Source organism: Oryza brachyantha, chromosome 4 (genome assembly GCF_000231095.2).
Source record: "Oryza brachyantha chromosome 4, ObraRS2, whole genome shotgun sequence".
Classification (NCBI taxonomy): domain Eukaryota; kingdom Viridiplantae; phylum Streptophyta; class Magnoliopsida; order Poales; family Poaceae; genus Oryza; species Oryza brachyantha.
In genome coordinates this window covers 847,570-1,131,487 of record NC_023166.2, presented here as the reverse complement: position 1 = coordinate 1,131,487, position 283,918 = coordinate 847,570, and the positions used below count along the sequence as shown (strand labels likewise).

Genomic DNA, 283,918 nt, shown 5'->3' with positions numbered 1-283,918 from the left:
ACCGTCGCATATTCCCCCATCTCCATCTGGTCATCTCGTACTCACTTACGGAGTAATTTGTTTCTGCAGCCATGGTGGCAGGGCTAAGGAGGAGAGGAAGGGGGAGGCGCAGAGGCTGGCGGAGGTGGTGGCTGCACTAGAGTGATCCTGGCTGATCCGTGGCTGCTCTGGCCAGTTGGGTAGGAGGAGGGCACGGGGGCTATGTGGAGGCCGAGGAGATGAAGGTGCTGCCGGCGGAGCCGGTCGACAACGGAGAGAATGAGGTATGTAGAGAGTATATTTTTCCATCTTTCAGGTTGCTAAACCAATCTCATTAGGCTTTTTTTTCCATTATGATTCATTTGTAGGTGATTTATTGGAAAAGCTAGGGTTTCTGTGGTTTCAATTTGGTTACTGTGTCTAGTAATCTAGTATGTTTAGTTTCTGCAATTTTTCTTGTCTATAAGCTCCATGTTCTAAAATATAAAGTCATAGTCTACGCAACTGAGGTTTTTGCTTGGGTAGATGTTTATACTCAGATTTTCGGGGTTCCCATGGCAGTTGTTTTTTTGATCTTAGGTTTTCTGTTGCGAATGACCAAGCGCATGAATGCGGGTTTATTTGTAGCTCGTTTTTTTTCATATTCAGTACTAACATTTTGTGTTTTAGACAGAGGATGAAGGGGGCCAAGTCGATTTTGTCTGCACGAGCAATGAATTGGCCAATTGGCATGCACTGTTTAGCCTAATTTTTGTGTGATTTAATTTTTTATTAATGTAGCCATTCTTTCGGTGTTAAAATTGATGTACATGAACACAAAATTTTGCATCAAACTCACATAGTAATGTTGCATTATTTTTAGCATCTAGTTAATAGTTGAGTGCATTCTATTAATTTAGCACAAGGCTTTTGTCAAGCACTTCTTTTTGAATGCAACTTGTTTTTTACTTGCGATCTATTCTGTTCATTTTTTCTACTTAATAGTCCAGCTATGCCTTTCTAAAGAAAAGCAGCAAACTGAACTTTATGTTTTGGGATTTCAATGTTAGGAGAAAATAATTACCCCTTATAAGCAAATTCTACTGTAAATTTGTGCAACTTCAATTATAAGTTTTATGCAACTATTGAATTGTAGAGTGACATCAGGCAGGTGAAGAGAGGGATCCCTGTTTGTGGTCAACAGAGGGACGAGGTTTTGGTTGGGGATGGGGGATTTGGATTTGCTCCCCTAGGGATCCCTGTTTGCAGTCATCAGGTGACATTTGGATTGAGCTCAGATGTGCAGCTCACTGTTTTGTTAACAAGATATTTACTCTCGTGTAATTTTTTGCCATTGCAGAGTTTTCTGCCACTATTTTGTCTATTTGTGTACTTGCAGGCAAAAATGCACTTCTAATCACATTTTTTCCATGTGCAATTCCTGTCCTAAGTCCTAACCACGATTGACTTTTAGTTTTTACCCAATTTTCTCTTTTTTTTGTCTGTCTTTTCATGTGCCTTTTTATTCATGTGATGAATATAGCTATTACACCAGATTTTATACTAGATATTATTTTGCTTTGCCAAAATCTAATTTAAAATTTTGTATTACTAGTTCTTTGATTTCTTTTTTATTAACTATCACTCATTTATACTTGCACAATGCATATACTAAATCTGCACATTTCTTAACCTACAGTTGCATAATTTGTAAATATGCAACTTTAGTATAATCGAAGCGCAACTTCGATATAAATTAGGTGCAATCATAGTTATTTTCTTCATCTTGGTTCGCTTTATGTCATTCCATCTAATTTTTCCACTAGCTGGGCAATTTTGTTTGGTTGAGATTTCTTTGCTCCTCAGAATCGATCTAAACTTTGGTATCTACGATATCTCATTCAGCTATCAGTCACCTAAAGTTGTCCAACATATATACTAAATTTGCTCATAGCTTGACCTATACTAGCATAATAGGCCAATAAGCAACTTTAGTATATACAAGATGTAACTTTAGTATAAACTAAGTGGAATAATAGGTTTTAGAGGTTTGGGAAGTATTTTGTTTGAGCACAAATCCAGATGGGGTGTGATGTTGTGGGTTTCTTTGTTTCAGTTATAGCACTCCATGTTCAGGGAAAAGTATCCTACTAAATTATGAACGAATCTAGCAGCATGGCTAAGCTTTTGTTTTTTTACACTTGGGTGATGCGCTTACTGTTTTTGTTTATGGCAGCAATTTCGTTTATACTGGTGGGATGTGACATGCAAAAAAAATAATTAGTCACCGGGATCATGCAAATGGAGGGTTACCTCAAGGTTCGCTATTTCGTGTGGATGATGGGAAATTTTTATTTGTATGTTTTATATAAAAAAATTGGGATTAGTCTACTGATGTAACACTCGGTAGCTTTTACTGCAATTTTGGTTTTGGGGTGAAGATGAATTATAGTATCAAGTGGTGAGAGCGATGTTGTGGAGGTGCTACATCCCAGATGCAAACAAGCCAATAGGGGTAGTATTATGCTAAAGCTCTGAATTTGTGAGTTTTTGGTCCATCAAAGTCATGATACATTTCAATTTAGAGTAGCTTTTCGGCTTTTATTTTTCAGGCATGATGATGATATCATCATCTATGTTTTGCTGCTAGAATTGATTGAAGTTGTTAACAATAACATCTTGTTGCATTGGTGTATTTGGTAGAATGGCAACCTCCTACACTACTAACTAGTGACGAAGAATATTAGCCGATGAGCATATTATCAGCATCGATGGATAAGATGATGATATGAAAGCCGGGGGAAAATATTGGTGTTTGGATTATAAATTTTGTGATTGTTGTTAATTCCCTAAGCACTCAGATCCTATGGTGGCCATTGTAGATATGATGGATATATTTTATATGCAAAGAGATGTTGGACTGAGCAGAGCCTCGCGTAGTCCAATTAGCTCATTTTGTATTCGGGTCTGTTTTAACATGGTCAGGATTTGGTGAATATTTGTTATCCTAAGTGTTTAGAACAATTTTAATTGTATGTGTTTCAAACAATTTGGTTAGATAGACAAAGTCAATTGAATGAAACAAAAGGTTATCTTGGAAATTCAACGGAACCAAATCCTAGCTTAATCATAAGTAAAAAATAACACAAATGACTATAAAAACTAAACCCAATAGTACTACAGGACCTCAAGACGAAAAAAGGAGCCCAAAAAAATCCCATTGGGGTGGAGCTCCTTCAACGTGTTTTGCTTACGCTAGAAGTCAAAGCAAAAAAAATATAAAGCTAAAAAAAACACCAAAGCCCATACTTGAGGAAGAAAGAGCATATACAGAGCCCAGACTTTTGTTTCTGGGCCAAAAAGCCTAAAATTACATTAACTCAAGTGTTCGTATTGGGAGGAGCAGGGACAATACACCAAAAAAATTGACTGACACTTAAAAGAAAAAATCAGTCAACTTCTAAATAGACAGTGCCATTTGTAAATTGTAATTGTAATGATACTAGAAAAAGAATTCATCTGCGTTACGACCAAAAAATATTTAACGTTACCATACACAATGCTAACCATCCTATTAATTAACGTTAGGATTTGTGCGTGGCCGCCACAGCCCAGGACGACGCCGGCGAAGGTGAGGGTCTCTCCGTGGCGAAGTCGCCGGCGGTGATGGAGCCGTCGCCGTAGGCGCGCGACCTAGCACGCCTTACGGCGCAGGTTGCAGCCGCTACAATTGAGCATGCGGCAAAGCGGCGTGCCACATTCGACGGCGGCGTACGAACCCGCCGGTGGAACACCTAGCCGGATTGTTCGTAGCAGCGGCGGCGCGGCGTGCACTGCAGCCGTTGATGTCCAGCGCCATGAGCGCGGGGCAACACTCGCGTCCTCAGTTCTAGGTGACAACAAGAATATTTTTTTTAGAATTACGAACGCTATTGTAATAAATTAATTTATCTAGTATGATTTTTAAATTATACTGAATAAATTAATTTTAGGAAAAATCATGAATTTATCGAATATTAATAATCACAAAATTATGAAAGCGCTAATAGTTTTTTTTCTACCAGCATTAGCGCTTGCCACATGTTTATTGATAGCAGCGGACTAGAGGTTGATGAGTTTCTGTTTTTTTTTGTTTAGTTGGGGAAGAAAAAATTTAGGTGTCACGCCAGACGTTTGACCAGATATTGGAATGAGTTTCTGCACACGAATGAAAAAACAAATTTCGTGGCTCACCTAAAAACCGCGAGACGAATCTTTTGTCTAATTAATCCGTCATTAGCACATATAGGGTTGCTGTAGTACTTATTACTAATCATGGATTAATTAGCCTCAAAAGATTCATCTTAAGATTTCTTACGTAACTGTGTAATTAGTTTTCTTGTTCTATCTTTGTTTAATACTTCATTTAAATATCTAAATATTCAATGTTATGATTTTGGAAAAATTTTTAGAACTAGGCCTTGTGAGGGGTATGGGTGATGGGACAGCTTGTACGGTCTATTAAAGTTAATGGCTTTAGTTGTTTTATTTCTCACAATTTTTTCTCTCTTTGTTCTTGTTTGTTCTTCAGTTGATGCAGTAATTCAACAGAATTTTCTTTTTTTATGCCTCTATATCCGTGGGATACACAGAATACATGGAGAAAACTATTTGTTATTTTTATATGCGGCAATTAATCCATGTATCTATAACAAGTGAGTCTGAACCGACCGACGTATGGCAGTGACAAATAATTAAAACCACTCATAAAAGTGGTAAGTAGTTAAATGCTCCATAAAATATTGCTATATATAAAGACTAAAAATTTTGAATTGGTTGTTTTTACTATTCTCCATATTCTATTTGTCAGTCGAGATATAAAACGATTTTTTTTCCAATTATAAACCATTAGCTACGTAATTTAGCATTAATGTACCTCTGGATGCACGACTAATGGATGCAGATGTAGTAGTAAATTTTCTCCTAATTCTCTCTAGATTTAGATTCAGTGACATTGTCCCATAACATCGTGACGCATATGAGCATATGGGTCGTGTATGTGGCTGATCCATGCGGGGAATGTCACTGTGAATGCCAGGTTGAATGTCACGGAATCTCCGCCCTTCCTCCCTCCGTCCCTTTTTCAAAGTAATTCCTCATTTCGTTCCCGTCTTCCCGTCGTGCGCCGGCGACACGGCGGCCCCCATGCAGTCCCGCCCGCCTCCTGGCTCGTCCTCCATCGGCAATGGTCACGAGGAGGCGGAGGAGGAGGACGACTTCCACTGGGACGCCGCGGCGGAGGCGGAGCTACAGGCCATCGAGGCCGCCTACGCCGCCGCCAAGCGCCGCCGCCTCCCCGACTGGCTCAGCCCCGCTTCCGTCCGCGCCCGCCCGAACCCGGCCACCGCATCCGGGGGCTCCCCCGCGCCGTCATGGGCCCCTTCTCCTCCCGCTTTCCGAGGTGATTTGCGGCTCCCGCTCTTCTGGGCTTCCCCCTTTCCCCTTTCTTGACATGGCGGAATTAAAGAACCCTGCTTGTTCTTGGAGCTGGATCAATTCCATGTCTCTCGTGTTAATTCTTGGTACTAGATTTGCATCGGTTGGGGGAAAAGATCTCAATTTTGCCGAGATTCCAGCTCTGTGTGTTTTTGAGAGAGGCAAAAGGAGAACACAGAGCTGCCATTTCAGCCATATTGAAGAAATCATTTCTAGCTACCTTGTCAGGGATCAGGGCTTTTTTGTCACTAGTGTGGTTAATTTTTGTGGTTTATCTGCATCATCCTTCTTAAGGATTGAAATTGGGGTCCTGTCCTGCAGGTAATGTGAAGGCAAGGTACCAACCGGTTATGTTCAACGGCAAGATAGTGTACTGCAGGACACTTTCAGAAGTGGAGAAAGCCACGAGGGACATTTTACGCAAAATTGAAACAATAAAGGCCTCTGGCCAGGTCTCTCTCGGATTTGATCTCGAGTGGAGACCGTTTCCAAGAAGAGGTTTGTTGGTTTTCCTCACAAAACCTTTAAACACGTTGTCAAATGTTCATATTGAGCAAATGTGGGTTTCTGGAATGAGGTCTTCTTTTTTCTTTTTTTTTTAAAATACGGGACATAACCAATGCTTTGGACTTTGCAGGAGATCCACCATGTAAAGTTGCTGTAATGCAGTTATGCATGGAGAAAACTCATTGTTATGTCATGCATATCATCCATTCTGGAGTACCACCCTTACTGAAGTCCCTTTTGGAGGATAGTTCGTCTGTTAAAGTAAACACTGCTTTCCTCTTCCCCTGAAGATAAATTGCTTTGTTCCCTAGATTTGGATTAATCTGTTCTCATCATGCAAGCTCTGTTTCTGTGTTAGTGCAGGTTGGAATATGTATAGACAATGATGCAAGGAAAATGTTCAAGGACTATGATGTCCATGTACAGCCATTGATGGATTTGTCCATTCTTGCTAATGCCAAGTTAGGTGGTCCTCCTAAAAGATGGAGTCTTGCTTCATTGACTGAAATGATCACATGTAAAGAGGTAACTTTTATGGCGTCGAAGCGTTGTTTCCCTTGGCGCAGTTCTGTAAGCATTGAATAAAGAGGTGTTTTTTTTGTTATTTATGTTTGTGGTCTATACATTACAGCAAGTTTGGTTTTGCAACTAGCTAAATGACACAATCACTTAATATCTGGTAGAATCTCCCAAATGCATTTGAAATACAGGCATTTTTCTTTTGAAGGTTCCTGATATTCGATTAGTTCATATTTATTGGTGCCCCCCCTCTAGTCCAATATATATTCTCCTTCCTTGACCTCGCACTGCATGATGGCAAAGAAAAAAACAATGCAAAACCTTGTGTCCCATTGGCAACTGGCACCTGCAGAAAGAGAACCTATTATGTGTATGTATTTCATTATTTGAACACACTATTTATGTACTAGTGTCGTGGGCAAATAAAAATGGATGGCATCTAAAACATTTCACACCAGCCTAACTTTCTGCATTAAAAGTGCCCCAAAACTTGGGGTTTGTGAAAGTTTAAATTTTGATGGTTTAGTCCCTTAATCTTTTTGTCTATAGTTGCCGAAGCCAAGCAACATAAGAATGGGAAACTGGGAGGCATATGTTCTCTCTAAGCAACAACTTCAGTATGCTGCCACAGATGCTTACATATCTTGGCACTTGTATGAGGTATATGAACTAACTTCCCTATAAATTGATCTCTCTCTCTCTCTCTCTCTGGTCTTGACAGCCATTTGTACTATTGATTAGGTACTGCAGAGTCTCCCAGACAATAATATTGAGGTTGAAAAGGAGACAGTTACAGCTGCATAGCTGCGAATGCATAAACTGAAAATTGTGCTGTTAACCTGACTGATAAATCTCTAGTGTTCTGCATCTTCACCTACCAGGTTGGCAGCATGAATTCAGAAATCCTTTCCTTTTCTTTACTTTATTTTGACATACCTGAGTTATTAGCAATGCTTTATTTTTAATGCCTGCAATTACTCCTTAATGTCCCTTTCCCTACTATTTATTAGGGCTTATCACAAGGCTTTTTCATTGATTGTTATTTGATGGAGATTTTACATACCTCATATACATGAACATTATGCCGTAGTCCTACTGTTTCCATGTAAAAAAATGATTTTGCATACCTTCGAATGATCTATGTGGTATTTAGTTCTATTGTCTAAATTTGAAAAATCTTAAGGGAATCAAAAGTGTTGTTCCTTCCCCCTTGCTTCATAGAAAACCTCTGGTTCTAATATGTAAATTTTTAAAAATCCTAAGGATATCAAAAGTGCTGTTCCCCCTTGGTTTCATAGGAACTTCTGGTTATAATCTGGTTACAGAAAAATTCCAACATGGTGCTGTTTTTAGTGACAAATTATATGAAATACTCAGATCAAAAGCTATAGCCATCCTATTTCTGTTTGTTTTACATTACAAGAAGAATCTAGTTTTTCTTTATTGTTTTCAGAACTGAGCTAATGCTTGCAATGCCAGACTTAGCTAGTTGTGTAGCAGGCAAAATCTCATGAGTGCCACTGAAAAGGTCAAATTTTTGGCACATCACCTTACCCTGGGAAGTTTCTTATTATTATAAACAAAAAATTAATCTTGATTTTTTTTTTGTTGACCATCGGTTTATAGCCTAAAGTTCAGATGCCATTTCCAACTTTCATGGGACCTTGAAAAACAAATCATTCACCAACAATAATATACATTCCTTCTAGGCACTTCTGTCTTGTTTGAACAACTTAGCACAACCTCCTATTGGATTTGATGCTTAATCATCAAAAGAACATAATAGTCTGGTGAAATTGATATAACCTTGTCTAGTAATGTGAATATTGTATTGCTGAAACTCATTTTTTTTGTTCTATGCATGCAGGGCTGAGAAGAAAAATCTTTTTCAGAAGTTAGAACCACAGGATGATGAAAGTTTCTTGAACATACATCAAAAGGCAGCGCACAGGGACATGCAATTTACTGTAAATCGTTCTAGATGTGATTGCGGAACTTTTCAGCTACTGTTATGTGCAAAATTTAGTGTACACTCTTTAGACCGTATTGGATTTATAATGTATTTTTTGGCAAGGAATTGGATTCATTATGTCACAAGGCTCCGGTTGACACTTCTTTTGAGTTATAATCCCAAGAAATTTTGGGTCTTAAAGTTTGATTTTACTTAGCAATCTTGAAAGAAATCCGGACAACGCAAGTGATGGTGAAAGCTCTAAGGTTCATCCTAAAATAAGGCCCCCTTTGATTCAAAGGAAATTCATAGGAATTTTATGGCCTCTTTGAATCATAGGAATGAAAAAACGGAGGAATAGGAAAAATATATGATTCTGACAGGAATGTAGGTGTAAAACAAAGAATTGCAAAACACAGGAAAAACATAGAAATGACCGTTTGATTGGACTACAAGAATTTAAGGAGAGATATAGACTTAAAGGATTTTTTCCATGTGGTTCAACCTCTTGTTAAATTTCCTTCAAAGCTTGTATAGAAAGATGCATTCCATAGAAATTCCATAGAATTTCATAGGGTTCATTCCTTTGATTCAAGAGTTAATTCGATCCATGCCATCGGAAATGTTCTAATTCATAAAAATGTCATTACTATTTTGGATATCGGCTTGGTGCCATCGTAATTCTTCAAAATTTGTTTCATGCCATTCTCTAACCCTGTTACCTCATTTTGGCCATTTGAACCAGCTTGTATTTTTATATGGACCCTTTTACCCCTGAGTGAATGGATGAAGAGAGATGGACAGATCTGCATCGGCATCCATCCCCTCTGCACACAAGCACAAACCCTAGAGGTGGGGCAGCGGGCGGCGGAGGCAGGAGGCGATGGTAGACTCTGCAGCGGCGGTCGGGGCAGCGGGCGGCGGGCAGCGGCTACCGGAGGCTGTGGGGCGACGGCGGCCGTGACCTTGTCGACTGGAGGCGGACTTAGCAGCGTCGATCGGGGATGGGCTTGGCTGCGGCGGCCGCGTCAGCGTCGGCCGGAGGTGGGCTGGACGGCTGCGACCGGCGTGGGGACCATTGGCGACCACTGGCTTGCTCAGTGGCGGACTTGACCCGTGGCGTAGGCAGACTCGACCACGGCGAGCCACGATGAGAAGCAGCACATGAGAGAGCTTCTCCGACACGCGGGTGACCACGGCGTGGTCGACATACGGGTACGTCGCGGATGCGCTCATCGGGTTGTGGCCATGGCAGTTGACGCTGCTGGACTGGGCCAAGATGAGGGTCGACATGGTGTGCGTGTGGCCGATGTCGGTGTAATTGTGCTTGCTTTTGCTGCCGTCGCTCATCTACCGGTCGCGTGTGCTATTCGGTTGAGCTGCTTTATTTTTTCTCTTCTTTTAGAAAAAAGTTAAACTTTTGGGCTTCGATCCCCACAATTGTAAATTCTTTTATGCCTCATCTAGAACATGGTGAATTTCAAAGGAATTCTGATTTTTTGAAGGAATCGAATTAGTTCCTGAAAAACTCATTTCTTTCTGAGCAACAGGTAAGTTCGCAAAATTCAAGAACTCCGGCCGTCGCTGCCGCGAAGTCCACCTCCTGCCGCCGCTGTGGAGTCAAATTGAGGCATATGGTCAGGGGCATCATGGTCCATACGAAAATACGAACTGGTTTAAACGGCCAAAATAAGGCAACGGGGTTATTGAATGGCATGAATCAAATTTAGAAGAATTAGAATGGCACCAGGCCGATATTCGGAATAGTAATGACATTTTTATGAATCAGAACATTACTGATGACATGGATCAAATTAAAGGGATTTGTAGGAAAAATTCCTATAGGAACAAAATCCTCTAAAATTTCTATGAAATTCCTTTAAATCAAAGGGGGCCTTAGAGTATCTCATTCCTATAGAAAATTTTCCTACAAAGCCGTTTGAATCAAAGGAATGAACCTTATGAAATTCTACGAAATTCTTATGGAATGCCTCTTCCCATACAAGTTTTGGAGGAAATTTAACAAGAGGTAGAACCTCATGAAAAAAAAAATCATATGAGTCTTTATCTCTCTCGAAATTCCTGCTTTTTTCGGTGGTCCAATCGAACTGTCATTCTTACGTTTTTCTTGCGTTTTGTAATCCTCTATTTTATATTTATATTTCTATCAGAATACTATGTTTTTCCTATTACATTGTTTTTTCATTCCTGTGATTCAAAGGGGTCCTAAAATCTAAAATATCAGAACCAGCTTTGGATTACAATACAAAAGAGTGCTAGCGTGATTGATTGAAAAAGCTAAATGGTATATTTGATAATAAAAAGTAATGTGTGAATACAACTTTATATTTATATATTCTTAGTAATTTAAAAGTCAATGCTAAAAAATAAACTTCGGTGAAAAAACCGTAAAATTAACTCTAAATTTAAAGTTAAAATTTAAATTTTGATGTATAAGCGTAAGCAACCAAATGTGTCAAGGTGTTGCCTTGACATGTCTTTTTGTATCCTCTCTGCTCCAAGATGTAGCAACTTTTGGTTACGGTTAGATTCATGGACATAATTTTCAGACAAGTAGTGTTTGTTAGGCAGCCCATTTGACCAGATTTAGGTAGATGCTTGACTTTTATTTGTAATTAGTCCTGGGCTTGAAGTCACTGGAGCCCAAGCCCAGTAATTCGCCTCTGCTGGTTTGCCTGTCCAGGGCTTTTTTTGTTGAGGTTGTCACATACAATGGGTTAGCCAAATGAAATGGCCCAGATGAAGCAATCCGGATCTGCTGATTAAGGAACGCACGTAATCTCAGCCATCCATTTTGGTGATGAATGGTCTAGATTCATAGCTACAAAGCACTATGAACTGTGTTATGTTCTACAGTACTTTTGTTATAGACTACAATGAACAGTGCTGTGTGCTAATCTGGACCGTCCACTTTGGATCCAACCACAAGCAGTTATAACAAATTTAAGTTGCAGTAACTAGCTACAGCAGTTCTTAGGTGAAACTGTGCATTGCTATAGTTGTCTGAACTAAATAACTGTACCAAAAATTTAGAAAATACTACCTCTGGCACATTTTGGTAATACCAGATTTTGGTAGCATTGACATCATGTTTGGTTTTATGCATATACCAAATCTTATTAGAGTTTTAAGAGGCAAAAAAAATTGTTGGTAGGGTATCAATGGTAGAAGTTTAGTTTAGTTTATTATCTTACCCAAAAATTCGAAAATTCGAAAATTTATATTCAGACTGAAAGTAGCATATAACTAACCAAGCCCTAACTAATCAGGATTCATCATGACAGTAGTAGTAATGAGAAAGATGTACACTGTTTTACATTGACAGTGAGATTAATTAGGCTCATAGCTAGATCCAGTTCTGAGATTAGTTAAGCATCAACCAATAGTTTTAATGTAACGGCACATATATACTACCGGCATGCTAAAACTAAATTAAACTGAGATCTCTCTTTGAACGACCGTCCTAAACGAGATTAAACCGTCAACATCTCAGCTCACTGTTTTTTTGGGTCTACGTGACACGTATCGATTCTTGTTCTTAATAAATCATTAATTAGAAGCATGCTTGCCGTTCCGATATTAATTAGAATTAACCCCAAACCAAACATTGAGAGAGCAGATATGCTTAATTTGGTCTCATGTTACTGACAATATATTCATGGGCCGGCTGCCGCATGGAACATTTTCTTGCATATTTCTATTGAACAGATTAAAACAGACACTTTGGTCGGAATTTCTACCTGTCAAAAGATGCAATGATAATTAACATATACTCTCTCCGTCCCTAATTGTTTAACGCCGTTGATTTTTTTATACACATTTGACTATTCATCTTATTAAAAAAATTTACATAATTATTAATTATTTTTATATCATTTCATTTATTGTTAAATATACTTTTATGCATATATATATATAACTTTTCATATTTTAAAAAAATTAAATAAAACGAACGATCAAACATGTGTCAAAAAGTCCACGGGCGTCAAACATTTATGAACAAAGACAGTATATCCTTCGGTTAATCTCTGATCTAGTATCGACACAAAACAGTGTGCTATGAAAGCATCAGAGAATCACTTGGGTTTTTGAGATTCTCATAGCCGTCTAAGCCACATGGAAATGCAGTACAAGAAATAATAAAAATTACAAATGGAATCTTTCTCTCCATCTCGGCCGTCAAATGGTTGCCGGTGCACGTGTCAGGCATCAATACATCCATCTGGACAGTCACATGCAATATTAACAGTACTGATGCATGATCAGTATTTTTTATCCTATTTTTCCCTTCTCTTAACCACATTGATTTCTGTTGGTCAAAGCAACCCAACATCTCCCATAAATTTTTTTAAAAAATATATAGAGAGAAAAAAAGAAAGAGAAGCCAACATGGCAATGTGATCTTGTGCTCAAGATTTGGACAGAGGAATCATTTTCTTTTGAACATGCTGTGCCCATGCCATGTAAAAAGGGCAAGAGAGAAAAAAAATTGAAAGATATGTTTTGTGTGATGTTGCAATCGAGACAGGGAGAATTCTTAGTATTGGAGCACTACCTCTGCCGCACTACTATAAGTTGTTTTGTTAGAGTAGTACTCCATCCCTCTCTGCAACTGTATCGATAATTTCTTTCAGTACTTGTGGAGCCAACAACTGTGACAGTTAATTGTCGCATAAATTTTAGATAACTGAATTAAACTATTGCCTAACTTATCGGTTTTTAAACATTTCATCAACAATAGTGTATGATTTTTCTTACAAAGCTACAATATATTTAGTTATCTGACAAGTTTTGGGACATCCTCTTATCATACTTAATTATGTTGTAAGTCAGCCCGGTATGTCCTACGTTCATAACGGGCAAAGGTTTAATTAATTAGTTTTGTGATAAAATCATTTGCTGTTGTTACAATTTTGTGAAATACATATGTAAAATTGTAGCAACGTGATATCATACTTTTGATAAAATAATTGCAATCTTGTGAAATTCTCTCTTGATTGAAACTATATATTCTAATTGAAACTTGCAAAGCTAACTAAAGAAATGGTGCATGCATGTTAATCTAACTGATATTGACATCAATGTTTTACCCAAAATTTCAGACAATATATAGAAGTCCTTTTTATGATTATTTAGAACATTTCCTTGTATTCTATAGCAAGATTTGTCTTATTTCCTTATTTTCTTTTATATGCTGGACTTATTTATATGCTTTTGGGATTGTTCACCAACTTTGCTACTTTTTTATTTCAAAGATTTACATTACTGGCCTTTTGACTATAAAATAGTTGAGCTATGTTTGTGAAATATTTTGTCCATTTCTTATGTTATATATACTATGTATATTTCTTATCCTTCAAAAACATTTTAAAGTATGATACGTAGGATGACATTTAAGTGTTTAATTTATCTATATTTTTGGTGAAAACTTTCAGATAGTCAAATATCACATTCAGGAGAACACATAAAATTTTCTAAATCCTAAAATACATTTTTTATGAGTAAATCTGATGCAAATTATTGCAACATACACAGATGTTCAATAGTTTTTTCTATATAAGATTAAGAGAATTATTGGACCTCTTAGCTATATATTTATCTAGCCCAGAACAAAAAAAAATAATAACTACAGAGTTTATAGGGGCAGCATCTATTATATATATATAGCCAGTTTGTAGTTTGAAACACATGTAATTAGTTAGTGGTGTTAAATGGATTGGTCTGGTTAGACATCCTTGCTGCTGCCAAATCTTGTCAGCCAGCTAGCTTGGGATTTATGATAGACTTTGTTAAGAAAGATTGAGACAAATGCTATTGTGACAGGACTCCCAATCATGATTTGCCTCTATGGCTCTGTCTTTTTGAGACCATGTATGCATTCTTGTCATGGTATATTCTTCCACTACTACTGTAGGACACATATTGTTTGTGAGGTCTGTTCAGTATGATTATGTATATGTTAGAGGGCAATGTGGCTTTGCTCCAACACCTCACAGTGATCACTCATATATGTGGTAGCTGATAGGTTCTTGACTTTGAGCACACAAACTGCTGTCATCTCTGTCTGTATTACCCCAAAGGCCTGTCCATGGTACAATGATATTGCATGCCCCACTTCCTTATATGCTATGGTCGTCTCCTGTCATTTGAGTGTGTGATGTTCAGTGTGGAATCATCAATCCAATCCATTTTGTTCTTGATAAGTCCATCAATCTTGGTGTAATAAGCATATATCCCGATCAAACGTGTCGTTTTCTCGTGCATGTAGCCCCAACTTAACTATGATTAGCTGAACATAGATTAGTTTGAGATGATATATATTGAAAAAGACATATATATCGTCTCTGAAGAAATATGCAGATTGGGTATAGTGGAGAAGGCACCACTCCTGGTGCCCTCTGTCAAGGTCATCAGATTGGAAATCAATGCTTGGGATTGACTTATAATGAGGAAACCATCATGTTGCTGCACCTAGTAAAGTGTCCTTTTTTTAGGTCCTGAAAGAATTTAACTCTTGATTAGTGCATACACTTGATTAGGGAGATATCAGAGGGAGGTAGGAGAAATCAATCTAAAATGTCCGGTACCTTCTGATCAAGGAAAGAGTAAAAGGTTCTAGTAAAATAATATAATTAGCTGTTTAATCTCAACGCTGAAATAATGTAACTTGTTGTGATGTGTACAACTACAATTTCCTTGGAGTATGTATTTATATGAAATTTGCTTTCTGGCTCTGAATAATGGTTAAATGACCTTTATAACCATGCCACATTAATTAGAGAAGAGAGAGTAGTTAAATTTCACAAAGCTACATATGTTTTGACCAATCATCAGTACTAAACAACAAATGTAGCACCAAATTTATCATGAAACTGTAGATTTAAGATGAATTTTTGCAAAACTACAAATTGAGTAATACGAAGTTATCACAAAATTACATATTTTAGATTGTAAATATCTAGCACTAATATTCTATTGGAGTTAGAAACATTGGATTTATGTGTCTAAATTGATGCCACATCTTTAGTTTTGTCATAACTTCATTACTAAATTTATATTATTTGTGGTACTCTATTCCGCTACAGTTTGGAAAAAAATGGTGCTAATTAAATGTAATTTTATGATACACTATCTTAAATATGTAGTTTTGAGATAGTTTGACCAAAATATTATAATTTTGTGATATTTACTGAAAAAAGAATCGACCAAGTTTTATAGAGCTTGCATATATAACCACTGGAATACTCCCATTTCTTCAGAGATAAAGTGCACACAAATACCTTCTATTGCAAGTACCAGGTTATGATATATTTAACGTAAACAGTGTATGCATGTGTTAATCTTCCATGAACCAGGTCGAGTTTGAAGTTTGAACAAAATCTTTTGTTGGATTTGTGTCACCTAGAACACTTCATGTATTTGCCCTAGGTTTAGACTTTGGACATGCATGCAATGCAAATTTAGCTCATTTTCTGCACAGAGATCTAGCATAGATCTATGTTCTTATTTACCATTAATTATCTCATAAATTTGTATGTGCTTCTCAACCTCACCGAGTTTGTATCTTGCAGAGATTTTTGTTCATTTCCCCATTAGGGAAAGAGGGAATGAACCAAGCACATGAGAATCCTACCAAGTGCATTGACCAACTTAGAAAACACTTTACTAAAATCAAAGACCACAGGTTCATTACGAATACCAGATGATTTGGGCTTATCCACAATAAACAAAACACAAATTAGCTACTATACTCACTCAATGTGACTATAATATGAATGACATGCTTATCCCTGCATGTGATGCACCTAGGAGTAGTAGTTATTTGCTAGAACAAGATGAAAAAATATGCATTTTTTGTTTCCCATATCCAGATCACTCTTGCATGCAATCGAAAACGGCGCAGTGTCTTTCACTTAATTTGTCACACCAGATCGAGTATCATATCGATTAATTTGTGAATCCAAACAATAAAAATGCAAGAAAAGAAGTACATGCAACTGTATCAAAGCTCATGGGGTCATGAGGCTACCACATGAACAAACCTCCATAATCTGACTGAGATTCTCAGGCTCTGCATATGGCCTGCAAATAAACTATGATAGCTAGTCTACTGTCAGCGCCGAACTAAGCTAATTTTTGTGTCAGGCCTATAGTTTACCATCAGAAAGGCCATGCCCTAAAATAATTCAAGAACCGCAGAACAATAGTGGTTAACTCATAATTAACTAGAAAAATCACCTGTAAAATAATGAGGCCATATTTAATTAATAGCCATCACATGGTAGTTATACCGTTACAACCGACCAAAGAAACGGTTGGTATATATGGGGTCAAGCTCCTTGGGGAAAGAGACAATTTTCCAGCAGCAAGGCTAGGCTATAGTCATCTCACACTCATCCAATAATTAATTTAAGTACTTAATTAACGACTTAATTATGTAAATTAAAATGGAAGCAGGCAGCCGTTCATTTGGGATAATTGATGGACAGATATATGGACAACTTAGATGCATGATGTACACCATGGATATGAAAGGCCTGGTCTTTAGTGTATTTGGGGGAGGCTCTACCTTGCATATATGTTTCAGATTGGGGTTTGTGAGAGTTGTGACCTGCATGAATGTGCTCCAAAAATAAATTGATTCTTGGGAATCCGTGAGGCCATGTGATTGATATAGATGTTGGTGTTGTGCTCGAACGGCTAACGACTCAAATTTTTAACCACATTTTGTTTGAGTCCGACCCTTTGATTATTTTTTTATCTCTAAAAATCTATAGAATATTAAATAATGAAATTTATAGAATTACATTATAGGTGAATGGTAACTGTAAAATAAACTTTTTGAGTCTACGTAGTTAAGAAAAAAATGCCTTTCCTTAATCTTTGGTGAACTACTTTTGCTCCTAGACACTCTTATTGTCGGCCATTTGCGAAAATAAATACAAAGCAAAAGTTGCATTCGCTCAAGGGAAACTGCAATATTGATATCCATCTGCTACAACACATTACGTGCATTATTTAGCGTTTTTGGTACCAAAAGAGAGAAGAGGGTATAATAGCCATATACTCTCTCCGTCCCAAAATAAATTAATTTTTTAGTGTTTGCATACAATATTTGACTCTTTATCTTATTTAAATTTTTTATGATTAATATTTTTATTATTACTAGATGATAAAATATGAATAGTACGCGTGACTAATTTTTAATTTTTAATAATTTTTTGAATAAGATAGATAGTTAAACACCGGACACAAAAATTAAAAAATGAAGTTTTTTTTTGGGACGCTGGAGTATATCTTGGGTTGCAACCAAAGCGAGAAGCCCAGAACACACATTTGATTATTTTACATAATATGAATGTTATATTTATAAATCCTAACATTTTAGCATTGAATTGTTAACGTTTTATTTTCAAACATTGAACTCCTGAAATTTGAATTGTAAATGCAAACATTTTAATTTCATAAATTAGATAACTGAATTTTACATTCTTCATTCACCCTAGTTTTTGGATACAAGGCTCCTTTTCGGAGGGTGGGCATGTATTTTTTTTTAATTTTTAGTTTTATAAGCTCCCACCTAAAGTCCAAACTTCCAAAAATAATAAAATTTTACAGTTGGTGTGTTGTGTCAAATAAGACCATTTTTGCAATTTCCCTCGACCAAAAGATTTTGTAGTGCTAAGGAAAAAAAGAAATTACCCCCTAAACTATCGCACTTGACTGAATTACCTCCTTAAAATAAAAAAAATAGACATTTTGAACCCTAAACTTTTCAACCAGGACGAATTATACCCCCTAATTCAATTCAAGGTGGTTTCGTCCTATGTGGCACTCACATGGCAGTCCAATCAACAAAATAAAAAAAATGGACGCAACTGTTAGTTCTTCTCCTACCCTCTCGCTCATCCTAGCTACCAATCTCCACCTGTACGTGTATCTCTTATGCTACATCCCAGCGAGCGCATGATTGCCTCCCAAGATCCACCCGACAAGTTGGCGCTGACGGTGAGATCGGGCATAGCAGCAATGGTGAGTTGGTGAAAAGGTGGCCGCCGTCATAACTCATAACAATGGCGAGACCTACCATCCATTCCCATTTTGTGCGCTGCCTCTTGACCTCAGAGCTCGACAGCAACGAAGAAGCTGGCTCAGATCCAAGACCTACAATAAAAGCCTCATATCCAAGGCCTTGTTGCCATCACCGACCATCGTCTCCTCTGGCCTCTCCAAGCTAAGCTCAACCTCTGTCACAAGCCATTTCCTTCAGGTGGTGGGTCAGTATATCAGCAAGGAGTTAGAGGAGGCATGAATCTCCAAGGAGAGCTCAAGCTTCATCACTGGTGCCTCCTCGAGTGAGCTCCATCTTTGCCACCAATCGATGCATCGAGATCAAGAAAGATAGAGAGAGAGATGGAGAGGGGGATCCTCTGCCTCATCGCTATGCCCCGTTGTCACCGCATCCTCCCTGCTTGGAGCTCGGTCAAGGGGTATAAACAGGGGCGGAGCTAGACTAAAAAGTTATTGGTGTCATCTCTATTATTTGTTAGAAATAATACACATAAAAGTAATATGATACATCAATTCATAATGATGTTTATAAGATTTTATTGGTGTCATTTGACACCACAAAACCCCCTGGCTCCGCCCCTGGGTATAAAGAAAGATGGAGTGGGAAGAAGGTAGAAGAAAAGAGGAGATGAGAGATGAAGGACCGATAGGTGGCCTCATTATTTTTTAAATATTATTTTGCTATACTGTAATGTCACGTTAGCTAGCCTAGCCCAAAACCATCCTAAAACGGTGCTCGAGGGGGTAATTTGTCTAGGTTGAAGTTTAGGGTTCAAAATGTCTGGTTTTCGAGTTTAGAGGGGTAATTTGGTCGATTGCGATAGTTCAGGGGTAATTCGTACTTTTTCCCTATATTTAATGTCATGATTATGGTGGATTGTGCATGGCAGATTAGGCCCTTTTTGGCCATAGAATGACCTGAATAGCACTGATACGATTGGCACCAGCCTGAAAAGCTGGTAGGACGATAGGGGACAACTGAGCTTCTTCTTTATGCATGGAGCTTCTTCCTCTGTAATGGCATGTCTGCGTTGGTTGCGGGGAACTTCTTTGTAAGGGGATGTGAAGGGGATGTGAAGGTTTGGCTAGATCAGCACTATTCAACAAAGTATATGTCACACCCCAACCCTAGGAACCCCCCTAGGTCGGGCCTGTGCTCTAGGACAGGCCAAGCACACTTAACCTTGGAGTTCTCTTGAGATAAGCTTCCAGAAAAGAAGTTGCAACTTGTTGGTATGAGTATCTATCAAATCCTATTAAGCCTTGGGCTGGGATGTTACAGTATAGGTGACCTTCAACATTGGCTACACTTTGTGGCAGGATGGTAACTAGGTGTCCTAAACGGTGTAGGAGATTTCCATGGCATGGTTGTGCAACGAGATTGGCAATGATAACCCTTAACTACTTTTGTTTGCAATGGCAAAGGGTGTCATGGTGGTCATGATGGCAAGTAGTAGGAGCTTAGGGCAAAAACTTGTGCCATCTCTATGGATGATGTCAACTCTCGCAGCGAGTAAGCATGAGCCCCCCTTTTGGAGTACGGCCAGAGAGCAGGTGAGAACAAGTGCGCCCCTGAATGTTGTCCAAATAGATTCTTAGGATAATACTAAGCACCTGTTTGGGGAAGCTTTAGATTCTGAGAAGCAACTGTTTGGTAGCCAGCTTCTAAGAATCAAGAAAAGCTATGAAACCCAGCTTCTTCAGCTTTTGGCTTCTGAGTTCATTTTTCAGAATCTATAACTACAGATTCTCAGAAGCTGTGAACCATTTAGAGCAGCTTTTGGGAAAAGCTATAGCTGGTACAAGCTTCCCCAAACAGGCCCTAAGGATTTGCTCGAGAAAGACTCATGAGTGAATTGAGATAATGCTGGAGGAATAAACTTTGATGAGTTCAACCCCACAAGAATAGGCTCCAAGAACTTATATAGGTTCAGACTGCTCGGAGGTGTAATACCCTACTCCTGTGTTTCAACTGTCTTGTGGTTGTGAGTGCAAGGTTTGTTTTTCTTTCTTTTTTTGATCCCCCTTTTGCATGGTGACGACCTCTCCTTTTATAGCCCGAGGGGTGCCTACAGTGCCAGTTATCTTATCGGGAAAAGGTAAGTCTAGTCCTGTCCCTTTTCTACCGTTGAGAAAATAACACCGGCACCTAGTACCGTTCTACCAGCTCACGGTCCCCAAGCATAGTAGAGCAGGACCCTAGAACAGGTAAGCTAGGGGAGTAGCCAACACCTGTCCGGGTGAACCCTTGTACCACCGTGGGGTCTTGTCCACTGCCTTTTAGCTTGGTGGTGTGACAGGTACTCTCGGCTAGCTGGGAAAGATGTGTTGCACGACCCCCCCCTCTTGGGAGGAGGGGGGTATATCGACATGGCCATACATACACCCGCAGATGTCGCCACCTCCTAGGTGCATGCTGATGCGCTAGAAACCCTCACATCGGTATCCCCGGTGGAGGAGACGTCGGTGTCAGGATGCACCTGTTTTAGCACGTACCTTGAAGATGTAGATTTTATAAGTCTCGACAATCTCCTTCTCCGGAGAGGCCCGAGGAACCCGGGGGGGGGGGGGGGGTCGGGACCCAACTTGACCGGGCCCTGAGATCCCTCCCCCTAAATCTAACCACTACATATATGAAAATAAAAAGACACACACAAACTAGATGAAAGGTAAAGTGATATTAGCAAAAAAAAAAGCATTAGACCAGAATAACAACAATTGCCTCCTAGAATCTAAACTACCAGGAAAACATTCCAATGATCAGACATTAGAGCAATATATAGTTTCTTTGCTCCGAACTAAAAATCTCATAAAGGTGAATGTTTGCAATATATATATATATATATATATATATATATATATATATATATATATATATATATATATATATATATATATATATATATATATATATATATATATATATATATATATATATATATATATATATATATATATATATATATATATAAGATCCGATGGGACTTGAGTAGATCATATATGAGCTACCTATAATATATGCATGGCGTATGACCCAATTGTGACCTATTTCAAACCAAGTTGGATGCATGATAACCATCTGATATCTTGGTTCTGATCATTACAAAGCTCTCCCTGCCATGTTCTTATGAATGATATGCAGTTAGCTGTGTTGACTCAATTATTTGTGCATGCTAATTATTGGGGCCTGGGCCGATTACGTTATAGAAGATCACATGGCGGCGTCAAATGCTCAATGCACAAGAGCTAACATATATATGTTTTGAGTATTTAGCCAACTGATCAGGAGTAGTTGATGAATTGGTTCTTTAATTTGTTTTAGGAGAAGAATTAAAATGAAGGAAAGGACTAGTTGATTCTGGAAGGGGTAGAAGCTAGCATGACTAAGCTCATCAGCACACAGCAGCAAGTGATGTCTCAATGCACAGATGCACACATGGATTTGGGATTAAAATACTGACACTTCCCCATTAGCAATGCTTCCCAGGCACAAGCTAGAAAGTAATCTTCTAGTGAAACTTGTTGAGACTCGCCCACTGGAAGAAATTAAGGGAACCCAACCCACCATATATATGGTGCAAACCCAAGCTAGCTGACTCTAAACATATGGTACTGGATGCATGATTATATTCACCATGATTCATATTTTGGTGTCCATAAATATGGCTTATGTATCCCTAGTAACCGCAGAGGTTGAAAGTAATTAATACTTTCATTATATATAAGAAATGGATTCAACCAATGATTTGTTCAATACCCTAAACGCTAAGTTTGGTATTTAACCACCATATATAATTTCTCATTAATTAGGTTCATTTGATCACTAACCCAGAAATTAATTATGGTTATTAACATGCTATAACTACTACTCCTTCCGTTTGTTTTTACTTGATGTCATTGACTTTCTTTTGGGTCTACGTTTGATCATTCGTCTTATCTAAAAAATATATAATTATTAATATTTTGTTATGATTTGGCTTATTATTAAAGGACCTTTAAGAATAACTTATAATTTTGCATATTTGCACAAAAATTTTAAATAACACGAATGGTCAAACATAGTTCGAGAAATTAACAACGTCAAATAAAAAACCGGATGGGGTATATTGTTTTTCCTGTAAAAAACATTTTATTTTTTAGCATCCTGGATGACAAGGTGCTCATATTAGGATGATGGTACTGTGGATAAGGTCTCTCATTTTTGTAAGGTCAAAGCATGGAGAGACAGCCTGAAGGCTCACAGAGAGCCATGTCACTATCATAATTCCCTCTGTGAGTCATCTCCTCCCAAGGGTGTGAGTAGCTTTATGAAGAGAAGCATATGCCAGTCTGTGGTGATGTGGGCATATATACATGCTTCATGTTGTTCTTGCTGATCTAGAACTGCATTCCACGTCCATGTAATCGTGAAAAAAAATAACTCTGTTCCATATCACTCTCCCTCGTTTTTCACAGGTAAACTATATTTTTTTCTCGAACACACAAGGGGAAATGTTTAAAACTAGAAAAGAAATTCATTTTTATGGATCACATGAGTTATTCATTACAAGCATCATTAGCAAGAAATATTCTCAATTCTTGGAAGCTGTACACATTTTTTCCATCATAAATGATCCACGGCTTCAGATTGATATTTGAAACAACAACTACTTTCTCCCCAATATGGTGATGGGGACATCCTTGTACACATATAGTTAGCATTACTCTAAATTGTGAATGGCCCTACTCTAATTATGTGTAGAGTATATATGCAATAATCAAACTTTTCTCCTCCATGCCCCACAGAATATTGAGCAAGGCTTAAACAAATCTCTCTACATAAAGTCTCTGGGATTAGCTTCACATAAACAAACATAGAATGCATATCACGAAGTCCCTAAAGAAATCATTGAAGTGATTGCAAAGCACACTCCTTTTCGAGCTTGGCTATGAAAAGGGTCCAAATCAGTGTGTTCTTAATGCAAAAGGGCTCTTTCATAGGTGATTACACTTTTGAGCTAATCCCATAGCCATACTTAGGGCAAGCACGTAGCAAGTGCCATGTAAGCCATGAAGGAACACAGAAGCTCATCCCTCCTTGGACGGTGACGAAAGGAAATGTAGGAGTGCACTTGAGCAGTTTGAAAAACAGTTTCTCATGAGCCAATTAATTAATTAAGGGAGCAGTATGTTTCATGCTTACGTATGACACACATATATTCTCTTTACAATCCTACATGGGTATTATGAAAAATACAGATAATTGAGCCAAACTACATGAACATCTATGTGGCTTAGGTTTTTCTAGATATTTTAAAAACAAATTAATGGCTTTCATGTGGCCAATTTAGATAATTTTAATCATATTAGTGGTTTTAATTTAGTTTTCTTGCAGCAGGGATATTAACAAGGAAATCAGAAAAAAATGGCAAATGGATGAGGAGATAGATACCATGGCATATTTGATACATAGAAATTAAAAATATAGATTGATTGCTACGGTGTCTGATCAAATATAATATCTTGTATGCATTTCCAATCCAACAACAAAATGTCAAATTGTTAATGTTGATCTACAATGGATTTAACTTCTTCATAATGTAGAAGATTCTAGCTGGTTTCTACCTAAGTATATACCTACCTTGGAACCATACATGGAGCTAGTTACCTATCTTTGAATCAAGCACAAAATGATTTTTGTAATGATGTTCCCAAGTATAGAAACTTTCATGAAGTGTAAGTAATTTCTATCCGTATAGGTCGGCGATTCTCGACAATCATGCGAGTGGCCGCTTCCCAAGGCCTAATTGGGCTGATTAATTAAGAGTGATAGCCTTTTAGCGCATGCCCTATATACTCCTTAATGCCGCTAGCTAGAACCCTAGCTAGGGTTTGATATTAGTTTATAACCCTCCAGCTCAAGCTTTAAGGGCTAGCTCAAAAGGCTAGGTTATCAAGAGAGAACACGACTTCCAAGGTAGTAACCGACCACGGCGATGAGCTAGCTATGTGGTACATTGTGCACCATGGCAATACAAGCTCACTTTCCATGGCTTGGATTCTTGGGAGATACAAGCTCATTAGTTGTAATATTGCATCAACTTGGGCAAGTTGCATCATGGATGAGGTGTCTTGAAGGTTATAAAAATGGCCATGCCACTGGCAAGGGGAATGGCTACCCAAGCTCCTACGTGTTCTATCTAGGGTTTGTAAACAGCCAGGGGTCGGTGGCTCCCTAGAAGAGCTAAAACAACTGTGAATGATATCCTTTTGGGTTGTGAAAAGGAGTGTAAATTTAGAGAAACAAGGCCTCTTTCACATGCACCCCTCTTGCACTGATCATGCATGGTTCACATATATTCATGCAATGAAATGGTTAATTTGTTGTATCCATGCAAATGGATCCATATGCATGGCCCATGCATGCATATTACACTAGTACTTGAATATAATATTCTATTTAATTATATGTATCTACCACTTCCCCTTTCCCTAAATTAAAGTAAGCTAGCTACACATAACTAATTAACAAATGCAATCAAGCAAACAGAGGCTAGGAGTTGCTAACCTCGATTTGAGTCAATTACTTGTGTATTTAGGCCGAAAGGCGTACGTTGCATTTGGTAATGTATGGGGACCTCTCTCAATGGAAATTAAGCATATATATATGGTCATGCAAAGTTCATGAACCATAACCTAGCTTGGACAGGTGTCGAAAGATCTTTGGCACACCAACCTAATGATTGCATGGATGATTTTGTATTTATATATTTGACAAAATCGCGCCTCCAGTTTTCAATTAATTAAACTTGAGCAATAATCATTTTCATTAGTTGTCAAAATGGGAAGCTAGCTAAAATCATGCTATAATCAAGAGGGTCCTTTCATTAAGCTCAGATGTCAACACCAAGGGCAAGTGTGTGTGTGTGTGTGTGTGTGTATATATATATATATATATATATATATATATATATATATATATATATATATATATATGTCAATGTATGCAGCATACATGTATTCATATATATAAACTTTGTGCAATCAGTTTATATATTCCTGGTTCAAGTATATGAATACACATCAACCAAAATTTTGCATTGTTCTTGGACGCGTTTTCCATTTCTTTTTGACAAGTTTATGGTACACATATGTATAATTTTGCCCCCAATTAAGCTGCTAGCTAGATGTCATGCATGCACTACGTACTCCCTCCGTTTTTTTTTGACGCCATTGACTTTTTTATTTACGTTTGATCCTTTATCTCATTCAAAAATTTTGTCCAAATATACAAAATTATAAATCATACTTAAAGTTACTTTAGTAATAAACCAAATCATAATAAAATAGTCAATAATTATATAAATTTTTTAATAAGACGAAGGGTCAAATGTAGATAAAACGTCAATGGTGTTACCAGAAAAATCGGAGGGAGTACTATCTACTCTACGCGGAAGAATCTGGAGGAATTACCTGTTGCCACTTGAACTAATGGACTGATTTGTGTTTATTTCCTCTCTTTGATTTGAATATTTGCTGGATGTGTAGGATGTGATGAAGAAGAATATTAGGTGCAAAAGAGGCCTGTGAACTGCACCCTTTGTCTTGCAGGATGAAAACAAAACAGAAAGACACACTATATGCTACGTTAGGTATAAGGGTATGGGGGTACTCTAGCACTTCTGAAAGAAACAGATTAAGAACCAAACTAAACTAATTAATGTGATCTTTTTAGTTTTTTTAACTAATTCTTGGAGAAAGTCAAGCTAACACAGGATTAATTAGCATTTGCAGATAATGAGATGACATGGCACAAGGTATGGGGGAGAGATGCATTAAGCTAGCTAGTGACTTGAGTGATATCACCTTTTTTTTAGGGCTTAGCTAGATGTGCCAATTCAGGAAGCTGCTTGGAGCTAGCTTCAGGATTTGGAGGCCTGAAAGCTCCTTTTTGTGTAAGAAAATATTTATGTCTACGTCATTCCTTTTGTCTTGCTTATTTATTTATTTTTCTTTCTTGATATATATAGGTCGGCAGATGACATGGTCTTTGCACCATGGAAGGAGACACAATGGATATGAAGCTGCCCAGCAGGTGCTGCTTGTGTTTAATGAGAGTATAACAGTTGGATTAAAGGATTTACTGATGAGGTAAAAGAAGATTGTGTGGCATCTAAAATTGGACTAACATAAACAACAATTATTATTTTTTTGTTAATATGGTTATATTACAAATTAATGTATCAAGAGGCATCCATACATGTAAGAAACTCATAAGATATACATTCCCTCTTTTTAATTCTTGTTATCTTTTCTTTACTTATCATCTAGGACATCAACATATTCTCCAATCTATGTGCCTTTTCATTTCTATATGAATGCATTTTTTTTTGTCTAATCTACTAATAATTCATTGTTGCATATCAAATACTACATCCGTCCCTAAATATTTGACGCCGTAGACATTTTTATAAGCGTTTGACTATTCGTCTTATTCAAAAAAATTTGTCAAGTATGTAAAACTATATATATGCATAAAAATATATTTAACAATACACGAAATGATATAAAAATAATTAATAATTAAGTAAATTTTTTAAATAAGACGAACGGTCAAACATGTATAAAAAAGTTAACGGCGTCAAACATTTAGGGACGAGGGAGTATTAATTATATATATAGACAAGTTCACGCGTTCTGAAATGTCTAGTTGTGAATAATGTAGGGGACCAGCACTAGGCATGGGGAAATAGTTGCCACGTAACTCTCCTATTATCTAATTACCCCCATCTTGTTCCTAGATACTGATGTGAATATAACTTTTCGATCTCGATCATTTGGAGACGTACATAGCTAGCGCATTGTAAATGATGCCATATTTGAATACTAATTAACCAACTTTCACTCCATATACAGTGCTTAATTACTTAGACCCTGCACTCATATGCCCATGACAAACAGAAGAGTTGTACACCAAAGCTTTTGAGCTGTGCATCCCTTTCTCCTAGTTTATTGGAGATCCTCAGAACGAGATCATGAGTTGCACAAAAGAAGTTCACAAGTTGGGTGTAGGAGAATTTTTGGGTAGTTGGTAAGCTCAAAGGTGGCAAGGTGAGGTGGAGAGCTCAGCTAGCATTGAGATCAAGTTGACTAGCAACACATAGCTAGGGAATCACAAAAAGCACCGGGTGTTCTTTTGGTGATGAAAGATTATCACAAACAAAGAAATTAACTAAATCTAATCCAAAAAAATGAGATGATAAACTTTTATATATAAATTTTTCGCAAAACATACATCATTTATTTAGTAGTTGAGAACACGTTCACTCAAAAACGAGAAATAATCCGAGAATAATCTAGTAAAAACCTAGAACAGGTCTTCAGCTTAATCTGTGTCTGCATCACCACTACATGTACTTTGAAAAACGCTGGCAATGCACTGTAAAGGAAAGGGACCCATCTGCAGGGGTGCATGCATGCATTGCTGTGCTGACTAGCTATCATTTTCCACTTGGAACTTGGTGATTGGCCCTTGGAAATTGCACTGGCAGGTTGTGGTGGCTCACCTTTAACAGCATGGCACCAGTTGGTCCTCATCCTTTTGTTCAGTTTTCCTGATCAATTGTTTTCATGTTATTACACACGGTTTCAGTGTAGTGTATATCTCAAGGGTTTCACTAGCTAGCTGCATGATGCTACAGCTTGGCAGTGACATTTGACACAACTTTTTTGACCATGAAAAGTGTTTTGTGCAGATTAATTAGTTATGTACCACCAAGTTGGGGACCTTGTACTTTGTTCAGTTCTTCGGTATAATCTAGTTAAATTATATGCAAAATATATAGTTCCTGATTTTGGAAAATGATATGGAATAAAAAAAATGTATAATAATGTTATGTCGAGGAAAATTAATTGTTCCTTAATTAAAACCCACCTGTGCGCTCAACTTAGCATTCCATTTCTTAGAGCATATATGTATATGTAATTGTTCAGAATCCAAAATATGTAAACTCCTAACATTGGGATAGGAAAATCTGCGTGATCGTGCTTATTTTCTCTTAGTTTTTATTACTTAAACTCCTGCCGGTAGGTTAAAAAAAAGGAGTAACATTGACATCAAATTCAGTATATTAGAAGCAAAGATTCAACCCTCCACATTCCATAATTCAATATTAGAGTTAATTTCATTGAGTTATAACAATATTTTGTTAAAGCTATCAATCTGATGCAACACTAGCTAGTTATTTATTTTACAAAATTGTACCAATGGTCAATGGTTTTATCGGCGGAGAACTGTATTATTTTCACTTTTATTAAGCTCACCTGCTATGCAACTCAGGCCCACATGTCATGCATATACTTGGTTGCAGTTCTAGTTTATTCATGAATTTGTTTGCTTTTGTTGAAGTTTTGTAAAATGCTTGACTAACTAATGTTGCGCAAAGAGATAGTTTTGATCAAATAGTTGCACTATTTTTTGAAATCATGATATTATATGACTGTGAGACTTTCCCACCCATATAAACGAAACAATCCATACATTCCCTACCTTTCTTCCATTTGTCATTCTTAGTTTGCATTTTACCACTCATTTTCATTTCTTATTGAGAACCAAGCAAATTTATGTGTATCATTATTACATTTGACTTTGATCAAGAAACTCTAAGGTAGGTACTTCTAGTAATAGGTAGTTCAATCAATTTATAAAAATGAAGAAGTGTTATCTATTTCTTCAGGTAGACAACTAGAGGAAGTTGAAAAAAAAGTGATTGAAAGGTAAGAAATAATACAGTCAATTGACAAACATCCGCTCTAAGAAAAGTGCAATTGCACCTCGTTTTCTTAATTGACAAATTAGTTACTTGATCCCTCCGGTCATGTATCTATATAAGTGATGTTTTGTAATGTACATGCAGTAAATTTTAACATCAATATCGCTTTGAATATTTTGAATTCAACTTTTAAAAAAGATACCACTAGATTGTCTTGAAAAATAATTTCAAAAATATTATAATTTCTTTTTTTTCATAGATTTTATACTAGTAATTATCACTAAAACAAGTGTGTAACAGTGTCCATGTCCAAATTGTCATTTATTTGTTACTATCTAGAGGGAGTCACCACATATATACCATCCTTTCATGGAACATGAGGAGTACAGTTAGGTATATATGCACCCAAGTGGCAAAGGCAATGGCACTAGGAAAACCAGACAACTAATAGTGTTCTTTGATGACTGACCATTTTTTGATCTTCGCACAGAAATAAAAGGCAATTGTCAACCCCAAAATCCTTTCAAATACAACGGTAACAACGGTGCATTGATTGCTGGAATATACGCAGGTGACAAGAGTGATTAACAAATTAACCACTCCCTCATCAGAGACCATGCTTAGCACTAACTACTAGTTTAATTCCCTTACTGACCAAATTAACAAGAGCTTGGTAGTTAAACACATCATGCTCGCATAGCTGCAGCAAAGGCAAGAAGAGTTTGGAATCTGAATACAAAATGGACACACCCAAGATCAGCGTGCCGTGGCGTCTTGAGATGCATGAGAGAGGAATCTGGTAAACAAGGGGCGGGTGGTGTGGCTTAGGGCATCACTGCATGTGTAATATGCCTCCTCCCTCCCTCCCTCCCTCTCTCACTTGATCATAAGCCTAGCTAGAATCTTAATTAATATCTCTCTCTCTCTCTTTCTCGTCTAACCAAACATGTTATTTTTAAGGCGAGAAAAATCGATTCAAAAATTCCTTCCTGATTTGCCAGAGCAAGAGCCGGAGCCGATTTAATAAAAAAGCAAGTTAGATCTTAAGGATCTTTAATGCATTACTTTTTATAACATTCTCTCTCCTGGTGCTATTTAAGCACCACCCCTTGCTCAGCTTCTCTCCACCAACACAAAACACTTGCAAGCAACACAACACAACACAACACACACTAGCAAGCAAGCAAGCAACCAAGCTTCTTGTGCTTCTTCTTCTTAGCTTGTTCATCGATCGATCGATCAATCAACCATGGTGCTGTTCCCCTGTGATCGCATGGACAGCCTCTTCTCCCCGCACACGAAGCTGGTGAGCGGGCCGATCATCATCGGCGCCGGGCCGTCGGGGCTGGCCGTGGCGGCGGGGCTGCGGGAGCAAGGTGTGCCGTTCACCATGCTGGAGCGCGCCGACTGCATCGCCTCGCTGTGGCAGAAGCGCACCTACGACCGCCTCAAGCTCCACCTCCCCAAGCAGTTCTGCGAGCTGCCGCGGATGCCCTTCCCGGAGCACTACCCGGAGTACCCCACCCGCCGCCAGTTCATCGACTACCTCGAGGACTACCGCGCCAAGTTCGACATCAACCCCCTGTTCGGCCACACCGTCGTCTCCGCGCGCTACGACCAGACCTCCGGCCTCTGGCGGGTGCGCGCCGCCGCCGCCGGCGGCTCCGAGACCGAGTACATTGGCAACTGGATCGCCGTCGCCACCGGCGAGAACGCCGAGAGCGTCCTCCCGGACATCCCCGGCCTCGACGCCTTCGGCGGCGAGGTCACCCACGTCGCCGACTACAAGTCCGGCGAGGCGTACCGCGGCAAGGAGGTGCTCGTCGTCGGCTGCGGGAACTCCGGCATGGAGGTGTCGCTCGACCTGTGCGACCACGGCGCGCGCCCCTCGATGGTGGTCCGCGACGCCGTCCACGTCCTCCCCCGCGAGGTGCTCGGCAAGTCGACCTTCGAGCTCGCCGTGCTGCTCATGGCGTGGCTCCCGCTCTGGCTCGTCGACAAGATCCTCGTCGTCCTCGCCTGGATCTTCCTCGGCAACCTCGCCAAGCTCGGCATCCGCCGCCCCACCGTCGGCCCGCTCACGCTCAAGAACTCCACCGGCCGCACCCCGGTGCTCGACTACGGCGCGCTCGCAAGGATCCGCTCCGGCGAGATCACCGTCGTACCGGGCGTCACCCGCTTCGGCAAGGGCTTCGCCGAGCTCGCCGACGGCCGCGTCATCAGCCTCGACGCCGTCGTCCTCGCCACCGGCTACCGCAGCAATGTGCCCCAATGGCTCCAGGTAACTAACCACACCACTGTTCCATTGCCACCGCCATTGCCACTCTCGAGAGCATCCGAGCTGACGAACCCATGACCCATTGTGATTGTTCAGGGCAACGACTTCTTCAGCAAGGACGGATACCCCAAGGCATCGTTCCCCCATGGATGGAAGGGAGAGTCAGGGCTGTACGCCGTCGGCTTCACCCGGCGGGGGCTCTCCGGCGCCTCCGCCGACGCCGTGCGCACCGCCAAGGACCTCGGGAAGGCGTGGAAGGAGGAGACAAAGCCGACCAACAAGCCGACGGGATGCCACCGGAGGTGCATCTCCGTCATCTTCTAAGTCGCCGGCGCCGCCCAATGCAACCCCACTGCTACTGCTACTGCTACCACTAGCATTAGCATTAGCATTAACGCAAATCCCCTTGGTTAAATTCGTTGTTAATTAAGATTGGTTCTTTCTTTGCTTAATTATTAATTAGAGTTGCTAGGTTAGTGAGAGAAAAAAATGATGATATATATATGTAGGACACAGCAGTGAGTGAGTGAAAAATAAATTAAGGTTAAAAAAAAAAGAAGAAGAAGAGATGACAAGTGGAGCCCTCTCGTCAGTGGGAAGTGGAGCCCTAGGGGATTTTTACTGCAGCTAGAGGCGTCTGGTGTACAGAAGAACTGAGCTTGCCAGTTGATGGAAGATGTGGCTCTTGTCATTTGACCTATTGTTTCTTTGTTTTGTTCTATATATATATAATATAATATGATCCCTACTATGTAGTAGTCTTGATGAATCTGATGATTAGTACTTAGTAGTAAGCAAAGAACCCTCTTAGTTAATTAGCTAGTTGATTACTGCCTTCTCAGTGACTGTTCTTTTGTAATCTTTCCAACTACCTTTTTAGCTCCCTTTGTATGACAACTCTTTACTTGAGAGTTGAGAGAGTGAATATATATAACTAGTGTAATGTTTTGCTTGATTTTATCACTTCTTCGGGTTTATCTACCCTTGAAATCCCTTATATTAGAGGACGGATGTATGATATATATTTCACCATGCATCAGTTGCAAATTTTAGAAAGACAACTAACTACCACTACTATTGCAGCACTGTATGCTGAGGTAGGATATATATGATGAACAGTTCATAAGGAAGTAGTGGAGATATGAAATGTCTCTTTCAAAGAGAGGAGAGGAGAGGAGAGGAGATAAGAGGAGGAGTGAGGAACCAAGAAACATGGTAGGGTGGGTATGGGCTGTGGAATTCCTGGCTCTTTGTCCTTTGGCTGTCCCAACACTCGATCTGGGTCACTGTTCTGTCTCCAAATTGGCTCCTGGTGCTCTGGAAAGCAAAGTCAGAATCAATAGATCTCACTGCTGCCTGCTGCAACACCACTCATCCCATCTCCCCTTCTCTACCTGGCCCTGGTCCATTTCAAGATTCCTGATCAGTTAAAACTAGCAGAGTCACTTGACTGACAAAAAGCAGAGAAAAAAAAACTGGGGGAAAATTACTGCAAATGATCATGGATTCCCTTCTTAAAATTTTAGATAAATAAGTATGATGGAAAGAATTTCCAGAACTAATGTATAACACTCGATATCTTTTCAAATCTGAAAAAGATGCATGCATGCATGCATGGTAGGTTCATGAGGGGTTAGGCGCCACTCAAATGATTATGGTACAGTTGCCCCCCAAGTGCATACATGATTATGTAACTACTAACAACCCTCTTTGAGGTGCTACAGTTGCACCTAAGTGACAATATATATAAAACTTTCAGTTGGGCAACTGAACCTATTCATTCAGCATTTTTCTGAATCAAGTGTGAACTGCCTTAACATATACTGCAAATTGTAGGACACAACATCCAAGACCAACAAGACTTGAACTCTTTCAAATTCAGGTGCCAAAAAAGTTCTAGATAATTAACCAATGGTACATGATGGTTCCATTGATTTCATGCAACTCAACATGATGAGAGAATCATCCATCAAGTGGTCACTGAGCAGCATGGTGAATCATTTGATCTGAAAAAAAGGGGAATGGGGTGCAAATTGATAGCTGGGTGTGGGTTGTATCCCAGGTAGCTGTAGTAGATATAAAGCCCCCACTAAGCAATAAAAAGAAGAAAAGGGAATTATAGGAAGAAGAGAGGAGAGCAGACACAAGGCCACATGTGGCCCCCTTGGAGAGTCCCCAGCAAATCAGAGGACATTTCAGATCTCCCTATCAGTATCACCGCATAAGCAGATTTGTTTGGGCACAAATGAAAGTTCAGACCCTTTGTTTCCCATCAGCTTGTGCTTCCTGAGGTGCCAGGGGCTTTCTACTGTTCTTTCTTTCTCTCTCTCACTCCTTTTTTTATTTTGGTTTCAATTGATGGAAACTCATATTCTTGAATCTTGATACTGTACTTATGATGACTACTGGATCTTTGGATCCTCCTGTCGGTTTTACATATAACAGAGTATGACTCATTGTATTTTTTATTGCGTCATTCTGACATTTTTTTTTCATTTTTCTTGCTAGGTTTATTTTCCTCATTTTTCCTGATGTTCATTGTTATAAATAAGATTAGCAGTTCAGGCTGTGTTAATTTGCTAGTTTGTATTAATGGTGTTAATTAGAAAACAACCTAATCAGATAAGTGCTACAACTGTGGCTGGCTCGCCTCTGCAATAGAAGTTCCACAAATGGTGAAGCACATGAAGGCTCACATCATTTCGCCTCTGCAACTCTTTATAAGCCAAACTTTAAATTTTAAAATTTATTTTTAGAGTTATTTTTTTAGTTTATCATCATAGTTTATTTTACATCATTTGCTTTTGAATGACCGTTGACACATATATAAAAGTTTTACCTATAAGCCGTTGTAAGAAGCGAAACAATATGAACCGAAGAGAGATAAGCATTTGGAATTATTTGCCATTTATTTGTGCATCAAAGAGACAAAGTAACCTTTTCAAAGAGAGAATTTTCCCGGCACAGTTGGGAAGGAACTTTTGTTTGCAAAACAACATTACCTTGTAGCTTCTACAGATATTTTTTCCATGAGCGAATATAGTGTACTATTTCCTTGATAACTATTTAGTACTTGTTAAATCTGTAAAACAATTTGAGTTTGTTGAATCTTCAACACCAGTATCATCTGCACATAAAAGCACTACAATTAATTTTGTATGGTAAAAGGTAACGCCAATAATAACATATTCATTAGTTCACACTTTCTGATGGTATTTTTCATCCCCATCATTTTGCAATTATAATGGTTGTGCAGCTCTGTATTACTTTTGATCCAATGGTTAAAGCAACATGATCAAATGGCTTAGGATTGTTGCTGTGGTCGCTTGGTGCATGGGCTTCTTTTGGTGGCAACTATATATGGTACTCTCTCCGATTTATATTACAAAATTTTCTGGTATTGCCTAGATTCATACGAGTGGTAATAAATCTAGACATATATACAAAATATATACATTGATACATGGATGAATTTACATAAAGCTAAAAAGTCTTGTAATATAGAAAAGAGAAAGTATATAGATTTGGGATTGTACTATCAAATTTGCTCTATGGAAAAAAGGCACCACATTTTATTTACTTTACAAGCTAACCCTGGAGAGGAAAAACACAAATTTCTTATAAGGTCGAAACATAGATAACGATTGTTGAAGAAAAAAAAGACATGGAAATGCGGCATGACAATTGACAAAGGATATTGTCTCCCAACAAAAATTGTGTTTTTGAAGTTTTCGAGTTAAAAAAGACACATGCATGTGTCTAGCTAAATCGGCTAATTAATTATATTTCTATAGTAGTTTACACACTTTGGTGTTGGTTAAGCTAGCTTACTGGGAAATTAAAGTGATGAGAAGCAGCAAAGTGGAAAGGGACTCATCAATGATGAAATGATCCCCATCAAATATTCTTCAGCATCATGCACTTAATTTGCACAGTGATTTTCCCAGAGATTGCTGCTGCTCATTGTACAAAATAAGGGGACCTAATGAACAAGTGTCTCTTTCTTTGAATTGTGGAAACCATTGCTGTAAAGGAACTAAAACCACATCTTTGGTCCACACTTCACTCATTTCTGGATCTATCATAGGGGAAGCTATACTTCTCTAGCATATGAACTTTGGCCTCATCAATTATTAATTATTAATACTGTGAATATTTATAATAATGTATCTAGAGACTAGAGAGACTTGTTTTACACACTTCCATCTATGAAAGGATCTTTAATTTTGTGTGATTAAAAATTTACTTACAATCTAAGAAAAATATTATTACCATTTTGATTAAAGAAAGTAAAGTGGAGTAAAAAACTAGGAGTGTGTATGTGCTGCCATGAAAACAAAATGGCTAGATAATATTGATCTGTTGGTCTATACAGTGAAAGCATATATACAGTAAAATAAGGATCAGTTCATAATGAACTAATCTCAAGTGAATTGACAAACTCTTGTCAACGAGTAATTAACGGCGCATTAATGGGCCAGGCCCATTAACGTATCCGCAGTACATTTTGCCTTCTCCCTTTTTGCTTAAGTACATGGATGGCTGACATTAGTTGCAAGTGGGCCAAGCCCATGGTCTGTTCCCCAAGAAAATCTCGCGGAACAATGCATACAGCATTCCATTTTTTTTTTATTTTTTATATTTCATAAATAATTTAAAAAAATATATTTTTTCAAAATTTACAAATTTAACCTCACGCCGCTCTCCTAGAGGGTAGAAAGGTGACGTGGCAGACGGCAGGGAGGGGCGATGATGGCCTCGTGGCAATTTTGTAATTTGGCCCCTTGCCGCTCTCGACAAGGGGTAAATTGCAAAATTGCCGTTTGCGCCCGAGAACTTTTCGATTGAACCGTGGTTTGATAGATATATGTATAACATATGAGATTATTTAATCAGAAGTACTAACATTGGCTTAGTGTTATTGCTACTCTTTCTATTTTGAAGACCAGAGGTCGAACTCTCACATGAGCATATTTTCTTTGCTTAAATATGCTTATTCGACCGCTGGTCTATTGGATAAAAAAAGGGACAGTAACCACTGATCCAAAGTAGTACTTGCAATGAAACAATTACATACATTATACATATATGTACCAAACCGCGGATCAATCAAAAAGTTCTCAGGCATGAGCGGAAATTTTGCAATTTGCCCCGTAAGGGCGGCAAGGGGCAAATTGCAAAATTGCCACCACGCCATCATCGCCGGTTCCTGGCTCTCTCCCCGCTGTCTGCCACATCACCATTTCGCCCTTTAGGAGGGTGACAGGAGGTTAGATTTGTAAATTTGGAAACAAAAATATAGTTTTGTAACTTATTTACTAAATAAAATAAAAAAAATTCTACAGCATTCGACGTGAAGATAATCGGACATATTTTTGCAACAAAGGATGGCAAATTCATCCAAATAAACCAACATATATTACTTACATTCCACAATATATTTATGGTAATAAATATGAACACAAAGATAAAATATTAAAAATGTTATAATTTTTGAAAAAGTATTTTGATGTATCAAATTGGATATTACCATTTTGGTACCTACTATGTAGAGGTACTCAGTTTCGAATGTGCTACCTTAAAATATCATTTTAATGATGATAGTAAAATTCACAAAACATACCCATTAATCTAGGGATTAATCAAGGTTGAACCAAAACAATTTATATTTATCTTTACTGTTTAAAAAATTAGGATATTTCTATCATGATAAGTCACGTGCGTCTGGTCCAATTCTGTACCTCGCGAGCCACAGATCAGGATTCAATGATATCGTTCCGTGATATTCTCGGTGACTTTAAGTCACTAACGTGTAGGACCCATGTGGGTGCCACACGTCAGTGACTCAATGTTACCGGGATTGTCCCTGAATCAGCGTCCGAGCCGTTGCTGGTTCCGTGTACCCATGCACGCCCTTCACTAGGGCTCTTTCGTTTGTCGTGCTCAGCGCTCTCCGAGTCTGTATCTAGGGTGATTTTTTTGGCTTTTATGAAAAAACCAAACGAAATATTTAAAAACATTATAAATAATTTTTATATGTATTCTTAGCGACTTAAAAGGTTAAAAGGTCAGGCTGGAATATGTTGATCGGTAAAATAATATGCCTGTGAATATGGCCTTTCCCAACTAATCATTAGTTGGATTATATTTTGTGCCATGGTTGGTGACTGGTGTAGACGTGTAGTGCGGCCTGGCCCAAGGACCAAACCAGCCGAAGCCAGCCAGCCCAACACAATTTTTCTTCTTTTCTCAACTTATCTAATTACTAGCTAAATACATGTGTTCTGTTACGAGAAATAAAAATTATAAATATGCTAGTATTGGATGTAACTTATTTTTTAGATAAAAAATAGAACTAATATATAGGACTATTTTGAAATAATATGTAGTAGTTGGTGATGGCAGATTAACGGCCACCACGTTACGTTCTTTTGGAATAGATAGATTTTGCGGTGTCACGTTAAGCTACAAAATACTGTGAAATACTACTTGGTACTCCCAGTGCATTTTTAAGTCGACATAGGCCGTGTTCGTTTGGCCCTCCGCACACTTCCCGAACTGCTAAACGGTGTATTTTTTACAAAAAATTTCTATAAGAAAGTTGTTTTGAAAATCATATTAATATATTTTATATTTTTTTAATAATTAATAATTGATTAATCATGTACTAATTTATTTCTATATTTTTCGTGCCAGGGATAAGCCTATCCCCTTCAAGCGAACGGGGCCATAGTTCATTTTTGGGTCTATTGGTCTTATTCACAACATTTATATAATTATTAATTATTTTGTTATAATTTGATAATTACTAAAAATATTTTATGACTGATTTATAATTTCATATATTTACACAAAAAATTAGATAAGACGAAAGACCAATATACATATAAAGTCAATAGTGTCAAATAAAAAAATGAGGGGTATAATTTTCCGACGAATGGTTAAGAACATCCAGGTGTTGGTTTTGGTATACTAGTTACACACTGGTTAGTCACTCTATTTCATATTATAAGATATTTCGATTCTAAATTTATCCATCAATCAATATATATATTTTATATTTCTATAAGTGTTAAGATACGTTAGTATCCATATGAATTTGAATTTAGTAAAAACAAATTATCTTTTGATATAGAACAGATGTATTACAAAATGTATTTACACCCCAATTATACGATAGATACATTTAAAAGTGTGTCCATCATTGTTCTCTGGTTGATGCCATTTGATACTACCGAGGATTTATCTTACCACGGAGACCTCGAAGTCACCGTCTAGTGGAGCGCGATTGTCACGGTTTTTTCTCTGTTTAGCGCCGCGATTATCGCTATAACCGCGGCAGCGGTTTACCAAACCCTGGATTACCCACCGTGTTTTATTTTAACAGATATTTAGCCCTATATAGATTTATCCATATATATATATATATCGTATATAAGTCTAGATGCATTAATATCAATATGAATCTACTGATTACTAAAACATATAAAATACATGTGAAACGGTGACAATAGCAAATGATGATAGGGATTGGGGAGGTGGGACTTGGGCCATGCTTTCATAGGCCAGCCCAAGACACGATGACTCGACACAGTAGAAAGCATGGCACGGCCCCGTATGAATTGGGTCTGATCTAGCACGACACGGCCATGCGCCATCCTCGGGCCTAGAATACAAGCACGCTGGGGAGCACGTCATGACATGGTTAGTGGGTTGTGCTTGTGCCGGCATGGCTCGAAAGAGACACAAAACATTCACGCCAGGCCAATTTTCTTCATGAGTCATGCTTCGACAACAAACTGATTTTCTTTCTAGGTTATGTCATCGTGACTCCGTGAGTCCGTCAGTTACCGAATGTTACGTTTACGCCAAGTCCATCTACAACATGACACACATGTCTCACGAACGCTGTCACGCACTCAAACGGACGCGACCACAGTACCGATCAACTGATTCCTCTAATTCGGTGCTTTGCACGCCATGGCATTGGTGGCTTGACGTCTTGATCCATGAACCACAACAATACGACACGACGGTATGACAATAATTCAGATAACCTCTAGTGGGTTGTGCTTGTGCCAGGTAACATGCAGTGTGGGTTGTGCTTGTGCCGGCATGGCCCGAACAGGCGTGACATGTTTTTTGTGCCGTGACATCATCCTCATATGTCAGCACAACACGACATGGTGGGCAGGCTGTGCTGGGCCAGCATGGCCTGTTTTGGCGCCAAGCAGGATGGGCCGGGCTGGCCTGGGTCCCACCTGGGGGTCGGTAGAAGTCGAATACTTCAAGTCTTCGGGGTCAACGGTCAACGTGCTCGCACTTGTCAACGGGCGGATACGGCGGCGTGTCGAAATAAAATTAAGGCCGCACGACGCATGAACTACCGCATCTCCGGCGATGGCGAGCTCGCTGTCCTCCGGCCCCGATGCTCTCCGCCACCGGGGACAGGTGCCCCAGCAAGAACCGGTTAGGGGTGACAGCGTTGTTCAGATCGGTGACGACGACGGCCGCCACGGCCGGTCACCGGAGGAGAGAGCGCCGTCGCCGTCGGCGAGAGAGAAGCGGCAGAGGCGGATGAAGCGGTTCATGGAGTACTCGAAGCGCGCCCTCCTGTACGAGTTCCCGCTCGCCACCGCTCTGCTGCAGCACCGGGCGGCGAGCTTCACCGGCAGCACGTGGGCCAAGGTCGGCGTCGCGCTCCTCTGCGCCGCCTTCTTCGCCGACCTCATGGGCTCCCTCTACCTCTCCCTCGTCACGAGGCTCGACGACCACGCCGCCGAGGTTAGTGCCTCCAGCTGCCGGTGGCACGGCTTCCGGATCTACGCCTCCGGCGTGCTCCTCATGTCCATGCCCTTCTGCCTGCTCATGTCGCTCAACGGCCTCTACGCGTTTCTCGCCGTCGCGCTCGCGCCGCCGCTTTATCTCGTCCTGTTGGTGTTCGCCAAGGAGAACCGTCAACCGAGCACCGCCGACGACGACTTCCCGGCGCCGCGCGGCGAAAGACAGGGGATGCGGTACGAGGACTACGACGGCAAGCTGAAGTACCAGTTCGACGCCTCGGCCGCCGTGAACACCATCGCAACCGGAGCGGGCCTCACGGGCACCTTCTTCGGCTACTCCAGCGACTACTCGCCGGATCACGCCGTCACCGTCTCCGAGAGCCTACTGTTCCTGACCATCGTCGGCGGGCAGTTCGTGATGCTCATCACAGCGGCTCGGCCGATGTTCCGCAAGGAATCCTCACCGGCAAGACTCGCCGGCTTCCTGGGCCAGCTGGTAGGGAGCCTTCCAGTGCTGCTCTCGCTCAGCGCGTTCGCCGGCGCCATCGACTTCCTGGGAGGGCTCGCCCTGCTCGCCTTCTCCATCGACTTCCTCGAGCTGGTCTTCTTCTTCAAAGCCATGTTCTACAGCGAGCTGGAGGAGCCTTCTCCACCGACGACCGCGCCGCCGCCGGAGGCCGCCGACGCTCCGGCGGCAGGGGAGACGCAGAACGAGCTGAAGCTGCTGTGGCTGTGCGTGATGTGCGTCTACTTCATGGCGCTGGAGGCGCTGTACCAGGAGCAAGGACGGAGGAAGACGACGCTGGAGTGGTTGGACAGGGGCAGGGTGCTGATCTACTTCTGGGCCTTCTGCTGCTGCAGTCTCGACGGCGGCAAGGGGAAGCTCCCGCTGCTGCCGCCGTTGGACGAACTGAGGAAGCAGCACCGCTTCTCGGTGGTGCTCGCGGCAGCACGCTACGCCGTCATGGTGCTCGCCGCGTTCGACGCCGTCTGCCGTATCGCCGGTCCGTTTCTCGCCCCAGTTCTAAGAAGATCCTAGTGTACCCACCGTTGCGCGCATGGTGCCATGGCCCATGTATGTAACTCGAAATAGCAAAAAGGTTCCGAGTTTAAATCTTTTACGAAGCGAATTTTTGATTGGAATATTTCCTAATTTAAAAGTACTGTATATATCTCGAAAAAATTGCATGTGTAACTTCAGTTTTGTTATCGGTACAATTCCTTATTTCTACAGTCAAAACATTATGGAACTCAGTATTTATGGCTAATTAATACGTAACACAGTTGTTGACAATGAGACACACGTGCTGGCTTTGTTAATCTTAATTAATATACGCCGGTCAAGTCTTTGGAATTACTCATTTGCATACAGTATATATGAGCGAGCATGTGCGTGCGACACTTTAAAACAAAGAGACGTTGGAAAAAAAACTGAATCCATTAATCGATTTTGCTATAGGTTGGATTGAGATCGAACGATAAAAAAAAAATCAAACAGGGTAGCCTGTGGACTTTGTTGGGTAGATTTTCTTGTTTTACAAACATGATATTTACTTGCGCCTTTTCGTGAGTTAATATGTGGCCTTTTTGGTCAATGATATTATTCATTTTTGTTTTTTTAGATAATGGGAAAACCGGCTTTTGCTAGAGGAACAACCAGAACTAAGAACACATTTTTTGGCGAGAAAGAACAACCAGGATGATGCCAACTATTAATGGTGATTTTTTCAAGAGGAACAACCAGAACTAATCTAATGGCGATGCCCGTGAGACGAGAGACTCCCAACATTGGTGTCCCTTAGTATTGACAAGCTCTACACACAATCACATACGGGGCTTACACTCACGGTCTACTGACCGGCCTAACATAGGCTGTAACATACCCAAGCCCATAAACCCGAGAACTAAATTTAACTTAAATGCATCATGTGGTTGGAAGTGATTTTAATTGTTTTTGGATCTTAATCATCTCATCATCACATGCAATAATAGACCTAGAGTCACAAAAACAATTAATCTGGTATTTATATGCATCCAAAAATTCTACAAAAATTCTTAAAAATACCTTGATATGTCATAAATCAACCCCCAAATTTTCAAAATTATTCATTAAGGTTTGCTATCTCTTTGTTCTATTTTAATCTCTCCAAAATCTTGAAAAAAACTGCTTAGTAGATTCAAATTTGCTCTCTCGGTAACATTTATTTCAAAACCTCTTTTTGAAGTTTGGCTTCATCCAAAGTCTTCTACTAACATTCCTCTACCACCACGAGGAGTGGCACACCGTGGATCACTCTTTAACCCTTTCTTCTCTCCCTCCAAAAATTGTTTGCAGCCAACTCTACTTAGTCTCCAAGCCAGGTTTCAAATTTTTTTCAATGACAAGTGGGCTCCACACCCCCTAGGACCCACATGGCATTCTCTCACTCTCTCCTCACAGCCTCCACCGGCCCCCATGGCCAATGAAAGTCCAGGAAAAACCATGATTGCACCAGCTACCTTCTCTCCCTCTCTCTGTCCTTGTAAGCATTTCGTCAAACACCTGGCGGGCGTCTTCCTTGGAGTGGAGAACAGCAGCCCCTAGCTTCCCACCATGCCAAGTCGAGCCTTGTCCGCGAAGCAATGTCGTTTGTAGTCGCTGCAGGAGGATCTAGACACCGTGTCTCCGTACCCATCGTCCACCTCGCGCCATTCTCCCCAATCACCACCCGAGTACACCTCCATGTAAGGTAGATGAAGCCGTTCCGACCAAATCTCTGCGCCTAGACCAAATCTCCTCTTCCATTACTCTTCCACGGCACGCTGCACAGGTCCTGACGCGCCAAGCCGCCCCGTTTCATCATCGCACAGCTCGAGAACGCAGAGACAGAGCTTAGGCCATGGACTGAGCTCACGGGCACCGCGTCCAAACTCCACCCTTAAACCAGCCTTTGCGCCAACAGGCTCTCCTACCTCGCCTCTTCACGTTCCAAGCGAACTCTGGGAAGGAAACCCCTTGGGATGGCCGGAACACGAGCGCCCATGTCGATGCCGGCGAGCCCACGTCGCCATTAATCTCTCTCTGGTGAGTCTCGCGAGAAACCGTCCGCGTCATCCTTTTTAGCATCCCTTAGTGAACCCATTTTACACTTGTGCTCAGACGAAACACCACCGAGCAACGCCGCCTCTCCGACGTCCTTCGCGTCGAGCACAACAACGTCATCGCTGCCCTCACAATCATCAACGCTTTTCCTCCCCGGCCGGCCGTGTTGTAAGCTCCCTAGAACCTCTAGGTACTCATTTCATGCCTCATTCTAATCGAATCAATCAAGAATAGCAACATGCACTGTCGCCCAACCGAAGGCTGCCACTCGCCATCGTCGTCGTCGCCACGACCACCATTAGATTTGCCTTGACCTCCTCTACATTTTCTCTGTTGATCACGACCTCATCCGAGCTTCGGTTCGCCGCCGGCGACCCCTAGATCGAGCTAGGCATGGCTGCCCCTCCTGTGAGCCCGACCATGGACCTCCTTCGGATAATTTGACTAAAGCTAGAGTCCTATCCGAAAACTGCCTAGACACATATTACTGTAGCAAGGGAGTGCGGGTTGATTTCCTATCTTCCGAGGGCCTTTCTGAAAAACGCCCCTCACTTCAGAAAACGTCATTCACTGACTTGTGGGTCCGGCTAGAATTAAATTTTGAAAACTTATTTCTATTTTTTTAAGCTGAGAATGAGCAGAACTTCAAAAATTTGTAGAAAATTCATTTTAACTCCGAAAATTGTAAAACTAGTTTTGTTAGATTCGTGAAACTGTGAACTATTTTAGAAAAATATAAAACTTGGTACTTTTTGTACAAACTTTTCCTTTATTTTTGTTTTGCCCAAAATGTCTCCTAGAGCTTGTTAAATCCATAACAAATTGAAAATAGCTCTAAAAATTGTGAAACCACTTCTGTTAATTTTCTAAAATCTTTTTCTGTAACTTTGTAAAAGTAATTTTCTTCCCTTCTGTACAAAAATGTTGCTTAATAAAACTTTGCCCTTTTTAAATCTTTTTAATTATTAAATGCATATCTCTGTAAAACAAAGTGATAAAATAAAAATTCCTTCACTAGAGACCATCTGAGACCAGCACACACTCACTGCATAAGTCTCATGCATTTTTTTTATTTTTATGCATTTTTGTATTTATCATATACTCGTATTTTGAATAGAGGAAGAATACGTCGAAGAAGAAGGGGGTGAGCTTGTTGAAGACCAGGTTTAGGTGTTTACGGACGAAGGCAAGTCAGCCCCTCCTTTGACCACTTTGATCCTATATTTTATTGGGCTAAATAATTCTATTGCAAACATGCATACGTTAGTTAGTATTAATTTTGGTAAAAGAAATTATATAAATGTGGGAATGGTAGATATGACCTAATTGTTGCATAATCCACCTTAAAATATTGAATCCTTACTGGTTGTAACCATAGGGTGCTCTTGGATACAATTATTGTGTTATTTGGTGTTATGCTGCCGCTATATGCTTATATTCGGTTACCGTCTTACAAATTACTCATTTTGATAAATGTTATATGTGAAAAAGGTTATTTTGATGCTGCTGGACAGAATTTTAAATGTGTGAGTATTGTGAACTGAAAATGGAGATAACTTGTTTTTAGGCTTGGGCGACGAGTGGTTAGTTGTGCACTGATAGGGGGAGCGTTCGCCCGAGTCAATTAAGGACCTCACTCTATGTCACCAACTAATGAAAATAGTATAAACCACATGTGCTAAGTATGGGCTGGTCTTAACATATTAAGCTGTTTAAAGTTTAGCCTTGCATCTTGGTAGGCCGAAGAGTATGGGTTACCGGGTTTTGGTAACTTATCGGAACTTCCTATGGTTTGTTGAAATTGATTAATGACATGTGGTATGTGATAATTTGAGCGGACAGTCTGTCCAATACAACGGTGCCGTGCCTCGTGAGGAATTTCGGGTAGGGTTCCTTATGGCGCTAGGTTAAATCGTGTACCCGCCACCTAGTGGCGCTACCTTGCTAGTAGCGTGGGTAAAACACACATCATGCTGGTGCAAGGCTAGACATTAAACAATGTAACAGTTTCGTTATGACCTCTAGGTCACACTCAATGTGTAGAGTGTGGTGATACCGACAGGTATCGGATAAACTAGAGCGATCCATATCATGTGGGCTTAAAAGTTATACAAACTCTGTCTAAAACTAATCGATTAGCCGTGCTCACGGTCATGAGCGGCATGGTGAAGTGTCATGAGTATAGTTTGTGATTTTGATAAACTCTTATGAACTTAGAAAATGGTTGGAATGTTTTGTTGGTGAACTGGGGTAAAGTTCGGTGAATGGTGATGATATAATGGTAAGTGGTGATGATCTACCTTGAGAGGTAGATGTGTGTTATTTATTTATTTACATTACAAGCTTTACTTACTCTATACTATTGTTATAAAATTTTCGTTGCGAAACATGTTGTGAACTAAAATTGGCATTTATGCAAAAATTTACCTATACACAGCTTATCCTTGAATATGGCCAACATATAGCATGCTAGGGTTGTCACCGACTTGCCAGTACATTAATTTGATTAATGTACTGAGTTCTTGCTTCCTTTTACTTGTTTTTGGCTCAGACCCTGCTGCAGGTAATGACTGTTTGGATGAGGAGTTTGATGTAGCTTGTGATTTCCAGTATGGTTCTAACTAGGGATTTACCCTAGCCGGTTTGCCTATGGGCTTTTGGGTAGCACGCTTACCGCATGAACCAATATGTATGGCCTGTCGCCAAGTACTACTTAGAACTTATTAAGACTATTTATGCTTTATGCTTTGAACCACTTATGATTCGGATATCGTGCTTGAGATGATTTATGTGAGACTTTGTTGCATTCCTGGGCGACTAGTCCCACATGAGGATGGGTTTGAAATGGTTGAGATAACCGGGGAATATGCCTTTGATGAGATCGAGTCTCTGGGGTACGCTTTTGGTTGCTACCATCGAGTAATTGACGGGCGTATGACGTAGATGACTGGCGTGGCTATTCCAATGGTTATGTCTTCTATTTCATATCCGATGGCTTAGAGCCTTTGTAGTGCCCTCTTCAAGACATGTCGGGGTCTGCGATGAGGTTAGATGGTTACTGTAACAATTTGGGTTTTATCTGAGACCCCATCCATCCAGATATTTCGCGCTGACATGCCTTGGAGCGTTGCACCACCTAGGCTTTGGGACGTCCTTACATAGGCACATACGAGCCGGGAGACGATGATCCAACCGAGAGAAAACATTTCTACACCCTAAAAGCTAGCTCATGAGGTGAGGGTCTCCTCATATTTTAAACTGGTGCCACTCCCCCTAAAGTTTTAATGTTGGACTATTACCAACGATGTGATGTAGGTTGATCTTGAAAAGGCAAAAGAATTGTTCCATAATCCTTGTTCGATCAGCAGAAACAATGGAAGTATTCTTTTTACTGCTTTTGCGATCCCTACTAATCTCAAATGATCACAAATTCAGTTTTGGACTTCAGTTTTGAAGAACAGAAGAGAGAATAATGCATGGTCCAGGGCCTCCTAACAGAGAACGTACCTGCTACACTATTGCACAAGCGTTGCTGGAGCAACGAGGACCATGGGCCTTGGACGAGAATATGCGATGGCGATGGCGACGGCAACTGCGTGCGTTGTTCACTAGGGGCGAAGGTGGAAGCTCGGAGACGCCATGGCTGTGGCATCGATCAGTGGTGACGGTGCAGATCACATGTAGGCGATCGACGGGCAGCGGATCCCATGGGGGACGTCGAATGGCGGAGGATGAGGCAGCGCGTGTAGACGGGCGGCAGGGTGGAGGTGTGGCGCGGTGACGGCAAAGCGGAGGCTAGGGTTTGAAACGGGAGAGAAATTACTTGGGGTTGGCCTGGGGAAATGAGGGGAGTATAGGCTGCGGGAGGGAGGAGGTAGGGGAAGGGTTTCGGATGAGGCAAGGCTTATCGGCCGTTTACGTTCTCGGATATGTCATGCGATGATGACGAGTAAAGCGAGTTTGTTCAGTAGAATTTCTAGAATAAATATTTCAAAATGCATATTTATGGAGTGTTGTTTATTATATTTTTATGACTATTTATATAACGGGTAGGAAACAAGAGGGGATGGATATAGTTTGATGTGCTTTCTACTGTGTCATCATGACGTTGTTGGTGCTATATGGGTCTCAGTGTCTCATGGGTATATATGTGTTGCCGCTGAAAATAACAATAACGTATCATACACGAAGACCTAAAAGTTACTCTAAGATCACTCCAGTGCAGGACCTAAATTGTTAGATTGATGGGCGTGCCAGTCAGTTTGATCATATAACTAACAAGATATAACATGGAGAAAGCAGTTAAACCTAAACCGCTATCGGCCGGATAGCCGATATCGTTTTAGGACCTAGCCGATAAGCTAGACGATCAGCTTTAAATGAATTTCATAATGATGAATAGATATATGCCCAATCGGCTAAATCAGGAGTAGGATAATTACCAAATAGCTCAATCAACCTATCAATCTTAAAAGATCGGACTTAACCGAGACACAATTTTAAGATTCATTAGCCGATCGGACCGACCTGATGCTTATCGCATACACAATTAGCACCCAATAGGAGACTAAAAATGGAATTCAAAATAAACTGGATTGCTATAATAATTACTAATATGAAACAATAATAACCAAAATCCTACATGCTAACAAAAGATCGGACTAAACCAAGATAGTTCAAATCTAAACATAATCATGCACAAAATCAGTAAAATATTGAGATGTACGAGTAACCAAATATCAAACCAACGTAATCTATCAATTTATTGGCTAATCTGAGCCGATCGGACAAGTTCCTATAGCCAGATCGAACCAAACTCACATAGATCGGACCTAACCGAGACAATATGCAGTCAGACACGATATAATTATAGGAGACATGAAGATAAATAAGTTTAATAAATAAATCGACGGATGACTTGGAATAATGCTGGCTATAACTCCAACCATAAGCCCTCATGAGTGCTTGATTCAATCTGATAATGTAAACCCTGGTAACTAGATTGATTGGACTAAACTGAAACAGAATCAAGTTGAATAGATTCATATCAACAGATTGAATAAAGAACTCGTGAGGACTTGATCGAGAACCTATCACTGCTCCAAACTACAAATAGATAAAAGCAATAATAAGTCTTAGATAAGCAGTGGACCAGGTAGGCAGGAGATCGAACTAAATCGAGACAATCATGTTCTAGCCGATCGACGGGTTAACGAACCTGAACTTACATTGTGAAGCTGACAAACCTCGCGCCGAGAGCTCGCTCTACCGAAAAAGTTGGTGATACGCCGAAGTTGAATAGATGAACTGATTGTTGTCTTTACAAAGCCATGGGATAGTCTATTTATATCCTGGAATCTAACTAACTTAACCGGATATGGATCCGTATTAGAAACTAACCTTTACACACGGACTCTAATTAGATATAAAATCCTAAACAAACTCTAAGATAAAATAAAACTAAATTACACGGTCTTTGATTAGTTCCAAATCTATCTCTAAGCTTTTGGGCCCAATCAGACTCCCATCCTCGTCCGATTTAGACTCTATTGGATGAATACGTATCGTCTTCAGTTTAGTTTTGCAGCCGATTCCCCTTTTACTGTCTGATTCGGTCTCTAATTATGCATTAATTCATAACAATAATTTTCCAAAATCTGGCGTTAATAATATGTAAGTCACCATGATAGAGAAAAATATTAGAAGATTCCAATCCAGCGTGAGGTTAGTTTAAAATCATTCCGGACCTTAGCTGTGGGGATCATGAAAAATACCACATACACAAGAGGCAATAGAAGATGTTGTGCCAAAGCCCAGTACCAGGTTATCATATACAGTGAGTAATCCTTAGAAATTAATACGTATGTTCCAATATAAGTAATTTTATGTTACTTATCAAATAGTAGGGTGAGCTCAAAACATTTTTTTAATAAAAACTCGAGCTTTATTTTTTTAAGTTAACTGGATTTTTTAAGCACCTATTTGGCTCTTAAATTATTGGAGTGATTAAAATCACAATAATACGTTTATACTGTTATTTAAAATTTAAATGCTACAAATAATAATAATTTTTCGAACGGAGCGGTACCAATGCAAAACACACGTACTGTTCATAAATTTGACTGAATAACAACCCAACTTGAAAACGAAATTTGGGGACATCACAGCGTACGTAGTAGTACAGTGTAGTGTACGTATTCCCGTGCACCGCGTAACAATATTAATTAGACGTATATATACTTATACTACGGAGTATTACTACATATGTCGGCAGGGCCGCGACGTACGTACGTAGGAATATGCGCGCGCACGGAGCGGCGTGTGCATCGTCTTGAAGAAGCCGTCCCGCTCCGTCAGATCCACGCCGCCGCCGCCGCCGCTTGCCGTGGCCGGTGCCCACTCGAACTCACGCACGAGCGCCGCCACCAAGAGGCCGACGTGCAGCATCCCCAGCCCCATGCCCGGGCAGAACCTCCGCCCTGCGCCGAACGGCATCATCTTGATCACCTCCTTAGGCCCCGGCAGCGGGCCCACGGCCTCGGCCTCGCCGCCGGCCAGGAACCTCTCCGGCCGGAACACGTCGGGATCGGTCCACGTCTGTCCGTCACGCCCGATGTCTCGCACCATGAAGTGCACCCTGCCGCCGCCCGTGGGCAACGAGATGCCTATCTCTTCGACCGGCAGGGCGGCACGGGCGTGGGCGTAGCGCATGACTAGTGGCACCGGCGGGTGCAGCCGGAGGCTCTCGAGAATCACGGCGCAGGTACGACGTGACGGCGCGGCGGTGGTCATCGTTGCCGTCGATGATAACCTCCCGGCGCAGCTTGTCCTGGACCTCAGGCTGGATGACGAGGTGCGCGAGGGTCCACTCGACGCACGACACGACGGTCTCCGTGCCGGCGCCGAGGAACTCTGACACGAGGCTCACCATCTCGTCGTCGGTGAGCGTGCGGCGGGAGTGCCGCTCTTCCTTCTCCTCGCCGTCCGTGTCGTCCGGGAGGTCGGCGACGCTGCAGGGAACGCGCAGGTCGAGGAGTGTGTCGACGTACGGACGGATCAAACCGCCGTCGCTGCCTCGTCGGGTCTGCCTCTTCCGCCGTGCGGCGATGAGACGGAGGAAGCACTCGAGCTGCCGGCCGCGGAAGGCGGCGAGGCGGCGCAGCTGCACCCAGTGCAGGATCCTCGCCACCCGGCTCGTGCCAGGGAACTTATTGGCCTTGCCGATGGCGACCACGAAGTCCTCCATCAAGCGCTGCAGGGCGAGCAGCTGGCGGTCGCCGAGGCCGTCGCCGAAGCACAAGCGCGCGACCAGCGGGAACACGGCGGCGCGGACGCTATCGCGGACGACGACCACCTCGCCGGCGCGGCTCCTGGCCTTGGTGGCGACCTCCGCGACGAGGGCCTCCACGGCCGCCCGCTGCAGCGGCTCGATGCTGCCGAGGCGGGTAGGGTGCAAGAGCTCCACGGTGAGGTTGCAGCGGAGGGCGCGCCAAAGCGGGCCGTAGGGCGCGGAGAGGATGTTGTCGCTCCGGCGGCGGCGGCGCCCAGTGACCAGTGGCACGACAAAGAGCGCAGCCGGGCGGTCGGAGAAGTCGTCCGCATGGTCGATGAGCGCCCGGCGGGCGACGGCGGCGTCACGGATCTTGATGGTCCGGCGGTGGATGGCCGCCGGAGGTGTGGCACGCCGGAACACGGTGAGGCAGAAGAGCAGGAGGACGACGGTAACAAGCAGCAGCAGCAACATCATAATTAATATCGTATCGTACGTCTTTCTTGCCACTACGTTGTTGTGCGCATGCAGGGAACAACGCACACACTGTGCATATATAGCGGGAGTGGTGGGTAGTCGTGGATAGCTTCCTATCTCGCTCGACTCGTGATAGTTCGACTTGGCTTGTTTTATTTTTTTTAACAAGACGAGCTGGTATTTTAACTCGTTTTAGATAACGAGTCAGCTCGCGAGGCTTAACAAGCTAGAGCCCACCTCACAATCCCATAGGGAGGCCCACATGTGAGAGGCCAAAGGCCTAAACTACTCGAAGCCCACTACGTAAAAAACATTTTTTTTCATCCTTAAATAGGTATAATGAGGTACAACTATTTTTTATGAAATATTTGGTAGCTCTTGGTATCTTAGATAGAACAGCGTACTAAATTTTACATAGAAAATAGTAGCACCTCATGATACATCCTTAAGGATGGGAAAAATGCTCATATAAAAACCCTAGTCAAAGCCTCCCCTCCCTGACCGTGAGGCCGTGAGCCGCCGCCCCTCCCTCTCGGTCTTAGCCTCTGCACTCTGGCTCTCCCAGGCTCCCATCGCTCATCGCCACGGTAGGCTCCTATTGCCGCCGGCCCGTCCTCAATGATGACTCCTCGTCACCGTGATGCAGCCTCCCACCTCCTAGGTTCCCATCGCTAACCTCTCTCGCCATCGTCGGCTCCCCTAGTCCCCTCGTCGTTGGCGCCACCGCACCAGGTCTCACCGGCCACGTGCTTCCGCGCTGTTAGGAGCGAGTCACCCAGCCTATCGACGCCTCTATGTCTGCACCTGACGCCTCCGTCCTCTATAGACTAACGAGCCAGCTTGAGGTTTCCAACGAGTCAAGCCAAGCTAGGTTTTTAGCTCATTAAAATAAAGAGACAAATCGAGCCAGCTCGCTATCCACGTGGTGGGCCTTCTTTTGTATAGCACCATTAAACAATAGCCATATGTTTTAGGTTTTAAGATGATTTAGTTTCGGTGAATACTTATTTATATATATATAGATAGATAGATAGATAGATAGATAGATAGATAGATAGATAGATAGATAGATAGATAGATAGATAGATAGATAGATAGATAGAACTACTATACAACTTTTGAGTACTGCTTAATAAGCAACGCGTGACAGTGACACATCAGAACTGAACCAGACCCCACACCACCCACCAATAAAGCAACCACCCGTTTATACAAGATGCAGCTAAATTTTAACAATTCAAATTACTTGCGGGGTGCCCCGAATAAAGTAAGTTAAGTTTTGACTCTTCTCAATCAAATTTTAACTTACCAAAGTAGAAATACAAGCCAGTGAACACGAGTTAATTTTTAACTCAAACGCGTTGCGCACATATTGAATTATTTTTAACTGACACGCCCAGCAGTAAGCGCGCACATCACGCTGTCAATTATATTTTAACTCCACTAACTTTGTTGGGGGTGGTGGTGGTGAGAGTATGGTAGGCTGACGTGGGTTGGTTGGTTTATCGCTGTGTGACGCGCTACGTTGCTTTGTAACACGCAACGTTTCCGTGGCGCGTTGTGTAGTGCCACCACATATATATATATATATATATATATATATATATATATATATATATATATATGTCATAACTTATTATTAAAATTAATACCATTTCCGTCGTCCGCCCAATCCAAAAACGTCGGTGTAATACGATTTGCACTCCATAAAATTATATAAAAGCGTTAGTAGCTAAGCGGAGAACACATCGTTCTTGGAAAGAGATGTTGCATTTGATCCATGGGAATGCCTTTTAAATTTTTTTCTCTTTTACATGCCAATGCATTTTGGATTTGTTTCTTATTTTTCTTATATCTATGTTGACGCTGAAAATAATAACAACGTGTCACATACGAAGGCCTGAGTGTAACTCTAAGACCACTCCAGTGCAGGACCTAAATTCTTAGATTTGCTAGGCGTGCCAGTCAATTTGATCATGTAACAACGAGATATAACATGGAAAACAATTAAACTCAAAATCATTATTGGCCAAATAGCCAATACCGTTTTAGGACCCTAGCCGATGAGCTAGACGATCGGCTTCACAAGAATTTCATGATGGTGAACAGAAGTATGTCCAATCGGCTGAATTGGGAACATGATAATCACCAAATAGCTCAATCGACCAGTCAATCTTAAAAGATCGGACCTAACCGTTTTAAGATTAACCAGCCGATCAGATCGGCCTGATGCTTATCGCGCACACAATCAGCTGATGTGTCCTTCCATCTAAAAGAATAAGTATAAGAAGAAGTAAGCGTATAGATTTCACCTTTTCATATCTTGCATGATTTTTTTTGCTGAAAATAAACCTTTTTCTCTAGTTTGCAACGATAAACCGCATACTTTTTTCTTCACAAACTCTAAACAGAATCGATTAATGAGCGGTCTTCTTCTTCTCCGGCCCCCATGCCGGCCGGTGACATGCGCTCGTTCGCCACTGGCACTGCCTCTCCGGCGTGCACGGGTCTCGTTCGCACCCACTTTGCGCTGCTCCCCTCCATGTTGTGTTGTTCCGATCCCCTCCGTTCAGCTTCACTGCCTAAACCGATATCCGCCTATGCTACTCCCCTCCACAGGCTTCACCACCGCCGCTGATCTCCATCCACCTTGCTTCCCTCCTATGGCTTCTCGTGCTCTTCGTGCTGTCTCTGTGCGTAGCGCTGATGATCTGATTAAGAATTTGTCTCATCCCAACAGGATCTTGCCCTCTTTATCGGCCTACTTGTTCTTTTTAGTGTTTTTGCAAAATGATGGGCGACAAAAGTGGACCCTCCCGGCTGGCGGTACAAATTAATGTGATGTATCCCTTTAATTTGGTCGAATATGCATTACTATTTTTTGATGGGTGTATAGTTTTTTGCAAGGATTTTGTACCGAAGTGTGCATTATTTATGGAGATTTGCTCCGTTCCAACAAAAAGTATCTCGAAATACCGGTATCTCGAGGTATCAAATCATTCCTCACCATTAGATCTAGCTAAGTAGGACATGCGCTGTTAGATCCAACGATTAGAAACGATTTAATACCGCAAAGTACCGGTATCTCGAGATACTTTTTGTTGGACTGCTCTTATTTATGGGCTCGAGTTGGTCCCGACTTACGTGCAGAGGTGGATGGCGAGTAGCTGTCTATACTAACGTCAATTTTCTTTGTTGGATAAGTGCTTTTTTTCATGCTCAAATTTTGTCAATATCTTATATACACTGTTATACGACATCTCATTTGTCATGGGTCAAAACCAACGTCTGTAACAGCATCGGTCATGTTACGAACGAAGGGTTACTGATGTGAAAATCATCGTTAACGGGTGAACCCCATTATAAATGACATATCTATAATGATCATAATTACAAACCGTTATAGATAACGTTTTATCTATAACAGGTCATAATTACAAAACATAAATGATAACGTTTTATGATTTTTTTATTTTTAAATGCACTAGAAATACCCCATTTTTAATTTTAGCCATCTAGCCATGCTTAGGCACAATCGACCATTATTTTCGTCATATTCATCTACACCAACTGATTTATGCTTATTCTTGAATAAAACGGCTAAAATTAAAAATTATCTTACCTCTAGTCAATTAGAATAAGTCAAACATTTTCTATATATTAGATACTTTATATTGACGAAAAGAACCCACGGTGTCACCTCCACACAGAAAACTAACATCTCTGGAATGAAGTACTTGTGATTGCTTCTTCTATTTTGTTCTTTTGACTATTAATTTTCAAAAACATATAGCACATATAATCTTTATATGATCACAAAGTCGTTAACCATGGGTGACAACATGTAAACATGGTAGCAATATATCAGGAGGGTAAATGCATTCATTTGGATAATATCGACTATACCCATTTTCACCATTTTAAGTAAACCAACACATCCATATAAATATGGTTTTCGCAAGCAAATCAACTTGTTGAGAACATCGGCTCAATATGCACAGACGCTTGCCTTTCTGCTGTGCTGGTTCACTAACAAGCCCTGGATTAGCTTCCACGTTCTCTGTTTCCTTTGAATATATCAAACCAATATGCAAATAAGAGCTCGAAATATACATGGATATGCATGATGCTCTAAACATCATGACATAAATACAGAAGGTAGGGCATGTCCTAACAGCAGAAAGAACCAAATCATTTGAGTCTCTGATTCGGGAGATACAAAAATAACATGGCGCCAGATGTCCAAAGTGGCAAAAAACAGAAACTGAAAATGAAATACCCTAGGTATAGAATATACTTGCATTCTATTTCTCTGATAGGATTTTATGAGAGTGAGGTGATGGTACATATTTCACTAGTTATAACAAAAATTAGTTCACTGGATTTCGATTTAACAAGATTTAGTTATGAATTTTACAATTTAAGGGAAAATATACCCAATTAGACTTTAAACCTATTTTAGGACGTAGTTTTGCCTAATACAATTTGTTAACAACAAATATAACAATTGATTGAGTTTAATAAAAATGATCTCACATGTTTAAGATGCTTTCCTATATATATTTTCCAAGTTCTAGGCAAAAAATAAGATTGTTCTAGACTGAAAATGAATGCATACTATCGTTCATAAATCGCCATGCCACGGTACCATGGATGCTTCAGAATGGACGGCCAACGGGAGAGGAGCTGAGGAAATATTAGGGTTAGGGAGTTAATGGATTGTACCTATGCTGTCGGAAATTTTCTTGTGAACTTTGGCTGGCTGGGAGTCTTTTGGGCTTTCAGAAATTTCCGGCCCAATACAAAATTCCGACAAAACGGTTGGAAAATGTGCATTACCGTTTCTGGATAACTTTACCTTTTCAGTTTCTAAGAATTTCTGTTACCAGCTAAAACAGTCGGGAGAAAATGACTGCCGATATGGTTGAGATTTTTGTATTGTTTTTAACGCTACTGGCACTAGCTCTATATTATTCCTGATGACACCTACTGCCACTGTCGGCTTTCTCACTAGACAGTACAAGGATAATAGAGATGACAGATGGAGGAGAAAACGGATAAAATGCCACTTAGTTCGTATGGTTTAGATGAAATACCCCTCACTAATCCGATGCTATCTAGTGAGGGGTATTTTATCTAGACCATACGAACTGAGTGGCATATTGTCCGTTTTCTTATAAATGGAGAGGGAGAAGATAGCGATAGGGAAGACAGAGGGGTGCTGACAATGGATCCCACTATTTTTAATTTTATTTTACATAAGCTTATATGTGGGTTCCACTAGTTTTTAATGGTTCAACACTAACACACATGTAGATCCCATCTATTTTTTTTTACTGGAATGCAAGTATGCAACTTGAGCACATCACCTAAAAAAGTTGACTTAACCTGCCATGTCATCGCCACGTCAGTTAAAACCATCCACAGTACTGTCGAGGGACTATATTATATTTACATCTTCTTCATAAGTCGAAGGACCATCTATAACTGGTGGAAAGCGAATAAGAACTCAACTTATAGCTGAGGGATATGAAATAGACTTTTTTTTCTCCTACAAACTGCACTGATCCAGTTAAATTCCTCCCTGACTCTTCCCTGTTTTTCCTCCTAAGCCCAAACCAGGCAGCGTATGGGCAGTCAATTCAATACACCGGTGACCTTGCCCAAAATCCAAATAGCAGCCGCTGGACTGGCCTCACTGCATCCACTGCGGCCGCGTTGTCTCTGTATGTCCGGTAACGGGACACGAATTAACATATGATTAATTAATTACTAGTTATAAAAATTTAAAAATAGATGGATATGGTTTTTTTCAAATCAACTTTTCTATATAAAATTTATGTAAAAAACGCACCGTAGTTTGTAAAGTATACGTAGTATGCATAGAAAACAAAAGAATATGGAGTTGCTTAACTTGGTTAAACAACAGAGTCCTATGTCCTAACCAACAGCATGCGACAAGGCAGCTTGCATGAGTCCGGCGACCCCTTCCCCTTCAGCTTGCATTAGCGATGTAGGTGGTTGCTTGGATTCAGTGACTTTTTTTTGTTGTCTCTATCATATCGGATGTTTGGACATTAATTAGAAGTATTAAATATAGCCTGATAACAAAACTAATGGTATAAATAAATGTTATTTCATTAGACAAATTTTCTAAGCCTAATTAAGCCACGATCAGTAAATGTTTACTGTAACATCACATTCGCTAATCATGGACTAATTAGACTCAATAGATTCGTCTAGCGAAATAGTTTAGAGTATGGGGTGAGTTTTATTAATAGTCTATATTTAATACTTCTAATTAGCGTCCAAACATTCCTTGTGACAGGGACTAAACACCCCCTAAATCTCAGGTTTGAATTCTGGCTGACAGGCAATTAAATAAAGCCAGAGGCCTCCGTTTAGAATCCTGGTTGCCATGGAATTAAATAAAAATTAGATCCCATTTGTATTCTCATCTTCCGTGCTTGCTCCACGTACAATCTGCCTGTTGGCAATAGTCCTACATCGGAAGTTTAAAAGGAGTGACACTAACTTAAAAGGGAAGGAGGAGCCAGCGTCCGCTGTTTTTTGGGCCAACACTATCAAATCATCCAGTGCAGTGAAGCACAATTACAACAGTTGTTGTCCTTACATCTCCCTATTGCTATAAACGAAAAATTAGAGATGTTAAATTCATATTCGAATTTTCTAACATAACATGAGGATTGAGGAGAGAGTTACAGCTTGGCTAGGCCTCGTCTCAGCTGGAATGGGTTTCGGCCCAAGTTGGAGATGGAGAGATTGCGCAAAGGAAAAAAGTAACTTTGGCCCAAGTTGAATAGTGGGATTTCTGAATTTTGGTGGGGATTTAGATGAATTGATTTGTAAATATTTGGACAAGGAGAAAAAAATTCGAAACAAAAGACTTTGTGACTTTTTTTTGGAACATGTTTGGAGATAGAATATAAAAGGAATGTAGTCTGAATGAAATAAATGGGAAGCGACAAGGATGTGACAAAGGGACAGTGTTTTAGCAAAAGAAAATGTATGGTTTGTAAATTGAAAACGAATTTAAATGGGATAATTTCGATTTGGAAATCTGTGGAATTCAAGTTCAGCAAGTGGAGGTATAAAAGAAAGTAGGAATGCTCCAATTTGAGTAAAAAAATTAAGTACGAAATTAAAATTTTTTGGTAAAATTTTTGCCACGATAATTTGAGTATGTTAGAATAAACTCATTACATTTTGTTGATTTATTTTAATATAGAAATTGACGGTCAGTGCTTAAAATTTTGCCTAAACCATTACTCTAAATATCAAATGTATACATCCGTCCTATTATATAAGGATTTTGGCTATGCATTAATATTGCCAAAATCGTTTATATTATAAGACTCAATTTTCATGAATTCAGACTAGCTATACAAATTTTGATAGAAAATTCTAAATAATCTAACAAACATAGCTATGGTATAATTGTAGTGTAATTATACTATAACATGTTTCTAATTAGGAAAAAATGCAACCTCAAATGTGACTCTTAGTTTAAGATCCCCTCTATAAAATGGTTTATTGCAAATACCACCTAATTTAATATGATTTGAGATTTGCCCACTATTGTGGGTATTTTTGCTGCCAAAGGACCCTCACACAGACGCTCCTAGAAACACAAAATAGTCAGAGAGAAGCTAGGTTCGTTGGTGCTATCTTGGCTTGATAGAGATATTTTTTTAAGATAATGGAATAACATTTCGGCCTTTGTTCAATATGCTACGGCTACTAATCAATACCACTAGAGAATGCATTGTTGTGTTTGTCTTGTTAGGTTTTGTCTGGCAAATTTAGGGTGGATATATAAGATGAGTTTAACATGACTGTGCCATTAGGGAAGAAGATGTGCTTGAGACTAGTCGTACATTGAAAATTGCATGAGTTAATTAAGTAATATAAGTGGGCTTTCTAACCATGACAGCTACATAATGCAGTTGGTATCACGAGAACTCTTGAGCTATTGAGCTGCCACGATTAGGGGGAGTTTCAAACTAAGTTGAAGTAGAGAAGGTATTTAAAACAAATTATTATTTTAAAGGAGGAGTCCCAAACTCATTTTTTTATTCTAACAAAAATATAAGTTTAACGCAACTTACACAAAATTTACAGGTTCATCGTTTAGCCTTTTTAAAAAAAGCCGAACGATATTTCTGCAAAAAAAAACTTTTATATATGTGTTGTTACAGTAAAGAAAAAAAATAAAGCACGATAAAAAAACTTTAAAATTAAGTTTAAATTTAATATTGAATTTAAATTTTAGCTTAATAACCATAAGCAAAATAGAAAAGATGACGCCCTTATAAAAACGATTAGAGTAAGATTAGAGCAAGCATATAGCAGGCTACAAGGTAATATAAGCTTTAATATGAACTTATATATGTTAGTTTTAATATAAACTTACACATAGTATTCATCTTTACTACTGTCTCTATTCATATAATATTTTTACGCACGTTTGACCATTTGTCACGTCCGGAGTTTCGTCCTAAGCCTAAATTGTAAAAAGAAATCCGTAAATAACAATTGGCTTAATTAACTCAGGAAAAATCACTCTAAAAGGAATTAATTCACTTAAATCGAGGCTTGTAAATCGACTAACAGGATTTAAATTCAAATTGCAGAAGTATAAAATTTGGCCAAACAAATTAATTTAAAACTCGGCAAAAGTGGGGTTTTCTTTTTTCCCTCCTTTTTCCTTTCTTTTTCCCTTCCTTCTCAAATTGGACCGAAGTCCAATTTTCCTCCCTCTCTCTTTTTCCTTTTTTTTCTCTTTTCTTTTTCCTTCCCGGGCCGGCCCAGCCGAGCCGGCCCATCCTCCTCCTCGGCCGGCCCAGCCGACCGGCCTCCCTCCGCCCGCCAGCGCGCGCCCCGCCTGGGCCGCGGCTTCGGCCCAGCTCGCGCGACGCCCGCGCCGCGAGTCCGCGCCGCCTCCCTCCTCCCTCTCGCGCCACTGACAGGTGGGGCCCACCTGTCAGTGACTGCTTCGCCGCTCGCCCGCGCCGCGCCGCGTCCGAGCCGGACTCCGCGCCGCCGCGCCGCAACCGCCGCCGCCGCAGCGGCCGCCGCCGAGACCGCGTCGTCGCCGACTCGGTCTCCAACCTCCGCCCGCCCTAGCCGGTCGCCGCCACCCTATAAATCCCCTCCGCCGCCGCGCCGTCGCCCACTTTCCGCCGTCGCTCGTGTCGCCGCCGCGCTGCCGCCTCCCGCCGCCGCCGTGCAACTTCGCCGTCGGACGCCTTCGCCGTTGTCCAGCCGCGTCATCACCTCCGCGCCGCTGTCGCCGACCGGTCGCCGTCCTCGTCGTCGCCGGGGAGCGTCCCCGCGCCGCGCTTTCCTCTGTCGCGCCGTCGCCGTCACGCCCGGTCGCCTCGCCGCGCCGATCGATCTCCGCCGCCACCGCCGATCTCCCGCACCCGCCCGCGTCGCCACCTTCGCCTCAGTCTCGCCGACCCGTCCGCGCCCTCGCCGCCGCCGGTGAGCCTCCGCACCCTCCTCCCCTCTTTCTCCCCCTCTCCGGCCGACCGCCGCCGAGTCGCGCGCCGTCGCCGGACGAGGCCGAAGCCCGCCGCTCCCGCCGGCCGCCGTGGTCGTCGTCGCCTCCGCGTCGCTGACGTCTAGACGCCGTCGCTTGCGCCCGCGCGTGCCGCGCCGTCGCCGCTTGCCAGTCGCCGTCGCCGCTGTTCTGCCGAGTTGCGCCCGTGCGTCGCCGCCCCGGCCGCCGTCGCCGTCGCGCCGTCGCCGCCCGCCGGTCGTCGCCGTCGCGTCGTCGCCGTCGCGCCGCCGTCGCCGTGCGCCGCCGCCGCCGCGTCGCCCGCCGCTCCCGCCGGTCGCCGCCGCCCGCCCGAGGCGTGCTCCTCTCTGTCCTCTCTCGCTGACGAGTGGGACCCACTCGTCAGTCGCTCCCCGCGTCCGCCTTCTCTCTCCTCCCGGGCCCAGCTGTTAGCGCCTCTCTCCCTCTCTCTCTCACCGACAGGTGGTCCCCACCTGTCAGCCGTCAGCCTCCTCTCTCCTCGCTGACGTCAGCAGCCCCATTAATTGCGCAATAATTGATTTAGGACTTTTCTGTTTAGTTAAAAAACCCAGAAAACTTGTAAAATTCATAAGTAATTCATCTAGTCTCCGTTTAGGTCCATTCAAATTTCATTAAATTCATAAAATTATCAAGAATCCATTAAAAATAGTTTCTTTTGCTGTTTCAGTAGAGTTTGTGCCTGTTTTATTTATTTTTGTGCTTTGTCGCTTAGATTCGGACCCCGCCAAAGAGCCGGTTTACTTCGAGATCGTCGCCGAAGTTCCCCAAGGGCCAGAGCAAGGCAAGTAACACTCATCCTTGAACATATTGAACCCATTATTGCAAATTCCCCGCTTTATTACTTCAAATATGCATTGTTTTAATTAAAGTACTTACTTTATGCTTTTTTCGGGTAAACCTTATTATTATGCCGTTGTTTATCCAACTTTATTCGTTGCTGGACCAGGGGTAACTTGATTAGAGTCAGGCCTAGGATAATGCTTAGCCATGCTTAGAACAAATAGCTCATGGGATCACATATAATTATGCTTAGTTCTGAATAGCCGAGATAATGATTCACTACTCGGTTCGGGTTAATGTCAACTAAAATATTGATAATGGTGGGCTATGGGTGCATGGTTTTGAGAGTCGCACCCATGGCGATTAAGGACCGGTTCACGGGAAACCCTGGAAGTCGTTAAGTGCTAACCACATGCCGAAATGGGTAAGGTGGGATTTGGAGCATGACTTCGAACTATTTGACGTACCCAGGCAAGGGTAGGCGTGATGGAGTATGGACGGGCAACCGTGGTGTAACGAAAGCTTCTCCTGCTTCCGGATCTACCAATGCACAAGAGGGGACTGCCCGACTTGGTGTAAAGGAGGGGGTGAAACCTGAAGTGTGGTACGATTAAATAGGGAGGGTTGTGTAACGGGTCCTATCACGGTCTCCTTTCCGGTATGCCGTGGTGGTATGTCGGCGCACGTTCAAGTGTAGTGGAGTCGTGTCTTGTGGGTACAGTAGTACACCTCTGATCAGAGTATAAACTATTCGAATAGCCGTGCCCACGGTTACGGACGGACTCCCAGCTTCACTGTGATTAGTGAACCCTAATAACTTGAGTAAATTTGTTATCACTTGGGACTACTGCAACGTGGTGTAACGTTGAATAGTGGTTGGGCCTGTTGCAACGTGGTGTAACGTTGGGCAGTGTTGTGGTACTTTACAACTGTTTATTTATTTATGCTTTACTGTATTTAAATTACCTTTATTCTTTCAATCTCTGTTATTTATTTAAACTGCTGCTTTGTCGCAACTAACCCTAGCCTGTCCTTGTTAATCCCATTGCATCATTTATTTTTTTTCCCCTTGTCCGTGTTACTTGTTGAGTACGGTGGTTTGTACTCAGCCTTGCTTAACTTTCCCAACCCAGAGCTAGAAGCAGAGTCCGATGGAGGTGCCTCTCAGGAGTGAGCTGTTCCGCCGTCGAAGTGTTGCCTGTGGACTGAAGCCGTACCCGCTGGAGCTAGTCTACCCCTTTGTTTTTCTTTCCGCTGCATTTCCGCTAGAATAAGTGTAATTTTCAGTTGTTTCTAAGAACGATGGTTATGTAATCAACATTGTCTTTTTGTGTACCCTGGCTGGTCCTGGACAGGGATTTAATACACAATTAAGTTCAGAAATTCGTGTGAGAAATTTCTGGGCGTGACACCATTCATCTTATTCGAAAAAAATTATAAATTATAAATTATTCTTATATCATTTTATGCATATATATAGCTTTACATATTTTAAAAAAAATATTAAATAAAAAAATAGTCAAACGCGTATAAAAAAAAGTCAATGGCGTGTATTAAAATTGCTTGCATTACAAGCACCAGTCGTCGCGGGTTCGAGCCCTATCTTATGCGTGCTTAATTTTTTTTTCCAGCCTCGCTTACAGGAATCTCAAAACGCATTCCACATGCTTAATTTTTATTTTTCCGTATCTCGCTTAAAAAATTCTCAAAAGTGCATCGAATGGCTGAAAAGTCGACAGGTTTGTGCTAAATTTATATTGACGTGGACAACCTAATATGATATTTTCGCTTATACTTATACTACAAGCTAAAAATTTGAAATTTTAACATTAAAATTAAAGTTGATTTTAGGGTTTTATTACCTAAGTTTATTTTTCAGCATTGACTCGTAGATTGCTGGGAATACATATATAAAAGTTTTATTCACCAATTATTTTTTCATTTACAAATATATTGGTCCGCTTATTTCACGGAAAAGCCAAAAGATCTGTCATGTATAAATCATCACCACGTACGCAAACATGAAAGCCGGAAGTATGTGTTGTCCATATCCAAATTTTGCAGTAATTTGTAATCTATCCAAATTTTATTATTGAAGTCTTAATTTGGATGTATCATGTGTTACGTGGAGGCTCGTCATGGCGTGGCGTGGCGCGCGCCCGGAGCGGCGCACGCATCATCTTGAAGAAGCCATCCACCTCCGTCAGGTCGACGCCGCCGCTCGCCGCCGGCGCCCACTCGAACTCGCGCACGAGCTCGCCCACGAAAAGGACGGCGTGCGCCATCCCCAGCCCCATGCCCGGGCAGAACCTCCGCCCGGCGCCGAACGGCATCATCTTTACTTCCTTTGGCCCCGGCAGCGGGCCCACGCCCTCCCCCTCGCCGCCGGCCATGAACCGGTCCGGCCGGAACTCGTCGGGATCCGTCCACGCATTGCTGTCCCGCCCGATGCTACCGAGAATGAAGTGCACCCGCGCGCCGCCCCCTGGCAAGGAGAGGTCGTCGAGCGCCTGCGCCGAGCGGACGTCGCGCATGGTCAGCGGCACCGGCGGGTGCATGCGGAGGCTCTCGAGTATGACGGCACGGAGGTACGGCGGCGTGCTCCCGCGGTCGCCGTCGAGTACCTCGCGGCGCAGCTTGTTCTGGAGCTCCGGCTGGATGGCGAGGTGCGCGAGGGTCCACTCGATGCATGCCACGACGGACTCCGTGCCGCCGCTGAGGAACTCCGACACGAGGCCCACCATCTCGTCGTCGGTGAGCGCGCGGCCGGAGTGGGCCCCTTCTATGCCCTCGCCGCTCGCGGCGTCGTCGGCGTCATCGTCTCCGATAGGGATGCGTAGGTCGAGGAGCGAGTCGACGTATGGACGACGTAACGCGCCGTCGTCGCGTCGTTGCTTCGCCCGCCGTGCGGCGATGAGAGGGAGGAACACCTCGGCCTGCCGGCGCCGGGAAGCGAGGAAGCGGCGCATCTGCCACCACCGCACGAACCTCGCCAGCGTCGAGCCGTCGAACACCTTGACCGCGACGTCGAGCTCGAAGTCCTCAAACACGCGCGTCAAGTCCCCCACGTGGCGCTCGCCGATGTCCTCGCCGAAGCACAGCCGCGCGACCAGCGGGAACACGGCGTCGTGGACAACCTCGCGGACGAGCACCTCGCCGGCGGGCCGGGAGGCGATGTCAGCGACGAGCGCATCGACGGCCTTGTGCTGCAGCGGTGCGAGGAGGCCGACGCGCGACGGGTGAAGGATCCCGCCGGTGAGGTTGCGCCGGAGCACGCGCCAGTGCGGGCCGTAGGGCACGGTGGTGAGGTTGTCGCTCCGGCGGCGGCCAGCCAGAGCAGCGTCGTCGAAGGGCAGAACTGCCGGGCGGTCAAGGAAGGCGTCGGCGTAGTCGATGAGTGCTCGGCGGGCGACGGCGGCGTCGTGGATCTCAACGGTTGGCTGCCGGAGGGCTGCCGGAGCACGGGCACGCCTGGTAGTTCGCCGGAAGACGGCGAGGCAGAAGAGCGTAAGCACGAGGAGAGTAGGAAGGAGCATCATATCTACAGTGAGTAGCATCGTAGCTACTGTCACTGAAAACCTCTGTAATTTGCATCATATCAAGTGTATAAACTCACGTATTTATAGTACTAGATGGAAACCCATGTGTCCATGATACCAAAAAAAAAAACTGTATAAGAGAGGAAAATTGGATTTGATTTCTAGCTAGGCATTGTGATTCATATATAAATGTCATTAAATGCTAGAAATGTTTTAGCAGCAATCTTTTCGCTTATGCTTATACTTATAAGCTAAAAGTTAAATTTACAACTTTAAATTTGAAGCAGATTTTAGGGGTTATTTTTACCAAAGCTTGTTTTTTTCAACATTAACCTTTAGATCACTGATTAAGTATACAAAAGTTTCGTTCATGAATTAGCTTTCGTTTACCAATATATCGCTTGACTTTAATTCAAACAATCACCCCTTGGATTTTATGGCTTGGTCAATCGAAACAGGGAACAATTTGCACAAGAAAACGATCATAGAAAGAGATATATAAATCAGTCATTAAATTTATATACCACAATATCATTTTATATTTACTATCAGTCTCATATTTATGCTCCTACTTATACTTATAAGATAAAATTTAAATATTTGACATTAAATTTAGATTTAAATTGAGTTCTTTAATCGTAGTTTATTTTTTAGATTTGGATTTTAGAGTACAAAGAAACACATATAAAAATTTTATTTATAGATTATTTTTTGTTTACAAATAAACTGTTTGGCCATACAATCACCCCCCGTGCACTCAAAGACTAGCCAAACCTGTCATATATCAAATGAGAAGAAAATTGGATTTGCTTTGGACCTAAACGTTGTGAGGTGATATTTTAGCTGTCATGGCTATATCTCAGTGATAGACCAATTTGCACCACAAATCAATAATTCAATGGCCGCACACGATTGAGGAGTCGGTATGGCTCCAGATGAGTAAATTGAAAAATTAATAAGACTAACAAAATCAATGGCTCCAGATGAGTTACATTTCATCTTTGGTTGCAACTCGAAGAAGTTAATTAAGTTTGATTTTGCATTTTTTTATGGTGTACCATACTGCCTCTCCTCTGTTTTATATTGTAAAAACTTTTCTATTATGGCCTAAATTCATCAATTGATGAATGTATATAATTTATATATATGTCTAGATTTATTAGCATCCACATTAATCTAGGCAAAATTATAAAGTCTTATATTGTGAAACGGAGGAGGTATTAATCAATCTTGCTTATATTTTTTATTTTCTATAATTATTTATATGGCATCTAAAAACGATTGATATAAAAAAGTTTCCCCATTTGAACTACTATTGTAGATGTCTACAAACACACGTATCTCCAAATCACATTTATTGCTAGGTTCTTTATTATTTGTTTTGTTTGAGATTTGGCTAGCCCAGTAGCCTGATATGGTTAGCTTTTTAGCTCTTCTAAAATTTGTTCGTAGAGAGATTTGAATTCATGACTTCAGAATGCTGCTCACGTCATTCCAACTACGAGGCTACTGGGCTAGCCAAATATGGCTAGCTAGGAAAGGTAGTAGTATTTGGTAACGTACAGTAGCCAGCTGATAGCTCGTCTATTCAAACTGTTTTCTTTGGCTACCTATTTTTGAAATGGCACAACAATTCGTGCGAAGCAACTACAACATTGTAGTATAACGATAATTGGTCAGTAGTATAGTTCTTATTAATTATATAAATAGGAACACATAGTCTTTCCTTTCTTTTATAACGTCATAGACTATTAGATATACGTTTGATCTAATTCAAAAATTACATATAATTGTTATTTATTTTGTTATAATTTAATTTATTATTGTTGAAACTTAAATATAGCATATAATTTACATATTTATATAATTTTTTATAAGATAGATAAAAAATCAATGCCATCAATAAGAAAATAAAAGGAAGTACTATGTTATATTCAAAGGCACTACAATTAAACACGTATGCACATTTTCTACACACTTAATTAAAAATGTTGGAAGAACGAAAACACCAAGGCTTTCCAGTGGAGTAGGTGCTGATGATATGACTCATCGCACCGACGATAAACGCACTAAAGTGGGAGCAGGTTACTCCTTACCCGTTCCAAAATATTTGAAGTTTTTTATATAATGGTTGACGCTCTGTCTTATTTAGAAAACTTTTATGATTAATTTTTTTTATTTTTTAGATGATAAATTATAAATAGTATTTTACGTGTAACAAATTTATTTTAATTTCTCAAAATATTTTCAAATAAGATAGATGATCAAATATTGGACAGATGGTTAAATATTTGCATTATTTTGGGATAATATGGAGAGCACATAGTAATCCAAACAGTATTAGGTGTGCACCAAAAGACATTTTTGGCTAGCTTACGTGCGCAGTTGGCTTGTCAATGTCAAATCATGTTGAATTCCCTCTGTATTGTATTAAGAAATTAAATTGAGAAGGATTGTCGTTGATGGAGACGAGGATATGGATAAAAAATAATGGTATAAATTTGAATTATGGATGTAGCTATATACAATCCCAAATAAATAAATTTGTGAGTTTTTATAGAATTTTTGACTATTCGTCTTATTTAAAATATTTTTATGATTAATAATAATATTATTATTGCATGATAAAATATAAATAGTATTTTACGTGTGACTAATTTTTTTAACTTTTAATAATTTTTTTAAATAAGACCGATGGTCAAAGTTCGAACTAGAAAACCCATAAAAATTTATTTGGACGAAGTAGTATATGTTAATACGAAGTATATAATTAGTCTTTAGAATGAAATAAACGTTCAGATGTTAGGTCCAAAAGCCAACAACTTCGTATAATCCTATCCTGTTTAAAAGTGGTTTGTTCGTACGACGAAATCCGCTAACTAATGTCAGGTTAGGCCATACTAATAAAGTATATACGCTTGTGCCTCACATGTGATAACAACTTCTTGTTAACTTCTTTGTTAACAATAGATGATAGAGTTTGATTTTTCTTGTTATGATCTTGTCCTTGTAATGCCACAGTAAGGGCTATTCTCACCTCTAAATACAACATCCATTACGTGCGTATATATGTTTGTTGTTTGATTGATGAGCAGTTGCTGTGAAATGGAAGACAAATATTAGGCCTTATTTAGTTGTCAAAAAAGTTTTTCCAAAAACATCATATTGAATTTTTAGATATTTAAATGGAGTATTAAACATAGATGAATCAAAAACTAATTGTACAGTTATGGGAGAAATCAGAAATCTTGAGACAAATCTTTTAAGCCTAATTAGTCCATGATTAGCCATAAATGCTATAGTAATCAAAATGTGCTAATGATGGCTTGATTAGGCTCAAAAAATTTGTCTCGCGGTTTCCAACCGAGCTGTGAAATTCGTTTTCTTATTTGTGTCCAAAAACTCCCTCCAACGTCTAATTAAACGTTCGATGCGATCCATACGCCAAAAAATTTTGCCATCTGGCGATCGTACGTGTCAAATTAACTGATCATACCGTCTTCGTCTTGCATACTGTGATACTGTGAGCGTGGGAAAGAATCTTTGTCGTCGAGAGCACTGTACAAATTAAAAACCGGACTGAGAGATTTGCCCCACACCGGTCGTCGGTTGTAAGGGTTCACCGGTCGAACCCCGGTTTTTTTATTTACTAGCAAAATATCCATACGTTGCAACGGGCTTAAACAAAAATTAAAAAATTATAAAAAATGCTCATTTGACCAATGGTTATAATAATAATAGTCCCGCTATATGTACGACCTAATTATACTACCTACGTACGACTAAAACACTATAATCATCGATTAGAAAAAGAGGGTTAAATGAATAGCATTATAGCCGTTGGATGGTTGGGTTATACGCCTAACAATTTATAAGTATAAGTAAGGGGGTGTTTGTTTCCTCGCTTTTTTAGTCTCTGTCACATTGAACATTTGGACACTAATTAAAAGTATTAAATATAAACTATTAATAAAACCGACATCATACTTTGGCTTTTTTATTTAGGCTTAAAAAATTTGTCTAATGAAATAACCTTTATTTATGTAATTAGTTTTGTTACCAGTTTATATTTAATACTCTCAATTAACATCCAAACATCATATACGATAAGAAACTAAAAAAATCTCTGGATCAAACAGTCAGTAAAAGCGAACTAATCGATCAAATGGTTCACAGTCAGCGGAAGGTGGCAGGGCGCTCTCCAGCCCTCTTGTACTGGACAGAACAATGGATTGATTGGTTCACAGTTTCACACATATTTATAGGGGCATCAGTTCAAACCATGACTTGTGGCTTTCTTGCCTGATCTCTCAGCTGTCTGCATACTCGATCGCATCTATGAACATATATCTTTGCATTAGGAGGTGTTTAGTTAGGGGACTAAGAACTTTTGAATGTCACATTAAACGTTAACCGGATGTCAGAAGCATTTCTCGGATATGAATGAAAAAACAAATTTCACGGCTCGCCAAGAAATCACGAGACAAATCTTTTGAGCCTAATTAATCCGTCATTAGGTGTCTATCTATGTTTAATGCTCTGTTTAGGTGTTCAAAGATTCGATGTGATATTTTTGTGAGAAAATTTTTAGAAACTAAAAAAGGCCTTACTTCGCAGCCTTTGCATCATCGGTGAGATTTTCAGGTACACGTTTGCCCTTCTCTCTTACGACTGTCAATTCTCTTCCATATTGATCGCATTCTTTGCAGAGAAGCCACGGGCATGCTCCTTTATTCGACCCCATCTCTGCCGGCGTTGAAAAAGAAACACACCAGTGTGTGAATTTTTCTTTTAACTGTTTGGAATCAGGTCTCGTTGCTAATCTCTCGTCGTACAAAGTAATTTTGGGCCATGTGATGCTCGCTTTCATGATCTGCTTTGCTTTTTATTTTGCTGAGACTTTGGCCTCATCTTTGGTACCTTTCCGTCCCAGCTAGCTGTGGTAATTTCAGGCTTTCAGCTGAGCTCATTTTTATCATGTAACTTCTCGTCTAACGCACCAAACTATTTTTTAAAAACACGACACAACACAGACGCTCACAACGCACGCACACTCTTCCCTAAGAACGCATGCACGTAATCCTACCCTTATAAGCACCTGCGGAGCCTAGTCGGTATATCCTGAAGAGATTGATGAAGTCACCATGGACGCCTCGCTATCAACCGATACGTCGCCTACCACTGAAAGCACAATTTATCTAACGCTTTGATCTGCAGTTGTCCACGTTTCAATGCTGAATTCCCAGACCAAACCAAACTAAAGTCAGTCCACAGGATGATGCATATCTCACGTCCCAACCAACCAATCCAAAGGGCTAGTTGGCTTGTCATATTCTCGCGCCCCTCAACTTCTGTTTTCTTTATTTTTGATCAGACATTTCTTAACTTGTAAGGGAAAATATCTCTTGGGAGTGTTGTCTATCTTCTGGGTTTAAAAAAGAACTGAACTGAACGCCGAAACAGCAGGCTCCCATTTTTCAGGGCACAGAACAGTAAACTCCTGCGAATGCTCTGCTGACCACAGCAATTGGCAAACAAATTAGAATTCGTTCCATTCTTATTGAACTTGCAGCAGCATTTCACACCACAAAGGATAGCAAAAACACTATATTTAAAGAAGCCTAAAACAAAGGTCGGGGCCTAGAACAGATCAACGCGACGACATGAGACGAGAGGCACGCCATGCATGCAACTGCACTTGTATGCATGCCCCTGCTTATTTCCTTCTTCACCGAGCTAGACAAAACAAGCTAATCAAGATCAAGACTAGCACGAAACCGAGAAAGATTCGATGGATCTAATGGCGGCGAGATCAGCAGGCTAAACAAGTGAAGGAAGGTTAATACAGCGAAAGCGGGGTTTGCAAAGGCGTTTTGCTTTAGTGTTGGCGTGCAGTTGTGTGTGTGGTGTGGACTAGCCGACATGTGGTGCCAGCGGGTGAGTCGGGTTGGTGGGTTTAAAAGGAGACCACTATTCCGTGAGAGCCAAATCTGAACAAACAAACAAATATAATACAATTCCCAAATTCACCTCTCATCTGTTCTTTCTCTCCTCGATCCTGCCTTGCTTCTCTCTCCGCGTGTGATTCGGTGACACAATCAATCACCGAAGATGGTCTATTTAGGGCTTGTACAATACATCTACGTGGCTCGTGGCTTCAGCCTACCATATAGGAGCCGTGGCTCCAGCTTCGCTTGGACGGTGCTCTGTGGAGCCATTCGTGCCTTCGAGAGGGTACAGGATCCTTGAGCTGAGGCCGCGGGTGGAGCCGCGAGCTGCACTAGAGGCCAAGCAGCCCTAGCTCATATCTTCGTCCAGACGGGGAGAGAAGTTTCTTCCCCATTAAACCCACGCACCCACGCCATTTTTCCCATTTCGTCGATTGCGCGCCTCCTGCCTCTCGCCTCCCTCCTCGCCGCTAGGGTTGGGCGTCTCCATCGTCATCGTTGAGCTCGCCGGCACCGGGCGCTCAGTCTTTCCAGCGAGGCGAAGACGGCGGTGGTACACAGCAGCCGCCACCGTCGCCGTTGAGGTCGCCATCGGTCAAAGTCGCGGGGGATAGTACCACCCACCGGAGACACCATATTCCGCCCGTTGGCCGCCGCTAGAGGTATCTCCCGTTCTAATTTGATGCAAAACCTGGCTGATTTGATGGAGTACATGAACCGTAGGTTTTTCCCCTTTGAGTTTTTTTGTCCCCTGTCGATGTTCGTACAGATGGAGCCGTCTAGGGCTGGTGATTTCAGTCGGTACATGCACGATTTGGAAGGGGTGCCCAGCTCATGGACTCCTCGACTCTGCCCCCACCATTCCCCACGCCTCATCCATCGTTCCCATTCTCCCATCCATCGTTTCCACTGTTCTGTACCTAGCCGGCTCCCCCCAGGTTGTGGTGCAAGGGGCATCAGACCAAGCAAACAACGGTGCTACATCTAGTGGCGGTGGTACGTACGGGGGTGGACACATACACCGTGTGGTGGTAACACCCAAAGGCGGCGAAGATGCTAGAGGCAGAATGTATTATACTCATGAAGAGGATTTACAGCTGGTAAGAATGGCTGTGACCTATAATTTATAGATTTTCGGTACATGATTTGGATCGTTGGTCGGATGACATGAATGTCTACAGATTATTATGTTGTGCTGTTTTTAGCGGGAACGATTACTTTGCATGAGCTGAGAACATGGGGTTAAAAATTTTGATTTGTAGCTGGCTGCCATGAGCTGAGAACATGTGCGTTATTTTTGTCGCTTGTTGGCATGAGCTGAGAACATGGGAGGGTTGAATAACTTGTATGGTTTAATTTTTCATACAGTGGCGTTTGATCTATCGGTCCGATTTATGGGTGTAAGGTAGTTGCTGTTAATGCCCTGTTTTTAATCATGGGGGATGTTTCATGGATTGTGGCTGAAATGGAGTTGTAGTTACCATTGGACATGTATTATTCGCCTTATTCCATGCTTTGTGTACTGCAGGTTAGTGCATGGTTAAGCAATTCAACAGATCCAATTCAGGGAGAATGCAAGAAAGGGTGAAACTTATCGGGCAAAGTGGCTAAAACCTACAATTTTACTACCCCTATGATAGGAAGCGTGAGATGCATCACCCCAAGGGTCATTGGCACAAGACTACGAAGAACATGTCCTTTTTCAACGGACGTTACATTGAACCACGTGATTCATATTGTAGTGGAAGGAGCGAGGACCAATTGATGGATTAGGCACTGGAGTTGTACCATAGTCGCTAAGTGCCCTTTACATATCAGCATTGGCCGTGGAAGGTTGTTTCGGACTCGTCGAAGTGGAATGTGCACGTATCGTGCTAGGCTCAAGGTCAAAGAAAGCACATTCTTGATCTGAATATGAATGTCGAGCCTATGGAAAGGCCTGTTGGGATCAAAAGGGCTAAGAAATGGAAGGTTTCAGCTGAGGTTCCTTTGGAGGTACGGGAGCAATTGAAGATACTTGTGGATGCATGTGAGTCATAGAAGGAGGGGATGGACGACATGAAAGAATTTCAGCAAAAGATGGCCGAGCATCGGGTTGAAGCCGCCACATGGAACTTCAAGGCTGCTCAAGAGAAGGAGGAGAAAATGCTCGAGTACAAAAACAAGTTGCTTGAGAAGTTCACCGAATTGTTAGCTTTTGACACGTCCAAGATGGAAGCGTGGGCCAAGGCTGCACATGTTCGGGCTGTTACCAACCTCTCCGATCAAATTTGGGGTGGTGTGGGCACTGGCGACGCCATGTAGTGAAAGGGTTAAGATTGCTACAATGATACGCATTTATGATGCTTATAGATGGCATGTCCACAAGTACTTAACTAACCCATCTTCCTTTTGCAGCGTGAAGGCCATATACTTTTTTGAGTTGATTCATTATCAGTTGATCAGCTGCCCCGCTTAAGATGGACTAAAAATTTTGGAGCTGGGATATCACAACTTTTGGAGGATTCTCTACATGCCAATCATCGTCAGAGGACAGGTGCAGTGTGAAATGCTTGGGTACGGCGTATTTTAATTACCTCAAGTATTTTCATGATTCTACGAGTCTGTACTTATTTTTAGAGTTAAGTGTACCAGCGGTTCTTAAACTTGTAAGGGTGTGTCATCTAGGTCTCCAAAGTCTCAAATTGCATTTACGGGTCCCTAATCTTGCTTAGCCGTACATTGTCTGTCCAAACCCCATTTGACTCGGTCTGCTCGCTGACGTGGCTTGCCAACATGGAGGGGAGGAAACAGCCGGGGTGGTGCATTATGCATTAAGCCCCTTATTCAATAGATTAGTACATAATTAACTAATTATTCATTATTAAAAAATTATAAAATAGATTAACATGACTTGTATAAAATGATGGATAGATTAAATATTTATTGAATAAATAACTGAAAATAAGTGTTGTATGTAATACCGTAATGGGAAAGGTCCAAATATCCCATGAACTCCAGATTTTGAACCCATGAACCCTTTAGGGTGGTTTTGCAAACTGGCTTTATTTATATTTGAAATTTATTTTTCTCCTGGTTCACTCTCACTTACGAACTAACATCATGACTCAGTGCTATAAGTTGTTTCGCCTATAACTTGCTTATGCTTTTAAACCAATATTTAAATTTTTAACCTTAAATTTAAAGTTGATTTTTGAGCTTTTTCACCAAAATTTATTTTCTATCTTTAACTTTTTAATCAATAAGAATACATATTTAAAATTTTTATTTACACATTATTATTTTTATTTACGAATATGTTGTATGGAAAAAAATTCATAAAAAAGCTACACAATCACCAAGTTATTTAACCGCTCATTATATATATAGTTTTATTTTTGTTGAATATTACATATATAGTTATGTCTTGCAGGTATATGTTTAAGGGAAAATAGGGATATGGACTATGGTCGCATTCCGCTTTACTCTATCTAACCCTGATTCTCTCGTTTTTTGCGTGCACGTTTCACGAACTGTTAAACGGTATATTTTTTATGAAAATTTTCTATAGTAAGGTTGATTAAAATTTTATAGTAATCTAGTTTATAGTTTTTTAATAATTAATAATTAGTTAATCATGTACTAATCTATTAGTACGTTTTTCGCGCCGAATAACTAACCCCTCGCTCTCCATGCCGTATAGGAAGGTTGCTTTAAAAAGTCATGTTAATATATTTTATAATTTTTTTTAATAATTAATAATTAGCTAACTATGTACTAATCTATTGAATAAGGGACTTAATGCATAATGCACCACCCTGGCTGTCTCCTTCCCTCCACGATGGCAAGCCACGTCAGTGAGCAGACCGAGTCAAATAATGAGGTTTGGACGGGCAATATACAAGTAAGCAAAATTAGGGATTTGTAAATACAATTTAAGAGTTTGAGGACCTAGATGACACGTCCTTACAAGTTTAAGAACAGCTGGTGCACTTTAGTCATATTTTTACATGTGTAGGAATGGTGGCTGGGATAGATATGGTTGTTGGCCAGAAGGTGGAAGCCAAGATCTTGCTGTCCAGGCCACGCATCCTTGCCGGTGCTATCCAGGCCGTGGAAGATGCTTGCTTGCTGCCGTGAGCCGTGGAGGCCGTGGAAGAGTGGTGCTTAATGGCTGCATGTATTGCCTAATGGTTAGTATTTGGTGGAAGATTTGTAGTTATTTGGTTTCAAATTGGGCCACATGTATTGGTCCATCTAGTACTCTACTAATGGGGCTACAAATTTATCAAATGTAATGTCAGTACTGTACTAAATGCATGTGCAGACCCTGGACACAACTAATGCATTTCAGTCATGTGTTTGCCGTGATATATGCATGTGTTACTCTAATCTTATATGGCTGTGTCATGCCATACAATATGATATATGCTTGCCCTGATATATGCTTCCACTCACCTTGTTTCCGAGGATGTGATATATGCTTGCACTCACCTTGTCGCTGACGATGTGCGAATAGAAGAGCATAGTGAAAAAGTCGACAGATAAGTCACCCTTCCTGTCCCTCTAGATAATCGTACATGAGACTTTCACCTCATACGGCTTTTCGTTCAATTCTTTCGAAGGGATCCTTTTCCTCGTTCGAGAGTCTCCGCCCTTCTTCCACTCCGTCCCGAAGACTAACTAAGACCAATTGCATCACGTTTTCATGTTCTAATTGAACATTTTCCATTTATGATTAAAGGAGAAGATTGTTCTTTTACCAAACATATGCGGGTCAAATCACGTCTTATAATAAGAAGAAATCTTTCTCGGTATCAATCCCCTTGCCCCTCATTCTTTGAGAATCAGAAGGATCCTTTTCGAGTTTCTATTTCTTCATTTGGAATCTGGACTCTTCTATCTTCAACTTATTTTTTTGGCTTTATTCTTTATTTATTTCATTTCAATTTTTCCCCACTATACAGTAACCTCTTTGTATCGCGGTCCTCTTCCGATGATGAACTCAATCAAGACGACAACGAAGAATTTGGGATCGAAGAATACATTTCTCATCAACATCATTCCATCCAACCAGTCTCACAAGTTGCATCTCATTTGTCTCATTTGCTTAATCCGTCCTCTTTGAGACGCCATAGATGCAACAGAAGATACATTTGGCAGATCGTGAGGGAGGCATGCGAGGATTTGGGTGGACTATTTTTCCGAAAATCCAATATATAATGAGCAGCTATTCCGACGTCGGTACCGGATGAATAAGTCCCATTTCCTAGGGATTGTGAATGGTCGCCGTACTTTACTTATCGGGGGGATGGTCTCAGTCGTCTGGGATTCTCACTAATCCAGAAGTGCACGATTATCATGAGGATGCTTGCATATGCTGTGCCGGCCGATCAGGTCGACGAGCATGTTCGGATTGGTGCGACCACAGCTGAGGAAGCACTTAACAAGTTCTGCCAAGGACTCATCAATTTTTGGGTCTGGATATTTGAGGAGGCCTACTGTTGATGATGTGGAGTGCTTACTTCAGAAAGCCGAGGCTAGAGGTTTTCCAGGCATGCTCGACGGTATCGATTGCATGCATTGGAAATGGAAGAACTGTCCGAACGGTTGGAAAGGATGTACACCAGCAGTGATTATGGGGCTGCTACAATCATATTGGAAGCAGTTGCGTCACAAGACCTATGGATATGGCATGCATCCTTCGGCGTCGCCGGTTTGAATAATGACATCAATGTTCTCAACCAATCACCGGTGTTTGCTAACGTTGTATCCAGATGATCGACGAGGGTCTGATATACCGTAAATGGACATCCGTACAATTTGGAATATTACCTAGCCGATGGCATATATCCGGAATGGGCTACTCTTATGAACACCATTCGACTGCCCCAAGTTGAGAAAGACAAACTTTTCATAGCGTGTCAAGAAGGCTACTGCAAAGACATCAAGCGTGTGTTCACTACAAGAAATTTGATGATAGATGACGTTCAATTTACGTCATAAAACATGAAATTTACATCATGTTTTGAGATTTATGACGCTCATGTGACGAAAGTTGGTTCGTCACCTATCATGCGTCTCTAATCACATTCTATGACGAAAATGCTTTTTTTCATCATTAATCTAGTGACGATTCTTCCGTCGTCATTAAGTTTATGACACTAGTTTTGGTCGTTAACAAGCCTACAAAACGTCATAACTCAATGGGCCTTGATTCAAAAAATGTCATAAAAAAGTGATGTGGCAAGTTTATTATGACGATTTCAATCGTCATAATATTTTGTGGCCCGCCAAAGCCCATGAGTGAGAAACATGTTAATGGGCCAAGCCCAATTAGGAATGTCCCATCTAAGAAGTGATAATTTACAATAGTTTCAGCCCAATTTTTATTATATTCATTTGGATTATTATAAAATAAGAAATAGGCCAGGCCCATATCACATCCAGTAAAATCAAGCCCATATGACATCCAATATAGCCCAATAAAAATCTAGTACATTGATAAGAGATAGCCCAATTAACGCTCAAATCCAGCCATGTGTAAATACATATCACATTGACATTCAGCCACATTAAAACGTGTCCACAGGTTTACATATTCAGCTATACATCGCATATCCAAAATCACAACTGCAAGCCAAAATCACAACAGTAGAGCTTGCAAAAAGCTCACAGGTCCAGTTCACTAATAAAGACATGTCTAAATCAACAAATTGATATATCCAAAATCACAATAGCACAAGCTTGCAGCCACCTCACATCAACATAGGTCTAGTCCACCATGAATGACATGCCTAAATCACACCATGTCCAAAAGCACAGCAACCAAAAGAATGCAGCCATCTCGTATCTTGAATGAAAAAGACAACATAGAGATAGTAAACCTTACTGAGGCTGAGCAATTATGGTATTCAGGCCAATCAAATGATGAAGGTTATTGGTCTGATCTGATGACTTCTTTAAACTTTCAATCTCTTCTAGCTGTTGCTTCATTCCTTCTTCTGATTCTTCTACCTTCTTCTTCAAGGAATCCAACTCAACTTGTTGATAATCAACTATTTCTCTAACATCTGCTGCACCTTGCTTCTCTGCCTCAAGTTTAGCTTCAAGCTCTTCAACACAGGTAGCAACAACTTTGCCACTTCTCTTTGGGGCAGATGACTCAAGGCCAACATTTTGAACAAACTTTGATTTAGGTAAAACTTTAGAAACAACTTCAATGTCAGTTTTTGGTGCTTACCCTTCTTAGATCCTATATCATATCAATGTGAACTTAGATCAATTGTACATTAATACAAAGTGACTCCTAGAAAATGCATGTCTATTTTCAATGGCTAAAACAAGACACTTATAGAGTCAAAATGAAAAGGCATATGCTGAAACAAGTGATTAACACAGGAAGGGAAATCATATATGATATCCACTAGAGGATTATAGAAGATTTTTTGTGATGCACTTTATTAACTAGTAGTGATTCAACATATTGTTTAGTGAGAATGATAAAAAACACAAAATTTCACTAGTGGGAATGATAAAATGTACTACACCTGAGTTAATGCAAAAATGATTGTCCATGTTAGTTTCAGAAGTCCCTTACAATAATAACCTAATTGGAAAACACTCAAGTTAATTTTGTATACTAAAATGGAGAAGTATAAATGGAGTAGATTCTAGTCCTGCCATTCAATTTAAATGAAGATACAGTGATTGATACAGCTGGGCTAAACCTTAAAGTTACTACCTCATCTACCTTCATGGTGTAGTTCTGAAATACAGCAGAATGTATGCATGTTCTTCGGAGCAGTACATTACAGCCTTATAGAAACAATTAAAAAACCCATTACTTTACTAATTCTCTCAATTAGGCAAGAGCAAAATTGTGAAGACTAGCTGTTGTTTTTAACAGGAACTTCCAAAGTATGGATGCTTTAATTAATTTAATTACATTGTGATACCATTATTAAGTTTCAACTATATGTTTGGTTGAATGTGAGAAAAATAAACGGTAGAAAATGACATCGGCTCTCATCACTCTGGAAAATGCACATGACATGATTGATAAAGAGGTAGCTAATTAATGCATATTTGTATGTGTATTCAGTCAAGAAGGTATGAAGAAATGCTTTGTGTAGTAAGTCACATATAGAATTTTATTGATGAAAATAAAGTGCTTTCAGAAAGGAACTCAATACTTGTCGTCGTTACTCATCCAGGTTCATACAAAGAACCAGAGTCTTCACGATCAGGAACCTTGTTTCTTGCACTTGATTTCTTAAAAATTGAAGCCAATGTATTGATTCCAAGACCTCATAATATTTATGAGGTGCTACCTCTTGACATGCACAAGTGAAAATTAATCATCAGCAAATGAAATTCTAGACAATAACATGCATGAAAGAAATAAAATGTTGAGAATCACCTATCGCACATGTCCAGATCATAGCAAAATACAAGAGCTAGGCCTAGGCATTTGTTTATCTATTTTTCATGTCATTTTGCATTCACGGCAGCCTATTACATTTCTGCTCCATTGATCTAATTATGTGCTGGTGTAAGACTAATATTATGAACACATGATATTAATCAACCAATGTAGTTAGAATACGCATCTAGAAATAGATCAACTGGAAGTTACCAAAATGTTTTGATATGCTTTTAGGTGCTCTATCCATATCAAGTGACTTTACTGGATGCAAGACTGGTTTATGTCAATATATGATATGGGATCTCGCATTTTCTTTTCCACAAGTACTTGCTACAAAATGTGTTTCATTCAATTCAGCATACCTCAACTCCGAACTTTCACAATTGCTCCAACTATTAATTTTTTAGTTCTCAATGTGCACATCTTCAACAAATTATGGAAAAAGAAAAGGTCAAGCAAGTCATCTTTTAGTTTACTCACATTAGAAAGTACAGAAGCTAGTTCACTGAAAAAAAAAAATCACGTGCTACTGCTCACCAATCCATCCTCAAATAATGAATTCACTAACCATGTACGGGTTTTAGTTACCTTCTAGTTTACGCTTTCCAGGAGGCATCGTGCCGAAGCTGGCTCCTCTGCCATGTGGACTTGTCTTCGGCAGTGAGAAGGCAACGGAGGAGACGATGATGGCGAGGGGGATGGGTGGATGGGTGGCCTCCGACGGCAGAGGGGATGGGCGGCGGGGTCGCCGTCAACAGAGGGGGCAGGTGGTGGGCTATTCGTCGACGGAGGGGCAGGCGGCGTGGTGACCGACGGCGGAGGGGGCAGGCGACGGGATCGTCATCGGTGGAGGAGACGGGCGGCAGGGTGAACGACGGCGGGGGGGACGGGCGGCAGGGTGACCGTTGGTGGAGGGGACGGGCGGCAAGATGGCCGCCGGCGGAGGGGATGGGCGGTGGGGTCGAGGGGGTAGGCGGCGATGAGGATTGCTGCGGGTGGCAGGGTCGCCGGTGGTGGAGGGGGCGGCGAGTAGAGGAGAAGGGGAGAAATTGGACATTATGCCATCCTCAGTACAGTGTTTTGTCAGAATGTAATGCCTGCCATTTCGGCCGTTCCTTAGTTTTTTTTTTGCCGTATTTCCCGACTTGAGGGCACAAAAATACCCCCGAATTCTTTTATCCTTCTCGCTGGGAGGCGGCGGTCGTGGCTTTCGCCTTGGGCTTCGCCGTCGGCGCAGCGACGACCTTGGCCTTGGTGGCCGGTTTCACGGCCTTGGTAGCAGTAGCAGTGGAAGCCTTCATCTTCGTGGCCTTGGTGGCAGCAGCAGCAGCAGTCTTCGCCGCCGCCTTGGGCTTGGGCTTCGCGGCGGCGGCAGCGGCCTTGGGCTTGGCTTCAGCGGTAGCCGGAGCAGCAGGGCGGGCGGAGGGAAGCTTGAAGGAGTGCTTGATCTTGGCCAGCTTGTCGGCGACGGCGAGCTTCTTGAGCTGCTCGGAGAGGAGCTTGCGGAAGTTGGACGGCAGGTTGGCGCCGATGGTTCGCCTGGATGTGCTTGCCGATGACGGCAGGCCCCGGTGGCGGCGGGGGCGATGGTGGAGCTGGCGGGGCTGACGCTGACCGGGACGGTGCTGGCACTGGTGGTGCCGCTGCTGGTGATCTTCAGCCCCGTGCTGGTACCCCCGTCGCGGCGGTGACGCTCCTGGCGGCCGGGTTCGCGTCCGCCGGTGCGCTCGGAGCCGTGGCGATGGGGGTGTTGGCGTGGATGTAATGGTACGCGTGGTCGCCTTCCGGGGAGCGCGCGCCCGCCGGCGCCGACAAGCTGGAGCACGCCTGCGCGCTGCTCGACGCCAAGGCGCACCTTTGCTAGCTGATGCACCACACATGCATGCTTTCGTTTTCGTGCAATGTTTGTTTCTTTGTACATGTATGCTGCGTCATCTGAAAATCTCTGATCTTGATCTCTGAATAAACCTTTACAACCATCCACACCCTCGTCTCCGACCACCGCAGCGGCTAATCCTCCCGATAATTGTGATCAAAATGCAAGGATCGATGTAAATAACCATGCATGGAGATCGATCCGTCGAGGACATATGCATCGGAAATTGTTTGGAATGCTGCTAGTAGTAGGGATTTTTTTTTTGTGTGTGTGTATCGCGCCTGTATGTTCAAGATGGGAGAGGATTGGGTCTGCATCCATTCAATCGGCAGTGGAGCGACAACGAGTAGCCGGGGGCAATTTTGTCAGGATGAGCGTGAGAATAAGATAAAAATAAGCCAAATGGAGAATATGGCAAAATAAATGGTAAGCATGACATTTTAACGGTGCCATTCCGTGGAGTGGTATTTTGATTGACGTCACTTTTGAGAGTGGCATAATGTCCAATTTCTCGGAGATGGGACACGGTTGCCGGCGGTGGACTGGGCAGGCCAAGAGGACGTGTGGCTGCTGGGATTCAGATTTGTGGGTAGGGTTTGGGAATGTGATGCGATTTTACTAGAATGACCTGGTTATCAATTAGTACTAGTACAAAATTGTTTGGACAAAATGGTTATTTCATCACAAATTTATTTGGCATGGCCGCCAATTGATGCTTACCTGGGCGCCAAGCCAAATTCTTGACCACCAAAATTTGGCGGCAACCCATTATCTAATTAAGTTTTCATTTCTAACCTAGAGTTTAACTTAACTTAGCACATGTTTGAAAAGATAAGTTTTTGCACGAAACCGGTGTAAATTAATGGCACATAAGATTTTTAGTATTATGTTTGACCACTTATCTTATTAACATAAGTGGTGTTAATATTATTTATTTTACTAAGACATTATTTCATTTTATACTCCCTCCATTCCTTAAAGTTATCACAACTAACTAGAATTTTTTTAACTATGACACTATAATTTTTAACCGATTAAATTATTATGGCAGAGACTTTAATTCTTGTGTTTATTATGTAATATATTTCCACAATGCGGCGAAGTGGACAGTGGCGACGTCGCACAGACGGTGGAGTGGATGGCGGCGTGGGGGAGTGGATGGTGGATGGTGGCGGTGTGGGAAGAGGAGGAGGAGAGGCGTTGGTCGGGCCTGGCACTGTCGCCGTTGCCATCGAGGATACCGAGGCAGACACGGTTGGGGAGAGAAGAGGAACGAGATTTGCAATTGGCTAGGATTGTGGGAAGTAGCAATTTTGATGTGATTTTACCAGAATAACCTTGCTATCTGAAAACCTATTATACAAGTTACTTGCACAAAATGGTCATTTAACCTGGAAATTTCAAAATATATTAAAACTTTGAATCGAATTTTATCGTACTAAATGAACTTATGTGAAAAGGTCATCAAAAATAAAGTTGTATAACTTATTGAGATCTACCAATTTTATTTGGGTTATTTCTCCATCTGAGTTTGATTGACCTATGTAAAATTTAAATTTCCAATTATGATAATTTCAAACAATATTTTCAAATATTAAATTATTTCAACTGAAAAAGTTAACAAAAACAAACTTGTATAACCCATCAAGATCTACAACTTTTGTTTTGGTTACTTTGCTATATGATTTTGTTTCAATAATTTGAATTTGAATTTCAAATTATAGCAAATTCAAACAAGATTTTCAAATACTAAATGATTTCAAATGAAAATGTCATCAACAACAAAGTTGTATAACTCATCAATACCTATAAATTTTATTTTGGTCATTTTCTTCATCCAACAAAGTAATAGTAGCATTGTTCATAAAATTTACATATCTCTTGTATAGTTTTATAAAATAATACAGATATGTAAATTTTATGAAAAATGTTAGTATCACTTTGTTGGATGAAGAAATGAGCAAAATAAAATTTATAGATATTGATAAGTTATACAACTTTGTTGTTTATGACTTTATCAGTTGAAATCATTTATTATTTGAAAATGTTCTCTGAAGTTATCATAATTTGAAATTCAAATTTAAATTAATGAAACAAAGTGATGTAGAGAAATGACCAAAACAAAATTTGTAGATCCTGATAATTTATATAACTTTGTTATTGAAAATTTTTTTATTTGAAATTATTTACTACCTAAAAAAATTATATGAATTGAAAGGAGGGAGGTAAAATGGACTTCTTGGCGAGGGAGGAAGATGTGCTGGGCCAGCGGCCTGAAGAGGGAGGAGGGGAAAGGGAAGCCGGCCTAAGGAGGGAGAGAGAGGCTATGGCCTGTGGGCTAAGGGAGGGAAAGAGTAATAATTGGGGCCGAAAAAGGCCCAAGACAGAGAGGGGTATTTTAATTTGTTTTCTATTTATTTTAATAGGTTAAATGAGCTTTGTGGTATTAAAATTAGTTATTGAGCTCAGAAAATTCACAAAAAATTTCAGAGAATAATTTAGACCACATAAAATATTAAAAAAATATTTTTGTCCGTGATTTTTGAAGGAAAAGTTTAGTTTCCTCATTAATTCACTTGATTAAATTGCTTTAACTTTTAATATATATTTTTTTTGTAGAAATGCATTATGTAAATCTATGACATTTGGTTTTTTGCCTCTTATGACATATTATTATTCGTCACCATGTCCCATTGAAATATTTTATGACGATTTCTAGTTGGTATTAGCGACAAACACATTTTTTTCGTCACTAAGCCACCCTATCTCATACCAATCGTCATAAAATAGAATATGCTAATGACGATTAGCTCGGATGTCACGATAAATTCGTCACAGAAGGTCATATGTCTTGTAGTGGTTTGGTGTCCTCAAAGCTCGCTTCAGGGAGGTGACTGTACCAACACACTTATGAGAGCAGAACGATATTGGGAATGTCATGATGACATGCATTATAATACGTAATATGATCGTCGAAGATGAACGAGAGTTATGGCCAGTAGAAGACGAGCCTCGAGAATTGAGGTGGAAGCCCCGGAGTATACATATGGATCGTCACCACCGGCGTTTGTCAAACTTGTGGAGGTGCACGACCATGCTAAGCACAACATGCTCAAGAGCGATCTAGTTGAGCATGTTTGGCAGATGTAGGGTAATGCTGACAACTAATAATCCTTTTATGTAAGTATGCCTTATTTCATGGTTGGGTCATTACTAGAACCTAATTTGTATCTTTCCATTTAGTTCTACGAAATTTCTATAGTTTACAGTACTTTTAGTTTAACAATCTTATGTTGGGTCCGTAGTACAACTACGATATGTATCTTTCATTTTAGTTCAGTTCTACAAAACTTTTATAATTTGCAGTAGTTTTAGTTCTCTAGTTGCTCTGTGATAATCGATTCGTCTCGAGTAAATCCACGAAGTACAAAAATAAATAGCGGCGCTTGAGCCTTGGGTATAAATAAAGCTCACGTTTGCTATAAATTAAGGATAACAAACATATTATAGTGACAACCACAACGAATGCTTCAAACAGTTCTAGTTTTCCATTCACTTCCAAGTTCTGAGGATTTCAGACGCCAAATATATTACAAAAGGTAACCACATGCACATTCGGCTTAGGTTTGTTGTCTTGCCCGCCCCAAACCATACAACTTATAAAATATACACGAGGATGAAGGGGTAACCACTAGAAGGCTTCCTATTAGCACTGCATCCACAAAAGTTAGCCTGCTCTAAACTGAACGTACGGTCCCTAAATCTTAGCACTTCATCACACAAAAGATTGCTTAGTACTAATTTCAGTTCCTAAAGAACCCTTGGCAGTTAATGCTATAATATGGAATATGCATGCAAAAAATTAATAAGGAAATATATGGTATTTAATACCTGCCTATTCTGCTGCGTCACCACGACAATTACAGCACTAATTATTGCTTGATCCTTATTTTGGCAGATGGAACGGCATGCTTCGTAGGTTAACACGATCATTACAACATTAATTGTTGCTCAATCATTCATTTGCTAGTTAACTACCGTACATTAGGAATATGCATGCATACAGTGTATAAGAAAATTTACGACGGTATTTAATACCTATTTTGCATCTTTGTAGAGTGCCTCACGGAACAAAACAAATACTATTTATATTTTAACTAGTAAGGATGTCCATGCTTCGCTACGGGTAAAAAGAATCGTTGCATTTTAAAAGACATCACGAAAACATATTTGAAATTCAAAATTAATTAATTAAGTTAACCAAATGATAACTATATGTCATGTTTGCAAAATTTCACACACAATCAAGCCCGTAAAAAGTATAAATTAATCATTATATATTTTCACTATACATGGTCAAAAAACATGCATGTAACTGTGAAATTGGTTCATAATTTATAAACTTATTTTGAGTTTATAATCTAAACTAGATGATAAACCACTCGGACAGACGAAAGACCCGCACAGTGCTCACGACATGGGCGGCACAACCTGACCGGCTCACTTGGGCGAGGTGGACAGACGAACAGAAATACCATCAATTTTTATTATAGTAGATAACAAAAATGTACGTGTGTTATATGGGGTCAAGTTAATTTTAATTATGCAAATAAAAACATGTTGAGTCAGGAATAGTAAATTATATTCAACGTACAATTGACTTGATTTGGAAAGCGTACGTTCTATCGAGAAGCTTATATTTGAGAATAGTAATTGTGTTGAACATCTTAAACAAATTAAGTTGGAATGAATTTTACGTCCGATTCAAGCAAAACATTTGCTTGAAATCTGAATTGGATGTGAATTTTACGATTCAGGCAAAACTTGTGCTTGGTTTCTTTTTTAAAAACATGCAAACCATCGTATGCAATTTATTTTCAAAACTTACTTTATTTTGTATAATTAAAATTAAGTTGGTCCGGTGTAACACATGGATATTTTTGAGTTATTTAATTTTTTAAAAAAATTAAATAGATGCGATGCATCGAGATTTTATATAATTAAAATTAACTTGGCCTGGTGTAACGAATGAACATTTTTCTAGTTATCTAATTTTTAAAAATTAAAGAGATGAGATGTGTCAAGGCTTTATATATAATTAAAACTAACTTGGTCCGGTGTAACGTATTGACATTTTTTTAGTTATTTAATTTTAAAAAATTAAATAGATGCGATGCATCTAGACTTTATATAATTAAAATTAACTTGGCCCGGTGTAATGCATGGACTATTTTTTGGTTATTTAATTTTAAAAAATTAAATAGATGCGATGAATCGAGGCTTTATATAATTAAAATTAACTTGGTCTGGTGTAACAAATGAAGATTTTTCTAGTTATGTAATTTTTAAAAAATTAAAGAGATACGATTCGTCAAAACTTTATATATAATTAAAATTAACTTGGCCCATGGTAGTGCATGGATATTTTTGTTCCCTCTAATGCTTCTTAGGCCACCCCAAGCCATCACCGTCCCCCGCTGGTCACAAGGTGCTGCTACTGGACTGGATACGAGCGCACGCACCGTTGTTCCCTCCTGCATGCAGTAGAGAAAAGGATTTAGGGAACAAGAAACGCGAGATTTAGGGAATATATTTTTGGAAAGAGATCGAGCCTCCAGGGTAGAGCAGTAGAGACAGAATCAAGGAGGGAAACAAGAGGAGGTGCTTTCCATCCGGAACCAGGGGAGGAGAGCAACTGGCTCTAACATGTGAAAACACATGTATCTCTATTAGGGAACCACCTAAGCAGCAAATAAATGGTTCAGATTTTCTCCTCCCTCTTACCCCCTAGGTGATAAGTTAGAGCATTCTATCCCAGGACGAACACGACGCACAGATGGGTGTTTATTTTATTTATTAAATTTATTTAAAATATATTACTTATATAAATATACATTCAATTAATTTAGGTTATTCATATATTAATCCTAGTATTCAATATTTTATTTTGGGTATGAGAAGTAACCTTTATCCCATCTCATCCCTTCAACCAAACAAAAAAACAGGTCCAACTTATCCCATCTCATCCCTTACCCCAAATAAAAATTAGGGTCCAACCCATCCATCCAACCAAACAGAAAAATGGAACCAATCCAACCTACAATTCAGGGATACAGCCAACCCAACCCAACCCAACCCATCTCGTCCACGAACCAAACGTATCCAACCCACCTCGTCCACGAACCAAACACATCCTAAAAGTTTGCCCACACAGATTTGTACTACCTCAGATGAAGAATCAAGTCCAAATCGTCCATACTTCACTTGTTCCATCAAGGTGAGAGAATGAGGAGATTGCGTCCGGCTCGCCGTCGAACTATCCGACCCGTCGAGCACAATGAGAAGCTTCTTTCGCACCTCCGTCCACTCCACAATGCTGGATGAGTCCGAGCTCCCACCACTACATGCCCCGGGTTCACGGCATCACATACCCCGGTGGATAGGCGCGCGCCGACGGCCACGCCCGAAGGAATGCGCACCTGAGCCGGCGAAGACAGCCTCCCATCACGGGCCGGTGGACTGCGACATCGGCTCCTACCCTCGGCCGCGGTGTCCGTCCGGGGTCTCATCCTCCATGGCTTCGGTCTTCACCCACTCCGGCAAAGCCTTCCCATTCCGTAGCAAGCATCATCGCCGTGCTAATGCGAGTGAGCCGAGCGGCCGAAGACGGCGACGGAGCTCCGGAGGGGAAGGAGCGAGCGAGCGGGACGGGGAGACCGATTATTTCTGCCCGCTTGCTGTGGTAGCTATGGGAGGGAAGATGAATCGTCAGCTCGTCCAGGGTAGACTAGTAATTCTGGCATGAAGATACTAGTCTTGTTGGGCCTCGAGCCAAATATCCTCCACTGTGCGGCTTGTGGCCCAATAGGAGCCTCGGCCCAAATGGATGATGGGGCAGTGTCCCTGACTGTGCAATCCCTTACATGGTGCCTGCCACTCCAACGCCGCCATACTACTTTTGAACTGGACACCGACACAGCCCACACGAAGGCGGCACGAGGACAGCAGGCCGGATAGACGAAATTTGATTGACAAAATCAATACTTCTTTTTTTATAATAGTACATATTAATACTATACTTAATTTGAATTACTATGGCTATACAACCTTCATAAATTGGTAAAACATATATAAATATACCAATATGTCTCATATTATATGGCTGCAACATAAAGAATAAAGAATAGTTATAGTATGTTATCCTAATAAATTCATAATACAATACTGCCATAAAAATAAATCAAAAACCAGTTTAATTTAAAACCGGCTAGTTCACTATAAAACCGGCCAGTTCAATGGTATTTACCGGTTTGATAGCACGGGCGGTCTTTGAGCATAACTGAGCAACCTAGATTGCTGGTTTTAGTTTTTTTTCGGTTTAACCGTCGGTCCGTCCAATTTTTATACTATGGTCTAGGCACAATGCCTTCTCTTATACAAGCTATCAAAAAATATATGAGTTTTTTAAAAAAATGATTGGTGATATAGATCAAAATTCTTACTAAACTTTTATGACTATTTTATGGCGACGCACAGATACATATTTGTCTCTTTAAGGGTCAAAACTAATCTTCATTGAATTCCCCGTTGCTGGGAAGATTCACTTAAAAACCCCCAGTAGGTGACGAAACCCCCAGGTGACGGCTCTCTCGATCTGACATGAGCAGACACGCTCTCGCCTAGGGCATGTAGTCATATAGCTATATACTACCTCCGTTGCATAATAGCCTCATTTTTCGTTTTTTCGTGTTCAACGTTTGACCATTCGTCTTATTTAAATTTTTTATACAAAATCTTAAAAAATTAGTCACACATAAAGTACTTGTCGACGATTTGGATGTCGGCAATATATATGGGGTGGCTAGTGAGACGTAAAAATCAATGGTTAGGATAAAGACATAGGTTACCCAAGTTCAGGCTTTCGACTAGCGAGATGATACCCTACTCCTGTTTGGTGATTATATTGGATTGTAGACAGATTAACTAGAAGATAGCCGATCTGAATATGCCGTCTGTCTCTTCCCATGAGGGGTGCCTCCGTTCCCCCTTATATAGTGGGGGATAGGGCTTACAAATAGACTACTAATCTAATGAGACTAAGATCTATCCTAATTCGGTTATAACTCGGATCCGGTATAGGCGGCATGCAATCCAGCCGTAACCCAAACTCCGGTTTGTACTATACAGATATAATCTTATTCCTATTCGGTACCCCTATGACTATATGTATACATGTTCTACAGATACCCCTAGTATATGTATTCTACACAACTATTTATATTTTATCATCTAGTAACAATAAAAATATTAATCGCAAAAAAATTTCAAATAAGACGAATGGTCAAACGTTGGACACAGAAAAACGAAAAAATAAGATTATTATGGGACGGAGATAGTACATTTATGTCAGATTAATTATTGTACGAGACATTATTAAATCAATAAAAACAAAAACTTAGACGCTGTCTCTTTATTTGTCTATTTCCCTCTTAAGTTGCATGTAACTTTTTTTAGAAAAAAATATGTATTAAATATGGTACAAACAACCGAGCGGAGTATTGTATCCAATAGACAACAACGTTATTACACCTTCACAGTTGTACAGTAGTAGAGTGAGCGAGGCAGTGCTAAAATCAAGTATTTTCCGTAGGTTGAGACGGAGGCAGTTTTTTAGCACACGGGTACATGTATATCTGTTGCTTACATGTCATTTAAATAGTCATAAAAATATAAAAAAATTTGAGAAGATAGTTTAATATGAGTTATTTCACTCCACCAAGAAAAAATAACAAAAACAATTATGAATATGCGTATACTTAGTTTCAGTTTTGTTTGTTTTTTTTGCTACAACTTATAGAATTTGAATTTAAACTTGTATGTTTGTGGAGTGATATAAATCATACTACCTCCGTTTCATAACGTAAGATGTTTGATTTTTTTTATTATAACGCTTGACCTTTTGTCTTATTTAGAAATTTAGTACAAATATAAAAAATTATAAGTCGTGCTTAAGTTCTAGTAAGTCACAAGCAAAATAAATAATATTTCTATATTTTTTGAATAAAACAAATGATCAAATATTACAAGCAAAAAAGTCAAACATCTTACATTAAAAACGGAGAGAGTATTAATCTATCTTGTTAAATTTTTTCATATTTTTTTATAACTATTTAGATTGTATGTAAGCACATGCTAAAAACTGTTTCCAGTTGAGACGCATATTATGTTACGTGGACGCGCGTCGGCGCAGCGTGGCGTGAACCCGGAGTGGCGTGCGCTTTGTCTTGAAGAGCCCGTCCAGCTCTGTCAGGTCGACGCCGCCGGCCGCCGCCGTCCACTGGAACCGGCGAACAAGCGCCGCCACGAAGAGGCCGACGTGCACCATCCCCAGTCCCATGCCCGGACACGACCTCCGCCCGGCACCGAACGGCATCATCCTCACCTCTTTCGGCCCCGGCATCGGGCCCACGCCCTCCGCCTCGCCGCCAGCCATGAACCTCTCCGGCCGGAACACGTCGGGCTCCTTCCACACCTTGCCGTCCCTCCCGATGTGCCCCAGCATGAAGTGCACCCGAGCGCCGCCGGTCGCCGGCAAGAAAAGATCCTCTGGCACACCGACAGCGGTGCGAACTTCGCGCATGAGTAACGGCACCGGCGGGTGCAGGCGGAGGCTCTCGAGCATCACGGCGCGAAGGTACGGCGTGCTGCCGCTGCGGTGATGCTCGCCGTCGTCGTCCACAACTTCGCGGCGCAGCTTGTTCTGGACCTCCGGCTGGATGACGAGGTGCGCGAGGGTCCACTCGACGCAGGAGACGACGGACTCCGTGGCGGCCACGAGGAACTCCATGAGGAGGCTCACCATCTCGTCGTCGGTGAGCGCGCGGTGGCCGGAGTGGAGGTTTTCTTCCATGCCGTCGTCGCCGGCATGGTCTTCCATGGGGAGACGTAGGTCGATGAGAGAGTCGGCGTAAGGACGGAAGACGCCACCGTCGGCGTCATCGCGATGTCGAGTCTGCCGCCGCGCGGCGATGAGAGGGAAATAAATCTCGGCCTGCCGGCTGCGTGAGGATTGGAAACGGCGCAGCCGCCTCCAGTGCAGGAGCCTCGCCGTCCTCGACCGGGCAAACACGTCGGCTTCGCGGACGTCGAGCACGAAGTCCTGCAGCACGCGCTGCAGAGCGCGAACCTGGCGCTCGCTGATGTTGTCGCCGAAGCACAAGCGCACGACGAGCTTGAACACGGCGGCGTAGAAGACGTCGCGGACGACGACCACCTCGCCGGCGGCGCCCTGGCGGAGATGCCAGCGACGAGCTCGTCGGCGGCCTCGCGCTGCAGGGGCACGAGGAGGCCGAGGCGTGAGGGTGAAGGATATCGACGGTCAGGTTACGGCGGAGCAGGCGCCAGTGCGGGCCGTAGGGCACGGTGGTGAGGTTGTCGCTCCGGCGGCGGCGAGGCCCGGTGACCAGTGCCACGGGGAATGGCACGAACGGGCGGTTGGAGAAGGCGGCAGCATACTCGACGAGCGCTCGGCGGGCGGTGGCAGCTTCGGTGACCTCAATGATTGGCTCCCGGACGGCTGCCGGAGAACGGGCTATACGGCGGAGGATGGCGAGGCAGAAGAGACCAAACACGAGGAGCAAATGAAGAATCACCATGTCCAGGCTCTGCTGGTGCTTGCCACTGTCAGAGTTAGTTCACTCGGTCTGCACATATACCGTACACAAGTGGTATAAAAATATATATACTCAAAAAAAAAACCGTACCTACTTTGGAAACAGGTATGACTGATGGTCATGTTAGACAATTCAAAGACCCATCTAGATGACTGATAGTCATATTATAGAATAGATCATGTAGTGAATAGGATGATGGGAAAGAATTAACTTACCATAGATTTGATCATTTGAGGTTATATGTGACGGGAAGTAATTGAGCATTCATAGCATGCACCAATCCCACGTACGTGGCTCACAGTTAGTATAGTTGATAGTAACAAACTAACAATCCATCCCGTCCGAGGATAATTTAATCTTTGACAATTTTTACTATCCTTAGTTTTCACGTCGCCGAAACGCCCTCAAGCGCCCGATTGCCTCCACCACGGATATCTTTGACACATCACTTCATTGCTCGATGGTGCCACCAATCTGAAGAAACTTGTCAGGAACAGCACTAAATAATTTCTTCACAATAACACGGTCTTTTACCTTGCCACCGAGAGAACACATCTCTCCCACAAGTGCGGTGAGCTTCGGTGAGAATTCCGCAATAGTTTCGGAATCCTCCATGTACAAGCGATCAAATCGCCTCTTCAATGCTTGTAGTCGTCCATTCTTGACTCGATCTTCGCCGATGTTTATCTTCTCGATTGCCTCCCAAGCCTCCTTAGCTGTATCCTTATCCGTGATGGCCATCATACCGGCGTCCGGCACAGCTTGGGAGATGGCGACAAGAGCTTCAGTGTCCTCTCTTCTCCGGCCGACGATCCTTCACCAATTATTAATGCCCACACACCAAGATGGTGTAGGACGAGCTTCATCTTTATAGCCCACACGCCGTAGTTCGTGTCGCTCAGCATTAGGTAATGCATAAACACAACCTTGCCAGTTGATCGCGCCGCCACCATGGCACCACCATGAACGCCGGCACTGACATCGCTGCCACCACCTTGTGGTGTTCTCACAGGTGACTTGTCACGAGCCATCACTACGAGGCTCTGATACCAATTGTTGGCTTTGGCCCAAGAACAAATCACTTCAGCAAGCAACAAACTCGCTGAGCAACGCACACACACGCGAGAACTCAACACAAAGAAGTGCACACACACTCACTTGGCAACAAATGTCTTTTTTCTCTATGTATTCTTACGATAAGTAAACATATAAGTACAGGAGAAATTTTTCCTTCCTTGAGGAGGTACCATAAGGTACCACTGTTTGCTATGTAAAATTTGGTATCTCTTAGTTTCTTAGATATATACTAGAAGGTACTAAATTTTACTTAGAAATAGAAAAACAGTGGTACATTCTTAAGGGTGGGAAAAATGCTCCAATTAAGTACCCAGCTTATATAGCTAATGTTCCAAGACAGGCCTAGCTAATCATGCATGCAGCTAACTGCTAACTAACTACTCCTATTTGCTAATTATTCTCCTTATCTGATTATTCCACTAAACTATAACTCCTACATAGAATTAATAGAACACAGTCCTGCAACAAATAATGCACTAATCAACGTGAACATGCATATTTTAACTCCTAGCTATATGCAACGCCTAAATTATATGCCAAGTCAAGATTAGTTGCAACAAATTAAAGGATATCGATCGACGGTCAGGTTACAGCTAGCGGAGCAGGCGCCAGTGCGGGCCGTAGGGCACGGTGGTGAGGTTGTCGCTCCGGCGGCCGCGGCGGCGAGGCCCGGTGACCAGTGCCACGGGGAATGGCACGAACGGGCGGTTGGAGAAGGCGGCAGCGCTCGGGTGATCTCAATGATTGGCTGCCGGAGATCGAACGGGCTACACGGCGGAGGATGGCGAGGCAGAAGAGACCATGCACGAGGAGCAAATGAATCACCATGTCCACACGCACTCTGCTAGTGCTTGCCACGGTCAGAACCATCCTTGCGCAGGTAGCACCTTGAGGATTATTAAATCCTGTTTGGCAGCCTTAAACGTGTGTATTTGTGTGTGTGTACGTCTGCTGCACCTTGAGGATTATTGTGCCAGCTGCCGCTGACAAGCTGGCTGATATATATCGTCGATGTCGTTCATGCTCGAATGCATGCTCGATAACACTAGTGACCGACGCGCGGTTGATTGGTGAGCACCTGCAACAACTGGAGCCGTCGAACAAGCCACGATCGATCTCGCCTGCACTTTGGTCCAACCTATCCAACTTATCCTTAATAAGCTACAGATAGTGTTGGCAGATTTATACTTGTTATTGTCTGATCGATGGTAGTAGTCGACTCGTCAACTAATCGGCACTTCGCTAATATTCAAATTTGATATGTTTAGCATCTAATCTCACATTAATACATATAGCTAGTCTGATGCTGCACCGGTTTAGTCCGACGTCAAAATTACTCCTAGCTAGACTCCTAATAATCTAGGTTAAATATTTTATAGATCATGGTCAATTATCGGTTGGTTGTAGCCAATAACCCTTGCTAGTCTGTACACTTATTGTTTTTATATCAGTAACATAATTGATTATCTTACTACAGAGCTTCTATACCAGTCGGCTGGTTTCAGCGAAACCTATCGGCGCCCCACGGGCTGATCGACTATTTATATAATCGTTTTTACCTTCCTCAGTTCCTCGTCAATTGCATAGGTCAAATTCACTAGCATGTCTCAGTCCCGATTTAATAGAAACCACACTGAAGTCAAGCAGATCTCTCAGTACTTCGTGTGTTAATATCACCAAAATTAGGAGGAATATCGTAAATTCAGAGAAGTGTCATACATCAGGATAAAAGTCACCAAAATGTAATTATATTTGGTCGGGCTTGACTTTAGTCAATGTACTTCGGTCTGATCAATTTTAGATAACAGAAAGTTTTTGAAAACCAAAAGACTGGGCCGAATTAACCGAATAAATGGAGTACCACTCCTGCTGTAATATGCAATAAAGGAATAAGTCCAACTTACGTCCCTCAATATGATGTCGAGTCTGTATTTCATCCCTCAAGTCGAATACCATATATCTGTACCCCTTATGTCACAGAAACCATCTGTTATAGGTCCCAAGACTGTATTGACCCAAGTTGACCCCCTGTTTTGCTTACATGGCGCATGGTGGGACACACTTGTCAGTTGCCGTTTGGGGGAGTTAATAGACGGTGTCGTCTCTCCCGTTTGGCTAACCGTCGACCCCAGTTTCCCCTCCTGCTCTAGCTCTCTCTCTGTTTGCAAACTGTCACGCCCGGAGTTTTATCCCAAGCCTAAATTTGTAAAAGAAATCCGTAAATAACAATTGGCTTAATTAACTCAGGAAAAATCCCTCTAAAAGAACTTAATTTAATTAAATCGTGGTTCGCAAATCGACTAACTGGATTTAAACTCAAATTGTAGAAGTACAAAATTTGGCCAAACAAATTAATTTAAAACTCGGCAAAAGTGGGGCTTTCCTTTTTCTCTCCTTTTTCCTTTCTTTTTCCCTTCTTTCTCAAATTGGGCCGAAATCCAATTTTCCTCCTCTCTCTTTTTCTTTTTCCTTTTTTTTCTTTTTCCCCTCTTCCTTCCCGGGCCGGCCCAGCCGAGCCGGCCCACCTCTCCCTCCAGGCCGGCCCAGCCGAGCCGGCCTCGCCCGCGCGCGCCTCCCCTCCGCCTGGGCCGCTGTCAGCCAGCCCAGCTCGCTCTCCCGCGCCCGCGAAGTCTGCCGCCACCTCCCTCCTCCCTCGCGCCACTGACAGGCGGGGCCCGCCTGTCAGCGACCGCGCCTCCGCCCGCAACGGCCTAGTCCGAGCCCGCGCCGCGCCGCCGCCGACTCCAACTCCTCCGCTGCAACCGCCGCCGCCGAGTCCTCGCCGTGCCCGACTCGGTCTCCAACCACCGCCTCCGCCCTAGCCGGCCTCCCCGCGCTATAAATCCCCACCGTCGCCGCGCCATCGCCCACTTTTCCCTCTCCGCCCGAAGCTCCCGCCGCCGCCGCGCTGTCCTCTTCCGCCGCCGATCGATCTCGCGTCTCGCCGCCGGTCGCCACCGTAGAGCGCCGTCACCACCTCCGCCCCGCCGTCGCCGACTGGTTGCCGCCCCTGTCGTCGCCGGTGGGCATTCCCAGCGCCCTCACTTCCTCTCGCCGACCCGTCGCTGTCGTTCCCATCGCCGGTGAGCCTCTCCGATCCCCTCCTTCCCTCTTTTCCTCTCCGCGGGATGCCGCTGAGGCCGCCGCTGCCGCCGTGCGCGTGCGCGCCTTGGATGTTGCCGTCGCCTCCGCCTCGCCGTCGCTGACGCAACCCCATCGTCGCCGGAGCGCCGCCGCCCTCCTATCGTGCCGCCGACATCGCCCTTCCCGAGCCGCCCTCCTCTCGGCGCGGTCGGCGTCTCTGTCGCCGGCTGTGGCGCCGCCGCTCGCCGGGTCGTCGCCGTCGCCGTCGCCGCTCTCCGCCGGCGCCGCTCGTTTCCGCCGTCGCCACCTGTCCCGCCTCCTCGCCGACCCTCTGCCGCGTTCGCCTCCGCTGGTGAGCGTCCCCACCTCCCTGTCCTCCTCTCCTTTGTCCTCGCCGTCACCGCCGGGCCACCCGCGCCGTTGCCGGGCGTCGTGCGCCACCTCCCCGCCGTCGCTGCGTTTCCCTTGTCGCCGCCATCACCACGCGGTCGCGGTGCCGCCGCTGCCGGCACCCATTGCCACCTCTCGCCGCCGTGCGCGCGTCGCGCGCTCGTCGCCGTCGTGTTGGTCGGCCACCGCTCCCCCTCTCGGCCGCGCCCTTGCGCCGCCGATTCATGCGCGGTCGTCGCCGTCGTCGTGGCACCGCCGCCGTCCGCTAGCGCCGCCGTCGCACCACCGTCCCTTGGCTGCCGGCCACGCTCTCCTTTCCCCTATCTGTTTCCCTCTCTCTGGCCGGACGGGCCCACTGGCCAGCCGGCTCTCCTCCCTCTCTCCTCCCATGGGGCCCAGCCGTCAGCCTCTCCTCTCCCCTCTCTCCCACAGACAGGTGGCCCCCACCCGTCAGCGCCGTCTCCTCTCTCCTCGCTGACGTCAGCAGCCCCATCATGGTTTCCGTACTGAGGTATCGTGGTGATACGTTGGGGCATGGTAGCATGCTTGGGAGCCATGTCTTGTGGGTAAAGTTGTACACCTCTGCAGAGTAAAACTATTCGAATAGCCGTGCCCGCGGTTATTGGGCAAACTGACAGATTCACTGGGATTAGTTTAACCATTAATAACCTAATCAGTCTTGGAACTGGTTTGACCCTGTGCAATGTGGTGTAACGTTGGCAGTGGTTTGGGTCTGTCGCAACGTGGTTTAACGTTGGACAGAGGGTTGACCCTGTTGCAGTGTGGTGTAACGCTAGACAGTGGTTTGGGCCTGTTGCAACGTGGTGTAACGTTGAACAGTGGATGATTATTTTAAATGTTTACTTTATTTTTCTTTTCAGTCTATTTTATTTACTGTTTTGCTAAATTACTGCAGCTTTGTGCAATTTAACCTTAGCCTATCCTTGATATCCTATTGCATTCATTATTCTCCTCTCTTGGGTGTTACTTGTTGAGTACGGTGGTTTGTACTCAGCCTTGCTTAATTTTTCCCCCACCAGAGAAAGTGCCAGAGTTCCAGTCAGAAGGTTGTTCCCAAGGTTGAAGTGCGGTTTAGTCCGCCGTCGAGAATGCCTGTGGTGTGGAGCCGTCATCGCCAGCTGAAGCTGAAGATTAGATGGTTTAGTTTGTTTTCTCTTTTCGCTGCATTTTGATAGATAATTGTTTTTATTTGTTTTTAAGTCATGGAACTGTGTATTAATTTGTCATAGTGTGTACTCGAGCTGATTCCTGGACTGAAATTTAATACATGCTATTGGTTAGAAATTGGTGTAAATTTCTGGGCGTGACACAAACCATACGATTGGAGGCCATGTGCAGATCACCAGAGTCGGGGAGTCGAGGCAGGAGCTACAGAAGACCGGTGCAAGGCTAGCGCGCATCGCTACCGCGCTCGGCATGGCATTCGAGTTCCACGCCATGGTCGACCGCCTCGAGGACTTCCGCCTATGGATGCTCCACGTCAAGCGCGGCAAGTGCGTCACCGTGAACTGCGTCCTCACCATGCACCGCCTGCTGCGCGACGATTCCGACGTCGCGCTGGCCGACTTCCTGGGGCTAGCGCACAGCACCGGCACCGCCATCCTCCTCCTCGGTGAGCACGAGGGAGGCAGCCTCAACTCCGGGCGGTGGGAGGCCCATTTCGTGCATGCGCTGTGGTACTACGTCGCGACGTTTGACGCGGTGGACGCGGCGGGTCTTCTGGACGTGAGCCCTGCGAGGGCCAAGGTGGAGGAGATGTTCGCGCTGGAGATCCGCAACGCGGTGGCGTTCGAGGGCACCGAGCGTTTCGAGCTGCACGAGAGCTCCGCGGGGTGGTGGCGGCGTGTTCAAGAACACCGGCATCGGCGACCGGGAGGCGATGCAGGGCCACATGATCGCGAGGATGTTCGGCGGCCCCGACAAGTACAGCGTGCAGGCGCAGGGCGATGGCGAGGGGCTCACGCTCCGGTGGCTGGACCAGCCGCTTTACACCGTGGCGACGTGGACATCGGCCAGCGACGACGACAGCGCAGGAGGCAGCACCGTGTCGGCGTCCACCACTAACATCACATTCTCAGCAAAGCTAGCTTGCTTGCTGCCGAACCGTGAAGATTTAGGTGAAGAGAAAGAAAAAAAAACAAGCCGAACAACCTAGGTTTGTAAAGAGAGAGAGAGAGAGTGCTGGAGCGGGAGGGGAAACTGAGGCTGACGGCTAGCCAGACGGGAGAGACGACACCGTCTATTAACTCCCCCAACCGCACCTGACAAGTGGGTCACTCTATGTGCCACGTAAGCAAAACAGGGGTCAACTTGGGTCAATACAGTCTTGGGGCATATAACGGACGGTTTCCGTAACATAAGGGGTACGGATATCTGGTATTCGACTTGAGGGATAAAATACAGACTCAACATCATGTTTAAGGACATAAATTGGACTTATTCCTACAATAGACCATATAGTTTTTCGTGTTCAATATTCTGTGCATGGTTGCATCTCTGATGGACACTACTTCATCTAGGTCGGTGACGACACCTCCTTATGGTGGCATATCCATGATCTATTATGGGTCCAACTTACATAACTTTAATTAATTTTAATTATCACAACTATAACGTAACATGATCTATACTATTATAAAAAGCGGTAACGATTCCACCAGAATTTTTTTGTCCGTCATCCACCTGGGCCGATCAGTCGCGCGTGGACTGCCACACGTGGACCGAGCGCTTTCTCCTGGCCTTGTTTGCCTGCCGCGCGTGGGCCGATCGGGTCGTTTTCTCTCGGTGTCGTGGACGGAAACGAGGACGAGCGATGCGACTACGTGTGTGGCCCACTGGCTAAGGAGGCTGGTAGATCGATCCAATCGATCTCTATTTCTCTTTTTCTCTTTTTTATTGCTTAAATAGATGACAGTAATGAAAATTCAACGTTCCAAATTTATTAAATTTGATCACTATCAATTCATCCAGATTCTAATTAATATAAACTTAAACTCTATTTTCTATACATGATGAACCCTACGCGTCCACGGTCTCCGATCATCGATTTTTTTATTGCTTAAATAGATGATATTAATATATATATATCCAACTATCCAAATTTATTCGATCACCATCAATTCATCTAGACTGTGATTAATACAAACTTAAAGTCTATTTTGCGCTACTCGATGAACCCAACGCGTGCACGGTCTCCGATCATCGATTCGAGGAATGGTATAAAAGTTGAGTTTTTTTACACCTCCTATTAATTGTTGTCGAAAAAAACCATATTTGAACATATTACAACTTAGCTACAATATCTTGAGGAAACTGCGATGCCGGTCTTGTCTTTCTTAACTTCGGTTCGTGACAGGTAAGTCGTCGTCTTCTCTCGTGTTTCTACTTTTTATGATGTATTTTATCTACTTTAGAATTTGGCACTAAATAGTTGAATTCTTCATAAAATAAAATAATAGTGTTATTTCCGTCCAGTTTCCTCCCTATATTTGAAACTGTCCGTTTTCCATGTTAAAAAATTCAAGTTTAAATACAAAATCAAAAAAGAGGAATTACATGTTAGTTATAATCTTTAAACAAGCATAGGTCAATCGAGCATCTCTATAACTTTCCAATTTTGTTTAAGCCCATTGCAACGCATGGACATTTTGCTAGTATATATATATATATATATATATATATATATATATATATATATATATATATATATATATATATATATATATATATATATATATATATATATATATATATATATATATATATATATATATATGGAGAAGATATTTTTAGACATCCACCCGTTTCTTTATGGTGTCATCTATTCTATCCCTCTATTTATTTATCACAAATGGTTTCTCTTGTCTCACTACTATTGTTAATACTCATCACAAACGTGGGTTATATATATATGGTCAGAGAATGAGAGATTCAAGTGATACTATCACCTATGTCTTTTCACTAATGTGCACCTCTCATCAATCATCAAAAGCTAAATATAGTTAAGATATGTTATTTTGAGAGAAGATTATTGATGATGCGAATCCTAGAAATGATTATGGTGACAATGTGAAATTTATGCAAGTATTGCAGGATAGTGGCAGTCGGTAGAGTGCAAATGAAACACCATATCCAGACTCTGCTACCGCTTGCCACTGTCTAAATTCAGTCGGTCTGCACGTATAATTGACGAAAGTGATACAAAAATATATATACTGAGCAAAAATCCGTACCTACTTTAAAGACAGGTATGGTTGATGGTCATGCATGTTAGACAACTCAAGCACCCATCTAGCTGATTCATCTGTGACATTATAAAATAGATCGTTCATAGCATGCACTAATTCCATGTGACTCACATTTAGTGTAGTTGATAGTTACAATCCATCCCGCATTAGGGATACTCAGATCACTGAATCTTTGCCAATTTTTACCATCTTTCGTACGCGATGGATCGCAATTATCACCCATTTTAGATACCAAAAATTTACGTTTAAAACCATGGCATCTTGAGGTACAGTTACCAAATTTTATATTAAAAAATATGGTACTTCTCATCATTTTAGGATGGTAAAAATACTCATAGATCCTACTTGGCATAATTACGAAACAACTTGTCTCAGCGAATCCTATCGGCCCACAGGCTGATATAATTCTTTCTATCTTCTTTGGTACAGAGTTCAAATTAACTGGTACGCCTATATAACATCTTAGACCAAGGCTTAACAGGATTTGATAGAATACTTATACAAACAAGTTACAACTTCTTTTTCGGAAGCTTATCTCAAGAGAACCCCGAGGTTAAGCGTGTTTGGCCTGGAGCAATCTGCGCATGAGTGATCGAGCACAAAGTGCGCAGAAAAGACTTGTGTTGGTTGTGTGAGGGAGGTTCCTAGGGTCTTGATGTCCTAGAGAGCGGCCACGTGTTAACGAGCCTGATCCCTCGACCCAGGGGGTTCCTAGGGTCGGGGTGTGACAGAATGAGTGCGTAGAAAAGACTTGCGTTGGTTATGTGAGGGAAGTTTTGATGTCCTACAGAGCGGTCACGTGTTAACGGGTCCGACCTAGAGGTTCCTAGGGTCTTGATGTCACAGAGAGCGGCCACGTGCTAATGAATCCGACCCCGGGAGTTCCTAGGGTCGGGATGTGACATAATAGTATCAGAGCCGACTCTCGTGGTTTCACGGGCGTGTGTGGGCGCAGGGGCGCGGGCATACAAGTTGCAACTTCTTTTTCGAAAGCTTATCTCAAGAGAACCCCGAAAAACTCGAGTGATTTTTAGAAAAAAATCTTAGGGTCTAGGATTAACCGAAATGACTGAACTAACCAAAATTAGCAAAAGACCATATAGGTGTAGTAATCTGAGTAATTTGGAAGTATGATTGATGCTATCTTGCTAAATTATTATACTATATATATATTCTTTGTCATTATTATGTGCTATTTAATTTATAAAACCTATCATAAAGGAGAAGAAATGTCACAAAAATTTTATTGTAGTTTGCTCGGTCTTGACGTTTTGCCAAGGTAATCCGGTCTTCAATTCTAGATAACAAAATTTTCTTGAAAACCAATAGACTACCCGAATTAACCAAACGTCACCATACTGCAGAATATAATAAATCATAGAGTCTTTCTGATGAGATCATCACTTCTTCTGATGCACACAATGCTCCTCTGTTGGATATTCAAGGTCCAATCACTAGAGCTCGCGCGCAACAATTACACTTAGAGGTGAGCACGTTCCTACGTTCTTCTTTGTATGATTTGGAGAATAGATTGCTACCTAATGACTGTATTATGATTAGGAATCATGGAGAGGACATGGAGACATTTAGAAAGATGCTTGGAGGTGTGGAGGATCGTGAAGGACGTCCAAGTCAAGTTGGAGGCCCAAACCAAATCGACTTCAACCACGGTTCGGAGTCCACGACCAATCTGCACTAAAACGGACGCCCAGGTCGCATACGTGCTCGGATTGAGGCATTCTTTATATGGATGGAAAGCTAAGAAGATCACCCTTCCAATGGATCTGTTCCCACGTCCAAATTCTTTCTGAGTCAATGGCAATCGACCGAACAAGTTGGCGTCCAGAATCTGATCCGGTGTTGCGTCGCCGTCTTTGGGCCTGTTGGGCCATGTATCGAGTCCGAGTCCATTAGGGACGCGTCCAGTGGATTTTGCACGACTCTAGCCTTTGTATATCAGTAGCCGTCGCCTAGGTTAGGGTTGGGTTTTGCTTAGATTAATCTATCAAGAACAGTTTTGCCGCTAGATCGGTTTATAAGACCCCAACTTGTGAGTTTAATAATTCATCTGTAATTTTGGTTGCTTTCTTTCTTGTTCTTGTTTGTGTTTTTCGATTCGCAAACATGGATTAGCCTTCTCGGCGAGACCATCTGTGTTCTAGCACGGTGGTAACCAGAGGAGACGTTGTGCTGTAATTGCGGGGTTCAAGAAGCCGGATCGACATGTGTCGTGACTCCGTCCAAATCGTTTGTTTATCAGAACCTTTCGGAAGATTGAGAACCCAAGTCCACGTCACTTTCCTCATTTTTATTTCCTGCATGGTTGCATCTCTGACGAACTCTGCTTCACCTAGGTCGATGTCTGCGTCTTTACTGTGGCATATCCATGGTTACTATTATTGATTTAACTTACATAACTTACAACTATAATATATATATATATATATATATATATATATATATATATATGGATTTTTTGGGACATCGACCCCTGTCTCTTTTTGTGTCATCTCTTCTCCCCATCTATTTATTTATCGCAAAGGTTTATCTTTTTAATTAGTTACTATTAATGTTAATATCCGTAGATAAACTCATCACAAACGTGGGTTATATACGATCACAAATGAGACGTTCAACTGACACTATCACATATGTCTTTTATCTAATATATGTGCAGCTCTCGTCAATCATCAAAAATTAAAAATAGTTTAGATATGTATTTTTGAGAGAAGGTTATTGCTGATGCGAATCCTAGAAATGATTATGGTGATGATGTACGCAGGATAGTGGCAGTCGGTAGAGTGGCCCTTAACATTTCCTTAAACAGAGCATGTGATGTGACAAACACGTAAAATAGTTAACCCATACTATATTAATAGCACTATAAACACGCATATAATTATTAATTCTCAAAGTGAGCGGTTGTCTTGTCCTTGTCAGTGAAGTTGTCTTCCATGGGGATGAAAAATCGAGCTTCTAATATTTTACGACGTTAATTTAGTTTATAATAAGATCTTGAAACTTGTAAATCTTTGATCATTGATACTCTGTCCGCTCCGTAATATAATTATTTTGTTCCAATTTTATTCTTTGTCCTAACATAGCATGATTTCATGGTCTCAGTGTTATCTTTATTTTCCATCCATTAAGTCTTGTACTATATTATTTTTTCAACTACCACGTGTTGTAACATGAGTGGTAGTTTTTGGTACCTACGTCATTCTTAGAAAAATGATATAATGCTTATATTCTGATACGAAGGAAGCAACTTGTCGAACGGTGAACTTCTCTAAGGGAAGCCGCGGAACCCCTTTTGTTGGTTCAGGCGGGGGGTGCCAGTGAGAGCGTGAGTGTTAGGAGATGAAGGGGTCAGGCCCCTTGGGTGTGACAAAGACATGGTCGATGTATACAGGTTCAGGCCGTTTTGAAGCGGCCTTACTCTTGTGTGTGGTTATTTGGGGCATAAGAAATTACACTCTAGTTTGGCTCAGGACGAAGCACACCAAGTGTCTGCTGGTTGTTTATCAAAGAGAGCCCCTTTTTCTCTAAGCAAGGGCCTCCTTTTTTTTACTGTAAGGGACTCCAACAGGCGCCTAGACCCATCCTCTAAGGAAAAAAAAAGCTTTGATGGGCAATTAATGGCCATCAAATCTAAGGGCGTGCGACGATGGCGCATGCCTCATTGCGTCGTGGGCAGCGTCCTGTTGCAACATGGACGGGATGGCCTATGTCATTGCTCATTTAATGCTGAAGGCATTCGGTTTCTTCGCCTCCACGAAGCGAGGGCGATGACGATGAGCTTGATGAAGAAGGAACACCGACATACTTTGGAGGGACATGCAAAAGAGCCCTCCATGATGGATGAGACGAGGTTGACACGGGTCATGTCTACTACCAAGGGGCAGGGTAGGCGCATATGGGGCTTTGACATGCCTCTGATCTACTGTCACATCTGTTGATCTCACCGGACGACTTACCATGCTTCAGGCATGCTGCATTCAATGCGGCACCCTACGTATGGTAGGGCAGCATTAAATGCGGCGGTAGGGCATCATGTGTTGGGTGCCTTCTGCGCCACGTCTCCTCTTGCGCATGGGGCAAGAGAACGGGGGTCGGGCAGCTAGACCCCTAGCACGAGAAGGTGGCTGCCACTTTGGTCCAGGGCTCGACCCCCCGCGTGGCACGCCACATGGCTCAAGGGCAGCTCCTTCCATGTAGCAAAGATTGTAGGTTAAGGCCCATGATGTATCAGCTTTGAACCCACTTTTACTGAAAGAACATGGTAATGTGTTGGACAATATATTCCCTTCATACTGTATACCCCAGGGCCAATAGCACCGACCCAACTCTTAAATGCTTCATTTAAAAATTAAAATGAACAAACTATTGGAACCGTCCCACATTGAAAGTTTAGGGGAGTTGAGCCAACAAAGTGGGGGAAGTCTCTCACCTCTTGGTCTAGCTTTTGGGATATAGAAAGGCTTTCTCCCGGTTAGACCGACATCTCCTGGTTTTAGGCCAATAAGTGGTATCAGAGTTAGGTCCACAATCTCTATAGTACCACGCAGACTTGGGTGGTGTAAGCATGAAGCCTAGTGGTCCTCAGGTGTAAGACCCATATGTGCCAACGTGTAGGGCCGGTCAGTGGACCACGGCATGAGACCCATATGTGATCGTGTGTGGAGCTAGTCAGTGCTGATGGGCACCAATGTGTGACCCACCAATGTGTGATGGGAGAGATTGTTGGAATAGTTCCACATTAAAAAATTAGGGGGAGTTGAGCCAACTTAAAAATATGAGAAGTCTCTCACCTCTTAGGGTAGCTTTTGAAGTGTAAAAAGGCGTACTCCCGGTTAGACCGGGTCTCCCGGTTTTGGGCCAATAACTGGTATCAAAGCTAGGTCCATAATCTATCTAGTACCGTGTACACTTGGGTGGTGTAAGTCTAAAGTCTAGTGGATCGCGGGTGTGAGACCCGTATGTGCCAATGTGTAGAGCCGGTTAGTGGACTACGGATGTGAGGCCCGTATGTGCTTGTATGTGGACCTGGTCAGTGTTGAGGGTCACCAATGTGTGACGGGTGAGTTTGTTCGAATAGTCCCACTTTAAGCCGGTTAGTGCTGAGGGACACCAATTTATGACATACCAATGTGTGACGAGGGAGATTCTTGAAATAGTTCAACGTTGAAAGTTTAAGGGGAGTTAAGCCAACTTAGAAGTGGGGGAGTCCCTCACCTGTTGAGCCTTTGGGGTGAAAGATTTTCTCTCTGTTGGGCTGACATTTCATTGCTTTGGGCCAACACAAACAAATTGTTTGGGTAGACTTGACATATAGTAATATATTAATGGCATGAAATTATTAGAGCTTATAACCTTATTTTAATATAAAATTGATAACCCAACTTGTTTTTTCAGGCGAACATAGCTATAAATGCAAAATATTTATAACCAGTAGAATATATACATGATCAGGTATAGTACAAGCCAACGTGTGTGTATGCATATGCGCCTATATATTTTGATAGATGCTTTTGCCCAAACGAAAGTTTGGTCTCCGCTATCTGTCAAGCTTTGTAGGAACTTAGATTATGTTGCTTTGCCTTGTAGTATATGAGAGTGCGTTATCATAAATGCCAAACTACACTGGTGTGAAATTAAAATGTACTCACGGCGTGCATGCGAGTTACAAAACTTGCCTATATACATATATGGAATATGAAATATTTTATGTTTCCAACTGTAGATAGAGGAATAAAAAATTTAGTATAAAATTTTGATACCTATGTTGTGTGTACCTATATTTAGGGGACAATTTTATTATTTTTGAAAAAGAAATGGGAGGTCAAATGAATACAAAATTTGGCATCTAGAGTTAGTTTATTAAAGGTTAATACTACACGTATCTTTTTAATAATGGTAAAAAAACACATGGATTATATATATCAGTTCACATTAAGATATTCAAAGGATTTTTTACTGACGCATGTTGTTTTGTACCAGGGAGAAACTTTTTTTTTTTTTTTGAGAACATACGAGGGAGAACCTTTAACGTCTGACAAAATGACGCCATGGCAGTTTAGCCTTGGTTCTTTTGGGCCATTGTGTAGCTTTGGTTTTCAGCAGATCGACCCAAAAGAGCCCTCTCAGCCTGCCTATGCAGATACCTGCAGTTTGGACATTTCTGCATAGACAGGGTTTGTTGGACGTGAATTTTTTGAATTTTTTATTTTATTTATTAAATAATTTACATAATTTATTTTGTATTTTAAAAAATCATAGATCTAACTTCCTATCGCCCTCTAGGAGGGTGGAAAGCCTACGTGGCATGCAGTGGGGCGGACAGTAGGAACAGACAATGACAGCGGCTCGGCAATTTTGCATTTAGCGGAAAGGGGGTTTTTACAAAATGACTACCCTGCCTCCCTCATCCTCTTGGCTGGGCTGCGCTTTTTTCATTTTCTCTCAAGGGGCTAAATGCAAAAAAATTTGGGCCGCCGTTTGCGGCCGTCTCTCATGGTCAGACGGCCATTTGTCACGTCACCGTTTCGTCCTCCAAGAGGGCCACAGGAGGTTTGTTTTGTGATGTTTTGAAATGCAAAATTAAATTTATAAATTATTTAATAAATAAATTCAAAAAATTCGCATCCAACAAACCCTGTCTATGGAGAATGATTATTTAATACATAAAATAAAAAATTCTATTGGATGCAAGCTTATGTCCAGCTAATGATTAACTAGCAGGTGATTAGTGTATATTCGGTGTCGTTAATGAATACTATTTTCTTATTAAGTCTTAGTAAGATAAACTCATGACCAGAGAACAATTATAATCATAGTAATCATTATATATAACACTTTTATTTTTTTATTTTAATTCGTGCAACATATCGTTATGTGAGCATCCGAATACTCAGCGCATCTAACCGCTTTGGGCTGAGGTTACCGCCTAAAATTTGAATTTTTAATCTTACATTTAAAATTAATATTAAGATTTTTCACCGAAACTTATATTTTTCAACTTTGGTTTTTAGATTGATATGAACACATATATAAAAGTTTTATTTGTAAATTTTTTTTTTGCTTGTAAATATACCGAGGGGGTGTTTTCCACCAAGGAGAGGCGTACATATAATCCTAAGAGACAATATCATATATTCGAAATACAAATATGTAGTATTGCCGATTCTCTATCATTTGTTCCCGCTGTATACATATGAATTTGTCTTTTTCTGTGAAATGCACCGCTCCACGGTGGATAAGCGTGCGTACAAGATACGAGAAAAAAAAATATATGCAAAGAAACACAGCCTACACTCACTGGGTGAAGTCTACAACTTAGCGCTACGGGCTCATCGTGCAGCTCACCCACTCGCCGTGGACGGAGCTGAAGGTCCCTCCGCCGTGCCGGCGTGCGACCTCGATGACGAACCGCCGCACGCAGCCGTCCCACGCCCTCGCCGTCGCCTCGATCGTCCTCGGCTCCGGCAGCTCAGCGAGGGCTCGTTGGAATGCCACGCCGACGACCAGCGAGAAGTCACTCAACTCCCTGCAATGCAGCAGACGACGGCCGTTGTTACAGTAGGAGCAATCCAAACACAATGAAGACACAAACTCATTATGTGTGATCAGTAGAAGCAAGCATGCATCATATTGCTCAAATTTATACTCCATTTAATCACCGGTCTTATTTAAAAAATATAAAAAATTAGTTATACGTACAATATTATTCATTTTATCATGTAATAATAATAAAAAAATATTAATCGTAATTTTTTTAAATAAGACGAAGAGTCAAACATTCTAACTAAAAACCAAAAAATGGATTTATTTTACGACGGAGGGAGTACCTGGTATTTCCATCTTCTCCGTCATTGTCCACAAGCATCGGAGAGCTTCTCGGATAATCCATGGGGACGAACAGCTTTACTGGCGTGACAATGGGCTGCATATATATGTCAAGAAAAAAAAAGTTCAGTAAAATAGTGGCGTTTCAGAAAGGATCTAAACAGTAGTAGTATTTTTCTTAAGATAATAGAAAGGCTAGTAGTTCCTAACGATTTCACTGTACCATTTCAGATGTTGCCAAATGAGATTTCAGGCTCGGTGTGAGAGACACGGCACTGTACGAGAGCTCAATCAATGTGCCACCACCATTTTCAGGAATGGTCTCTTCTGCCTCATCTTCATCAGCAATACTGATCACAGTATCAACCAGCTTTCTGTTGGTAGTTTCGATCTCGTGCAGCAGCGCATCGTTGGCTTTCTTTTTTTTGAAACTGTCATCGTTGGCATTCTGCAAGAGAAGATTCAAAAGGGTTACATTTCTATGTGGTTTCAACCAGAAGAGATTATGTTCTAACAGAGATAGATAATGTACCTAACATATAACAACGGATTAGCAAGTTCAAAAAAAGATCCAAAAATAATGATCAGTCATACCATTTGTGTCTTTTGCCTCTTCGCGGTATGTTCACTCCTCGAAAAGTCATGGAACCCAATACTGATGGAACTGACATCCGTGCCGCTTAATGCCAATGGCACCAGAGAAGCTTCCCTGATAACCCATTCCATGGAATTAGCTGTGTCAAGGAGCAGTTGTGGTGATGAAGACAAGATCTGACAAAAAAAAAAAAAGATCAAGGGGGGCAATGTCAGTAAAAGAGGGTCACCACATGGAACAAATTCTACAGTATTTGCGATGAGCAATCTGACAGACTTACTGCTTGAATTAGGCGGCTGATGGGCTTGTCGGCTTCCATTCTTTCATCTCCATGGCCCACCTGATCCTGTGCGTTATGACCTGCTTCAATTGGTGCTGTTTCTTCCAATTGTTCAGTAGGAGGAGCGGCCTGGTTACAACCACTGTGTTCTGCAGCTGCTTCAGTGCTGTGCACCAAGAATTCAGTAACATCGTGTTCTGCCAATGGTGCACCGGCTTCTCCAATCTGTGGCTCGCCAACAGGAGACTGCAGCAATTCAGATGGCACGGCAGCAGGAAGGGGTGAATCAACTTGTATAGAGGCAACATGTGCAGCTTCTGGCCTGCTTGTGGGCGATGCCAATCTGGACTTCATGGAAGCACACCATGCAGCACCTGGCTTGGAGACAGGTGATTTCACTGAAGCACTGGGTGAAGCAGCTGCTTGAGCTTGAACTGCCCCTGTACTGGTTACAGGGGATGGGATGAAGCAGTCCTCAGGGGGATTGGTTGACAAAGGTTGTACTGATAGTGGTGACAAACAAGGGCTTGGAACTCCTAGCAGGTTGTAGCCATGATTTTCTTGGTGAACTGTTGGTGTTTGGGTCATGACTGCCTGCCCTATCTTGGGAGTTTTAGCATCTGTAAGTTGCTCTTCTTGCCTTTGATGTCTACTACCCAAAAAAATTGAATAATGTTATTACAAATATTTTTCTAAATTGCCTTTGATGTTTTTCTTGAACTTTCTAAATAAGCATGAAATTACAGTATCAGAAATGTTCTGAATTGCATTAGCATGTTCTGAAGTTATCGACAACAAGCTTCTACTAACCTTTCATCACATGTAAATGGGGATGCATTGCCAGTAAGATTGCTGATTTGAGGCTGCTGATCGCAATTCTGCGACTGGCATCCTGTTTCTGTCGCTTTATTCTGAACATTTTTTCTTACCAAGCAACCTCGCAACTGCTCCATGGTGTTTATGAATTTATTTATCTCATCCTCCAAACCCTTATGCACGTCGCTTTTCTGGGTATTCAACAATCCCAACATCTTTCTGATAGCTTTCTTGACCTGCACTGCACGCTTAAATTTCCCGGCTTGGCTAGCAGGTAATGAACTGAATCGCTCCTAAATGACAATGACACAAACGAATATATGAGATCCAATTACAAGAAATAACAGCAAATTGAAGTTGATTGATATGCAGGAGCAGGCCTAAAAATGAAAATGGTTGAATACCTTTGAAATCTTCGGAACCTTGACCATTCGATCGAATTCCAAAAGCTCAGAAAGGTAAGAATCCTTGAGTGACAAAATCTGTAGTCAAGGAAAACAAAATGTTCGAATCATGATTGGATGGTATTAAATCTAACGGGACAATCATGGCATAGTTACAAACACGTAAAATAGAGGATCATCACCTTCTGAAATATTTCTTCCCTCCAATGCTCTTCCCCAGAACTTATCATCTGCTCTGAAAGTTACAAACAGAATATGAAAATTCATGACGAACATTCAATGAATAAAGCATTGAGCCCATTGTTCATTAAGAAGTTGTTAGAAAGAAAAGTACCTGATGTTTGAGTGCTATGACAAACAACGCTTTGCTGAGCTGCGACAACTTGCCCGTGAAGGGGAGTCAGAGAATGACATTCCATCCCAACATTTTCCTGACATTTCTGAAGTTCAGGATGACCAATTTGTATCCTGGCAGCACAGCCTTGTTGTTGTGTTCGAAGAATTTGGTTCCTCTGGATGCAATTCTGCTGCTGGTTTCCTGTCATACATTGCTGATTCATCATCGTCAGCTCTGCTGACTGCTGCTGGTTTTGTACAACATATTGTTGATTCATCCTCGCCAGCTCAATACATTGTTGATTCATCCTCATAAGTTGTTCCTGCTGCTGGTGGTTTTCTCCAATACATTGTTGATTTGTCATCCTCATCAACTGTTCCTGCTGCTGGTGGTTTTCTCCAATACATTGTTGATTTGTCATCCTCATTAGATCAATACATTGTTGATTCAGTCTCATCAGCTGTGCCTCCTGCTGCTGCTGCTGCTGCTGAGTCACTGCCATTTGCCTCTGTTGTGTACCAGCCCAACTGCAATTCTGCTCAAGTACTTGATTCTGCTGAAAATTTTGTCCCTGAAGCTGCATAGGCAAACTAGCTGGGTTGCATCCGGCAATGTTTGTGGGCTGCAGTTGCTTGGCCTGCTGTTGGTGTTGACTCGGAAATTGCATCGGCCACTGGGTGAACTGCCCAGGTGTCGTCACTGGACTAAGCTCCGTGGAATTGATGTTCAAGATATTATTGTTGTTCAGAACTACCATCAAGCCCACCTGTTCTTGATTAACCTGGCTTGAATCTTGTGTTGTGGTGCATACATTTTGCTGCTGAGACGGAGATGCTCCCTGAGCTCCTAGGTTCTCACCTCGGTCAATGATATTCAGAGATATGCGCCTCAACTTATCGAGCTAGTAACGTAATTAAATAGCAAAGGAAAGCGAGCAATTAGAGACTGCAGATTGGTATGCACGTGAGTGACAAATAACAACGTTCTAAAAAATAAAAATATTACCATGTTGGTGGTGCCCTGGAGCATCTGTTGCCCAAAGACAACGCGTTGGTGTAATGCCCAGTTGTCAGGGGCGGTTCTTTTGTGCGACATTATTAGGGCTCACGTCAACCTCACAAGTTCTTAGGAACAAGAAGAAGAAAACCATGTTCTTAGTCTCCCTTAAATCTAGAAGAGAAGAGAACCAATCTAATTCCAGAAGAGAAGTTAACAAAGTAGCATATACAGCGAGGAGAAGAGAAAACAAGACGTGGATGGATGCCCACCGGTGACCCCTGCTGGTACGGAAGAGAGATGACAGAAAAAAAGAACGAGAGCCAGTCTCCTCTTCTATTTCTATTTATAGAAAAAATTCACAAGTAGGAGTCGGATTAGTAGGACACAAATCCTACTTATCCCCGTCCGCCATGCGCCGCGCGCGCTCGCTTCTGAAGCAAGAAGATGCAACGCCGTTGCTGGGTATCGAACACGGGCCACCGGCTTTACAGGAGGGAATATTTTGGTTGACTCCTTTGATTGAAATTTGTTCAGTAATATTGCAACCAAAATAACGGCTGCCAACCATCACTCCATCAGATCAACTGTACTTCATTGGTTTCATTTCACAAGATATTTTGATTTTTAAGTTAAATTTCTTTAAGTTTGATTAAATGTAAGCAACCATTTTCACATAAAAGGAATATACTTTAGAACTATACCCGCTGTTCTTTCTAATGAATTTCACAAAACAACCTACAATTTCGAAAAGTATCAAAAAAAATTCCGCTAAAGTACATATAATATGAAAATAAATTCATATATTTTCATATTATATGCACGTGCAGATTGGTATGCACGTGAATGAATGACAAATAACAACGTTGTAAAAAATAAAAAAAATTACCATGTTGGTGGTGCCCTGGAGCATCTGTTGCCGAAGGACAGCGCGTTGGTGTAACGTCCAGTTGTCAGGGGCGGTTCTTTCGTGCGACATTGTTAGGGCTCACGTCAACCTCCCAAGTTCTTGGGAACAAGAAAAAAAAAACATGGTATTAGTCCCCCTTAAATCTAGAAGAGAACGCATCTAATCTAGGTTTCATGACGCAGATTCCAGAAGAGAAGTTAAGAAAGTAGTAGAATGGATGGATGCTCACCGTGACAGGAAAAAAAAAAACGAGATATACTTTGGTGTTTTTGAGGTGGCTGCAAACAAGTTGTTTGTTTGATTATGTAAGAGCCAGCCTCCTCTTCCTGTATTTATAGCAGAAAAAACTCATGTTGGAGTCGGATTCCTATCGCCATGGGCCCACTTTGGCCAGGCCGCGCGAGCGCCTCGCCATCGGCCCGCTTTTCTGCGCACCTCGCGCTCACGGCCCACTCGTCGCTTCCGAACAATTATTTAACAAAATTAGGAAAAGTCCACCAAAGGTCCCTAAACTCAAAAAGGAGTTTGTTTTTCATCTCTTAACCGTAATACAGAAATGTGTACCCCTAAACTTTTATAATCCCTCGGCAGTTTTGACTTTTTTTTCACCGGTTTTACTGATGTGGTGTTTGGTGGGTCCTAAACGTCAGGTTATTTTATTTTTTGTAACCCTTCTTCTCTTTTTCCATTCTCTCCTGTCACTCCCGTTCCCGTGCTCTCATCCATCTCTCTTTCTCTTCTCTCCCGACGCACATGGCTGCAGGCTAGAATAAAATCATGAGCGACAGCAGAGGCGGCGGCCTTCACAGGTGGCTCGCGGCGGCGTGGGGGCGGTGATCGCCGAGGCAGCGGTCCACGTAGGCGGTGTGCGACGGATCCCGGCGGGGGCGGCGACGGCCGATGCAGTGGGCGGGTGGGTGGCGACATACGGTCCACGCAAGCAGCGTGCGACGGATCCCAGCGGGGATGGCGAGAAGTCGGCACTTGACGTCATCCTCAACGCTGCCGCCGGTGGTACCGCCGGTCGCCATTGCCGGCGACCAGCATAGCCAGGAGCCGCCGAGCGGAGCACCTATTGCGTCCTGGCAAGGCTCAGCCAGGAGCTGGTCTTCTTCACGGGCGCGCATATACCTCTGCGTCGTCGAGATCGGCTGCGCGAAGGCCGTGCTGATAATATGGACATGTTGAGCTTGCAGGGCGGAGCACCTACTGCGTCCTGACTTCACGACGGCGGCCTTGCACTTGCTATATTGTCATCAAGAAGTGTTAATATGGACATGTTGAGCTCATTCCGTTCAACTATTTCAAGAAGCTGGGTAACGTGAAACGACAAATACAAATTTACATTTTGCTATGATGAAGAGCTGCATAACAAAAGAGAAAATTCGTACAATGTAATTTTGTTTAGTTCTTACTACTGTCGATTTTTTATTGCTGGATTGCAGGATCTTTGCTTTAGCGGTGATGAGGTCATTTTGCAGCTTGTCATAGGCCTCTGCATGAGAGATCGAGGGGAGTTTGAGCAAAAGGTCATCGATCGAGTACTATATAACAAGATAAACTTTGAGTAACACTCCACTAGAGTAATTAGTTGGGCAGAAGATGAGCGAGCGACTGACCCACTCCCTCAAGCAGTAGCACTTTTTGCATTTCTTCCAACTCGATTAATCTGTCCTCCATCTCCTGCAGCATTTACGAATGATGAGAAGCAAGAAATCAAGCATTAAAAACTGGTTGAAGCAATGCAATGCAATGAGTCAATGAATATAGTATATGTATGTTAAAGATCGAGGAGGTTACCGTAGTCCGTGTAGGGTGATGGTATGAAGTAGGACACCTTCCTCTCCCGCTCCCGCGTTCTCGCCGCCGCCGTCATCGAACTGCCTGCTCCTTCACGAACTCGATCAGCACGGCCTCCGCGCAGCCGATCCCGATGGTGCAGAGGTATATGCCCTTGAAGAGAGAGACCAGCTCCTGGCTGAGCGTCGCCGGAATGCAGTAGGTGCTCTGCCCGCACGACGGAGACCTCAGGGATATACGGCAGCGTGGCCGACGCGGTGATGATGGCCGCCGGGACGCAGCCGTCAGGCCAGCCGCCACTGCCCCTGTCCGCACTGGCCGCTCTAGAGAAGAAGAGAAAAGAGGAAGAGAGAGGAGAGGAAGGAAGAGAAGGAGAGAGAAAAAACTGACACGTGGGAGCCCCGGACGCCATATCAGCAAAACCAGTGAAAAAATAAGTCAAAACTGTCGAGAGACTTTTTCTGAATAGATTATAAAAGCTTGGTGATATTCCGGTTAAAAGACGAAAAACAAACCCACTTTTCAGTTGAGACCTTTCATAGATTTTTTTCCACAAAAATAAGATGCGAGCGCCGTTTGCTGGGATCGATCCAATGGGCCTTCCGACCTAGGCCCCATTCAGCGAGAGGGGTGGTAAGTTAACTTAGGCCTCGTTTAGTGTAGTAATATATTAGTACATGATTAATTAATTATTAAAAAAATATAAAATAGATTAATATGATTTTTAAAAGCAACTTTTCTATAGAAATTTTTTGTAAAAAATACACCATTTTGTAGTTTGGGAAGCGTGCGTGCGAAAAACGAGAGATGTAAGTTAACTAATGGGTGAGGGCGAATGTGACCCTAGAATACGTAGCCATTGTGCAATAATCAAATAATCAAATAAAAACACATTTCCAAAGTAAAAGGAAGAAATAGCGTCACTTTTTTAAGAAGTAATTTCTTTAGCAACCACATCAACATTTTCACGTGAGATTTCAGTATTGTCAGGCGTATCTAGAGGTTAGGACCTCAATATAATCCATAAAAAGAAATATAAATCAGGAGGTAGAGGAAAGGTCGATGTAGATCACTGACTGACAGTGTCCACTCTGGTATTTCTTTCGTTTTTCTTGCACATCTTTATCATTAGTCGAATAGTAATAGACTAATGGTATATTTTAAAACTAATAAATTTATAATAGTATGATCTAATTAACCCTATTTTTTTATTACACCGTTATAATTTGAATATCCAAGTGTGAAATCATGCGCCCGCCACTGAGAATACTGAGTGGAGGTCTGAATGCTTAAAATGATGTCGGCTGTTAATCTAAAATACTAAAATAATGCATTGAATGCTTAAACATTTCGGTGAAAGTAGAATCTGAGGGATTCATCTTCACAGGGTTATTAATTTTTTCTGACCTCCATTTCTGTGTGATGAATTTAATTTTAATACAGTTGATCTGAAATCTATTTAAATTCCTGGTAATGATATATAGCTGATCTCCTTTTAATTTGAGATGTGTGTGATATATATCTGAAATCATGTGCACAGAATTTTTTTGGCTGGGCCTACCAAGTAGTCGGCCAAAGTATATTAAGATTGTAAGGGGAATGTACAAGCGATTACAAAGATGATCGAATGTGCACAGAATTTGATTGATATGTTGCAGGCGATTCCTCCTGCAAATGGAATGCCTTGGCGACAGATTGCTTCAAATTAGAGGGTTGATGATGGAAATGAACTAAATTCAGTAAAACAACTGCATTCCAAAGAGAATATACTTATACTGAAAGAAAACATACAGTCCAAAAAAGAATAGCAGAAAATAGTTTGCAGATGTATATATCATGGAACATAGCGTAGTACAGTACTACAGTTTAGCGTGGTAGATCCGTCCAAGAAATGAGCTCTTGCTCCATTGTGTAGCAACGAGTTGCATCCTGATGATCAATCGATGGGTTAATAGCTGCAGGAAGCAGAACACTCCTTGTCGCAGATGCATGATTGGAATTGGACTGCACTGATGACCCAATCTCATTTTTACCTAATAACCCCTGATGGCTTCTCTTTGTTACCATAGCTCTTAGGAGCTGCAGTCTTAACTCCACTTCTTTCATCTTAGGTCGTTCTTCTCCTCTGATCTGTCAACACATCTCTGCAAGTGATGCCAATTCATCGATTTCACTTGCATTTGCTTCCTCAGCAACTTGGGGATGAACTATTTCCATGATTCTTCCATTTTGTAGTGTTTGAAGAAAGTAATGAGACAAGCTTTGTTTTTCCCTATAACAGTTTAGTAAGATTGGTTTCTTCCTCGTTAGGAGCTCAACAAGTATAACGCCAAAGCTGTAAACATCACTCTTCTCAGTTAGTTGAGATGTGTGGAAGTATTCTGGATCTAAATATCCAAATGTCCCCTGTACGATTGTCACCACCCGAGTTTTATCAATGGAGATATATCTTGATGCCCTAAAGTCTGAAACCTTTGAAGTGTAGTTGTCGTTTAAGAGTATATTGGCTGACTTCACATCTCTATGGAATATGGGTATTGATGCAGCAGAGTGTAGATATGAAAGAGCACCTGCAACCTCAAGTGCAATCCTGACACAATCCTCCCACCTTAATGAGAATGTTGTATTATGCTCGCCATGAAGAAGGTCATATAACGTACCATTGGAGATGAACTCATACACAAGTAATGGTACCTCCGATTCAAGGCAACAACCAAAAAGTTTTACCATATTCCGATGAACAATTTGAGACAAGATTGCGACCTCATTGATAAATTGACTGATTTCATTATGGTCCATAATTTTGGATTTCTTAATCGCAACCACGCGTTGGTCCAACAAAATTCCCTTGTATACAGTGCCATGGCCTCCACAACCAAGAATACGCGTTGAATGGAAGTTGTCGGTTGTCTTCTCTAGCTCTTCGAACGAAAATATTTTTGGATCGTGTGCAATACTTTCATCCGACGACAACAATTGCTCAAGGAGTAGGCCTTTGTTTTTCCGGAAGTACTCCCTTCTAAGTTTCCTTTGCATATGTCTCCTCCACCATCGAACAAATAAAACTAGACCCACCGTAAGAACAAGGACTCCAATACCACAGCCAAGTCCAATTGGAAGACCTAGAACGTAGATGAATACTTCTCAAGGGAAATTTCATTTTTGCAAAAGAAAAGGAGCCAGGACTGACATACCAGGAAGAAGGCTGTGTCCATTAGATACGCATATCCTTTCAAGGGGATTAAAAGTTGAGCCTTTAGGACAAGGAATGCAACGGTAGCTCCCTTCGATGTTGGAGCACAGTCCATCACACAGGTCCGGCATGGAACACTCATCAATATCTGCATAGTACGCAACTAGACGTGATCGGCTGAAGTACATAATACTACCTTTGTCACAATATAAATGCCATTTTGATCTATCACTATAAAGCTAAATTAGTTACAAGAACAAAATAAATTAAATATTATATATATTAAATAAATAGATTGTATGAAGTGAGAGGTAGATAGGGGTAAAATAAATAAGATATTTGAATATGAGGTGATTGACGAGGCAATTAGCACTCTACAAAAGTACTCCTTGTGAGCCAAATTTGAAGTCTAAAAATGCACTTATTATCGTATCCGATAGTAATAGTACTCCCTTCGATTTTTTTTGACATCGTTGACTTTTTGATAATATAACTATTAACTATTTTATTATGATTTGATTTATTACTAAAGTAATTTTAAGTATGATTTATAATTTTGTATATTTGAATAAAATTTACGAATAAGACGAAGGGTCAGATGTAAATAAAAAAAATCAACGGCGTCAATCAAAATAAAAACCGAGGGAGTATAACAGAAGATGGTTCTCCCTTTGCTACTTTTTCTTTTTTTGGAACAAAATTCGTTTCCTATAGTTGACAACATGTTTTGTTTTGCGTCATAGCAAACCTCTGCTAGCTATACATGTTGAAGCTTATCAGAGCTAGGGTACCTTGACAGCCACCATTGATGTAAGCATTTCCATCGAAGCCGGGAGAGCACTTGCAACGATAGCCAGGAGCTGCATCAACACACACACTGTGGGTGGCAATGCAAGCGTAGGATGCCTCGGTTTTGGCTGCAGTTTCACATGTTTTGTTGGTGACAGCCCATCTCCAAATGCCCTGGCCTCCAGACAAGTCCAAGTCATGCAGGGCCGTTGCTGTGGTTGGCATTGTGATGTTCTTCACGAACAGGAGACCATCGTTTAATGAGATGTTGACCACTCGGTATTGTGCTGGAGGAATTCCGATAAGTAGTGTTTGATTGGATGTGCAGTTTAGGAGAAACTTCCCACTTCCGGAGCATTGTAATAAGAGACCAAACGGGAAAGGAATAGGCATATTTCCACACCACCGTTTACACGGATTTTCATTATTGGGATCATACTCTTCTGTTAAGAAACATTATTAATAAGAAGATGTGTTAAATAAAAAAGATAGCTGAAGAGTATATGAGTGCACACACCTTGGTTGCTGCCATGAGATTCAGAAGATGAATATAACCTGATCCGGACGACGCAACGGCGGCCGCCGCATAGGAAGATGCTAGGGCTACTGATGCTGCGAACACGGCGGCGGCGGCGGCGGCTAGGCACATCGGCACAAGTCCCATGGTGGCTACAGCAAAGTGATTGTGGAACTTCAATTCCTTAATTGGTTCCTACTGTGTGGCCATTCCAACCATAACAAATTAGTTCGCCGACGTGTGTATACATATATACCCATGTCAAACAGATTCGATCTGGATTCCACGATTAGTTGTTTGCCATTTCATCCAAGCAACTGTGATATGACAGCATTAGAAGAATATATGTCCCTCGTCTTTTCAATTTTGCTCCAAATTTTAATTTTTTTAATATAGAGTTTATTTTGGGTTATTTCTTATTTTATGGTGTTTACTTTTATATCGCTAAGAATCCGTCTATGAAAGCTTTATTCACAAATTATTTGTTATTTGCAAATACGTCGTACAGTCACACCCTATGATTGAATGGGTCAATTTGATTGACTAATGTTTTTTATCTACTACTAATAATCTACTAATGTTTTTTTCCACAACTAAATGACCATCTATAAACTCACATGATTACTTTTTCTAATTTATTGGGGTGAACAAACAATTATCTTAAAACTGCAAATTAGTATTTTGATGAATCCCCATCTACATAAATGAAAAAACATATTATACTATGAAGAGAGTCGTAAAAAAAAATATTTATGCTTACACACATAAATATAAACTGCGCCGTACTAGAAATTTCTGTTGTTTTAGGATGTCGACCCCAATTAATTTGTCCTTCCTCTATTAATCTATCTAGACGGTGTTGTCACTCTAAAAATATTCTTATTTTAAGCTTTTTAATAAATAATTTATTATTAAGTCTTCTCTATAAATATTATTATTATCTAAACCTTTGGCTACACCGCCATGTCTGATGTAGTAAGACAATGTTCCTATGCTGGTGATTGATGTGCCAGCGTGTTCCTGTCAAGCCGTGCTGACCAGTTTGGTGTAACAACACCACGCTAGAAGGGGTGGCATGGTAAAGATGTAAACATGGTGAAATTTTTTCATAAGGGGTTTCATAACAAAATTATTTATTAAAAATATTTAAAAATAAAAATTTCCGCCCTAAGTTATATAAACTAAGAAAAGGGAATTTTTGTTGTCACCCGTTACAATTGCATTATGTCTGTCACCGTAGAAATATTAATTGCAGTTCTACTTTTTATCAGTCTTCCATTAATTTACTGAACATTTTGATTTTGCCATTACCACCCAGTAAACATTAGTTGACTCTTAAATTTGATCCTAAGATCTTTAAGCCTTTATAGGTACGGTGTCCCAAAATACTGTATTAAACCACTTACAAGTTGAACAAATATACCATGATGATGTTATCAAAATCACCATTGAAATGATTTTGTTCTTAAATGATTTAAAAATATTTTACACTAGGAAACTTTGTTGGCTATTTAGTAAAGAGGCGTGTAATGCAAGTCTTGTAGGACTTCCTCTCTAAAAAAAATCTAGTATAGGATATGATTTACCTTATTACATCTTTACTTTTAGATCACGTGCCCTGGCCAGGTCAATTCGAGGAGTCAGGCCGTGTTCGGTGGGAGGTTATTCGGTGTAAAAAACATAACAATATATTGATATATAATTAATTAATTATTAATTATGAAAGATTATAAAATAGATTAATATGATTTTTTAAAATAATTTTTTATAGAAATCTCAACAAAATTATATCGTTTAACAGTTTAAAAAACATAGGTGTAACAAATGAAAAGTATGGAATTAGGAAGATTAAACCGAACGTGGAATTCCATCCCGTGCCGTGCCGACACGGGAGTTAGCATGTGGATCCGCGCGCGGAGATGGACGTCTGCTGGACGGCCAAAGCGTGGCCGTGAATGCTCAACCCGTCATTCCATCTTACTCCTCTATAAAAAAAACCAATTCTCTGATATTCGTGTTCAACGTTTGACCGTTTTGTTTTATTTGAAAAATTTTTAGGAAATTAAAAAAAAATTAGTCACACATAAAGTACTATTCATAATTTATCATCTAATAAAAACAAAAATATCAATCGTAAAAAAAATTTAAATAAGACGAAGAATAAAAAATTATAGGTAAAAAGTGAAAAATTGGTTTATTTTGGGACGGAGGGAGTATGTCTCTTGTTGGGTTAATCCTTGATTTCAAAGCAATTTATTCCACGTCTACTGTAGCGTCCAATTATTCCTTCTCATTGCCCTCTAATTCCTCTCATTGAAATTAACCGAACAAAAAGCCTCATTTGTGTTCACGGTCGGTCAAGTATGATAAGTACACGTGATTCGGTGGATCGTATTGTTTCATCTTGACTGACTACGACACTAGCTCGGTTAATGTTGGGCTTTTACAGGGAACCAAATATATTTATAAACAAAAAATAATTTATAAATAAAATTTATATACATATATAATCATCTAAATTCTAAAACTGAATAATAAACTACTTACGGTGGAAAAACTAAGTCAATTTTAAATTTAAAATTAAAATATTAATTCTAATTTATAAACATAAACCGAATGGAAAAGACGAGCGGTGTAGTCCTGGTTCGTGGCGTTGGCCCCATTTCTTGACGAGCTATAGGAAAAGAAGCTCATGGCCAGCAGTAAAACCAGGAGCGATGAATTAGCATTTGTGTTATATGTAAAAGAGACAGAAAAATATAAATTTTTAAAACGGAATACATGTTTGGAAAGGCTCCTTTGATTGGAACGCAAAATTATCATTATCATTAAATAACTAATTTTTAATGATGTCTTAAGGAGTTAACAAAAATGAGTTTCATCTATATAAAACTCAGTTTGCACTGTTTCAATACAACTTATCTCTTAGAGAAAATTTTCTTCTATGCCCCTGAAAATTTAGCTAATCTCTTCTATACCCCTGAGTTTTGTTCACTCTCCTATATACCCATGAATATTTATTTTGATCTTTTCTATATCCCTCTCGTTAGTTGACCGTGAGTTGACCGTTAAATAAGTGTAAAAATATTGATTTTATCCCTAGATATATAAGGAATGAGAAAATAAAGTATTTACACATTAGAAATATAGTACTTTGTTCTATAACAATAAGTTTGATATATGAGAAAGTAATGTATGTAGCATAATATATTTTTAAACGGTAACCATAATAAATTTAAGTTATAGTATTTACACATTAAAATTTTAAAGATATCTTAAAAAATATTTGTAATATTTATAAATGGTAACCATAACAAATTCAAGTTATGGATAGTGTTTTTTTAAGTTATACAACACGTAGCAAATCTATTACAGTACTATGACGAAAAACATTACATATACTTTTAATAAAAATGATATATTTTTATTATTATAAAATATTTTTTCATGAATAATAGCTTACACAGTAAAGAATATAATAGTCACACGCACCAAGCTTATAGCTTTTAATACTATATTCCAAATATTCCTATTGTTTTTCTTTCCATGCATAAGGGCAAAATTGACATTTTTATAAAAATTAAACGGTACTCATGGTCAACCGACCAAAAGGACCTGTAATGGATCAAAATCATAATTCAAGAGCATGCAAATGAGTTAGCAAAATTTAAGGGCACATAGGGGATAGGCTAATATTTGGAGGGCATACAAGAAATTTTCCCTATTTCTTATTATATGTAATGGTTACTGTGAGAGATATGATCTGAATTTTTATCTATAATGTATTTGGATTATATTACTGTTTCCTAGTAGGTTTGTTTTAGTCGTTTCCTATAGGAGTATGATTAGTTTCCTAATAGGATTTTTTGTCTTTTTCTATTAGGAAGCTTAGATTTTCCCTGATATATATCACTTGTAAGCTACACGGGAAGGGTGCGACGATCCGATCTATTTCCCTACATCGTAATCACATCTCATAGTGGTTACTATCAGTTGGCGCTTGTGGTTTTTTCCCATAAGAGTTTCTATTTAAATCCACTTCTTGGTTATCTGGCCTATTTCCCTAACAAGTGGTATCAGAGCGAAGATCCAATCTACTCAGTCGTGTTCGTCATCGTGCGTTTTGGCTGGCCGCATCATCGACGTGCGTCTCCTGACGCTAGTCCGTGTTGGACACGACATACGACTCCTAATAGATAAAAGAAATAACAAACTCCGAGGTAGACTCTATCTCTAATACACAAGTCCCGATCAGAGTCTAACTCTCTTAGAGATAAAGAAAAAAAATCTAAACTTACTCTAATTAACAGATAAAATTAAATTACACGGACTCTGATTATTCTCGAATATATTTGTAACATTTTAGGCCTAATCGGACTCTATTTCTTATCCGATCCAGACTCCATCGACTGAATTTGAGTTGTATTCCGCCTGATCTTCTATCCGATAGCCCTGTTTCCTGTCTGATTCGATCTTTAATCACAGTTTAATCTCCAATGAAAATTATCCAAATTCTAGCGTTAACACACATCAGCACAAAAGAGAATATTTACAGGAAACTGTGAGGAGACAGAAGGAATTCACTTCAGGGCCATGAAACGTTTGGGCATCGTTACCATGTGCTCGGTAACGCAGTGAAACTCGTATTGAGGGGCTTGAGGAGTTTCATGCCATTAAACACTATTTGTATGCATTCAAACTTTTATCGGTAATTAAATGATTTATTTAGCTTTGCAAATGGTACAATGAAACGTTGCACTATGAATAGCTGTTTCATGCATCTCGTTTCATCAAGTTACTTATTTTATAAACTATGTAGTGAAACTAGGCATTGAGACTGACCTTAAATGAGAAAAAAATCAGTATTGGATATATTATAGATGTCTCCGTTTCGTCAATGATTGGCCAATTTGCACCACAAATCAAACATTCAATGACCACAGATGGCTTGAGATGAGTAAGATCTAATATCGCACACTTGTCTACAAGGTCCATAGATTCATTTTCTTTTCTGTAGGAAAAACAGCAACACCCATGTCGCTCGAGCCCTAGGGAGACCTAGGCAGCGAAACAGCCGGCCACCGCCACTACCCCTCCCTCCCTCCCTCTCCTCGCCTTGCCGCCACCTGAGCGGCTCGTTGGCCAGCTTGTGTGACAGCAAGGACAGCGGTGGCAGGGCCTTCCTCAGTGAGGCCGCGACCCTAAAGGGCAGGGGAGGCGCAGCAGGTTAGGGGCTGACCCTCGGCTGATACTGGAGGTAGCTGGCGACGGAAGAAGGGGACGGTAGGATCCGAGGTCGCAGCGCATGGATCCATCACCCTTGCAGCTGGTTCTGGTCATAAAGCTAGAGGAGCAAGCGGAAGTAGGCGACGAATAGGCTCACCGGGGGTAGGTTCACGCGGCCCCTGAGCTACCCTTTGACACCCATGGCGTGATCGCCCTTGGTGCTGTGGAGGGTGTCCTTACCGAAACAGCCAGCCACCGCTACTACGCCTCCCTCCCTCCCCTCGCCTCGCCGCCACCTGAACGACTCGCTGGCCAGCTTGTGCGACAGCATTGACAGCGGTGGCAGGGCCTTCCTTAGGGAGGCCACGACCCCAAAGGGCAGAGGAGGCACAACAGGTTAGCGGCCGGCTCTCAGCTAATGTTGGAGGAAGCCGACGGTGGAAGAAGGGGACGGCCAGATCCAGGGTCGCAGCGCATGGATCCATCACCCTTGCAGTTGGATCTGGTCATAAAGCTAGAGGGGCAAGCGAAAGTAGGCGATGGATAGGCTCACCGGGGGTAGGTTCACGCGGCCACCGAGCTACCCTTTGACACCCATGGCGCGGTCGCCCTCCGTGCTGTGGAGGGTGTCGTCAGCAGTGCAGACGAGTCCGGGCGCTAGTCCGTTCCACAGGTCGGTAACGGTGACCAGCTTGCATTGCACGACGAAACTGCAGTCGGAGCAGCCAGGAGCAAATTAAGCAGATGTTTGCAATCGAATCGATAAATTGTAATAGCTTGGCCGATCTCCAACGGCTACGACTGAGTCAGACGTCACGGGTTAGGGTTGCAAGAATATATATATTACCGTAGCAATGCTATAATCAAGACTAATTTGTTCACGTCAGGAAACCCCTGATTTATTCATTATTATTTCTCACATATGCCGTACAATACAGGTTATCACAAGGCAGTGAAATCAAAAATTACAAACAAACATAAAGTGTATAAAATCGTACGGTACAATAATTTGAACGATACAGGGGAATTCATCTCTTTTTTGCGCGGAAAATTCATCTAATAAGGGGTAAAATAGGATGAGGCAAGCTTCATGAGACATCTGCATAATTGTTTGACACAACCGGTCGAACCGCAATCGGGATCCTAACATAGTGAGCACCTCCATCGTACCATGCTAGGCTCCCAAACAAGTAGCCGCCTTGGACCTTACGTGCCATGCTAAAAGTGACCTTGAAGCTCAGCTTCTTCTTGCCTTGTCTGAATCTCAGAAGAGATGGCTCTACTGATATATGCACACCAGGAGGAGGTTGCACAACAGCCTTGTATACAACATCAGCTTGGCCAACATTTGTCAGTGTTCTTAGCACAGTTGCCGATGCTTTTAAGTTTGGAACTGCAATTGATGGGAGGTTCAGATATTGGTATTCACAGCTTGTGTTGGTATACTCACAATCCAGGGCTACGTAGTCTTTTGGGTTGATATCATATGCTAGGCCAGGATCAGCAGCTCTGTTTGGATCAATGAAGCCACCACCAAAATCGAATGGATCTGCTATCTTCTGAGGTAGCCCATTAGCCAATATTGGGAGACCATACATTTCGTTGCTTGCTGGTGGTCAATGTTGGAATTAAGGAAACAAATTAGTGACACATTATATGCTTGATGGGAAGCATTTTCTATGAAGATAAATCACCTGTAGTCACCATTGCTGATTTGATAATAGCGGGAGACCAATCCGGATGCAATGCTTTGAGTAATGCAGCTACACCTGACACATGTGGGCATGCCATCGAGGTTCCTGACATGAACATGTATGAATCTCCTACTGCTGCCAGGATATTAGCTCCAGGAGCTGCAATGTCAGGCTATTGCATTGGAAAAGTATATGTCAGGTAAGGTAATCTCCAACAGAAAATAAATAACTCAATGAATTAATAGATAATAGTCTTAAAGTTACAATATGGAATATATACATATATATTTATATGTGTGTGTCTGATTAAATTATGCACCTTGACACAGTTCACTGCATTGTGTCAGTCATAGGACATTCCTCAATGCTCTGTACTAGTAGTGGAACTAATCACTACTAATCTAGACTATTTATTTTTTCTAATCTAACGAATCAAATCTATTTATAGTACCGCATCAGCTACTATTAGTAGAATATTTTTTCTACCAGTAAAAAATGAAAATCAACAATCGACATTATTCTATCAATGACAATATTGAATACTGTTAGCAGAGAGTAAGGTAGTCAAAGTCTATCAATAAGTGTCTTCTCGGACTTTACCTAGAGTTTCTCTGAAAGAGGCCTTGCTATATCTTTCCTGTCTTTCAATAATTTTAATTCACGCTCTTCCTAAATTTTTGGTTTTCAGTGGTTAGCAGAGATTATCTTAGTCTTTCCTAAATATATTTGGTGAGAAACACCTGCGAGTCTTCTGGCTAAGCAAAATAAGGTGATGGACAAGCTGGCTAAGATTCGAAGCGTATCACGACCTCTGTCAATAAGTTTCGATATGGGAGTCCCTTCCTCTCAAAACCAGCTAGTCGGTGTAGGTTCGAAGCCTCACCTGTCTGCTAATAAGTCCTAATATTGGAGCCCTTCCTCACATAACATTTTTTTGTTTAAAATGTATTTGGTGGAAATTAATGCTAGCTTAATGTTGCTGGTTCATCTACTTTGTATGCACTAGCCCTCAAAAAGAAGTTATAGTTCCAAATTAAGTTGAAATCGTGTAACAGAAATACAACATAACATAGCTAGGTGAAAGACTAATTAGGAGTATATTGATACTGACGTCCTGGACCTGGAAATGCATCAAATTAAAGTAAGCACCTTGAGGAATTCTGGCAAAAGTGGGCTAGGTCCTCTGGAGGAGAAGGTTGAGATTTTTGGCGCGAGCACTTCATCTCCAATCCAAGTACGAGCTGGGGCCACCTTAACTACCAGTCCTTTGGTTGCATCAACAGATGATAATAATATCTGATTCGCAACTTCAAAGTCTACCAAAACACAGGGCATGCTGCCACAACCTTGTTGGACACCATCCAGCAGATCAAAAGCGTACGTGGCAAAAATAATTCCCTTCGCTCCAGCCTCCTTTAGAGCATTTATATCAGCACCCATTGTGTATGTTGGTGAAGTTGAGCTCACAGTGGCCGGACTGTAGCAAAGCACAATCTTCCCTGCAGCAAGAGTTACATTTAACACTTCCAGAGTTCCAAATTGGCACCTGCATGCACAAACGTTATAGTTCAAGCAGGACAGCATATATACAAGAACGATTAATATAGCATAGGACGCATATGATGGCTTGTTTATTGGTTGATGACAAGAAAATTAATGTTGACCGTACCTAGACCAATAGACCTGATACCAGCTGTTATCGTCCCACCCAGTGAACAACGATTGACCCTGTGATTAATTATTGATGACGACAAGGAGTCAGTAAAATCATCGTACCTGCACCCAGCAATTATCGATCGCTTGCATGCATGCATGCTTACTCGGAAAGAACAGCCAGGAGGAAGGTAACATACCACAAATTTGATGGTGCTGTTGGCAACTGTGATAACAGTGGGAAATGCTCGGTCCATTGAGGCTGAAGCAACTGATATGCCCCAGGGAGATGCATTCTTAACAGTCCTAGGAGCAGGGCCTTCATTCCCCGCCGAGAAGACTACAGTTATACCATTATTCACGGCGTGGAGGCTACCATAGTACTCAATGAAGGCTCCTCCAAGAGAAAGGGAGAGCACATCTACGCCATCAAGTATGGCATGGTCAATTGCTTGCAGCACGGCTGTTATGTCACAACCCCCTTGTCTGTTTTGTCGCTTCCAGCAGGCCTTGTATACGGCAATCCGCGCGCGGGGCGCAGTGCCTCTAGCATAACCGGCAGCAAGCCCATTAAAGCTAATGTTTGGCACTAGAGCGCCGGCTGCGGTGGATGCCACATGTGTTCCATGACCTTCTATATCTCTGGCCGACCGATAATTTCTCTCAAGATCCTTTGCCGTTAGATGTTTGTCATACCATCGAGCTCCGATGATCTTTCGGTTACACTGGTCAGATGTGAAATTTTGTCCAGCTTGACAAATGCCTTTCCACTTAGAAGGGACAGGACCTAGGCCGTTATCACTAAAGCTTTTAGACTCTGGCCAGATACCTGACACAAAACAGAAAAATTGCACGAATCATCTCTCATCTCTATTCGCTGATGTGACTTTACGTTTTACCAATTTAACCATCATATTGTTGTAGCCTAGCAGTTGCCACAAGTTATTTATGCTGCTAACTGCTATTTTGGCGTTGGTATCCCCATTTCATAAATAGTCTTTGGATTAAGAAAACAATTAATAATGAAATTACGTTTGGAAAGAATATCATGTGAAAGCGTACATTTATAACTCAAACATGAACATAGATAAAGTTCTGCTAGTACAGAATGAATAACCAGTATTACAAACTTCTCGTAGAAAACACCAGCAAAAACAATAATACAATCTACCGGCTACTTTTCTCATTAAAAGTTCTTGCTCATAGGAACCCTGTCTTGTTCACGTTCAAAAAGGAAAATCTACTAGCTACTGTATGCCAGCTGCATGAGGTATATTCAAACTTGAGAAATTTTTCGGTGCATGATAATATCTGCATTATCGAATTTTTAGCGTAAAACGTCAATTAAAACCTCTAGGTAATTACCACCTTAAAATACCATTTTTTATACTAGAAAATACAGGACCTTCAGATACATTTTCTATAATGATAAAAAAAATCCTTTTCAATACAGGTATTCCGTACTCTCTTCTCTGTTTACCAATAGAACATCAGACCGTCTTAAATATTGCATATGTGTGATTTCCGTAGTGTACACTCACCATATTCAATCTTAAGTGAGTAAATGAGTTACCTGTGTCGATTATTCCAATGATGACGCCATCTCCATGCTTTGCATCATGGAGCAGACCAGTTGGTTTCATGTAGTCTAATCCAAGAAAATCCTGGCTATGAGTGGTATGTAATGGGTGCACAGTACTGAGTTTTATGCTGCGTACCTCCGGTAACTCTGCACAATGACATGAAGCATTAACATGACATGAAACATTATGGTTGAAAATTACGTGATAGATGTACATCTTTGGTATGTATTGTTTATGATGTTTTTTTCTTCTTGAAATGAAGTAGGAGCTCTGCTATTTCATTAAGTAAATTAAGAGTGTTTTGGTAAAAAAAAAAACAGATCTTGCCATGTCTCCAGTTCACCATTTATCTTATTAGTACGTAGTCTCCTGTATAGAAAGTTAGAAACCAAGATGTTTTCATTTTATTATGATTGTTTGCTCGAACTATAACATTTCGATGTTAAAATCAGTCTTAGATGCTTCCTCGGTCAAATATATAATATTTTGAGACATAAGTTGTAATACATCTATTGTTATCATACCAAAATTACCGCAAAATATGACTTAGTATATAGGGAGGAAAAAAAAAGACAAAGCATCGATCAGGGAGGAAGTGAATCGTCTTTAATTAGTACTAGGTTGTCAAATGAGTTGATGAACAGCAATTTATGGGTTGAGTGATCCAGTGAAACAACTTGAGGCAGTAAAATAGACATTTTTAATGATATACTGCTCCACATTCGGTGGTTTCTTAGGATTGATATGCGTATGCAAGAATGCTTGCATGTAGTGCATATGTCACAAAAGATTTGACAAGAAAAACCACCAAAATTATCCATGCACTACTCACCTGAAAGCTGCTGTGCCTGGGATTCTGTGAGCTTAGCAGCGAACCCAGAGAAGCCATGCCTATAGCTGTAAATAATCGACTCAATTGCTTCTTCCTTGCTGCAAATATTACTTATGGTTAATTTTGTCATAGAGATGAATTGTATATTGTATGTAATAGCAACTGATGCTTAGAGGTTTTATGACCTAATCGTTTTGAAGGAAAAAACAAAGAATTGAATTCCTACGGATTGGATTACTTTGAGAGGCGTTCGATTGGTTTGTAGAAAGGAAGGAAGGAAAAACCAAAGAATGTTTTCGTATTCCTATGAGTTGTAGAGAAAAAGACATAGAAAAAAATACCCATCCACTTAAACCTCTTGAAAATTTCATATAAATTGATGTTGCCTACATATTTCTATTGCTCTACTTTTACTATTCCTATGGATTAAAATTCTTTCAAACCAAATATGTCCTTAGAGTACTTGACATTTCAGACATCTTCATAGCTTCACCTCATATTATACTTTATAAATACAACATATATTTAAAATATAACACAACCGTGTGAAACTGTTTTTACATGACAAATCTAATAGTACCTTTTTCACATATTAAATCCTATTTTTTTTAGTTTTTAATGATTTACGATTTTAAGATTGAATGTATATATATGTATCTAGAACATTTTTCTTATTTCGGAACAAAGGAAGCATATCATTTTTGTTTACCTTCCTAAGATGGTGGTTAGCATATCATGGTGTGATGCTGTTGTTTTCTCGGGATCGTCATGCTGCTTTGGTCCTAAATACACCACGTACAGCTGCTCCCATTCACAAAATTAGTTATAAATTAACAAGCAAGCAATCAATGTAAACTAGCTTTTCATATTTTCATGACAAAATAACTCCTAAGCACATACAGTAGCACACTAATATACAATTCCTGCATTTTTTTATTTGACGCTGCATATTCGCATGTCTACATTTGATAATTCATCTTATTCAAAAACTTATATAACTATTAAATATATTTTATGGTTTAATTTATTATTGTAGGAACTTTTAGCATGACTTATAATTTTGTATTTTTGGATAAAATTGTTAAATAATATGAAAGGTCAAAAGTAGATCTCAAAGTGAACGGCGTGAAATAAAAAAACTTAGAGGGAGTCACATATATACAGAAAATCAGTTGTGCAATTGTAGGGTCGTGGGTATATGGTTCTGTCCACCAGTGTTTAAATCCAAATACCCATGAATATATTCAGGTGAACATACTTTTCATAGTTATAGTGAAGCTAAGAATTCACTATTACTTAATCTAATTGAACATGTGTCAGGAATACTTTTCTTCTAGGTGTTGAAGTACGGTACATTAGTGTTGCAACGAATACTTGGACCCAACAAGACAAAATCGGAACAAGAACACATGAATAACCCAAAATAATATTAAAGGTCTAGGGTATTATAGTGTAGCCTAGGTACGGTGGTGTGGTTAAAATATTCAGATCCAAAAATAAGAGATAACGATGTTTATTTTTAAAGTTAAAAATAAAATATTTTTAAAAATAAAAGAAATCCATTTTTGCATGTGTATTTACACAATTGATTGGGGCTTAAACATTGAAAACGGAGAGTACCTTTTTCGATTCATTTTGTTGAGCTACCACGTAGAGTCTTTGCAGTGGAAGCAGGAGTGCAAGAAGGACGATGGCCATGGCTGCTGTTTGAGGCAGCCGACGCATTATGCTAACAGATCCAGCCATGGCTACCGAGCTTGTATGATTGTCCAAGAGATCTGATAGTATTCATAACTCTGGCACGTACTTATAGATTCTTTTTACCATATGGCCAATCATTTTTTCTCCATAAAAGGGCCAAGTCGTACATGCATGCTAAAAATTCTCTTTTGGACAATGACTGAACCGTATACGTGTGTGCTTCTATATATCGATCTGAAAAGTCTTCTTGTACAATTTCTTGTTGATTTCCCTATAGATGATCGTTGTTGAGGTCAAATATAATGCTAGCTGTCCCGAAAGACGAGAATAAAAATATCGGAGAAATGTATGCTAAATTAATCGCATTTTTTCTCTTCATTATCGCATGGGAAAGAAATATATATATGTGTGTGAAACATGGCACGCAGGTCATGCATTAACTGTTTATAAGCAAAACCATATATCCCAGTAAGGAAAGATAGGCAGATGTAAAGAATATTCCGGACAAGAAAATACGGAAAATGATTAAGCAATATATAATTCAAAATAAATACTCCAATAGCTTTTATTATTTGTCAATGTTGATTTTTTTATCATTTGTGTTATTCAAAATTTTGTAAAAATATGCAAAATAAATTAATAATGCTTCAACTCTATTTAGTAATAAATCAAATCATAACATAATAATTAATAATTGCATAATTTTTTAAAAAAGACGGTTGGTCGAACATAAAACCAAAAGCTAATGGTGTCAAATAAGAAAAGTGGATGTTGGGTGTTTTACCTATTTGCAAAAAACTTTCATATGCATTTTTTTACAAAATATTGAAAACAAATTTTACGTACAAAACATCATTAACTATTTGCATCAAATAGTATTTGGCGGTAACCTGTGGTAACTGGGTTCGGAAGTGCCGTTTTCGTGGTAATGCAAACACTGGTTTATTTAGCAGCCGGCCGGCCGGCCTGTTTTCTTTTTTGGCCAACATGTTCCTAGAAACAAAAAAAAAAATCTAGGAATTACAATCCTCTGATCATATAGTTCGTATGAAGATGAAATCATTTTGGAGAAATTTATTGAAAATCTCTACATTAAGTTGACAATGAACAGTTCAAATACCATATGAATTTTAGTAAATTGTAATATTAATTCCATTTGGGGCCTATAGAGTACAAAATTCAAAACAAAATAAAGAAATGTTCAAAATAACTATTTGCTGCACGTGTGCATACAGGCATTCCGGCAATAATTTGTTTGAATTTTCGTGGTAGAGTAGTTGTGAGGAATGAGCCATAAAAAAACTAGGATATATATGCGTAGAATCCAGTATATAATATTATATTTGAAAGAGACCCTTGTCTAACATCATGTACAGGTGGGTTCATTTTAACGAAATTTTGTTAGATAACTGTACAAGAATTTTATTTTCAACAGTTCAAATGCCCTTGAAATTTCGGTAAATTCCCCTGTATATGTTACAGTTGGGGCCTTTATACACACTCCCTTCATATTTTAATAGCTGAAATCATTAACTTTTTTTACATATTTGAACATTCATGTTATTAATAAAATTATATAAATATAATTTTTGTTGGGATTAGATTTATAACTAAATATATTTTATATATAACTTATATGTACTTCTGTATATTTGTATGTATTTTTGAGTATGATGAATGATTAAGCATGCATGTACTCCCTCTGTTTTTTTAATTGACGTAGTTGACTTTTTAATTTAAGTTTGAGCCTTTGTCTTATTCAAAAATTTTATCTAAATATATAAAATTATAAATCATATTTAAAAATACTTTATTAATAAATCAAATCATAACAGAATAATCGATAATTTTATAAATATTTTGAATAAAATGTATGGTCAAACATATATAAAAAAGTCAATGATGTCAACTAAAACAACAGAGTGAATAATAAAAGTCAATGACATCATTTATTAAATAACGGAAGGAATATGTACTTACCTCAACTATGAGTTCAGCTGAAAAACAAACAAATGTGAAAATAATTATGTACTTACCTCAACTAGGTATGTATTTGTCCATATGCGGTATCACGCGTACGTTTAGCAGTGGGGACACAGAAAAGTACGCAATTTGACACGTTATAAACGGTAGAATTGAATGAAGTTATGTTTGGCCAGACTTGACTGTTTACATAAACGAATTTCCATGAGATATTTCAAGGTAGTAAAATTAACTTCTTGACCATGACTTCTTGATGATCTTGTATTTCTCAAGAGTGCACAAATTAATCTGCCTATACCTCCTATCAGTAATTAGCTGGTATGTAGTTAGATTATTATTATGTGTAAAACCGCAGACCAACATATGGTTGGAGAATTTCATATCATGGCATTCATATTTTGTCGGTACAACAAGCGAATTGCTTTCAACTACCTACTACTTCTAGAAATAGAAACGAGCTTTTGAAATGTCAAAACACGATGCCGACAAAAGTCTAAACCTCGGTTTGTTTGTATACATATTGTGCATACTGTATTTTATACTCACTTCATCCCTAAATGTTTGATGCCATTGACTTTTTAAAACACGTTTGACTATTTGTCTTATTCAAAAATTTACATAATTATTTATTATTTTTATATCATTTCATTTATTGTGAAATGCATATATATAGTTTTATATATTGCATAAAAAATTAAATAAAACGAAAAGTCAAATATGTGTCAAAAAATCAATGGCATCAAACATTTAGAGACGGAGGTAGTACAAAACTATGTTGATCGATATACATCGCTGTGTAATTTGAATACACCAAGATCAAATAATATGTTAGATTTTTTTATCTCTTATTAGTGTGATAATTTATAGCCTTAATTATAGAGTAAACCCGGTGACTCTTTTTCCTCCTATTCTAATAATGTACATGGAATAATTTATAGACTTTTGACCTCTGTACTGGAAAATGACTACAAAGCCAATTACTATTCTGTGACATGAATGAGTTACGAGTTCTAGAGTAACGTCAGAATACTGGACTTTTGGACAAAATTAAGGGGAGAAGGTGGATGGTCCCACTACCTGCTATAGGATTTTATGACATGTTTAGAGGACAATAATTTACGAGAAGCATACTTAGGGGAGATAGACACTAGGTCAGAGATCAGTCTTGTTTAGAGTGTTAAAGAAATTTTGGGTGGTCACCAGAAGTATACCTCTCGGGTGCCGGCCAGGACAGATCACCCAGCCGCCCACCCCTGTGAATCGATCACCGGATGAGGAAGGATGGGGTCAGATCGCCAATCCTTCAGTACGAGCTTCAATGACTACAGGCCAAATTAACAATATTGTTTGGGACTATATTACGTAACTGATCCTACTTTAAACGTTAACGGTATATTTAACTCTATTTTTTCCACTTTATAGACTTGACCCTGGTTTTTAAAATTGAAGCGGTCGGCTGACCCTAGTCCGTTAAGTGAGCACTATGTTAAATGATACATGAATGGACGTTTTTACCCTTGCATATTTGATACTACTTTGTAAATATTTATTGCACATTTGGCCAATTTTTGTACATCTGTACCTTGTAACAAATAATTTAAAAACAAAGTTGTAGATTTTATCAAAATCTCTATCCAGAAGAATTTTAAAAACAAAAATATTATTTTTAAATAAGTATTTTCTTATCTGTAACGGGTCGTAACTACCGACCGTTACCGTTACAGATAAGGTTAGTTCCTGTAACGAGCAATAATTATGACCCATTTCAGATAAGGTTAGTTAGAGCAAGTTCAATAGTATAGCCAACTACTAGCTCCAATTCATCTATAGCCATCCTAATAGTCAATACATACAATAGTTAGCTACAAAACATCAATACATGGTCCCACATGTCATACACATATTTTGTCTTGGAGCCCATGTGCAGCTGGCTACAATTTAGTAGCCCACCTCTCTTCTCTCCCTCCTTTTATCTCTTTAAAATATGCTTATAGTTGGCTTATAGCTACTATTGTATCTGCTCTTATCCGTAACGGTTCGTCCTACTACACCCGTTATTGATATGTTCTTATCTATAGCGGTCCATAACTAAGACCCGTTACAGATAAGGATAGTTATCCATAACGGTTATCCTGCAACACCCGTTACCGATACGTTCTCGTCCGTAACAGGTCATGGTTTTATCTCGTTACCGATCATCCGTAACAGTCCATAAGTACGACCCATTATAGACAACCTTATATCTGTAATGGGTCATTCCTAGCAAGCATATTTGAAAGGGGCTATTGCATAACTAACCCCATTTTGGGACCCAACTACGCATTTGACCCCATTTTTTTTCTCTTTGCAGATTTGACCCTGTTTTTCAAAATTGAAGGCGCCGTTTGACCGCGAAGTTACTCTATCGTCAATTGGAAGTGGAAAAAAAATTTTAAAAAGAAAAGACACGCAAAAAGACCAAAATACCCCCTCTCAAACCCTAAACCCTATCTCTCTCACACTCTTTGACCGACAGCCCAATAGTAGCAAGCATAGGCGAAAACGGCGGCGGCCGGCCGGGCAGGGTGCGAGTGGAGTGGGTGGCGGACGGTGAGGCGGCGGTGGGTGCGCGCATGGCGGGGAGGGCCAACGCGGCGGTGCAGGCCAGCACGCGGCCGGCGAGGCGGCGGCGGGCCAGCGCGCACCCGACAGGGCAGCGGTGGGCTAGGGAGCGGCTGGCAGGGCGATGGCGGGCCAGCGCGGCCGTGGGGAGGCTGCAGCCAGTCGGAGGCCGACGACAGCCTTTGGAGGCAGTGGGCGGCTGTGGCGGCGGCGACCATCGGGATCGAACTGGCAGCCGGCGTGGAATGGTTTCCTCCTTGTACCCTTTATCCAGTGTTGTTGTTTGATATTCATGATGTGTAGTAGAATGTTGTTGAATGCTATCTGAACAACTTGCTATTCATGTGAACTAATGTTGAATGCACTGTTGAATGGTGTTGAATGCTATAGAATGTGTTGTATATATTCATGTGAACTAATGTTGCTATCTGAACTAAATGGGTTAGTCGTCATTCCCGTATGACATATTTCCGGTAGAGATCGCTGAACTTGAAGCATATAGTTTCATTTTTTTTGTTTGAGAAGGGTGAGATTTTCGAACTAAACAATGCATGTAATGGTTATCTAGCAATTCTATTTCACTGTTTTCACATCATTCCACTATTTGTCAATATTCATCTCCCATTAGTAATCTATTTGCTTAGTAGAGATCAGAATATTCATATGTTTGCTTATAAGAGATCACATTGCTATAATTTGTAGGTCCAATCAAAGTAATATAACAATTGATGTTAGAGTAAGGTCCTATTTCAGTTTGCCAGATGGGGGACCAAAGACTTATTGCTGAAGTAGGCATTTGATAACAACAATTGACATTGAAAACTACACTTTGCTGCAATTAGTTGATTTCATAGGATCTGAAATTGTGTGGGGCTCTAAGCAATATATTTCTTTATGATATGCTGTTGAGGATGGCGAAATAGAGATAAGAAGTGATCGAAAACTAAAAGAATCATTGGCCAGCAACTACACTCTTGGGGTAGTGCATATGGAAGCACAAAGTCATAATATTTCAGGCCCATTGCAATGTTCACCCACAAAAAGAAGGATCCATCCTACTGTCAGAAAAAGTGTTGAACAAGAGAGTAGTAGCATTCCTCTCATATCTTTGCACCCTACTTCTGATGGCACACAAATCACAGAAAAAATGGCAACCCCACTACCCCCACAAAAATCCAAGCCAACCAAAAAGTCTAAGAACAAAGGAGTCCATGATGAGGAAAAATCTTAGGACACTGGGTCACTGCTGGCTCTAAGTGATAGCAGCTATGACACTGAGTTGGCATCCTCTTCTGACTCAGATTGTGATGAGCCTGATTGTTCCGACTCTGATGCAAGCTATGCACCTGATGATATTGATGATGAGAGTGATGTTGATGTTATTGCTGACTTTTCATATGATGCTGATGATCCTTGTATTGATGTAAATGTGGTCTTCCCAGATGTGGATCAATGCAAATCAGCAGTTACTCAACATGCCATCTTGGGTGGTTATCTCTTTAAAATTGTGAAGAAAAGCAAATCACATTTTAGGGCACATTGTAAGCTAAAAGAGGAGACCAACTGTAAGTGGATTTTTTATGCCTCCACTAGCAAGAAGTATGTGGGGTGCAAAGTATGTGTCATGATTTGAATTAATTTGTTCTTGCATGTTTTTACACAAAGTTCTTACATGTTATTCCATTGTTGTGTAGGTGAAGGTGAATGGTCCACTAGACACTTGTGGCTCTGAAAATAAGTGTGGTGTCACAATGGCGTCACAGAGTTGGATTGCTGATAGAGTGGTGGACATGTTGAAGGACAAACCAACAATGATACCTAAAGAGTTGCAAGAAAGGATCAAAACGACATACAAGCTAGATGTCCCATATCACAGGGTTTTCACGGGTAAAGAGAAGGCCTTGGACATGTTATATGGCAAGTTATGAGCTGATCCCAGCTTATAAAGCTACCTTTCTTGCAACTCTTCCTAGAAGCATTGTTGAGTTAGACACAGAAGAAGACAATGAGAATGTGTGCTTCATAAAATTCTTTGTTGCCCTTAAGCCATGCATTGATGGGTTCATAGAAGGATGTCGCCCCTATATTGCTATGGACTCAACCCATTTGACAGGAAGGGCTAGAGATCAGTTGGCAGCTGCTGTTTCTATTGATGGCCAAAATAAACTGTTTCTAGTGGCATATGGGGTGATTGAGACGGAGTCCAGATATAGTTGGACATGGTTTGTTCTAAACTTGAAGAAAGCCATAGGCACTCCTCCAGGGTTGGTCATCAGCACAGATGCAGGTCAGTTAGAATATGTGCTCTCTTTCTTGCAACTTTTGATCACATTGCGATGTAATAGAGTACTAATACACTTGTCATTTTGATGTTACAGGCAAAGGGATAGAGACTGCCGTTGATCTTGTGTACCCAGGAGTTGAGCATCGGGAATGTATGAGGCATCTTTGGAAAAACATGAAGAAGTTCCATGGGACTTTATTTGCTCAACACATGTGGTCTGCTGCCTTGAGCAAGTCCAGGCCACACTCGCCAGATAGGATTCGGATGGGGTTCGGATTCTCCGGAGGAACCCTTCTTGCTTGTTTAGCCGCGTCACGCTTCTCACACTCTAGATCCGGATTTTTATCCCGCATGTGCGTGTTTGTCTCCTGCACTAGAGTTTGTTTCTTCTATAAGCGAACGGTCCAGAGTTTCATCACGAAGTCATCATTAATTACCTTGTAATTACTACCTTTACCAGTACTTAGGTTAGATTAGAGGTGTTCGTTACATCTTATTCGTGATGTGTTCTTAACGTATACATGTTGAGCAATGGTTTTATGTTTCCGCATTTATTATTAGGAAAAATCACAGGACAGACAAGCCGACTATGTCTGAAATGGCTGACCAACAGCCATAGCCGTCCTCGCCCACTAGTGCAACCACATCAGGTCGGAACCGTAGGTCGCAGAACAAACTTCCTGAGACCAAGTACACCATCACCGAGATCGATGGGACTGGAACACCCACAACACCTAAAATCGCGGCGAAGAAATTTGCTAGTATTTGCGGCATTCTTGGCCGGCGGTACTTTAGCATAATCCACAAACACATGGACCAGGTGACTCCAGCGGAGAAAAATGAAGCCTGGGAAAGGTTCAAGGGATGTTATGACTTCCCCGAAGAAGCTGAGAGGGCCCTGAAGGAAAGCGCGATTCAGAAGATGGGTACGGCTTGGAAGAACCTGAAGTATAAGCTACACTCTGAGTACGTGCTCAACCCCAACAACCCAACCCCATTTTATGAGTACCCGCACATCACACCCAAAGTTTGGGAAGAATTTAAGCAATTGAAGAGCATGCCAGAGTTCCAAGCCATTAGTTCGGCTCACAAGGAGCTGCAAGCTAGGAATGGGAGGATACATAGGGAGAATGGACCAATGGTGCAGGGAGGACGAGGCCGCCCGAGAGTCTAACATCCCGTCTCCTTTTGTCGACATCCTGGATGAGCGCGCAAGAAATTGGGCACGAGCACATGGAAAATCCAGTGCCGATGGGATGGTTTACTTCCCGAACCCCACAGATGCCCAAGTCTACCAACACCTAGTGAGTTTGCAATTTGATTAACATCACATCCTCATAGACATGTGTCGTCCAACTCCTATTATCTTACCAAACTTGTCTTGTGTAGGTTGCTCTAGTTACGGACCTAGAGTACTCGCCAAGCGAAGTCCAATCTAAGCGGAAGGAGGATGACCTACTCACCAAAGCGCTTGGAAACCCTGAGCATCGAGGCCGCACAAGAGGAATTGGTTCGACCATTCCTTGGAAAATTGGCCTCGCTCAGTATAGCTTGCAGTACAAGAAAAGGAAAGTAAGCAAGACGGACAAGGAAATCCGCTTAAAGGAGCAAGTACGATAGGAGTTGCGGGAGGAATTTAGTCAAGAGCTTAATGCAAAGATGGTTGAGGTCGAGGCAAGGATAAGACATCAACTTGAACAGATACAGATGGTCATAGTTGACGAACCACCTCCCGCCGTTGTAGAAGAAGTATGCCCTTCACAGCGGAGAAGCAGCTGCGCGTTAGCAGAAGTTGGGGACGTAGCTCTTGCGGTGCCAGCCGTAGTTGATCACATTGAAGTAAGTAACGACCTATTCGAAACTTGATCATTTTTCAATATGTACATACATCCTTACATTAAATACATGATTTCAATGCACGCAGGATATCGTCATGTGCATCTTACCAGTAAGAGTGACACCCACCTGGTGCTGTGATGCTACGGATGGCCAAGCGTAAAAGCCAACTGAAACCACGAAGGTACACGACACAGACTTGGTTGCTGGACACGCAAAGGTCCAAGTCGACATGGTTAAAGACGACTGGCTGACATGGCCGTTACAAATCCCTCCCAATGACGAGATCATGACACTAGGGGCGGCTCGTGGGAGTTTCATCCAATGGCCCAAGGATATAATAAGCCGTCGCTAAGCCTAATGCTCCATCTCGCCCGTTACCTTCAGCTCCCACCGCTGTACAACAACTGCAGACACAAGCCGCTGTGGAAGCTAACATTGAATTTGGCCCTACATCCGTGGCCGACTGTCGTAAGGAAACGTAGGCTCAGTCGTCGCCTCCAATCGTTAGCTCCCAAGAAGCTTAACATTGACATTGTAGTGACCAATCCACATCAATTCAAGTTAGGCATGCCTTTGGTTGCAGACAGCGTCCTTAGCAAAATGGGGCCTTACTCCTGACAACTACATGTGTACTACATGGAGAGGACTAATGCATCAAGGAAAAAGAAAGATGCATCCATAGTCATGTACCATGGTCCTAGGACATTCCTGTTGTCGCCCGCATACTTCATAGTGGGATTTGACGATTTATGCGACCCTTTTCGACAACGTGCGATCGACACAGGGTTGTTGAAGTGCTACTCCTTGTAAGTATCGATACCCTTAGTACAGATTAATTCTGTGAGTACAATGCACCGTACAATGCTAATTGTAGCTTCTTCAATTTTAGGTTATGTTGGAAAGAGTCCCGACGGACAAGAAGCCAAGTCGGCTTTCTAGACCCTCAGCAGATTAATGACACTTAGTTGAACAATGCTTTGGAAGCGGTTGTCGAATATCTTAAAAACTGCTTGTGGGCACACCAAGACAAAGACTTCATCGTGTATGCATACAATCAACGGTAAGTAATCCATCCATAGTTAGAAACTATTTCAAAACATATATTCTCGATTCCTAACCAAAAAATACATTACGAACGCAGATATCATTGGATTTTGGTGTGCATTGTCCCTAAATGGAATAGGGTTTACTACCTCAACTCTCAAAAGAGTCACAAGTACAACATCTCCTCTAACCTCTGCCTTCGACTCTGCATGGGACCAGTGTGTGTCCTAAAAGGGGGCAAGCATCAAGGAGGAAAAGCAAACCTACACCACCACCTTCACTTCCCTATCCAACAACAGGTTGGTGACACGTGTGGTTTCCACATGTGCCACCACATGCGAAATCTTATTATGGAGGTGAAAAATTTAGATCTTGAGGTTTGTGTAATGTTTCATTACTACGGGTTTACTTATAGTATTCTAACCACGTTATGCAACTTTCTAATATTTCATTGACATCTCTATTACAGGCAAATATAAATAATATTTCCCCCCACAACTTCGGCAATATTAGAGAAGAATTAGCTTCCTTCTTGCTTTCGGAAGTTGTATAACAAAAGGAACTTTTCATGCCACTTCGATGCCGTCCTAAACAATTTCCCCTCTAGCTTGTGGTGTAAAGCTAAACAATTTTTCTAAGTAGCTATGTGTGCTAGAAAGTATAACAATTTTCATTCCCTGTAGCTTGTGGTGCAAAGCTAACAATTTTTTAGTACCTTTCAGTTAACTATGTGCTTTACAAATATTTGCTATTAACATGTTGTACATCATGTGTTCTTGTATATATTTACATGATGATTGCTGACGAAGTACAATAGTTGCAGTGCACAAATATTGGTATATATCTATATTGCTCACCAAATACAACTGTTGTGACCAAATATTTGTATTTATCTCTTCTGGGATTATATATTTATGCGTGTATTCCAGAGGGCATGGCTAGCAATTCAGAGGCTTGCCGAAATACAATTTTTTTTGTATTTTATTATCGGTGACGGGTCGTAATAAAAACGCATCATTATTGCATTATTTGTGACGGGCTTAGAACCTATCGGTAACGGGCTATAATTTCAGCCCGTCAAAGATAAGTTCATGTCCGTCCTACAAAATCGCCTGGATACCTATCGGTGTCGAGCTATAAAATGTGCCCATCACAGATGACTAGTATCTTTGACGGGCTCTATTTCAAGCCCGTCACGGATACGTTATCCGTGATGGGCTGTAACGCCTTCTGTGACGGACCTACTTTGAGGACCGTCAAAGGTGCCTACGATTCGTGACGGGATTTTGCCCGTCCATAGTGTATTGGCCTCATCAGTGACCTCTCAACACTGACCATGCCAGCGTCCATCACCAAAAGGCCTTTAGGCCCGTCACAGATGTCGGGTTCCAGTGTAGTGAACGCTTTCAAGATGGCGCCTTCACCACAACCTTGTTGGTTCTAGCAGACCTTGTATACAGCAATCCGTGCACGGGGCGCGACGCCCCTTGTGTAACCGGTAGTGAACCCATGGAAGCTAACGTTTGGAACTAGAGCACCGGCTGCAGTGGATGCCACATGTGTTCCATGGCCTGTTGCATCCCTAGCCGATAGATACTTGCCCTCAAGATCCTTTGCCATTAGATGTTTATCATACCATCGAGCTCCGATGATCTTTCGGTTGCAGTACTGGTTAGACATGAATTCTTCTCCAGCTTGAGAAATGCCTTTCCACTTGGAAGGCATAGGACCTAGCCCATCATCACTGAAGCTTTTAGGCTCTGGCCAAGACTTCGACGGAGCAAAGCGGTGGCCCGTCGCCCGGAGACTTGGACGCCGTATGGACTCTATGGATTTTAGGGTTTCACCATATATATACCTCTTGTAACCCACCATGTGGCGTTGTAACCTTATCTCGAAATAGTGAAGATATTTTGCTGGTTGGCACTTGTGGTTTTTTCTCTCCTGCTTTAGAAGGGTTTTCCACGTTAAATCTTATGTTTTCTGTGATTGATCTACTGTGTTCATTGTTTATTTATTTGTCGTTTCTTAAAAAGATCCATACCCACTAGACTCGAGCCTAGACATCCTTAGATCTATCATCGTGACGATACAAATATTGAACAAAAAATAATAAAAAAGGAGCTTGCACACCAGATATAACCTTTCATCAGAACCCCTCATTTATTTCAGTATTATTTCACATTGATGTCCACAGAGCTATCATAGGGTACAATGGAATCACAAGTTATATAGATTAAACACGTATGACAACAGTACAACACTTTCAGGAAGGCTCAGAAATAGGAATATGAGGGGGACTAAAATAGGATAAGGCATGCTTCACCAATCAAGTCTCTAAAAATCTTCTAGCTGTATGGTTCATCAGAGATCTGCATAATTGTCCGACACAACTGGTCGAATTGCAATCGGAATCCTCACATAGTGAGAGCCACCATCATACCATGCTAGGCTACCAAACAGATACCTCCCTTGAACCTTTTGGGTCATGCTGAAAGTGACCTTGAAGCTCTGCTTCTTCGTGCCTCGCCTGAATCTTAAGAACAGATGGTTCCACAGATGTATGCACACCAGGAGGAGATTGCACAACAGCCTTGTAAACAGCATCAGCTTGGGCGACATTTATCACTGTTCTTAGCAGGGTTGTTGGTGCTTTTAAATTTGGAACCGCAATCGATGGAAGGTTCAGATATTTGTACTCACAGCTTGTGTTCGCAAACTCACAATTCAGGCCTATGTAGTCTTTTGGGTCAACATCATAAGCGAGGCCAGGATCAGCAGCTCTGTTTGGATCAATGAAACCACCACCATAATCAAATGGATCTGCTATCTTTTGCGGTAACCCATTAGCCAATATTGGGAGACCATACATTTCGTTGCTTGCTGGAGGTCAACGTCGGAACTAAGGAAACAAATTAGAGACACATTATATGCTTGATGAGAAGCATTTTCTAGGAAGATAAATTACCTGTAGTCACAATTGCTGATTTGGTAATAGCGGGAGACCAATCCGGATGCAATGCTTTGAGTAATGCAGCTACACCTGACACGTGTGGGCATATGCCATCGAGGTTCCTGACATGAACTTGTATGAATCTCCTACTGCTGCCAGGATATTAGCTCCAGGAGCTGCAATGTCAGGCTATTGAAATGCAAAAGTATATGTTAGGTAAGGAAATATCCAACGACAAATAAATAATTGAATGAATTAAAAGATAAAGTCGTAAAGTCACCGTATGGAAAATACGTATATGTGATTAAACTGTCCACCTTGACGCAGTTAACTGCATTAATTGTTTCAGTAATTGTCTTCTCAGACATTACCTAGAGTATCTCTGAAAGAGGTCTTGCTATATTTTTCAGTTTTTCAATAATTTTACGTCATGCTCTTCCTTGACTTCGGTTTTTCAGTTACCTTTTTGCAGGCTCAGTGGTGAGCATAGACTATGTTAGTGTTTCCTAAATGTATTTGGTGACAAAGTCATAGCGGGTCGCCCCGGTTAGGACCACAAGGTGGTGGGTAACTAGCTGGCCTGGGTTCAAATTTTGAGGCCTCACCACCTTTTTTTTTTTGAAAAAAAAATGATATGAGAGCCTTTCCTCTCATATTTAACAGTTTTTCTAAAAAAATATTCGGTGAAAATGCTAAGTCAATGTTGCTGGTCCATCGATTTTTTATGCACTATACACACAAAAGAAGCTATAGTTCCAATGTAAGTTAAAATCATATTAAAAAAAATACAATATAACATAGCTAGGTGCAAGACATATCTATCTATTATAATGGCAGCTTTGAAAGAAAGCATCACGTTCGCAAAATCCAATATGCTAAAAGACTAAAATATGCTCCATTTTATCTGTTCTCAATACAATTATCTCCTACTTTTTTTATTTTTAATGCATGTATTTCATGATTTCACAAGCTCCAATATAATGATTACTTAGAAATAAATTTATTTTGGGACAAGCTAGCATGAATAAAAATGATCTTATTTTAGGAAAAAAATAATTGTGTTTACAAGAATAAAAAATATATAAAACTTGCATATCAAATTCAGCTATACTTTTATCTAGCTCCGCGCAATTTTGCATATAGAGAATCCCCTAGTTATATTATGTTAAACTAATGTCCTGCTCTGTAAAACTAACTGATCGAGAATGCACCTTGAGGAATTGTGGCAGAAGTGAGCTGGGGTTACTTTAACTCTCATGTACTGTTGTTGATCATCATAGGATAATAATATCTTATTGGAAATATCGAAGTCCACCACCACACAGGGCATGCTGCCGCAAATTTCCAGGGCCTCCAGACCATCAAAAGTGTACTTGGCAAAAATGAATCCCTTCGCTCCAGCCTCCTTGAGAGCGCTTATATCAGCAGCTGTTCTCCGAGTATTGTAACAAAGCTACAGTCTTTCGGGCAGCAAATGTTACCCTAAGATCATAGTCATGATCAATATTTTGTGATAAACAATTGGCTTGTAATTGATAGAATTTGGTTAGGAAACATTTATGGTGTTGGTGTGAGTGTGTGTGACTAATGTGGGTCAGGTTGCGATATCTGTGCCCAGAAACGGTTGGTTTGTCTCTATGTGTGCAGGTGACTTGAGGTCAACTGTGGTCAATGGCGAGGACCATTACTAGGTTCAGGGAGGAACTGAGGTCTGGATGGTCGGGATGCGGACCATGACTAAGTTCAGGGAGGAACCGAGGTCTTAATGGTCGGGATGCCATGTGACATGGTTGGATAGAGTCGTGATTCTTGGAGGTCAATATCGGTCACCGGCGGTGGGATCGTAACTAAGCTTAGGGAGAAGCTGAGGTCCGGACGATCAAGGATACCGGGTGACGATGTTGAATACGAGATGGCACATGGTGGAGGAACACCGTGTGGGATGAAGTCGTAACGGGCTTCACATGTTGCATGTGTAAACATCGGAAAATCGCGAAATAAATCGGATAAGAAAAAGAGAAAGGCGGCACAGGAATCGGATTGCTAGAGTGACATGGGTACTGTAGCAAACCGGTTCGGACACTGTAGCAAATCGGGCTGCTATAGCGCGGGGTACTGTAGCACACGACTTGATTTTGGCAAACTGGATTCTTATTGGAGATAATTTTTGGAGAGGAGTCCTGTTAGGATAAGCAATCTGATTTCTAGTCAGAGATAGATTTTGTTGATATAAATAAGTACCGAGGGGTATGTCCCCGGTGTGCTTTTTGTTTGATTTAGATTTAGAACTAGAAAATTAGAGTTTAGAATAGTTGTTGATTTTAGATCTACAATTTTGAGAGTAGCGCTGTTGGTGCGCTTTGTAAATTCTAGTTGATGCAATAAAGTCAAGTTCATTCGATCTACATCTTTGGCTTTCATCTACTAGTGATTTTCTGGATCCGACGATCTGATACGCGACGAAGGAGTGGGACAATCTGATCGGCGGCACAGGAGCGCCACAACCAGATTGGCGGCATAGAAGCAGCGTAACTAGAGATAATCTCAGGAGCGGCGTAACCAGAGGTAATATTTTATTTCCGCTGGAAGATTTTTGGGTTTTGGTTTTACCTACCATTCACCTCCTCTGGTAGGCGCGTTTAACTCTGTTTCGATCCTACAAGTGGTATCAAAGCCTTGTTTGCTCTTTTGATCTTAATTGATCTTGAGCTTTTTATAACATGTCTACCGATATGTGCGTTTTGATGTCATGTGCTTTAGTGCGTACAGAAAAAAAGAGATTAAAAGAAATAGAAGAATGTTTAGAATATCAAGTTGATTTTCTAACAAAACACTGCTTACGTTTATCAGATTCTTGTAAAGATTTAACTGCTCAAAATGAATCCTTGATTGATTTGAATGATGATCTTAAGACTTCTTTTGCTAGCATGACATCTGAAATTAATGCTCTTAAGTGTAATGCCTCTATGTTATGTGATTCTTGTGTTGCCTTACATGATGAGCTTGCTAGTGCTAAAGTTGAAATTGATAATATTAAGTCCTTAAGTAAAATTGAATGTGATTCTTGCACTAAGATAATTGCTAAAAAAGAAAAGATTAATTTGGCATATGTTTCACGTGTTGATCAGTTAGAAAAAGCTAAAGCTGAAATTAATAAATTTAAAGCTAGCTCTTATAATATGTGTTCTTTGATCGCTATTGCAAATGATGATCATCTAACTTCTTGTAATCATGATAAATTGCATGTAAATGATGTTCCTTCTACTGTTAAAGAAACAAAACCTGTGATTTCTAAACCATCTATTTCTACTCGTGAAAAGTACACTTGTTCTTTTTTTGGAAAAGATGGACACTTGGTTGGTTTCTGATTTAGACTTGCAAGAAAACAAAAAAAAGGATAGAGATTGTGAATTTGCAAAATCAAGGTGGCAAAGGCCGCATTTTTCTTCAGATCAAAAGCTGGCAACAGTTAGATCGACTTTTCAACATCGGTCAAACTTGCATTATGGGATTTAGACCGTGTATGGTGCGACGGTCAGACCAATCTTTTGTAAAGCTTACGGATATGAATCGAGGTAAGTCTGCATAGTCATGATCAATATTTTGTGATGAACAATTGGCTTGTAAATTGATAGAATTTGGTTAGGAAACGTTTATGGTGTTGGTGTGAGTGTGTGTGACTAATGTGGGTTAGGTTGCAATATCTGTGTCTAGAAATGGTTGGTTTGACTCTATGTGTGCAGGTGACTTGAGGTCAACTGTGGTCAATGGCGAGGACTATGACTAGGTTCAGGGAGGAACTGACGTCAGGATGGTCAGGATGCGGACCATGACTAAGTTCAGGGAGGAACCGAGGTCTTGATGGTCGGGATGCCATGTGACATGGTTGGATAGAGTCGTGATTCTCGGAGGTCAATATTGGTCACCGGCGGCGGGATCGTGACTAAGCTCAGGGAGGAGCTGAGATCCGAACGATCAAGGATGCCGGGTGACGATGTTGAATACGAAATGGCACGTGGTGGAGGAACACCGTGTGGGATGAAGTCGTAACGGGCTTCACATGTTGCATGTGTAAGCATTGGAAAATTGCGAAGTAAATCGGATAAGAAAAAGAGGAAGGTGGTACATGAATCGGATTGCTACAGTAGCACGGGCACTGTAGCAAATCGGGTTACTGTAGCACGGGGTACTGTAGCACATGACTTGATTTTGGAAAGCTGGATTCTAATTGGAGATAATTGTTAGAAATGAGTCCTAGTTGATAAGGAGTCTGATTCCTAGTCAGAGATAGATTTTGTTGATATAAATAAGTACCGAGGGGTATGTCCCTGGTGTGCTTTTTGTGAGATTTAAAATTAGAAAATTAGAGTTTAGAATTGTTGTTGACTTTAGATCAATAATTTTGAGAGGGGCGCTATTGGTGCGCTTTGTAAATTCTAGTTGATGCAATAAAGTCAGGTTCATTCGATCTACATCTTTGGCTTTCATCTACTAGTGATTTTCTGGATCTGACGATCTGATACGCGACGAAGGAGTGGGATGATCTGATCGGCGGCACAGGAGCGGCACGATTACGGGAATCTCAGGAGCGGCACAACCAGATTGGCGGCATTGGAGCAGCGTAACTAGAGATAATCTCAGGAACGGCGTAACCAGAGATCTTTTATTTTCGCTAGAAGATTTTTAGGTTTTGGCTTTAGTTACCATTCACCCTTTCTGGTAGAACTCTGTTTCGATGCTACAGTTACATTCACAGTATCGAGAGTTTCAAAATGGCAGCTGCATGCACAACACCATTGTATAATTTAAGCAGTACAGCATATATAGGATGCACGTACGATGGTTTGTTTAGTGGTCAATAAATTAAATAAGAAAATTAATGTCGACTGACCATACCTAGACGGAATGACCTCATACCAACTGTTATCGTCTGGCCCATTGAGCAACGATTGACCCTGGGATGGATGAATTATTGGTGGTCAGTAAATCATCATCCACCCATGGCAAGAACAGCCAGGAGGAAGGTAATTAGCGTACCACAAATTTGGTGGTGCTGTTGGCAAGTGTGATAACAGTAGGGAATGCTCGGTCGGTCTATTGAGGCTGAAGCAACCGTTATGCCCAAGGGAGATGCATTCGTAATGGTCTTAGGAGTAGGGCCATCATTCCCAGCCACGAAGACAACAGTTATACCATTATTCACGACGTGGAGGCTACCGTAGTACTCATTGTTAGCCCCTCCAATAGAAAGGAAGAGCACATCGACACCATCGTGTACGGCATCATCAATTGCTTGCAGAACGGCTGTATCGTCGCAACCCCCTCGTGCTGCCCAGCAGGCCTTGTATACGGCTATCCGCGCGTGGGGCGCCACACCCCTTGCATAACCGGCAGCGAGCCCATGGAAGCTAACGTTTAGGACCAAAGCACCAGCTGCGGTAGACGCCACATGTGTTCCATGGTCCTTTGCATCTCTAGCTAACCGATAATCACCCTCAAAATCCTTTGCCGTCAGATGTTTGTCATACCATCGAGCTCCGATGATCTTACGATTACACTGGTTAGATCCGAATTCTTCTCCAACTTGACAAGTGCCTTTCCATTTGGAAGGCACGGGACCTAGCCCATCATCGCTGAAGCTTTTAGACTCCGACCAGATACCTGACACAAAAGAGAAAAATTGCAGGAATCATCTCTCATCTTTCTTCTTTGATATGATTCTATTTATGAGCAATCTTAACCCCACATGTTTGCTGGCTGAAGTCATATATGCTTCTACTTTGGCCTTGGCATCACCGTTTCTTAAACAATTTATAGAGAATTACTTTTGGAAAGAATATGATCAAGTGATAGCGTCAAATTATGACTCAAACGTGAATGTAGACCAGTTCTGGTGGAATAGATTCAGTAATCATTGTCATAATCTACATGGGGGAAAACACCAGCAACTACAACCATACATCTACTGGCTAGTGTTCTGTTTAATATTTCTCTTGTAAGAACCCATTCATGGTGTTGCTCATAACGGAAACAGGAGAGGACTCCCTCTCTCACTCAGAAATAAAAATCTACTATCTTCTGTAAGTCAGTTACACATACAGGTACTCAGTAATGTGCTCTGTTTACCAATGGAACATGGGCCAGTCATACATATTACATATTGCATATTCAATCTTAGATGAGTAAATAAATGAGTTAATTACCAGTGTCGACTATTCCAATGATGACTCCATCTCCATGCTTTGCATCATGGAGTAGACCAGTTGGTCTGATGTAGTCTAATCCAAGGAAATCCTGGCTATGAGTTGTATGTAATGGCAACACTCTGTTTGGTTTTATGCAGCGTACCTCGGGTAGCTCTGCACATTTAAATGAAGAATTAACATGAGGAGAATAATGTGATAAACGCACATCATTGATTTGCATTGTTGTAAATATTTCCCAGGCTATCAAGTTACAGCTACAATATCTATCTATGGCAATTAATATTATGCTTCCTTGTCAAGATATTAGTTGGTTCTTTTTTTTCAGAACAAACAGGATGCAAGGCACTGTTACGAAAAAAAGAATGGAATAGTAAATTTTCCGTTCTAAAAGGATGATGCTTGTGCCAAACCATTTATTTGTCTTATTTTGCATGTTCTCTATCTAATGGTATACATAAAATCTTTTTTGAACTAAATGTGCATGCAAATAAAAACACAACAATGCAACTGTTCAGCTATGTACACTACAAACCACACAAAATTATCAACTTCTAGAAAACAAATGATGTAAGTAGGGAAAATTAGCAACCCTCTTACCTAATTAACTTATGGCAAGTGTCTTCTCCTTTATATGTTGTGATTTTTTCCGTATCCTTTTTCTCTTTTCTTTCTTTTCTACTATGGTATATAAGGATCTAATGGTCATTTAATTACTATCCTTTTACGCGAGAGGATGAGACGTGCCCACATGATTTTTTCTATGGATCCAAGGACTGTATTAAGAGAAATAGTAAATTTCAAGGCTTTGTCTGACCAATTTAAAACATTGCAGGCTAAATTGACCTCTAGCAAAACTTCAGAGACCATATTGGCTACTCACCCATTTGTGATTAAATAAACTATCATATACAACTCTTTTCATTTAAATTACTTATTTTTATAAATATTATTAGTTAAAATAGCATCTTGAATAGCATGTCAAGATATAAAAGTAGTTATATTTTGTGACATAGGGAATATATAATAAGATGTATAATTAATGAGCCCTACAAACTGTAAGGCTACAAATTGGCAACTCCATTTATTGCTTTGTTAGTAGGGGTGAAAACAAGATAGGTACTTCCTGCATGTCGACCTGACCTAAGGCTTGTGTGAATAATATGGGATAGAAAAAAATATGTGTTAGGGGATCTGAAGTGCTATACCCGCTCATTTATTCCACATTATCAAATATATATAAAGATTTTTTATCATTTATGAGTCCATATATAAATATGATAAACATAAGCCAAGCACTATTTTATGAGCTCGCAAGTAATATTCTATATATTTCCTGCTTGAAGTATCTCTTTTTAACCGTAAAAATATGGCTTGAAGTATCCCCCATGTATTTACATATATTCATATGTATGGATTAGAGGTATGTTTCCGAATCTGATTTCTAAAAAAAATATAAGATAGGATACGGGACATGTGATATATTATTCGCCACTAGATGTATCTGTTTCTGAATCAAAAGAAAATACAGGATAGGATACATGAATATGATCATGATCCAACGATAACTGAACCGATTTCACCCATACCACTGCATTCAGTTGGATGGACCATCTGCACTGCACCACGGAGAAATTAACTAACAGTCGCTGCGGATCAAGAAGAGGAGTAGCAGAACACCATGTATAGGGGATAGAGGATAGAACTCACTGCCAAGGCAGGCAGGGGCAGAGCAGGGGAGAGAGGAGCAGTGGTAGGCAGCAATCTGGGTTAGTGGGTTGCCGGTGGAGAAGATGTGTTTTTGCTTCCTTTTGGCCCTCCAGCATCCTAAATTTCGGGCTCTTTTGGATTTCTTTATTCTTGTATGAGTTCTATCTAAAGGATCCAAATCCCTAACAAAATTGCATAGCTAGATTGTTTGGTATAAATTGAGTATTAGAAGTCCCTACATATTGCTTTGGATTGTATTCCAATGCATCTTTATTTTAGTTTTACTTTCAGAAGTCCAATGCATTTATCTCTGAATGCCTGTTTTCTGTCTAAATCTGTCCTGTTATTGTGTTTTCCTGTAAGTTATCCAAACACGTCATCTCACTCTCTCTTTTTTTTGTTGTGTTTTAACTGCATCCCTACAAGATTCAAAGTTGCGTTCTTTTGTGCAGCTTATGTGTAGATTATTCCTTAGCTTCTGTGCTTACTAAACGGTATGTTTTTATAAAAGGTTTTTTATATAAAAATTCATCATTTTTCCATTTCAAAGTAGTTTTTAATGGTGTCAAATAAAAAAAAATAGAGGGATTATATACCTGCAAGTTTTTGTGCCTGTGATTCAGTAAGCATGGCGGCGAAGCCAGAGAAGCCATGTTAATAGCTGTAAATAATCGATTCAAGTGCTTCTTCCTTGCTGCAAATTATTGCTTATATCCAGTTAGACAACTCAGATGAAAGCTAGGTAGAGATCATATGAAATAGGAAATGGATCTGCTAATGGTTGAGGATAAACAGTGCACTGTCATTGGATCAATCTTAGCCCTCCGATTCGCGGCAGACGGCTATGGATCAATGTGCTACAGTAATTCGCTACAGTATGAAACAGTGGTTATATTATTATTTTTTGAGCTACAGTAACTATGTTATAGTATTTTACCATCATCTCTGTACTTTTTTACTGTGCTAGCAGGTGATCCGAATCCATGAAAATACTACAACACTAGCTATAAATATATGTGCGTGTTCATGTATGAGAAATAATTAACAATAAGCGTGGTGTAGGAGACGCTATGCTTTCCTAATTCCAAGGATGGTGGTGAGCATGTCATAATGTGAGGCAGTTGTTTCTTCAGGATCTTGATGCTTCTTTTCACCTAGGTACGCAATATAGAGCTGCATATATCAACGCCAACGAACTTGCATGAGTTCGGCGGTCCGTTAGGTTACCGGCGTGAAAAGAATATGAATATATTAGTATATAATTAATAAGTTATTAGTTAGAAAAAATTTAAAAATATATTAATACGATTTTTAAAGCAACTCTTATATAGAAAATTTTCTTAAAAAAATATTGTTTAATGGTTCAGAAAGCGTATGCATGAAAAATGAGGAAACCTAGGTTAGATATATAGGGGAAAGAATAGGGCCTTAGTTAACAAGCAAACCTAGTTAAAAGCTTCATTTATAAGTGCAAATACGTGTTTGTATATGTAAAAAATTATTGGGAGAGTTTGCATGAGCATTAGGAAAAACGCACATAATATTACCGTTTTGGATGCACTGTTGTTCTGTTGGGCAACCACAAAGAAGGACGTTTCCAGTGGAAGAATTAGGAGCGATGCAAGGATGAAGGTTATGGCTAGGCCTGACATGGTTGCAATTCCTGCCATGGATCATGGATCATATATATATATATATATATATATATATATATATATATATATATATATATATATATATATATATATATATATATATATATATATCTCCTAACTAGTGGCTTAGTTGCCAATATTTAGCTGATCTACCTGCTAGCTAGTTGTGATATTATACACCCATATTGGATCATGCATGTTGCAGCCTGCAGCTAGGTACTTTTAAATGAAAATGAATCTAATTTATACACATCTATATATCTGCTATATTATAAAGACAACTTTAAAAGATGACACCGAGTGCGCTCTGGAGGTACCACACAAATTGGACAAAATGAGAAGAATATCGATCGTTATATCATGATAACTCTATATTTTGACGGTTGAGATTTAGTCAGAAGTTTAATACTCCCTCCAGTCACTTTTACTTGACGTTTAGAATATAAAACTTGTGAATGATTTAGTGTAATTTTAATGTCCGAAACGTCAAATATATTGACGGGAGGGAGTATTTTTTTTTTGGGGAAGCTAATAACCATGTACAGCAACATGACAAATTTTAGGTTCGGAAAAATAGTATAGTCATTACCGACGTAGTAGTAGCAGTAGGAAACAGAACAAGAATAAATTAGGGAGATGAACATTTATGGATAGAAATTAACGACAAGCTAAATTACATCTGCATGTATTAAAACATGTGTTGATGAGTCATTTCTAAATTAAACATGACAATATCTACTGTCCGTTCGACTGTGGTCAGCGTAGATTATAAACGGTGAGCATTAATTAGAGAAAAACAGGGAAAAAAGAGTCATCGTTAGTTGTATAATGGATTATAATTATATCGGCGGGGATTTATCACATGAAAGAGCTAGTATATAGTGTTCAGATCAGCTACGATGGAAAACGTTATTATTATCGATCTGTCTTTGATTTACCTTGAACAAAATGCAACAATGTAATTAATGGAAAGTAAGCGGTGCACCTTGCCACTTAGCCACGTCAGCATTAAAAACTTCTCATATAAAGAACAATCCCTCAAGCTGACTGTACATAACTATAGACTAATTAATTTCTCATTCGCATTCCATCTTATCGGTGTCTCTGATTAGAGTCAGCACACATATAAAGTAGATTTTCTGGTTCTCTCCTCGTCTTATGCATCAATAGTTGATGTTTTGCTGACTCCATGTAAAATAACTTATTTTCTCTCTCTTATCGTCTCTCTCCCACTTCAGAGCATGCAACGATAGAGACAGTAATAAGAGCCCTTGTATGTACCATTAGACGTCCAAGTGGTTAATTATGGTTTCAAAAGTTTCAGGGTGTATTTTACAAATGTGAAATATGACAAACGGTTAGTTACATTTTACAGTGGTGGTTCATGATTCATTCCCCAGCAGTAGCTAACTAGCTGAAGTATTTCATCCAACGTGAAACATGAAGGTGATGTTAGGAGAAAGAGTTTTTTTACCATCCTTAAAAAAGTATCTCAAGGTACCACCATTTTTAATGTAAAAAGTATGGTACCTTAAGGCATATTATACCTTGAGGCATCAAAAATTTATACTAAATTTTTGGGTACCTTAAGATACTTTTTAAAGATGGTAAAAATAACCTAGGAGAAATCAATGTATCATGTTTGAGATGAGCATATAGCTCGAGAATAACTAGGAGTTTATGAAGAAAGGTCTATCACTACACTCTACATTCTATGTTATAAGATGTCTCCGGTTAATCCAGTATAAAATAAAACTTAACAAATTTATAGAAAAATGTGGTACCATTTTTAACACAAACAAGTGTAATATAAAAATGTAGTCAGCTGTGGATTTAATTAAGGTAATTCAGAGTTATAAATGATAATATTTTTTTAAATAACTTAGAACAAAATCAGAGTGTTTTATAATAAAGAATACAGGCTTGATATATAATCCATGAGGCTAACTAATCTAGACCGTTATATCATGACAGAATAAGGTTATAAAGGTCTAGGCTACAGAAGATATGTAAAGAGCTGAAGAAGAATTACAAATTTGATATGTAGACGTGACAAAGACGCATTCTACTATGATCACTAAAACAGAAAGACCTAGGATCTATAACTGTCAAGTGTAAAAACATTTATATACATCCATGACTATCTGAGCAATCCAAACATATGCAAGAAAACAATCACATCAGACGAAGGAATTAAATTTTCTCAGCCTCGCAAGAAAATAGCTCGGGGCGACTGAGAGCAGTAAATAAAACGACAAATTTACCAAGTGTTTCAGAAAAATATTAAAAGGATACATGAGTATCTTCAATTGAGAAAGCCAATGAACGGGCAAAGGGTAAGCAAAATTGCGACAAAGATTGTTGGGACTTCTATAATAATAAATATGAAAATAAGCAAGTTGAGCCCCAGCAAGTAGAAGGGATGACAGGCAGGCGAGTGGACAAATAACAAAAGTATACTACATGACTCATACTATAATTAGAAACACAACGATTTGTTTGATAAACTTTAAAATTGTGGAATGTTTTAAATTGCAGGTTCATTTTTTTTTATTTTTGACAGCGTTCTCCGATTGGAGTTCGATGTAAGTCTTCAAAGGATAATATATAATATAAAATTTAGTGTGGGGCTATTTTTCTATGTAAGGCGTGATACCCCTGCAGTTATCACGGATACCATGGCAAATTCAAATTGAAAATTGGCAAAAACCACCGCTTGGAGGCGAAAACCGTTTTTGCATAAAAACATGCAATTTATTGAGAAAAATGTTCAGAAGCAATATGATTAGGTTAAAAATAGAAGGAGAAAAATAGTGTAAAATTAGAAAAATAATAGGAAATAAGTAATATGATACAACTGTAACAGTTAGGACATATTATTTGCAAAAAAGAAAATTTTAGTATCATCTCTATTAAATTTGGGACAGTGCAAAAATTATATATTTAACAGTTGAGAATTATATATGACAATTCACATATATAGTAACTAACAACTACAAATTTCTTTTTTTTCTATAAGCATTTTCGTATAAAGTGCAATCGTATGCCTACAAATAATTCACATACTAACAAGTCCAATTTACATATGAAAGTCACTTGTTGTAAATTAATCTTACAAGATATATTAAAAATATTCAGAAATTTCAGCTCTACGTAAACAAAAAATGGAAGGGCTTCAGGACAAAAAATATTTTCCTTGTTGTTCTTACATATAAAAATATTTATTTCATCTATTACTTTGAGCAAACATCTCTACAAATCATTATCTACTAGATATACATGCTCTTCAAATTTTTTTAATGTTGCAAAATTTGGCCAGACTAGCTTTTGTGCTTTGGTGACACTACTACAGAAAGCATTTTTGCATGTGGGCCGAAACCATGTTCGCATGCTGTTGGCCCGCCCGCATGCGCGAAAAGGTCCGCAAAGATCACCAGCATGCGGGCGGCCTAGCAGCATGCAAAGATCGATCTTCGTATGCGGCAAGCTAAGACGACCGCATGTGAAAATGGACAGTTGCATGCGGCTATGTACATAAACCACATGCGAAGATCGATTTTCGCATGCGGACATGGATTTTCCCATGCGGTTGCGTACATATGAAAGGTTATTTTTGCATGCGGCTTGTTAGCTAAACCGCATGGGAAAATCCATGTCCGAATAGCATATTTAATATTTTTTCTAGCCTTTTATGAGATGTGTCTCGTATTTAATATTAAATTATTGAGGTTTGTATTGAGACAGTAGGATTTCTGTTATTTCTAAAACAAACATAAAATTCATAACGAAATGTGTACTTTAATTACATATGAAAGTAATAATGTTACATATGCCACAGTTGAACAATCAAATATATAATTAGTGCATGTCATTACATATGTTCTTTCTCCCACTCTCTGAGAGATTTAAATTTGTCGTCTAAAGCAAGTTCACTCTCCTTGTCATAGAAGAGAACTCTTGCATTGCAGATATCACGACGAATGAAGCGGCAGAGGTCGGCCCCCACGTTCCAGATTGTCTTGTCATCGAATCTTTCTGCAGGATGGGGGATTTGCGGGATCTGCGTACAGAAAGGAACATGGAATGGTACTAAGTGAGATGTGTGTGCAAGCTAGCTGGTTTTCTTTGTAAACAAGAGGTCGTCGACTTACGCGGTCACTTGTTGTTCTGTACCTCCTGTTGACTCTGAGCATTTCGCACACGTAATATCCGCACAAGTTGGTTCCTGGTGGTTGTTTGTGACACTGGGATATAATTACGAGAGACAGATCTCCGTAGACATAATGAAGTACGTAATGTTCGATAAATTCTATAATTGGTAAATATATGTTAGTACCGGCCAGCCAATCCTGACTGATAACTTCTTCTTGGACGAATCCTGTATTGGACTGCCTCTTTTGCGGTAGTACTTGTGTGCTCTGTTTGAAGGAAACAATTGTTTATTCCATGCATAGAAGACTGGTAGACACGCAAACAATGTATATTAATGAAATGTTTAACACTTACAAATTAAAAATAGTGAGAAATTCCATAAATGTATCCTTGTCATAGTGTGCGGGGTCCAACAATATGATCAATTGCTCTTTTGGATATACAAGAAATAAAATGTAGTGATCTCTGCATTTAAGAAAGGCTAATTAGAGACAGAAAATCCACAAAGAACTATTAGTTTAACATAAATTACAGAGAGCTTAATTCAACACGTAAGGGACCATTAAGACATCTTTGTCGGCGTGGGCGAACATTGCTAGTGCCAGGTAATGTGCTACTTCTAGCTTTTTCCTGTTGTGCAGGTTCTGCACGAAGTCTTTCTTTTCCTGGGGGGTCTTGCTAGCCAATTCAGCGCAATCAGCTCTCAGCTCAACGGTGTGTTGTGTTCTGCAGATTCTTATTAGATCAAGATATCCCACCGATGTTCCAGTTCTGTCGACTTCGTGAAATTGCATCCTGGACAATGAAATTTGAAGTAGTGAGATTTTGTTTGTTTGCTTGGGATAATAAGTGTAACGTATATGAAAGAGTTTAGACTTACAGACAGAACGCCGCAACGAGATTCACGTCTATTTTATCTAGCTTGTAGAGGGCGTACAAGTCTCAGAAAGAGATAAAGAACATCCCATTTGGTCCACCCATGAAAGCTCCTTCCGGGACGGCGGCGCTTATAAAACCAAGGCCCTTCCTAGAAGCCTTGATATACCATTCATGCATCGCTCTCATTTCCCAGGGTAGATCGTTCAAAAGATAAGTTGGCAAGAATGGCTTGCCATACTCATAACTTTAAGGCACATCTGCAGATAACCAAGATTGAACTTCACCTTGAGCCGCTAGTACCGACTTCTGGCTGTCTGTCATGACGTTCGCAAGTTTTTTTCTCTTATCAAAATTTCCGAACGCTGAAAACATGAACTTTTCCTTATCCTTGTCAATCTTCTTTGGGTCGTAGGTCGATGTCATCTTTGGAATTAAACGACGAGGTTCCAAAGGAGTTGACTTCAGTTCGGATTTAGTGCTTATAAGTATAGGCACTTGTTCTACTAGGGCAGATTGAGGTGTTGCTGGAGAGGACTGAACTGGTCGCACAGGAGGAGGGCCAGGCTGTTTAGCTGGGGCGGTGGGAGTAGCCTGTTGTGCAGGAGAGGGGGGATCAGGTTCTGCATGAGTAGGGGGAGAAGCCTGTTGCGCAGGAGAGGGGGGAGAAGCCTGTTGCGCAGGAGAGGGGGGAGCAGGTTGTTCTGCATGAGTGGGGGGAGTAGCCTGTTGCATAGGAGAGGAGGGAGCAACTGGTTGTGGAGGGGAGAGGGGTGGAGTAGGATGGCAAGGGGGCGACCTAAGTGGTTGGGGTGACGATGGACCTAAAGGCGAGGGTGGTCCAGAAGGTGACGGTGGTGCAGGAGCGATAACTGCCTTCTATTGCGATGAGGATGGAGTTGAAGATCCCGGTGCTGCAATAACTGCCATGGTCAAGATTATGTCTCGGCGGTGCCATAAGACAAACTGATTTACCGCATCACGGAGAAGTTCAATCCCCTCCGACGCAGGGATGTCTAGTTCCATAGAAATATGGATGCTATGGACCTCAGCGACCTGTACCCTTGCATAATCATCAGGGATTTGGGTGTTGTGGAATTGACGCCCAGGTATCGCTAAACTAGTGGCAACCTCCTTGGTCTTTCCCGCAGGGCCGAAAGGTACGACAAGTGAGCACGACGTTGGTCCAGTTATACCATCGACGGGGAAGGAAGTTGTCTCCACTAAGCCTACAGTACTCGGTACATGAGTTGTTTGCTGTGGAGATTGGGCGGTCCGTTGGCCTTCAGGGAATAGTCTTGGAAATGCAATGGGGTTTTTAGCTGCCAACGAGTAGAAGTGTTCCTTCACTTGCGCATAGATTTTGTCTGATAGTTGTTCTTTGTATTTATCTCTCTTCTTGTAACTTGTTGCGCGTCCAGAGGAAACCCTATCTTCCAACTCGTCTTCGTCGACAAACCCCTAACTCGCTAGAGTGTTCGACGGTCCCCAATGCCGCAGTAAGCTGATCATGCTCCCTCCGTAGGACAAACTGTCCTGCCTTTTCTTTCTGGACGATCTGCTGCAAATTAGATGTCACTTGTTCTATGTCGGGAGTCTCAAATAGTATATCTCCCTCCTCGGAGACTTGACCCGTGCTACGCGCCCAAACCCAGTTCTTGCTGCGTTCCGCCATGGGCTCTACTAGCAGAGTTTGCCGGCCACTGCAAATCTTTGCTCGGCCCCCCGCCATTGATCGACGTGCCCAGCATAGCCGCTCGACCCCAATCTATGAGGATATTTGTTCTTCTTCGTGAGGTCTGACATTTTCTTCGTCAAAGCTAATGCTTCGGGTGTTATACGATCCGCAACAAATTTATCCCAGTCAGCCTGCGATATTTGTCCATATTCCTTAAATGGAGGGAGATTCTTCTGAACATAGTCCCGATTTAGATCAGATTTCCACTGGCGCCATTGATCTCCCATCTTCTTAAGTGCATACTCTTTGCCCTGTATGTCTACTCCAGGAGGATACACAAAATACTTTTGCAAGTCATTCCAGAGAAGCGTTTTCAGATTGTCGTCCACCGTTTCCCACGATTTGACATTAATAGGACAACGCGTCCTGACTAGATTGCCACAGGTGTTGCTGAACCTGGACCTCACTATCGGTGGCTCGACAGGCTTTCCATTCTGGTCAAGAGCACTGACGTTGTACATATCCTTTGGCAATTTATTCTTGCTTCTCGCACCACGTCTTCTTTTAGCCGTGTCGGGAGGCGGCGGCGTCGGTGGTCAGCGTCGTCGGTGGTGGCGTCCGCGTCGGGAGGAGGTGGCGTCCACGTCGGCTCGATGGTGGGGGAGTTGCCGGGAGGCGGCCGGCGGGTGGAGGGAGACGGCCGACGGATGGAGAGAGGCGGCGTTCGAAAATTTCGGCAGCCTGGCGGCTAGGGTTCGCGGGCGTCTGGACCCTGAAAAATTTGGACACCCCGCGCTGCCTATATATAGGTGGACATCATCGCATGCGGGCTACATAAGCGGCCGCATGGAAAGATGATCTTTCCATGCGGCTCGTTAGGCCAGCCACATGGAAAGACCATGTTTCCATGCGGCCTACTAAGACAGCCACATAGAAAGATGATCTTTCCATGCGGTCGACTTAAGGAGCCGTCTGCGAAAATATTTCCAAAATTTCAAATAATATTTTGAAGTACTAAATGGTTTTATATGAGATAGTCATGAACAACAAACTGGAGATGTATAACTTCTATTTTGGTCATTTCTTCATCCGACATAACTATACTAACGATATCACAAGAATGACACATCTCTCTTCCTGGTTATGAACTATGTTACATGTTTGTACATTTTGTGAACAATGTTACAAATCACTTTGTCAAATGAAGAAATGATCAAAATAGAAGTTATACATGTTCAAAAATTATACCACTTTGTTATTGAAAACTCTTTCAAATTAAATCATTTTTTATTTGAAAATGTTGTTTAAAGTTATTATCTTTTAAAATTCAAATTGAAACAGTTCAAAAATAGTCATATAGAAAAATCACCAAAACAAAAGTTTTACTTCTTGATGAGTTATACAACTTTGTTATAGATGACTTTTCAATTTTAAATAGGTTACTACCTCAAAATATTATTTTAATATGTTTCAATTTGAATTTCAAATTTTCTATAGGTTCCATCCAACTCAAATAGAGAAATGACAAAAAGTAAATACGTAGAAATCAATAAGTTATACAACATTGTTTTTGGACACCTTTTCACATGAGCTAATTTAGTGCTCTAAAAATCAATTTATAATTTAAATGGGTACACTATGTTTCGATGCGGTCCCGTAGGACAGCCGCATGGAAAAACGATCTTTCCATGCAGCTCTTTAGGATAGCCGCATGGAAAGATGATCTTTCCTTGCGGCCGTCTAAGACAGCTGCATACAAAGATCGTTTTTTCCATACATGCCACTTAACCAACCGTATGCGAAAATAAATTTTAAAATTTTCATGCGGCCCAGTTATACATTTGTTACTACCTACTCGAAAAATTTTCATGTGCAAAAAATAACTTGTACTACAAGGGATGTAATTAGCTAATTATGAACTAATTACATCCCCTTTGTTTTTATAGTTTCTGATGAAGTAATTACATTGCCTTGTTTTTACACAATTAATCATTTTGCACTGCCTATTTAATTTTTAATGTCTCTTTTTGTAAATTTTATAACATTTTTTAAATTCATAATATAACAATTTAAAATTTGAATATGAAAACATCAAATAATATGAGTTGTATAAGTCATATCAAGATGACACGGTCATCAATAACATATGTGTATATACCTATAACTTGTACCTATAACTCATCAGTACAAAGTGATAGTAAACAAATAAATATTACAAAATAACTATGACTTAATTATCTTGGCAGCACCATCTGATCGAACGTGCGACATATTCGCTTCATAGATTGTTTTCTCAACCTTCTTAATTCGCATAGGAATAGCGGTAAACAATGGTACATCGTCGAACTGGTTGTAATCATTAGGGTCTTCAATATTGTCGATGCCGACAATCTGTTGTTTTCCGGATACGACAATAGTTTTTCTTTCATTCGAAGGGTCTTTCACATAAAAAACTTGAGCCACATGCTCTGCTAAAACCCATGGATCATCCTTATGACCAGTTTTACTGTCATCAACTATCGTTAGTCCATAGTCATCAACGGAAACCCCTGTTGTGTCCTTAAACCATTGACAACAGAGCACGGGGATCTGGATGTTCAGGCCATAGTCGAGTTCCCATATTTCCTGTATGGTCCCGTAATACGACTTCTTCTCACCATTCGTGTCAATCGCTTCGACACGAACCCCAATGTTTTGTGTTGTGCTTTTCATGTCCTTCGTACTCGTATACAGGGTAAATCCATTGATGTCATAACCTTTCCATGAGTTGACAATACTCGAAGGCCCACATACCAATCTCTGTAAAGTATGTTTCTCCATACAATCACCAACTGGCAGGTTGAGATCTTTGAACCACGAAGCAAAGCGACGCTTGTGCTCTTTTGATACCTAATCGGCGGTTCGCCCTGGAAAGCATGCTTTGATTTCTTCAATGTGTGGCTCAATGAATGGCTCAACGATAGCGAGCTATTGGAGAACGCTGTTGTGTGCTGCGGACACCTTTTGGTAATCATTATCGAAGAATTGCTTCCTATCAACAGTACCCCTTCCAGACAATCTCCCTTCATGTCGATTTGTAGGAATCCCAATGGCATTAGCATCCTTAACATAATCCATACAACATTCAACTGCCTCTTCAGTTGTGTATCCCTCTATCATTGATCCTTCAGGGTGAGCGCGATTGCGTACATAGCCTTTGAGGATTGACATGTAATGCTCGTATGCCCACATCTGATGTATGTATAAGGGACCAAGTTCAATAATCTGAGGAACGATGTGAACGATCAAATGCTCCATTATATCTAAATATGATGGTGGGAAATACATCTCAACCTGGCAGACAGTCTCGACTGCAAAATTTTGAAGGGGACCTAATTCCAGAGGATCAAATACCATCTATGAAATTCGGTTGAAAAAGTAGCACAACATTGTTACGACCACCTTGGTATGGACAGGCTTGACTGCCCTTATAGCAATTGGTAGGAATATCGTTAGCACTCTATGGCAGTCATGCGCATTGTATCCGGAAATGGTCAAATCCTTCATAGAGACAAGATTCCTGATATTCAATGAGAAACTAGTAGGCACTCTAACCCCCTGTAAACATTTACAGAATGCTTTTTTCTCTTCCAGTGTCAAGGAGTAACAAGCAGGAGGAATATTAATCTTTCCATTTGGTAGCATTAGTGGGTGAAGGTCATGCCTTATGTCCAAATCTGCAAGGTCGTTACATGACTTCAGTCCATCGTTCGTCTTGCTTCGGATGTCTAGCAAGGTGCCAATGGTGCTGTCAAACACATTCTTCTCAAGGTTCATAACATCAATTGCATGACGAATCTCTAGGTCCTTCCAGTAATCTAAGTATCTGAAGAAAATTGAGTGCTTCTTGAATGGCAACGTAGTATCTTTGTCACCATCATCTCTCTTTCTCTTAACCGTCTTCTTCTTTCCTTTGCCATATACAACCTTAATCTTCTTTGTTATCTCATACACGTATGTACCACTTCGTGTTTCGAGAGCAGTGTCGTTCTCCACTATATTATCGAACAATCTTTCCATCTTACGGTACTTGTGTTTTTGTGGCAGGAACCGTCGATGTCGCATATACACTGTCTTCATAGACGACGTAAGGTATTTGTACGAAGTTTTATCCAAACATATGAGACATCCAGTCTTTCCTTTAATCTGCCTAGATAATGAAAATTTTCCAGGTAGATCATTGATGGTAACGAATATGATCGCACGTAGAGTAAAGTGCTCCTGCTTGAACTCATCCCACAGTCGTAGCCCATATTTCCAAAGCTCCTCCATGTCCTCCATCAGAGGCTCAAGAAAAACATCTATGTCAATTCCTGGTTGTTTTGGACCTTGTATGAGGATAGTGAGAAGAATGTACTTTCGTTTCTGACATATCCACGTTGGAAGATTATACATTGTGAGAAGAACTGACCATGTGCTGTGTGAGCTGCTTAAATCACCAAACGGGTTCATTCCGTCAGTGCTCAATGCGAACCATACATTCCTAGGATCATTACCAAATTCTGGGTGCTTTGCATCAAATGTCTTCCACTGGCGAGCGTTGGCGGGATGTCAAATCATACCATCTGTCTTCCGGCTCTCTTGATGCCATCTCATCAACTCAACACAAGTTGGGTTGGAGTACAAACGCTTCATGCGATCCTTAATAGGTAAGTACCACATCACCATTGAGGGAATCTTTCTACGCTTACCCTTATCAGAATCTGTATCAATACACTCTATCAACGGGCTTATTTCCTGTTTTGTACCGACTTGTGCCACACGTTGGGCAACTTTCCAAGTATGCATATTCTTTGCGATATAGAATGCAATGATTCTTGCAAGCATGAATCTTTTCAACACCAAGAGATAAAGGACAAATGAGTTACTTCGCGTGATACGTGTTCGATGGTATAAAGTTAGGCTTAGGAATCAATACACGCAACAAACTCATCAGATCATTAAAACTTGTGTCGGACCACCCATGTTTAGCTTTCAATCTCAGAAGCTCAAGCACTGAACGCAACACTGTGAAATCCTTATCACATCCCTTCGTTTCCTCATAGAGAAGATCTTTCGCTGCCTTCTTCAATGCCTGCCAATTCTCCAACCCTTGTGATCTATCCGTTAGCACCTTTGGTTCAACATGGCGTAGAATATCCTCTAAATCAAAACCACAATCGAAATCTTCATTATCAGTGCAAACATCTTCATCCATTCTTTCATGAGACATATCTTCGATTATGAAATTCTCTGCCTCATTCATATCGAAATTTAACTCTTCATCACCAGCTTGGGGATCAGTCATTTCCCCATGATAGGTCCAAACTTTGTAATTGGCGGTGAATCCGTACTCCATTATGTGGCCGAATATTTCACCAGGATCAAGAAATAATTTCTGATTATTGCAATTACGACATGGACAAAAGATTTTGGTCATATTCTCCCTCAATGCATGCGCCTTGGCCTGATCAATAAATTTAGATGCTTCCTTCATAAATATCGGCTGGGTTCTCCGCATGTCGTACAACCATGATGATCGATCCATCTGTTTATATTAAGACAAAGAACTATAAATAAAAATAATAGACAACAGATATCTCTTACAATCTCATTTAAATATAATTATCCCTAGAAATAAACCACAACAATTCATGTAACTATTATATACATGTGTTTACAAGAAAATTTTGACCATCAAAATATATATTTGGAGGCTAGATTTTGCCAAAGCTAGCTATAACAAACCTTATCAAAATATTAAAAAAACTCAAGTTTCCACCAACGTGATTTAACAATAATGGAACCAAATGAAGGACAAGACAGAGTTCTTCACCTTTCGTATAGATCATCGATCCATCTTTTTATATTAAGACAAAATTCTATAGATACAAAAAAATACACAGCAGGTATTCCATACAATTATTTAAATGCAATTATCCTTAAATAAAACCATAACAATACATCTAACTACTATGTACGCGTGTTTACATGCAATATTTGCCCATCAAAACATATATATGAAAGCTAGATTTTGCAAAAACTAGCTAGAACAACCTTGTCAAACTATTTAAAAAAAACTTCACTTTTCACTAACGAGATTTAATAAAAATGGAGCCAAATGAAGGAGGAGATAGAGTTCTTCACCTTTCGTACAGAGCTTAATCAAAAATTTCGAGTTGAAAACCTCCCCCTATTTTTTGCTTGCTTCAGGAGAGAGAAAACCTTGTTCTCAAATGGAACAGTTCGGGCTTCGGCGAGGCCCTGTGAGCATATATGGCCGATCATCGCATGCGGCTACTTAAGCTAGCCGCATGCGAAAATACATTAACACATGCGGCTGCTTAAGAGAGCCGCATGCGATAATGTGGGCATTTTCGCAGGCGGTCGTCTTAAGCAGCCGCATGTGATAATACATGCGGGCTCTTAAGCCGCCCGCTTGCCAAAATGCCCACATTGTCGCATGCGGCTCTCTAAAGCAGCCGCATGTGTTAATATATTTTCGCATGCGGCTTGTCGACCCACCCTCGTGGGGGCGATTTTTCCAGGCGTCGCCACAAGCCACCCGCATGTAACCTACTGACCCCCCTCGTACAGAAAAATGCTTTCTGTAGTAGTGTTACCCGTCCGGTCGAGATCCTTCGTATGACTTATGTTAGGTTGAAGGGATATCTATATGATGCAATTGATTGCATAAGACCAGTGATAGCAATAGATCTGGGAAAGTATGTTGAAAAGACGGATACCACGATTATCATGGCAGTTATCATGGTTTTGTCAATCCTGATAAATGTTGCTTGGGTGGTGGGGTTTTTCTATCCTAATTATTCTGCTTAATTCCCACGTGGCAAATGTTTTTGACTACAGGACAAAGTGCTTACATGGACTACTCTGATCTTCGTTGAGATTGATTCCATCAACATGCAGTACGGAAAGAGAGGAAACAAAGATTCCCCAAAAAAAAAATTCCTATGTGACTGACAATGTATGGAAATTTTTACCCATTGACAGTCAACCTTGTCCTTTATATTTGAGAAATTATGAACGATGATATTGATAAGTTCTTCATTTCGCTATGGGTGAACCATTTTTCAATTTGCGCAAGAAGTACTATCACCGTCTACTTACCACTCATGTACCCGTTACCCCATGCGAAAAGACCATTTTATGTAATATTCATTATCCAGGCAGATAACTTTTTTTGCATGACCCGTATTAAATTTGGAACATTGCATTGATTATATATATAATGGTTGATAGTTATATATGACAATTCATGTAGTAACTAACAACTACAATTTTTATTTTTTCTATAACCATTTTCATATAAAGTGCAATCATATGCCTAGAAATAATTCCTATACTTGCTAACAGGTCCAATTTACACATGAAGGTCACTGCAAATTTAAGTACATCTATTGTTTTCCTATGTTGCAAATTAACCTCACAAGACATATTTAAAATATTCATAAATCTCAGCTCTACGTAAACAAAAAACCAACTGTTTTTAAGACAAAATTTCATTTTTTTCTCATTGTCCTTGCATATAAATCATTTATTTCTTTCAACAAACATCTCTACAAATTATCTACCGCATATACATTTTTTATTTTTTTCTTATTTTTTCGAATTTGGCCAAACTGTCTTTCATGGACATGCTTTGGTGAGCCGTACGAGATCCTTTCTATGACCTATGTTGTGCGGAAGGAATATCTATAGGATCCAAGTGATTGCATAAGACTCATGTAGGGTAGCAATAGAACCGGAAAACTATACAGAAAAGACAAATACCTCAATTATCACGGCGGTTATCACGGTTTCATTAACCCTGACAAACTTGGGTGGTGGGTTTTTCATTTTCTATCCTAAATTATTCTGTTTAACACCCACGTGACAAATATTCTTGAGCTGACTGCTACAGGACAAAGTGCTTACATGGACTACCCTGATCTTGGGTAAGATTCCAACAACATGCAGTTTAGTGCATGTTACAGAATCAAAAAAACAGGGCAAAAAACGATTCCCCACCAAAAAAAGTTCCTATGTGACTGACAACGACGTACAGAAACTTTTACCCATTGACGCATATAAATGTCAGTCAACCTTGTCCTTTATATTTGAGAAATTATAAACGATGCTATTGATAACTACATCATTTCGCGATGGGTGATCCATCCTTTCAATTCACGTAAAAAATACTATCACCGTCTTCTTTTTGATTCTGTAACATTTACGCATTTGTGGGTGTAAAATCTCATGCCCTTCGGTGGCCTTTTTCTCCCATTATATAACAAGAGCAAAATTACAAGGTAGGTTAGCTAGATATGGCTTCAATTTTCTTATCTTTACATTGTATTGGTTGAGTGAGAGTCTATTTGCTTATCTGAGTTATAGGCTATCTCATATATTTTGGATATGACGTATCTTTATCCATAGTCGGTTATGTCTTATATATGGGTATCTAATATCTATATCATCCACACGGATAGATAGCTGGCAAAGCGGAAATCAAACCGATGGAGGTGGTTTTATCGATGGCGTCTAAAGTGCACACCACGACTTTATCTAGGTCAGAGATATCTTTGAATTTTACGAAAATATTTGGTCTTTGGTAATCCTATCATTAATGCAACTAGAGTAGGCTTGATTCTTTTGTTGATCCTACAACATGTGTGAAGGGGGAGATTATTAAATACTCCAACATTAATTGTAGAAGGACAAAGTATTTTGATGGAACCTATTATTTTATGGCTAGCTTTTGCACTGGATAAGACTCTTTATGATCCAACAAAAAAAAAAGACTATTTTGTGTACACTGCACTCTCTAGCATGAGAGTCCTATCTACTTTGCCAAGTGCTCAAGAGTGTTTTTGAGACAAATAAGTTCAATATTCACAACCATCAAACAACATGAGAGTCCTATGGATCTGACCTAGTTCGATAGAGACCTCCCAAGGTGGAGGATCGGTAGCGCCCTACTATACATGAAGTTTGAAAGAGTTCTATTTTCATAATTTTATTAGCCGACATATTTTTTTACAATTTACATTCAAATAGTACTATTTTTTTTACAAAAAATCTACATCGGGCCAGGTCCCCTTCTAGACTTGCGCTTTCCTTGGCAGGAACTGGAATACCGTCACCCTTGTTTGTTCTTCATTGATTTGGGTTCGACTGGACTATATGATACTGGTGAGGGTACTATAGGAACATAGAAAAAATGAGATAAGCCTAACAGAGAGGGGTGGATAAAACTTTGTTGGCATTATTAACTCCCAATAGGCACTAGAGATATAATTCTAAGGTTTAAATTCTGATATGTATGAATTATCCATCAGAATAAGCTTTTAGTAGACATTTAGGATATGTTTGTTTTTTTCTGCTAACATATATGATTTGCCAAGTGTTTATACCTCTGCTATCTATACTCCTTTAAAACAAGAGATAATCCCTTGCATACTGCTGAAACTTTAACTAATCTCTTCAATTCTCATGAATTTTGATTACTTCCTTATATACCCCAAATTTTATTTTGATCTCTTTCATGCCCCTCCCGTTTGTTGACCATCTAGTTTCTATAAAATTGACAATTTTACCCTTTAGATGAACATAGAAATTTATGAATCACATTATTGAAAATGTAAAAAAATTTCGCATGAGACTACTAATTGTTATGAGTTTGTTGTGCAATACATTAGTTATGAAAAAATTTAGTTTTATATAATATAATAAAAAATATGTATTTTTTGAAAGTCATGAAAATGAGTAGAGTTCGTACAAAGATAGGACTACCAATGCTCACCATAGTTTTTAAGAGTGCTCTCAATAAAAAATGTTTTGTCCTATTAAATTTCAAATTAAACAATTAATTTATTATACTGTTTTATTTTTAAAATTTATGTCAAAATTTTTCACTCCAATTATTAGTATCATTAGTTACATAAAATGCACTCAAATAAAATTTTCAATCGTTCTGTCAAGCTAATATTCAAACCTAAATCATCAAGGGCATTAAAGACATTTGTCGTAAACTTAATGGTTAATGTTAAAAAATGTAATGGCAAGGGCATGAAAGGGATCAAATTGAAATTTCAGGGGTATAGAAGAGATTGGGTAAATTTTAGGGGTATAGAAGGGATCAGGCGAGTTTTCAGGTGTACACGGAGAATTTATCGTTAAAACAATGCAGTGGTGATGGTGAATCCACCGCCCACCTCCTATGGTGATTTTTACCAACTACTACATATGCTTTAATATTAAAGAAAGATCTTTTTACATATTATAATATAACATTTCAGCTATAGTATACAAATTTACCATGAAAGCTATCTGTAGAAACGAAACTGTTTAAAAAATCTCATTATTAACTTATTCCAACCAATGCTTGCACATGCATAGTTCATTTCTAGAGGAACACTACCGATAGTATTATGCTTCTAGTATAGATCTAGATTTTAGTACTTTACAAATCATTGTACCGTTGGTATTTATGATTTTATCAATTCTTTGTAAGATGTTATACCATTTATCATATCGTGTCGTTACTTAGCATATTTGATGGCATATCCTTTTGGACGCACAGAGATACGATTCTACCCTCTAACTTTCCATGTTTTCTACTATGTTAAGTGAGATGGTAGTAGAAATAGATTTGAATCATTTCATAAAACCATATCAATGGCTCATATTCCGTTCTACTGTCATTAAACAAAGCCATAGCGGGGCGGCTCTCATTTATATGAACAGAAAAACACAGGATTTAGCTAGTGTAGAAGAAGCTAACGGTGGTGGGAGTAAGTCTATATTTGCCAACTTCAACTGTTATGTAGGGACGTCTCCAGATGCCTACGAAACGCTCATGCTCTTTAAATGAAAAAACACTCACGGTTCCGTCTCTCCCTGTCAACACCATTGCTTCTCTAAATATCCATCTTTCATGGGTGATGTAGCCAATCGCCTTGCCGGCGAAGACCTCCGTCTATCGATGTGGTCACCACCGATGACAACACAGTATACACCCTACCTGCACAACAATCACCACCGCTAGCTTCCACAGGTCTAGGGATGGCCGTGGGTCGATCTGCGGGTATTTTAGGGTCGACTCTAGTTGAATTAAACAAACTAAATTTTATTTTATGGTGAAACTTGGTTCATTTTATTGAACTAGAGCTGACTCTAAATTACCTATGGGTTGATCCATATCCGTCCTTACATAAGTCATCCCCAACTTCTCAGTTGATCGTGGATGCGCCAAAGGAATGGTGTGGTCCTACGGTGGATTGATGAGGGAGTGAAAATATGGAATGTCAACTAGGGTTGGAGGGACTTAATTAATTAGTCGAATCTCATGGACCACATATAGCAGATAATTCTCTTCTCATGGTGCCTTTTGTAAGGGTACGTGTTAGCTGGATTATTTACTGTTTGCTGTCGTTCTTATCAAACGGCAGCACCGCTAGTGTCGCAGGATCTGGTTGTTAGTGGTAGTGGGGTGGCACTGCCACTGCTCACCGTTCTGCTGGTTCCTAGCTATTGGATATTGGCAAAATAGACATGGAGGGGGAAATGAAGAGAGTGAGAGAAATGGAATCCGTGAGTCTGTTCAGATTTGAAACTGGCACACATACATAAGTCCTGTCGCTATTTAACACGATTGTCCACCCAGACTCCAGAGGGGGATTGAGTTAATATTCTGCAGATCGGATCCAAATGGTTCACTAGATTGGAACAATCCAATTGTGACAATGGGCATGTTCGTAAACGACTATGGTAGCTAATTTTTTCCTCTAAATGGAGTGTTTTTTTGTGAAAAAAAGTTTATACAAAAGCTGCTTAAAATTATATTAATTCTTTTTCAAGTTTGCAATTGTTAATACTTAATAAATTATGCGTATGGGACACTGGATATAGGATATACCGTGTATTGTAAATTAACTGTATAAGGAAAGGGGTCCCGAGTTATAAACTAATATGTATAGATATAATATCAGGCCATATTGGTTAAGTATATAAGTAAGATCTGGATTCTATCCCTATATTACCGTATTTAGTCGTATCGTTCTAAATCGGATAGGGTTAGTCTTGCTATTTAGATTATGTAGGGCCATACCCCTCGATGTATAAGGGGGCAGGGATCCCTAAAAGGGGCACAACTTTATACTTTGTTTAACTCATTATTATGATATATTCCACACCAAAAATACATTTCAGCAGGAGTACGTAAGGTATTATCTCAGAACATCTGAAATCCCTTGTCTACTGCATAACGATGGATTTATGCTTCTCTCTTGCCATCCCTTATTATTACTGTCAATCTCTCGTCGATAATACGCTAAATGTTTTTCCTCGTTCTGAGTATGTTATTTAGCCAAACAGCATGTTGCAGTTGCGAGCACGCCGTATGTGACTAAATCGTTAGTAAAATTTGCAATTCATAGTACTGATATTTTTTCTGTTATATTGCTTGACATAGGCTTAGGTTGAATGTAAGTGAAGAGGAAATGATCATGCAAAACACGATATAATGTCAGTGAATAGTAAAGTAAGTATTAGCTATTGCAAACTGAAAAAATAAATTGATTTAGAAACAACTTTACATATAATTTTTCTAAAAAAATATACCGTTTTTAGTTTACTAGTTTAGTTTAGAAAGTGCACTCACAATAAACATGTAGAGTTTTCACTGTATACCTTACCAAGCAATACTACCTTACTATACTAATTAAAAGCTCATAACTTTACCCTTTTTTTAATCTTCAATAATCCGTCGTCACACATGGTCTCTTTGCTAGTCAAACCACATATTGACTAAGTACTGCTGAAATTAACAATGTTCAGATTTGGCACAACTGTTCGTCCAGATTTCAAGCATTTATAATATTTGTATCAAAAGGAATGTATCACTAATATATGAGTACGGTGTATATATGTGCGTATTTCACATATGAGTAATAGAAATAAAATTAGGCTCTTAGGGCGGAGCTAGAAAAAAAAACACTTTACATCAGGCGAGTTCATTTGGTTAATTTAACCAATGTAATCCCGTTGAGTAGTCTATATCTGGACACTATGTAAGATACATATCCTTTTATATAAAATATGTAATGTGTCGTACAAGTAAATTATATACATATTGATTTTAGTAAGTTAAATTTATTTTTAAAAAACATGCGCATCCTTATTTACATTATTTTCAGTACACATTATTTTAAATTATATTTTTCATAGGATCATGACGATAGTACAATCAGAATACTATCTAACGTTTGCTAGCCCGGTGTGAAAATGAATAATAAAATCAGGATAAAAAATTAAGATACTAAGATGAGATTAGTATATGTTGTGGCCTTGGGGGGTTGCTAGGAAGGATCGTAGAATACAATCCTGTGCCGAGCTTTGCGGGTGTAAAAAATAAAGCAAAGGGTGCTGCCCAGCTGAAGACCCGCGTGTGGGAGCAGCCTTATCACGCAATTGCAAGTTCGTGTCACGCAGCCTGAAGCATCTGTCCTGTCTCCTGTTATTCACCTCTTCTCTCTCATTGGTCTTCTTTCACCTGTAACTTTCGTTTTTTTATTTTATTTTTTAAACATTTTTAATAAGTAATTTTATTATTAAATCTCAGGAGAAAACATTTTCGCCGGATGAACTTTTTGGCCACACCAGTGTTACTGGCGTAGCAAGACAACGCTGCCACGTAGCATGCGGCAAGCTTGCAAGACAATGTTGCCACGTCACCGACAACGGCACGCAAAAACTTTGCGTGACAATGTTGTTTTGTCACGGTAATATTGGTGGCGTGGCAAAAGGTTCATCCGGTGGAAATATTTTCTCCGGAGTTTTGTAATAAAATTATTTATTAAAAAGATTAAAACATAAAAAAATCGCAACTTTCTTCATTCTGCTTTTTTAATTAAATGCCGTTAACTTTTTAACGGTATGTTTTATTTAATATTTTTATTAAAATGTATAAAATCATAAGGTACTCTTAAAGTTTCTTTGGTGATAAATCAAACCATAACAAATTAATAATTTTACTAATTTTTCAATTAAATGAATGGTCAAGTCTAGACTCAAAAGTCAACATTATAAAATTAAAAAAAAAACTGGAGGAAGTATAAAAAAAAAGTACCCTACAAATTTCTAACCTTTTGAAGAAAATTATGCGGATGGAATAAATTATACGGAAATTATTTTCGTATGCTTTGCCTCAATATATTTATTTTCTGCATACACATGATGTTAGATGGGTCATCAAGTTAACCAGATATTCTATATAGATGTAGGTCATGAGCCTTGCAATCGTGACAGAAACATAGCCCTTTGCCTTGGAATGGTAAGTACGAAAAGGTTATGACGGATCCAGACTGTAACGGTAATCTATAATGGGATAGATTAATATTCTAGTAGTATGTAAAAGATAACAATATTCATAATAATATAATATAATGATGGCATATGAAATCCAATCCAAAACTAGAGGAATTGATAATAGGAGTTATATATGAAATCTAAATTAGAAAATAGAAGTTAAGTGCTATATTATAATCTAAATATTTGTATAACTTGAATATGAAAGTTATGTATGAAATCCACATTTTTAGAAGCCAGTAATCGTATATGAAATCAAAATATATTTCTACGCATATGTACCTCTACAAAGAATATTTACGAGTTTCGTTTCAAAATCTAATTCTATATGAATTATGTAGCTCCCTGAAACAAATCCATAGTTATGGATAATATTTTTTTTATCTTAGATTATTCTGCTTAATTCCCACGTGGCAAATGTTCTTGAGCAGCTGGCTACAGGACAAAGTGCTTACACCACTCTGATCTGGAGTAAGATTCCATCAACATGCAGTGGAACGCTTGTTACACAATCAAGAGAGAGAAAAAGGAGCCCCGCAAATAAAATACCCTGAATGACTGACAAATGTGACAACGTGGCAAAATTACTCCGTTCTAAAGTAAAACTATCCGTACCATCGATCATTAATTTGTCGCAGAATATAGCTATATATTTCTTCCCCTATGATATAGAACCTAGCAAATTTAACGAGTCATTTATGACGGAACATAACAACCCATCACACACACTCATGTGTGATAACCTAAATAAGACCGATTGTAGTGACTTCATTCGGTTTGGCCCATCACCGATAACATATCATCTGTATCAGGATCAAATTTACACCCGACACGACTCATCCATAAAGGACCGAAATCAATGCCTGTCAACGTTAATACTCAAGTATGACAGGCCATAGAATATGACCGTTGTGGCCCGTCAAAGATGACATGAGTGCCATTCAGCTTTAGGGTTGGCTTAATCTCAAACTGGTTCAGACTTCAAATATCACGCATACACACCACCAGTATGCCGCCCTTGCACAAGCACACCGCCCCCTTCGTACGCGCCTCTGCCCGTTCATGCGCCACCACCTCACCAGCACTAGCATTGCTAAGCAGAAGAAGAGGAGGATAACGGCACCAACATCACCATACGTATGGAAGGAAACATGAGAATGATCTCAAATTGTCTCTAAATCAGACTCTGCTGGTCTGACCATATTGTACATGCTAGTCTAACCAGTCTCCTCGGAATGGTCTCTAAACACGAGAATGATCTCAATACCGCTGGTCTGACTAGCCCCATGAACTGTCTGACTAGTCTCCTCGGGAAAGGCCAACTACAATCCAAATTTGTCAATGTCTTTGCTAATTTTTCCTAGGTGCCACATTTGGGTGTCAATAATGACAAAAGATCATGTTACCATGAGAGACATGTGGTTGCTCAGATGGAGCTTGATAGCTGTTTTGGTTCCAAAACAAGTCATTTAGCCCAACTAATTGTATTTGTGCCTAATATAGACGGTATCTTATGCATCATTTGGAAAACAAAAATTTTGCACGTGTGACGTGATGTGACGTCAAAATGTGATCCGATGACGTGTCAAACACGAAGGCCTAGGAGTCACTTCTTACCACGCTCCAGTGCAGGACCTAAATTATCAGAAAGTGCGCCGGCGTGCCAGTCAGTTTGATCCTGCAACTGACAAGATAAATAGTAAAACAAGTTGATCGGCTACCGAGCCGATAGGTAACAGAGAAACCAGCCGATTGGATGCACGATGTATCAGAACCTAGCTGATAGGCTGAACGATCGCTGTTAAAAGCTTGGATAGGCTGGGAATCTGATACGAATATGCTTGAATAATAATTGAATAAATAATGAATCATGTGTTACGAACGGCCAAAACCATCTAGCATGCAATTCTCATAAGCCGATACAACATAAATAACTACCGATCTAAATAAATCAAGTCAATTGGTGCAAAAATAATGGAATAAGGCAATCGGCTACTTTATTAATATAAATATGATGAACATATCGATCGGCAAAGATCATTGGGTATAAATGACAAACAAACGACCAGTAAATATCTAGCCACGATTACTAGGAATAATCATAGAAGACCGGACCAAACTGAGACAATTCAAGACCATACCTAGCAATATTAGGATAGATATTAAACAGATCTAGATCGCTATCAAGCCGATAAGCCAATGATTGATAACTTATCGACTGGTACTCCGATAAAACAATGAGCAAGATACGTTAACATGATATAAACTATTTAATAGATGCAATCTAATAGATCGGACCGAACCGAGACAGTATGAGATTGAAGATGTCAAATAGCAAATATCAAATCGATGTAAATTACCCAAAGTGGTCGACCAGATCAACCCGAGATATAGGAGTAACTCAAGCTGAAACTGATACGATAACTAGCAATCGCACAACCAGATTAGAAAATCGGACTGAACCAACATAGTTCTAATCTAGCTGATATGAATATCGTGGCCGGCGGAACGTAGAACTTACTCCTCCGCCGAAGATTGAGACAATGTAGCTCCGCGTCAGGTGCCAAGTTCCACTGGTGTTGAAACCTCGGTGAAGAGGGTGACGATGCGCCGAGAGTAATTGATCTATGTATTGAGAAGTAGATGATTTACAATGACCCTGTGCATACATATTTATATCCATGGGTGGATACGAGTCCATGCCGGACATGACACATGACTCTTAATAGATAAAAAGAAATAACAAACTTTATCTCTAATACGACATTGTCTCCTAATAGATAAAAGAAAACAAACAAGTCTCAATCAGACTAACTCTCTGGTTTGCTTTTGAATCTATCCGAACGCTTCTAAACCAACCGGACTCCTTTTCCAATCCGATTTAGACTCTATCGGCTGAATCTGAGTCATTTTCCACCTTTTCTTCAGTCTGATTGTCTTTCTTTCATGTCCGATTCGGTCACTATTTCCCAATTGATCCCCCAACGGTTATTTCTAAAATTTGGCGTTAACACGTGATGAATCAACTCAAGATTATTGTGGTTTCTTTGTGTAACCTTTGTTCCAGAAAAAAAATATCAGTACAATATATCCATAAAATTTTCCCGTCAAAATTTATAATTTAATTCGTCAGTTCAGTAACTTAAGTAAAACAATCAAAACAGAAATAAAAAGATAATAACTAACAGTCTTCCATGAATTTAATTTTGCACTAGGCCTGCTGCTGCAAATTTATTAAAAAAACACACAAAATGCTCACATTCAAAATGTCAAAAGTATTCAGTTCCCATTAACCTTGTTCGAAATGCTCAGTCATTTCGGCTAATTTTTTACCTTGGATATGAACAATGTGACAGAAGCAACTGGCCTTTGTATTTTTAATTTGTGCGCCGTAAGTAGCTGTATACATATGTCTTTCATGTAATTAAAGAAAATAAGAATTTGTTAATTCCTCGAAGAAAACCAACTATGACCAATAGCATGTAAATTGTTTTCCCTGTCTTTCACAGTGGCGAGATTAAACAGCAATCTATCCCCTTAATTCAGTGCAATATATACGATGATCCGAGGCACAGTTTTGTAGTATCTAGCTAGCCAAACAATTGGCTGCAGATTGGTCTCAAACGGCTATGCATCACTGATAAGCATCAGTGATATGAAATCATGGACCCAAGGAATTAGGTTTGGGGTTTTAGGACAGGACTTGTTTCCTAAAATGGAAATACGGAGGTTGCAAGCTGTTAACACTCTTTCCGGGAAGCCGCTCGTTTATTTTATTATTATTTGACACCAATGTCCATACAATAGCGGTAGACAAAGTACAGTGAAATCAAAATCATGACAAAAGTGTATAAAAACGGCACAACTGTTCTAACGAGGCTGAGAAATTCAACTTTGAGGGGGTTGGGATATGGCAAGCTCCATAGATCATCTGGATATCTTCTAGTCGCATGCTTCCTTAAAGATCTGCATAATTATCAGATACCACTGGTCGAACCGCAATTGGGATCCTGACATGGTGAACACCACCATCATACCATGCTAGGCTCCCAAACAGGTAGCCCCCTTGAACCTTGTGGGACAAGGTGAAGGTGATCTTGAAGCTCTGCTTGTTCTTTCCTTGGCAGAATTTTAGAATGGCCGGCTCAACTGATATCTGCATGCCAGGAGGAGATTGCACAATAGCTTTGTAAACGGCATCAGGTTGGCCTACATTTGTCACTGTCCTTAGCACAGTTGTTGATGCTTTTAGATTCGGTATCGCAATTGATGGAAGGTTCAAATTTCTAGATTCAGATTCACAGCTTGAATTTGAAGCAGAAAAACAATCAAAGTATGAGGTGTAGTCTTTTGGGTCAACATCGTATGCTAGGCCGGGATCCATTGCTCTGTTTGGATCAATGAAGCCACCACCAAAGTCGAATGGATCTGCTATCTTTCGAGGCAGGCCATCAGCCAATATTGGAAAACCATTTCTGTCATTGCTTGCTACACCATGATCAATTTAGTGAAAGCAACTCAGTGCCACATTGTAGGATGGATCAAATAGTTTTCTTGGTAAATATGTAAATAATATCACCTGTCGTCACTATTGCTGATTTGATAATAGCTGGAGACCATTCTGGATGCAATGCTTTGAGTAGTGCGGCTACACCAGACACATGTGGGCATGCCATTGAAGTTCCTGACTTGAACTTGTATGAATCTTGGACAGCGGCTAGGATATCAGATCCAGGTGCTGCAACATCAGGCTGTTGGGATGTAGAAGTACCGGTGAGACAAGGATACTTCCAAAACAGGAATATAAAATTGAGTAAACTAAAAAAATTCCATTTCACCTTTAGTAAGATGTTTATTTTGATTTTGGTTGACTGGCTACAAGTAAATTTGCATCATTGTGTTCTTCAGTTCTTATAATTTGAATAAGTATATTTATCTTTATAACCTTTTACGCTAACTCTTAACACTATTTGAGGATGGAATCTCCATCCTATAAAGTTCCTTATGTCTACATCTCAGTAGTCAGAGTATATATAAAATACAATAATTTCTTAGTGTTGACGAAAAGGTACTTGGATAGAAAATTATAAATCATTTGTTTCTAGCCCATATTCTATTTATGCATATAAAAAATAATTAAATTGCTTACTAGACAGGGATCGGTGCATCTCACTCCATTGGTACCGGTAATAATTTCTAGTGCATTTCACCTTAATATTTTACAACTGGAGTGGACAAACAGATTTGGATGGAGTTCCCAATATACCTTTGTTTTATATTGTTCGATGTTTTGGCTATGCCTAGATTTCTCTACGGATTAATATATATTGTTTATAGATATGCCTAGTATATTAGCATCCATATGAATCTAAGCAATGCTAGAAAATCTTATGTTCTGAAACGGGGGTTCTATACCTTGAGGAATTGTGGCAAAAGTGGGCTAGGTCCTCTAGAGGAGAACGTTGAGATTCTTGGAGCAAGCACTTCACCTCCAATCCATGTACGAGTAGGAGTAAATCTAGCCAATACTGGTGTTGTGTTTTCAAGAGCATTTTCCAATACATGGAATGCATCAAAGTCCACCAAAACACACGGAATGCTACCACATAACTCTTGTATGATGACCAAATTATCAAGAGAATATGTGGAATATATGATCCCCTTCGCTCCAAATTTCTTCGCTGCGCGAGCAATAGATGGCAAGTAGGTGCCCGGGGGAACTAGGGACACAAGGCTAGGCGAATAGCAGAACACAATCCTCCCTGAAGCAAGGGTTGCATTAATATTGATGGAAGTGCCATTGAAGCAACTGCATGCACAAGTACCGTTCATATTATATTATTTTAAGCACAAAGATGGTCTTTTAATTTTTCACAATTGCAAACCTGTAAGTGTCAACCGTTTCTATAATAGTGTTAAGTATCAACCATATATACCTGGTGCTATAGATCTCATACCAGTTGTCTTCACCGGCAGTTTCATAGAACAATGATTGACCCTATGATCAAGGTAACAAGGAGGGCTTATTATACAATATATGTATCCTTAGTACACATGGAAGGCATCGGAACATACCACAATATCACTGGAGCTGTTGGCAAAGGTGATAACAGTGGGAAAAGTGCGGTCTATTGTGGTTGATGCAACTGATATGGTCCAGGGGGATGCATTCGCAACGGTCCTAGGAGCAGGGCCCGTGTTCCCTGCGGAGAAGACGACAGTTATGCCGCTCTGCACAGCGTGGAGACTGCCATAGAACTCAAAATCGGCCAGACCAATGGACAGGGACAGCACATCAACGCCATCATGTATGGCATCATCAATAGCTTGCAGCACAGCCGTATCGTCGCAACCCAATGCTTTCCAGCAGGCCTTGTATACGGCAATCCGTGCATATGGTGCCACACCCCTTGCATAACCGGCAGCAAGCCCATGGAAGCTAACGTTTGGCACCAGGGCACCAGCTGCAGTGGACGCCACATGTGTTCCATGGCCGTTTGCACATCTAGCTGACTTGTACTCGCCCTCAAAATCCTTTGGTGTCAGATGATTGACATACCATCGAGCTCCAATGATCTTTCTGTTGCACTGGTTAGAACTGAATTTTTCTCCAGCTTGACAAATGCCTTTCCATTTGGAAGGCACAGGACCTAGCCCATGATCACGGAAGCTTGAGGACTCCGGCCAGATACCTGACATATATAGCAGGGAGAAGTTCCATGAATTCAACATCTATGTCTTTCTTTAGTAATATAATGTGATTCTACTTATCCTTCCAAAAGATGTTATGACTAATTTGTCAGTTGCCTCAAGTTATCTTGGTGGAGTATTTTTCCTTTGGCATTGCAATCATACATCATTTCTTAGCCAGTTTTGGAATACATTAATTAACCGTCTATGGAGAACTATTTTTCGAAAGAATGTATCAATTTAATAACTAGTAATTATAAATTGAGCGTGAATATAGTTTTTTCAAGTTGTGAGGTTATAGATTGAGTATTCTATACACGATCAAATTGTAACATTATAATCAGCTACTACAACTCTGTTGCATGAGCTATATTCAAACCATACTACAAATGCCCCTGATGAGTACTCTATTTATGAACAGAATGTCAATGAGTTTTAAATATTTCTTTTATATATATATGTATATATATATATATATGTATATATATATTACCTGAGTCGATTACTCCAATGATGACCCCTTCTCCATAGTTTGCATCATGAAGTAGACCATTTGGTTTGGTGTAGTCCAATCCAATAAATTCCTGGCTACGAGTTGTATGCATTGGGTGAACAACGCTGAGTTTTATGCTGCGTACCTCAGGTAGCTCTGCACGTAGAGATGGCAAATGCATTAAGAAAACAAGTGCTTCGATGAAACCTCACATTTAAAAATTATGTGATAAGCTTATAATTTTTATAGCGATTGTTTATAACAGTTATTTTTAAATTTTGATAGGAAACATGAGTTCTGGTATTTCATTAAGCAAGGAGAGTTTTGGTGAAAAACAGATCCTGCCCTGCCTCCAGTTAACCACATGACGGAATGACCTTCCGAAAAAGAAAATACTCACTCCGTTCCATATTACATTAGGATTTTTTTAGTACTACCAAGATTTGTACATTGAATAAATGTATATGTTTTATATACGTGTCTAAATTCATTAGCATCCACATATTATATATAAAATGGATGTAATATTATAGTGTTATTGGTAGAATCATTTTCATAAAGCAACAGGGGTTGCAAGATAACATAATGAATAGATAATATGATAAATTGGTTATACTATAGGACGGGGTAGCAATATTATGTAAACTTATGTGTAGAGCTATTTGGAGCAATCGTAACAACATTGCCCTTGACAATTTTTTGTCTACTTCCCTATGCAAGTTATTTTCTCTAACTCCTTTTTCTAGTATAGGATGCTCTTAATGGAACACCAATGTATTAGATGTAGTGATGAGTAGTCGAGGATTGTACCAATTGGTATGAACAACTGTTTTTGATATATAAGTGTTTTTGGTAATGATGAACAATTGGTGACTTGTGTCGATATACAAGTGTTTTTGTGATAAGTTGACTGGGCGGTCAGACCGCAGATATATGGGCGGTTAGACCATTGGAAAACTTGCGGTCAGACCGCCAGGCCAGACCGACAGTTTCGGTTTTGGATGATCTTTTCATTTTCAGATGTGTTCTTCATGGATTTGACTTCTAGATGGTTTCTATACGTATAAGTACTATTGTTATGCTAATGTGAGTCAAGTTGTTTGAAATTGAATCCGAGATATGGTTTCTTTGTGTGTTGCATGTGTAGGTATCGCTTGGTGCCTCGGGAGAGTATTGCCAGTGATGGATCGGAGTCTGCTAGGGAGTAGTTGATGTCCAGGGATCATGTGATCATGCGGGATACTCAAGGCTAGAGGATAATGCACGTGGAGATGAAGTTTCCATATGGCATATGAGAGGGATTATGTGCGTATGGATAATGTGAAGTTTAATTTGGAAAGGAGTCCGGATACGAGAAGATTGGTTGCATTAAAGGTAAAGATATGTCGGTTACGTATAAGGAAAGGTTTTCCACGAGGTTGGGACACCTAATTTGTGCTAGATACGTGGGCTTTGCATAGCCATATTGAGGTTATAAATAGGTACCGAGGGGTATGCCCCCGACGGGCTTTTGTGGGACATAACTCAGAGAAAATTAGAGTTTAGACTCGATTTTGATTTTAGATCGAATGTTTTTGATAGGAAGTGTTGTTGGTGCACTTTGTAAACACTAGTTGATTTATAAAAGTCGAGACTTTCAATCTACATCTTCGAATTTTGTTGATCAATGTTTTCACATGATCTCGACAGTCCAACCACAAGCAAGGGGCCAGTCTGACTGGTGGGATAACTATGATCTGACCAAATGTATAAGGGTGGTCTGACCTTCCACACAACGGCAGTCTGACCGGTGGTACAAGAACGGTGTGACTGGCGACTTCATGAAGGTTTTTGATAGAGGTAATCTTTTATTCCGCAAAATATTTTTGGACTTTGGTTTTTTCTACCATTCACCCCCTTTAGTAGATTTGTTTGATCTTGTTTGATCCTACATCATTTCATAAACCAACAGGGGTTGCAAGATAACATAATAAATAGATAATATGATAAATTGGTTATAATATAGGATGGTGTAGCAAAATTATGTCAACTTATGTGTAGAGCTATTTGGAGCACTCGTAACGACATTGCCGTTGACAAATTGTGTCTATTTCCCCATCCAAGTTATTTTCTGCAACTCCTTTTTCTAATATAGGATGCTCTTAAGGGAACGTCAATGTATTCGATGTAGTGATGAGTAGTTCAGGCTCTGTACCACTTGGTATGACTTAAACATAGCTGCTTAGTCTACACCACTTTAATTGTTTATAGTGGTGCCACCACAACCTTTAACAAAATTTCTGTGAAGCTCTTGGGCTCCTATGATCCAGGTGCTCCAAGTTCCCCATTCTGTTTCATAGTTAACTTACTACCTTTTTGTCGGTGCCGCTTCTCCATCTGTTGCCGCTAATGACGCCAATCCCCTGGCTAGCGAAGCGCTGTCCCCAGGGGTGATAAGGGTAGGTTTTTATGGTTTTTAAGTAGTTTTTTGAGGCATAAAACTATTATATACAGTCTATGGTATACCATAGATTAAGACTTATTTAATTTTATTGTCATTTATATTTGTTTGTTGGTACCTTCATGAGGTCATCAATAAACGCTTATGAAGTCTTAATCTGTTGGCATGGGTTGTATACTTGTGCATGGTCAAAATCAGTGTGCCTACTTTTTGATTCAACTGTGACACTCCAGCCCTAGCTATATCCCTATAGTCTACTCTGCAGGTTGATTAAATCCCATATGGATTTTTTTTTTCTAGGAGAGCATGACATAAAGGGAGAGGCTGACATATAGCTACATTCAGATCCTTTGACATATGGATCCACTATGATAATAACCAAGTTAATGATAATGTCAAAGGATCCACATCCATATATAGAGAATAAGCTCGCTAGCCTGTTTCACAAAAATAATAGTGATTTAGCCTTTTGGGGATACTAATTTGGCATAACCCGGGTACTCAGTTTATCGCATCGTCCCTTCGAGATATATATAATTACCCGGACATCAATTTCAGTTAAATTAAATTTCTTGGCATCTTAATGCTAATAATTACCTGCAATGTCGTACGCTTGAGATTCAGTAAGCATGGCAGAAAACCCAGAAAAGCCATGCCTGTAGCTGTAGATCATCGAATCGTGGGCTTCTTCTTCGCTGCAAATTAAATCATCCCAGCTAGTCGTCAGACGAGATGTCTGTCTCGTGCTAATTAAGTCATTAATACAGAGATATATGTACTGCTATACACAGGAGCTGAAATTAATCCATGCTAGCTAGTTCTTGCCTTCCAAGGATAGCAGTGAGCATGTCATGGTGCGAAGCTGTAGTTCGTTCTGGATCATCGTGCTGCTTTTCACCTAGGTACACCACGTAGAGCTGCATATATACATTATTTGTCACGCTTATTTTTTACTCATATATATATATATATACATATATGTATATATATATGCAGATAAACAAAAAAAGTTCATCATCCAACACATATATATCGTTTCCTCTCATACCTTTTTAGCTGCGCTCTGCTGACAGACCACGAAGGATATTTGCAATGGAAGAAGGAGCACGAGGAAGAAGACGATGATTAGTCGGCAATGGCTACCTCCATTATCATAAGCACCAGCCATGACTGTAATCCGCCGGTGATCCGGTGCCAGTTAGCTCTGAACTGACAGAGCTTTTATTAACTGGCGATCGATCAGCTGCTATTTATACTGAACGTACGAGCGAACGTAGACGATGAATTGATTGAATATTTTTATGTGTTCAGATTTATTAGCATTCATATAAATCGCAATATGAAACGGAGAGGGTCAGGATTATGTAGCGCTTCCTGACGTACATGGATCCATTTCATTATTTTCCACGCAATTTTTGGTCCGACAGAAACGTGCATTGTCGACAGTTTCTTCCCTGGCCTGTTCCTTGCCACCATTACTCCAAGGATGGCTGTTTCTTTTCTGACAAAAAACAAATGGATGTCTGCTTCTTGGTGACATAATGTCGATCTCTGTATCTGTTTTTGAATCGCCTTAGCGATTTAGTAAGTTTCTTATGGCGTTACGCATCGTTCCTGAGGAGCTCTTAATCTGTATGTACCTTGAACTGGTCGCCTTAACAACTCGCTTCAATGTAATCCAAATTGTCAATCTATTTGCTTTCTATGAAGAAATTACATGGATTGACCAAGTTGTTGCACCTTTAGAGTGGTTTTTTTTTAAATAAAGGCATACATGCCCTGCTTTTCATTAAAGCAACCAAGAGCAACAAAACGGTTTTGGGGCACCTGGGATACCGGTTTTACAAGAGTGAGCATACAACCAACGAGTACCAACTCTAGATAACTTAGAATATGAGGCCAAACTAACCCCATAGTTTAGAGCAACTAAGGATCTGTTTGGTTACTTGTATGTCCCTAGCCTGGTTCGTACCTTATGTCCAGGTTGCTCTTAGCCTGGCTGAAGTGATCTAAGTTACTCTATTTGGTTTCATGTATGTGTTTATCCTAGATGACCTGTGATAGTGTTTGATTGGTTGTATCTTTGGATGTTGTATCCAAGAGATGATGTTTGGTTAGATGTCTAAATCCAGAGTGCACTGACCTCTTGTTAGTAATGGTGAGGCTGCCACATGATTTACTCCATACTTAGAAAAAAAATAAGCGCCATTGATCAAATTGTCAAATATATTATTTTTTAAAACTTTGACATGCATTTCCCGTATAATCTTGGGCATATCGTACAATAATTATTATATGAATCCACATTAACAAAAAAAAAAAGTTTATTCAAACTTAAAGCCAGGTAGTAAAAGGTCAGAAACGTGTGATGTAAAAATTACATGACAGAACGTAGTGCAGTCTAGCAGAATTGAACAAAGCCAGTGGTGTAATCTAAAACAACTGAAATGAGTTGGTCAGCTGGCTACCATCGTTCGCCTGGATTCTACTGTTGTTTATTAGGGATTGAACTTCAGATATATGTCATCAGGACCATTGGCAAGTCGCCTGTAGCCATTTGGAGTGGCAGAATTTTCACTTGACCCAACGGAAATGCTACAGTCGAATTAAGCTATGACTGCGATGAACATCCAGTTGCTGATGATGCCACGGAAAATGTTGATCTTCTGCATTTCTCTGCTGTTTATTTCATTGAATACCTGGTGCAGCAGCATCATTAGCCCATGAGATTTATTGTTCTAGCACAAGTTGACAATCATAACACCTATATAATGTGCTTATAGAAATCTCAGTGCAGGATTCAGAAAGACCCAATCAGTGGAATAGAAATATCTAATCCAATGGTTCGATACAGCAAAATAGAAGATATGTTCTGCAGGAAAGGAAAAAAAAATCGATACAACAAAAAAGAAGATATGGTCTGTAGAAAAAAAAAATAGAAGATGCTGGAGGCGACTGGACAGCGCGGCACTGTCGTCTTCAGCCTGCGCAGCCTCACGGTGTGATGGATCTAGACGCCGACAACGCAAGGACACCACCAAATTTCTTCTCGATTCAATCGGCTGGCGCACTGCTTCTGGCACTGGACGACGGATGAGACGCCAGCTAGCGTGTGCGCGAGGAGGGAGGAGGTTGCATGTGCTGGCAGAGGACGGATGAGGCGGCGCTGGGGTGTCGCGCCGGCGCCAGTCGAGGAGTCGTCTTCGGTTGGCGGCGGGAGGAGGGATTCGATGGGGGATGACTAACCCTAGCTTGTTGAGGGGATGGGGAAAATGAGGTGACCCCCTGCGAAACGTGCGGGTGCAGGGCGGCGTCGAGAGAATTTGCATGAGCACACCCTGGCCCTCACACGTAACCAAACAAGCATTTCTCTGGCTGCGTTCCTGGCCATTAGTCAATTCAAAGCACGAGAAAAAAAAAACCATTAGTATAAAATTATTTATTAAAAAGGTTTAAAAAATTAAAAAAAATTCCTATCTCTATCTCTCTTCTTTCTAGCTCCGTGACAGTCGTATAAGATGACTACGCTTCCCCTTCCCTTTCAACACCCCATTGAAATTACGAATCTTAGGTATTAATACACCTACAATACTACACAAAGCACACCAAAATCACCTTGTTCAGAGACTAACATAACAACATACATGACAGGAAACTCATAAACCTAAATAATGAGAGGTATCTATAAACATGGTATTATAAATAACTTTCAATAAATAACTCAAATAGCCATAACAATCTAAGTAAAAATAAATTATTATATTCTGAAGAAACTACGTTCAAGTTATAGGTATATAAGTGTGAAGGTAAAATAATGCCACTTTTCAATCATACATGCCAGTCTTACGTAGTACCTATAACCAAATAAAATATAAGAGTACAAAAGTAATCCGCAAGTATAATATGAAATAGAAAACATATATCCAATGGTTAGAAGTACATTGCGATAAGAATCAATTTATTTCTTTCAAAAAACATCAAATTCATTTTAACGACAGTGATAATATCCCGGACAGACATGAATAAATTTAATGTTATATTCAATAAAATAGTAGCTTTCCTCCCAGACAAACATGGACATCTTTTTAACATTACCGGTAAGCTAAGTATACGGGGTTAGCGCTTGCTGAAAGAATTATGAAAAAAAAAATTGAAACACTTCATGGCAACACATGGTACTTAATTGAGTTAATCGGAGAAGAACCGGAATCATGAAACTTGAAAGCAACAAGGTGAACTCAATTGTCAACTCAAAACATGAATAAATTTCATTTGAATAATAGCATGAAATCAGGTTCAGTAAAATACATGACCAAGAAAATAAATAAATATGAGAAAATAATAATAACATAGCATTCCGGTCACCACATATTAATTACACAAGTTCGTCATGCACTTCCCTTGACTATTGTGGTAACTTGGCTCAACACCTTCCACGTTTGAACACTCCAGACATGTGGAGCAAAACATCATAATAAACATCTGTACATAACCTTCTATGTCTACTTAATTGAGCATTTAGAGTAAACAAAAGACGGAGTTTCCAACTGTTTGTCGCCACGTATTAATCTATCTGTAATGCTCCCTTTACAAGAACACAACCCAGGTGGTGCTGCTGCTTATTCTTAATTCCAATCAATTTTAGTTTAGCCAAACCCGAGGTCTCCAACCTTCATGCAAACTGTCGATCGATACAATGACGTTTGGATCCGGTTTCAAGGAACGCAAGCACATGAAGACCTAGGAGCAGATGCAGATAGATACAGGGGTGCCCACAATGATGGCAGTAATTAAGACTAGTGATGAACTTGGGGCTGATGGCTTCGATGAACAAGCTTCGGGATTGTTTAAAAAAGATGGTACTGTAAATTAACCCTCTTTACAATAAAGTAACTGTCCTTAAGACACCAGAAGGAATGAACAATGGTGGAACAAAACAGTGGCAGTGTAAGAGCATTGCCAAAAGACATTGACGGGTAGCTTAATGAGAATTCGTATTCATTTGTTTGGACCTCCACCTGGCAAAAAGGCAGTGCTAGCATGTTGTGTTGCCCGGCAAAGATCTGCGGGATAAGGTACAAATACTGCAGTGTTTTAACCCTTTACCGTAAAACTTTCTTAGCAAGTAGAAATCTGTCTTATTTACATGGCATCCTTGTCATTACAAGTAGGTCAAAAAACTTGAACAAAATACAGATGGTTTGAAATCAGTTAACAGTAGGTAGGACAATCCGTTGGCCGATTGTTTCGGAGATGGGGAAATATATGATGCAGGTACGTCGCATCATCTTTTTACTTCTGCTTATACTAAAATTTAATTTTTTAACCTCAAATTTAGAGTAGATTTTGAGTTTTTTCATCGTATTTTATTTTGCAATCTTGGGCTTTTAGAATGCTACGAACACATATATAAAAGTTTTATTCATAAATTATTTTACATTTGCAAATATGTTGTTAAAAGCCAAACAATCATCCATATGAAAATATTTAAATTTTTATGTGTAACGGCATTCCATTTAATGCATTCAGAAGTCCAGAATTTGTTGAATGGTCACAACCATTAACTAAGCTTCCCGTGGATATAAAGGTTCATCCTCTGAGAAGGCAAGGACAACTCTTCTAGATCCATGCAAAAGAAGGGTAGAACATGAATTTGCAGTGGTGAAAATTACATGATAATATTCTGTGGCTAACCTTTTCCATCCTTGTACAAGTGCAAATTTGTTAACCTTTTCACTGAATATTAAGTTATTGACTATCACTTCTCTTATTTTTGCATCAAGTAGGTGCACAAAAGGTGTTTCTATTGTGTCTGATGGATGAACTGATATAAGGAACAAGTCGTACTGATCAGTGTGATTGCATTGAATAGCCGAGGTAGATGCTTTCTATATGCAAAAGATTTCTCTGGAGTTGAAAGAACAGAGGAAGCTATTGTGGAGTTCTTATTGAAAACTATTGATGAAATTGGACTAGGACATGTCCTTCAAGTAGTAACAGACAACATATTTAATTGCAAATCATTAGGCAAAGAAACTGAGAAAGTAAGTGTCTCCAAATTCAAAGTTCAAACTTGAGTCTATAGAGTTATAGACTATACACTATAGAAATGTTAGTTCCACACTCAGGCCGTGTTCGATTGGGTTGGTTTTGGGGTAAGTTATCCGGCGCAGAAAACGTAGTAATAGATTAGTACATGATTAACTAATTATTAATTATAAAAAATAAAAATAGATTAATATGGTATTTTAAAGCAACATTCCTGTAGAAAATTTTCATAAAAAATACACCGTTTAAAAGTTTAGTAAGCGTGCACACGGAAAAAGAGGGGAATCTGGGTAAGAACTACTTGCGCTGAACACGGCCTCAGTACAGATGGCATGAACCTTTTCGGTGACTTGAGGAGTTTCCATACCACTTGAATTTTTCTTAGAATGAATAACCTTCAGACATTGCTATATCAGAAGAGAAAATGGGTTCTATAGTGCATGGCATTGATATGGATGGATGTTCTTAACCGTTGATGTGGGACCTGGCAAATCTTTCGAATAGTGGGTTCCAAGTTTAGGATGAGTTCATGTGGGAATACTTCACAATTGGAGACATGATTTTTTTTCGTTTCCATAAAAGACTATCTTGTGATGTTCTTGTTATCTAGTCAGATCATGGAAAAGACATGATGTGTTATTTTCTTGGATGGAATAGTACATTTAAAATGAGAGGCTTTGTTTTTGAAAACCATGGTTTGATCCGTAGTTGCTAGCCTCACACCTGGATGATTTAACACCGTGCTACAAGCATGTCCTTGCACGTGATCTATCTTTGATGTATATACAGATCACGAACTACAGTGAGGAATTCCTGAAGCTGGCTATGATGAGAATTAGCAATGTGTACGTGGAACTTGCAAGTGTACGTGGAAGTTATTGTAGGAGTTTATGGTTCATGGTCTATGATAAGAATTAGCAATGTGCAAACATTTACACTGTACCATGATAATGGAAATACAGAGCATGCAAACGGATGTATAAACCTTTCATTGAAGCAGCTCGTTTATTTCATCATTATTTGAGATCTAGTATATCCATACAATAGGGGGTATTACAGAGTACATTCATATCACAACTTAGAAACAAATAAAATAAATTGCATAAAACGGTACAACAGTTTCAGCCAAGGCTGAAAAATATAGGACATGCATGCTCCCAAACCCCCCTGAATATCTTGTAATCATATGCTTCTTTAGACATCTGCATAGCCATCCGACACCATTGGTCGAACCGCAATTGGGATCCTGACATAGTGTGCACCACCATCACACCATGCTAGGCTCCCAAACAGATAGCTCCCCTGAACCTTGTGGGTCATCTTAAAGGTGACCTTAAAGCTTTGTTTTTTCTTGTCTGGGCTGAATTGTAGAACAGGTGGCTCCACTAATATCTGCAGACCAGGAGGAGACTGCACTATAGCCTTGTAAACCGCATCTGTTTGGCCTACATTTGTCACTGTTCTTAGCACAGTTATTTGTTCTTTCAGTATCGGAATAGCAATAGATGGAAGGTTCATATTTAAGGGGTCAAATTTCACAGCTTGAGTTGCCATAAAAACATTCCAAAAATGAGTTGTAGTGTTCTAGGTCGACATCATATGCTAGGCCAGGATCAATAGCTCGGTTTGGATCAATGAAGCCACCACCATAGTCAAAGGGATCAGCTATCTTTTGAGGTAGCCCATCAGCTAGTATTGGGAGACCAGATCTGTCGTTGATTGCTGGGTAATATTGGAATTTGGGAAAACAAATCAGTCATAGATTATATGCTAGAAGGTGCATTTTCTTGGGATACCTATAAATAATATCACCTGTAGTCACCAGTGCTGATTTGATGATAGCAGGAGACCAATCTGGATGGAATGCTTTGAGTAATGCGGCTACACCAGATACATGTGGGCAAGCCATTGAAGTTCCTGAGAAGAACTTGTATGAATCTTCTACAGCAGCCAAGATATTAGATCCAGGCGCCGCAACATCAGGCTATAGGAATTTAAAGGTATTAGTGACGGAAGGTAAATCTCGAAGATAGAAAATTGAATAAACTTGTAAAGTCTTGAGTCACCATAGGAAATACGGTATATGTTCACTGGCTTGTATCACTTTGCTGTTCTCAGAGCTTCTACACAGATCGAATATCTGCTATGAGTTTGGACGTTATTTTTTTCATGTTGACTATTTTGCATGTTGAGTCTAATTTATGATCTTCCTATATCTCCCCTTTTTCAGTTAATTGATTTACAAAGCATAGTGGTCAGCACAAACTATTATTGTGTTCTCTTAATGTTCTAACAAAATGCAAAATGTACTCCTGAATCATGAAACTATAAGTACTCAGGTGCTAGAACATATACTATTTACATAGTAATCTAAACTCTCGGAAGAAGTTAGAGATCAAATATTAGTTAGAACATATATATCGTGTAACAATAATAAACAATATATAATATACTTGAGTGAAAGATTAATTATATTCATATTAACATCTTGCTCTTGGAAATGGATCAAATTAGCTGAGTGTGCACCTTGAGGAAATCTGGCCAAAGAGGGCTTGGTCCTCTGGAGGAGAACGTCGAGATTTTCGGAGCAAAAACTTCATCTCCAATCGAAGTACGAGCTGCGGCCACCTTAACCAACAGTGCCGTGTTTTCATCAGCAGATTGTTTTATCTGTTGTGCAACTTCAAAGTCCACCAAAACGCATGGCATGCTGCCACAGTCTTCAAGAATATCCAGACCATCGCGAGCATATGTAGCAAAAATAATTCCCTTTGCTCCAGCTTCCTTCAATAGTTTTATAGCAAGTGGCATGGTGTATGACGTTGAAATTAAGCTCAGTGTCAGGACTGTAGCAAAGCACAATCTTCCCAGCAGCGAGAGTTACATTAGTTGTTCCCGGAGACCCAAAAGTGCATCTGCATTAATATTATAATTCAACAAGGCAAGGACGAACAGGGTAGCATACTTCGTAAAGATAGCATAAGATATTCGATAGTTTTTTTAAGATAGTATAAAGAAGATTACATCTAATGCATATGTCCCAAGTACAATGACTTTCTTAATTGATTGATTATAAGAAATTGTCAACCATACCTGGATTGATAAATCTTGTGCCAATTGTCCTTTTCATCTGACTCATAGAACAAAGATTGGCCCTATAATTGATTTATACTAGGATGTTGTGAGTAAATTGTCTAGATATAAATATATTTACACCCAACATGAATAATTGCAAAGAACAACCGCAAGATGAACTTAACATACCACAAAGCTGTTGGTGCTGTTGGCAAATGTGATTACAGTGGGGAAAGCACGGTCCACTGTGGCCGATGCAACCGATATGACCCAAGGAGATGCATTCTCAACAGTCCTAGGAGCAGGGCCATTGTTCCCACCCACAAAGACAACAGTTATACCTTTGTTCACTGCATGGATGCTGCCAAAGAACTCAGTACTAGGCCCACCAATAGAAAGGGGCAACACATCGACACCATCATGTATGGCGTCATCAATTGCTTGCGTCACAGCCGCCCCGCTGCACCCATGTTGTTCCCAACATGCCTTGTAGATGGCAAGCCGTGCGCGGGGTGCGACACCCCTTGTGTAACCCGCCCCAAGCCCATGAAAGCTAATGTTTGGCACCAGGGCACCGGCCGCAGTGGACGCCACATGTGTCCCATGTCCATTAGCATCCCTGCCCGACCTGTAGTTGCCTCCAAGATCCTTTGGGTTCAAATGTTTGTCATACCATCGAACCCCAATGACCTTTCGGTTGCATTGATTCGATCCAAATGCTTGGCCAGGTACACATTTTCCTTTCCACTTGGAAGGCAAAGGACCTAGACCGTCATCTCTGAAGCTTGCAGACTCCGGCCAGATACCTAACAAATATAGTACAGGACAATAATAGGAATAACTTTCATTGCCCTTATATTTGTGTGAAAAATCTTAGGGGGGATTTTCTCCCCATGTATGTGCAGCCTAACTGTTTCCTCAAGTTACAATGAAAGCTACTGTCTACTTTAAAAATCAACTATTTTGGTTATCACATCACTGTTTATAAACAAAGCCCCCATCTTTTCGCTTACTTTTACGCTTCTCAGTCAAAATTTAAATTTTATACTTATACTTGGAGTTTATATTTTAGACTTTAGTTTAATAAAAGTATACCCACAATTTTTTTTTAATTATTAATAAGACATTTTGCATATGCTTAATATAGGCGAAAAGTTGGGCTGAAAGTAGTTGGAATACAAAAATATTATATAGTTTATAGAAAAAAAAGATTAAGAAAAGCACTAAATTTGTATAGAGTTCTAGTGATACAGAATGATTCACCAGTGTTGCAAACTACATACAGAAAGCAGTACAAGAAAATCGATACTGGATCCGTCTATTGACTCATACAAACAAGGCATTGATGTGGCTAGCTAGCTAGTGTGTAGAACCTGATAAAAGAATGGCTTGAGGAAGTAGAGTTACCTGTATCGACGATTCCAATGATGACACCATCCCCATAGTTTGCACGATGGAGTAAGCCAGCTGATTGGGTGTAGTCCAATCCGAGGAAATCCTGGCTGCGAGTTGTATGCAACTGGTGCACAATGCTCAGTTTTATGCTGCGCACCTCAGGTAGCTCTGGACATGAATTCAAATGGACACATTAGGATGAAAATCGACATATGCGCCCCGCCCTATAAGCGTCAAGAAAATGAAGAGGATCGACGAATACCACTCTGTAGCAGCAGACACAAGAAACACAATAATCAGTGGATAGCTTTACCCATGTGGGCAATTCGTCGAGCAGATGGTGTGCGTGGACCGGCTGACCTGACCAGGACGTGCGTGCAAATGGGGAGTCAAGAGCATAGGCATCAAGGAAGGAAGGGGAGAGGTGCAGAAGAGGAGCAAGTAGCAAGGAAGGAAGGACGGCGGTTGGCTGGCGACCGACGGAGGAGGTGGCGGTGCATCGTCGCCGGCGACAGCCGCAGACACAGCCAAGCGCGGAGCAAAGGAGACGAGGAACGGGGCTGGTTGTTCCTTTTTAAATAGTACTCGTTCGCGTTTCATAATTCCGATCGTTTTCAGAACGGTATGAAATTCAAATTATAATTTCTATTCAAATAATATATAATAATAACTAAATGTTTATATTTTATTAAAATACTTTTTTAAGATGCACATAAATAATACTCCCGCCGTTTTATAATGTAAGATGCTTGATTTTTTACATGCAATATTTGACCCTTTGTCTTATTTAAAAAATTATGGAAATATCATTTATTTTGTTTGTAACTTACTTTATTATCAAAAGAACTTTAAGCATGACTTGTCATTTTTTATATTTGTACTAAATTTTTGAATGAGACAAATGGTCAAATGTTGCAACTAAAACAATCAAACATCTTGCATTATAAAACAGAGGTAGTATATAATAATAGCACGGATATTTTTTTTCTTCAATTGGTAATATTAGATGGATAACCCTCAAGTGGTTATGAGACAGGTTTTGGTTTAGATTAGTACGCATGGCAATCAAAAACGCCCATGAATACTAATCTAAGACAAAACTGGTCTTAAAGTTGCCCTAGGCGGGTTCTTCATTGGGTATTGCAATTTAAGAGTGGAAAATATTCAGATTTTGAGTTTTAGGGTAATCTGATTGAAGGATGGAAATTAAAATTTTGGTTTATAAGTATAGACAGAAATGAAAAAACAGGGTACCAAAATAATTGAAGGATGTAATTTGGAATTTGCACCAAAGATTCTGATGCGAGCGAAACTGTTTGTCCCTTTGTCACCAACAACTCTTCTATCAGTTATAGTTTTCAGGCAACGGTAACAAATGGTTTGTTGGCATGGTTTCGGCTATAAATAAGGACTAGCTTGGGCATCTACCTGTCTTTTCAAACTCCATACTTGAGATACTTTCTTGGGTGTGCAAGAGCACTATTGAAATACAAGAGCCAAATCTTTGAATTGTTACCACTATAGCGTTCTTTACGGAAGTTCTTGATCTACTGTAGATTATCATTTATCCACCAACATTTCTATAGCTTATAGCTTCAAGTAATCTTGAATTCTCGATACATAATATATATGCAGTTTGGCTTGTTTGTAGGTTCATAACCCATATATCTTTCTATTTCTTCTTACGCTTATAAACTAAAATTTAAATTTTTAGTCTTAGTAGATTTTTTGTTTTTTTATTATAATTTATTTTTCAGTCATGACTTTATATCACTAACAACATATATATAAATTTTTTATTCATAAATTATTTTTAGGTGCAAATATATTATTTAAGTTTTTATCTGAATAAGGCCGCATTCGTTTGATGTAGGTTGGGGGTTAAGTTATCTAGTATGAAAAACGTCGTAATAGATTAGTGCATAATTAATTAAATATAAAAAGTTTAAAATAGATTAATATAATATTTTAAAGCAACTTTTCTATAGAAAATTTTTGCAAAAAAAATCGTTTAACAGTTTGGTAAGCGTGTTTACGGAAAAGAAAAAAAAATCTGGGTTAACCAGCTGCACTGCCTAAGATGGTGGCTATCGCATTTGCGAGGGCATCTTTAAAGACATTACAAAATTAATGGTGACGCTGACTTTGAAATTTGGGTCATTGCATTATTTTTTTCAAGAACAAAAAAATCGGTAGATATTTTAATTCGTTAAGGATTTATATAAACACGGATGAATATGATGAATTTATATATATATATAATAGATATACATTTGAACAATGGATAAATATACATAAAACATAAACATCTTATGATATAGAAAAACAAAGAGTAATTAAGAGCAAAAGATTCACTTGTTTCCTTGTACATCTTGCGGCGTTCGAAAATGGAGCGTCTTTATTCAATTTTGAAACATTTTTGTTTCTATTTATGGTAGCAGAAGGGTTTTAATCTCTCTTATTATTTAATGTGATACTCCCTTCATTTATTTTTTATTGACATGGTTAACTTTTCGGTCTACATTTGATTATTTATATTATTTAAAAAATATATAATTATTGATTATTTTTTAACGATTCAAGTAACTTTAAGAATGACTTATAAATTTATATATTTGGAAAAAAATTAAATAGGACAAACAGCCAAATATATAATTTAAAAGTCAACGGCGTCAATAAAAAACGGAGTGAGTATATCGTTAAAAACTGAGTGGTTTATCAATCTGTCGGGCACCAATTGGCTTAAAGTATTTCATTTCTTACATTCGGTTGAATGAAATCCACTGTAATTTTAATACAACAATTAATTAATAATTACATGTCCTGTGCTTGAGATTCAGTAAGCATGGCAGCAAAACCAGAGAAGCCATGCTTGTAGCTGTAGATAATCGAATCCTGTGCTTCTTGTTCGCTGCAAATTAAATAATTTAACTTAATTATCCATCAGATGTGACCTCTGTTTCTTGTGCTAATTAAGTCGATCTCATGGTGCGACGCTGTAGTTCGTTCTGGATCTTCATGCTTCTTGTCCCCTAGGTACACCACGTAGAGCTGCATGCGTAGGTGCAAATATATAAGAGAATATCGCCATCGATCCAAAAATATATGTACCTCTAGATTGTTTAGAAAAGATTTAGTTAAAACATTTTTCTCTTTTAGTCAATTCAGTATTAAATTTGAGATTTGCTCCGATCCAATAAAAAGTATCCTGAAGTACCCGTATCTCACGATACTAAATCATTTTCTTTCATTGGATCTAGCTGGGCTGAGTAGAATAGACATTATTAGATCCAACGATTAGAAATAATCCTATACTGTGAGGTATTTTTTGTTGGACTGAAGCAAATCTTATTGAATTTATTGTCATAGAATAATTGAAATCAGGAACATCGATCGAAATACCATGAATGCTAGCTATGTTTTGCAATAGAAAGTGTACCTTTCTAGTTATGCTCTGATTGCACAGTACATAGGATGTTTGTAACAGGAGGAGGAAGACGATGACGACGAGGAGGAGTCGGCCATGGCAAGCAGCAGCCATGACGACTCTGATAGATGAGCTTAAATACAACATTGCATCTGCTATTTATACTCATCGTACGTCCTCATCATCATCGTCGTCGTCGTGCGACATGTATGTATATACGATGTAAGACGAAGAATCAGAGGCAGGTACAGTGCGCAACGCCTTTCTGACGTGGATCGATATTCTAATTATATGTTCTCCACCCAATTTGGGGCCAATGGAGATGAGATCGATGCTCCATGAAAGGCGACTGTTTTCCTTTTCTCCCTTTGGTTCTTTGCTTCTTAGCATCGGTCCAGCCATGTCTTCTTCACATCTCTTCCCATCTCATGCATGGACCAATTAATTGTACGTTGATCCTTCCATGTGTGATATGTGCATATAGATTTGACCACATGTATATACTGTAATTGAAAAGATACAAAGAAATTAAATATCTATCGTACTGCCATTTTTGCTAATTAATATATGCTGGGTTAAATCCCGATCTGTGCCATCAATTTTTGTGTTTGATATACCCCTAATACAATAGTAGTTTAATTCTGTAAATTGTAATAATCCCTACACTGCATCTTCCTCTCAATATGTGCCATCATTTTTAACAATTACACGAAATACAGACCACACCACGAAATTTTCGTTTCCTACGAGCTATATATAGAAGAAAAACAAGAAATTTTATATCCAATCTAAACTCTTGGAAAAACTTTATATGGGTTAGGGTGTGTATATATATTCATATTCCTCTTCCTTTTCTATTACTATGTGTTGAACTCCAAACCAAATTAAACAAGCCCTTTAGGATAATAAAAATATTTATATTTTCTTAAATTAGAAGACACCGTAACTTACTGATTATGTACCAATCTCTTAAGGAAGAATGAACTACCTTCATTTTTTTTTAATCTGATCGATCGATGGAGTATTAATTACTGATAATAATAGTATTGGTAGTTAATTAATCTGCGCACAGTTGCACCTTGGAAGTGTGGTCGCTACTAATAGACAATGAGACCTTTTACAGCGTTTGCATTCCTAACATGACATAGATCTGATGGCTCATGACAAAGGGTACCTCGTAAAACGTATTAGAGGTACTAAGATACTAAGAGTTAAAGGTAATTATTTATATGGGCAATTATATCCAACAAAGTATGGAGGTACCAGAAGGTACGACGTAAGTGGGTTTGAAGTTACTGTGTAAGTAGTTTTGGTTTTGGAAGGTAGCGTAAAATATGATTTATGTTGTGGGGACAAAAATTACCTTCTTTTTTATTTGATTTTCAATCTTTGGTCGTTCTGTTTACGTTGGTTTTCAAACTTCGGCCCAATTTATGTGGTACAAATCATATTCCTGTGATCTTGATAACTTTTTCAGTTAGTCACCGATTTACATAGTAATTTGGTGATCCAGCGTTTGATGAATGTAACCAAAGATTGAAAGAACAACAAATTGAGAAGATTTATGTACCTAATGGAAACAAAGAAGGTTTGATATGGAAAATTTGCGAAAAAAACTAAACCGATCATCTAACAGATCGAGACGGTGCGGCCGCCTCTAGCTCTGGTCTTACCGTCGCCTCTAGCTCCGGCAAACCTAGGTAGTCCCGAACCCCTTCCTTCGGGTCATCTTTCTTCGCCACCCCTCCCCCAGCCCAACCTCCATCGGCGCTCCTGCCTCCGACCACGCATCCACTGTCAGCCCTCGATTCTCCACATCTTTGCTTCCTCGTAACAGATCAAAGAACACGTAAACCCTACGTACGAACAAAACATATCTAAGAACGATGCAACGCAACAGGCTACAGGTTTCTTCTCGTACCTTTTCATGTGTATGAAAGACACATTTGTCATTCTAATACCATTATATTTTCATTAATGCCACCTATTACAATATTTTCTTTTCCCTCAGATCAACAGTTCATGTCACCCCACCTTCTTGTACCTCGCTCATAGACAATATAATCTTTTCAGAAGTAATCTAGAAAATTATCTGGATTGATCAAAACATATTATTGAACGGTTCGCCTATTGGTCAGTCGCCTGATTATTTTGAAGCTGTCAGTCGATTGCACTCACCCGTCCGATCTCCATCCAAAAGTTTGTAATGCTCTGAATCTGATGCGTGCACGGATCGTGACTTAGATCGCACGGCCAAGGCGATCGACTGACAAAGCAAAAAATTTCAGGCGCCTGCAGAATAGCAAAAAGGATTATCGAATAGGACTCGCCGTTGTGTCCTGGACTGTAAGAGATTGTACGGATGAATATAGGCATTGTTCACATTTATCTCTAGAATATCTTTCATTTAAGGACAGAGGTATGTAATATTTTTGTAAAATCCGATTAGACGTAGTGATCATGAAATCTCCTGTGAAAAGGTTCCTCCCAAGGAAAAAATCTGTATGAAAGGTGCAAATTTGACCAGTTATGCAACGTATTCTAGCCAATGTCGTTGAATCAAATAGGAAAGACGAGATAATGATACATGTAGCGACCTGTTGCTAGCCAACAGTGTTAAGTCGATCCATCAGGGTAGTCAACAATCAAAATGCTTAATAGCAAAAGAAAATTAATTAAGTTGCTTGATGCTGTAGACGGAAAGCGATTTAGCATGTTTTATAGGAAAAGTTCTGGTAAGATACGAACAAAAAGGCATGCAACTTTCGCACGCTCTGCACTTACACCACACCGAACATATGCGTACTACTCCCCCTGTGCATATAACCAATCTTAACCTACCTGGAATATAATTTGATAGAATTCAGAGCAACAAAACAACAAATTTTATTTGTGTTATGTGCTAATTAATCCCTGTCAGTTTTTTTTTTCATTTTTAACGACCTTCCATGTTTATGGATAGACTTACGGCACCATTTTATTTTTGCAAAAATGGCATCATATTATATATTGCGAATTTCTTTTCTTAAATTTTTTGGATAGACTTATGTTTATCGGAACGATTATCTGATTTCTAATAGTTATTTGATATTATAAACAATAAAATTAATTATCATAAAATTGAAAGTATACTCTATAAAAATAAAAAGATGAACTATTGTATAGAATCGTTTTGCAAAAATATACCGTTAAATAGTTCAGAAAAGGTGTGGGCAAAAGCCGAGGAATAATATGCTGGAAAAGAACACATTTAGGGATCATAGGGATAAATTACATTCCTTTTTGAGAAATAGTATTAACAACTAGATTAAAACAATTAATTTAAACACATATATATTTTCAGAAAAGTATTTTTTTGAAAATGTATAGAACTAATCTAGTTTAATAATCCAGCAAATAAGCTGAAACCAACAAGGACTTGGGGTGATTTTGGTGGTCGTTTTGGGACGCGACCAGTACCAATATTGCGCCTATGGGCGTTAGGCCTATCTGTTGCAGACTTATCTATCTTGGCCGACTACCTACTGCTTTATTATATCCTAAAATATATCGATATTCCGTCACGAATCATCCAGCATACCTGTAACAAAATTTGACTGATTTGGTTGAATTGAAAAGAAAATTTTCAGGGCAAATACCACTAGTACAAAATACTTTTACTAGGCATAAAAAAAGGAGAGTGAGAAAGACAATCAAGGAGACGCCTCCCGGGCGTCAACAACTCAAAATCAACCTGAACGACAAAATTTTTCTCTTCGTTTTTGATTCATTATTTCATCCATAGTGCCTTCGCAGAGGCTCATATCATACATATACTTGAACAGCTTGCTGAACTAGCCAATATATTGTTGTTGCATTAAGTAACAAAGTTATACATAGGTAACCAGCTAGCTCCTGATAGAAGTAATGGAGGTTTCGTTTCTTAATTTATTTATTATTACTAGCTGAGAGATCTGTATATAACTTTGTGCTTCTTGCATGATGAGATAAACTAATTCTTGGGGCCTGGTGGGATGAGGCACTTGACAGGTCGATGAGCAACAGGCGGCTTCTCCTCACGGAAGAACGGGATCAGAACTGCACCATATATACAACAATAAACACCTCATAGAAGCAGTTTTTTTTTACACGGGTGGATGTTCACCCATTGCATGCATATCATCTAAATAATTATTAAAAAATATGAAAAAATTGATAATATGGATTAATATAAGTTATTCACGGCACAAATATGTAAATTTAAATTCAACTCCTACGTTTTGTAACAAAAATAATTATGAATGTGCTTATAGTACTTTCAGTTTATTTTTGATATTTTTGCTATAACTTTTAGAAGTTGAATTTAAACATACATGTTTGTGGAGTGATATAACTCATATTAGTCTATCTTGTTAATTTTTTTCATATTTTTATGACTATTTAGATGACATGCAAGTACACCACCCGTGTGTTTAAAAGAGTTTCCCACACGTCATGCTTATGAAATACTTTGTATATATAGTTTAATCTACATGCTGAAAAACAATACCATACTTCGTCTGTTTTAGTTTATATATTTATATATATATACACACATATATATATATATATTGTTTTGGTTTTATCCTAAGTTAAACGTATATAAGCTTGATACAATTGATATATGTCATCGCAACATTTTTAATTAACGCCAAACAAATGTATTCAAAAGAAGATTTAGGTGCGACGAATATTGCTACGTCTTTAAATTAGACGTGCTAGTGAGTCTGAACGAGATATGCATATCTATGGTTGGTGACTCACATCGGCGAGCTTCGCAGGTGTAGGTGCTGCTCATGATCACCAACAAGACGAGCGCCATGGCTTGGATCAAAACAATCAAACCACGAGCTTTGAGGCTCACGGTCACAGATGTTGTTGTCATGGTTTTTTTTGTTTTGGATCAAAACAAAGCAATCGGATCTATTGTGAGATCGAATTAGGCTATACAGGAGGTGAATATAGCAATATGTTAACTACCCTGAAAAGAACAAATTCCAATTTGTTCAAATATTCCGAAAAAGATATCTCCGTGAAAATAGGAGGACAGGAATGGAGATATCGAAAATAAAACAGAGCGGAAAATATCGACAGGAATTTAAATGCGGAAGCGTAAAATTTAAATGCGATAAATAAAATTTTATTTCACAAGTAAACTTTAAATTCTATTTCTTGAAACGAAGTTTACGAAGCTTGGTTCACAAGCTTAACAATTTTTCATGAGAGTTATCGTCACATCTAGCCAACACAAGCTAGAGTAACAAACCACTCTCGAAAACATTTTTCATTCCATCACAAAGTTGCCAACTCAAGCAACCATTCCTCCCCTAATTATAGGGCTAATCCTCCATTGTAAAATGACCAAAATACCCCTGAAACTTGGCGGCTACTCCAAGTCCTCACGGCCGTTCGATCTAGATCAAACGCTCTAGATTAGGCTACATTGAGAGGTCACATAGAATCACACACATCAGTCTTCTCCACAGAAGATCTGGTTTCCTTGGCCACCACTACAAGGCAGTCCAATCGCCATCTGCCATGTGTCCTGGTGGATCCCGTGCTCCAGCTCGGTGCAGCACATGCGCACACGTCCTCCTTCCTCGCCGGGGCCACATACCAGCAACGCCGCTCCCGCGAGTACGCGATTTAGCGCGCGCGCTTGCCTCCTCCCGACCAGGCCGCATGGGCCGGTTGGCCTGCTCCCAAGCTAGCTAGCACCAGCTCGTGCACTCATACATGTTGACCCAGCCGATCCATGTTGCTCTCTTGCACCAACCAGTTAGCTAGATGAACGTACATACGTATGCATGCTGCCATGCACATGAGTATGCATTTAGCCATGCACTTGTACTGCTCATTCTCTTCTTCGATTTTCCTTCGCAATCCGTTTTTCGTATGCGCCTGTGTCCCACCTTATCAGCCGACGCTCTTGACCATGCTAGACCACAACTCCCCTTGAGTTTGATCCCGATCTGTCGTTAACCAAGGTTGACCCAAGCACCTGCACACAAATAATCCGAACCATCGTTTGCGAGCACAAATTTCACGACCTGACCCTCGTTAGTCAACATGCGCTTCTCTCACACTTGCCAATTTTCCATCACAATTAATCTAAGCCACTCTTGGTTTCACATCTATGGCGGATCTGCTCGACGAATCAGTGGAGCTCGATCGATCTTCAGCTATTTATAATGCAAGCTCGAATGTCAGGATAGATCTGTCGTCGACCATGGAAATGATGGGTGCACGAAATTTCCTGCTTGACGTCCCATTTTTCAGCACACATGGGTTGGACTCAATTGTTGAACACTGCGGTGGACCAAGCTGGAAGATGATTGAGAAATACTGATCTTGTATTCCAGCCCATGATAAACAGGACAACACATCATTTATTTTGTCTGCATGCACACCAGTAGTTCAAGATGTCGATAGAGGCGACAAAACTGGAGTCATCGTGACGATAGATACATGGAGGCGATAACGGACCATTCTAGAGCCTATAATTATAGATGGCTAGAAAGGCCCGGGACCCAGCCCACGACATGACCATTGGTCTTGGCTCGGCACAACAAAACTGGTATTGGTTATGTGCAGGCCCGGCTCTACAGTTGGGTTCTGCTTGGGCCACAAACTTGGTATGATGGGCTGGATGGCCCATTTGGCCATTTCTTCCAATATTTTTTTCGCGAAAACTTTCTATGTATTTAAATTTCTGCGAAAATTGTTTTAATTTATTTTTAACTATGTAGTAGTTAAGAAATTTACTAGGAAATATTTAAAATTTCAACCTTAAATTTAGAGTTGATTTGAGGGCTTTCACCTTATTTTTTTAGTAATGGCTTTTAGATTGCCAAGAATACATATATAAAAGTTTTATTGATAAATTAATTTTTATTTGTAAATATGCCGTTGAGAAAACCAACGTCACCCAAAAAGCCTGATCTATATCTTTCTGCGTCTAAGAGTAGTCCCCATAACCCTGCATGTTGGTTGAATATGGATCCAAATAAACCGGGGAATAGCTTTGAACGACTTAATTTGTCGTTGGTTCTATAATAACATGGACCAAATTAAGCTTTTCAAGTAGAAAAAAACCAGCTGCATGCCCAAAGCAGCATGTATATCATTGTATATATATACACAAATTAAGTGAGATCGAATTAATTAAGTGGTAATGGATCGTACGTACGTACTGTCATATATATATATATATATATATATATACGGATCGAGCAAAACTTAATTTGGGGGCCGGGGCCTGACGTAGATTCCGATGGCATCGAGGAGCCATCCAGCGCGCGTCCCCAGAATCCGACGACGCCGCCGTCGCCGTCGACCTGCATGCTGAACGGAGTGCCGCCGTAGGGCCCGTACGTACTTCCTGCCGGTGCTGGTGCGGAAGGTGAGGGAGGTGATCACAGGCTCATCCACGTCCCTGAAATGCCCGACAACTTTATCTGCATATATTTATTTGATTACAACATCAATCATCAATCGATCAGTTTACAAGCTGCTGAACAATTCATTCATTCGTCTGGGATGATGCTAATTAAGAGGATTTGAATTAGGAGCAATTTTATACTCCCTCCGTCCCGTCCCTAAATGTTTAACACCGTTGATGATGTTTTTTACATGTTTGACTATATTCGTCTAATTAAAAAAATCTACATAATTATTAATTATTTTCATATTACTTTATTTATTGTTAAATATACTTTTATGCATATATATAGTTTTACATATTTTATAAAAAAATGAATAAAACGAACGGTCAAATATGTGTCAAAAAGTTAACAGCGTCAAACATTTAGGGACGGAGGTAATACTACTTGAGAAGGTACCAGTAGATTCCAAAATTCTATTGTAAAATTTGATATCTTTTGATATCTTAGATACTAGGAGGTACCAAATCTTACACTAAAATTTTGGTACCTCTAAGTACCTACTTAAAAATTATAAAATTGCTCTGGAATTAAATGGCATGCTTAAAGAGGCTTCAAGGAGGTGAAACTAATCATGGATAGTCATTACTTCATTTGTTTCATATTGTACTAAGTTTTGTTTGTGCCTAAATTCGTTTATTGATCGATTTATATTATCTGTACATATGTCTATAATCATTAATAACCACAATTTAATGCTGGAAAGTCCTGTATTGTGAAACTGAGGTAGTTACTTACCTTATCTCGCATAGCTATGGAGGCGTAGGAACGTGGCTCTCCCCATGGACCGTCCTTGACGAGCTTGAGTCCCTCTCCCTGTTGATGATTATATTAGATGTAGTAGTCGTAGGAGAAGGAGTGGATGGCGCCATAGGAGTGGTACAAGGTGATGCTCTTCAGCCGACGAAGGATAGTCCTTGATAAGCTCATGTCGAATGGACACCCATCAAATCCACCCCATGGCCCAACCTTCACCACCAATCTTCTCACCATTATCGCCTGCAATAGCATCATATATTGATATCTTACCTTGATCTCTATCAAAACATATAGGTTGCTTTGAAGATCGCTGCCTAGATCCAGGAGATCTCGAAGACTAGGCCTCCGATCGGGAAGGTGGAGCTACAGTGCTGGGATTGTTGGATGATAGTGGTGATCATCGCCCTCACCTCACATATTGTTTCTGTGACTGGGTGATATGGGAGTTGTTGTAGGATGTCGTCGAGTAGATCTGCTGCCGCTCAGATGTCGTGAAGATTGTATGCCCCTAAGTGTGGAGTAGATCGCATTGCACCTTGTGCGACTGGCTTCTTAGCTACTCGCAAGATTGATTCTTATTTTGGTGTCTGGCTTCGTCTGGAGACTGCAGTTATGGGTGGTGTTGACCTCGATCCCGAAAAGCAGAGGTGCCGACTCTGGAGACTGCAGATCCATGTGGCAAGATCTAGATTAGATCTCGTCTTGAACTAACGCTGAGTCATCCGGAATGAAGCAACACACCTCCTCCTTAGACTCAAATGAATCTGAATCTGCGTAGGAGAGCGCACCATACTGGTCGATGAGGAGTCTGATGCCGCCAAACATGAAGGTTTGCCCTGGAGCAAATTTTATCTTCATGATTTTCGAGTTTGGGTTCATTGATCTCGTCGAAAACCTCAGAGTAGCTTCCCCTACCTGACGCGCCAACTATTGATGATTTGGATCGGCAATAATATATGAGATGACTAGCGAGACACAAAGATCGATAGTTAGATAAAGACTTGGGGTTACCCAGGTTCAGGCTCTCGGTATTAGAGATAATTCCTTACTCCTGTTTGATGATTGTATTCAATTGTGTACATATAACCAAGAAATAGCCGATCTAAATATGATGTGCCCCTGGGGTGCCCCTGTCCCTCTTATATGGTGGGGGATAGAGCTTACAGATAGAGTCTCAATCTAACAAAACTAAGATCTATCCTGTCAAATATGGTTAGGTCCGGTGTTCCCGACATACAATCCGGATATTACCAAACTCCTTAACAATCTGGTACAGATAAGATTGCTTCCCTATTCGGTACCCCTAACCTATATGTACATGTATAGATTACATATACCCCTACTACAGGTATCCCATAAAATTTTTCCATAAGTTGTTGGAAGTAAACGATGAAAGGCTAATTGTTTTATAAATTGTCTGAATTGATGTTTGTAGAGAATAATTAATTATGGTTAATAGTGGGTATTCATTTCAGTGCCAGTTGGAGTATAGATAAATTGTAGAGAAGACATTTAAGAGTGAGGAAGAAGAATTTCACTTCTATAAGTATGCACGGGACTAAGGTTTTGGCATAAGAATATGTTATAATGAAATAAGGTTAAGTTTCAGCTAATGGCCTCAATGTTCGGGCTCAATATAGTGAATTGGATGTCTTCTCCCACGAGCATTTAGCTATCAAACCAAATACTCACTAAATATTACTCCCTTCGTTTCATAATGTAAGATGTTTGACTTTTTTGTTTGCAATGTTTGACCATTTGTCTTATTCAAAAAGTATGAAAATATCATTTATTTTGTTTTGACTTACTTTATTATCAAAAGAACTTTAAGCACGACTTGTTATTTTCTATATTTGTACTAAATTTTTGAATAAGATGAATGGTTAGACGTTGCAAGAAAAAAGTCAAACATCTTACATTATAAAACGGAGGTAGTATTAAATCATCACAAATTTTACATCATAACTTCAATTACCATAGCCTAGCCCTACATATGGTTCTTACAAAAATATAATTATCTGACATGTTTCTATTTTATGCGTGAAAATCGTAAGAAAAATACCATAGTTCATAAAACGATAGATCGCCCAATTGCCATGTAAATCGGTGACTAATAAGAAAGATTTATCAAGATCGCACAAATATGATCTTTACAACGTAAATCGAGCCGAAGTTGGAAACTGACTAAAATATAATGACTGAAGATTGAAAACCAAATACAAGATACAGGAGAAAGTAATTTTTATCCCTACCACATAAATGATATTTTACGGTACCTTCGAAATCTACTAATGCATCAGTAACTTCCAGTCGACTTACGTTGTACCTCGTGGTACCTCTATAATTTATTGGATATAATATAATTGCTCCTGTGATCACTTATCTTTTAATTCTTAGTACCTTTGTACCTCTAAAATCTTTCAAAAGATACCTTGAGTCATTATATCTATACCATTTTACAAATGCATCCCTATGAACATATCTTTGCCAATACTTAAGTAACATTTACGTGGTACCTTTCGTTAAGGAGCGTTAGATTTTTTATCTTTCTAAAATACACACACATAAATGTTCTCATGCAAAAATATGTTTTCACGTGTATGTCACTTAAGGGGCCCATCTATAAAACTCGATTTTTAGAGACTTGAGGGTGACATCGTAGACTATCAAGAGTCAGAGCATTTTCAGAGGAGTTTTACTCTCATTCTTCCTTTTGTACCACGAGATACTGGTACCGTGTGGTACTAATATCCCTACTCATGCTATCCACTTCATGACCAAGCTGGTATCTCGAGGTGCCATGTTCGATCTATCCTCACCAATAGTCAAAATTTTAGTACCAACTTAATCTTGAGGTAGATAGTACGAGTGAGAATTTTACTAACTCACGGTGCTAATACTTCACGGTAACAGAAAGGACGAGACTAAAGCTCTTTTCAGAGACAGCCGGCTTAAAATGACCGGCTGTGAAAATCCATTTCAAGAGTGGCCGAATCTGCGAGCAGCGTCATTCTGCTGTCGTCAAAGTATCAACAATTGCCCAAGACTTTTGAGTCGACATGATGGACATGAAAATAACGTCTTAGAAGATCTGGACGTGTGCCAAGGGCAAGAGGATATATACCTCTACTGCTTAAAATAGTGTCGTTCATCTTTCTCTCCATCCCATGTCACATGTCACATAGAACCATCGCTTCAAGAAGCCTGAAAAAATTACGTAGATTCTTAAAGAAAACTGTCCATTTCCTTTAACGTGTGTGGAGTTCATCATTAGTTGCATAGACCATTTTCTTTCTAATTGGACCTTTGTAATACATCTTTAGTTACCAGTTAGGTTATAATGCGAAAAATTAGGTAGTAATTGCATACCGTTGACTGACAGACTTTGACTTGACCCGGCCCAGCACTCTGATCTCGCACGACACTAGTGTGTGCGCGCGAGACCTCTTAATTTGTCGTCGACGCAATTACTCTAGCTCTGGTTAATTATGTCGACACGGCGGCGAACACTGACACGTTGGATCGCCGTGTGGTTCTCCCTACTGACGACGACGACAAGGCTGTGCCGGAGCTGCAGCGACGGCGAGCGGCACGCCCTCCTGCGGCACATCCGGCCGCTCATCGGCCCTGAGTTCTTCGACGGGTGGTCGAGCTGGAACGAGAGCGCCGACTGCTGCGGGTGGGAGGGCGTGGCCTGCGGCGCAGCCGGCCGCGTCGTGGAGTTGTCGCTCGCCGACGTCGGCATCGCCGGCGCCATAGACGCCGCCGCCGTGCTTGCCCCGTTCACGGAGCTGGAGAAGCTCGACCTCACGGCCAATCACATCACTAGCTTTTCAGCTGCTAATCGATCAGGTAATTAACTTGATTGCCTTTTAATAACTTCCTTTCTTTTTCTTAAGCATGTAAAGTCTTATGGATTACCATGAAAACGAGTATGTGCAACTACTATATGTGGTTACAGACAAAGAAGTTGGTGATGTTCTCAAGAACCTAACCGCACTTAGGGAGCTGCATCTAGCCGGGAACAAGCTCACCAACACAGCCTGGATTTCTAATTTAACGTCTCTGCAGATTGTTGACATGTCCAGCAATAAACTACGGGAACTGAACGGTATGCCAACGCAACCTTGTTTTACTGTTGGAAACTAAAAGCTAGCCCCCATAAGTTAAGGGGCTCCCCTTTTATATAGGTTATTAGTTCTTTTGTAACTAATATAAGACTATTCAATATTTAGTGCGTGCATATCAAGATTTTTAATTATATGTTGAAACTTTAGTCTGTTTTTTCCTGTTATTTCCACCATAAATCTAGTCCATCAATTTCAGCACAACGAATATGACAAAAATACTCGCAACCTTTAGGTCTATTTGATTAATTAATTTGTCGACGATTTGGATGTCGGTAATATATATGGGGTGGCTAGCGAGGCGTAAAGATCGATGGTTCAAATGAAGACACAGGGCTACCCAGGTTCAGGCTCTCGACTAGCGAGATAATACCCTACTCCTGCTTGGCAATTGTATTAGATTGGGGGCAGATCAACTAGAAGATAGCCGATCTGAATATGCCGTCTGTCTCGCCGTCCCCATGAAGGGTGCCCCTATCCCCCTTATATAGTGGGGGATAGGGCTTCCAAATAGAGTCCTAATCTGATGAGACTAAGATCTATCCTAATTCGGTTAGAACTCGGATCCGGTACATGCGGCATGTAATCCTACAGTTACCAAACTCCGGTTGATACGATACAGATATAATCCCCTTCTTATTCGGTACCCCTACGACTGTATGTATACACGTAGTCTACGGATACCCCTAGTATGGTATTCCATAGCAGCCCCCGGAGTCGTACATAGCCGCGCAAATCACCCGTGTAGATTGTTGATCATCAGGTGTATCTTCACACAGTGTGCTTGATGTTATCCGAGTGCTTCCTGGGCGCTCCCCGAGTACTTCCCGAGTGATCCCAAGTACTCCATAATGATTGTAAAGGCTGTGGATGGCTTCGATGCACCTATTAGGTGTAGCCCCCGACTCTATGTTTAAATGCGTAACAATTAAACATAGAGTCTGTTTGAGACTGTATAAAAAAGGTTTAGGTGCATCGGAGATGCACCTAATAGGTGTCGCCCCCGACTCTATGCTTACATGCATAACAATTAAACATAGAGTCTTCTATAGACTATTACCCAAGAGATGTTTCTTGAAGTTTCGAGTTTTTCGACTCGAGCAACACTGTTCTGAGTGCTTCCGGACCCGAGTGGTACCCAGCTCTGGTTGCTCTCTCTGAGCAATTTGAACCCGAGTGGTTTGAAGATGGTTTTTGTGCTGTGTCTCCCTAGACATGTAATTTATAATTACATTGTGCCCGTAGGGTAGGTTATGTAGTACTGTTTAACCGTTACAGCCGAGTAGCTAGTACCGAGTATATTCAGGTTTACTCAAAGTTTAGGCATAGGCTAAAAAGGGCAATTAAGTGTCATGGGCGATATCAACTGACGCCTGTACGATTACGGCCATGAGCCCATAACATAGGCGTACCGTTGATTCCCGAAATGTGAGAAATCATGAATTTTATGTCACCATTTGGGCAAACCATTAACTCGCAACGTTCTCATTGACATGGTATCTACTATGCCAGCACCGAGTTTTACGCATCGGTCCGCTAGGCCCACGGAAGGACGTAGTAACACTTAGTCGATTTTGGAGATTTGGAGCCGTTGAACTGTTTTAGTTCGACAATTTTGGAGATTTGGTGCAATAGAGCACCCGTGCCGCAGTAGTCGATCTCGAGGCCCGACTTAATATAGTCAAAGCTACGTGGGACCGGTTTGCTGTTGCAGCTTTTGGTGATCTTCGGGTCGTTCGAGACTATAGCGACCAGCTTCAGCTTCATGTCACCTAATAAAATCCTTGATAGGCATTCAAGAGGTACCCTGGCGCGTGGCCAAGGAGGTGAGGGACATGGTGATGATTGTAGCTCGTCAAGCCTTGGCCATAATGAAGTCCCTTTGCCCCTGGGTAGTCTTTTTAGCCACCGCCGAAGATTTTATAGCTGATTACGACTCGAAGAAGGTGTTGGCGCTAGTGGAGGAGGCTGAAGCCGGTGCCGACTCCATAGTTCAGACCTTTGACCCGCAAATAGGAAATATAACCATTAGCAGTAACCTGTCTTTTGCAAGACATTTTTTTGTATGTAATGTAAATTGTTTCGCTATTGCTTTAAGTCTTTATTCTGATTTAGATCTCGCAATCTGAAACGAGCTGTGTAAACTTGTATTGTACCCATCCCTACAGCCCCTGAGTAGATTTAGCCAGCGCGGAGCGTAGCGTATTACTTGGTTTGGTACGGTAAGTAGGGCATAGCCGCAAAGTTTGTTTAGCTTTATTCCGATATTGATCTCATGATCAAAAAGGAGCTTTTAAACAATATACTTTTAAAAGAATCGTATGATATGATACAATGTAGCCCTCGACTGGCTTGCTGATGGTGAAAACCACTCGGCATAGGTAGTCGAAGGATGAAGAAAGAGGAAACTTTTATGAAAAAAGTACTAAGTATGAAAGGGACTTAGCTATTCGATATTCCATGAGTCACCACTTGATGGCGATGATAACAGTCGACATACGGATGCGATCACGATTTGGTGGTGACAATCCTAATGTTGAAGAGAGATGCGGCCGACACGGTAAATAGATTACCACTTAGCAGCGACAAAGTTGATGCGTACGACATGGTGGCGGTGCATGCATTCGGTGTAGTGATGGGATCACCACTCGGCAAGGATGAAGTCAGGTGTGATCGACTTGGCGAAGAGATCTTCATTCAGCGATGATGATCTCGGTGGTGACGAAGTTGATGAAAAACCTACGACCTTCTGTTGGAAATTAGGGTCATTGATGACCAGTCGTTTCATCTTGACCACTCGGCGAACTTCAACCATGTTTGGTATTAATTTGTTTGCTAGTAGTCTTTTACTATTGTATGCTTCTTAGTCGTGAGATGAGTTGGCTTCGCGGCGTGTGCCCATCACGACAGCTCCTGGGCGGACTTAGCCAGCGCGGAGCGTAGCGTCGTTTGCTCGGTTCGGTATAGTAAGTAGGGTGTAGCCACGAAGTCGTATAACCGCATCTAGACGTCGATTCAATAAACAGGTGAAGAGCTAATGAGCAGTAGATTTAATTGTCCGAGTCGTCGTGCTGATCGAGATGAGATGCATAAACTGCATCTACTAATGCGGCATAGGAGTTAGCCATGTCAAAGAGATCCTTGACTGTAGTTGGCTCCTTGCGAGTGAATTTCGCGATAAATGACTCGTCTTTCACGCCTTTGCGAAAGGCGGCGATGCTTATGTCATCCTTGATGTCAGGGATGGAATTGTGAACCCCAGAGAACCCTTTAATGTAGGCCCGTAGAGATTCGTTCTTCTTCTGTTGGACCTGGTATAGGTCGTATTTAGGCCGAGGCCTATCGTAAGTACCCTGAAAGTTGGCTATGAACCGATTGCGGAGTTCTGCCCAGGAGTCAATAGACTATTTGTGGAGCCTCAACAACCAATGTCTAGCCGAGTCATCGAGAGCAACTTGTAGATAGTTGGCCATTGCTTTAGTGTCACCGCTGGCTTCTCGAATAGCCATGGTGTACACCGTTAGCCAAGCCTTGGGGTCAGTGGAGCCGTCATACTTCTTGATACCTGTCGGCTTGATACCTATTGGCTTGAAACCAGTCGGCCAAGTAAGCTGGCTCAAGTTTTTGGTGAAGGCCGCTACACCGTCAACCATGTCGGTGTTTGAGCTTTCGGGTGACCGATGCCTAGACCCCAGCTATGGCTCCGATGTTCGCGGTCCCGACGATGACCTTCCTGGCGGGCTTGACATTGGCGTTCGATCTTTCGGCGGAGGTTGAAGCTATCTTCCTAGTAGATGCGCTTCTTCTCGGCCTCAAGGTCTTGGCGTTGTTTATCCAGTTGGCGGATTTCGTCATTGAGGCGGCGTTGCTTACTGGCTATGTCTTTCCTTTGCTCTGGGTCGGGAGATGTTCGACACGATCTGTTACCAGTCGATGGCCGAGATCCGGATGGTCGTTTGGAAACATTCGATCTAGATCGGGGTGACCTAGATGACTGAGCCTCCGACCGTACCGGTGGTGTTCCCGAGTTGTGTTGCAACGAGTATCGGATCGTAGCTGTAGTCAACATTGCCTTGATCGTGTTGATGGTTTCAACCATCGGTACATCTTGTTGAGGTAGCTGCTGAACGATGTCGCCGAGTAGATCCACCACCGCTTGGACATTTTGTTGAGGGGTTTTAAAAACTGCATGCCCTCAACCAGAGTGTGGAGTAGATCGCGCTGCACTTTGCGCGACTGGCTCCTTAGTTGTTGGTGAGATTGATTCTCATGTTGGCGTCTGGCTTTGTCTTCAAGTCGATGGCGTTCGTCTTCTTGCCGCTGTTCTCCGGCTAGCTTGGCTGCTTGCTCCTCTTGCCGCCTCTTCTTAGCCTCGTTCGTTGTTCCCGAGTGATGGTGAAGACCTCTCTGGGGAAACGAAGCTTCCCGAGCTGCTGTAGGTGTCTGATGCGGCAACTTGAGCAGTCGGTTTTGCATTGACCTCAATCCCGAGCGGCGAAGGTGCCAACTTAGGAGACTGCAGCTCGGCGTGGTGAGATCTAGATTGGATCTCATCTTGAAACAACGTTGAATCATCTGGTCCGAAGTGGCACACCTCCTCCTCACGTTCAGATGAATCTGAACACGTGTAGGAGAGTGCACCACTCTGATCGGCGAGGAGAATCTGATGCCGCCGAACTTGAAGGTTTGCCCTGGGACAAACTTTGTCTTCATGATCTTCGAGTTTGGGTCCATTGATCTCGTCGGAGAACTCAGAGTAGCTTCCCCTACCTAGCGCGCCAACTGTCGACGATTTGGATGTCGGCAATATATATGGGGTGGCTAGCGAGGCGTAAAGATCGATGGTTAGAATGAAGACATAGGGTTACCCAGGTTCAGGCTCTCGACTAGCGAGATAATACCCTACTCCTGCTTGACGATTGTATTGGATTGTGGGCAGATCAACTAGAAGATAGCCGATCTAAATATGCCGTCTGTCTCGCCATCCCCATGAGGGGTGCCCCTATCCCCCTTATATAGTGGGGGATAGTGCTTACAGATAGAGTCCTAATCTGATGAGACTAAGATCTATCCTAATTCGGTTACAACTCGGATCCGGTACATGCGGCATGCAATCCTACAGTTACTAAACTCCGGTTGATACCATATAGATATAATCCCCTTCATATTCGGTACCCCTATGACTGTATGTATACACGTAGTCTACGGATACCCTAGTATGGGTATTCCACATAATTTTTTTTTCACTTAGTTAACCGTTGACTTAGCAAAAATGATTTGTTTTTTCTTTTTTGATTCTGATTTAGGCTAGAGAAAAACTCGGACGATTACACGGCCACTTTACAGTGTTGGGCCGTGTAGTCGACTCACCGTGTAACGTGGCCCGCCGGCACAGATGGCGGACCACTTGAGAGTTTGAGCGCTGGTAGCAAAACGTGACAAGCTAGCAAAGATACTGGTAGTATAATCTAGGGATGACAATTGTACCCACGGGTACCCGACTCGAAGGGTATGGGTATGGGCGCTAGTTTTTATCCGTCGGCATGCTCGCCCGCAACCCGATAATATAGTGGGTAGCAGCCGGGTAACAAATTTTACCCGCGGTAACCCGTACCCGACCTAAAAATTAGATATGATATATAATAGACTTTTATGTTCTGGCCCACTTGGCATCATGTATATATATTAAAACGCTAGCTCCATCCAAATTCCAAAATCCCTTCACAGACTACACAGCCACTACACCTCTGTCTCACTCTCTCATTCTCTCACCTACCTCGTTCTCTCCAGATCTGGGGCCTGAGACTTGCCGCTCTGGGCGGCGGACGGGCGGGAGGCTGGAGGGTGGGAGGCAGACCAACGGGAGGCGGGCGGCAGTCCGGCGGGCGGGAGGCAGGCCAGGGGCGAGCGGGCAGCGACCGTGCAAGCAGGCAGCAGGTTGGCGTCTCCTCGGTAGGCTGGCGGCGGGCAGGTAGCTGGCCGGCGGTGGGCAGCCGGCAGGCCGACGGCGAGACCAGGTCGCGGTGGGTCGACGTCTCCTCGGTAGGCCGTCGCACGTCACCCACCGGGTACCCGGTCGCCTATCGGGCATGGGTTCGGATACAACAATTTACCCGCTAGATAATTCGGGTATGGGTCGGGTATATTCCTGCTCCGTCCGTATCCAACTTGACCCATTGTCATCCCTAGTATAATCTCTAGCAAGTCATGTTAGAGAACTTTAGCCTACCATAGACTGTGTGTGACGTGTCCCACCGACGAATATACTTGCAAGATGAACTTTTTCTAAACATCATAGATACAGATATTAAGCATAATATAATACAAATGTTCACATAAATAAATATAGCAAAATAACATGGTTAAGGTTCTGTACATAAGGATCCATACACCAATTTCAAACAAAACAAAATGACACTGGAAAAGCTAACTACGTACACAACACCTAGCTAATTTCCTGGCGCAGCAAGAAAACAACTAAACTAAAAAGGCCATAAACGGTCCTGGTTCCGCCATCACCGGAGGAAGTTGGAGCTCCCCGAGATGCCATTGGTGCTGGTGATGGTGGAGGATGGAGAGATGCCGTTAGGTCAGGCGGGATGAAGGGCAAACCCACGTACGCTGCCGGGCTGGCCAAACCCACTGCCACTGCGTCGGCCAGACCCACCGGCGTCGCTCCCGCTCCTGTTGTTGCTTCGTCCTCCAAGGGCGGTCCTGCCAGCCCGCCGGTGTGGCTAGATTCGCCGCCGCCGCCGCCTGTGTGACCGCACGTGCTACTCGCGCCCCTGGCGCCACCTGGACCACCACATCTGGGTTAGACAAGTACCGGGCCGCGTTCTTTGCCTCCCCTCATGTTAACTTATCTCCCTCGTTTTCCACGCGCATGCTTCCTGAATCACTAAATGGTGTATTTTTTATAAAAATTTTCTATAGGAAAGTTGTTTTAAAAAATCATATTAATATATTTTATATTTTTTAATAATTAATTAATCATGTACTAATCTATTACTACGTTTTTCATGTCAGCGATAAGTTAACTTACCCCTACGTGCCGAACGCGGCCCTAGTCTGCTTTGAATATGCATTGTGGTGAGGTGAAGCCACGAGGGAGAGGAGGAGAGGTAGAAGGTTAGGCAAAGCGGCCAAGGGAGAGGAAGTGGAACAAGTCGAAGAGATATGACGTGGCAAGTCATATAGGTGGATCACCTATAATTTTCCACAATTTAGCCCTAGCTTCTCGCAAACATTTTTTTATGAATGGATACTTCTGAAAACATATTCAGTACTTATCTGCTAGAAAAGGCAAAAGTTCTATAATTTGCTGGCGGGCCAGGTAATGGTGCTGCCAGCAATAATTTGTTTTTGCCGGCAACTCTTTCCGTTACCCCCTAATTCAGAACATCGCTAGCAGCCATTGTTACGGGTTGGGAGCTATGTTCTGCAATGGCAACCATCATTTTTGTAGTAGTGTTTGTTTCATAAGAAAAAATGAAAAAAAATTGAGGTTTAACTGAAGATGAGATATAATAGATTGGAATACATCAGTGACATGTCGTAATTGGTGAACCGTACATTAGAGGTGTACTAGTACCAGGCTTGGGGGAACCAATATTGGTAACGTCGCCTGCCACATGTATTGCTACCAGCGACGAGGGTTTACCAGATAAAGATAATGCTTTCTCATCAGTGACCATCTATCATTGATCAAGGGCATGCTAATCCGTTAAAGGTGAGGGTTTTGACCCATCAGCAATGAGGGGGTTCCCTTGTAGTGTTAATGTAATGAGTTCATTTGAACTTGGGAAATCATTTCTAGAAAGTATAAGTATTTATTTTTTCTGTTTTGAAAACCAGTCTTTTGAACGGAAAATATACAAGGTCAAATTTCTTTAAATCAACTGTCTATTCGATTTAATTTTGACTATGTGATAATTATCTTAGTTAGTAACATGTGGCTCTGGCTGCAATGAACAGGTATTTGTGGCCTCCATCAACTTACATACCTACAACTTCGTTCTAACGTTCTACAAGGAGAGATTAATCCATGCCTGGGGAAACTACACCACTTGACATACTTGGATATGGGAAATAATTTTCTCACAGGTGCGATTCGACAAAATTTACTAAGAAACTTAACCCAAGTGGAAGAGATACATTTTGGGGACAACAATCTTACTGGCACATTTGACTTCTCCTCGTTGTCCAACAACTCCAAGCTCCACAGCATTGTCCTCTCAAACAACTACCAACTGGAGATAGAAACAGAGCTCGTGAGGTGGGCGCCATTGTTCCAGCCTGAATACTTGAATCTAAGCAATAGCATTGTCAACAAAAGAAGCAATGGGATCATCCCAAGTTTTCTGTCAGCCCAAGAGAGCCTCTCTGGGATTGATCTCTCTGTATGTTCGCTCCAGGGGAGGATTCCATCCTGGCTGCTCTTGTACAACATTTCTTCGGGTTTCCTACTACTGCATGGTAATAACATGGATTTCCTTGACATCAGCAATCTTGGAGTCAACACTACCTCATCACTGGAGGTGCTTGATCTGTCTGACAACAAGATATCAATGCAAATGCCATACAACTTTGGAAGTATTTTTCCATATCTGAAGTACTTGGACATGTCTTCCAACATGCTGCATGGTGGGGTTCCATCCCTAGCAGAAGCCACCTCATCGTTGCAGGTCCTTGACTTGTCATTTAACATGCTCGATGGGAAGATATCCCCAGAACTTGTAGGGAATGCATCCATTTTGACGTCCCTTCTGCTCTCCCACAATTATTTAACCGGGCCTATGCCACCCTTCCACTGGAGCCTGGGGGAGTTGATTCACCTTAGCGTTGAAAACAATCAACTATCCAACGGGTTGCCACCATTGCTAATGAACTGCACCAACCTTGAGAATCTCAATGTGAGGAATAACCATTTATCAGGTGTCGTCCCAGTAGGGCTCCTCAGCTTCCCGAATCTCGGTGCTCTCCTCCTCGGAGGAAACCGGTTTCATGGTGTTATTCCTTGGGATATTTGCCTCAATGACCATCTCCACTTTATAGATCTTTCGAACAACCAGTTCTCTGGTGAGATACCAGGTTGCTTATACAGTGTTTTCTGGTCAGAGCTGCCAATGTACTATGAAGATGATCCATCCATCGGAAACGTCACAGAGCGAAGGAAGACATCCGTCGAATTCATGACGAAAGGGGAAAGCTTGACATACATGGGAATGCCTTTGGAGCTCATGACAGGCATTGACTTGTCAATGAATCATCTGTCAGGCACCATCCCTAGCCCAATCGGGTTCTTGAGACAGCTCAAATCACTGAACCTATCGCACAACAAGCTTGTTGGTTCAATACCGGACACTTTCATATACCTTCTAGAGATGGAGAGCATGGACCTCTCACACAATCATCTCAATGGGAGTCTCCCAGTAGAGCTGGGCAACCTCTCCTTCCTGAGCTTCTTCAGTGTTTCCCATAACAATCTCTCTGGTGAGATTCCCTTTGAATCACAGCTTTGTACATTCAGCAGAACCGCATTTGAAGGGAATGAGAAACTTTGTGGAGAAATCATTGACAAGACTTGCACGGTGAATTTGGGCCGCTCAGGTGACAGTGATGGTGAAATGCATCGGTTGCTATCAACTGATACCATGGACACGCCACTGATCTACTGGTCTTTTGTTGCTGGGTCCTTTGCCCTTGGATTTTGGGGCATCATCACATTACTCGTATGGAATACAGCTTGCCGGAATAGGTTCTGCAGCCTCACGGATGGATGCATGTCAAAGATGGGTTGGTTTCTTGTGCCTTGATTTTTTTTAGCCACATGTGCCCAGAATTAATTGCAATATTAACCTAAATGCTCTGTTCTACTCAAATGTATTGCAGTAATTAGATTTTGTTGATGTTTGCACCAATATTACAAATTTTCAACCATATATACATGTTGCTAGACCACTGTAATTGGTTGATCTCCTTATCATTGAGTGAGGGAAAAGCGCAGAGGCTTTGCTCGCCCCATTCCTATGAAGTCTTAACATCGACTAGCGAGTCTCCCTGGCAGTGGCGGAGCCAAGATGAAAATCTACCTATGACAAACTTAATACTACTGAAGAGGTGTTTAGTTGGAAAAAAAATGTAGATGTCACATCGACGTTTGAGCAGATGTTGGAAGGGATTTTTGGACACGAATGAAAAAACGAATTTCACGGCTCGCATAGAAACCGCGAGATGAATCTTTTGAGCCTAATTAATCCGTCATTAGCGCACGTGGGTTATAGCACTTATGGCTAATCATAGACTAATTAGGCTCAAAAGATTCGTCTCATGATTTCTCACATAACTGTACAATTAGTTTTTCGTTTCATCTATGTTTAATGCTTTATTCAGGTATCCAAAGATTCAATATGATGTTTTTAGGAGAAAATTTTTTAGAACTAAACACGGCCTAAGTTCTAATTTGTATATAAAAACCACATATGTAAAATAAAATGAAGCTATGATGCATTAACTTATAAATCAGCATGCAAATGGTACTTCATATAAATCACGATACTTATAAATCATCTTCTGCGTGGCGTACATCCCTGAGTATGGCGGGGAGGGGGGTCTGCCGGCGGCGAGGTATGCGGCCACCATATTTTGCCATATTGGTGGCTCCGCCACTGCTCCGTGGGTCGCTTTTACATTTTGTCTCCTCTACGACTACTTTACATGCCATAAAACATAGCATCCTACACTTAGTATTGTCACTTTGTCTAGAATGATTATAAGCTGACCTAGGATTACATAGCTATGTAGAGATTATAAACTAGCACTCGTCCACCTAAACTTTCAGGTGATACTAAAGCACTACTGTACCATAACCCACCTAAAAGCACTACATATTTTAACATGCATGATAATGGACCAGATATTTCGCTTTTTTTCATTAGAGTATCTACGATTTCTAATTTTGTGAGGTGAGATGTCACATTTGTCCCGGGAGGGCTTATAGTATTTTTAATTCACTTTAAGAGATTTTTTTTCTAAATTGCAGCCATCTTTTAGAATGTTATAATTATAATATGTTACAATTGAAAAATTAAGTTAATGAAATTAAAGATCAGATTATTTATTTTTTAAAATAATGACCAGTAGTTATCTTCTTCCCTAACAAACATCGAAGATGTTGAAACTTTTAGATAAATCAATGTAGTTTACTATCTAATTAATTAATTAATAGTTCAAACATAGAGATGCCCACTTATTCCGTCAATGCAGTTTACTCTCTAATTTTGTGTTGGAATTAATCTCTCGGCTTGTGAGATTTATTTACAGCCACGAAATCTTCGTGATTTAATTGTTTCCTAATCTACGCACCGTGATGGGGCCGGGGTGCCCAAAATCATCCTTTTGGAACAGCCCCGATTTCCGTCAGCAAATGAATTAAAAAGAGAAGGCATCTCGCGCAGGGCTCTTCTCATGACTCTCTCGGTCTCCCCAAATTACAAAACCCTAACCGATCCTTACTAGCGCTAGAGGCTTGAAGGACACTCGTATTCTGTTTATCACTGGTGACCCCTTAAGGATCAACCCGGTGTTTATCTCCACACTACTGCATGCTACAACTACACCCACTACAAGCATTGGAGTGGTTCACGATTCGGCTTCCTCTACATTCTCTCCCATCGACGTAGAGGAGAGGAGATCAACAATATTAATTACTGCAAATAACAGTGAGGTTCTAAGCTTCTGCATTAGATGATCAAATCTACGTTTGGTATCAGAGCCACTGCTTTAACCTTTTGATCTCATCGTCCCACTCAAACCATTGCTACCTCTGTGATAGTCGGTTTTTAATATCTAGGGTTCAATTTTTATTGTGGTAGTATTTTTTTTCTGGTTATGGTTAATTGGATTCAATGTTTATGTTTAATTAAATATTTTGGCTAGGGCTGAAATAATTAAGAAAGAGAAGATTAGACGGATAGTAAAAAAATAATCCCAACTTTTTTCCCATTTGATCAGACCCTAATTTCAAAATCCCTCATATCAGAAAAAAAAAGTTATGTGAAATCTTAAAAAATTGGGTTGACTACTTACCAATTTGGGTTTTCGCGGAACCGGCTTTGTGACGTGCCTTGCCTTGAGTGCCTTGTGGAGCCAAGGCTCGCCTCCGTTAGAGATATAGATTTATATGGTTACAGATAATAGAGTTTAATAGAAACTGTAGAGATAAAGCTAAAATTCTAGAGAGATACGATAGAATATTTATCTTGTACTCCAAGTCTCTATCTCCCATGCATCCTATAAATACACCGATGAGGGGCAGTGCAATATACAGCAGATCACAACAGATCATATGATTTCTCTCCCATCCAATATTTTCCACATGGTATCAGAGCCAGAGATGTCGAGTTTGAATCCTGGCTAGCGCGCAATTAAATAAAATAATTGCAACGCCAACTACAATATTTCACGCTTAAGACTTAAGCGGGTCTCGCGCGAGGGAGTGTTGGAGTGTATAAAGTGAATTGCCCGTTTTTTTCCTATTAGCTTAAGTTTTTAGATGCAACTGACTGGTACATACAAGTTAATATGGTATCAGTATCAGAGCCTAGATAAAAACTAGTCATTGAATTTGATTCCATACCGGCACGCCCGCGGCGAGCCGCCGCCGGCGAGCCATCCAACCGCTGGCCGATCAAATCAAAGACGACGTCGCCCGCCATCGATCGTCAACCTGTCAATCTGCACTCACCATCGATCACCTCTCCATGTTGCCATGCATGCATTCAATTTGTTTTTGACAGCACAGTAGAGAACAAGACGGCGAGGCTGCAGCTATAGATCTTCAATTTCCTTTTTACTTTTTACCGCACAGTAGAGAGCATGTATTTAATTTTTCTCTCTTTCATGAGCTTCCTAGATTAGATTATCTCCAATAATTAGTATTAGATCAATTTCTCTTTAGTCACCATATATCATCTATAGATTAGATTAGATTAGTTTCTTCTAGCTACAAGACCCTCCAAATTCTAGCGGCAGAAGCAGAGGAGCGACGACATCGATCAACCAACAAGCAAGCACTGTATCAAGTAACCGACGTCTTCATCGAGTCTCCACGTCCGTCGTCTACATATATTGAAGTAACACCGCCGATGGTCTACATCAACATGGGAACAACATGACGCCGCTTCGTCCACAACAATGGACATACATCTCGCGTCCTCTAACAGGAATCTCTGCAAGACGCTTCATCGACATCGGCATCAACCGTGTCATCTACGACAGGCAAAGACTGCATCAACCTGGCATCACTACGGTGGTGACCTCCTACACGACGTATAGAATACAACCAAAAATTAGTGACCTGACGTCAACGGCGTTCTTCGACATCTACAAGATGACCTAAGAGCATCCTCTGACATATGTAAAAACGCTTCTAATGGCATCCTCTGACATCTGTAAGGTGCCTCATCTATGATCGCAGCTCTATCTTCAATTTTTTTTGCCTTCAGCTATATCCCATGTCTACGACAACCACGGCTACCATATGATTGGCTACCTCGACATACATTACAACAAATCATCCTCGACAACTCCAGTCAAAAGCGTCCGTGTCATCGCTCTCGTCCATGACACTCCCGCTATGACTACGGGAGGGAATAGAGGAGAGAGACATGGGATGACACAGAAGGGGACGCAGTCATCAAGGTGGAGGATTGAGACGACACAGAAAGAGACATAGTCATCGAGGTGGAAGACTATCCATCAGAGATGCATTTGATGATGGAGAAACCAAGAAGAAAAGATGGTGAAACATAAGATTTCAAATCCAGTCGTAATCGTTCGCTTTGCTATCGTTACGACTGAGGGGGAATGTTAGAGACATAGATACATACGGTTAGAGATAACAGAGTCCAATAGAAACTCTAGAGATAAAGCTAAAATCCTAGAGAGATACGATAGAATATTTATCTTGTACTCCAAGTCTTTATCTCCTATGTACCCTATAAATACACCCATGAGGGTCAGTGCAATATACAGCAGATCACAATAGATCATAACAGATCATATGATTTCTCTCCCATCAAATATTTTCCACAGCCTCATCGTGGCCCTGCACTGTGCCATGGAGGAGAACCGGATGCTAGAGCATTTGCTAATCTGGTTATTATTTAAACAAACTCTAGCAAAATAGTTGTGAACCACCGGTTGGTAATGACTATTATAGCTTTGTATAATTAACTATAGGTTGGCATATATTGCAACTGCAATTTTTTCAGTTTGGACGGTAGTTCTCGAACTTAGAAGACCAAATTTATACACTAATTTTAGAAACATGATGCACTAATTTCAAAGTCACTACACAATTAAGTTCACACAGTGCAAGGATAAATTTAATCAAATATTTATTTATATTATCTAATATTAACATAAAATTTAAACTATATAAAGCTAAATTTAATGAAGGCTACATTATACAAACATGCTTTGCATCTAATATAATTTTTCGACTTCTTATAATAAGTGAAAATTTATTGATGTCTGTATATATCAAATAAAAAAACATTTGTGCAACCTTAAATAACACGTAGTTCAAATTCTAATTGTTTGAGTGTTAAAAACAAATTACATCGTGTCTTTTTATATTACATAAAAAGATATTTAAATCAAATATTAAGTGATTATATAATACCTAGTAAATATTTATCGCATGAGTACTTTTCAGTTTTAAGAAAACATATCATAGTTTTTAGCAATGTGAAATTACTAATGATGTTTCCATTGGTTGTGTTTCTCGTTCATTATTTTCGACAGCTGCATACATGTTTTAATAATTAAAGAAATATTCTGCAGTGATGCATCATTTGATATATCAAGGAATTTAGTTATCTATATAAAAATATAGTGCCAACAAAAGATAGTATCACCATGGTAGTCATCTATAACGGGCTGAAATACGATCTCATTGAGATAATAAGAGGTAATCTTAATCGGGCCAAAATGTTTGCCCATCATTAATGAGTTACATTAATGATAGTACCTCGATTATATCTGTGTGACTATATTTATAATGTCGTTATTTTAGACCTGGTTGAGATGACTTTATTTTGATGGCCCACGAAGCCTACGCTTATGATGGACCGTCACAGATTAGAGGATCTAGTAGTGTTGGCTACCAATTTCAGCATAGCACCACTACTCATAAATTGTTGCTCCTCTTGTGAAAACAAAAGTATGACATTCAGGAAAATCTGCTCGACTTAATTTGATTCAGATCTTCTTGAAAAGGACTGACTCTATCAACACGACAACGATAACTGGCACCTTCTCGTCAACTTTACAGTGACTCTCAGAACAGAATCAGGTTATCAAGTCAAGAAGGCTTTAACTAATAGCTCCGTTTCACGATGCAATTTTTTTCTAGCATTTGTTATATTCATGTGAATGTTAATGAATCTAGATATATATATAAATAATATACATTGATAGAAGAATCTATCATAGTCAAAACGTCTTACGTTATAAAATAGAGAGAATATAGCAAATCCATTATATTTAAGACATGATACAAATAGCGTTTCGCCCTAACATTACACATACACTGCTTGGAGTTGGAATAAGATGCAGCCGGGCTGCAGAAACACATACAACATGCTGCATAGAAAGCTTATATATGATCGAATTCGGCTTCATTTATATTCGTCGATCTCTGATCAACTAGTACCATACATATATGAAACTTAGGAAATCTTGGAGTAGATGTCTTGGATCACAACACGAACTGCGATGGGGATTCGAACCCAATGGTGTCCTCCATTGTGCCACGCCAAGCTTCCAAACATGTAGTCTCCCTGCACCTTCCGTGTCGCCCTGAAGGTCACCTTGAAGCTCTGCACCTTGTCCTCCTTGCTGAACGCCAGCAATGGCGGATCGACGGCCATCTCGACGCCGGCGGGAGGGTAGAGGAAAACCTTGTACACGGCGTCGAGCTGGCCGCCGACATTGGTGACCCTGCGCGCGCGCCACGGTTTGGGAGGTCCTAAGGTTGGGAATGGCGATCGATGGGAGGTTCAGGTCAGCCATGGATGCCTTCTTCGTTGCTCCCTTGCAGCTGAAGAAGCTGAGATAATCGGATGCACTGATGTCGTAGATGAGTCCTGGATCAGCTGCCATGGTAGGATTCACAAACCCTTCTCCATAATCAAAAGGATCGGCAATCTTTGGAATGTATCCATCAGCCTGTATCGGCATCCGTTGTTGTCAAAGGTAGTTGCTGCAAGCATAATAAAATCTCTCTAAAAATAGTGATCAAATGTTGAGCTTATGTGCCCAAATTTCATCTAGTGGAACAGTGATTCGCCTCAGGGGCGAAACTGAAAGATTTCAAGAGTAGGGCTAAATCCATGTCGTCTTAACTATTTTAAAACCTTGTAGAGTGATTTCAGATAATAGATTTAGAATTATAGACCTACGCCATGTACCGCCCTGTTTCGCATGGTACAAGAATGGGACATATTAGGCTACCTCCAATAGGTATTTATAAAATATACTATATATTTTTTTAATAAAAGAGAGATAAAAGCTATCTCTTAATCAAGAGATAGTCTTTTCCACATATTTTAATGTCAAGTGAGAATAATTTGTGAGGTTATTTGTACTATGAATTATTTGCTAAGAGCTAGACCATTGAAAAAGTTGTCTTTTAGAATACTTAGAGATAGTATTTTATCTCTATTGTTGGAAATGCCCTTACGAGCCTCATGTGGTCGAGTCTGATCCATGAGAATCATTGAAATATTAGTCACTTCAAAAATTAATTTTTAGTTGACTGGATTCTCTCTATAAGTATATATATAATTGGTCTGAATCATCGAAATGATTAGAATCATCAGAATCAATGCTTACACTATAGTACAAAATTTGTGAAGGATCGAACAAGATCAACCAAACCTATCAGAGGAGGGGTGAATGGTATGGAAAACCAAAACCTAAAATCTTTTGCGGAATTAAAGATTACCTCTGTCGAAGAATACCTTGATTGCCCCACTCCTGTGCCACCTCTACCTTGATCGCGCCGCTCCTGTGCCGCCGATTAGATCGTCGAAATCCAGAAAATCACCAGCGCTGATCAGATCGTCGGAATCCAGAAAATCACTAGTAGATAAAAGCCGAAGACGTTGATCGAATGAACTTAACTTTATTACATCAACTAGAATTTACAAAGCGCACCAACAACGCTCCTCTCAAAATTATCGATTTAGAATCAACAACTATTCAACTCTAATCTTCTAGTTCTAAATCTCACAAAAAGCATACCGGGGGCATACCCCTCAGTCTCTATTTCTATCGAAAAGTCCATCACCAAATAGGAGTAGGACTCCTTATACTAATAGAACTCATCTCTCCAAAATTATATCCAATTATAATCTAAAACCAAACCTCGATGCTACAGTAACGTGATTGCTAGAGTATCCCGATTTGATACAGTGCCCGAACCGGGTTGCTACAATATCCTGATTTGCTACAGTGTCCGAACCGGTTTGCTACAGTACCCGCGCCGCTGTAGCAATCCGATTCGTGTAGCACCTTCCTCTTTTTCTTCTCCAATTTACTTCGCGATTTTCCGATGCTTACACATGCAATATGTGAAGCCCGTTACGACTCTATCTCACACGGTGTTTCTTTACCATGTGCCACCTCGTATTCAACATCGTCACCCGGCATTCTCCATCGTCCGGATATCAGCTCCTCTCTGAGCTTAGTTATGATCCCACCGCCGTTGACCGATATTGACCTCCGAGAATCACAACTCTAGTCCAACCATGTCACATGGCATCCTGACCATCCAGACCTCGGTTCCTCCGTAAACCTAGTCATGGTCCTCGTCATTAACCACAGTTGACCTCAAGTCACCTGCACACATAGAGACAAACCAACCGTTTCCGAGCATAAATATCGCAACCTGACTCACATTAGTCACACATACTCACACCAACACCATAACTGTTTTCAAACCAAATTCTATCAATTTATAAGCCAATTGTTCATTACAAAATATTGATTATGACCATGATCTTACAATTTGAATATTAGAAATACTTATATTTTGAAATAGGAGTACAATAGTAAATTAGTTCCATCAAATGCATTATTAATTATATTTTTATAGTATATCCATTCCTGTTAGCTAGAAATGTTATACTTATACTATAGACTAGAAAAAGTATTGATTAAGGGAATTTTCCTTGCAGCAAAAACAAAAAAAAAATTGGCCCCAAAGGATCGTCTGAAATGAAATATTTGCGCAAAATCTACACACTCAAAACTTGAAATTTATTAATTGAAAAATAGTTACCCGTGGTCATAATTGCGGATTTGAGGGCGGCAGGTGACCATTCAGGATGCAAAGACTTTAGTACTGCAACGATCCCAGTTACATGGGGCATGACATAGACGTTCCAGTGTCAAAATGATACGGAACACCTGCATCAAGAGCATACTTTGGCGCAGCAGCTAAAATCGAAACACCGGGTGCAGCAATGTCAGGCTGCAATTTGGGATCGAGAACATTCATGTTATGATAACAGACATGCTAATCCATGGAAAAACAGGTGAAACATCGACTGAATCAAGTATTATAGTATTGTTCAAAGTAATAATTAATGCTTCGGTATATGCTTCTGCGCCTATTATAACTGGCATTTTACCGTAGATACTAAAATTTTAGTATAATATTAGAAATTTGCTTCAGTCTAATAAAATGTAACAAAAAGTAACTCGAGGTACCAGTACCTCGTGTAACAAAATATAACAAAAAGTAAACATCCTACCCAGTTAGATCCAATGGTAGGAAATGATTTTGTATCTCGAGGTACCGATACCTCGACATACTTTTTATTATACCAGAGCAAATCTTATAAAATTAAGATACAAGAGGTACTTGGTACCTCAGTATGTACTCAAAGACCGTAAAATTGGTCATGTTATAGAAGTAACTGACATGTTATACTTTAAACATATGTATACTATTTTTCTAAAATTGCTACATTTCGAAGTTGATATGCATTGAATGTGCATGGAAAGGTTGTGCGCACACAATACATTCCCATATATCAATATGTCATTTTGACCCTTGTATCCAAGTCTTTAGCTAAACTGGGGCATACAAGAAGGTATTAGGATTTCAACGAATATGCATTTTGTGTCTTAATGTGAACTTAAAAGATTGTTTTCATCGATTGCGTTATTTATCAGGATTTCATACAAGAAGGTATCGGTATTTTGTATGTCTTAAGGAAGATCCAGTATTTCGTCTACTTTCTATTACTACTCGTATGATGAAACGTTGGCGGCAGTGGCAACAATGACGACAACAGTTCTACATTAGGAGGGTTCTCCACATCCTTCGATGATTGTATCTCAAATCTTGTGCTAAATATATTCTTACATGCTTATACCGTTGGTAGCATATATATGTTTAGCACTAGCAATGGATCACCCATGTTTATGATCATGCTTTTCTGGATTAAAATGTGCTGAAGTTTGACCAGAAATTCAACAAAGCATCTAGAGAAGAACTGGTTGCCATGGTTAGGTGTTGGAGATGGAGAGGGCACCGACTAAAGGCGGGGCAGAGGAATCTGGCAGCCCAGTTGGTTGCAGCTAGGTCTGTTCAAAACCTGGATCAGGCCTAGCAAAATTCTAGTCAAACAAACCCAGGCCCGAGCCCAACCCTTGGGCTTTCTCAGGTCTGGTCAGACTTTTTCGGGTTTTTGGACTCCAATATCCAGGCCCAGGCCTGGCACAGTGCATGGCCGGGTCACAGGTTCAAGCTTTTTTGGGTGAGACTGAACTTGAACAGGCCTAGTTGCAGGCCAAGAAGGACGTCCAGGAGGAAGCCGGACCATACCAGATTGAGGTTCCAGATCGACAACAATGGAGGTGCAAACATACAGCTGCTTGCTGCGACTCAATGACAATGATGTGAAAGACGAACGAAAATGCTTGACTCTTTTTTTTTTTTTTTTGGTTTTTAAGACTTAGCTCGACCAATGATGCGTTTTAAAGATAGCTTTTCATAGATTTTTCAGGTACTATTTTATCATCCATGAAATCATATCTGTGCAACAAAAGCGATAAAGCGAAATCATAACATCAAACTCTAAAATTCAGCATATAGAAACACAGTGGGTTAGTTGACACATATGCCAGCAGCTTTTTTATTTATTACTTGCGTACATATAAGTAATTAAGTTTTGACTGTGGCTTTAGCCACATAGAAACTCCATTATTCAGAACAGACATGTGACACATATAGCAATGCTACCACAGCATTTGAATCGATCTGCTCCTTCATTTGTAGGTGCCAGTGACTGTTTGATCAGCTAACAATGTCGATCGATCGATCAAATCAACTAGGAAATCTTGGAGTAGATGTCTTGGATGACGATGCGAACAGCAATGGGGATGCGAACCCAGTGGCTCCCGCCGTCGTGCCACGCCAGGCTCCCAAACCTGTAGTCGCCCTGCACCCTCCTCGTCGCCCTGAAGGTCACCCTGAAGCTCTGCACCCTCCTGTCCTTGGTGAACACCAGCACCGGCGGCTCGACGGCCATCTCGACGCCGGCGGGCGCCTGCAGGAACGCCCTGTAGATGGCGTTCGCCTGGCCGCCGACGTTGGTGACGGTGCGCGTGGCGGCCTGGAACGTCCTGAGGTCGGGGATGGCGATGGATGGCAGGTTCAGGTCGGCGACTGAGCCTTTCGCCGTGGTGCAGTTGTCGCCGGAGCCTAGTCCTCCCATGCAGTTGAAGAACTTGAAGTAATCTGATGGGTTGATGTCGTAGATGAGGCCTGGGTCAGCTGCCATGTTGGGGTTCACGAAACCTGCTCCGTAATCGAAAGGGTCGGCGATCTTTGGAACTCTTCCATTAGCCTGAATCGGCATCCCGTTGTTGTCATAGCTAAGTGCTGCATGTGAAGAAATACAATGTTCAGAATGTTACTAGATCAATGTATACACCAAATGCAGATGTTTGCTTGGTCAGTGGCCGGCCGGACCACCAATGGATTTGCAACGAGAGAATTTTGCGGGGGAAAAAGCGACAAAATGTGGAGGTGTAATTAAGATACTTTTCTGTTGCACAAAGAGGAACCACAAGTTACATTCATTTCCATGTGCTGTGTTGATGTTTCAGAAGTATAATGTTACAGAAAGTAGTAATGGTTGGAGGCATGCATCGTCCTCCCTGAATGGTAACTCTAATTCTTCTCCCTTGAATTTAGCTTAAGTTACACCAATTTGCTGTTCAAATTAAAATTCTGTTTGAATGTTTTGTTCGAAAATTTTCAAAAACTATAAAATTTTGGTACCCTCGATAGATTTGGGTGCACCGAAATAGTAAACCATCAAAGCAAGCCATCTATCAGAATGGCTGAGATTGTTTTCCGTCCAAGTTACCAAAGGCAATGGAAAATTAATGGACTCGGCAGCTTGAAGGCTGGTTTAAGCCTCAAAATATTGATTGTTCATAAGTTGAGGATGGTAAGGGAGGGGTTACGAATGACCATCAGAGATGATAAATGACAGGCTATTATCTTCCTAATGTGCAATTAAATTTGCGGTGATGCCTTGTAAGATGACATTGTAATACCTAGCCCCCATTGGTACTCTGGTTTTGCCCATGTGCTTGTTCTTGTTCCTATTTCAACCCATGAGACGTATGAATTCGTTAGATAGAATTAGCCCAAGTGTTCGTTTGGTGAGATTAATCTCATACGGAGAGTTTAGGTTGATAGATTTAGGCTAGCTTATCACCATAACAATAGTATCTCAGGGCCAACCATTTTACACGAATCGATTACGAAAGTACAAGATGGATTCTAGATAAACGTGAATCTACTCAACCTATGAGTTAGGTGCTAGGTAAATATGAACCCACTATGGACTATATGAATTTGGAAACTAAGGTGTGAGAGACACACTACCACGTCACGAAGGAATCCCACTAGCCAGATGTAGCCCATTTCCCTTATCGTAGTTGAAATGGATTTTATCCAGGCAGTTCAACAACGGATGGAGATCCGGGTTGATGGCCTGATGGTAGATAGTGTTAGGCTCATCTGGGCAAGGGGTGCCACAAAGACATGATGGATGCCAATGGCAACAGGCCAGTAAGAATGCAAAAAAGTTCAGAGAACAAAACGTGTACTGAACCGATGTGCTATCATGTTCTGGTCTATCTGTTATATTTCTGTCTTGGTCATCAAAGATTTCACTTTAAACAAAGTTAATGTAGTACATGTGTACTCTTTGTTTTTGCTATATTGATAAATAACAGCTCCGTTCACCGACAAAAATAGATATATATGGCCGATTATAAGATCCATTTTTAAACAAAGTATTAGTGCAAAACTTCTCTACTCCAAACCTGTAGGGCAAAACGGCATATTGGCAAATAATAAATAGTTTGTGAATAAAACTTTTATATATATATTCTAAGCGATCTAAAAACCAAGGCCGAAAAATAAGGTTTGGTTAAAAAAACAAAATCAGCACCAAATTAAACTAAATTTAAAAGAATTTTGGCTTATACAAGCGAAAATGTTACCTGTAGTCATGATTGCAGATTTGAGGGCAGCAGGTGACCAATCAGGATGCAGAGACTTGAGCACCGCAACGATCCCAGACACATGGGGGCAAGCCATAGATGTCCCAGAACTAAAATGATATGAAGCACGTCTATAAGTGGGAGTCTTTGGTGAGGCAGCCAAAATCGCAACCCCTGGTGCAGCAACGTCTGGCTGCAATTTTATATATACAACATTATCATGTTAACATAATAGCGGAATATATGTTGACCAATGGGGAAACAGGTGAAACATAGATAGAGTAACTTGTTTAAAATACTCCTTCTATACCTAAATTTTTGACGCCATTGACTTGTCTATACACGTTTGACTGGTAGTCTTATTCAAAATATTTACATAATTATTAGTTATTTGTATATCATTTCGTGTATTGTTAAATATATTTTTATGCATATATATATATAGCTTTACATAATTGACAATTTTTTTTAATAAGACGAATAGTCAAACGCGTATAAAAAAGTCAGCGACGTCAAACATTTAGCGACGAATTTAGTAGCAATTAATAGTTCTGATTACATATGTACATGCAGATAAATAGTTGATTATTCCTAGCAAATATTAGCAGCTAAGAGCACTGTAGCTTATTTTAAAATTATTTTTCCTGATTAACTGAGATGAACTACAAATTATGACCATGCAGCAGAGCCAGGCTTTCCAAGATAATGCTGTTAGAATCAGGAAGAGTATATATATTAATCAGCAAAGTTATGTGGCTATACATGTTGTCAGAAGTTTTTGCACACATTTGTATATTTTACCTTCTAGAAAATCTTTTTGCTTTTTGTTTATGCTTATAAGCCAAAATTTAAATTTTTAACATTAAATTTATAGTTGATTTTGAGTTTTTTTTATCGTAGTTTATTTTTTAGCCTTGGCTTTTAGATCATTAAAAACACGTATATAAAAGTTTTATTTATAAATTTTTTTTGTTTGTAAATATATCGTTTGATTTTTTACATAAAAAAAACAAAAGATCACCCCAAACACTGCTAGCTTGATGATGTCTGTCGAAGCCTTTAGCAATACTGAGCAATACAAGAACGTAAATATATGATTCCGACAAATTAATATGCATTTTTCCATATTTAATAAAAACATATATGCCTTTTTGAGTCTTAATATGAACAGTACCTGACTAGCTTGTTGCCGATAAAGTATTTGTTGATTAATTTGTCTTATTTATCAGATTCTGTCTTGAACAGTACATTAAGGCCGCGTTCGGTCCCTATGATAAGTTAACTAACTCCTCTCGTTTTCCACACGCACGCTTCCTAAACTGTTAAACGGTGTATTTTTTATAAAAATTTTTTTATAGAAAAGTTGTTTTAAAAATATTATTAATCTATCTTATATTTTTCTATAATTAATAATTAATTAATCATGTACTAATCCATTACTACGTTTTCTGTGCGAAGTAAGTTAACTTATCACCTCCTCTTTGCCGAACGCGGCCTAAATACTGCTACTAACAATTTGTATCCCTCATCATAGTATGACCGCGTTTAGAGTAGGGGTGGGGAGGGTTAAAGTAGGGTTAAAGTTATCCAGCGCGGAAAACACAGTAATAGATTAGTACATGATTAATTAATTATTAATTATTAAAATAATAAATTAATATGATTTTTTAAAACAATTTTCTATAGAATGTTTTTTAAAAAATATATCCTTTAGCAGTTTGAGAAACGTGTGCGCGAAAAACGAAAAGGTTTAGATAACTTAGTTCCATGGCCAAAAGCGGCCCATATATGACATGCACTCTGGCCAGATTATCGTTGCGGTTAACAATATTGCATAAGTGCCTATTCGTTATTCGTTTTGAAGGAAAAAAAGATTCAATTCCTAAGTATTGAATTCCTTTGAAAGTTGTTTGGTTTGTACGAATGAACCATAGGAAAATCAGAAAAGAATTTTCTTTCCTACAAGATATAGAGAAAGAACATAGGAAAATTTCCATCCACTCAAACCTCTTGAAAAATTTCTATGAATTGGTGTTATTATACATCCTATTCCTCCACATTTTATATTCCTTTGGGTTTAAATTCCGCTGGACCAAATAAGTCCTAAATGTGGTGATTATATATATGAACCATTATATTTATATCAAGAGTAGAAACTGTAGCTAATTAATTTTACCTTGAGGACCCCAGGATAGATAGGACTAGGCCCTCTGGACGAGAAAACTGCTACTTGTGGGGCAGATACTTCAGTTCCGATTGTTCTTCGGGTTTGTGATATCTTCACTTTTGGGTCGTCATCACTTTCTCTGTAATACAAATCACTTTCTCTGTAATAATTGTATGTGTTGAAACAAAATAATAAAAGGATTGCTTGAGCATGGAATGGAAGTAAACTAAGGCAGTTAATTAACTAACATATATCCTTATGAATGTTTTGAAATGACTAGAGCTCTGGTCTTTCGTGACCAAATTTTTAGTTTTTCACGCGTACGTTTTTCAAATTACTAGACGGTATAATTTTTTTTTTCAGATTTTGACAGTTAATTTTATTATTTATAACCTACATGTACTGGGATATCCTGTAGGCGATGTCGTAGTCAACAGTGACAAAGGGAACAAAGACCAGAATGCTGTCGCCCAGAACCAAGTCGGTGTTGTACTGAGGCAAGATCACCCCAACACCTCCTTGCTCTTTCACTGCCTTTGTGATACTGTAGTAGTCCGGCTGCTGGGCGTACTTCTCTAAGAAGCAGAACACAATCTTCCCCTTCACCGTGTTGTCGATGTTCTCGGCTTTGCAGCTGCAGGAGCACATCATACATGTCATAAACATATATCTATACTACTATAAACATTACTAACTCCTTGTTTTTTATCTATAAACTATTTTTTTAAAAAAATGGATGCTGTATATTAACCGTTCTCACTAGCTCGCTCTACTTATTAGTGAAGAAAAGAACCGTAAGATTAATAGACTCATATATTGATAATAAAAATATTTAACAATTAAAATATGATACATACAAATAAAATAATATTAATAACATGGTATGCTATTTTTTTTAAAAAAATAAATCCCGTTGCAATGCACCGATAATGTGCTAGTATCATACACACACACATAATATATATATATATATATATATATATATATATATATATATATATATGCTATGTTTGTTGCATGCTTACTAAATAATGGAGCAAGCTAGGAGCGAGTGATAAAATACAAAATTTTAAATACACTTTAATTTAACTTACTGACTTCAAATCTAGCATTGATCTGCGATTTAAAGGTGTATGTACCAAACAGGACAAAATGGCTAGCACTTGTTGAGGGATTACTGTATATATTTTTCTTTTCATTGTTTTCTCTTTTTTAGTATACTATGATGTTTGAGGTAGCCGAGATTAAAGAATTAAATGATCATCTATTTGTCATAATATCTATTTCATGGTGTAAACAACGGAATTATTTATTATATAGAAAAGTTTTGCACTAAACATATTATTTATGAGATTAGAAAGTGTACCCACAGGCCACAAGAACTGAAACCCACGTTTAAAAGAAGAACGCAGCCTATATATATACCGAGTGGTATTGAAAGGACGGTTACATTTACGTATGTTCCTTTAGCGACACTCGAGAAATTAATTATCAACTATTTAGTTGATCTATCCGTTTTTTTTAATTCGACGTTGTTGATTTTTTTTAATTTGATGTTGTTGATTTTTACATTTATGTTTGACGACTAATCTTATTCAGAATTTTATGTAAAATATATAAAATTATAAGTCATGCTTAAAATATTTTTAAGTAATAAATCAAATTAAAATAAAATAATTAATAATTATGTAAAAATTTAAATAGAACAAAGGGTCAAACCTAGACTCAAAAGTTAACCGTGACAGATAAAAAAACAGAACAAGTATGTGATTTTGAACACTTACTCTTCATCCGTGTAATACTGTATCTCACTGAACTCACTTGCTGGTTGTCCTGAAAGGACAAAGGATTGTGCCTGGAAGCATCACCACCCACATTGGTGTGAATTAATTAGATCGAACCCACACATCTCATATACATACGTGTGTATATATATATATATATATATTGAGAGAGAGTGTTTTGCTAAACTAAGTCGTGACTCACAGGCTGCTCTCCGTGAGTCAGGGTCCAAAAACATATCAAATCACCTCTAAATTTTGATTTATATAGCTTAATACATTCTTAATATCAAAATCTGGTAGCACACAAAAATTTTCCTTTTTTTGGAGATTTTTAAGTATTTATTTAAGATTCTTAAAGTCACTATACAATATTAATAAAATAATCAATGTGTTATGTATTATTTTAAAAATATCAAACAAATATTTAAAAAACTCCAAAAAATAAAAATTTTGTATGCTACAAGAGTTTTATATAAAGAATCTAATGAGCCATATAAATAGAAATTTAGAGGTTATTGATATGTTTTTAGACCCCGACTCACGGAGCAGTCCGCGAGTGGCGACACATCATAGGTAGACTCTCTCTCTCTCTATATTGAGTTTTGCTAAAAGGAGTCGCAACTTACGGGTTGCTCCATGAGTCGGTGCCCAAAAACATATCAAATCACCTCTAAATTTCGATTTATCATATAAATCGAAATTTTAAGATGATTTGATATGTTTTTGACCCCGACTCACGAACCAGCACATGAGTCACGACTCACCGTACGTAGAATATATATATATATAGAGAGAGAGAAAGAATATAAGAATATATTGAAACAACTGGAAGACAAAATAATATATACCACAAAGTTGTCATTATTTCCCAAGGTGATGACCACAGGGAAGGAGCGATCCATGGTGGTTGCAGCAACCGTGAGCAGCCATGGCGACGAGTTCTCCACCGTCTGAGCGATGGGTCCGTCGTTCCCGGCGGCGTACACGATCGGGATGCCCTTGGCGACCACATGCAGCGTACCTGGACCTTCGAACGGGCCGCCGAGGGAGAGCGATAGCACGTCGACGCCGTCATGGACGGCGTCGTCCAGGGCCTTCAGCCTGCCGGCGCCGGAGCAACCGACCACGGACCAGCAGGCCTTGTAGACGGCCACCCGCGCGCGGGGCGCGCCGCCGCGCGCCGTTCCGGCGGCCAGCCCAAGGATGCTGGCGTTGCGGACGACGTTGCCGCCGGCCGTCGACGCCGTGTGCGTGCCGTGGCCGTCTACGTCCCGGGGGGAGAGGACCTCGTCGCTGCCCATCCTGCTCCGGAGGTCGTCGTCGATGTACCACCGTGCGCCGATGAGCTTCCGGTTGCAGCTCTCAGCGCCGAAGGAGGGGCCCACTTGGCAGATGCCTTTCCATTTCGATGGTGGGGGCCCATATCCTTCGTCACTGAAGCTTGCTGACTCCGGTGTGATACCTACAACATACATGCATATAGTAGGATTTATATATACACATATATGAATGTGCAATGGAAATTTACACCCTTGCTTTTTCACTTACCATTATACTTATAAGCTAAAATTTAAATTTTTAACATCAAATTTGAAATTGGTTTTCGAGTTTTTTCATTGATCTTTGTTTTCAGCTTTTAGTGATCAGCTCTAGATCACTAACACACGTATATAAAAGACACAAATTATTTTTTATTTGTAAATATAATGTTTTGCTTATTCCTTTAAAAAGCGAAAAGATGGGCACCTTATAAATCATGGGCCTTATCTTTTTGCTTTTTTATTTGTTTATAAGGCCAAAAATTGATATTTTTTTAGTTTAAATTTGGTGTTGATTTTATGATTTTTTTCATCGTGGTTTATATTTCAGCCTTTGCTCTTATAATTGTTAAAAACATGTATATAAAAAATTTCATAAATTATTTTTTGCTTCAGAATATATCGTTTGGATTCTTCGTTTGAAAAGCCAAACGATAACCCTACATATCAATTATATACTAGATGGATACCTCGCGCATTGCTGCGGGAGAACTGTATGATAATATGGTAGATATGTGTTCTAAAAAATTTTTCTTACCTACTATACAATTTTTTGTTATGTTTATATATTTTTTGTGTCTTTATCAATTATCGATAGGTTATAAATGATTGGGTTGTATGGTGGAAAAGAGATGCAATTTACACTCTTAATGAATCAACCAAAGGCTAGAAACAATTAAGGTGATGTGAAAAGATGCAATTTACACCCTTGAAGTATCATTCTAAGACTAAAAACAATTAAGATGATAAGATACAATTTATACTTTTGATGTATCATTCTAAGACTAAAATAAGATGAGTTGACGTGGCTTCATGAGATTAGGTAGAATTAGCATTGACTATAGTTAGTGGATATTAACTTTATATAAAGAGTTAAGGGATACCTGTGTCAATCACACCAATGATGATGCCATCCCCAGAATTAGCTTTGGCAAGCAGGCCATTTGGCTGCCTGTAGTCCATTCCAAGGAAATCCCAGCTTCGAGTGGTATGCAACCGGTGGATTTGATTCTCTGTCACGCTCACCACACCAGGCAGCCCTGGAATATATAGTGATTGCAAACTTCCAATTAGAAATGGTCAAAACATTTTCTTTTCTTCCGTTTATAAATATCAGACCTTAATTGCTAACTTTTGGAAAAGGAAATGTTTGACCTTTCGTCACATTCAATATTTACGATAAATATACAAAAGTTAATAGTTATTTATTTGAAAATAAATGACCTCGTATCTTTAGTTTTCGATCTGTAGAAGAACAATGGAATTAAAATAATTAACCTCGTATCTTGGTCGCCTGTGCTTTTGTGAGCCTTGCAGCGAAGCCCGAGAAACTGTATCTGTAGCTGTACACAATCGACTCGAGAGCTTCCTTTTTGCTTCAAACAAAAATTCGTCATATAATAAGTGAGTTAGTATTGTAATTAAGAAAAACTTTACCATCTCTAACAAATATTAGTAGATGATAATTTTTACCCTAGGAATTTAGTAACTGGTTCTAATTTCTTTTACAAATAAATATGTGACGCCAGGTGACTATTGAAATGCTATCTAATTAATTAAATCACAGAATACGAATGGATATTTAGTTGCCTAGTTGGCATAAATTTTGGGGTGATTTTTTTCGTTAATTATACACTTAATTGTCCTATTTAATATAATATATGCTTGCTACCTCAGTCCATGTTTCTATGAAACTAATGCTTTATTTGTTACCATCGCCGCATATAAGCCTTTCTAAATTGTTGTCGGGATAAGCCGAAATTAGCTTTCAAGTGGTCGACAGAAGTAGCTAGTGTTCTGAATAGTGATAATTTTTTGTATTATGGACTAAAGTATGACGGTTAGAAATGCTTAATTATATTTTAGGACGGATGGAGTAGCTGCTACCAGAATTTTGTCTCAACTAAAGGTTTTGTGTTACTATGCCAAAGACATCATTGCTTGCATGATTCGTTGGTTGTCATGTACCCATTTGCTATAATTAAGCTTTTGGCTAAGGAATCTTCCACTGATCATTCACAAACATTGTCTCTTTAACTTTGACCACTTTTTTATAATTTAACATTGTCTCTTTAATCTTCCATCCAACTTGCAATGAGCAAAAAGTATCATATCAGTTGTTAAAATAAGAGTTAGTATTAATTTGTAAACGACTGAGTAACAAAGAATCTTTCCATCGAGCGTGTATATACATGCATACATACCTTCCCAGAACAGAGGCGAGCATGTCATGATGGGAATCGGTGATGAGATCAGCATCATCGTGTTGTCTCTCCCCAAGGTAAACAATGTATATCTTCAAAATTATTATAGTTCATCAATCAGCAATGCATGCAGCTCCTCATATTGTTACTCTCTCTCTCTCTATATATATATATATATATGTCTAGCATAAGAGTTTTACTCGTATTCTGCAAGGTACTAGTACCGTGAGATACTAATATCCTCACTCGTGACCTCGAGGTACAATGCAATCGTGACTGTTTGATCTATCATCACCGACACTCAAGATTTTAGTGTCAACTTGAACGTGAGGTGGATGGCACGAGTAAGGGTTTTAGTACCTCACAGTACTGGTACCTCGCGGTAAAAAAAAAGAATGGAAGTAAAGCTCCTAGCATAAGTATAACAATAAAGAAAGTTTTTACGATCTTCAAGGAGATACTAAGGGACACCATATTTTCTATTGTATATTAAGTATATTCTTAGGGTAGACTTCGGTATAACTTCTTAAAGCCCGTTAAAAACCCTAGCAACAAACATGATATATGTACCATGACTACAAGAAATGGAGATGGTAATCGAACTGGTTGCATGTCATACCTTTGTTGGTGGTTCGGTCTGCTTGAGAGCGTGCAGCAACCATGGCGGTTGCACGAAGAAGTGGAGAAGAAAGGTGAGAAAAATAGACTGCTTTGAGAGACTCCACATATCTCTGCAGATCTTTGTGTTGTGTATAGAGGATATATGCAACTCATGTCTGCCTGCCCTCTAATTTATACTCCTAGATGGACCAATTACATCTCAATATAGACATTGCCTTTTGCATATGCGTGTGGCGGTATGTAAATGGAGCACTGGGCCATACAAATAATTCAGCTCAAGTCAATGTTTCCAATTATGAAAACGAAATCTAATTGTTTCGATTCTCACAGGGCTGGTTAATTCCTTCCGTACAAAAGTCCTTCTCGACAAAAGGAGAGAGATATCATCACGAGCCAAGAACAACAAACACATGGATATGGAGGGCCGGCTAGTACTAGATAAAATATATGCTCTAATTTACTGGTCTGTAACTTTAAGTGTCTGACATATATGACCCATATTTCATATACTCATGTGTCAATGGCCTATGTCAAAGGATACTAATTTAGAGCAGAATCGTCCTACTGTATAATAGTTAATAGTTAGTATACCATCAAGTTTCTTGTGTCATATGCTTTGTGAAGAAGTGGAGTAGGTGACTCCATGTATCACAGGACCGTAATAGCACACCCAAAAAGGTTTTAGAACATTCTGAAAAAAAATTGTAGAAGGGGAAATTAAGATGTAAAGTTTTTTATTGTATTAATATTTATTAAAACGATGGCCACTATGGTTGATCCTCTTTATATTTTGGCACTGAAAATAGATACTAAAGCTGTAGTAAATCAATTTTGTTTTTCTACATGATATATTCGATAGTAATTTATGGCCTTGTATAAATTTAGAGTATATGTGTACGAAAAATGAGAACTTGCCTAATTTATGGATCATTAATTAATTTATGCGCATGATGATCGAGGGATACATCATGCTGCGATGTGCATGGTGCACCATTGACAAAAAGTAGTGATACCAAAGAGTGCCTCCACATGAAACATTGCATCCTTAAAAAAAGTAGCATTATTTCTACAGGGCAGCAAATGGATAGATAAAAGTCCAAGAACATTAGCAGTATTATAGGGCATAATGAGTGTGTTCCAAAATTCCATGTGCATCCTCAGTTTGTTCGAATGAGAGAGAGAGAGGCTATCATTCCGCCATATCGAGAGAGACGAAAGGGGAGGCGGCGGGAGAGGCAAAATGGATATTTAATATCACTCATCCATGCTAGCGGATGGAAATTAATGTTAGGTCAGATAATCAAAAGTGGCAAAAGATGAGGAAACCTTATACCTAGTGACAAAAAAAGTGCAATTACAAAATCAATTTTTGCTGGTAGTTAGAAGTCATTTTCACACGTGGGCAAAGCACTGGCCTAGCTTCTTTTATCTATACAAATCTATATTTTTGTAGGTTGGCGCTGCAACCGGCTAAGAAAAACAATACCAATTTTCATAGGTGTGCTTATTAATGGCCCGCTTGCGAAAATGATTTTTTGTATTTTGATTTTTAGGCACCAAAATAGAACAAAAAATATTTTCAATTACTTAGCACCTACACGTTGACAAACCCATATTTCAAGTCGTACTATTTATTTCAAACAAAATATACATCTGTGTCGTTTATGAGATTCAAACTCAAGTCCTCACCTATCCTTACAAGCACTGCAAGATACGTTGTTTCGAGACTTCACCTCTTCTAAACTTACAATACTTACAATGTGCATAAGAATTATTGGACAAGATCTCCATGATACAATCATGTTTTTTACCCCCACAATATCTACTACCAACTATTCCCGCTGTTATATCCAATAAGTGGTACAATCATATATGAAATGTTTTGGGGCTTTTTTATCATCTTTGAAAAGTACCTCAAGGTACCAAGAATTTTAGTTTTGAAGGTACCAAGAATTTTAGTTTTGGTACCTAAAGGTATAATGTACCTCAAGGTATCACACTTTTTACAAAAAGTAAAAAATCTCAATGTTTTATTTTACCTAGTACCCCCTTTGTCTCAAAATAAGTAAATATTTGACCAATTTCAGGCATATTACCTACTACCGCTATTCCACATTATAAAATATTTTAGCATTTTCTAGATTCATATGTATACTAAATTAATAATGAATCTACACACATATATATATACATTGACATGATGAATTTGAGTATGACAAAAACTTCTTATAATTTGAAATGGGTAGAGTACTCAATTAAAATTATCTCTATGCTCTTATTTATTAACACATTTGATAATGAAAAGATGTGCTAAGCAGTTACTTATTTTTTGATAAAAAAATTAATCAAATTGGTCACTTGTCCAAGAATGGAGGGACTACCTTTGAGTGAATATTGGCCATTTATTTGTTATCCAGGGGTTCAGAGAGGTTTTTTTTTTTTTTGAAACTAGGGGTTCAGAGAGTTGATTATACTACACCATGGTCCATGTAGTACTAGATATTAATAGCAGAATTTTAGTTGGATATATTTGGAAATAAAATGAATGGGAAGAAAGTAATTCTTATTTTATACCGGGCATAAGATCATAATCGTCATCGTAGGGACCATGCATGTCGTCTGTGCATTGGAACACCAGACACAAAAAAAAATACGGTCAAATCTTTTCTCTTCTGCTTATGACTATAAGCCAAAATTTAAAATTTTTAATCTTAAATTTAGAGTTAATTTAGAGGGTTATTTCATCGTAGCTTATTTTCAGCATTGACTTTTAGATTACTAAGAATACATATATAAAAGTGTAATTCATAAATTACTTTTTAATTTCTAATATGCTGTTTGGCTTTTTTTTTCCTAAAAATATCAAACAGTCACCCTTAGCTTTTAGTGGTTCAGAATAGGTGCAGGAAGAAATCGAGAAATAATCTAAAAAAAGGTGCAGGAAGAAATCGAGAAATAATCTAAAATGTTCCATACAAAATAAACGCAGGCTAGTAGACGGAAGGAGGAAGCTCAAAGCAAGGACATGGTGACTATGTGACGTGGACACTGGACGTCTGGACACCAACATATGCAAGGCGCTGAGACTGCAGGTCTTCTCAGCGTATGATTTTATAATTTCATCCTTTCAGAAACAACAGAGCGTATGATTCAGCCCGGGAAGAAAAGAGGGATGGATTTATGCATACACTATATTTGAACTCTTCCCGGCTTCTGAACCAATACAGCAATTTCACACACGGTTTAACTGCAACCATTCAGATCTACATTGAACACCCAAATATTTTTTTAATTCTTTTTATAAGGGTATTCTACCCGGTCTCTATATCCAACTGGATATATGCATCTATTTCTTTTAAGTTGAGGCTTAGCCCTTCAAACAACATAATCTGAAATTCATACTTCTATTAAAATTGAACTCAGGACCTTAGATTGTAAGGAAGTTTGAAGGTGACATAAATCAGGTCCACCAATGTGTCCAATCTATCAAAGGATGGCCAGCATGCATCACGCATCATCGGCCAGTCGGCAACTGTGGTGATAGGGCATCCATCCCTTTCCGACAAAATGGGCAGAATTGCTTTTATCATATATTAAGTTACAATCTATATTTGATTAACTTAATCTTTAGAAGTTATGGTGGTGTGAATAGTTTGCTTTATTGGTTAGTTATATATTTTTTTATTGATTAAATTTAATCTTTATATACAATCATGTTTTTACCCTCACAATAGATTTAATTACTTTCATTTTGTTTTAACATACCTTTATAATTTGTGTCTAAGAAGTAATTTAATTAATATGAAAGCAATTTATATATATTAAAGTAATTTTTTATTTTTATAAAAAATCATTTGTCATCTTGTTATAAAGTTCTAATGAAAAAAATATAATGATATAGTCGGATCTTAAATCATTCAAGTAATTTAAGAGGAAATTTTCCTTGAAGCTTAGTTTGGTAGGAGTATTTTGTTTGCTCGATTGATGAACTAGCAGCGTGCACTAGTTAAGCCTAATAGTGCACGTGCATTGTCTGAATTTCCCATTAATAATATATAGAACATTTTATGATCGTTTACTCCATCCGTCTCAAAATAAGTATAAGTAAGTATTTTAGGGACAGCGAGGACACTTTATGAGGGGAGAAAAATGACCAAGATGTCTGTTGTTATTAAGATATGTTTTTAAATGAATGTGTACCCGAGGACAAAATAGAAAGACATTTGAAGGAGAGATGATAGGTGGTAGAAACCGTACAACAAAATAATCGCTCGCTTATTTTAGAACGAATAGAGTATTTTATGAAAGAGATATTATGGCACACCTAAGCGTGTGGTAATTATAATGCTGCTACTGAGGGAGGCTGCGTTACCCTAGAAGCGATCTAAGAAAGCGCCCTCCCACTGTTGTACACACTAGCATATGCGCATCATCCACAGTACACGCCCTGAAGGAATATGAGACTTCAAGGATCCAATTTGTTCCATTTGGAGCCACTTTTCTGTATCACTAGTTTTTGCCGATGCTGCATCTTTCACATATATGGCAGCATGATGTATCTCGATCAATCATCATTATTTAATCACAGATCCGTCAAGCAATCTACTTGTCCATTTACCAAGCATATTGCAAGCACATAAATTAGTATATACATACATACATACATAAATAAAAAAAATCGAATTACCCCCTAAGCTATATAGTATGACCGAATTATCCCCCATAATTTAAATACCAAACATTTCATGCCCTAATCTCTTCAAACCGTACACGTGGCAGTCTATTTAGCCATACATTTTAAGAAATTAATGGGACCCACTCGTCAGTTCTTCTTGTCTCTTTCTCTATTCCCATCTTATATATCCTGACTCGATATGCGTAGGCGATGCTAACAACGGAGGGTGAAATTCAACGACGATGTTGCTTCCTCTTTCACTAAGGTGATGAGAAGCCATAGAAAATACTGGCAGGTGTCTCTGTTAGCTTGACCAAGCATCGCTCCAGCTCCGAGCTAGTCTCCTCCTCTTCCCCATCACAGGGGAGAGAGCATAGAGCGATAGGTAATAGACATAAGGGACACGTCTATTTGTAAGAAAATTATGTATCCTTAATTATTGGATTGCCACATGTGCCAGCTCATGCCTAATCCACCAAAAACTAGTGTTTGTAGTTAATTTGTCTAATTTGAAAAGTTGGATATGTTGAAATTTTGGGTTTTCTAGTTTGGACGTTAATTCAGACATTTTCCAATATATTATCCAAAAATAAAAATGATTTTTTAAAATCAGTATATGTTTTTAGTCAATAAACAAAGATGATGATCCACAGTGTTACTCCTTACATTTGAACACAAGAAAAAAAATACCTAATACTTTCTCCAATATGTCTGTTTACCCCCTTCTTCATCTCCTTTTTTATCTGGGAATATGCCTAAAAACCTTTTTTGCTTTGCACCATTGCATGTGTGTTCTAGTGGTCCTGTGGTCCCCACCACTCAGCTCTCCACCTCTTAGACCCTGTTTGGATCCACAGGGACTTTTTTCTAAGTCTCTGTTACATCGAATGTTTGGACACTAATTAGAAGTATTAAATATAGACTATTAATATAACCCACCCCATACTCTGGACTATTTCGTGAGATGAATCTATTGAGCCTAATTAGTCCATGATTAGCGAATGTGACGTTATAGTAAATATTTTCTAATATGGATTAATTAGGCTCAAAAAATTTGTCTAATGAAATAGCCTTTATTTACGCAATTAGTTTTGTTATCAGTCTATATTTAATACTCCTAATTAACGTCCAAACATCCGATGTGACAAGGGAATAAAAAAAGTCTCTGGATCCAAACAACCCCTTAGAAGACATCTATGAAAATAAACTGGCCCATGATCCATAGATAAATGCTACCTAGTACTAGCTCCCCATAATATCCAGCAGGTGCTCCTTTGTTGTTGGGATTTCAATAACCTCTCAAGTCTCACCTGATGTAGATAAGGAGCTAGCCATCCATCATCCTCTTCCCTTTAATCAAAGGCAAAAACATGCATGGGGAGAAAGGCTAAAGTTTGAAGGTGACATATATAAAATCAGGTCCACCATATGGTGGCCAATGAGAGTTGCATATACAAGCTTAGCCCAACATGGCCGGCATGATATATTCTCACACACTGGCTCTCTGTGGATGGATATGTGTGATGGTAGGGCTGTCATCCATTCCTATTGAAACATGCTGAAATATTGGTACCTATGTGTAACTCTAGGATAGTTATAATCTCTTCTATTTAGGAACCTTTTCCAATGAATGAATGCACCTATGGCCCATGATAATTAGTGGAGTAACCATGATCAGTTGCCAAATATAGAGTGCATATCTTGAAGTATAACACATATATAGGGATTAACCATAGCTCTTCTACTATGCTCTAGATAAGGGATTAAGGGTGCCCTTCGATCCACATAGATGCATGTATGGTAAGGATTCTTCATTGCAGTTAATTAACAGGCTAAAAAATTCGTATATTAGTAAAGATAAATTGTATAGAGCCATGGTTTTGAGAGTGTGCTCTAAATTACACTAAAAGCAGAGAAACACATTGGACAGCCGGAGGAAGCAAAACATCAATTACCACCAGGGGCTGGAAGGCTCCTGCGTATCAGGAACAACCCAGTAAACTGCCCAGGGATTTCTTAAGCACACTTTAACATTAGGTAGCAAATGGGAGCTTGTTCATCTCTGCTAGTGAATATACAACAGAATACAAGGGAAATTATCTGTTATTTGCTGTCACTGTTTATCGCATGGAACTATATGATTGCAAACACTACACTGGACATGGTCATCTGTGACGGAGCCAAACCCTCATCTATGACGGTTTTGGCCATAGTTAGTGATCAGTGGTCACTAGTGAGTGGATTCATCTCTGACGGGTGGAAAGCCGTCAGAGGTGACTCCCACCTCTGATGGGTATATACTTGTCGGCCCGTCAGAGGTGTTGATCGCTGGTACCCTTATGCTAGTAAGGACCCGTCACAGGTAACACACCTGTGACGGGCCTAAAGGGTAGTGACCGTCATAGGCAAGTCACCTCCGACGGTTCATTAGTAAGAACACGTCAGAGGAGTTACTACCTACAATGGATTTTAGTTCCAGCCCGTCAGTGATGAGTTAAACTCAGAAAAAAATAATGCTAAAAATTGGCTAGCCTCAGGATTCGCTAGCCATGCCCTCTGAAAATACATAGATACATGGCAGTAAAAATGACAGGTAAGTCACAAATACTCAAATATTGCCCAACTTCACATATGGCAGTAATTCCCAACATATTCAATTGAAATGTCACAAATTCATACTTTGTATATACAATTGAAATGCCACAATTTTGCCCAATAAAATGCATGAAAGCCACAAATTCATACCTTGTATATGTATGACCTGGCGTATTTAAATTTGAGAAACAAATTGAATAGTCCAACGTAATTAGTAGTTTATCAAAACTAAAGAAAATTTAGCAGGCTGTCATAATATTTTACATATGAGAGTAAATTACATTACATTCATACCACAGAAATATAAAAACAAGGACAAGTTGTATTGTGCTCATATGTACATCACAAGTTTATGGTTAATTGTACGTCACATTGAATTAAACCAGTTAAAATGTCTAAGTGGCGTGGAAACGTCCTTTCTTGTTCATTATTTTAGCAAGGATTAATGAAGCCGCACACTTCTCCTCTGATAGCGGGGGGTTGATGGGTACAATCTTCATGCCAGCTTTACCTTTCTGTTTAATAAATCAGGGGTTAAAACGTTTAGAAGAATTAAGTTGATATTGAAATGAGCTTATTTGCCATTAGCAACAACCTTAGGGTCGAAATCTTTCACCGCTCATAGAAGTGTCGACATGTTGTGGCACACATGGAAACCACATTGGTCTCCGATCTGTTGTGCGCATGCGAACTTGGTGTCATGATACAACTCGTTCTTGCCCTCCTTGTGCCTACCACCCTTTGCCACATATGGGCCCCAAGCCAAATTTAATGCCTTGATGATTTTAGTGAAATCATACTCTTTGGCCTTATTGGAGTTAAGATAGGCGACCCTATTCCATTTAGGTATGATGACTAACAGAACCCAATGTTGCCTGCACGATGGATATCTAGTGTTAGTACTAAGAACCTTAACTTCAGAATTAATATACGCGAAGGGTATTGTGTTCTTACTGTTGGTTGTGTGCGCACATGATGTACTCCTTGTCTTGGTGGGCCTATAAACACCGGTTCACATATTCAACTACGTCGTTGAAGCTCTATCGTAAACTAACCTCGTTGATCATCGATGGATCAAGGAACCCAACCTGGTTACCAAGGCGATGACTCTCGATCCAACACAACCTTAAATCATGTATGTATTAGCACTAATCTATGTAGAAGACAGTTCATTAGGCAAGGAGTAAGGATTGCACTTGCAAGGAGTAGCGTTTTAGAAGTCCGGTGTCCAACTTTCGGATCCTGAACAGGTCGAAGAGGTCATCAAAGCCTATAGTTACATATGCAGGCGATGGCAGGAACGGCTGGTGGTCATGATGTCCAACTATGGATGACTCCCTCACTTTCCGCTTGGCATTGCTCAGGCCCATGTATTGTCTATGTAGCTCTCTGCAAGCAAGGCCCATTAGGACTAACATATTGTAGTCCACCAATGGTATGCCTAGTACAAATTTGGCCGGCACCTTCTGGACTTTCCGTGATTTACTGACCGGCGCTGAAGTTGCAGCCTTGCCCCTTTTTGGTGCCGGCGCCGACTCCCTAACCTTCCCCTTGCCTTTATCGCGCCCACGGTTATGTTTTTGTGGGGCCTTGACAACTGTTGGGAAGCTATCGCCCTTTCTTATGGCCTTGATCGAAGCCATGTTTTTAGTAATATCTCCCAAATCCATATCAGGTGCATCCGGTGAATGCGGTAATGAAATTGCCGGTCCACGCGGAGCCTCGATAGAAAGCTTTGACTTGGGAGACTTGGGTGGTGTGAGCTCCGTCGGTCGACTTAGACGAGGAGTCATCTTGATAACTATGTCTTCTTTAGGCCACTATATGAATGTCTTGCACGTATCGCCCAAAGTTATGATTTCATTATTGGGGGGCACAGACAGTGGATAGGCTGACCAGTTATCTTTTACTGAATCAATGTACACCTTGGCATACCCAGATAGCAGGGCTGCGCCATGGACCTTTTCTGTCACCGAGGGTTTGAAAGCCATGCCCTCAGCGACTTCTGGAGCAAAAGTTGAGTGCACCCTCACCAATAGGGCACATTGCGCTACGTTCTGCATTTGCTAAGTTCGCAATTAATATTTGAACGTGCAAAGGTGTTGGAGTACATTTGCTTTAACAATAGGGCACATAACCTCTATATTGTCCACTGCCGCTAGTCCTGTGACAGGGAGACCTGGGGCCGGCACCTCAGTAGATGCACAACTGCTCCTACCAGGGATAGGACTTGCATCATGATGTGCCCTAGGAGTTGGATGAACATCTTGTGGTGTGTCTCGGGGTATGTTCATGCCGGCCAGGACATGTTTAAGCATTTCTTCCACCTTGGCGTCCATGCTTGCCTGCAGCTCTTGAATAACCTCCACCTTAAGCTTAGCCTTTAAACGAGCGTCCCTCTCTTCCTTGGAGACTTTTTGTTTCCTGTATTGTTAGCTGTACTATGCTAGGCCATGCTTACAGGGCACGTCGATGCTAATTCCTATGTCCGGCCAGGATGTCATCCTCGCGCATCTTTGGCGTGGACTCTACCTCGCACTGTGAGGCTTGTTCGGCAACCAAATTCAACTACAAAAAAAGAGAAAGGTTTTTAGAATCATTAACCATATACAAATGGTAATTACATAGGATAAGGTGCGACCTTACCAAGTCTTGATAGCCGACGGCATCACTTTTGTAGCGTAGTGTTCCCGGTATAACTTTAAAACCGTTAAAAACCCTAGCGACAAACATGATATGTATGGTGACTACAAGAAATGGAGATGGTAATCGAATTGGTTGCATGTCATACCTTTGTTGGTGGTTCGGTCTGCTTGAGAGCGTGCAGCAACCATGGCGGTTGCAGGAAGAAGTGGAGAAGAAAGGTGAGAAAAATAGACTGCTTTGAGAGACTCCACATCTATCTTTCTGCAGATCTTTGAGCTATGTATGGAGCATATATGCAACTCATGTCTGCCCTCTAGCTAATTTATATATACTCCTAGATGGATCAATTACATTATGTCCATCTCAACAGAGACATTGCGTTTTGCATATGCGTGTGGCAGTGTGTAAATGGAGCAGTGGGCCATAGAAATAATTCAGCTCAAGTCAATGTTTCCTATTATGAAAACGAAATCTAATTGTTTCGATTCTCATAGGCTGGTTAATTCCTTCTCTACAAAAGTCCTTCTCGACAAAAGGAGAGATATATCATCGCGAGTCAAGAACAACAAACAACGTGGATATCGAGGGCCGGCTAGCTAGTAGTAGGTTAAATATATGCTCTAATTTACTAATCTCTAACTTTAAATGTCTGACATATGTGCCCATATCTCATAGACTCATTTGTCAATGGTTTATGTCAGACTCATCCTACTGTATAATAGTTTAGTTTAGTACACCATCAAGTTTCTTGTGTTATGCATATGCTTTGTGAAGAAGCGGAGTAGGTGACTTCATGTATCACAGTACCGTAATAGCATTAGAACGTTGTGAAATAAAAAAATTATAGAAGGGAAAATTAAGATGTAAAGTTTTTGTTATTGTATTAATGTTTATAAAAGCGATGGCCACTATGGTTCATCCTCATTGTATTTTGGCACTGAAAATAGATAATACTGATGTAGTAAATCAATTTTATTTTTCTACATGATATATTCGATAGTAATTTATGGCCTTGTATAAATTTAGAATATACGTGTACTAAAAAGGAGAACTTGCCTAATTTATGGATCATTAATTAATTAATGCGCATGACGATTGATGTATACATCATGCTGCGATGTGCACGGTGCACCATTGACAAAAAGTAGTGATACCAAAGAGTGCCTCCACATGAAACATTGGATCCTTAAAAAAAGTAGCATTATTTCTACAGGGCAGCAAATAGATAGATAAAAGTCCAAGAGCATTAGCTGCATTCTAGGGCATAATGAGTGTGTTCCAAAACTCCTTGTGCATCCTCAGTTTGTTCTAATCAGAGGGAGAGTCTATCATTCCACTATATCGAGAGAGACGAAAGGGAGGCGACGGAGGGGTAAAATGGATATTTCATATCACTCGTCCATGCTAGCGGATGGAAATTAATGTTAGGCTAGATAATCAAAAGTGGCAAAAGATGAGAAACCTTATACCTAGTGACAAAAAAATTCAATTACAAAATCAATTTTTGCTGGTAGTTAAAACTTATTTTCACACACGGGCAAAGCACTGGCCTAGCTTCTTTTATCTATAGAAATCTATATTTTTATAGGCGGGTGCCGCAACCGGCTAAGAAAAACAATACCAATTTTCATATGTGTGCTTATTAATGGCCCGCATGAGAAAATGATTTTTTGTATTTTGATTTTTAGGCACCAAAATAAAACAAAAAATATTTTCAACTACACGTTGACAAACCCATATTTCAAGTAGTACTATTTATTTCAACAAAATATACATCTGTGTCACTTAGTATGAGATTCAAACTCAAGTCCTCACCTATCCTTACAAGCACTGCAAGATACTGTATTTTGAGACTTAGCCTCTTCTAAACTTACAATACTTACAATGTGCATAAGAATTATTGGATAAGATCTCCATGATACAATCATGTTTTTTACCCCCACAATATCTACTACCAACCATTCCTGCTGTTTTTATCCAATAAGTGGTACAATCATATACGAAAATGTTTTTTTACCTAATACTTCCTTTGTCTCAAAATAAGTAAATATTTTGACCAATTTCAGAAATATTAACTATCACATTATAAAATATTTTAGCCTTTATGTATACTAAATTAATAATGAATCTAGACACACACATATAATTTGAAACGGATAGAGTACTCAATTAAAACTATCTCTATGCTCTGATTTATTAACCCATTTGATAATGAAAAGATGTGCTAATGTGCTTCCCTAGTAGGTATAATAATTGTGTATATCTCTATTCGTCACTTGTCCAAGAATGGAGAGACTACCTTTGAGTGAATATTGGCCATTTATTTGTTATCCAGGGGTTCAGAGAGTTGACTATACTACACCAAGTAGTACTAGATATTAATAGCAGAATTTTAGATTGGATAGATTTGGAAACAAAATGCATGGGAAGAAAGTAATTCTTATTTTATACCGGGCATAAGATCATAATTGCCTTCGTAGGGACCATGCATGTCGTCTGTGCAATGGTTTCTGCTTATGATTATAGCCAAAATTTTAAATTTTAAATTTAGAGTTGATTTAGGGGTTTTTTTTCATTGTATCTTATTTTCAGCATTGACTTTTAGATTATTAAGAACGCATATATAAAAGTTTAATTCATAAATTATTTTTCGTTTCTAAACATTCGTTTGGCTTTTTTTTGGTTAATTCGATCCATGCCATTGGAAATATTCTGATTCATAAAAATGTCATTACTGTTCCGGATATCGGTCTGGTGCCATCGTAATTCTTCTAAATTTGATTCGTGCCATTCTCTAACCCCGTTGCCTCATTTTGACCGTTTGAACCAGTTTGTATTTTCGTATGGACCATAATGCCCCTAACCATATGCCTCAGTTTGACTCCACAGCGGCGGCGGCAGGAGGCGGACTCCGCGGCGGCAGCGGCCGGAGTTCTTGAATTTTGCGAACCTACCTATTGCTTAGGAAGGAATGAGTTTTTCAGGATCTAATTCGATTCCTTCAAAAATAAGAATTCTTTTGAAATCCATCATGTTCTAGAGGAGGCATAAAAGAATTTACTATTGTGGGGATCGAAGCCCAAAAGTTTAACTTTTTCCTAAAAGAAGAGAAAATAAAGCAGCTCAATCGAACAGCTTAAGACCGGCATGTACATCCTCGCAGTGTCACATGAGCAGCACACACGACCGGCAGACGAGCGACGGCGGCGAAAGCAGGCACAGCTCCACCGACGCCGGCCGCGTGCACGCCACATCGACCCTCATCTTGGCCCAGTCCAGCAGTGTCTGCTGTCATGGCTGTAGCCCGGTGAGCGCATGCGCGACGTACCCGTACGTCGACCACGCCGTGGTCACCAGCGTGTCGGAGAAGCTCAGCAGGTAGATCTCTACCAGGGCGTTGTGCGCCCGCGCCTCCACCGTGGTCGAGTCCGCCTACGCCACCTCTCGAGTCCGCCACCGAGCAAGCCAGCGGTCGCCGCTGGTCACAGCCGTCTAGCCCACCTCCGGTCGACGCCGACGCGACCGCCGCAGCCGAGCCCATCCCCAGTCGGTGCTACTGAGTCCACCTCCAATTGACAAGATACGGTTGCCGCCGCCCCACCGCCTCAGGTAGCCACCGCCCGCTGCCCCACCACCGCTGCAGAGTCCTCTAGGGTTTGTGCTCGTGTGGAGAGGGGATGGATGCCGATGCCGATTTGTGCATCTCTCTCTTCATCCATTCGATCAAGGCTAAAAGTGTCCATACCAAAATACGAGTTGGTTCAAACGGCCAAAATGAGCAACGGGGTTAGAGAATGGCATGAAACAAATTTCGAAGAATTACGATGGCACTAGACTGATATCCGGAATAGTAATGGTATTTTTATGAATTAGAACATTTCCGATGGTATGGATCGAATTAACCATTTTTTTCCCTAAAAATATCAAACAGTCACCCTTAGCTTTTAGTAGTTCAGAAAAGGTGCACTTAGAAATCAAGAAATCAAGAAACAATCTAAATTGTTCCATACAAAATAAACGCAGTCTAGTAAACGGAAGGAGGAAGCTCAAAGCAAGGACATGGTGACCAAGTGATGTGGACACTGGACACCAACATATGTTTGGCGCTGAGACTGCAGGTCTTCTCATCATAAGTGCATAGATAATTTCAGCCTTTCAGAAACACAGATCGTATGATTTTATAATTGTTGGAGCCCGGGAAGAAAAGGAGGGATGGATTTATGCATACACTATGTCTGAACTCTGCCCGGCCTCTGAATCAATACAGCAATTTCACGCGGTTTCACTGCAACCATTCAGATCTCGATTGAACGCCCAATATTATTTTTTAATTTATTTTAGAGAAAGTGTACTTTAATCATGCATCTATATCCGGTTGGATATATGCATCTATTTTTTTTAAGTTTAGGCTTAGCACCTTAAATAACACAATCTAAAATCTATGCTTCTACGAAGATTTAAACTCAGGAACTTAGGTGATATGCAGGTCGCCGCAACCAATAGGTACATGCCCTTACCGATTGAACGCCCAATATAGCTTTCAGATCTATAAAGGTTAAAGTTTGAAGGTGACATAAATCAGGTCCACCTCTATGCCCAAAGTGGGCTAAAATCTATCAAAGGATGGCCGGCATGCATCACGCATCATCGGCCAGTGGGCAACTGTGGTGATAGGGCATCCATCCCTTGCCGACAAAATGGGCAGAATTGCTTTTACCATATATTAAGTTACATTTTATATTTGATTAACTTAATATTTAAAAGTTATGGTGGTGTGAATAGTTTGTTTTATTGGTTAGTTCTATATTTTTTATTCATTAAATTTAATCTGTATATAGAATCATGTTTTTTACCCCCACAATAGATTTACTTTCATTTTGTTTCAACATACCTTTATAATTTGTCTAAGAAGTAATTTAATTAAATATGAAAGCAATTTATATATATATATATATTAAAGTATTTTTTATAAAAAAATCATATGTCATCTTGTTATAAATTTCTAAATAAAAAATATAATGATATAGTCGGATCGTAATTCATTTAAGTAATTTAAGAGGAAATTTTCCTTGAAGCTTAGTTTGGTAGGAGTATTTTCTTTGCTCGATCGATGAACTAGCAGCGTGCACTAGTTAAGCCTAATAGTGCACGTGCATTCTGAATTTCCCATTAATAATATATAGAACATTTTATGATTATTTGCTCCCTCCGTCTCAAAATAAGTAAGTATTTTAGGGACAGTGATGACACTTTATGAGGGGAGAAAAATGACCAAGATGTCTTTTGTTATTAAGATATGTTTTTTATGAATGTGTACCCGAGGATAAAATAGAAAGGCATTTGAAGGAGGATGATAGGTGGTAGAAACCGTACAACAAAATAACCGCTCGCTTATTTTAGAACAAATAGAGTATTTTTGTGAAAGATATATATTATGGCACACCTAACGTGTGGTAATTATAATGCTACTGAGAGAGGTTGACCATCAGAAATACTCTACCTGGAGGCGATCATGACCATCTATGAAAGCACCCTCCCACTGTTGTACACACTAGCATATATATGCGCATCATCCACAGTACACGCCCTGAAGGAATATGAGACTTCAAGGATCCAATTTGTTCCATTTGGAGCCACTTTTCTGTATCACTAGTTTTTGCCGATGCTGCATCTTTCACAATATGCATGGCAGTATGATGTATCTCGATCAATCGTCATTATTTAATCACAGTTCCGTCAAGCAAGTTCTCCTTTTACCAAACATATTCCAAGGACATGAATTAGTATATACATAAATAAAAAAAATTCGAATTACCCTCTGAACTATATAGTATGAATTATCCCCCATAATTTAACTACTAAACATTTTATGCCCTAAACTCTTCAAACCGTACATGTGGCAGTCTATTTAGCCATACATTTTTAAAAAATTAATGGGACCCACTTGTCAGTTCTTCTTGCCTCTTCCTCTATTCCCATCATATATATCCTGACTCGATATGAGTAGGCGATGCTAACAACGGAGGGTGGAATTCAACAACGATGTTGCTTCCTCTTTCACTAAGATGTTAACAACAGAGGCTATAGAAACTAACATGTGCTAATGACGGACTAATTAGACTCAAAAGATTCTTCTCGCTGTTTCCAAGCAGAATCTGAAATTTGTTTTGTAATTAGACTACGTTTAATACTTTAAATGTGTGTCAAAAAACTTGATGTGATGTTTTTACAAAAAATTTTTGCAAACTAAACAAGGCCTAAGAGCATCCTCAACAGCTCATCTATCTCATCCTCTATCCTGAAAATAGAGGATAGAGACTTCAAATTGAGCTCCAACAGAACGGTCATCCTATCATCTATTTTTAGATGTCATCCATATTAGGAGAGAAAAGCTTCATATTTGGATGATCTCTCTCCATCCTCCAAAGAGATATAGAGGATGTCATATATGGATGATCTAGTGGAGTACAAAGAGATATGAAGGATGAAAAGTTTAGATGATTATTTAAATGAAGATATGGATGACCAAATTTAGATGAGGTGATGAGAAGTCGTAGAAAATACTGGCAAGTGATGGGAGGTGTCTAGGCTGCAGATCTAGAAGGGAGACGATGCATCTGAGTAGTAGCTCAAGGTGCTCGCCGACACAAGCTCCGTGTCTCCTAGCTAGCCTCTTCCACCCACCCAAGCTTGAGGAGATGATGCCATGTGAATGATCTCGAGACACAAATTGGGAGAGAGGGGAGATGCTGCCCTATCCAACCTATACTGATTTCCCTAAGAGGAGCTTGATCCTAGTCTCTGTTAGCTTGACCAAGCTAGTCTCCTCCTCTTCCCCATCACAGGGGAGAGAGCATAGAGCGATATATAGGTAAGAGACATAAGGAACACGTGTATTTGTAAGAAAATTCCGTATCCTTAATTATTGGATTGCCACATGTGCCAGCTCATGCCTAATCCACCAAAAATTAGTGTTTGTAGTTAATTCGTCTGATTTGAAAAGTTGGATATGTTGAAATTTTGGGTTTTCTAGTAGTTTAGATGTCTATTCAGACATTTTCCAATATATTATCCAAAAATAAAATTGATTTTTTTAAATCAGTATATGTTTTTTAGAGACAATAAACATAGAGGATGATCCACAGTGTTACTCCTTACATTTGAACACAAGAAAAAAAATACCTAGTACTTTCTCCAATATGTCTGTTTACCCCCTTCTTCATATCCTTTTTTATCTGGGAATATGCTAAAAACCTTTTTTGCTTTGCACCATTGCATGTGTGCTCTAGTGGTCCTGTGGTCCCCACCACTCAGCTCTCCACCTCTTGGAAGGCATCTCAAAAAATAAACTGGCCCATGATCCACAGATAAATGCAACTCCCTCCGTTTTATAATATAAGATGTTTGACTTTCTTTTTATCATTTGCCTTATACCTAGTGACAAAAAAAGTGCAATTACAAAATCAATTTTTGCTGGTAGTTAGAAGTCATTTTCACACGTGGGCAAAGCACTGGCCTAGCTTCTTTTATCTATACAAATCTATATTTTTGTAGGTTGGCGCTGCAACCGGCTAAGAAAAACAATACCAATTTTCATAGGTGTGCTTATTAATGGCCCGCTTGCGAAAATGATTTTTTGTATTTTGATTTTTAGGCACCAAAATAGAACAAAAAATATTTTCAATTACTTAGCACCTACACGTTGACAAACCCATATTTCAAGTCGTACTATTTATTTCAAACAAAATATACATCTGTGTCGTTTATGAGATTCAAACTCAAGTCCTCACCTATCCTTACAAGCACTGCAAGATACGTTGTTTCGAGACTTCACCTCTTCTAAACTTACAATACTTACAATGTGCATAAGAATTATTGGACAAGATCTCCATGATACAATCATGTTTTTTACCCCCACAATATCTACTACCAACTATTCCCGCTGTTATATCCAATAAGTGGTACAATCATATATGAAATGTTTTGGGGCTTTTTTATCATCTTTGAAAAGTACCTCAAGGTACCAAGAATTTTAGTTTTGAAGGTACCAAGAATTTTAGTTTTGGTACCTAAAGGTATAATGTACCTCAAGGTATCACACTTTTTACAAAAAGTAAAAAATCTCAATGTTTTATTTTACCTAGTACCCCCTTTGTCTCAAAATAAGTAAATATTTGACCAATTTCAGGCATATTACCTACTACCGCTATTCCACATTATAAAATATTTTAGCATTTTCTAGATTCATATGTATACTAAATTAATAATGAATCTACACACATATATATATACATTGACATGATGAATTTGAGTATGACAAAAACTTCTTATAATTTGAAATGGGTAGAGTACTCAATTAAAATTATCTCTATGCTCTTATTTATTAACACATTTGATAATGAAAAGATGTGCTAAGCAGTTACTTATTTTTTGATAAAAAAATTAATCAAATTGGTCACTTGTCCAAGAATGGAGGGACTACCTTTGAGTGAATATTGGCCATTTATTTGTTATCCAGGGGTTCAGAGAGGTTTTTTTTTTTTTTGAAACTAGGGGTTCAGAGAGTTGATTATACTACACCATGGTCCATGTAGTACTAGATATTAATAGCAGAATTTTAGTTGGATATATTTGGAAATAAAATGAATGGGAAGAAAGTAATTCTTATTTTATACCGGGCATAAGATCATAATCGTCATCGTAGGGACCATGCATGTCGTCTGTGCATTGGAACACCAGACACAAAAAAAAATACGGTCAAATCTTTTCTCTTCTGCTTATGACTATAAGCCAAAATTTAAAATTTTTAATCTTAAATTTAGAGTTAATTTAGAGGGTTATTTCATCGTAGCTTATTTTCAGCATTGACTTTTAGATTACTAAGAATACATATATAAAAGTGTAATTCATAAATTACTTTTTAATTTCTAATATGCTGTTTGGCTTTTTTTTTCCTAAAAATATCAAACAGTCACCCTTAGCTTTTAGTGGTTCAGAATAGGTGCAGGAAGAAATCGAGAAATAATCTAAAAAAAGGTGCAGGAAGAAATCGAGAAATAATCTAAAATGTTCCATACAAAATAAACGCAGGCTAGTAGACGGAAGGAGGAAGCTCAAAGCAAGGACATGGTGACTATGTGACGTGGACACTGGACGTCTGGACACCAACATATGCAAGGCGCTGAGACTGCAGGTCTTCTCAGCGTATGATTTTATAATTTCATCCTTTCAGAAACAACAGAGCGTATGATTCAGCCCGGGAAGAAAAGAGGGATGGATTTATGCATACACTATATTTGAACTCTTCCCGGCTTCTGAACCAATACAGCAATTTCACACACGGTTTAACTGCAACCATTCAGATCTACATTGAACACCCAAATATTTTTTTAATTCTTTTTATAAGGGTATTCTACCCGGTCTCTATATCCAACTGGATATATGCATCTATTTCTTTTAAGTTGAGGCTTAGCCCTTCAAACAACATAATCTGAAATTCATACTTCTATTAAAATTGAACTCAGGACCTTAGATTGTAAGGAAGTTTGAAGGTGACATAAATCAGGTCCACCAATGTGTCCAATCTATCAAAGGATGGCCAGCATGCATCACGCATCATCGGCCAGTCGGCAACTGTGGTGATAGGGCATCCATCCCTTTCCGACAAAATGGGCAGAATTGCTTTTATCATATATTAAGTTACAATCTATATTTGATTAACTTAATCTTTAGAAGTTATGGTGGTGTGAATAGTTTGCTTTATTGGTTAGTTATATATTTTTTTATTGATTAAATTTAATCTTTATATACAATCATGTTTTTACCCTCACAATAGATTTAATTACTTTCATTTTGTTTTAACATACCTTTATAATTTGTGTCTAAGAAGTAATTTAATTAATATGAAAGCAATTTATATATATTAAAGTAATTTTTTATTTTTATAAAAAATCATTTGTCATCTTGTTATAAAGTTCTAATGAAAAAAATATAATGATATAGTCGGATCTTAAATCATTCAAGTAATTTAAGAGGAAATTTTCCTTGAAGCTTAGTTTGGTAGGAGTATTTTGTTTGCTCGATTGATGAACTAGCAGCGTGCACTAGTTAAGCCTAATAGTGCACGTGCATTGTCTGAATTTCCCATTAATAATATATAGAACATTTTATGATCGTTTACTCCATCCGTCTCAAAATAAGTATAAGTAAGTATTTTAGGGACAGCGAGGACACTTTATGAGGGGAGAAAAATGACCAAGATGTCTGTTGTTATTAAGATATGTTTTTAAATGAATGTGTACCCGAGGACAAAATAGAAAGACATTTGAAGGAGAGATGATAGGTGGTAGAAACCGTACAACAAAATAATCGCTCGCTTATTTTAGAACGAATAGAGTATTTTATGAAAGAGATATTATGGCACACCTAAGCGTGTGGTAATTATAATGCTGCTACTGAGGGAGGCTGCGTTACCCTAGAAGCGATCTAAGAAAGCGCCCTCCCACTGTTGTACACACTAGCATATGCGCATCATCCACAGTACACGCCCTGAAGGAATATGAGACTTCAAGGATCCAATTTGTTCCATTTGGAGCCACTTTTCTGTATCACTAGTTTTTGCCGATGCTGCATCTTTCACATATATGGCAGCATGATGTATCTCGATCAATCATCATTATTTAATCACAGATCCGTCAAGCAATCTACTTGTCCATTTACCAAGCATATTGCAAGCACATAAATTAGTATATACATACATACATACATAAATAAAAAAAATCGAATTACCCCCTAAGCTATATAGTATGACCGAATTATCCCCCATAATTTAAATACCAAACATTTCATGCCCTAATCTCTTCAAACCGTACACGTGGCAGTCTATTTAGCCATACATTTTAAGAAATTAATGGGACCCACTCGTCAGTTCTTCTTGTCTCTTTCTCTATTCCCATCTTATATATCCTGACTCGATATGCGTAGGCGATGCTAACAACGGAGGGTGAAATTCAACGACGATGTTGCTTCCTCTTTCACTAAGGTGATGAGAAGCCATAGAAAATACTGGCAGGTGTCTCTGTTAGCTTGACCAAGCATCGCTCCAGCTCCGAGCTAGTCTCCTCCTCTTCCCCATCACAGGGGAGAGAGCATAGAGCGATAGGTAATAGACATAAGGGACACGTCTATTTGTAAGAAAATTATGTATCCTTAATTATTGGATTGCCACATGTGCCAGCTCATGCCTAATCCACCAAAAACTAGTGTTTGTAGTTAATTTGTCTAATTTGAAAAGTTGGATATGTTGAAATTTTGGGTTTTCTAGTTTGGACGTTAATTCAGACATTTTCCAATATATTATCCAAAAATAAAAATGATTTTTTAAAATCAGTATATGTTTTTAGTCAATAAACAAAGATGATGATCCACAGTGTTACTCCTTACATTTGAACACAAGAAAAAAAATACCTAATACTTTCTCCAATATGTCTGTTTACCCCCTTCTTCATCTCCTTTTTTATCTGGGAATATGCCTAAAAACCTTTTTTGCTTTGCACCATTGCATGTGTGTTCTAGTGGTCCTGTGGTCCCCACCACTCAGCTCTCCACCTCTTAGACCCTGTTTGGATCCACAGGGACTTTTTTCTAAGTCTCTGTTACATCGAATGTTTGGACACTAATTAGAAGTATTAAATATAGACTATTAATATAACCCACCCCATACTCTGGACTATTTCGTGAGATGAATCTATTGAGCCTAATTAGTCCATGATTAGCGAATGTGACGTTATAGTAAATATTTTCTAATATGGATTAATTAGGCTCAAAAAATTTGTCTAATGAAATAGCCTTTATTTACGCAATTAGTTTTGTTATCAGTCTATATTTAATACTCCTAATTAACGTCCAAACATCCGATGTGACAAGGGAATAAAAAAAGTCTCTGGATCCAAACAACCCCTTAGAAGACATCTATGAAAATAAACTGGCCCATGATCCATAGATAAATGCTACCTAGTACTAGCTCCCCATAATATCCAGCAGGTGCTCCTTTGTTGTTGGGATTTCAATAACCTCTCAAGTCTCACCTGATGTAGATAAGGAGCTAGCCATCCATCATCCTCTTCCCTTTAATCAAAGGCAAAAACATGCATGGGGAGAAAGGCTAAAGTTTGAAGGTGACATATATAAAATCAGGTCCACCATATGGTGGCCAATGAGAGTTGCATATACAAGCTTAGCCCAACATGGCCGGCATGATATATTCTCACACACTGGCTCTCTGTGGATGGATATGTGTGATGGTAGGGCTGTCATCCATTCCTATTGAAACATGCTGAAATATTGGTACCTATGTGTAACTCTAGGATAGTTATAATCTCTTCTATTTAGGAACCTTTTCCAATGAATGAATGCACCTATGGCCCATGATAATTAGTGGAGTAACCATGATCAGTTGCCAAATATAGAGTGCATATCTTGAAGTATAACACATATATAGGGATTAACCATAGCTCTTCTACTATGCTCTAGATAAGGGATTAAGGGTGCCCTTCGATCCACATAGATGCATGTATGGTAAGGATTCTTCATTGCAGTTAATTAACAGGCTAAAAAATTCGTATATTAGTAAAGATAAATTGTATAGAGCCATGGTTTTGAGAGTGTGCTCTAAATTACACTAAAAGCAGAGAAACACATTGGACAGCCGGAGGAAGCAAAACATCAATTACCACCAGGGGCTGGAAGGCTCCTGCGTATCAGGAACAACCCAGTAAACTGCCCAGGGATTTCTTAAGCACACTTTAACATTAGGTAGCAAATGGGAGCTTGTTCATCTCTGCTAGTGAATATACAACAGAATACAAGGGAAATTATCTGTTATTTGCTGTCACTGTTTATCGCATGGAACTATATGATTGCAAACACTACACTGGACATGGTCATCTGTGACGGAGCCAAACCCTCATCTATGACGGTTTTGGCCATAGTTAGTGATCAGTGGTCACTAGTGAGTGGATTCATCTCTGACGGGTGGAAAGCCGTCAGAGGTGACTCCCACCTCTGATGGGTATATACTTGTCGGCCCGTCAGAGGTGTTGATCGCTGGTACCCTTATGCTAGTAAGGACCCGTCACAGGTAACACACCTGTGACGGGCCTAAAGGGTAGTGACCGTCATAGGCAAGTCACCTCCGACGGTTCATTAGTAAGAACACGTCAGAGGAGTTACTACCTACAATGGATTTTAGTTCCAGCCCGTCAGTGATGAGTTAAACTCAGAAAAAAATAATGCTAAAAATTGGCTAGCCTCAGGATTCGCTAGCCATGCCCTCTGAAAATACATAGATACATGGCAGTAAAAATGACAGGTAAGTCACAAATACTCAAATATTGCCCAACTTCACATATGGCAGTAATTCCCAACATATTCAATTGAAATGTCACAAATTCATACTTTGTATATACAATTGAAATGCCACAATTTTGCCCAATAAAATGCATGAAAGCCACAAATTCATACCTTGTATATGTATGACCTGGCGTATTTAAATTTGAGAAACAAATTGAATAGTCCAACGTAATTAGTAGTTTATCAAAACTAAAGAAAATTTAGCAGGCTGTCATAATATTTTACATATGAGAGTAAATTACATTACATTCATACCACAGAAATATAAAAACAAGGACAAGTTGTATTGTGCTCATATGTACATCACAAGTTTATGGTTAATTGTACGTCACATTGAATTAAACCAGTTAAAATGTCTAAGTGGCGTGGAAACGTCCTTTCTTGTTCATTATTTTAGCAAGGATTAATGAAGCCGCACACTTCTCCTCTGATAGCGGGGGGTTGATGGGTACAATCTTCATGCCAGCTTTACCTTTCTGTTTAATAAATCAGGGGTTAAAACGTTTAGAAGAATTAAGTTGATATTGAAATGAGCTTATTTGCCATTAGCAACAACCTTAGGGTCGAAATCTTTCACCGCTCATAGAAGTGTCGACATGTTGTGGCACACATGGAAACCACATTGGTCTCCGATCTGTTGTGCGCATGCGAACTTGGTGTCATGATACAACTCGTTCTTGCCCTCCTTGTGCCTACCACCCTTTGCCACATATGGGCCCCAAGCCAAATTTAATGCCTTGATGATTTTAGTGAAATCATACTCTTTGGCCTTATTGGAGTTAAGATAGGCGACCCTATTCCATTTAGGTATGATGACTAACAGAACCCAATGTTGCCTGCACGATGGATATCTAGTGTTAGTACTAAGAACCTTAACTTCAGAATTAATATACGCGAAGGGTATTGTGTTCTTACTGTTGGTTGTGTGCGCACATGATGTACTCCTTGTCTTGGTGGGCCTATAAACACCGGTTCACATATTCAACTACGTCGTTGAAGCTCTATCGTAAACTAACCTCGTTGATCATCGATGGATCAAGGAACCCAACCTGGTTACCAAGGCGATGACTCTCGATCCAACACAACCTTAAATCATGTATGTATTAGCACTAATCTATGTAGAAGACAGTTCATTAGGCAAGGAGTAAGGATTGCACTTGCAAGGAGTAGCGTTTTAGAAGTCCGGTGTCCAACTTTCGGATCCTGAACAGGTCGAAGAGGTCATCAAAGCCTATAGTTACATATGCAGGCGATGGCAGGAACGGCTGGTGGTCATGATGTCCAACTATGGATGACTCCCTCACTTTCCGCTTGGCATTGCTCAGGCCCATGTATTGTCTATGTAGCTCTCTGCAAGCAAGGCCCATTAGGACTAACATATTGTAGTCCACCAATGGTATGCCTAGTACAAATTTGGCCGGCACCTTCTGGACTTTCCGTGATTTACTGACCGGCGCTGAAGTTGCAGCCTTGCCCCTTTTTGGTGCCGGCGCCGACTCCCTAACCTTCCCCTTGCCTTTATCGCGCCCACGGTTATGTTTTTGTGGGGCCTTGACAACTGTTGGGAAGCTATCGCCCTTTCTTATGGCCTTGATCGAAGCCATGTTTTTAGTAATATCTCCCAAATCCATATCAGGTGCATCCGGTGAATGCGGTAATGAAATTGCCGGTCCACGCGGAGCCTCGATAGAAAGCTTTGACTTGGGAGACTTGGGTGGTGTGAGCTCCGTCGGTCGACTTAGACGAGGAGTCATCTTGATAACTATGTCTTCTTTAGGCCACTATATGAATGTCTTGCACGTATCGCCCAAAGTTATGATTTCATTATTGGGGGGCACAGACAGTGGATAGGCTGACCAGTTATCTTTTACTGAATCAATGTACACCTTGGCATACCCAGATAGCAGGGCTGCGCCATGGACCTTTTCTGTCACCGAGGGTTTGAAAGCCATGCCCTCAGCGACTTCTGGAGCAAAAGTTGAGTGCACCCTCACCAATAGGGCACATTGCGCTACGTTCTGCATTTGCTAAGTTCGCAATTAATATTTGAACGTGCAAAGGTGTTGGAGTACATTTGCTTTAACAATAGGGCACATAACCTCTATATTGTCCACTGCCGCTAGTCCTGTGACAGGGAGACCTGGGGCCGGCACCTCAGTAGATGCACAACTGCTCCTACCAGGGATAGGACTTGCATCATGATGTGCCCTAGGAGTTGGATGAACATCTTGTGGTGTGTCTCGGGGTATGTTCATGCCGGCCAGGACATGTTTAAGCATTTCTTCCACCTTGGCGTCCATGCTTGCCTGCAGCTCTTGAATAACCTCCACCTTAAGCTTAGCCTTTAAACGAGCGTCCCTCTCTTCCTTGGAGACTTTTTGTTTCCTGTATTGTTAGCTGTACTATGCTAGGCCATGCTTACAGGGCACGTCGATGCTAATTCCTATGTCCGGCCAGGATGTCATCCTCGCGCATCTTTGGCGTGGACTCTACCTCGCACTGTGAGGCTTGTTCGGCAACCAAATTCAACTACAAAAAAAGAGAAAGGTTTTTAGAATCATTAACCATATACAAATGGTAATTACATAGGATAAGGTGCGACCTTACCAAGTCTTGATAGCCGACGGCATCACTTTTGTTCTCAAATGTGATGCAGCCGTCGGGGTTGACCTTACCCCTTGCCCTTGCCCAATTGCGAGCTCTTAGTTCTGGAATGTCCGAGAACGGGGCAGGAATATTCGCAGGATGCAGCGACTGCATCCTCTTGGGCCCATATCTGCTCCTTGCCGATGTAGCCGGCCGTGCCCAGACGATGCGGGTGCTCATTCCACTATTGTAATCGGCGATGTGCCTCGCTTGACTCCTTAAACTTGTCGGTGTTCTTCATTTGGCAGAATTGCTCCCACACTGTATCCGTAATTTGAGGATACTTGACAAACGGCGTACAATTGCCGGGCGGGATGACGTACTCATTTAGGAGCTTGGACTTCCAATTCTTCCAAGCTTTACCCATCTTCTGGATTGCCTTCCGCTTAAGCCTTGTCTTTTGCTTCATCCGGAAAGGTGAACCATTTCTCCATCACCGTCCAAGCTCGCTCCTTCTCGGTTCCGAGACCTTCCCGATATCCTTATGTAGGATGTCGAAATTGTCACATGCCGCCAGTCCGCAGCAGTTAGACCAATTTCCTATCACACTCCTCGGCGCTATCGGCCTACCACTAGCATCGACCTCTCTTATGACCTTCACTGTGGTCGGCCATTTATTTTTTGTCCAAGAGTTTCTACTCGACCTACTTGCACTTGTCCCCCCTCCCCCGACATCGAGGTCTGTTGTTCCTGTGGCGCATCTACAACACAGATAGGAAGTTGGTGTTGCAAATTTATCATGTGTTGCAAATTTGTTCTACAATTTACAATGAGATTCGAGTTGTTCGGCGCCCGTCAGCGTCAACGGACGACCTGCTGGGACCGTCTCTAGAGCTGGGTCCTCTTGTTCCTATAGCACTGACGTCATCATTAGGGGTTGAACTGCCTGGCCCGCCTCTATGCCTAGGATGGGTTCTGTCTGTTGACTCGGTGGGGTCGTGGAGGACGGGGGTGCGGCGGGGGTTGTCATGGTCTATTTATCTGAAAACGCTTATAAGGCTGCAATCATTTTAGAACATGTAATTTCATATTTTTCTGAAAACGCTTTCAATCACTGGTCAACTATAATAGTACAATGGTATGGCTTCAGTTTTGCTCAGAAAATATGCATCAGGGAAAAGAGCCGACTTTTAAACCCAAAAAAAGTGTAGATCATCTGTTCTTAAGCATAAAACAACCAACTTTTAAACCTAAAAAAGGGAAACAAGTGTAGATCATCTTTTGGGGACATCAAAATTGCCAACTTTGAAACCAAAAAAAAAACAAGTGTAGATCATCTGTTCTTGAGCATAAAAAAGACGACTTTTAAACCCCAAAAAAAGAACAAGTGTAGATCATCTGTTCATGAGAATTCATCACTGGCCATTCAAAAAAAGAACGAGTCTAGATTCATCGTAACCATCAAACTCATTCTTAATTCATCCTCAATTAATACTAAATTCATCCACTGCATCAAAAGAATTATAAATTCATCGTAAGCATCAAACTCATTCTTAATTCATCAAAAAATACATCCTAAGCATCAAAACAGAGTATAAATCATCACACAATTAATATTCTCATGATTGCAATCATCAAACAGAGGCGGCGGCCTACCTGGTCCAGGAGAAGGAAGAGGAGGCAGTGAGAGGGGGGAGGGGGGAAGGCGTCGTCGCGAGGTCGAGGTCGGGGAGGTGGCGCCGAGGGCGAGATCGGGGAGGTTGCGCCGACGGTGAGGTTAGGGCCACGGCGTGGATGACTACATTTGGGAGGCATCGATGAGGCGGCGTCCGAGGGCGCACGCTGGGGAGGCGGCCCCAAGGGTGAGGTCGGGGAGACGGGGCCGACAGCGTAGTCTGGGAGGCAGCTCCGAGGAGGAGGCACCGACAACGAGGTTCGACCTGGGCAACGGTGCACGCAGCGACCGACAACGAGTTTCAATGCACCCATCACAGATGAGTTTGACCCACGTTGACCTAGAGTTTGGCCAGCCTCTTCATCATCCAGACCCGAGCACTGCACTTTTTTATTTAAATAGTAAAATATATATGATTAATATATATATGATTAAATTTTTTAATTACTATAGTAGATTAATACATGATTAATGTTATCAATGCACTAGATTAATTAGTAAAATATACATGATGAATATAGTTAGTGCAATAGATTCATAGATGATTAATATGATTAATCATGTAGATTAATACATCTATGGTTAATTAATTACAAATTATTCAAAATTAATCGTGTAGATTAATTTTATTTTTAAAAACAACTTTTCCATAAGAAATTTTCCAAAGATAATAAACATCTTCGCAGTTCGAAAAACATGCGTGCACAAAACGAGGGGGATATTAATGAGCATTGCAAACATATTACATGCATACGCGTGCATGTCGACATAAATTACAAAAATAAGCCTTCCTCATGGTCGACGCGTGCATGTTGAATATCATCTTCTTCTTCCTCCTCTTCTAGAGGTATTTATTGACCTATGCCATGCACGTGCTGGTTGTAATCATCTTCGTCTGTGATATTGTCCAATCTAACAATTCTTCTTTTTCCTTCACAAACAACGTGTAGCTTCTTGTTACACGGATCAAATATGTAGAAGACTTGAACAACTTGTTTGGCGAGAACGAAAGGTTCATCCATGAAGGCGTTGTTGGCAAGATTGACAATGGTAAAACCTTCAGTCTCAACTTTTACATTGCGAAGATCGACCAATCGACAACGAAATAATGGGACTTTGAACTTCAAGTATTCTAGCTCCAATATTATCTCTACTCTGCCGTAGTACTGATCACGCCGACCACTGTCATTGCTACCGGCCTGTTGACACTGAAAATGGTAACAACGGTCACACACATAGGCCTAAGAGTCAATCTTAGACCACTACAGTGCAGGACCTAATTCTTAGAAATACTAAGCGTGCCAGTTTGTTTGATACTGTAACTGATCAGATGTAACATGGAAAACAGTTAACCCCGAAACTGCTATCGGCCATATAGCTTTATAGGAATTTCATGACAGTGAGAGTAAATGTGCTCAATCTGCTGAACCAGAAGCAAGATAAACACCAAATAGCCTAACCAACCAATTAATCTTAAAAGATCGGACCCAACCGAGACAGTCTTAAGATTAATCAGCCAATCGGACCGATTCTGTACTTATCACGCGCAAAATTGACAGTCCATAGGAGACTACGCATATGCTGATACTAGATCGAGAAGATCGAACCCAATCGAGACAGTACAGATCTAACTATAATCATACGTGAAATCAACTAATCATTGTAGCATGCAAGCAATGAGATAGCAAACCGGCATAATCTATCAACTCATCCATTAAACTCAGCCGATCGGACAAGCCTCTATCAGCAGATCGCACCGAATGTGCATAGATCAACCCTAATCAAGACAATATGCAATCCAGTACGGTATAACCATAGAAACATGAAGATCGATGAGCTTAATGAACCAATCAGAAGATTACTCAAGATAATACTGGCTAGAACTCTAGCGATAAGCCCTCATGAGTGCTCGATCTAATCTAACAACACAAATTAAGCTAACTAGATTGATCGGACCGAGCCAGGATAGAATCAAGTTAACTAAAGTTATGCCGGCAAATCAAATTGAAGGACCTACGAGGACTTGATCGAGAACCACTACTACTTCAAATAGATTAAAGCAATAATAGAACTCAGCCCACCGATCAATTAGACAGGAGATTGGACTTAACTGAGACAGTCTCGTTCCAGTTGATCGACGGGTTTTGATGAACAAGAACTTACATTGCGAAGTTGACAAACCCCGTGCCAAAAGCTGAAGCAAGTCGAAGGTTTTGAGGCGATGCGCCAAGTTGGATTGATCTGGAAATGAATTTACAAGGACCCCGGGCACACATATTTATAACCCCGGGTGTTAACTAGCCTATGCGGATAAAAATCCGTTACTAACTAACTTGTAATGCTTGGACTTTAATTAAATATAAAAAATACTAAACAAACTCTAACATAAAGCCTAATTAATCAACATGGACTCACAACTAATACCGAATTTATCTCTAAACTTTGGGCCCAATTGGACTCCAATCCCTGTCCGATTCGACTCTATCGGCTGCATCCATACCGCATCCAATCTCCTGCCTCTAGCCGATTCTCCTCTTCTGGTCCGATTCGGTCTTTAGTCATGTTTCAATCCAAAACGTCAATTTGCTAAAATCTGCGTTAACACATGCCCCCAATTTCGGAATAATTCAGTTCCGAAATTTCTTCTCTGGTAACCGATTCCCGTTATCAGCTCACTCTGCTGCAACGGTACAGCCTAACGACTCCCCTGTTTCGGCGCACTACGCCAACGATCGTTTTCCCGTTGGCTTACTTCATAAGCTTCCCTCCCGGACTTAGCCATTTTCACCATTGCTCTATTCATCTTCCTTGAGCTCTCACGACCCGCACTTCTACATCCGCCACATCCACTCCACCATCCGGGCCAAATTTCCCACACAAGATCACCAGCCACACCGTCGCCGTGCACCGGACAAGTTCGCCACCTCAAGACCCCACTGGCTCCATCACTGCATCAAGTTCTCGCTGGCATCAATGGCCTCATCGAGTTCATCCCCTGACACCCCCTATGAGATCCCTAAGGTAAGCCCTTGTTCTGGCTATATTTCCGCTTTTCGCCATAGGGTACTCTGTTTTCTTTGCCTAGGGTTTACTGTTAAAACCTTCCCGCTCACTCATCTTTTCATTTTGCATCGGCTCATTATACTACAATTCTTGTCCTTCTGATCATTAATTGGCCATCTTTATACAGTTTTCATTTCAACATCTTAAAAACCAAATTATGATCCCTAGCCCAAACCCTAGATTTTACTTTCTTGGACCCATGGGGAACCCTGATCCCACAGAACTCATCTGCTCTGAAGCCAATAGAATACCATTTAAGAACGCTAGATTGAACACCTCCGATTGGACCCAATCCTTCAGATCCTTCCCCACCTCTTTGACTAGTTAGAGAGATTGGTACAATCGGCTTCATAAGACATATGATGTCTAGTGGGAAGAATTATATATCGAACACTGCATAGGGTTGAGCTTTTAGAGATGGAAAAGGATGAACCCCTCCTTGTGTCACGCCTAGAAATTCCTCACACGAATTTCTGAGCTTAGTTGTGTATTAAAATCCCTGTCCAGGACCAGCTAGGGTACACAAAAAGACAATGTTGATTACATAACCACCGTTCTTAGAAACAACTGAAAATAACACTTATTCTAGCGGAAATGCAGCGGGAAGAAAAAGGTAGACTAGCTCCAGCGGGTACGGCTCCAGTCCACAGGCAAAGCTTCGACGGTAGATCAGCTCACTCCTGAGAGACACCTCCAACGGACTCAACTTCTAACTCTGAAGGGGAAAAAGTTGGGCAAGGCTGAGTACAAACCACCGTACTCAACAAGTGACACGGAAAAGAGGGTGATAAATGATGCATAAGGATTATCAAGGGTAGGCTAGGGTTAGTTGCAATAAAGCAGCAGTTAAACAAATAACAGAGATTAAAAGATTAAAGGTAATTGAATAAAGAAAAGGATAAGTAAATAACAGTTGTAAAATACCACAACACTATCCAACGTTACACCACGTTGCAACAGGCCCAACCACTACTCAACGTTACACCACGTTGCAGTAGTCCCGAGTGAAAACCAGTTTACTCAAGTTATTAGAGGTTCACTAATCACAGTGAAGCTGGGAGCTCGCCCGTAACCGTGGGCACGGCTATTTGAATAGATTATACTTTGATCAGAGGTGCACTATTGTATCCACAAGACACGGCTCTACTACACTTGAACGTGCACCGACATACCACCATGGTATATCGGAAAGAAGACTGTGATAGGACCGTCACATAACCCTCTCTATTTAATCGCACCACACTTCAGGTTTCACCCCCTCCTTTACACCAAGTCGGGCAGTCCCCTCTTGTCCCTTGGTAGATCCGGAAGCAGCAGAGGCTTTCGTTATACCACGATTGCCCGTCCATACTCCATCACGCCTACCCTTGCCTCGGTACGTCAAATAGTTCGAAGTCATGCTCCAAATCCTAACCTTGCCTCTGTCACTATCGTGCCACTTGCCTTGCTCTGGCCCCTGGGGAACTTCGGCAACGATCTCGAAGTAAACCGGCTCTTCGGCGGGTCCGAATCTAAGCGACAAAGCACAAAAATAAATAAAACAGGCACAAACTCTACTGAAATAGCAAAAGAAAGTATTTTCAATGGATTCTTTACAATTTTATGAATTTAATGAATTTTGAATGGACCTAAACGGAGACTAGATGAATTACTTATGAATTTTAGAAGTTTTCTGGGTTTTTTAACTAAACAAAAAAGTCCTAAATCAATTATTGCGCAATTAATGGGGCTGCTGACGTCAGCGAGGAGAGAGGAAGCGCTGACGGTTGATAGGTGGGGACCACCTGTCGGTGAGGGAGAGGGGGAGGGAGGGACTGACACGCGGGCCCGGGGAGGAGAGAGAGGAAGGGCGCGGCGGCGGCTGACGGGTGGGGCCCGTCGGTCGGCGAGGGAGAAACAGAGAGGGGAGCGGGGAGAGCGGCTCGGCCGACGGCGGTAGCTGGCGGCGGCGGCGCGCGGCACGGCGGTGACGGCGCGACAGCGGCAACCGGTGTCCGGCGACGGCGCGCGGCGCACGACCGAGGCGGCGGCGCACGCGGCGCAGCCGGGCAAAGCGGCGGCGACGGACCAGCGCGACGACGATGACCGGGCGACGAGTGCGGGCGCGGACGGGCGCGGGGTACGGCAGCTTGACGACGGCGTCACGAAGGCGACGACGACAGCAGCGGGCGACGGCGACGACGAGCTCCGGACACGTCCGGCGACGGCGTGCGGCTCGGTGGCGGTCGGCCGGGAAGGAAAAGAGAGAGGGGAGGAGGAAGGAGACGCCCACCGGCGGCGGCGACTGTGCGGGTGAGTCGGTGAGATCGAGGCGGAGGTGATGACGCGGGTAGGCGCGGTCGATCGGCGATGGCGGCGGAGATCGATCGGCGATGGTGAGGAGGTCGGGCGCGACGGCGACCGGGTGGCGAGAGGATGCTTGGGTGCTGGAGATGCCCGCCGGCGATGGCCGGGGCGGCAGCAAGTCGGCGACGGCGAGGCGGAGGTGATGAAGCGGCTGGACGGCTGCGAAGGGCGTCCGGCAGCGAGATCGAACGGCGGCGGCGGCTCGGGCGGAGAGGAAAAAGTGGGCGACGGCGCGGCGGCGGTGGGGATTTATAGTGCGGGGAGGCCGGCTAGGGCGGGGCGGAGGTTGGAGACCGAGTCGGGCGCGGCGAGGACTCGGCGGCGGCCGTTGCGGCGGCGGCGGTTGCGGCGCGGCGGCGGACTCGGACTCGGACTCGGCCGGCGCAGCGCGGCGCGGGCTGGGGAGGGCGCGGTCACTGACAGGTGGGCCCCACCTGTCAGTGGCGCAAAGGCGGAGGGAGGCGGCACGGACTTCGCGGGCGAGCGCGGGCGAGCGAGCTGGGCCGAGGCGGGGGAGAGGAGCAGGGGGCCGACTCGGCTGGGCCGGCCGAGCGGGGAGAGGGGGGCCGGCTCGGCTGGGCCGGCCCGGGAAGGAGGAGAGGAAAAAGAAAAAAAATAAAAAGAAAAGGAAGGGAGGAAAATTGGACTTCGGCCCAATTTGAGAAGGAAGGGAAAAAGAAAGGAAAAAGGAGGGAAAAAGGAAAACCCCACTTTTGCCGAGTTTTAAATTAATTTGTTTGGCCAAATTTTATACTTCTGCAATTTGAGTTTAAATCCAGTTAGTCGATTTGCGAGCCTCGATTTAACTAAATTAGGTTCTTTTAGAGGGATTCTTCCAGAGTTAATTAAGCTGATTGTTATTTACGGATTTCTTTTACGATTTTAGGCTTACAACGAATCTCCGGGTGTGACACCTTGCAGCTGCCTCCTACTTTTGGTCTGACACCCTGAATGCTTTTGTGTTCGGCCACGGGATACTCACCCCAACCCTTATGGATGTACTAATGCTAACCGGCATGAACATTATGGCTCCCGTAAACCCTTTGAATCTGAGAGGAAACTTCCAGGATCGGCTGCAATCCAAGAACATTGGAGGCTGGTTGAAATATATCGAAGCCCATCGCAAAGACTCTGGGACAGCTGATCATAGGGAGCACAGCGCCTTCCTCAACCTTTGGTTGGAGCGATTTGTGTTCTGTGGGCAAACCTTAGGCTCTACCACTAATATGGAAAACCTAGCCGAATGCCTGGCCGACGGAAAAGCCATACCCCTTGGTCAGTACCTTCTTGGGGAAGTCTGTCACATGCTGCACCAAGTGTCTCGCAAGCTGTCCATCGGCCAGCTATGGTCACATTGCTGGACCCTGGTTCTTTCTTCAGCTGTGGCCCGGCTGTACTTCTCTCGAGTTCTAGAACTATCAGCCTTCAACCAGCAGAGCTACCCCTCTTTATCTTATCTGGAAACAGAGCCGGCCGAGACTAGGAGATGCATGTCATATGGTAAAGTGATCTCTTCTTTCCCTAGTCACCGGATGTCAGCAGTCCGTCTAGCTCACATCTTCAAGTTGTGCTATCTCGAACCAGATCCCAACGCCTACGTTTGGTTTGCATACACGGAATCCAGACATTATGAAGTCCCTAGCATCTTCAGAATGGAAGAGGTACTGGCCGATAAATGTTCATTGGAAAACTTTGCTTTCGCTCTCACACCATGCCTGCTCCTGGTCAGTTTCCATTCTGGACGATTGGCCCGACCGTCTTATGAGTTATACCATCCGGTCATCGCAACTCGCCAGTTTGGGTGTGGGCAGCTTCCTGCCGACATGTTCTTCTTTGGCAAGATCGAGATGAGGGGCCAGCTGACTTCGGCCTTAGAACTTAACAGAATCAGCAAAATGGCCAAAGTTATACCGTTTGGAATCACTATCCTAGACGCTTATACTGGCTGGTGGGAAGAACTACATCAGCTCCTCTTCTCGACCGCATTGGCTTTTTCTGCAATCGGATTGATTCCGATTACGAGTACTCTGATTCTGAGCTAATTTTCTAGTCTCGTTACTTTACCCCTCCGATACTTTGACTTTTACTAACTTTTTTCTTTGCAGCCTACCCTTGCAGTTCCTACCACCAGCAGAAGTGAAGCCGATTGAGTACTCGACATCGGCTCTTCCAACCTTGGGTCATGGCTCGCCTTCCCCGAGCGAGTACATCAAGAAATTTTCGGGGCCACCAAGTCCAGTGAGAAGGCCCACGCAAAGCAAAAAATCTGATAGGGCCCCGAAGAAAAAGCTGAAGATTACTACGGAGGCCATCCCCATGGAAGCCACATCGGCTAATATGGATGCTGCTATCGATGGCACGGCCAATGAAGATTCTGATGCCAAGCAACAGGTAATCATCCTTTTCTTCTTTTCCTAGCAGGTAATTATTTTCTTCAACTGATGCTTCATTTTGTTTCACCGGTCACTTACCATCCCTCTTCTCCACACAGTCACCTGCTAGGCCATTGGCCGAAGCTGCCTTCGCGCCAACTGACGTTGATGTGGTGCCTACTCCAGGAAGTCCAGCTCCTGGTCCAACTCTGAGATCTGGCACAAGGAAGAAGATGGTGGTCCATCGGCCTTCTCGGCGGACAACATCTTCGGTGCAGATAAACTTCTGATGGCTTCTCAATTAGTTGGACTTGTGTCTACAGCTAACACCTTGTCCTTTTTAACCTGTCAGCCCCCCGATATCCCTAGCTTACCATCTCCAACAACCGATACAGCTCCAGCACCGACGGCCACCACGGATGAGACTACCGTGCTCCCGAGCATGTCTATCCAGCCTATCAATGTTGCTCTTGCTAACCAGTTAACTTCACCCTGACCTACCTTGTCATTTTCATCATGTTTTGCTTCTCCCTGACACCTCTATCCTAGGACTTAGGCGATTTCTTTTCTTTTGACGTTGGCCAGTACCTGGATCCACCTGAAGCTGATGTTGATCAGCCCATTGATTTGTCAGCCGATATCAAGGCACGGCTTCGTGATATTCTGGCTAGGCTGGAATACCCGATTGACACGTTGATCAACGATGCTGGCCCGGTCAGATCAAGGAACGAGGAAGTGCAAGACAGGCTACCTGATGACCTGATTGATGCCATTGCCCTGGTGGGTTACATTGAGTGCCACAGACTCCCCGTGCTTCGGGCTCACCAACAGATCGCAGATCATGCCTCCTAAGCTACCGCCTAGGCAAAGGTGCACGCTGATCGGGACAAGGCCGTTGCCGAAAAAGCCAAGCTGGATAAACTCCAATTGGCTGCGCCTGGTATGTCGATCGTCATTGCTGACTTGAAGATGTAGAAAGCCAACTTGGAGGCGAAATTAGCCAAGATCATGGTGAGTCTTGCCGCCGAAGAAGAAAGATTGGCCAACCTACCATTGGCCATCACCGCCTAGGAGCAGACCTTGAAGTCGGCTGTCCAGACTGCTATTCACAACCGCCGATCTCTGAAGGCCGTCTCCGGTACTGACACTGATTACTTGAAGATAATTCAAGATGCCGACGACGTTCGCCTACGTGCGATAGCAGCCCTTAAGAAACACCTAGGCTTGTAACTATTTGACTTTATTCCTGTCATCAGTTTGTGAAACACTCGACACTTTGTCGGCTTATGGCAATTTTTGGCTTGGGTAGTGATGTAACCTCTGGTTTTCCTGTAATGACTTATCTCGGCTTGTAATGAAGTTTTGGTCTAAGGGCGATGTATCAACATCGGCCATCCTGAGGCGATACTAAGTCGTACCAGCTTTTACGTTAATCGGCTTGGCCGATCACACATTTATCCACACGCTCGGATAGTACTTTTTTAAGTATTTTCCATTTAACGCTCTTTCGAACACTTCTCCATCCAATCCCTCTAGCATATATGCGTTTCCAGGCGCACACTTGTGCATCCGAAAAGTTCCTTCCCAATTAGGCGACCACTTACCGAAAACATTGTCGCTTGACCCTATCGGCAACACCAGGGTCCATACCAATTCACCTTCTTCAAATGTCTTTGACTTAACTTTCTTGTTGAAGTGTCTTGACCGGGATTGAGCAACATCTTCTAACTCATCCACCATGAGGTTGTAGTACTCATCGGCCGTCAATTGATCTTGCAAAGTTAATCTCCTAGAGCCGATATTGTTTTCCCATGGTAGTACTGCTTCATGCCCATACACCAATTGATAGGGAGGGACCTGAATCGATCCATGGCATGCCATCCGAAAAGGCCAGAGCGAATTGGCTAGCGACGTGTGCCATCTCCTAGGTTGCTTGGCTATATTTCTTTTTATCAGTTCGATCAAACTTTTGTTTGATGCCTCTGCCTGTCCATTAGCCTGAGCATAATTAGGAGACGAATTAAGAAGTTTGATTCCCATACCGGCAATGAACTGTTGGAATTATTCTGAGATAAAGATTGATCCTTGTTGGTGGTTATTGTCTGCGGGATTCCAAATCTATATATGACATGCTCTTTGATGAAATTAATTACATCAGCCGAATTCACCCTTTTTAGCGGTATGGCTTTGACCCACTTCGTGAAGTAATCTGTTGCCGCTAGTATGAACTTATGCCCCTTGCTTGTCGGAGGGTATATCTGTTCGATCATGTCGATGCCCCAACCTCTGAACGGCCATGGTTTGATGATCAGATTCATAGCCGACACTGGTGACCTCTCCATGTTTCTAAACTTTTGGCAATCTTGACAGCTCTTTTAGTATGTGAAGCAGTCTTTCAGCATGGTCGGCCAATAGTATCCCACTCTCTGCAACAACCACTTCATCTTGTAGGCCGATTGATGGGTGCCACATATGCCATCGTGGACTTCGCACATTACCACTTTAGCTTCTTCTTTGTCCAGGCATCTCAGCAGCACACCATCAATTGTCCTGTAATATAGCAAGTCTTCGAGTAACACATACTTAAGCGCTTTATACCTAACTTTCTTGTTAGCTGATGACAACGGGTCTTTCAAATAGTCAATGATCTCCTGTCGCCAGTTATCGGCTTCTGCGCAAGCTATGCCAACACTTGATTCTCCCATCTGCTCTAGTTTTGTTATCTCTGCCTTGGTCTCTGAGTTCATCGACTTGTAGCCCGATGCTCCTTGGGCGAGGGAGTTTGCCTCGGCGTTCTGTTCCCTAGGGATGTGGGTTAGCGTAACCTGCTTGAAGTCTTCTAGTAACTCCTTGGCCGCGTCGTAGTAGGTCCTGAGAATATCATCTCTGCATTCGTAGTCCCCAGATAGCTGCTTGATTACCAACTGGGAATCTCACATGACTTCACTTGCCTCGGCACTTTTCTCCTTCAGCAGTTCTAACCCTTTGATCAGTGCCTCACACTCGGCTTGGTTGTTGGTTTGATACGGCTTGATTGTGTATGCAAACTCGAAGCATGCCCCCCGAGGCGAGATTATCATCAGGCCGATCCCACAGCCTTGCCTACATACGGACCCGTCAAAGAAAACAGTCCATGGCACAACCTCGACGTAATCGGCCTCCTTGTGGTGTTCAACTATGAAGTCGGCCATTACTTATCCCTTTACTGCTTTGGCCGATTCGTATTTCAGGTCATACTCCGTTAGTGCCAGAATCCATTTACCCATCCTTCCCTTCAGGGCTGGGGCCGATAGCATGTATTTGATCATGCCGGCTTTGCATACCACTATGCACTCGGCTGCCAGCAGGTAATGCCTCAATTTGGTAAATGAGAAGTACAGTGTCACGCCCTGAGTTTTACCCAAGCCAAGAATTGAATAAATAATGCATTAAAAATAATTTGTTAATTAAAGTTCAGGAAAAAACCCAGTGTAATAAATTAATTTAATTAATTGGGAGCTTTTCGGATATTCTAAAATGTCCCGAAAGCATTTTAAATTATTAACAGGATTTATATTTGAATTGCAGTCAGTAAAATTTGCTCTAATAAACTTAATAAAAATCGGCAAAATTGGAGGCAATTTCTTTTTTTCCCTCCTTCCTTTTTCTTTTCTTTTTCCCTTCTCCCTTTTTCCCCTTTTCCTTTTTTCTTTTCTCTTTTCCTTTTTTTCTCTCCTGGTCGCACCTCCTCATCCTCCCTGTACGATCCTCTCCTCCTCCTCTCCAAGCCATGCAGCCTCATCTCTATCTCCACCAAAAAATCAATTCCAATTAATTAGGACTCTAAATCTTATCCCCTTGAAACATTATCTATTCCTTGTTAATAGGAGATGGATAACAAGATCTATCTCTAGCTTTCCCCTATAAATACCCCCCTACACCCTTGCCTCTTTTCCCCGTCTCCCTCTCCCGTGCATATCCAGTCGCCTCTTCCGCCTCCGCTACAGCTGTGCCGCCCCTATCCCAGCAGCTGCGCAGCAAGCCGCTAGCAGCCCTGCTGCATCCTTGTTCGCAGCACGTCGTCGGCTAGTCTCTCTCCACCAAATTTCAGGTTCGCATATATTTTATTCTTGCGAATCAATCTAAATTAATCTACCGTTTAATTGTTCAGGTTTTCTAGCCTAACAGCGAGGAACAAGAACAATCCGTCGCTGATCTCTCCACCAAACCTCAGGTTTGCATACGTTTTATTCATGCAAATCAATCTATCGTTAATCTACCGTGTAATTGCTTAGGTTTTCCAATCTATTAGCTAGCGTGAGATTGATCTACGGTGCGGAATTCAATTTCGTAAACGTAGATTGGTTTAACGTTAAAGTCATCTAATTCTAGTTTAGCGAGTCGTTAAATCTCAATTTAACGGGTCGTTAACTCCTGCCGTTGTTCCGCTAACAGTTCACGGGTCCACGTATCAGATCTAATTTGTCGTACGGATCTCTAATTCGTGCATGATTTGGTTCTGTTGTGTGAATGCGTGTACTGTCTGCAATTTCCCGAGTCGTGTCCCAACCGGCGCTCAAAGTCTGCATCGCCTCCCTCGGCCCACCCCTCCTCCCTCTCCTCCCGGCCAGCAGGCCACCGGCCCAGCCAGCCGGCCCGCTCAGCTCGCCTCAGCCTCTCTCCCATCCGCCTCTCCTCTCTCCCGTGCGTGGGCCGAGCCACGGCCCATAGCCACCACGCGCGCCAAGTCCAGGCCGCCTCCCCTCTCCTCCCGAGACGCTGACAGGTGGTCCCCACCAGTCAGCCCCATCTTCCACCTCCAGTCGGCGCCTGCGCCCGCGCGCGTCGCACCCGCGACTGCATCGCCACGCCGCCATCTTTGCCGGTCTCCACCTTTGCGCCTGCGCCCGCCGGTCAACGGCCATCGTCGGTCGTCCGCCGCCCCACCGTCGTCGTGGTCCACCCAGTGCGCTCTCCCCTTCCTCCTCAATCTCTCCCTCGGCGCCCACCGTCGCGTCGCTCCGCGCCGCCCGACGTCGTGTCGCCGCGCCTAGCCGCCACGCCGTCCGCGTTGCGCCGCTCCACCTGCGCACGCTTCCGCTCTGCCTCGCCGCGACGCGTCCCCACCGTGCCACGCGGTGCGTGCGCCTCGCGCCCGTGCTTGGCCGCCGCTCGCCGTCATCACCGCGTCACCTCGCTGTGTCGACCGCGTTGCCGCTCGCACTGTTGGTCACCGCCCTGCGTCCGCGCACCCCGCTGTCACGCTGAGCTGCATTGCCCCTCGCCTCGCCGGTTGTGCCTCGCCCGTGCCGCCGCGTCGTCGGTCGAGCCGCCTCTCCGCCCGCGTCGGCCCAACGGCTGCGCCGCAACTGCCGGGCGTCATCACCAGCCGCAATCCGCGCCGCCCACTTGTCCGCGCCGTGCCACCTTGCCCCGCCCTCGTCGTGCACCGGCCGCGCGCAGCCACTGTGCCGCTTTTCCCGGCCATGACCCGCGCCGCCGCCAACCACCTCCCGCTTTCGCCGCACCACGTCCACCCGGCCGCGCTAACCACCGCTCCGTCCTAAGCGTGCCGCCGCCGCATCGGCTCCCTATAAAATCCAACCCTCGTCCGCTGCTCGCCCCCCCTCTGGCTCGCCTTGGTTGCTCGACGTCGTGCCGCTCGGCCGATGCCGCCGCCACCCGATTCCGTCGCACGCCGCCGCTCCGAGCCGCACGCCACCTCCGCCTCGTCCACGCCGACCCGTTGCCGCCGTTCTCATCACCGGTGAGCCTCTCCCTTTCTCTCTTCCTCCCTCTTTTTCACTTCGGCCGCCGTCGTCGACGGGTGTGTCGCCGCCGCGCGTGCGCCGTTTGCCGCCGCCGACACACCCTCTCGGGGCCGTCTCCATCGCCCCGCCATCGCCACCGCGGAACCGCCGTCCTTCGCCGCCCTCCACGCCGGATGCCGCCGCCCTCCTCTGCCTGCACCCCTCACCGCCACGGCACAAGCCGAGTACCCACGATGCATCGCCCGTGCCGCGTCGCCCTCGCGCTCGCGCCGCTGCGCTGCGTCCGTCCAACCTCCTCTGCTTGCCACCGCGCCGGCACCATCGTGCTGCGCCGCTGCCACGCCTCGCCGTGCACCGCCGCCCCGCTCCCTCACGCCGGCGCAACCACCACTCTGCTTTCCCCGGTCGCCGCCAAATCCATTGCCCGGAGTAACCACCGCCCCGCTTCTCCCGGCCGCCAGCCGCCGCCTCGCGCTGCCGCGCTCTCCGGATTTCCCGCGCCGAAGCCGCCGCTGACTCCAACTCCTGCGCCCGCAACGGCCGCCGTCCGCCGCGCCCGCGTGTGCAACGTGGTCTCTAACCGCCGCCTCCGCCCTAGCTGGCCGCCCCTATAAAATTCGCCTCCCTGCCCACCGCCGCCATTTCTTTCCCCTCTCCGCCCGAGCCACCGTTGTGCCTAGCCACCT

At 40.8% G+C, this 283,918-nt stretch overlaps 11 protein-coding genes, 4 long non-coding RNA genes and 6 pseudogenes across 15 annotated transcripts; 5 read left to right on the top strand and 16 right to left on the bottom strand.

Moving 5' to 3' along the window:
* Positions 1-5,006: 5,006 nt before the first annotated feature.
* On the top strand, positions 5,007-8,609 carry LOC102709705 (Werner Syndrome-like exonuclease). The gene is made up of 7 exons (XM_040523393.1): positions 5,007-5,398; positions 5,755-5,931; positions 6,071-6,201; positions 6,304-6,465; positions 7,009-7,119; positions 7,201-7,340; positions 8,327-8,609. The coding sequence occupies exons 1-6, from the start codon at positions 5,041-5,043 to the stop codon at positions 7,261-7,263; spliced, it is 1,002 nt and encodes a 333-aa protein (XP_040379327.1). The 5' UTR covers positions 5,007-5,040; the 3' UTR covers positions 7,264-7,340; positions 8,327-8,609.
* Positions 8,610-30,499: 21,890 nt separating this feature from the next.
* On the top strand, positions 30,500-32,449 carry LOC102715383 (probable indole-3-pyruvate monooxygenase YUCCA5). Its single transcript, XM_006652024.3, has 2 exons — positions 30,500-31,534; positions 31,628-32,449. Exons 1-2 carry the CDS (start codon positions 30,503-30,505, stop codon positions 31,853-31,855), a joined length of 1,260 nt encoding a protein of 419 aa, XP_006652087.2. The 5' UTR covers positions 30,500-30,502; the 3' UTR covers positions 31,856-32,449.
* Positions 32,450-39,931: 7,482 nt separating this feature from the next.
* LOC102705248 lies at positions 39,932-41,433 on the top strand. The gene has a single exon (XM_006653065.3). The coding sequence runs from the start codon at positions 39,932-39,934 to the stop codon at positions 41,351-41,353; it is 1,422 nt and encodes a 473-aa protein (XP_006653128.2). The 3' UTR covers positions 41,354-41,433.
* Positions 41,434-47,051: 5,618 nt separating this feature from the next.
* LOC102704975 lies at positions 47,052-51,143 on the bottom strand (annotated as a pseudogene).
* Positions 51,144-63,408: 12,265 nt separating this feature from the next.
* LOC102704699 (cytochrome P450 89A2-like) lies at positions 63,409-65,054 on the bottom strand. Its single transcript, XM_006653064.3, has one exon. It carries the CDS (start codon positions 65,043-65,045, stop codon positions 63,603-63,605), a length of 1,443 nt encoding a protein of 480 aa, XP_006653127.1. The 5' UTR covers positions 65,046-65,054; the 3' UTR covers positions 63,409-63,602.
* A 12,546-nt stretch (positions 65,055-77,600) lies between these two features.
* On the bottom strand, positions 77,601-80,622 carry LOC121054293. The gene is made up of 3 exons (XR_005811699.1): positions 79,971-80,622; positions 79,150-79,289; positions 77,601-78,209 (listed from the first exon to the last, which is right to left on the bottom strand). It is a non-coding gene; the product is annotated as an uncharacterized LOC121054293 (long non-coding RNA).
* A 9,862-nt stretch (positions 80,623-90,484) lies between these two features.
* LOC102704141 lies at positions 90,485-91,913 on the bottom strand (annotated as a pseudogene).
* Positions 91,914-107,934: 16,021 nt separating this feature from the next.
* On the bottom strand, positions 107,935-112,122 carry LOC102703576 (mediator of RNA polymerase II transcription subunit 15a-like). Its single transcript, XM_015835872.1, has 10 exons — positions 112,033-112,122; positions 111,025-111,928; positions 110,873-110,925; positions 110,691-110,768; positions 110,281-110,579; positions 109,471-110,119; positions 109,190-109,366; positions 108,819-109,043; positions 108,598-108,692; positions 107,935-108,296 (listed from the first exon to the last, which is right to left on the bottom strand). Exons 1-10 carry the CDS (start codon positions 112,120-112,122, stop codon positions 108,092-108,094), a joined length of 2,775 nt encoding a protein of 924 aa, XP_015691358.1. The 3' UTR covers positions 107,935-108,091.
* A 4,447-nt stretch (positions 112,123-116,569) lies between these two features.
* LOC102711146 (putative wall-associated receptor kinase-like 16) lies at positions 116,570-119,379 on the bottom strand. Its single transcript, XM_040523004.1, is given in 4 exon segments — positions 116,570-117,855; positions 117,928-118,074; positions 118,718-119,158; positions 119,271-119,379. Coding segments are annotated over 4 exon segments (1,953 nt in total). The 3' UTR covers positions 116,570-116,599.
* A 6,106-nt stretch (positions 119,380-125,485) lies between these two features.
* Positions 125,486-131,966, bottom strand: LOC102703301 (subtilisin-like protease SBT3.8). Its single transcript, XM_006653061.2, has 9 exons — positions 131,841-131,966; positions 130,930-131,021; positions 130,221-130,318; positions 129,379-129,534; positions 128,006-128,634; positions 127,822-127,880; positions 127,302-127,698; positions 126,153-126,324; positions 125,486-126,067 (listed from the first exon to the last, which is right to left on the bottom strand). The coding sequence occupies exons 1-9, from the start codon at positions 131,964-131,966 to the stop codon at positions 125,547-125,549; spliced, it is 2,250 nt and encodes a 749-aa protein (XP_006653124.1). The 3' UTR covers positions 125,486-125,546.
* Positions 131,967-144,036: 12,070 nt separating this feature from the next.
* On the bottom strand, positions 144,037-154,208 carry LOC102702750 (annotated as a pseudogene).
* Positions 154,209-163,122: 8,914 nt separating this feature from the next.
* Positions 163,123-166,225, bottom strand: LOC121054146. Its single transcript, XM_040523003.1, has 6 exons — positions 165,868-166,225; positions 165,687-165,769; positions 165,501-165,579; positions 164,511-165,251; positions 163,900-164,249; positions 163,123-163,698 (listed from the first exon to the last, which is right to left on the bottom strand). The coding sequence occupies exons 1-6, from the start codon at positions 166,223-166,225 to the stop codon at positions 163,123-163,125; spliced, it is 2,187 nt and encodes a 728-aa protein (XP_040378937.1).
* Positions 166,226-179,242: 13,017 nt separating this feature from the next.
* Positions 179,243-186,075, bottom strand: LOC102702186 (subtilisin-like protease SBT3.5). The gene is made up of 9 exons (XM_040523543.1): positions 185,956-186,075; positions 185,733-185,824; positions 185,505-185,602; positions 182,468-182,623; positions 181,360-181,976; positions 181,221-181,282; positions 180,700-181,093; positions 179,864-180,035; positions 179,243-179,772 (listed from the first exon to the last, which is right to left on the bottom strand). The coding sequence occupies exons 1-9, from the start codon at positions 186,073-186,075 to the stop codon at positions 179,243-179,245; spliced, it is 2,241 nt and encodes a 746-aa protein (XP_040379477.1).
* Positions 186,076-191,957: 5,882 nt separating this feature from the next.
* Positions 191,958-198,966, bottom strand: LOC102701909 (annotated as a pseudogene).
* An 11,593-nt stretch (positions 198,967-210,559) lies between these two features.
* Positions 210,560-220,474, top strand: LOC102701629 (annotated as a pseudogene).
* LOC102701351 (putative receptor like protein 25) lies at positions 220,417-221,013 on the top strand. The gene has a single exon (XM_006653058.2). It carries the CDS (start codon positions 220,417-220,419, stop codon positions 221,011-221,013), a length of 597 nt encoding a protein of 198 aa, XP_006653121.2.
* A 5,919-nt stretch (positions 221,014-226,932) lies between these two features.
* Positions 226,933-229,766, bottom strand: LOC107303980 (annotated as a pseudogene).
* Positions 229,767-231,384: 1,618 nt separating this feature from the next.
* On the bottom strand, positions 231,385-242,244 carry LOC102701075 (subtilisin-like protease SBT3.9). Its single transcript, XM_040523142.1, has 10 exons — positions 242,113-242,244; positions 241,494-241,585; positions 240,568-240,665; positions 240,174-240,329; positions 238,600-239,213; positions 237,752-237,822; positions 236,365-236,601; positions 235,977-236,106; positions 233,801-233,993; positions 231,385-232,160 (listed from the first exon to the last, which is right to left on the bottom strand). Exons 1-10 carry the CDS (start codon positions 242,218-242,220, stop codon positions 231,607-231,609), a joined length of 2,253 nt encoding a protein of 750 aa, XP_040379076.1. The 5' UTR covers positions 242,221-242,244; the 3' UTR covers positions 231,385-231,606.
* A 7,542-nt stretch (positions 242,245-249,786) lies between these two features.
* On the bottom strand, positions 249,787-250,471 carry LOC121054179. The gene is made up of 3 exons (XR_005811600.1): positions 250,339-250,471; positions 249,980-250,259; positions 249,787-249,899 (listed from the first exon to the last, which is right to left on the bottom strand). It is a non-coding gene; the product is annotated as an uncharacterized LOC121054179 (long non-coding RNA).
* Positions 250,472-250,494: 23 nt separating this feature from the next.
* LOC121054177 lies at positions 250,495-252,342 on the bottom strand. Its single transcript, XR_005811598.1, has 3 exons — positions 252,176-252,342; positions 252,031-252,103; positions 250,495-251,952 (listed from the first exon to the last, which is right to left on the bottom strand). It is a non-coding gene; the product is annotated as an uncharacterized LOC121054177 (long non-coding RNA).
* Positions 252,343-265,803: 13,461 nt separating this feature from the next.
* On the bottom strand, positions 265,804-266,488 carry LOC121054178. The gene is made up of 3 exons (XR_005811599.1): positions 266,356-266,488; positions 265,997-266,276; positions 265,804-265,916 (listed from the first exon to the last, which is right to left on the bottom strand). It is a non-coding gene; the product is annotated as an uncharacterized LOC121054178 (long non-coding RNA).
* Between the last annotated feature and the right edge of the window lie 17,430 nt (positions 266,489-283,918).

Bases quoted from the DNA above. Each gene is read 5' to 3' on its own strand.
- LOC121054146 (XM_040523003.1), bottom strand. From the start codon at position 166,225: ATGACTGATCCCCAAGCTGGTGATGAAGAGTTAAATTTCGATATGAAT. The intron at 165,580-165,686 runs GTACAAAACAGG...TTACCTATTAAG, and splicing joins CCAACGTGTGGCACAAGTCG to GATCGCATGAAGCGTTTGTA. The intron at 165,252-165,500 runs GTATGATTTGAC...CAAAACAACCAG, and splicing joins AGAGAGCCGGAAGACAGATG to GAATTGACATAGATGTTTTT.
- LOC102704699 (XM_006653064.3), bottom strand. From the start codon at position 65,045: ATGCTACTCACTGTAGATATGATGCTCCTTCCTACTCTCCTCGTGCTT.
- LOC102703576 (XM_015835872.1), bottom strand. From the start codon at position 112,122: ATGTCGCACAAAAGAACCGCCCCTGACAACTGGGCATTACACCAACGC. The intron at 110,120-110,280 runs GTTAGTAGAAGC...TTTGGGTAGTAG, and splicing joins CCATTTACATGTGATGAAAG to ACATCAAAGGCAAGAAGAGC. The intron at 108,693-108,818 runs GTACAGTGAAAT...ATATATATGCAG, and splicing joins ATTTGGCAACATCTGAAATG to CCCATTGTCACGCCAGTAAA.
- LOC102701351 (XM_006653058.2), top strand. From the start codon at position 220,417: ATGGGAATGCCTTTGGAGCTCATGACAGGCATTGACTTGTCAATGAAT.
- LOC102703301 (XM_006653061.2), bottom strand. From the start codon at position 131,966: ATGGCTGGATCTGTTAGCATAATGCGTCGGCTGCCTCAAACAGCAGCC. The intron at 129,535-130,220 runs GTGAGTAGTGCA...GTCATTGTGCAG, and splicing joins CCAGGCACAGCAGCTTTCAG to AGTTACCGGAGGTACGCAGC. The intron at 128,635-129,378 runs GTAACTCATTTA...GTTTTGTGTCAG, and splicing joins CATTGGAATAATCGACACAG to GTATCTGGCCAGAGTCTAAA.
- LOC102701075 (XM_040523142.1), bottom strand. From the start codon at position 242,220: ATGTGGAGTCTCTCAAAGCAGTCTATTTTTCTCACCTTTCTTCTCCAC. The intron at 241,586-242,112 runs GTATGACATGCA...ATAATTTTGAAG, and splicing joins AGACCGAACCACCAACAAAG to ATATACATTGTTTACCTTGG. The intron at 239,214-240,173 runs GTATCCCTTAAC...TGTATGTTGTAG, and splicing joins CATTGGTGTGATTGACACAG to GTATCACACCGGAGTCAGCA.
- LOC102705248 (XM_006653065.3), top strand. From the start codon at position 39,932: ATGGCGAGCTCGCTGTCCTCCGGCCCCGATGCTCTCCGCCACCGGGGA.
- LOC102709705 (XM_040523393.1), top strand. From the start codon at position 5,041: ATGTCACGGAATCTCCGCCCTTCCTCCCTCCGTCCCTTTTTCAAAGTA. The intron at 5,399-5,754 runs GTGATTTGCGGC...CCTGTCCTGCAG, and splicing joins TTCTCCTCCCGCTTTCCGAG to GTAATGTGAAGGCAAGGTAC. The intron at 6,466-7,008 runs GTAACTTTTATG...TTTTGTCTATAG, and splicing joins AAATGATCACATGTAAAGAG to TTGCCGAAGCCAAGCAACAT.
- LOC102702186 (XM_040523543.1), bottom strand. From the start codon at position 186,075: ATGGCTGGTGCTTATGATAATGGAGGTAGCCATTGCCGACTAATCATC. The intron at 185,603-185,732 runs GCAAGAACTAGC...TTTAATTTGCAG, and splicing joins CTCACTGCTATCCTTGGAAG to CGAAGAAGAAGCCCACGATT. The intron at 180,036-180,699 runs GTATAGAACCCC...ACATCCCAACAG, and splicing joins TTTTGCCACAATTCCTCAAG to CCTGATGTTGCAGCACCTGG.
- LOC102715383 (XM_006652024.3), top strand. From the start codon at position 30,503: ATGGTGCTGTTCCCCTGTGATCGCATGGACAGCCTCTTCTCCCCGCAC. The intron at 31,535-31,627 runs GTAACTAACCAC...GTGATTGTTCAG, and splicing joins ATGTGCCCCAATGGCTCCAG to GGCAACGACTTCTTCAGCAA.